The sequence below is a fragment of the Anser anser genome, assembly GCF_964211835.1.
Source record: "Anser anser genome assembly, chromosome: 4".
Classification (NCBI taxonomy): domain Eukaryota; kingdom Metazoa; phylum Chordata; class Aves; order Anseriformes; family Anatidae; genus Anser; species Anser anser.
In genome coordinates this window covers 2167796-2399177 of record NC_139724.1, presented here as the reverse complement: position 1 = coordinate 2399177, position 231382 = coordinate 2167796, and the positions used below count along the sequence as shown (strand labels likewise).

At 40.6% G+C, this 231382-nt stretch overlaps 1 protein-coding gene across 5 annotated transcripts; it reads right to left on the bottom strand.

The window, feature by feature from the left end:
- Window positions 1–54139: 54139 nt before the first annotated feature.
- Window positions 54140–217953, bottom strand: LOC310898570 (bifunctional heparan sulfate N-deacetylase/N-sulfotransferase 4). Of its 5 annotated transcripts, none has more exons than XM_083833819.1 (18): window positions 214501–214558; window positions 209628–209735; window positions 169960–170022; window positions 161270–162027; window positions 143503–144746; window positions 115053–115140; window positions 109735–109889; window positions 99985–100170; window positions 98091–98219; window positions 73277–73459; window positions 71390–71486; window positions 69865–69988; window positions 68069–68243; window positions 66727–66897; window positions 64458–64567; window positions 60129–60231; window positions 59383–59886; window positions 54140–54630 (listed from the first exon to the last, which is right to left on the bottom strand). In XM_083833819.1, the coding sequence occupies exons 5-17, from the start codon at window positions 144481–144483 to the stop codon at window positions 59767–59769; spliced, it is 2622 nt and encodes an 873-aa protein (XP_083689945.1). In that variant the 5' UTR covers window positions 144484–144746; window positions 161270–162027; window positions 169960–170022; window positions 209628–209735; window positions 214501–214558; the 3' UTR covers window positions 54140–54630; window positions 59383–59766. The 5 variants fall into 5 exon arrangements, with proteins under 5 accessions (XP_083689945.1, XP_083689947.1, XP_083689944.1 ...); XM_083833821.1 differs by lacking the exons at window positions 209628–209735; window positions 214501–214558 and adding exons at window positions 160456–160526; window positions 172041–189228; XM_083833818.1 differs by lacking the exon at window positions 209628–209735 and having other exon boundaries at window positions 214501–217953.
- Window positions 217954–231382: the final 13429 nt, after the last annotated feature.

The window sequence follows — 231382 nt, the reverse complement described above, 5'->3', positions numbered from 1 at the left end:
CAATATTAGTCTTATTACCAAACTTACAGGTCAGTCTGATCAACCTAAACTATAAAAACACCTGTTTAGTTCAGATTTCCTTTCTTGTAAGTCAGAGTATGATCTGATGTTGTAGTTGTTTTTCACTTCACCCATGCAGTAATACGAGAATCTGTATTAGGAGAAATAAATGGTTAATGGCAATGGTCTGGGAGGAACACTGCCACAAGACATGTCTGACAGGAGAGTAAAACTGGCGCAAAATAAGTTGCTTCTGAGCTGTTCCTGGGGCAGGTGTGCCAAAGCCCCTGTGCAGCACAGCGGAGCTGTGTAATAATGTATAGCCCTCATGCAGCTTTGTCAGTGGGTTTAACTGCTCTCCCAAATAGGTGCTTTGTATCTGTGGGGTAAGGTAATTGGAACAAGCAATAAAAAAAAAAATACTCTGAGCAAAATCAGCAGCCAAGAAGTAGCCACAACTGGTGTAGCAGATGTGGGGCACTTCCATAAAGGTTTTCAGAGGTGCTTGAGACTTGGGCACTCACCATAGGCTTTGATATTCTTTCTTATTTCCTTTGGATAGCTCAACTATTAAAGAATAAAGCAGCCATAGAAGCAGGACAGTTTAATTATCACCTACAGAAATAGGTTCTGGAGATGGTTATGTATTCAGAGTTTAAGGAAGATCAATAAATGTGCCGCCATTTATTTCTTACTCCCCAGAGCACTTGCAAGACCAAGTTTTTAATACTGTTCTGTGTTAATCTTTTTGATGTTATTGAAAGATACTACTTTTCATGCAGCTGATTGCTTTCTGGTTTTATTCTATGGCTTGGTGAGGGCACAGTATTTGCTCTAGTCAACCTGATCTGTACACCTGTAGCAGACAATTAAAATTCTACTGTGTGCATGCATACACACATTTAAGCAAAATTATAACCCTGTTATTGCCAGGGTGCTAAATTATTCCTGTTAATTTGTGCGGGTACCTGTATTAAATTTCATATATAAATAAACCCACTCGCATGTGCCCAGCTGCATTAGTAAGGAACAGAAGAGGGGCATTTGATTCTGTTACAAAGGTGAGCTGTGCTTAATTTTCTCTGGTGGCTTTTGGAAGACATGAACATGTTCATTAAATTTCAGGTGTTTTTGGTGTCTTGACAAATGACTCTCATCTTCTTGCTGCACAATGCTAGAGATGGCTAGTGGCCAGTAAATACAAGAGGTATGATTGTTCTTTCATTCACAGAGCAATTTTCAACATCATGCTACTGTAATTTTTCCTGCAGAGAGATCACATTACTTGACATGTGTTTTTGTTTGGGGGGGAAGGAGGGAAAAGGGGAGGGGTCAAAGACAAAGCTGATGGACATGGCAAATCCAGTTCTATACAAGAAATATCCTGTGCGTTGGGATACAAGGTCTGCATACTTGCAACCAAAAAAAAAAAAAAAATGGGTGGTAGTGCTCCCAAATATTTTGGGATTCCCTGGAGTGGAAATATTCTATTTCCAAGAAAGAAGGCAGCACCTTACAGGAGAAGATTCAATTATGGAAACATGGGACAAGAGTCTCTGAAGTCACATCACTGCTCTTTAATCACTGCTCTATGTAGTCAAGGTATATTCGTGTCACAGAACGAAGGTGAGAGCTACTGCCCTATTGCACTTGCTTCTTGAAAAACACTGCTCAATTTTTTAGAATTCACAAATAGGATGGAAGGATGGAGATGAAGATTGTCTGAGGGGAAGAAGAGGGTAGGAGGGATCTTCCTCAGAAATGTCATGTTTGTTTTCTGTGAACTATTCCATTACAGAGTTGTAAAATACTCAAATAATACATTATTTACTCCAGCAGCAGTGGTAGGAGAGACTTGGCTATAATCAGGAAGACCCTAACTCCTTCCTTTCATTGGGATAATTTTTTTACTCACGAAATGCAGAAATTGTATTCCAGCACATTCCTGTGTGAAGAGGAGTTCAATATCGTCAATGCCAGCATGTAGTCACCTGATAAAAGCTGTACGTGCTACACATACCTACTGCCCCAATCAAAAAACAGCCACAAACCTACCTGTATTTTTTGGTACATATTCCAAATCTGTATTGTGGGCAAATGGAAAAAAAAATCACTCTTTGCCATAGCAAGCAAATGTTTTTTGTTTTTCAAGACTAAAAAATCCAGGAGAGATTGGTATCAGCTCTCAGCCAGAATTTAAATCAGTCAGTGTTTAGGGAATGTTAAAAGGCACGGTAAAAATATATATGCGGCTCCAGGCTGCATAGCAAGTCATGACACTAAATGTGAGGGTTTACTAGCCTCTTTGATCAATGTTGTTTGTTATGCACTAAACAGAGAAAACAGTCTTTATATAAACAAACGAAAAACAATCTTCTGAGATAGCCTTCTGTCCCTGATCACTTTGGCAAATACCAGAGATGAGTTGAGGGTTAGTTTATCCTAATGAAAATTACACATTTCGGTTATATGAAACTGATCCCTCTAGGTTTTTTGCCTGTTTTAAACAAAGCTGCTAAATTTGTCTTGCATCATTGTAAAGTAATCAAAATAGGTTTCTGGCACGCATCTTTGTCTGGATGATTTTAGTTACTGTGTAATGAAACAAATTGTTAGAAAAGATGGTATTTCACATTCGTTGAGGGCTGGAAGTTTGAACAGTGGTTAAGGAAAACTAGGAATGTATTTGCTAGAAGCTATCTTTGTGTGCTCATTATGGCAAAGAGGATGCCTTTGGCTTATATTATCTAGGTATCAAATAAAACTTAAAAAACTGAGAGATGAGGAATACCAAAACCTCTGTTCTGAGCTTTCTTGCAATACCATCGTGAGGCAATTCAGGAATTGCTCGTTAGAAGAACAGCGCCGTACGTTTCAGCATGATTTTGGGAAATTTGAATTGAAGGATAAAGTTTGTCAAATTGCTGTTTGAACCACAAACAGTGACTTTCAATGAGTTTAAAAGTGCTCTTTTAAATACTTCTTTTATATTAAATGTCAGTATGATTATATGTTGCTAATGACGTAATCGTATGTTTAGGCACAAGAACTGGAAGCAGGTAAGAGTTAGGGTTAGCGTTGTTACTTCTTGCAAATGAGCTTGCACATTTTTGGCAGTCAGTTGTCCTGTGCAATCTCACTGGTATCTTTAAACTTGATGATTTTCACACTGATGCCCAGGTGCTGAGAGCCATCTTTTCTGTAACAGTTTGATGTCATTGTTAACTCATTATAACGAGCATTCATGTAGTGTGTTCAACTCCCTGTAAGATTTGTCTGATTCTGTCCTGCCATCTATTATGTCTGTGAATTAACTTCCACTTTCATTTTTGCGATGTACCTCAAATTTGGTTCCTAGCCTTTTGCTCTTGCCTTGGGTCTCTCTTATTTTTACAGGACATACGGCCAACATTCAGCAGTCCAAAGGTCTTGTTCAAAAGTCCAAAAGTCCTTGTTTCCAGTACTACCCCATCTCACCATATGCCAGAAACAGCTAAAAAAAAAAAAAAAAAATTTCAAAGCTCTGCCTTCTTTGGGGTGTGGCTCTAGGGTAGATTTGGAGACCCTTCCTTGATAACACTGCTTGATAGGGAAAAAGAAATAATTTTGGGTGTTGGTTTATAGGAGTGTTTTTTTTTAGTTTAATTTTTTTTTAGTTTGAACTTAGTTTGAACTGTAGAGCATCTGGCTTGATTATGTCGCTCCTTATAGTTTTACTAGAATGTTACTGGAACAATTTTAAATGTCAAGTTATCTACTGGAGAAGCAAACCATTGCAAAGGGAATGTCCCAACTACACAGTAGTCGCAGTACTGCCAGTTTTCTGGAGATGCAGAATTCCTGCCACCTTTCCTCTTCCTTTTTCTTTCATGCATGGGAGAGAAACTGTAATCAAAATTCAGTATAAATTAAGATGGTCTTAAAAAAAATTGCCATACATTTTTATTCCAGCCAGATTTGACTCTCCAGTTCAACTTGACGCAAATGGGGAGAGAAGATCCTCTGACACAGAAGTGCTTTCCTTTGCTCCTGTCTTCATAGCTAGAGGAACACCACACATACTTCAGTTGTATATTTTGCTGTGTTTTGCGATCCCGCACTGAAAATCCCTGGTTGATATGGTTGTCTATTTCAGAGTGCTCAGTTTAGTACAACTCCAAGCCATAAATCCATCCTCTAGCAAGCAGAGACAGAGCTGGAGGAAAGGAGAAGGCCTCTAGTTAACAAATCCAAATGATTTGTTGTTGCTCATTTTTAAACTTGCCTGGAAGTTCAAGGGCTTCTGTTAGTTGAAGATATGAATATATATTTTTCATTATGATCAAACTCAGTTCTTTTTTGGAGGTCCATCTTTCCCAAAGGCTGTTGGTGTTTTGCTGAGCAGGTTCACAGCCGCAATTCCAGTGAGGAGGGGGTGGGCTGGTGGGGGAAGCAGGCTCGTTGAGGTTAAAATGGCGACTGCCAGAAAGCGCAGCCTGGTTCGGAAAGGGCGATTTCAACACTGACCGAACTGACTTGTGGAAGTCCTGAGGGCAAGTCGATGGGGAGAGCCCAAGTGGCAAAGTCATTCCTCCCAGGCCATGTCTGACACAGCTCTGCTGGGCCTGGCCTTGCATCCCCGCCTCCCAGAGGGCTGATGTTCCTCACGGGAGGAGCTGGACCGCAGCCCTCAGACGAGGGAGGCGGTCGGGCTGGAGCTGGGAAGCTCTGAGCTGCTCGGCGTCCTGCTGCCTTCCTGGCAGCTGTCGAAAGGCTGCGCTCCTCGGCCTTGGGTGAGCTCTCCCTCCCAACAGCGATGGCACGGGGATGGAGAGGGAGTTACTCTAGTGTGCTTCTTCTCGGAGGCAGTGAAAACAATTTGTCTCATTTTGCTTGTGACAGGTAATTGCATACTGCGTCACAAAACCAGATTTTATCAAAAGTTTAGATAATTCATTGTCTGGGTTCCGTGGAAATAAATACTACGTTCCTGCATGTTTAAGAATCATCTAGGACAAGATAATGCTCAAAATCTTAATATCTATGTTTCTATTGTGTTCCTAATAATAATAATAATCTTACCACCTCTCATAAAACTGGGAGATTACTTGGGCAGACGGTGAGATAATGTAGCTAAATAGATGGGTACAGCTATTTTCCTCCTTTTTTGAGAAATATTTCACCATGGAAAGCAGAGGGGCGAGCTGAGATTAGGAAAGCAGGTGTGTGGGTATGAACTGTCAGTTCTTTAGAAACCAGGGAGGATTCCTTATCTCACTTTTTCTTGCGTGGTGTTGCTCTGATTAGGCTGTGTAGTGTAATAATTAACCTGGGAGAGATACAAGCAGTGTTTTATGTCTTTATCTGTACCGGTGTTACAAGAAAATGCACAATTGCATCAATTGTTCAAAACTAGAAATGGCAAAGGTCATTATAGGAACTGCTGATCCAGCTTCGTAATTTGGGCACAAAGGTGAAGTATGAGAAAGGAAACTTTGAACCAGGGGCTAGTTCGAAATAAGCCGCAAGGAGCGAATAAAACAAGCTTCAGCACTCACATCTTAATGTATATATCAGCCCTGTGCTCAGGGGTAAACAAACACAAGTAAACCGATGATAAGTTTCTCTGAGCCCTTGGTTTTGGGCCACTTTAAACAGATAAAATGGACAAAAGACAGTTCAGGGAATGAACAAATAAAGAGAGGAATGGAAATCATTCAGCCTGAGGAAAAATAAAAGGTAGAAAAAAAGCTTAGTACCTGATCTGTATTGCACCAGCATGAAGCTGCAGTAACCACTGCCTCAACAAAACTGTAACGTTATAAACCTGAGGTATTAAAATAATGGTACAGGAAGGCAAAATTGAACTCACCCGTGTACCTTTCCCAATGACAAAGAACCCAGTAAAATTTAAGAGCCGCACATTTTAAAACGATTCAAGAAATTAAAATGCTGCATTGCATAATATGCAATTAATTTGAGCTACTGCCGTGTTGCCTTTTAATACAGCTTTAGCAAGAGCCATCGATGTTGTAGGCAGCATGTCCGGTAATAACACTTAGAATCTTGCTTAGGTTAAAAGGTGGCAGATGTCCCTCTCTGGTCAAGACATAAGAAAAGCAATAGCTAGGTAAAATTGGGAAGCAACTTTCCACTGTGTTCCTACAAAGCTTTGTCCTTTTTCCTGGTGGCTCAGATATCGCTTACTTAGAAGACAAATCACTAGCTTTGGTATTCAAAGTCTCTGTTACAGGCTGGATCTGCAGTGGTGGTGCATCAGGCTTTAAAGATCATTAATCAGACTTGTTTTGGCAAGTTTGGGCTAAATATTAAGCCATCATAAAGTGAGGAAAGAGGTGATAGATCTCCACTTTAGATGCTCAGATGCTTTTATAGAGCTCCCCCCCCCCCCCCCCCCTTTTTTCCCCTCTGTTATCTGTACTTCTCATAGGACCACTAAACTTCTATGGACACTTACAAAATCCATTGTGCAAAGATTTACTGAATTCCTCTGAGAGCTTCATAGGAAGAAAATGTTTTCCTCATTCAAAACACAAACAACTTGTTTACTTCTTGAAGCTAAATATCAGATATTTGATAATCTCAGATACAGGCTTTGAATAAATTCTCTTCTTTGACTCCTGTGAGATTCAGAGCAAGAAGATTTTGAACTCCAGCAGATGCCCACCAAGAAAACTCTTTATAAAGAAAACAAATGCATAGAAAACATGGAGCTCTACAAGGAATTAAAGCATTTGCTTATATTTATGAGGTTCTTCTCTGACGTGTCCTGTTTTTCTAGTCTCAGTGTTGCCTTTATGCCTGTCTTTCTACATGCTTCTGTATCTTCCCTTTATGCTACAACAATTTTTCTAACTAGATTTTTTGTGTGTATAATTTTTGTGTATATTAAGCGTTGATCTACCACTTTACCAAGGCCTCTTGGCATTTCGCAGTCCTCCTGGCACTGTTTTTCCTGGGTAACGCTCCTGGTGGTGAAGTAACTATGCCAGAAGCTGTCCCAGCAGCCCCCCCCTAACTCCGTGTGTCCAGAAAGCTTATGTAGATCCTACGTACTGCTTGCATCTTTTCTGGGCTTGGTTGGCTTTCCAGTCAAGGGGGGCTGTTGCTCTGGGGACAAGCTCAGATCTAAGACTGTAAGTTTGGTTGTTTGGTTTCACTGCAGATAATGCCTTTCAATGCTATGAGCCTAGCCTGTAAGTGTCCTGGTGGAAGAAAACTTTATTTTGCCCTTACTTTCTGCTGCTTTTAGCTCTGTAGCTTCTGTCTGATGATACAGAAGAAGGCATGATGTTGGGTCTTTTGGTGACACTGAAGATAACAAGTCTGTCTATTATCGGAGAAGACATGCATTAAAATTCTGCATTGCTTTACTGGAAAAAAGCTAATGTATTGATTTTTTTTAAAAAGACAAAATCATACAGAATTTGTAATGTGATTGATCACAGGCAACAGCAAAGACAGCAACTTTTTGTTTCTTGGAGCACATCACTCAGGTGCAAGAGCTTTTTATGTTCTTTTTAAAGGAATCCTTGCCACCAGCCATGAACTACAGCATGCTGTCTCGGAGCTGCACCATAAGCAAAACCAGTGAAAAGATTCAGGTTAAAAATAACCTTGCAGAAACAAAACCTAGGTCATTTCCCTGTTTGTTTCCTTTTTCAAAACAGTCTTACAAAATTTGTATTAGTATAACAGATGGAGCAGTGAAGAATGCAATGTGTAAGGTATGGCATGTAATGAAGGACCATATGATGATGCTTTTGCCAAAAAGGCAAATGAATCGACACCTGTGCATGGCGCTTAGGTTCCTGAAAGACACATCAGCTTCCTTATTTTTTTTTCTTTGATTTCTATAAGAAAAGAATGTAGTTAGTGGGTATTAAGGGAAGAGCACCTCAAGCCAACAACAGGAAACGTTTTAGCCTTTCCATGGGATCATTCATGGGATTGCTGTAAGATGTTTTTTAAGTTCATGAATAAAAAAAGCTTTTAGTTAAGAAGGCTGAAGTAATATTATAAGACAACTCTTTCTTTAAGTCATAAACAATTTGTCCTCAATGATCAGTGAGGATCTTTTAAAGAGGTGAGGCTTGCCTTTACCTGGAGAAGTTCTAGGAACAATTCCGGCAAAAGAATTAAAAGGTTTCAGGAGTCAAAAATGTTGCCCCTCCTGCCTTATATCTAGCTTCATTAGGCATATGGATACCTGCTCCCTGTATTTCTGCAGCTTTCTTTAGGACAGGTTATTACCAGTCCTGTGACCAACTTCTTTGCCACCAGCTTCATTCATAATTACCCAATCCTCAGATTCTTGGCTTTCAGGGCCCTGAGAAAATTTGGAGAGTCTCTGTTAAACAGTTTATGTACCTGGAGACGCAGAGCCAGGCCAGACAGGAGTTTCACAGGAGAGGCAAAGCACCATGCCCAGCTGGTTTAAGAAGAGGAGGTTCTCCAGGACCTTCAGCTGAGGCTTATTGTAACCATTCACTTGCAACAGCTGGGGAGGCAAGGGGGAACGTGCTAAAGATGGGGGTCTGCCAGGCTTGCCAAGTGCTGGGAAGGATGCTTAACTATTAGTAACATGATCAAAATGACAGTGATACTCAACAGACTGAGAGGTGACATTAAGTAAATATAGTCTTATTACAGAACAAAAAAAAAAGTAAAAGGAGATAAAAGAATGGTTTTGCAGAGTCTCTTGAGATTTCACTTGCAAAGGAAAAGGTACTAAAGAAGGGAAAGTTGGGGTTGGGATCCATCTTTTTCTTCCTTGGGTGGTGGGATGGAGGCAGCTATTCTGCGTTTTATTGCAGTTGATATGGAGCAGTTCATCTGTGACGGATGGGGACTGATGCCAGAAGAGTTACATTTCTTGCTATGGGTGATGTCAGGTGCTGATGGGTAGCTCTGGGATGGTCTTGGAGCAGGTCCATGGGAGAGGCCAAGTCTCTTCTTCCTCTGATGTCTGCCAGGTTACTTTGGGTGGGGAAGGGCCACAGGCAGGTCCCACCAACAGCTGCTGGCCTCCAGCGAGTATCTTCTCAGATCACAGCAAAGGAGTCAGGGCAATGTTGTCTCCTCTTGTGGGCATATTCTGGCAGAGCTGCCAGCCACCCCACTGGTGACGTCTGGGCAACTTCAGGGCAAGGAGCAGCTGCTTAGCTATGACTGGTGCTGCTTCCCTTTCATCATAGTGCCCAGACAGGTCAGGGTGGCCAGACGTCAATGTCTTGTGAGTGAGTAGGTCAAATGCGCACTTGTTTTTCTCAAAATGTTGATCGACCTTCCCCATGGCTTCTTGCCTTTTTTTTTTTTTTTTAATGAGCAAAAGAGGAAGAGCAGACAACCCAGGGCTGTTCCTGTGTCGGTAACATCAGCTGTAGCTGCTGGAAACCAGCTGCAGGGAAACGCTCTAATTGCACAGCACTGGTCTTGGCCAGCAGCCCCTTTGTAGAAATACTGCACCTTCATCAGCCTGGAGACCTGGGGGCTCATGTAGGAGATGGAACCAAGAGTGTTAATCGAGGAGAAAGCATGACCCACCTGGATTCTGGCTATAGTTCACCCTTTCCACCTTTGCCCATCAGGAAACTTACTTGGGTGAACGTAGCCTATACAACCTGCTGTCCTGGAAAGTATTTTGAAAGGGCTTCATAGCTGGGACAGAGAAATGGTGTTGGGGGGCAGCTGAGGCTCCCTAGCAGGCATGTCCCCTCAGGGGTGAAAGACAAAGTTACTGCTGTATCTTCTGGAGAGAAACCTGTCTTCTTTGGGCATGTACTCAAACTTCTTCACCGGGTCTTTTCACAAGGACAGCTTCTGGGCAGTCCTGCTCTACTGGGTGTGGGAGGAAAGGGCTAAGCTGGTGGGTAATTTTGACACTTTCAGTTGTGTAATGTAAGCCAACACACGTCCAGCTGTGGGCACACCTTGGTATAAGTGCAATGCTGCTGTTGCTGTAAGAGAACAGAAATAACTCTCAGGGGGAAGAGCAAGCATGTGACCTTTTCCTTCTCCTTTCTTTCCTTTCTTCTTTCCTCCCCCTCTTCCATCTTACGGTGTGAGGAGCATGTCTGTGAAGGCTAACGGGAGTTCAGGTTTAGGGCTGTGCCACCATGGCAGTGAGTGCCTTTGTCTGCCTCATGCTTCTGTGATGTCCTTCCAGCCCTTCTTCAGATACCTGTCTTCCCAAAAAGCACACATTGTGACCCTTCTCTGGCCAAGCTATCTCAGGATGCAATCTTCAGCAGCATGAAGAATTTTTCACATTCCACTCCAGGTCAGAAGGGGCTATTTCCACCATACACCAGTTGATCTTGGGTACTTCTATGTTCTGTGCAGGGGGTCCTCATGGATCCCCCTCTCTCAGCCATATCACTCACTTTTGCTTTTAGCTGTGATCTAAATATTGCCAAGGGTGTTCCTGACTGCCATTTCTGAGCTATTTATTGAGTTTTAGACCTGCACCATTCTGTGCAACATCTTTGTTTTTGCATGTGCCTACAACATATCAGCTTGCTGTCCCACCCTTATTAAAACGTGATCTTTCTATGCAATACCTTGCATGATGCACCATTTCTGGGAATTATCAACTCACTAATTTTGTTATGTTATTGTCCAATGTGCTAACAACACCCCTGCACTGCTCTGTTTTTTCCCCAGAGTTGTTAGCAGCCACCAAGTCAAGGGTGACGTTGGAGGAGGCAGATGCCCTGTGCCATGCAGCGGCCCTTGGGGACTGGGTGCATGGTGAGGACGGTCTGGGTGCTGAGACTGCAGTGCTGCATGTGCCTAGATGGAGAGGAGCTGGAGGGTTTGGGCTAGCTCTGCCAAAAACCCAGAGCTGCTGGGAGGAGACACCCCTTTTCTTCTGATTGTTGGGAGCATTGGAGAAATCGCTGTATGGGAGTGGGGAATAACAGAGCTGTAAGTGTGGACAGTGTGCGAGTGTAACCGGAGGCTACCCTGCTGGTCAGGTCAAGTTAAAAGGAAAATATCATTGTTCAGGCTGACGGGCTTCAGGAGGGTAGTTTTTTATGTCAGCAATGTCATTTCCTAAGCTTTTAACCCTCTGACCATAAGCTATCAATTTAAACAATATGCTAGACCAAGTTACATGAATCACCATGATTCTGATTAAATGAAGACAAAGTTGTAGGTCCATCTCTAGTTTACAGTGAAGATATCTATGTGAATATACAGGTCTTTTAAGCTTCCCATATCTGTGTGGTTTGCAGTACAATCCATTTTCAAGCTGGGATTGCTTGGATCTGCAAGAACATTTTGTCCAGTCCCTACCCGACGCAGGGCCACAAACAGGTATGTCACGTGTTGCGCTAGAGAGATCATTATCAAGTTAGAGATACCAGTCACGCAAAGTGAACTGGTGTACTGCTTATTTAATTTGTGTGTGTTTCCAGTTAAATGGAAAACCCCCACAAAACGAAACAGAAGTACTTTCCTTCTTCTCCGTAGTAATTCTCACAGGCGTAGTCTAAAACTTTGCTCCAGTGCCAAGTAGAGTCTGGGGTCCAATTCAGCCCTATTCAGTTTAGCTGAACACAGATATGACTACAAATACTGGAGCATTGCTGCCCTCTCCCTCTCCTTGCTGCCTTTATTTGTGTTTTCTTCCTCATACTTGGCTTCACTGTGGTCTCTATAAGAAATCTGGAGAAACAGCAGCCTCCCAGAAAAGTCCCTGCTAACTGGAAGTTCACCTCTACCTCCCCAGCACCAATGTTGTGAAATAAGTATGTTGAAAAAAAAAAAACACAGAGAGGTTACACGGGTGGGAAAAGGGGAAAAGGGTGCTGCCTTTTTGTTAGGTTGTGCAATGAGGTGTTGAATAATGAGTGCATCTTTTGTGCTGCCTGGGTTTTGTGGTTAGATTGCCACAGCTCGCACTTGGCTCTTTGCTTAACAAACTTCAGATGAGATCAGTAGCCAAGCAAGTACTCGGCAAACATCCAGCTCCGCAAGAAGGATATTAGCAGCGATGCACGAGATATAATCTTTGGCTTTGCTGGAATTACACGAGGAAGGAGCTGTCAGGAAATGAGCCCTGAAATCCTCAGCAACCAGCGGTGGACTGGGCCACGTGGTCCAGGGGCAGTTGCTGGGGAGTTACGGTATCTGAGGTATTTATGGCAGGTGGGGTCACTGAGGTCTCAAGAAAGCTTTTCTATGAAGATGAGATGGGCCGTAATATAGTCACTATTAAAGCTGAAGAGGCCTGACCGCCATCTGGGTCAAGGTTGCGTTGCTTCACGCAGCCGTATATGTCACCTGCGTGCCGTTTGCTCTTTGCTCCGCGTGTTGACAAAACCCTTGCCCCAGGGGCGGCCATGACCCTCTGTCCCTTTGCCCGCCCTCCTCCCACTGACGTCCTGCCCACGCAGACTGCTTGGGAAAAACCGACCCCAAAAGGCGCGATATGGGGCTCCTCAGCACAATTTCTCTGTTCCCCGTGTGGAGTGTAGGCATTTTCCAGCCAGCCGCATCCCAAAGGCAGTGACCGTGGGGCCTGGTTGCAAGGCCTGTGCCCAGCCCTCTGCTCCCGGCCTCTCTCTCCGGAGCCTCGGCTCCTCTCTCCCGGCCTCAGCTCTCCGGGGCTGCCGTGGCTGGGAACTTGCAAGAAACAGCAGAAGCGAATTTGTTGACACTGAAGTTGTTTATGAGGAAGTATCAATCTCAGGAAAGGAGAGGCTAGCTCCCGGGATGGAACAAAGCTGGCCCAGCCCGACTGCGGCACAAAGGCGAGGAGGAGCTGCGGCTCTGCAGCGGTGCAGCACAAAAGGGCTCGGGGAGGTGTTTTAGTCGAAAAATGGTGTTGAGGCAAAAATAGAGGGATAGAAGTTAGCCAGGAGAATGCTTAAATTGCTAATTTTCTAATTTTACTGTGCAGGTGCAGGACAGGATTCTAGGTGCGGTTAGGAGAGGGGAATGCTTCTTGGTTTCACCCTGGAGCAGGATGGCTATGGGGAGCCCTGTGGCCCCCCTCCTTCCCCTCTCTATTTCTGGGCATTTCTGGGGCTGGAAATAAATTAGAAACGAAGCTTTTGGTGTCGAAACAGTCCCTGTATGTATTTCCTAGTGGAACCTTTGCTTCTCTCTGTCACTTCTTTCAAACGATTGCAACCTTTTTTTTCTTGAATTGCCAGTTTATGGCTTTTTTTCTTCTTCTTTTCTTTTCTTTCTCTTTTTTTTTTTTCACTACCGTGTGCGGCCGTGGCCGGGGCTGCGCTGCCACCTGGCGTCGCCGCCGCGGGAGGGCGCAGGGAAGGAAGGGGCCGGCCCCGCTGCCGCCCACCCGGCTGCACAGGGCAGGAGGACGCGCCGGGACGAAATGCAACAGAAAAATAGCGTAATCGATCAATAAATAATTCAAAAGTTAAATGCAAAAAATAAAAATGCACACGCTAATTAAATAAAATGTATAAAAAAATTAAAAAAATAACAATGACGTGGAGCAAAACTACATTGCTAGCATCTCCCCAAAGGCTGGAATTTCCTCATTTGCAGGAATTTTTTATTAGATGTAATTATATATCCTTTACTATATATTATTATTAGATAGTTCAGCTGGGACTTGAGCACTGCTGCAGTAAGCTATCCCTATCCCTATCGCTATCGCTATCCCTGTCCCTGCAGTTTACATAGCCCTTTGTCAACGTCCTGCTCTCTTCTTGCTCACCCCCTGCCCCCCAGGCTGGAGCCCCCCACTGCAGAGCAGTGCGCTGCAGGTTTTAGGGGTCCCAGCGTGGGATGCGTGTGTACGGATGGCCCTGCTTTGGTTTTGCTGCTGGCAGATGAGATGTCCTTGTGGTCAGCGTATGGGGAGTGCTTTGTTCTGCTTACTTGGGGCCAGTAATGTTTTCTGTAGAGTTGATTTGGTTGTGAAATAAATATAAAATTCAGTATAGATCATACAAACGAACAACTGCAATTATTAAAGTGGAGCTCTCTGTGTTCATTGTGTCCATGTATTATCACCTTTCTGCCAATGGACCGCTGTGGTACAGGGGATTTGTTTTCTCACTAATTTCACATAGTGAAATTAACTGGGTTTTACAAGTCTCAGAGTGCAGAATTAGGCCTTTGCTCTCAGATGCAAAAATCATCACAGCTAATATGCCTGACTTTGGAGTTGAAGGCTGGTGAAAGATAAGGATAATATTTATTTGTAGCAGAATATGCAATAATCCTCTTTTCCAAGAGATTGTAAACCTTGCAGGCTCCAGCTGTGGTTTTCATGTCTTGCTGTTTTCTGGGATGGTGCCACGTCTCCACAGAGCGAAGGAGCCTTCTCTCTTGTGAGAAATCCTCACCGAGACTTGCTCCTGAGTAATCACAGCTCAGGGTGAACTTCCAGGCCAGAGGGATGAATCACAACCATCCTTCTGAAGCATAAACTTACGGTATCACTCCCATTTCCAGTCTGCTCCGTCCAAAATAATTGGCTGGCATCAGCCTGCAGCCCCTTGTGGCAGACACCGTTGACCTGAGATGTACCTGATCTTGTTGTGGCTTCTGACGAGTGATGCGGCTGCTGACGTGCAAGTTTGAGGTCTAAATAACACAGACCCCAGTCCTGCAAAAATAAAAAGAAAACATTTCTCTCTCGTCCAGCCCCGCCCAGGCTTTCCCTCCCAGTGGACTGGGGATACGCTCACAGATGCCGTTTTGCTAAAGGCCAGATAATACTGAGCGCTGTCTGAAACCGAATACAAGGCAGCAATTCAGGGGGATGTTTCTGTTGATGCCATAAAGCACAAAAGCACAATTCAAGTGGAGCAGCCAAATCTCAGGGATGAAATTGCAGCCCTTGTATTGTGCTGAGGATGGGGCCTTGTTTTGCTAATCTACTCCAGTCTGCAGGGCTTTCAATTTTAAATATGAGGAAAAGAAGATCTGGATGTAAATGCAGTCGCGAATGGGGTTACTCATGACAAAGAAATGTGCTACAGAAACTTAGCCAGGCAGAGATTTCTTTTGGACAGGGGAGCCACTCCATGCACACATGCACAACTGCAAGTTCTCAGTTTCTGTCAGCCTTAGGAAGAACAGCTAGGTGTGGTGCTGCCTCCTTTGAGGGTCGGTGTGAAGGTACCAAAGGTTGCATCTTTCCCCGTAATTATGCTGGATCCTCACTCTCAAAGGCGCATGTTTTTAAGCTGTATTGCCACCTTCATCTTTTTGTGTGTGTGTTGAGGAATTCCTCAGCTTCCTAGCTGAGAAATGAGCACATTTTCTCTAAGTATTTTCCCTTGCTATTGGATGCAAAAATAGATTGTATCGAGTACATTGTAAAATCACGTGCTAAGCACCGAAGGACAGTTGCTGTTTCAAGACTTTAGTGTATTTCTTCCCTATGCCCTTACTCAGGAAAGATGCAAATGAGCTGTGGAGTGAAAGTCAATGTATATTGCAAATAATATTTTGCTCCTGATAAATTAATACACTGACCTCCTCAAGGTGCTTTTGAAGGTTGTTCAGAGCATCGGTGGCATTGTTGAATTGCTTTTCTGTGACATTCATCGTCAACCCAAAAGGATTTTGCAATAGTTTAAAAAAGGGGAAAAAAAAGTGAGCAATACTTCAAACGCTCGAGAGAAAATATGTCTGGCTGGATCTTGCTCATTATAAAGTACCTGGGAATGTTTTATTTCTGAGAGATGCCCTCCCCAAGCTCTGTTATTTTACACCAGGGGAAAACCTCTGCCATAGTTTAGTGAGTCTGGCGTTAAACCAGATTAAGCTGGTGCTAATGGGGGGGCAGAGTTTGCGCTGCCTCTGCGGGCTGCATTCTGGGCGAAGCAAGGTGGCTGCTGCTGCAGGCAGCTGGCTGCTGCTGCTGCTGCAGGATTTGGCCGAACCAGAGCTGGAGCTGCTACGTTTGGGGCCTTTGTCAGTTTTGGGCAGCAGTCTGTGCTCCATGCCTGGATCTCAACAGCCAGGATTTAGAGAGATCCTCTTTCTGAGGCAAAATGCAGAGAAGCTGCCATGATTAATCATTCTTCTGAGATTTCAGATGCATTTAAATCCACAAAGTGGGGGGAAGATACTGCAGGTTTTATAGCTTAAACAGCACCTCAGGTCTTTTATCAGCAGAAATGAATCAGACCATCAGAGGAGCGAAGGGTTTTAATTCCAAGTTCTTATTTTGATTTAACCCATATACAAACCATCCTGCCATATCGGTGCAGTTTATTGTGAGACGATTCATGTGGCAGATGAGTTTCCCCCCAGGACATGTTTCCTCCTCATTTTGTTTGCAGTCGCATGCTTTTGTTCTAGCAATGGTTTTTGTTTCAAACTTCATTAATACAGTGAGATGCTTACCCATATCAGACTGCGCTACGTGACTGCTTACGAAGGGAAAATTATTGCAAAGAAGATTAAAATTCATCCTAGGGACAGCCTGAAGTTCCAGGGGCTGGTTTCTAACTCAAAAAAAACCCACACAGCACATTGGAAAAGCAACAGTGCGATGCAAAGACACAAATTGCAAACATGCAGGTCCATCGCTGTGTTTGGGACAGGATGTAAAGCTTTGAAAAAATGCAGGGCCTAATTCTCCTGCCACGGCATTGTCCTGCTGACCTCGGCGGAGATGGTCCTGAATGACAAAAGTGAAATCCTGACCCTTCGGAAGCAAAGTCAATCTTCAGAAGGGCGTAGGTGTGTATCTGTGTGTATTAAGTCTCGGCTACTAAACTTTTGTTACCTGCAATGAATCTATGTGGGGCCAGGCAATTGGTGACTTTTTTTTTTTTTTTAAACTTTTAATAAATCTTGCATTGTCAGTTGGCTTTTTAATAGGCTTCAGGCTGAAAGCTTAGTCTGTAAAAGTGCATGTCAAGTGCTTGATGGGTATAAATTGCAATACAAGAGAGGCCTGTGAGGCTGGAGGATGCAGGAGGGAGACATTTCTATCTTCCATACTGAGGAACTGGACTGTGAAATTAAGCATATGGTTTTGCAGCCTTGTTATTTTGCCTTTCATTTCTTGGAGTTCCATTGCTGTGTACATGCTCGATTTATGAAGACACCCAAACAGATAAGAAATCCTCTGTGACAAAGACAAAAAGCCAACAAACAAACAAAAAAGCTATAGGAAGGAGGTTAAAGAGCACAGAAGTCTGGTATTGCTTTAGAAAAGCCCTCAAGAAATACAGATGTTATCCAAATGACATATAGAGTACTGCATCTTTTTCATCTTCAGGAAGGATAAATGTATGAAATATGCTGTTCTTAAACACAAGGCAGAAAACGTTCCTCAACACATGTCAAATCTCATAGCTCAGCGTAATCCTACATGCGCGATGTTAGATTGAATTGTGCCCCATTTTCTCAAGTTGTCCTGATAGATTGGCTTTAAGATTCGCTCCTTGTCTTGCTGTGGAGCATTTTATCTCCTTTCTTGGCCTTAGTCTTTTGCTGTTGCGTGATGTAAGGTCTGACAAAACCTTCCACATGGGAAAACAGGTGGGTTCCCTGCTCTTTGCGAGTGGCGGAGAAGCTGGAAATGCAGCAGTGTATTGCCTTTTACCTGGATGTGGGGTACCCCCCGGGGTGAACCACGGGGATCAGACAAGGAATGATGGGCTGAACTTGCAGCAGGAAAGATTCCAGCTAGGAAAGCTGCCTAACGTCAAGGACATCAAGGAACTGCAGGGGCTTGCAGGGCTCTGGTGTCAGTAATAGACTATTCAAGGCACCTTTCCGCAATGCTGTAGGTGCAACTCACCTTGGTTTGGGGCAAAAAGATGGACTGGGGGACCTCTTGCAGTCTTTTCAAGCTCTCTTTTTCTCCATTTCTGTGATGATGAGAGGAGGGACTCCACCCTCCTCAGTTTTCTGCTAGAGGTAGTTGCTCAACCCAGTCTCAAACATTACCGAGTCTTTTGCCTGTAATGTGCTGCATGTCTGTAGCTTGCCTCTGCACAGGTGAGTTTCAAGTCTTTTCATTATTATCTTACTATATTAATGAGAAAACAATCTATTTTTTTTCCTATTTATTCTACAAGCAAACAAAACAAAAACAATCCTGCTCCACGTTGCTCATGACCTATAGTTTGGTTAACAGATAAATCAATACCCGAAGTTTTAAATGAAGGAAGGCAAGGGGACAGCCTGTACAGAATGAAAGTGGACAGAGATAAATAGGGTAGATCACAGCTTGGAGAAGTTAGTCGCATATATTAAAATAATGTAATTCTGCTGTTTTCTGGCTCTTGGTGTACACAGAAAGCTAAACCTTGTCAAGCTAGGCCTGGCAACATTTCTGCCCAGCCCTGTCTAGTGATAGCAATCAGTAGCAGAAAACTGGGGAAAGCAAACCAGGAAACAAGGCTGTTTCTATGGTCTGTGGTCAGCGCTTCTCCTGCCAGCTCCCAGCGCTCGGTGCTTTAACAGCTTCCTAGGCACGCAGTCGCACATGGACCAGGGCTTGTCCACGCACTATCTGTTCCTGCCAGGGTTGTATTGTACCTTCCCTGATGCTTCAGCCAAGCAAAATTTGCTTTCCGTGTGTAAGAAAATGTGACTTGCGCAGGCGTTGAACTTTGGTCTAGTATTAACATTGCATCAAAGTAAATGAGGTGTGTAATAAATAATGATGCATGGAGGGTTTTCCGGCCATTACTCTAAGTGAGGAAAATAGTCTGCCTTACACTGCCTGGCCAAAACCTTGATGGCTTAAATAATTTTACTGGCTGAAGGCTTTGAAAAAATATTTTGTCAAATTCCTGATTACAACAAAGAAGTAAATAGACTGCACTTCTCCATTACAGGAGTAATTTCAATCACTCTTCTCTTACAAAAGAAGAAGTCAGAAAGACAGTTGATGTATAATTAAATACAAATGTGAACCAGAGATTTCATGTTTCTCATGAAATGGGACCTTGTAGTGTTCACAGCAGAAGCTCAGGAGGGAATAAGAAAGCTTTGATACGGAAGATGTTTTTTGGTAATATCCCCATGTGCAAGGTGTTCTGCCACATCTTGGAGATGAACCAAATAGATTATAAAGAAAAGGTTCATTTACTCTGGATGGATGGCACTTTCTAAAATAAAATGTCATCGGGTAGATTTTATCTGACACAGAAGCTACCTTGTAGCCAAGGTCTTCACGATGGATGAATCTGGAGCTCCGAACCCCAGCAATTTGGCAGGTCTCCCAAGATGACCACAATTTTGCACATTGCAGCTATTTTCTTTGTGCTTTTGCATGTCCTGCAGCTACTGGGTGAGCACCTCTAGGGGTCTGGTGATCTCATGGTCCGTTTGGGGCAGTCTGCTGCAGGAGATGTGTCCTTGCAGACGTAGTCCAGAAAGAGGTACTTCAGGCTCTGTGGGAGTTTGGGTGGTGTTTTGCTTGGAGCCTCTAACACGTTACTTGTGGCACCGCAGACCCACAGGTCACAGCCCTTTGCTGCGCCTTGGCCAGGAGAAGATGTTCGTACAACCATGGCTGTGGGTCTAAACATGCAGCCTGAGGGCTGGTAGCAGTGGCAGTGACATTTCTTCAGGCCCACTGCCACCTTTTATGTCTGTTCTTAGGAGAGCAGGGACATTGGGGCTCGCTGGCTGCCGGCCACCCCTGCCCAGGTACCCAGCTCTGCCTGTCCAGCTGAGGGACACCAGCAAGGGCCTACAGCTCAAAATTATGTGTGCAGGTCAGTGGAGGACTCGGCCAATAAAGGGCTGGTGGGGATTGCCTTTATTAGCCAGGGCAGATAAAAATGTGGGGAGGTGCATGTTCCTCTCCCCTGCCAACTCCTCCTCCATGTCATACTCCTGGCACCACCATCTAAGGATGATAGAGCTCAAGGTCAGTTAGAAAACAGTCTATAAATGTGTACACCAATCTACCACAGGTGTCTGTGAGCTTAAAACCTTAAATGAAGTCACTCAGCCACCTAAAGCAGGGGATATTGACCCCCTGAATACTCCAGCACATGAGCAGTCCCCACAGCCTTACTGGGAATATCTACGTGCCTTGTGCCTTGGCTCACATTTGTGTTTCTTCTTCTTAGAATAGGACCTCAATGCTGGTTCCTGTAGGATCGAGCTCCAATTTGAGGAAGCTCTGCCAGTTCACCTAGCAGAGTATGTTTAAATGGGGGAGCAATAAGAAAATCCCCAGCAAGTTTTCCCTTGTGAGGGTCAGCAGAGTTGTATTAGCTTTAATCCAGGTTTTGGTGGTGGATTTTGGAAAAGGGGCAATTGGATGGCATTTATAGCAACTTTTTTGCTTTCTGACAGTAATAAAACTAATATCTTTTTATTATTTTATTTTTATTTTACTTTATTATTTATTATCAAGACCAAACGGTGAGAAATGAGATGGAGGGGAGGGAGTAGAGTATAATGGTGAAGAATAAACTTGAGCAAGGTGGGGGCAAGGAGGGAAGGGTTGGGCACAAAGCAAAACCTCCAAGTTTGTTTAAGACTAAGATTTATGTGAGTTTTTAGTTCTTTTCTTAAACAACAAACAAGCAAAAAAAATGAAGCATTCGTCACTTGGGATTGGGATTTAAACTGTGGAGTATCTGATTGACAGTAGGGAGTGACATCTGGTGAGTGAGTTTTGTCAGTGGCTTTATTTACAGAGAAATTAAATGCACAAAAACATGAATCAAAATTCATATATATAAACGAGGACACACATACTAAGTGCATTGACCCGCTCCTCACGGTTCATTCCCCGCCTGCCACTGTCTGCCAGAGTGCCACTGCATGCATCCTGCTCTCTTGAATCGTTGCCTGCAAAATGGAGACGTTTCTGATATGGGTAATAAACCCATGTGGAAGATCTGGGGATTTGCTGTCAGACAAAAGGAGGGCAATGCCAATACTGGGGAGTGAAAGCTGTACTTTTCAGCTGATTCTTGATTCTCCAGAGACAGCTGACAGGACGGTGATAGAAAGACGACTGTCTTTGTTATTGCAAAGGGCTACTGCCACGCAGCGTGCCAGGGAAATGAAAAATGCAAAACAAACGAGAGATACAGTCTGCAGGACGTTTCCTACTGCTTTCACTTTATAGCATGTTTAGTTGTCAAGGGCCCCACAGGTGGTATAATGAAGCCCTGTCAAATTATCCTTCTATAGTGAACTAGGGACATGTAAGCAAGACTGCCCTAATTGCAGAAATCACTTCACATGGCAGAAGCCTGGCAAATACCTGCAGAAGTGCTCAGAACTGCTCTAGGCATACCAAGCACCAAAAGGCTATCGTGTTTCCTCGGATGAGTCCCTAACGAGAGCTTAGAGTGAGCAAGTATTCCTCTCCTTACACATGTGTTATGTGTGCTCCTTAACCAGAAGTCTTCCGTCTGAACTAGCTGAAGACACTCGCAACCAGCTCACAATCCAAGTTCTTGACATCTTTCTTGGAGCTAACAAAAGAGAACATATGGTTCTGAAGAGCAAGTGTTAGGTTTTTCACTTGCGTGTTTTTGAGATAAATGGGAACAGGGGGGTGAAGCTATGAAATCACCAGCTGGGGGATGCTGTCTCACTTGAACTGAGCGTGTGGGACACGCTCTGACCAGACCTGGGGCTGAGACCCCGGCAGAAGAGGGCAAATGGCTGCCTCCAGCTCTTAAGAAAGATACATTTATTTATTTATTTATTTTTAAGTGTGGCTGCCCGAATAGAAAAAAGCCACTTTTTTTTTTTTCCTAGTGGACAGCCAAATCACTATTTGCACAAATAAATATTTACAGAAATTAATTTACGGATAATTACAGAACACATACTAGTTGCAAAATAACAAGTATAAATATTTGCAAAATTAATTCCTGTTGGTTCCCAGTACAGCAGATGCAAAAATTTCAGTTAAAATGTTTCTACATTACTCATTAGATATATAAAGAACACATTCAAATCCAGTGATAATAAGAGCTTAACTTAGGTTTCTTTTTTTTTTCCCCTTTACTTTGCCTGTGTGCCATAAGGATTAAATTGGAATCAATCTTTGTATTTGAATGCAGTCGTAAAGAAGCATATGACTGAGTAGGCTTAGATCTGCACTGCAGAAAATATGTTTAAAACCACGTATTTTGAAAAATATTCTAACTTTGGTGAAAAGAATGGATAACCTTTTTATTCATTGTCTGAAGCACATTATCATGACAGAGGGCTTTATGATGAAACACATGGGTAACTATTCAGTATTTAAATTTTCTTTTTAAACATGAAGTTATATTAGTTTGTCTTGTTGAATCTAGAAAATCCCACAGGCAGGGAGGAGCGGTGGTGCTATGCAAGCTGTGAGGCCCAGCAGAATTTGTGGTATCTGCAGAAAGCTCAATCAATGGACGGACAATAGATGTGCTCGGAGAAAAAAATCCGCTTGTCATCAAGTAACTCATGGGAATTAGGAAACGAAAACCTTTTGCAGATTAGTCACACGGGGGAAAAAAAAATAAAAATAATAATATAAAGAAATCTTTTGCCAAAAAACTGATTCACCCTGTTGTGGCATAGAGGGGTGTTTGCCACCGGAGGCCTGACTGTGGGTTACAGAGAGTTCAGCCTAGCGCAGCCATCGAGGGGAAACCTCTGGCTTCCCAAAGGGCAATCTGCAGAGCCATGGAGAAGGAAGGCCCCTGTGCTTCCTGCTGCCCTGCCCTGCCGGACGTATGAGCAGGATGGTGGGCTCAGCTCTCTCCAGCGTTGAATTTCTTCCCAAAATACAGTGCAATGGAAAACAGATCTCATATGGGGTTTGCTTTCCTATTCTCTGTAGACTGCCATGTTTCTATAAGCAGGGGCTGGCTGGGCACCTCCTTAACGTTATGGCTTTGAAGCTATCATCTTGTTTTCTACCGTTGCTGGATTCTTGCTCTGAAGATGTTCCGTGGTGGCTGAACCATGGCTGATCAGACACCAGGGAAGCTTTGGGGACCCGTATTAGGTTTAAACTGTATTTTTCTATGCTGCTGAAATCTCAGTGGATTTCTTCTTTGGGGTTATTTTATCAGTCTGTGGAAAACGCATGGATATAATTTCTTCAGAGTTTCTGGGAAATTATCATCTGTATAGATTTAATACCCTAACAGTTAGAAGAAGAATAAAAAGAAGGAAAAAAAATGATATGCATCACCTAAATATAGGAGGATTTCCTATTATGCTTCATAGGCAGGGCATGTACTGTAGAATTAACCCATTTCAGATATTAATCCCCTGAAAAAAAATAACAGATAATTCTCCTGGGTGGCTATGAAAGACAATAAAGGGGAACAAGCCCCACACTCTGTCTTGCTGCATGGCCCAGATTCTGCTTGTCAGATGTATTCTCATCCCCACACAGTCCCAAGTACTTCTTCCTCTGGAGCGGGACCTCTGCTCCCATGGACGCCAGAGAAGCCCTGTCCTTCAGAGATGGTGGGACTGAAATTGCCTCTGCACTAATGGCCAACGAGAGCACTGTTTGCACTACTCGGGGGACTCTCCTGCTTTGCTCATGAAATCCTGAGGATGACTGGGAACTGGTATGGCTGTGGGTTTTGTTCCCCTTACTGCTGGCCCACAAGGATTTCCTCTGTAACCATAGGGAGGGAGCAAAGCATGTTAAATCTGTGGGCCTGTAATTCTGAGCGCCTGTTGCTGCTCTCCTTGGGATTGCATGGCTCTGTAAAGCCTTTGGTTAGCCCGTGAATAGCCTCAGTTTAGTTTTGGTTGATCCCTTACTATGAATCACTCTAACAATGATGGGAAACAAAAGCTAGGGGAACAAAGGAGGCAAAGGACTACATGCTTCTCCTCGAGGAGAATTTCAAAACGTATCTTAAATTAACGGAGAAGTGCCAACAAGGATTGACACCTCATCTGATCATGCAGCCTGCACTGATACTATTTATGTGCCTCCGTATGAGACCATTTTCGGCTGGGAGAGTAATTTTACCAGTGCAGTCACTGAAGCCCCTTACATAAAATGATAAATACTTTCATCTCTCTCATGTTGCAGAAGTCTTCATTTCACAACACATACAGTAAAGGGGAAAAAACATGGCTTTGTCTTTACCTGATGACTGAAGCTTTTGAGTTTGGGTCCCTCACTGCTATTTATTTCCACATCCTCCTGGAGGGGCTGTTCTGTCTGTGGAAGGAAAACACTCAATGTGTTTCGAGTAATCTTCAAATTAGAGGCCGAGTGGGAAACGTTCCCACAAATGTTCCTTGGAATTCATAAAAGCTGGACATCAAAAATTATGAAGTTATTTGAGGTTTTAGGCTCTGCAGCTAGAACAACACAAGATAAATCAGAGAAAACAACATAATGTCTTCCAAGTGTTTGGATCCAAAGCTTTTGCAATTCTATGTATCTGTATACCAGAGACCATATCTACTTCCCTTTCATTCATATGCAGATTTCTCTTGCAGTATGCTGAGAAGCTCACACATCCGATAGTTAACGGGTAAACATTTACAGAACAAAGTAATATAGTTCCCAAAATAATTTAAAAATTGGCCTAGCTGCAAATTACATTGAATGATGATCATCTGTGATCCCAACAGGATGCAATTAGCATACGCCAAAGTCAGCAGAGCTGTGAGCGAAGGCGCAAGAAGTGCCGGGGCTGGGGAGGGAGCTGGTCCCTGGAGGAGGAGCAGGAGGAGGAGGAGGAGGAGGAGGAGGAGGAGGAGGAGGAGGTTTGTCAGCAGCAGCCATATGAAAGCCAGCTCCCTCTCTCCCAGTGTCTGCTGGGCTCTGGGGTGCGAGCACAGGGCTGGGGGTCTTTTTGCAATCCTGTAGCTGGTGTTCCCGTTAATGGCCACGAATTGCTTTGGCTGCTGCAGCAGATCCTGTGCATTAACCAAAGCACGTGGGAGCGGGCGCAGCTCAGCCTCTCCCTCAGTGCCACCGATCTGGGATCGTCAAGTGGCTTTCCGACCAGCTTCATTAAAGGGCGGCGTTTGCTTCTTCCTGCGTGTGCTGGAGCACCAGCGTGCCCGGGGCTGGCTGTGGCACCAAGTGCCTAGTTTGGGTGGCACCGCGTGCTGTTTGCCATGCAGGCAGTGGCTGCTTGACAAGCAGGATGCAACAACCTAAATAAGAAACTAAACATTTCTCTGTGGAAGTGATGATAATAGGCCCGTTTACCACAAGCCGAGGTAACTAGGTTTATTCAGGGAACGGTGCCCATCTCTCTTAAGATCTACCCACCCGGGCAGCTGTGCTGCATAGATCTGAGAGTCTTCTCCTTTAGCTTCAAATAGCACTGGCCAGCTTTTGCCCATCACAAAATAAAGTACGTTTGCTCCTCCTGATTAGTTCAGGCTTTTGGTTTAGATAGATGCAGACCTGCATAAATTTCCCTTACTGGAATGTTACTATGAAATGTATAGGGCACTCTTCAGTGGGTGGCTCTGTTGGTAGAGACTTTGGCTAAAATAAGCTCTCAGTAATTTAAATCAGGATTCTGAAATCCCTAAAATTAAGGAAACTCGGTTAGGAATTAAGAAACCTCTCTCTCTCTCTCTCTCTCGCTCTCTCTCGCTCTCTCTCTCTCTTTTTTTTTTTTAGGGAGTGTTTTATGAGGTGGCAGAATATTTATGAATATAGCTGCTGCTAAGCCGTTCTCCCAAGGAATGGCAAAGGCAGATGGTGTTTGGATCAGGATCGAAGCAGGGAGCCCCAGGGCTGTGTGGACGGTTCTGTTTCAGCTGTAAATCTCCCAGTGCTTGTCTTCATCCTATCACTCCTATAATTCACGTGTACTGCTAAACTGTCAGCACATTTCTTCTTGTTAATAATAAGTCTAAGAAGGGTTTTATTTTTCATTTTTAAGAGTGGAAGATTGCGGATGACGCTAAAAAAACAGGTCATGACATTTTCCTCAGAGGACACCAGACATTGTAATTTTGCATTACACAGATATATAAAGGAAGAAAGAGAATTAATTACAAGGAAAATAACAGTGCAAAACACATAACTTTTTTTTTTTTTTTATCAGAAAGTCGTCTTTATTTTCCATGAGAGCATGATTCAGGTAGACATTTAACCATCTGCCCAAAATTTAAGGTCAGGAATATTCCACTGTCACATATTCTTTTGCTTTAAGCTACTCATGTCCTTAAAAACCTAAGTTTTGCAAAATGGGGATAAAACTTATATGGCTGACTGTGCACAGAAAAAAGGTCGATTTGAAAATGTATGGCCAAAGTCAAACTACTCGTGCTTAAGGCCCACTGACCTCAAAAGAAAGCGTGACTCTCTAAAACTGTGGGCAGCAGGGTTCTTTCTAGAAGTCATCGTCGACAGAAGAGGATGGGCCCTGCAAATGTAAGGAGTACTAAATATCTGGGCATCTTGCAACCCCCCAGTTTCCTCTGCAAATTAAAGGCAAAATTCTGCTCACAAGACCTGTTTTCCAAACGAACTCTTTACTGGAGGGCTATCTTTTTTCTTTTAAAAGAGTAATGCATGTTCAATGCTGCAAATGCATGTTCAGTCCCTGCTGTTTTCTTTCCACAAGGAGTCTGGACGAGGACTCAGCGGCAGAGGACAATCAGCTCACTGCACCTGCAGGCTGCTGCAGGGGACGGGGGAGATATGGTGTCTCCCCAGCACACTCGTGTGTGCTCTGTAGGCACCCCTGCCACAGACAAGGATTGATACCGGGAATTGCGACGGGTGTGAAACTCATAATTCAACCACAGGGGAAAGGCAAAAAAAAAAAAAAAGAAACAACAGAGTTCTTCTTTGTTGACCGCTTACCAAGTTACATCCATTGTATGATATGAAAGGACTCCTCCTTTTATCCCGACAGCCATCAGGATCGAAACAGTATTAAAACTCCGTTGACAAGTGCCACAAAGGTGACTTTGTTTCCAGAGCCCCTCTTAAATTTTGGCTCGATCAGCGAGCAAATAAACCCCATGAAGGTCTCGCTGAGCAATTTTAGGAAGAGGAGGAGTGTTGTAAATGCTCATTTTAGTTTTGGCCAACTCTGCTGGAAGACAAAAGAGGTGCTTTAATAGCAGATTATGTGTTTATGTTAAGCCCGCAGAAGCCAGAAGCTGAGGCGGAGCGGGTGATGTTCTGATGACAGCTTCATACGGATGACTCACAGATTCGGTCTGTTTAACCAGCGCTGCTGAAAGCCGCTGTTATTTATGCTTCTTTGGACAAACAACATCAAACTTCTTACCAGGGTGAGACTCGGGGCCACGTCAGGCTCTGTCCCACCGCACCTGGATGCATACAGTCTGTCTGAGGCCGGACACCAAGAAACAGGCAGTCCGGAGACGAGGCACCATCCACCCCCTCCCCAGCCCTGATGGCAAAAGGCACTGCAGCATCACTAAGAAATGCAGTCTTCATGGATGTTTTTGGGTAGGCACTGCAGCGTTTCAGGAGGCTGTGCGTAGGGGTCCTCTTTCCTCCCCTTTCATTCACGGATCCCCAGCCAGCCTGGGGAGGGAAGGGGAAATGGGCTTACCCCCGGAGCCTGGGGGGCTCACCCCACCACAGAGACTGCAGCAAGCAGAACTGTAGAGCAGGAATTTATTTCTCCCCAGGCTGCTCTCCTTGCCACACAGGCAGTAGCTCAGTCCTGCTGAGGAGGAAGCCAGAGAGGGGTGCTGCGGGTCCATCCTTGCCCTTCCCCAGTGCAGAGCAGAGGAGCCTGCGGGGGCACAAACACAGCAAACCAAAGCAGACAGCCTGGCACCAATACTGCAGATATTGGAAATGGCATCTGATCATTTTGATATTGCTGAGGATACCATACATCTAAAAATCCCATCATAGGGGTGAGTAAACAGAGCAGAAGGAGGATCACCACAGCCTGACTCTGCCTGCATAAACACCCTCTATATGGCTTTATAGAGGCATTGTACAGTTTATCGCATTTTTTTGGCTCAGTACAAGACATTTTATAATGACACTAGTAGGTGGCCCTACAAGAGCAAAGTCTCCTATCTGGCAGCATATAATTAATATGTAAAAAGTAAAGTCAGGCTCTCTCTTTGACAGCTTATGAGTATACAGGCATCACAATGTTACACGCTTTATGACAGCTTTGATCTTAAGGAATGAAAAAAAAAAAAAGTCTATATTCAAGAATTTAATTTGAAGTATTTAGAGATCATAAACTCCCAGGGTGAGATTTTCTGCTGCTGTGCTCCTTGCACAGAGTCCACAAGAAGCAGGTCTCGGTCTCTGCCTGCCCAGTGTTTCCAGCCTGTGGGTTAAATGACCACCCCAAAACCAGGTCCCGATTCTGATTTCAGCTTAGTCGGTGTAAATGCAAAGCAGCTTCTACAAAATCAGTACAGGCACGCCAGGGGAAGACCAGGACGACCAAGCTCTGCGGCTTTATGCAACGCTGCAGGAAGAGTAGGCCAGGCTCCATGAGTGGGCTCATCAGTATGCTCCTCGTGGCAATGATCTCAACACCAGCAGATTTCCCAGTTCAGTGCCTTCCTGAACTGCCCTTGGAAACTTCCCAAGAGAAGCCCCTGAGTGACCCTGTGCAATCATTTTGCCAGGGAAAATGCTCTGTTAGTTGCCTGTTCTTATAGCGCTGGCCACAGGCCAGGTATCAGGGCCTGCACACGCGGGAGGCTGGTGTGAGTCAGCAGATGTGAGCTTGTATTTGTGCCTTACCAGTGAATGTCCATTTTTTTTCCCTTACGACACTAACCCTTACCTCCTTTGAGCAGTAATTTGGATGAAGATTTGGAGCAGGTGTGGACCGTCCTGTCTCTCCTACCCTTGACTGTTTACTACCTGGCCTCTCCCCCCGAGAGCTGAGGTTTTTGGTGATAGCTTTTGGTGCTGCTGGTTGAGGATGTGTGCACCTGAGGGCCTCTCACCCATACAGAGGGGAGAGAGAGGCTGTGATCAGCTCCTCACTATGTCTCTCTTGCTACAAACCCACACTACAGGTTAGTGTCTCAGCATGTCCCATTATACGTGTATACGTCCCCAAAATTTCCAAGCTCAGGAGGTTTGGATACTGACTTGCGAATGATTTACAGGAGAGCAAAGAAGAGGGCTTGCACTTTTGGGAAACCTTGTTTGGCAAACACAGATCACTCCCATGCTGCTGGTAACCCTGGCAAAACCAGAGGCAGAAGTGAGCTACAAGAATCTCTTTCAGATCGCAGCTCCTGTCCACAACAACTCCCTGAATTTCATACAGAGGATTTTTCCAGGCACTTTGAAGCCATATATCCATTTTCCAGGTGAGAAAGCTGCCGCACAGGCAACTTAGAGAAGTTGTGAAGCATCACTTGGTGGTGGAGACAAGCAAGAAGACCGTGCTGCTTCCCTTCATCCTGGCCACGACAGTCCGGTGCCAGTTTGCACAGAGACGTGGGGAAAGGCAGCAGTTAAACAAATGAGCCTGATGCAAAGGGTGTTTTAATAGCTGGGTTTTGGTATGGCCAGGTGTGGTACTCCAAATTAACCCAAGCACAAGCGTGATAACGCAATATTAGATCGAGTGGAGATGCTCTATTGTACTGATTTGGCTCGCCGGAAATGACTGGGAATTTTCTGATAGAAAGCTGTAGAAAATGAGCACATTGGGCTCATGATGTGCAATTCCCTGTGCAAATGTTTCTAGATCAGAGCCATCTTTTGCCCTCGTAAGCTCTCTGAGTTATATATTTACTTATTAACCGCAAACCACCAGTAAAGCAAAGCAAGATTTTGTTGCTCTATTTGTGGACAGATAATGAGTACATAGATACACTTGTAGTCCTCAGGATGGGTATTAAGAGTCATTAACTATCTAAGTTCACCAATTTAATGCCATATCATCCAGGAAGAGGCTTGTGTTAAATAAGTTTCAAGATTTTACGGCCTTCCAACTAGTGAAATTTTTTTAAAGGGCATAAAAGAGATAGCTATCTTCTCCAGCATTGCCCTGGAGAATTGACCTTCCTACAAAGAGAGCAGTCTTTCAGCAGGAAATGTTTGGGCACGTTTTTCCTGCCCTTCAAATTGATTTCGCTGAGCACATCCCCGCAGTCTCAAAGCAAGAACAGATTGTTGCTATTAACCTCATGATGAAACTTGATATTAACGCGTGTATAAGTAGTACATAAATGATTAACAAATGTTAGAAGCCTGCAGTGGCTACGGAGCCTGGAGTGCATGCATACCGCAGCATATATTCCCGGGATTGGTTTTGGCTGGCCAGCCTGCTATATGGACCAGACGCTGTGTTGTTCTGGTTTTGTTATCATCACTTGTCCCTGCAACTGGGAACTGAGCAAGCTGCTGTGAGCACTTACCAGCAGCCAGAGCAGGAGAAGCTGGGCTGTGGGAGCCCAAGCAATACCTGAGGATGCTGCTGTTCAGCCTCGGGGACAACAACAGTGCCAATTGCTTTGGAAAGGCCAGTTTTAAAAAACCTGTTGTTATTACTTGGTGCCCTTTTCCTGTGCTTAGCATGGAGTTGCTGCCTTGGGTAGTCATGGGGCCCCTGGTCCCGATATTTATTGTGAAACTGTCCTCAGTGTGGTTTCAGTGTTTTTTTTCTTTAACTCCGCATGCATTTCCTGGCCCAGAGGAACTGGATTTATCGAGGCCTGTGCTTCATCATCCAGTACACGCTAGTTTGTGGGTTTGCACCTGCTTGCAATTTATCAAAGTCTCTTTTAAATGAATCGGAAGGTGTGAAAGGCAGAAGCTGTTTAGCACCTTCTGGATAATCGGAGGTGTGTCAGGCACCTAATAATAATGTATGCTCCACATTTCTCAGCACCATTTGCAATGCAAACTACCAGTGCGAGGGCAATTTTCCAGAATGATTTGAAAATGTATGAATTCATTCAGTGCTTTTGTCATCCAGAGCAGCTAGAGCAACGGCTGGACACGAATTGGGTATGAGGAGTAATGGCACTGCCGCCCCATCTTCTTGTCTTTGCCCAAATCCAGGTTGGCGCTGTTTACGTTCGCTCATCCCCAGGCCTGTTTTTGCACTGGGAGCTTCCTGCTGGACGTGCCACAAAATGCTGTGCTGTTTACAGTCAGAGGAAAGGTGGAAATACTCCATACTTATAAATCTTGCAAAACCAGAAGTTTCCAAAACTCTAGTTTTCAGTGCACTAAGCATTCAAACTATACGTGATGTGTGTTTATTCTGCACAGATGCACGGCACGTTAAAAAATAACGGAAGTTAGCAAGTCCAGCAGGAGAACTGGGGAAGTTTGGCATCAAGAGTGACTGAGCAATTGTGGGTGGTTTCCTGACATGTATATATGAGGCTGTAGGATTTCATTGCATGGGTTGTGACCTGACAACTTCAGTGCTCTGAAGGAGCAGGGGCCCGTGAGTGGGTGGCTGTGTGCATTTGCTGCCAGCGGCGTTATTTCCCCAGCGGCTTCCCTGTGGTGTGTGTACTCGAACGCACGACACGGCACCACGCTACCTGAAGTATCACAACAGTATGCGAGTTCCCTCACAAGTAGTGCTGCCTTTATACACTAACAACTTCTGCTTGACAAGGGCTATTATTATTCGTTGTGAATGGGTAAGAAATCAAGAGTCGAAATGGGCTGATTCATTTTGAATATCAAACAGGGATTTCATTTTTCAGGCGTTTTGCTTTGTGCAGCTCTCTCTGTAGCGCACAACAGGGCTGCGGGGTGGTTGAGCTGTGGAAGCCCAGGCTCTGGGCAGAGCTCAGGAGTAGGACATGGGGCCAGGAGAGGAAACGGGGAGTGGGCAGACCTTGAATGAGAAGGGCAGCTTTAAGCAAGGTGCCCTGGCTCTCATACTGGCGGAGGGACAGCATGAAGTGCCGCAGCAGGGACGTCAGCCCTTTCATTTAACTAAGGGGTTGGTATGTGCAAAGGCAATTAATACTTTTGGTGTTAGGATGGCTACAGCATTTATTTCAAATATCCCTCCTCCCATCTGCAAAGGAGTTTTGGAAAAACACCTGTCATGGAAAGTTTCTGTGCTAATGTGAGAGCCCAGCAAGATTGCAAGCAATTTTCTAAAGAGAAGTGCCGGCTCTACGTGCCAGTCCGCTGGCTCCAGCAGTAATAAAGAATATAACTAAGGCTATGGCTATGCTAGCTGGATTAGGAAGGATATCTTCTCAGTAATAATGACAAAGGCAATGCGCATTTCTGCTGTGATTATACCCTCTCTGTAAAGCTGCTGTTCACATTGTCACGAGTGACAAAAGGTTTTACTTCCAAAGCCCTGCATACTTCATTTTATAAAGGCTCATTTTGCAAAGGCTCTTCTAGAAGCTATGTTTTTTCATTCATTTACTTTGTTTTTGGGTTTTGTGACTCCAGATTCAAAGGTATGCCCCTTGGTATCTCAAATCTGCAATTAGAAACGTTGGGATAGTAAGGCACATTTATTTCATATTGAAAGTATCGTGGGACTTCAAGTTCAGGTTCACAATCTGCTTTAAAGAAGTAAAGTGGTGCATTAATCTAAGTTTTATACTCACACACATGTACATGCAAAAAAGGTTGTTATGGACTTACCTTACGGAGAAATGTTTTATATGGGTTGAGTTTTTTTTTTCTCCTGAAGTGTAACAAAGCTTATGCAAACAGGGAAAACAAACTTTGCTGATATTTATAGTGAAACTGCAAAGTGACACCACCAGCTATTAAAGAAAGCTAGTGGATAAATTCCACATGGAAAATAAATTGTTAGCACCCCAGAAAGTGACAGTGCTATGTTTACTATGTTGATCTCTTTTTTATTAAGGATTGAATACCCAAATGAGGGTATTAGCTTTGTCTCAGCATTCAGATTCCTCTAATGCACAGGTTATGCTGAGAATATTTTCTTCTCTCTATCTGCTGAAAGTGATGCATATGTGATACTTAAAATTAATAAGGCTGGAAATTTCAAATACCAGACAAGACACATGCAAACATTGTGACCGGGGCTTCTTTCACAGCCATGAAAACAATGCCATGGCTTTATACTTGCTGTGTACTTCATTGTGTTTTAAAATAACAAGCAAAATGATTAACATTGCTGCAGTTCATGTTTCCTTGTGTCAGTTCCAGACCCTGAAGTAAAGGCTTAACCCAAGTCGAGTGTCTGGAGGTTGATCCCAAGTGATTGGAAGTGCTAGAAGGTTTTACTGGTGTAACTGGTGGATGCTGGATGATGCCGTGGGAGCAGCCAGCGGAGCTGCTGGTGGCGTGCTGCTCTGCGGGGTGAGCAGGGAGCTCAGGACGTGGAGCTGGCTGCTCAGCTTATAGGAGCTCAGACCATACGGAGGTGATTCCTCCTCCCGGCTAGGCTAGAGGTATGGCAGTGGGCTGCCACCCAGCCCGATGGGAGTAGCTGACAGCCTCCAAGGGGGTGTCCAGGTCTCTGCTGCACACAGGGATAGATCAGTCATCAGAAAGATGAGTGGAAAAAACCTTTAAATACAGAGAAACAGCACTCTATATTCAAGGAGGATTCCGAGAGATTCAAGGAGATAAGAACAGACAGGAAAACATTTGGAAAACAAGCACGTGTCCCTACTATGTATCACTGCAGTGCTCGGTGCACGTGGAAAAAGCATTTGATCAAATGCTGTCAAAGTCAACTTTAGGTACTATGATCATCCCCTGCCATGCACCAAAGCCTTATTTGAACCCATGTGCTTATTTGAACCTCAAATAGTGGTTTTTCTGCTGGCAGCACCTGCAACAAGGTGGGATCGATGTGCAGGGGGGTGCTGTGGGAGCTAGCAGCCGCAGGAAGCAGAAAGCTGCGATCCGCTCAGTGCTTTGTGCCTATGTTTTCCTGCAAAACATACAGGGATGCATTATGCACCCATCATCCTGAAAGGGCTGGGCATTTGTCTGGCTGTCGGTGGCACCCGTGCTTCCTTCCAGCACAGCCTCAGTCCATCTCCATCACTGACTTGAGGCCACTGAGCCATGGCCTTAAACAAATGAAAATAACCTTGTGATAGCAAGTGTTAACTACAAGGCAGATCAGGTCTTGCCCACTCTTCTTAAGCTTGAAGTTACACCCTCACTCCACCCTTCCCCGTGATGCTTGGTATGAGTGCTGCAAATATATGATGGATTTTAGGAACCCAGTTCTGTCATTAATAGTGTTGTTTGCCCTGGGCACTGGGACTGTGACCTGGCTACTTCAGGCCCTGTAAAACACACATCAGAGAGTTCCTGTCCCCAGAAATTCTAGACAGATGTTCTGGGGGGGAAAGAGGAGCAAAACACCAAGGGACTCGCTTGGCCACCCAGGACGTTGGTGGTGGGGCTGGTTTTCTTTCCCTCTTTGCATCCCCTGTTCACTGGAACGGACTGCCTCTACAGGCTGCTGTGCTCTCTTTGACCTGATGTCTGGAGATAAGCCCTTTGCAGCTTTAATTCAATGTCCTGGCTGGATATCAGCCCTGAATCACATTAAGAATGGCTACGAACGACATCGCTGCTGAGGGATGTCACAGGGGTGTTGGTGAAAAACATTGGGATTGCCCGGACCAGTGATAACACGTGTATGAAGGAGATAGCATGGAGCCGTACTCTTGAAACTTAGAGCTGGTGTCCACGGGTTGTCCCATCAGTTTGTCCTCAGCATGAGCGGCTGGAAATCAAGTTTAGAAAGATTTAGAAATGACGGTGAGGGAAAGATTGGAGAAAATGAATTGATTTTGTCAGGGAAGGAGCAAAGGGCAGGGAGAGAGAAAAAAGCTGGAAGGGATAGTGCTATGCACAAGACTGTAATAAAATTGAAACAAAATCAGCTGTTTTCCACAGATGCTGGACAGCAGTAAGGAATCATGAGCTCAGTCCACTGAGAAACTGGAGCTGGTGGAGCAGGGGCTAGCAGGCCAGGTCGGAGCCATGGGGCAATAAGGGCAATAAGGCAGGGAACAGACCATCCAGAGGTGCTGCTAAGCATCCCTGCAGGAGGCTTAAAAGAGTGGGACTGGACCTATCTCTGCTAGTATAAACCCGTGTGGTCCTGCTGCTGCTCCTCTGATCACCTGTGAGGAGGCTCAGTGACATTTTAGTACTTTTTTCTGTTCTGCACTGCATATTGCTCCCACATTAAGCTATTTGTAATATCTGTATTATTGTTTTCCATTGCGTCGCTCTAAATGTGAGTGGTGTTGTCCATCACACCCCTGTATTGCTGAAAACCCACGCTAGGTAATTCTGGATATGTTAATATGTAAGAGCTGGAGTGAAATTTTTACTATGAGTCCCATATAAAACCAGGAAATTCAATGAATACAATAAATGCTGCACTCAATAAATCCGGTAAGCTCCACTGTGATATTTCTACCCATAAATGCCACACTGAATAGGTATTTGGAGCTCTGCTGAATTATACATCCCTGGTTAGGTGTCCTGCACAGAGCTGCTCTCTGATGTGGCACCTTGTTGGCATGGCTTTGCGTTTCTACATGGACTGGACCTAAATCCTGTGCCACTCTCCTGTGGCACTTTGGAAAACGTTCTGTATTCTTCAGGAGAATGAATAACACAGACTGACTTGTAACTGCTTCAGTGTATTGAATTACTTTGCTGGGTTTTAATGTTAAATTAGTTACGCTTCCCAGATCTTCATACAGTCTACAGCTGTAGGGAAGCGGCTTTCAGGGAGAACGTGGAGGAGGCTTTGGAGGCTGGAGGAACCTGTAGCACAAGTCTGTGAACCACCACCTCTCACACATGGAGCCTGCCCATGACAAGCTTTTAGGTCATAAACTGTGCACATAACTGCTCTGCCCTGCTCCCTTCTAATATAGATTAAAAAAAACGTATAGAAATGCCATGCTCTGATGTGCTCTGAGATCCCCTGTGTACTTCTTCCCCACCTCTCACAAGTGAACACAGCTGAAAAAAACCATGTGTGCCTATAACAAGGAGAAAGTTAGCTGACTATAGCACCTGAAAGCTTTTATAATCCTGTGACACCACCCTGCTAGTTTATTCCCTGGGCTGGAAAGGGGAGAGCATGTTGTCTTCACCAGGGCTGGTTGCTGTACGCAGTAGAAAGGTAAATGCTATGTTATTTTTTATATATAATATGGACGGTGGTGGTGGGGGGGGAAATACAGTTTTTATTTGAAAGAGATGGCTGTTTCTGAAGGTTGCTGTGGCTAGTTTAGGAAGGTCAAGTGCTATGTAGAATTAGGAGGCTGGAGCTCTGTTTCAAGGGTGTTTATAGTGGAAACTGAGGCCGGTGCTTCAGTGGAAGGTGTAGCAAGGGTTGAACAACAACAAAGAGGCTCAGTTATCCAGAGGATTAGCTTCACGTGGATTTAGGAGCTATACTGCTAAGTGTGAGGCTAGTGTGAACCCATGTGCATGTGAGCATGGCTCCTGGTGTGCTCGGGTAGTCTCGAAAACTGCTGAAGGACTTCGTGGGGTAAAACCTGCTGCTAGAGGATAAAGTTGTCACTAGTATGCCTAACAGTGAAGGGGGGGGGGGGGAAGGAAGGGAGGGGGAGGAAAATGCATTTGAACCTTAATAAATTAAACGAGGAAAGAAGCCATAGTTCTTGCCTACTGTGAGAATATTTAAGCTCTTAAATACGGAGAGAGTAGAGCAAAGGCCAAGGCCAGTTTGTACGTGGTAAGATGACCACCTTGTTAGCAAGCTGAACCAGCTTGGTGAAGGCCTAAGTCCAGGAAGGTGGAATGAAATAAAATTCCTCTTTTCTGAGTATTTTTGGCTTCTGTTTTTCATAAACCACCGAAAGGCAAATAGATCCCTCTACTCTTCTGATGCTGTTTTCATGCTCTTTTGTGTAACAGTACATAGCCACAGGTGAATTCCTGCTGGTTTTCCATCTCTAACAGGAAAGGGCCTGCCTGGTGAAGGGTCAGCTTTGAAATACCTTGATGGCCAGAGTGGTGCTTTCCTTTCTGCCCACATCTGTGTCCGTACCACCAGCAGCCGTGTGAAGCCATGGGACTGTCTCCAGGGGTATTTTAACGGGGAGACTAATGGGTTTATTTTAGTGGAAGACACTTCTGCCACCATGTTACCCCCGGCAGCCGTTCTGGTCTATTGCAACAAAGCTGTAACTGCTGTGGTGTGCTGCAGGCATCCTCTGAAATGATTAAGACTTGGCTAACTGAATTGTCATCCCATAGATTTGAAAAGGAGCAAAGCTTTTTGGTTGGCTTTACATTCGTACTGGCATCGCTTGTATCATATGGGTAGATATTTATCATTAAGACACCCAGAGGAAGGAGAAGACATCCGCTTCCAGTTGCCTCTGGCTGGGGAAGCTTTTATATATGTGTTGGCTGAAGGCGGAGTGGGATACAACACGTACAGAAAGCTTGCAAGCCCTTGGAAAACAGCAGCAGATGCTTCCCATAAATAATGGGGGTAAACAGTGTGCTTGGGCAGCAGCGCAGGCATGTAGTGAAATCTTGTGAGCAAAACACTCAGTAAAAGCAATACTTCATGATGAACATAACAGCATGGTTTTTTTTTTTTTCTTGTACTAGGTGCTTGCATGCTGCGCTGTTTTTGTGGTAGAGTCTTCTTCAGCACAGACCAGTGCACCCATTTCCAAGGGCTCTGATGTATGCTTCATCTTACACGTATTTTGAAGGAAAAATATCCAGTTAACATCTATATATTCACAGTTGAACCAAGTACTTCAGTGCAAAACCGTCAGTATTATTTTGTGGGGAGATTATTTTTTTTTCCTACAGTCAGAGACAGAATATATCTCACCCTCCAAACAAAGCTAGAGAAAGCTGACTGAATATCAAACAGATTTTTCTAAAACGAGCCATACTATTTATTCCCAAGCTGTGTCTTCCATAAATACAAAATCTCTGTATCAAAGGTGCTTTCAACCCAAGTACCACGCCTTTGAAATAAATAAAGGACAGGCACCTAGATATAACTCTTCCAAAACAGTTTTATAGCTAGTTAATCAATACATCGCAACAGACATATTGCCTTTTATTTTCTGTTTATACACCACCCCGGATCCTTGTATATAGTCTTGATGCCAGCACAAGGATACACGAGCTTAGAGATCAATACAAAACACTTCTTCAGGTATATTGATCGCCAGCTGCTAAGGATGACGATAAATTCCTGCAGATTACCTTTCTGTCGGGGAACCTGTTAAACCCGCAGCCCGTAACTGAGCTGTGACAGGCTGGTTGTGCCCGTGGTGGCACCACCCAGGGACACGGACGCACGCCATTCACATTCAGGCAGCGTGAAGCCAAAAACAGGGTTTTCACATGCCCCCAGGAGCTCACCCCTTCTGCCTGCCAAAAAAAACATCAGCAACAGCTTTGAGGCTGCAAGTTTTTGGTGTGAGCCTTCGGGCTCTGACGGGTGACGCTGCTGGGCAGCTCCCGGGATGCTTGGCTGGCCTCTGGACACGTGGTGCTGGTGCCTCCGGCTGCTCTCAGCTCCATCAGGAGTGCGTGGGAGACATGGGAGAGGAAGAAATGCCCTGTTTCTCTTTTCTATTCCTCTGGGAAAAGGTGGCAGGAGCTTGGGGATGTTGGTTGGGTTTCATTTAGAGAGGCAGGGAGTCTAATGTGCCCTATTTTACTTCTGTCCTCTCTTCTCTCTTGGGAGGAGAGAAATCGAGAATGACAGCTAAAAGGGAAAGAATGCCAGAAGAGGAAAAACATCTTGAAAAGATGACTTCTGATTTTATTTTTATTCTTTTTTTTGACTAATCTCATCAATATTTGCTTCAGTATTGAAATATTGGGGAAAAAAGAAAAAACAAATTTAATTACCCCCTCATTGCTATGGAAAATGGGAGCTGTGTACCACAGATTTCTGTAGTGCCGCTATCTAACCTTATTTTTGCAAACACTAGACCTCTATTTGGAAGGATTTTTCCCACTCAAGATGCAGGGGCTCAAAGAGCACGGGCTTGCCGGATGTGCTCTGCATATTGCAGAAGTAGGCGAGCAGTGAGGCCACCTGCTCAAGGACACTTGTCTCCAGTTTATCTCCTGAATTACACTGCAGAAGCTTGAATTGTTTCCATCGGCAAGTGTCTCTTGCATTTTGGAGAAGATCTGTGATGAGTAAAGGAGGTGCCAGGGCACAAATGAAAGAAGTGGAATATTTTGAGCTTGATAACCTTCAACAAAACATATTCATTATGGTTCATTTTGTCAAGGGGGCAAGGTGGACACTGAAGTGTTGCATTGCTCTGCACAAACAAGACCTCCTTGAGTCTCAGTGTCACTTGTAGCTGAGCCGCATACCAGTTGCTTCCCCTTGCTGTTGAGTGAGATGTCCAAAGAGGAAAGCAGTGATCAGAGCAAAGTGCGAGCACAGCATCAAGTCCTTCACCTCTGTGCATTTTTAGAGAAGGAAAAGAAAATTAGTGGGCTTGCTAAGGCACATCTATAAAACAAAGCTTGTTCTTGCTCCCTTGCTTGTCCAGGAAGAATTCCCATATGATCTTTAAAGATCCAGAGCATGCCATAGCATCTTTTTATAAAACAAACTACAAACAATGTTGCCTCCTTTGTCTGCTGTTCCAGTGCAGGTGTTGGAAACTGAGTGAAAACAGTGCAGTGATGCTTGTGCGTATACAGCTCATGATTTGATTGTTTTGTTAACATTTTCGTAGCTGTTTCATTAAACTGAATGAGGTTATTTATTTATTCTTTTGTAAATAATTGCTTCTGGAGAAGAAAGAAAACTTTGTTTCATCATTTGAATTACCTGCACTACCCAGGGTTCATGAGCCGGCTGGTTTTGTGCACCCTCCAATTAACAAGCCAAGTCTTAGAAACCAGGTGCTCTTTGGAAAAGAGGCCATCTCTCTTTGATGTGCTTTTTGGTTTTTGCTTGTCAAAAAGGAATTCATGTCCGGTGATCGTAGCTCTGCAGCGATAAAGATAGTAAATCAGGTTAGCCTGGAGGTGAAGCGTGGAGAAGCAGGTGACTTGCCTGGCAAGGCATTGCAAAGGGAAGAGCTGAAGCTTTGTGCCCCGGTTCCTGGTTCCCTGTAAAATATTGCCTGTCACTGAGAAGTTCCCAATGGACATGCGTATGGCTACATAGCTTTTCACTGAGCTGCATCTGCTAAAGTTTTTGCCCCTGTGGTGAAAATTAGGCTCAGAAAAAATAACCGTGTCTGTGATGGGTTAGTGAACTCCAGGGCATCATCCTGTGGCAAAGGGAGATCTGAGCCAGTGTGTGCTTCTGGCTGGAGTCAGCCACATTCATCATCTAAGGAAGCAACAGCACACGCAGTGCCTTCCAAAGGTGTAGCAGCAATGTCCTTATGCTTCACTTCATGCTCCTGCAATCCTGGCTGGGCTTGTGGCCAGCACTCAGCCAGAGCATCCATGCCCTCGCACCTCCACCTTGCACGGGCAAGATCTGCGGACAGAGCTGCTCTCGTGCCCCTGTCGTATCCCTGGTGTCTCAGCACCATAAAATGTTTGTTAATGATTAGACTTACGACTTGAAGAAGAAGAAAAAAATAGCCTTGCCTAGCGAAGAGGCTGAGAATTCTCACCAAAAGGGTGGCATGTGGCTAGAAAATGCAAAGGCATTGGTGAAATCAAAATGATGTTTGCTAGTGGGGAGAAAAAAGGGTGGGGGGGGTGTTCTACATTTCCATAGGGTGAATAGCTGCTGCCAGTAGTGTTTTCTGTGAGTGTCTAACAACAAACCTGTCTGTTGAGTGTGTGGTGTTCTGATACTTGGTGAAATTGCCTTATTTTGTTTTTCTACATGTGTACATTGGAAACTGTAAAATGTTACGAGGGGTCCAGAAATCTGCACTGTTGCTGATGAGGCTGAATGCATCGCTTCATCTGGCAGAGTTGAACTGTGGGATTAAAAGGAAAAGCTGGAGCCAGCCAGGGGTAAGGAAGTGCTCTGCACCAGGCTTGAGACCTGTTCTGTGCAGCCTGCCTGGAGATAGTGTGTTTTTTCTCCTTTCTGCTTTTAAAATATGCATTATTTTCTTCTATCATAAATGTGACAGTCTTATATTGAGTGATGCTGGTGTCTGGCTCTGAAGTAAATGGCTATATGTGTGGTGAGGGAGGGAGATGTGTAGGATACAGAGGGTGTCCCTGGGCAGGGGGCTCAGCTGCCTCAGGGACATCACCTCCCCTTCTTTATATCCTAAACGCAACATAAAAAGGGTGGTTGGTTTTTCCTCGCTGTACGTGAGGGAGGATGAATCAGCACAGACACTCAGGCTGGTTAGCTGGGGACAGCAAGCTCTGTGCCGTGTCCCGGGCGCTTGGCAATCGGCCCCATCGGCATACCTGGGCTCCGTGGGCAAGCAGCCAATTAATCACAGTCTAATCACAGAGGGACAAGGGTTTCGCTGCTCAAATAACAGTGAGGCGATGCTGTGCCGGTGGTGTAAATTACGCAGTCCAATCTTGGGAAGGCTGCAGGAAAGACAGTCTATCAAAATGCCATTATGTGGCGTGCACAACTCGCTGCTGCTGTCTGGGCAGGCAGGTAGCCGCGGACTCTTTAACGACGAATTTAATGATAGACTCCTGAAGAATTACTGTTGATTACTCTTCTCATATTCATTTCAACCCTTCTCCCTGTGGACATGGAGATGGGCGCACGGCGACCGCGTGTCAAATCGCCCTCTCTAGCCCTGCGTGCAACAGCTCTGAGCACCAGCTGGGGACGGTCAGGTGTGGCTCTGAAGCAAAAAAGTCTGTGTATGGAGGGGCCTGATCCTCCTGCAGGAGGCAGGGGGGCCTGGGGGCAGCAAGGGGTGCTGGGGCCACCCGAGGGGTGTGGAGGTGACCGTCCCTTTGGGGCCTGGGCGGGAGGTGGGAGGGCTGGTGCCCTGACAGGGACGCTGCCGAGACGCTCCGCTGCTGCCCTAAGATGGCTGCTTCTGCTCTCCACCACGAGCAGGGCAGAGGCTGTTGGGCCAAAAAAAAAAAAAAATAATAATTTTGGATGCATGATCAAAAAGTACATATATGCACATATGTGTGGTAATGGCATCCACATCATGTCCATGACAGCAGGGGGAATTTGAGCCATCGCACTTTAAATGACAGCATGGCTAAAACTGAAGCTTTGTTTAATTCTGTGGAATGACAAACATTTCCCCCCTTCATTGGAGAATCTTCCTTGCACATCTGAATGAAGAAGCTCTCACTTGCTTTGTGCTCTCAGCTTTTGGCAATAAGTGAACAGCGGTCTGGCTTCAACCTTTACTTCTTCCCTCACCCCCTGCAAAAAAGGATTTAAAAATGTGTATTGTTTTGTCAGGATGGTTAGATCCCAATAGAACTTGGGTCTGCAGCACAGCCTACTTGAAATAACGTTATCTTGCATCATAGAGGCCTCCCTGAAACTTTATCATCACTGTTCCCAGTGCAAAGTGTTGCTCTTTCATGGCATCTTTGTATTCCCCAATCCAGCCACTTCAGCTACTAAAAATAAATTGTCTGTTATCAGGGAATAAAAGCAGCTGACGTATCATGGGAGCTGTTTCTGCCTGGAAAAGCATAAAGTTAGAAACTACCTTTTTCAAGACATTCATATTTTTGTTATGATCCATTTTGGACCATGTATTCATTAATCTCTTTCTAGCAGTAGCCACAATTAAACTTTACAATCAGGGTAGTCTGAGGAAAAAGATCATGACTGTGTTTCTTCAAAGTGTAATAGTAGACAATAAAACGTGAACGTGAGGAAATAATATTTAAATTTAATCCCCCTAGTCCATACAATAACCTTCACCTTATCTCTGTACTATGCAGCATTAGCTATTCCTTTTTTATTTTGGCTACCTGGTTCTGTTAGCTGATAACTGTATCACAAGTCTGTAGGTACGTGAGATGAATTTTTGTGACTGACTGTGGGATGGCTTCATGCATGTCTTATTGAAGACATTCTTACTCTGAGTCTGACCTGTTCTGACTTTCACTGTGATGGTAACAGCAGCCTTCAGGAAGCAGAAAAGGAGACAAACTTGGAATCCATTGCAGGGGGTGGTCAGTAAGATGGGAGGTCAATTGTATTGTAAACCTAAAAAATTATGCTGTGCTCTAGCTGGTATTGCACGACATGGTGGTACAGAAACACATGCAAGAACCCGTCTTTTCCACTGTTTAAATGTGTTTTAAGGCTGACTGCAAATCCTATAAGTATGTGTAGGTTGTGGAAGCAGGGTGGGATGGGAGGCTTTGGGATGGGGGTCTGTTAGCACTTGCACACAGAAGTCCTGGAACTCTAGATGCGGGAAGGCAGAGCTGGCCTGAGGAGGTATCGTGGTGGGTCTGATCCAGTGTCAGAGAGATACTCTTGACTTAAAGAAAGATCTGAATGAGATCTGGGAGCCTACATTTCACTGAGTACAGTAGGCCAATCAGGGGTGATTAGTGACTAGAGATGAATGAATTTAGGCAAAGTTGTACTCTTTTTCTTCTGTTTTCTAATGCTGGTACATTGAGATTAATATTAAGCCACTAAAGAATATAGATTTAGAAATAATATCATCATCTCATCAGAGCTGTCAGATTTTTTTTTTCAGTGAGGAACAGGCTTTTGCTGTAATGTTAATTTATGGATTTTTGCTCACTTTGCTTTTTTTTAATGATTTACAAATGAATTTGTAATTGTTTCATTCCTTCTTGAAAAAGCTTTCTTTTTTTTTTGAAGAAGCTGCAGTGTGTTGGATTAAAGTGCAAATATCTGCTTGAAGACTCTAATAAGTTCTGTGCCACTAAGAGCCTTTGATTTCTGCATTTAATTATGTCTCATTGGATTATAATAATCCTATTCCTCCTTGTTTCTTGAACTCAGTCTTCCATACTTGTCTTGCACTTAATTAAAGGTGCCTCCTTTGCTACTAGGCTGGTAGGGAAATTAAGGCTGACACACGAGGGAGCTTTGCATCTGGAGGAATCTTATTTTTAACCTCTCAAACTCAGCACCTGCAGGGCTCCTGGCAGGTGAACTTATATTCTAATATTGCGATATCTGCCAAGAGAGTGGTCCCATCTGCATTGCCAGAAGGTTGGAAAAGGTTCCCTGGAGACCTGTGCCAGGTGGTGCCACCATCCAAAGTAGTTTAAAATCCAGTGCTGTACATCATTTGACCTGTTTTTACTCTGACTTTTGGTTGGAGAACATACCTGAGGGCTCAGAAAATATGGGGGGAGTTGACACCAACCAGCAAGACCCAGAGACAGGCAGGGTGCTTGGATGGCAGAGCCTGGTCCTCCTGGTTATCCCTTCTGGGGAAGCTGATGGTGATGCAGTGTTCTTTGCTGGTCATGGTCCCCATTGTGGGGTGGATGGCTGCTGGCTCTCCAAACCATGGGACCATATCCATCTCCATATGGGCTCATGTTGGCCAAGGAATCAGGGTTTCCTCTGGCAGATCTCCTAACATACAGCACACTGTCATTGAACTAATATCAATCAAGGCAGTCTTGTTTCCTCATTTTCTCCCCATAAACCTCATCTATTTCATATTGCTCGGTATGAAAGTAACAGCCAGCAATGGTATACCGTCCATGGTATATTGTCTATGGGACTGATGAGATACATCTGTCCTGAGGAAACTGGTGGATATAGTTGCTAAGCCAATATACATCACATGTGTGAAGCTGTGGCAATCCAATGAAGTTCCTACTGACTGGAAGAGAGGAAACATAACCTCCATTTTTAAAAAGGGAAAAAGGAAGATCTAGGGAACTACAGGCCAGTTAGTCTCACCTCAGTGCCTGGCAAGATCACTGGGCAGATCCTCCTGGAAACTATGCAAAGGCACATGGAAGATAAGGAGGCAATTGATGACAGCCAACACGGCTTCACTAAGGGCAGATTGTGCCTGAAAAATTTGGTGGCCTTCTACAATGGAGTTATAGCATTGGTGGATAGGGAAAAAGCAACTGACATCAGCTACCTGGACTCGTGCAAAGCATTTGGCACTGCCCTGCATGATATCCTTGTCTCTAAACTGGAGACACATGGATTTGATAGATGGACCACTCGGTGGGTGAGGAATTGGCTGTACAGTTGCACTCAGACAGTTGTGGTCAAAGGCTGAATGTCCAAGTGAAGATCCCTCCATGTCCAAGTGGTGCTCCTCAGGTGCTCCAGTACCTAAAGGGGGCCTACAGGAAAGCTGGGGAGGGTGTCCTTCGGGGAGTGTAGGGATAGGACAAGGAGTAATGGTTTTAAGCTAAAAGAGGGTGGGGTTAGATTAGATAAGGAAGAAATTCCTCACACAAAGGGTGGTGAGGCACTGGAACAGGTTGCCCAGAGAAGCTGTGGATGCCCCGTCCCTGGAAGCATTCAAGGACAGGTTGGACGGGGCTCTGAGCAACCTGGTCTAGTAGAAGGTGTGGAAGGGGTTGAAATTAGATGGTCTTTAAGGTCTCTTCCAACCCAAACCATTCTATGATACAATAATTCGGACACAATCAAACAGCTCAAAAGCTGTCTTCTCAGAGCCCATGTCATGAGGCACAGGTGATTTTCATTTTTCCTTTTTAGTAGTCCATGACCTGCTCCAGAAGTGTCTTTCTCAAATTCCAGTGGTTGAAATTCCCAAATTTGCATGGTTGTATTGTAGGTACCTAAAGGGTAACCAGCTTTTCAAAAGTTTAGGAAGCCTGAAGCTGCTCTCTCACATGCAAAAGGACCATCTTGGTTTTTTGGCTCCCTGTTTTTATTTTCAGAGAGCAAAAATACATGCATATACACTAGTTTCCATTCTCCCCTTACGTAAAGAAATAATCATAACAAGTCTTAAAAAAGTGAAAGGTTATTCTGGAAATCTGCTGTTAAACATTTGTGAGATATTTAGAGGTGAAAAGAAAGAAACTTGAATACTGTGCTAATTTCTAACTAAATCTGGCTAAATTCTAACTAATGTCTTGGCAAAGCTTCCCCCAACTCTCCTTTTAATAGTAGCATTTTATGATTAGTGATGAGTTTATGCTTTTGACCCTCTTTTTGCTGTGGGAGTAGCTTCATTAACAGAAATGGAAGAAGGAGCAGCACTTGACCCTTTTCTGAGAGCTGGGTGCCCAGGAGAGGAGGGCAGATCTGCTCTCCCTGCCCCTCTGCTGGCTGCTGGGCTTTGTGTAAAGCAGGAATGCTGCAGGAATGGGAAGAAGAAAAATCTTTGGACAAGTGGAAGAAATGCTGTGTCCAAGCCAGCCTTATGTTACAGAGAGCTCTCCATGCTGGGGTGGAGGAAATCAACGAATGGTTTAGGTTGGAAAAATGCAGTGTTTTTATATTTCTGATGAATGCAGAATGCCTCAGTGGACAAGAAAATCACCTTTTCAGAAACACTGGCCCAAATTTGTGTATTGTGTGACTCCATTGCAGTCCAGTCGAGTTACAGCAGGGAAGAATCTTGCCTGCTGCCTACATAGATTCAATGCTTTATGGACAATATTGTTTATTGTTTTTAAAATAATACTTTGCACAGAAATGCTCTGAAATCCATGGCGTTAAATGAAGATGAGGTTGGTAAAGATACCTCATTTGCATGTCTCGTAAATGCACTGTTTACAGTGGTTTTGTCCACCTGATATTCAATGTGTGTGAACGCATGAGAGAGAGCATGCAGATTTAAGAGGGGTTGTATGCATTTATATCACAAACCCATACTAAAATGTGTAGACTGCTGTCTTGAGAAAAATGGTAGCTAATACAGCATAGTAAGTAGTTCAGGTCAAGTATTTTCAAGCAATTGTCAGAGCTGTATGCTATAGCATTCTAGGATGCTAATTTCACAATTAAAGTGTGGTTTGTGCATTGTGCACCACTGAGAAATGTTGCAAGGAAACAAAGCAAAGAAAATGTATTTTTTGGCATTGTATATATCTTTGCATTTTGTGTTTGCAGCTGCATTGGGACACAATGCTCTCTGAGATCTGTGTTACTCATTTATAACTTACTATCCAATAACTTTTAGCTCATGCTGTTGAGAAACTTGGCTTTCCAAGTACATGCAGTTATTTTCAGTTCTAATCACCTTATTTTTCAGTTTTATTCTATTCAGCTTTATTCAGCTGAATGGATTTTTCTACGTGGCCTGTGACTCAAGACCCGTGAGTCATCCCAGCTTCTTGGAATCAGCCAACGGATTTTAGGGCATTACACTCCTTATTCCTGAACGTGGTGAATTGGTATTTTGTGATTACCACAGCTTTTTCCTTTGATCCCTGTTTTCTCCTTCCATTCTGCAAATGTAGATCTGACCATGGTCCTCCTCCACCCCAGCTGTATCCACAGCTATATCCAGCAGGCTCCTCCAAGGCATTTTTAACCAGGTCTGACCACTGCATGGCAGGGATCTGATCATTACACCAGCCATAATATTTGTTCTGGCGGCTAAAGAGAGAGTTTAAACTCTGCCACTCTAATAGGATTATGCGTTTATACTCAGAATGATTCCGGCTTCAGAGAAACATTTCTGAAATCAGATTTGGATTCCCACAGGCTTTGCTTATTTTTGGAAGCCGGTGAGTGATGGTGCGATTCATTGAGCTAATTGAAGAGTGGCATACGTAGCACAGGTTTCACACTAGAAAGGATGAAGCTTGCTGGAGAAAACAAGCTTTGTCTTTCCCAGTGAATCTCCAAAATCAACTGCTGTGAGCTGTTAGCTGGGTCAACACCCCCAGGGCTGTTCTGGCCGCTGCTCCCTCCTTGTGGGGCATTGTGTGCTGGTGGTCCCCAGCAGCTCCTGTAGCAAGGGAGATCCTGGGTGACACTGGGCCCACCTGGTTTTGCTTCCAGCAGGCTGTCTCGCGTCTGAAATTAGTTCTCTCTTTAAGCACCGCTATTGAATAATAGCGAGTATTTAAAATGGCAATTGCTCCTCTGATCTAGTCCCTGCAAGAGTCCCTCTTAAGGTAGGACATCTAATTTGACTGCCACTAAATCCTCTTTAAAGGCTGGTACTTCCCACTGTCATGAATTGTCTCCTGCTCTCACCTGCTGAAATAATATCTTGCCTCTGCTTTTGTTGAATGAGGCACACTCTTAACCCTCTAATGAAGTTCACAAAGGATAGACTTGCTGTGAGAGTGGACTTGAATATGATTTTGATTTTTTTTTAATTAATTTGGGAAACTCCACGCATAACAGGTCTGTAAGTGGGCTTTTACATAGCAATTGTGGGGGTTCGTTTTAGTGAGAGATTTTTCTGGGATTCAAGACTTTTTTTCTTTACCATAGACTGAATCTTCTCTACATAAGGGCTTTCTGTTCCAGGATATGTTAGTCATTTCCTTCTCATTATGTTTTTCAAATAGTTCTTGCTATCATTAGAGTCTCTTTGTTAACACACCTTAAACTATGATGATTATCATTAGCAATGTGGCAAAGGAAGCGACTAGTTCAAACTGAATCTCCTAGCTTTCGTACTCGGCTGTGAGAGGGTGTTCTGCAGTGCTTGGCCTCTGCAGGTAGGGCTGTCTGGTAGGAATTTGGCCACTGTGGGAGAGATTTCTGTAATCGAGACATGAAAACAGTAGCATTTCCTTGTGTTGTTTATTACACAGAGACAGGATTGGCGTCTGCCCCCGAGTTCAACTTGTCTTTTATTGGTAAAACAAGAAAGCTAAAAAGGAATAATTAAGATAACAACAGGTGGCAAATGTAAAAGGCGGCCAAAATGAAATGGAATTATCTGTGGACAAATGAATAATTTTAATTTGGCTCTAAGTTTGGTAATCAAAAGTGCAAGAGTGCAAAACTGATCGCTGGGAGAAAACCAGAAAATGGATGTACTCAGGGTTGAGCATTTATGAAAGTGGTTTTATTGTACACTACAGAATTTTATGTCTTCATTGTGTCACTGTTAAGTGTCCAGAATTATTCTTCTTTAATGAGTAAAATAAAAATGTGCTTAATGTGTGAGTGTTATAGGTCGATGGGAAAGACAAGTCTGCAAAGGATATTTCTACTTTAGTACTCAGTATTTGATCAATGTGTTACGGAATACATGAAAATACAGAGTAAAGAGTGGGCTTTGGGTAAATGCTTCATTCTCCTTAGAGCTTTATTCCTCAGTGTGGTATTTCTGAAGGGGACAAAAATCATTTTTTCATTTACAAAGGAAGAGTAATGACTGCATGGAAATGGCATGGACAGCTCCACATGCGAGGGGGTCTTTGTGGTGTCTAAGGCAAATGAAGACCCTTGTGATATGTCCATCCATGGCTGGTGCCGATGTCTGTCTTAAATGGATTGCAAATCCTGAGTGCCTTTAGGTGTATCGACAATGTGACTGCGGAGAGAAGGGTGAGAAACTTCACAGCATGTAGTTTTCTGACAATTTCTAATTGCTGTAGTTTTCAGACAAGTCAGAAGTGTAACGCCAGTGAGATGTTTGCACAAGTTTTATTAACATAGCCACAGATTCTGAGAGGACACACATTTATCTTCCTTGAGGATTTCCCTTTAGAAAATGCTTTTTTTTTCTTTTTCACAAATCACCAAATATTTTTCAGATGATTTTTCTGATTTACACTTCTGTTCTAGACACGCTTCTTGACTCAACATTGTTTCAACAGTGACGTTGTAGTGGGAGACCAGCTGAAATGACTCTTCAACCTCTCTGCATTGAGAGGTCCCAGGGGATCGCTGTTGCCATCTGAGCCAGTCCGAGGTGTGAAGATGTTCATTTTGGGGTTCACAGGGTGTAGCGTGAGGGTGAGCTCAGCCGCCGTCCTTTTCTTCCTGTGGGATGGTGCTTGGCTGCTGCCTACGCTTCTCCCATGGGCTCGGCCTGGGTGTCGTGACCGAGGTTGCGGCCTTGTCTTCATGGTCAGGCAGAGGCAGTGGTGGCTGTGTTCTCTGTGCCGAGGGCAGCCCTGTGGTGAAATCACCAAGGGCTGAATGCTTCACAAAAGTAGGATTTTGCATCTGTTATTGGGGAGGTTCATTCATTTTGGATGATTTCTCCTGTTGGACAAGTCACCTTGTTGCCGGATTAGTAGTTGGCTCCATTAAGTGGATGTGCAGAGACTTAACAAAAGTTCTTAGGGTTTATGAAAAATATAGAGCCATGCTGGAAAAAAAAAATAAAACTCTGCAGCACTACAGAAATGGTGATTTAGGATCTGTGCTAAAAACTACAGCTCCTAGCAGGCTCCCCTGGTCATAAAAATTCTCCGTTATACAGATGTTTTCCTTGCCAAAGCAAAAGCGCTGATGCAAGATGTCACCACAATAAAACGTGTCTGTCAGAATTTTCCATCTCAGCTTGTCCCATACGTGCATGGGGAAAAAATGCTTCCTGCGAAATGGGCTTTAGAAAGACCACTACAACATGGTCTATATTATAGCACTTTCAGTATAGCTTCTGCCAGCAGTCTAGGAAAGCCCTGAAATAACTCTTCTTCAGCCAGATCTTCTAACACCAATGGAAAGAAAAGAGGTGGCTTCCTGGCCATGCATCTAACCTTTGGAAATATGAGTTTTAGTGTTATGCAAAGGTGTTGTCCATTCTGAGCATCCCAGCTGCTTCAGATTGCCTCCCTGTATCTCCCTAAGTCGGCAATGTTTTTATCTTCAGGTGTTGGATAGTATCTTTTAAGAAGATTGAAGGGAATTAAATCTCCAGGATCAACTCTCTCTTCCAAGCAGCTGATGAGTTTTAGTGTGTTCATTGTGGCAGTTACTGGAAATAACTGAAGTCTGCAGAGGATGAACCGGGATACATAAAAATGTTCTTCATGCTTAAGATGACAATTTAAAATTTAACTACAACTCCCAACTTAACGATGGCAGATTTACACATGGTGCCATCCAACTCTGTCTTGCTTTATAACTAGGTGGCTTCCCTGAATTAGGGCTGGGCACCTGAGAAATAGCAGAAGTATGGAAAGCCTCATCATGCTCCTGATGTGTGGTATTTTAGTTAACTAGGATATTTAAAAGTAATTAAAGTGTATATAGTTTATGAAGTGAAAGATGTTGCCTACTTGTGAGTTGTGATCTTTTTCCTTTCTGAAGGCCAGGAGCATAAGACATTAGCACAGACAGGAACTCAGTTGCTATTGGATTTACAGGTAAAATAGTAGATATTGGTGGTGAGAGGCAGCCCTGAGGAGAGTGGGTAGGGAAGAAAACCGGAGTGGAAGCAGGCTGCAGTACAGCAGGGAAGGCATACTTTTAGGAGGAGAGAGAACAGCAAATAGCTATGACAGAAAACTTTCTCCGTAAATATGATATTCATGAGGCCTGTATATCCACACAGTAAACAAATATAAGCAGACTCTTTCAATATACATTTTTATTTTTCCGTATAAAAAGCCCTTGCTTCAGTTCATGCCAAGTTTTACTGCCAGGTGCAGTATAGAAATCTCTCATAACAGTCGATGTTGTAACTTTGGAGGCTTTCAACCTCCTTCTCAGTCCTGTGGAGCAGATCAGAGGTCCCAGTGCCTCTCAGGAGGGAATCCAAGTTCAGTCCATGGATTTAGATGAGTGGCAAGCAACTGCTCTGGTGGCTTTTCATCTGGGTACCGTGAGGGGGGATAACAGACACAGACTGCTGAATATATCCACAGCAGTAACTGTAGGACCTCTAACCCCTGAGTCTGTGGTGTGTGGTTTGAGATGTGCCTCGGGCCACTGGAAGGCGTGGGTTCCCTACCTAGCAGTGAGCAGTAGTGAGTTTGGCTCTGGATCTTGAACTCAACTTCTCTCCGGCTATGTATTGCAGGGGGAATTTCATATCAATAACATCATGAGGTTACTCCAGCCCTTAGTCAAGATGGGGTAACTGAAAGGTGATTTTTGCTTTTTATTTAAACAGGATTGCTTATGAAATTTTAAGCACTTCACGTTGCAGAACAATTTTTCTTTGCTTACTTGGTGTGATTACACAAAGCTCTGCAGGAAGATGTGAGTCATTAAACAACATTTTCTGTTGGTGGGTTTGTTCTCTCCTTCATGAGAACATCAAATTGTCATTGATGTTACTGGGAACTGCGTGTCTTTGGACGGCACGCAGATTAATACTGAGATGATTCCCTGGCCTAGGCAAACACAATGAAACAAAAAATATTAAAGAAAATCTCTATAAATAAATGTCTGTCTCGCACTAAGTTCTGTAAGAACTCATTTTCTCAGGTATTCAGCTCTTTCTTGTAATTCAGATCATACTATGAAGGAAAGTCAAATTACCCAGCAGGGAATGTGGCTTACAGATAAATTCTGCAAGACAGCAGAGTGTATGCCAGAGTTAGAAAAGTAGTAAGTACAAAGTCAATTGAATGGCGTGCAATTATCTCCAAAATTATGGGGTGTGTTTTTGAACCCCCATAGATTTTTTTATGGAATTGCAAGTTAGACAGATTAAGGAATCCCACTCCACCCACTGCTGACCTTCCTCTGGCTGAAAATAACCTCTGAAAAAACCCACAAGGATAATTCTAACTACCAGCTCATAAAGCTAGTTGACCTTCTGTGGTGAAAACAGATTTGTATATTAACATGTCACAGTCCTCTTACAGAAGAAATAGGAGTACTATAAAACTAGCCCATGTTTGATTAGACTTAGCTGTATCAGGAAAAATGGCTTTGTAAACGAAAAGTGGAAGTTATGGGTTTATTTAGATATTTTAAATGTGTTTCTTTTTCTCCTCGCTGAACAGCTGCAGCTGACTGAAATGCAAATATCAATCCGGTTTCCCTCGGAAATAGTTAATTCTTCATGAATGGGAACTTGAGTATAAATTACATGTATAATTCATTTCTGTAATTCTATAAATCATTTTCTAACTGGAATTTGGATATTTACATACATGAAAAAGTGGTCTTCCTCTCTTCTCACGACCTGCATACAGAAAGAGTCCCTTGTACAAACGGATGAGATCAGAACTTTATTTAGTGCTTCCAGGCTTCTGTTTGTCTGGGAGGGAATAATCTGATTCCAGAAGCTAGAAGGGAAAATGCAAGGCGTAATGAATGTAATAGAAATGGTAAATTCTTATGAAGAACTCCTCTATATAGTAATGTTTTTTTGTTTTGTGTTGGTTGGTTGGTTGTTTTTTGAGGGGGGCTGGGGATGGGGAGAACTCTGCTATCCTTATATTAAATAAGGTTTCTCTTTTAGGTGAAGATTTAAGTGTTGTTCAGGTTTATTGGTGGGTTTCATTGGTTATTTCCACATGGCTTCCTTTTCCAACCTGAGAATACAGAGGAAAAATAAAACGTGGCCAGGAAAGGACAGGGATCTGTGAGTGACAGGAAAAACTGGCTACATTTGTTCAGTAATCTCTTCATTTAGATGTATAAAGGCATTTGGGATCTAAAGAAGCAGACAGGCAAAATGTCTGTGAGAGCTTTTAAAAGAGCCTAGCTGTCTGACTCAATTGATAGCAAATAATTATGACAGAAAGCCAATCACTTCTTGGTTTCTGAGGGCCTAAAAGTCGTTTTTGAAAAGCAGACTTGAAGCCTGAAAATATTTTGAAAATTTTGCCTACCATGTCTCCCTTGTCTGAAAGCATCAAACAGATCCGGAAAGAAGCCAAAACTGGTATTAAGATGTCTGTAATGTCATTTCTAATTTGCTTAACGGTAAAAGCTCTAGCAAGGCATAATTTGCTATTCTGTAAGGTTTGCACTAAGAATTCTTGCCTGTGATATGATTAAACCTCATTCTGACACAGATCTGTAAAACAAATGAATATTTTATAATAAAAAGTAGAAGCATTATGATATTTTAAGGGAAAAAAAACCTTCAGTATCTTGTAATTCTGAGTGCACAGTTGGAGACACCTTGGAGGCACTTTACATCAGCTGAAATCAGGCACTTTTAAGACTCCTCAAGCAAAGCAGTGAAGAAGCCTGGTGTGATAATTAGGGGAAGAACTTCCATGGGGTTGTTTTACCTACAGAGCTGAATATCCACACCTCTCATGGAGGGCAGGCCCATAGATGCGTGCTCTGCAGTGTAACAAACGTGTGCAGCAGGCTTGCTTGGATTAATGTTGCCTGCCTGGGAGCTGGAGGACAGGGAGGAAGGCAAAGGATGGGGCTGATGGCACTGTATGTCCCAAAGGATCTGCCATGCAGAGGACTTGCTGAGGCACGGGATGCTGAGTCAGTGTGCAATGTGAAATATGCTGCAGAGGTTACTGAAGAGCAGATTTTGGCATAGAAAATGGGAGACAGGATGTAAGGAAAGAAATGCTCTCTTTGTAATACACCATCAGAAGTGTTTATTCTGCAGAGGTGAGAAGAACCAATAATAAGGTGTATGCACATCTATTATTTAAAACAATTCCAGCAAATACAGACTTTGACCTCCCTCACCACCCCCCAACTAAAAATACTTGGAGTAATCAAAACGTATTTTGATTTTTCTTCAACAAAAAGAATTTGTTCAACTGGATTTGCTGTCGTCAGATAAGGGGGGGGGGGGGGGGGAAGAGGAAAAAAATAAACAGCTTGGGCAAGACAGTGAAGTTTTTCTTCAGCTCTATCAAGATGTTTTTTGTTTTGAAATACTACAGAAGTGATACTAAATCTTACAAAAGTTATTGAGTCATTGGAACACTGAACACTTCAGAATCTGTGTCATTTGCAAATCCTTGTTTATTTTTGGTAGCTTTTCTAGATAGGACAGTGATGGAGGAGTCAAATCCATAGACAGGTCCACACCTTTGCAGTCACACTAAAGGATGAACTGGAAAAAAAAAAAGAGAAAACAAGGGCAATATAAGAAAAGGTTTTGTGCAGGAAAATTCCTATCTTTAAAACAAACAAAAACCCTTCAAGCAACAGTTCCTGGCATATTTATGGAGAGATGTACTAATATAATGATGGACAGGCTAACTTTTAGAGCTAATTTTCATGATCTGATACTGATGAGGACAAGTATAGCAAGGTGACTATGAGATTTTAGCTCTTTCAGAAGGAAAGTAGTGGTGAGAAAGAGAGCTTCATCATTTTAGCTCTTGGACTATAGTTCTAAATTGCATGTGCAAACAGACCTCCTCCTGACAACAGCGGTGAACTTAATCTTACTTAAATACAATAAAATTGGACACTTAACCTCTGCTGATTTATATACCCGTGTTGTACCTGTTTTGCACAGCTGTCACATGCTTACACACCTACTATAAACATAAATTTTAAACCCATTATAAACATAATTTGCTACCGATGGAAACTAAATGACTAGTTGGGAGTTGATGTGTAAGGTGGCCAGGCTCCGAAAGGAGCACCCCATGCCCTATTTATTCTTGGCGGATGGTTTGGGAGATGAATCATGTTCCACCACCTAACAGGATCTGCCTGTCACATACTCTACAGATGCGCTGTGCTGGCTCAAAATTTAACGCAAATGAGAAGAAAGAAGAGGAGGGGGAAGGAGGAAGGAAAATAGCCTTTGCCTTTGTATTCAGGGCATGTCCCTGTTGCCTTATTATCACATCGGAGAGCCTGGACCCATCAGTGCTTTCATTACACCACGTTTTCCTCCCCCAAGAATTTATAATGCTGCCATCTTAATTTGTTTGGGGGACGCTTGGCAGTCTGATCCCATCTCAGAAAGAAAATTTGTTTTTATTAAAAAACATCTATAAGCAGTTAATCTGGCAACTTTTTCTTTTTTTTCCTCTAGACCTTGAGAGGTCAATACATAAAGAGAACCCCGATTACATAGGCTTGTTTTTTTTGAGGGCCAAGGTCCTGTTCTAATCATCGAGCCTGCTGCTGTATGTAGACTCTGACACCTGTGTCAGCTTGTGCAATTTTATATTTCTTGGGGCCAGAGGTGCAGGAGAGCAGGGCAGGGGGAGACCCCCGCAGTATGATGAGATTGAAGACAACGCAGCCCCACGCAGTGCTGGAGGTGGGGACGGAGCACAGCTGATGGCTGCCGACCGGCACGCGTGGCAGTAGGCCCGAAAGCCCCAGCCATGGTGCGGCACCGACTGAGATGGCGGGGTGGGAGGAAATTGCCAATCAATAACAGAAATAAAGCTATTGATGGATCTCCAGCAGGGATAAAGCTAGGTGAAACGTGAACCACACGGACTGTGCTTTACAAAACCAGGCCCTGGGGTCAGCAAGGGCCTGCTAGAGTTAATGGGAAGACTCCCAGTGGTCTCACAGGGCAGGAGGTCAGGTCTTTAGTGTTGCAACACTACCTCAAATCTACACAGGAATCAGTATTTGCAGGGGAAGGGGAGGTAACTGCAGCTGTAGGCCTTCAGTATGTAAAACCCCTCTTGATTTACAGCCTGCACCATGTGGAAGTATTGTGGAGATGAATCCTGTAGCTTATGAATAGGAAAGAAGGCCCGTCATTATCTTTCACAGCTATAGCCCCCTTGCCATGAATAAATGTTTCATTTTTATTGCATTTGTTTTGCTGGTCTTTAAGAATCCCAACAATTACATGGTCAGCGATATCAAAATCATAAAAGAAATCGAGATCATTTATAGCTAGCTCACAAAGGCTCTTCTATAATACGCTGATCTGGAGAAATTCTGTGTTGATGGGTCCTATTACGAGTGGAAGGAATGAAACTTTGAAATACTGTTATTTCATCTTTATATGACACATAATGAAGTCACTTCAAATGTCAGTTTTCAATGGAACATGAGATCCCTGGGTAATGCGATGCCCATTCAAACTTGAAAAGTAACAATGAGGTACAAAAATGTCCAGAGTGTTTTAAGGACATGATGCTATTACAGAGCTGAGTGTTGGGAAGACTGATTTTTTTTTTTTCCAAATGAAAAGCTAAAAACAAGAAAGATTTTTTTTCCAGATTTTATAGTATTTTCCTCATTTCCTTGAAAAAATCCTGAAACAGTTTTAGCTTTTAATCAAGTAGTTATGAACTCATCTTTTAATTAAGGATGAGCCACTTTTAATGCATTTTAACAGCTAAAATTTTATCAAAGAGTTGATTTAGTTATTTTTGTATAACTGATCCTTACTTATTCAAAGCTCTCATCAAACTAGTTGTCTTTGGCATTATCAGTGCTAAAAGTTAAAAGAGCATGAATTTGCATCAGAGTATGTAACTGACTTTATTAAAAAAAAAAAAATACATGTAAGGTTCCTTTTATTTGGCATCTACATTACCCTAGATCATTTTGAAGAGTTCTCCCTACAAAATATAACGTAAAAAAAAATGTATTTTTTCTAAAAAAAACCCCAAAACTTTAACAAGACAAAACAAAATCATATCCTTCTCTCAAACCTCCCAGTCTCTGCCTCTGATGTCCAGCAGCTGTAATAGTGAGATAAAATGCTACCTCCTTTTCAGGTGGGCCGTACCTCTGAACAAGTTGTCTCCTGACCTTTATTAATCAATAAAGAAGAACAGCCAAGAATAATCTCATTCATTTAAGAAATCTACTTTGAGATGAGATGAATTGGGTCCTAGAAGTGCTATTTCCCTCCATCACCTATAAAATAAAGTAGATGACTCATTTATATGAGATAAATCTCATTTCAGTATTTAAAAGAAAATATGAGATTGGGTAACATTTGTCTTTCAGGCTTTCCTATAGATTGATACGTGTCCCTGTGCACGTAGGCATCGGACTGGTGGCATTGGATGTGTCGTGCTCCTGCAGCAGCAGGAGATACCTGACATTGTGCCGTTCCCACCCCTGCTGTGAGTCCTCCTGCAGAAAGAATGAGGGCTGAGATGGGGAGCGGGAGCACAAGGGGCTGCATGGGAACTCAGTGCTGGTTGCACCTCAGCCTCTTCTCTATGCAACCCCATGGGCTGCGTGTGCGGGACCACGGAGGGTAGTGCTAGCTGAGAAGAGGGCTGAAAAGGCACGGGAGGAAGAGGGAACTAGGTGCGTACTGATGGGCAGTGGTGGAGGAAAGCGGTGAAGGCCAGGTGAGAAGAAACACTGTGGTGACATGTGGCGCCAGAGGACACTTGTGGGGAAGTGCCACCACTTTCCAGAGCAGGGTGGGTCCAGGATAACTCCGGGAAGCATTGGAGTTGTCAATCCAAAATGAGTTAGTGTCATGACCTTGGTGGACAGTCTCATGACTTAGGAGTTTGACAGTGCTAAGATAGACATCTACATGTATCAACTGGATTTAAGCCTAAATTAATTTATTAAAATGCCCTTTAATACCGTTGTCCGTGACGTGCATGAATTTGTGCTGCCCCAAGGGGTAGCTCTGACTCTGAATTCATGGTGCAGCCTCGATGTCCTGTTCTGTTTCCAGAGCTAAGACATAAGTATCGAATTTGTGGAGAGAGAAAGCTCAAAGCCTCTGCAGCACCTGAAATGGCCTGCACCTAGGAACTAAGACAGGGAAGTCTGAAAACTGAAACTTACTCCATTTTGTGGTGCATAAATAACATGTAGCACAGCTTTTGTTTTCTGGAGAAAAAGTGTTACAGGGCTAAAACGCCTAAGTGATATTTGTTCACCCAGCTTACATTTCACGGTGAATTTCTGCCCAGCCTTGTCAACCCTGCCCACACGGATCTGAGAAGAAAATACAGTTCATAATATCGTATTTTTGATAACCAACTCTTTCATTTATCTATGGGCACAAAAGCTGGATACTTAAAACTAAGTGTATATTTGATCTAGATGCACAATGTGTAGGTACACAGGCATGAAAACATATTGTATGTGTGTATAAGATACACAGTGGATATGCTTGTGCATTCAACTCCATTAAAGTCTATAGGAAGTCTGTTCTTCAGCAGGCTTTGTAGTTTTTTTCAAAGCCTTAATAAATAGCTTTGGTCATTAAAACTTTTTTTTTTTTTCTCTGTAATAGCTTTCGGACCCTAAATGACTAACCCATTCTCTTCTTTTGAAGGCTTCAGAGCAAAAACATTGCTTTCCAGTTAGAAACAAAATTGTCAACATTAGGTTATTGTCAGTATGCTGCTCTAATGGCCTGTTCAGCTTTTAAAAGGTTTTGATAGTATTTTAAGGAGTCCCATGGCGTTTTGAAAAGGAAATGTGTACTATGACTTCACATCTCAGAGGTCTGTCACAGCTGCTATAGGAACTGAGCAGGTATGATGAAAAATGCAACTAGGTGGCAAAGTATTCCTGCCAAGATGAAAGTGAATGGATTTCATTGAGATCTAGGAGGAGAGCCACCTCACCGTGTTGCACCTCAACCACCCACACAACTTCAGTAAATTGGGATACATCTTGTTGTGAAGGGGAAAAAAGGCAACAAAAGAAAGACCACAGACTATCAGCAGTTATTACAGGAATCCCAGGGGAGTAGATTAGGCAAGAACTTAGCCCACCTCATTCTGTGGCGAAAACAATGATAATAGGTTAATATTGCATATATCATAACCATCAGGGACCCTGACTGCAAAGTGCTGAATTTCCCCATAAAATGATAGGACACCTTGCATGGCTGGGGGAAAAAAAACAGAAATAAACAGGAGAAAAACACCAACAGATGACCAACCTCACAGTCCAGCGAGATGTTCCCATCCTTTGCTCGTGTCCTGACAGACTGCAATTTGTCATATACACTGAAGTCAATCTGGCCTACATACAGTTTCTGGTACTTTCCGGTGAACAGAGGAACTAGACTATGCACGAATCCGGGTCTGGATAAAGAGTAATGCCACGTAGCTCTGTATTATTTCCTGGAAGCTGACAAAAGGGATCAATGCTAGTAACTGTCAGCGCGTGCATATAAACAGTTGTCGGGGTTTTTTATTCTTTTGTTTTTAATAGAAAGAGCGTTATTCATGAGGTCCTCTACTGACGATCACAGGTGAGTCGGAGAAGCAAGGGGTTTCATGGTGAAGGAAATTGTCCTTAGCTGGTCCCCTGCCGTTGTGTGCTATCTGACTTTCTGCAGTTCCTGTCTCAGCCAGGAGGGCAGGGGTTGTCCCAGCCTGTGCAGCAGCTTGGACAGTTCCACGTTGTGGTCTCGGTAGTAGCTCGACAGGAAAGCTCGGGACTGGGAGGAGTGAAAACAACACAAACAGTCAAACAAGGAAGCCCACCCCACCCCAGGTTTTGCTGCCTGGCAGCTGCACTCTGCTCCAAGGCAGAGGCTCTTCTCATTCAAAGCTCATTAAAAGCTTCTGGTTTTTAAATATAGCAAGCCAGTGAAATAATAAAAATATTTATATTTTAGGAGTCAAACACAGTGTGCATATTGAAACAGAATCTTAACTTAAATCTCTGCAAAGCCTTTACCTCTTGGTCCATGGGTGGGTATTTTCGACCTTTGCTTTTTCCCAGGCACTTTGTTTTCCCTCCTTCCAATAACTGGCACCAAAAGCCCTTCTGAGGGTCAAACCTATAAAGGATTATATTGCATGAAATATTTTACTACAGAAGAATCTCCCAGCTACAAAACCATCAGGGTTAGTCAACAACTATGGTTGGGCACATCTCTGGATGACGGAAATACTGAAAACAGGGTGGGAAACTACTTTTCTCTCTTGGGAAAGCTCTGGGAATTTAATATTGTCCACAAATTCACCTTAGGAGAGGCTCAAGGCAACAAGTTTTTCACGCTGGACTTTACCTATGCTATCTATTTTTTATTCTACTAGCCCAGCGTATAGGGTACATGTTTGAAGTGTTGCTCTATAGGACGCCAGTCACGGTCCTGAACCACAGCCTCAAGGACCTTACACGGTTCCTTTCCAGACCGTCACTCACATTTTGTCGTCTGGTTTTGATTAGAGATTTTATCCGTGACAGACTGCTCTGTGTGTCCAAGCAGGATGCTTAGGTTTTGATCAATTGACACTTGAACAAAGAACCTTTTGTTGGAAAATTACTGGCCAGGCCTTTTCCTGGAAGTACGCGCGCTGTATCCTCAAGAACATTATCACTGTGCTCAAGGAGAGCTCTCCACATGGCCAGCAGAAGCTGATTACATTGGAGGTCAGTACTGTTAATGGGAGAGAGGTTAAAAGGGGCGATCTGATCTATTTGCCGGCTTTGACAGACACAGACTCAATCCTTAAGTATATTTATATAGAAAATAGAGTGTGATTGTTGCAGGACTAAGACACTATGAGAAATATAATATTGAAATGCTTTATGTTGATTTCTGAATGAAATAAGCAGTGCTTAGGTCTTCTGAAAGAACTGCTGGTTGTTTGTTGATAGCTTAACAGCACCTGAGAAGCTGGTTGCGCCGTATCATTAAATCTAGATATCATTTTCATTCCAAAGAAGACATTAAAACATAAACTCTGTCTTAGCAATCTTATCTGAAATATGCAATTTGATTTTGACGTCTAAAATTCAAAGATATAGGAATTTTAGATTAAGGCATTAAAACACATTCACTGGGGAACGAACAACATGCGATGTTAAGTTTTGAATTTATTGCTGTGGGACTTGCAGCACGCATAAAACATTGAGCAGGTCTGTGTTTCTGCTACTCAGCAGATGTTTGAAAAGGATGAAGTATAATTGGCTGGAACATGGAGTTAATTAGTTACAGACTACCTTTCTGCCCTGGGTCTGTCTGTATGACATGGGTGCACCTGCGATGTGCTGCTCTACAGAATTGAACTAATTTCTGGAGAAGGGTGAACCTTCTTCACATTTATTTTTTTTTCTTGCCCAGCCTATTATTGCAGGCCTGACCCTTGTTTCCTAAATTGTTTCAGGAGCTGTATCAATTAAAAACAAATAAATCATTGATTAAATGGATATATTGATGATAGTCTCATTTCTACTTTGGCCTTTTCCATCTGCTCATTGCATACTGAAGTAGTTTAGCTGGCTTCCACTGATTTCCCAAGAGGAGAAGTAATGTAGTGTGCCGTGTAAAAGGAAAACTGCTAAACTATGCCCCAAACAATATTTCTGCCTCGGAATGAGCATATTGAACATTATTAAAAGGTGCAAATTTGGAGAGCAGGAGAGAAGGCTTTTCAGGATAAAGGAAAAAACATCCCAGGCTGAATTCAACCCATTGTGTTCAGGTATTTCAAGGTCTCAGGACTCCTGTAAACATAATTGGGCAGAATAGAAGAACGTGAACACTGCTTGCTTGTTTCCCTCTCCCAGCACTTTGTCTGGGTATCCCAGTGTATTCATATCGATGCTGTTATGTGTAAAAGCCTTTAAATATCAGTTGATTTTCCCCCTTGTTTTTTACTATTCGAACAAGAAGTGCAGGTCCCGCTTAGCAGCGTGTGGAAGTCATCTAATTGCTTGTCTCTGCTGCCCCTCTTGCTAACCTGGCATGATGTGCACTTCCCACCTCTGCTCTTTCCATGGCTTGACAAGTGGCTGGTGCTCTGGTCAGCCCCTTCCTTGTGCCTGCGTTAATGTTGCTCTCCTGTAAGACGTTCACCTAATTACTCGGGGTGATGAACTTATTGCTCACTAGCATTTGCAGGACTTGGTCCTTAGGCTGCTTTGTGATGACTTCAAAAATCTGTGGTATGCAGTTATTAGACAGTAATGATGAAGAACGATCCCACACAGTCCTTTTTACTTTGACAGTCCTAGGATAAGCCACTACATTGTTTAATGCATTTTTCTCTTCCATCCTAAATCCATACAGATATGGAGGTTTCCACAACACATTTGCATTCTCGATGTCTCTAAACGGTGACTGCATAATTTTATAGATCTGTTTACAATACATTTTTTTCTGTCCAAACACATACGAAAAGCCAAATTTTTCCTGTTATGTGACTCCACTGACTTTAATTCAGTTAAAGAAAGGAAGATATATGGATGTGGGTGTGTATTTTTAAAAGCATAGCAGAAGGCACTGCAGATGTGCAGCAGCAGTTGTTCAAACACCAGTAGTTCAGCTGTGTATTCCTCCTGTATTTCCTCCACTTCAGAAACCAACGACTTAAAAAATAACACTCTGAAATCCAAAATTTCTCCTCTAGAAAAAGACTGGCACAGCAACATTCTTGAGACTCAGACAATAGCAAGCACTCAGCTCTCAGTTTATACCTGCTGTGTAAGTATAACCCTCCCAGTGGAGGAGACACTGAAGACGGAGATGGAGAGGAGGCAATGCGGGGTAGGAGGAGGCTCAGTGGCCTCGTTTTCCAGCAGTTTTCCTGACATCAGCCTGCAGGAAGGCGAGGCACAGCCTTTCCTGTGTACCACCCCCTGCCGTGGCCGTGGGGCTCTGCCGTGGGCTGGAGGCTGGGCTGGTGCTCTGTGCTTGTGCACCGGCTGGGAGCAGCCTCCACTGTGGCACAAGGCTCCTCATCCCACTGAGTCCCAGTCCCCCCCCCCTTCCCCCAGCACAGCTCCTCACAGCTCTGGCCACGATGACAAGATGCTCCTTATACGAAGAGGGTCAGTGCAAAAGCTTCTTACAATTTTCTGCCAGACTAGGAGGGGAGAGAGAAATTCAGCCCACTCCCGCCTCTGCAGAGGCTGTCTTCCTGCAGGGAATTGAAATACGTCAAAGAGAGTGCCACACAGACCATTAATCCTCTTTCATGGGGAAAGCCTTATCCTCCTGGTGGCAAGGATGAGAAATATGATCCGGGCTCATCACAGCTGCCTTTGCTAGATCCGAAGCAGAGGCCGTGGGAAGTCAATCAAAAGGCTTTCACTTTGTGCTGGGGACCTTGATTTGGGCTCCTGCAGAGCACTACAGTCTCAGCACTGGCACCCCAGCCCATGAACAATCAGGCTGCTTGCTCGGTCTGAGGGTTTCCAGCTTCACAGGTAAATCTGAGCTTCCCCCCATGCCCCAGGAGCTTTGCTTGTGCCTGGCACTTCCAGGCTATGTATCTCCCAGTGCTGGCTTGTAATTGCACCAAACCGTAAGAATACAGACTGAACTTGTCCGTGCTACGTGCCTGGCTGCTACCAGGTAAGAAGGCAGCAAAACTGGCTCAACCACTTGTGAAAATAGGATTAGGGAATGGTATATTTAGTCTCCCTTAAAAGCAAACAGAGAAACCTTGCAAGCAAATTAATCCTATCGTACTGAGTATTTCTCTCTTAATCTCTGTCGTTAGGCTCCTCCATAAATGTGACAAAAATCTTTTCACAGCTGGCGCTAGGTGGTCTTCTGCTTCTGGAGACTGTCCTAAGGTTCAACAGTGAGATTTGCAAATGCATGCTGAGTTCTTACATGAACAATTCATGTCGAACCCATATTTTAACCAGTGCAGCAACTAGGAGGGCAGAACAAGGTGCCCACAGAAAACATGTCTTGGGCATCTCCGGTTGAACACTCAAACTTAGCAGATATGTTTTTACATGAACATGGGCCTTATTCTGTGTCTAATACAAACTATTGAGCAGTCTTTTGCTCTGTATGTTGTGTGATGTAGAATTTGCATGTGGAAATGCATGCAGTCATGCAATTAAGTTCTGTAGTGTATTATATGCATGCAAGTTAAGGGGAGACTGGATGTATATTGAACATAACTGTAAACAAAACACAGGCTTTGCAAAATTGTTTTTCTTGTGTCTTTTGTTTTGTTTGTAATTAATGATCGACTGATCTTGGTAGGAGGGGATGTACACTGTGTTTCCATAGGGCAGATGTTAAAGGAACAGACTCACGTTAGAGCTTCGGAGTAATTGTAATGAGGAGAGACTCCAAGAAACTTCTGCACTTCATCCATCACAGTAGCTGGGTCACTTCTTAGCTGCTGTCCATCAATAATTAGCAACTGTAGGAACAAATATGCCAGCCATTTAGAAACGGGACTAAGGTTAACTAAGTAATGACGTTATTTCCCTTTTGTGACCTTACTTGTGACATTAACTTGTGATTTTGCACAGCATTAATAACAATCGTATGGGTGAACATTTTTTAGATTTGCTTTTGTACTTTATTCTGTTCAATGTGTATAGGTGGGCACCCTCTCTGTGTGTGCTGTTTTTCAGATGAAAGAGTTAAATCTCACAAGCTGAACCTGATTCCCAGAGAATTCTGAGTAAAAGAGATAAGGAAGGAATGTAAAAACATTGCAAAGATTTACAGTGTGTCCATAGAAAATCTGGCATGGAATACGAAAATGATAAAAAGCTCATGTATGTCTTCGAATTAAATGCTCAGAAGCTATACAATTAAACGTTCAAAAGTGATATTGTGGCAATTTAATTCAGAATTACCACCAGCCTATCAACTGTACAGACTTGCAAAATTGTTAGCAAAGGGCTTTTTTTTTTTTCTTTTTCTTTAAATTAAAGATTGATGTGATGTAAAGGTACATTGACCTCCACAAGCAAATGTTAAGAGTATGTATCAAAAGTCTCCTGGAGTACCAGGAGGCATTGCTAATAACTATTCTGGATGGATGTGTTTTATATTTATCGTGAAGGCTTATTATGAATTATTAAGTTTTTGAGTGCACAGGCCGAGTGAATGCACATTACTGAGTGCCCATTAGTAAGCACTGTGAGTGCACTCTCTGCGCACCTTATTAAGAATGAGTGCATTTTGTTGTGTATCTTGTAAAATTAATCACTACAACTATTAAACATGAGTGGTTACCGGTTTTACAAGAAATATGTCAATGTGCCCCTGCATGTTTAATAAGAGGAATGCATTTGCTCTTCGCTGCTGCAGCAGACTGAGAGAAATCTTCATGAGAGGTTGCAGCAGCCCAGGGTGAGGGTGGATAAGGAGCGCAGGTAGTGGGGCACAGGATGCTCGGCACCCTTTGCATGCTCTGAGCTTCCCAGGACAGCCTGTGCTCCTCGGAGCAACAAGCTGGGACGTGGAGAGGAGATGGAGGAGATGTGCCCTGTTAGCTCCTGGGGACACCCTTGCTGCAAGCTCTGCTGCTTTGGGCAGTGCTCCTTTCCCCTTGAGGAAAGAGAAGGATGGCCAGAGATGAAAGAAGAAGGTAAATGACTGAGACTTTCTCCTTGTTACTGGAAATGGGATTGACCTGCTTCTCCTTTTTGTAGTACAGTTGAGACTGTATAAAAGGAAAACTGAGGATTACAAAAAGACAGAGCTTGTATTTCTTGTTTTTTCCTTTTTTTTTCCTCAGTCCCTGAAATGATAAGCAGTGCTCAGTTCTACCTCCATACAGCAAAATCTTGTCCCACATGAAGCAAACTTTGGGATACTTGTGCATTGTGCTTATTCACTAAAAACCCTTTTACAAATTTTCTTACAATAGACAGACGTATAATCTGTGCAGTGGGGCATATGCACAGGTAAAGAGTGCCCCTGCATATGTTTTGTAGTACTAAAGCATTTGTTTTAGGTTTATATCTGGAAACATTTTATTTTTTTTTTTTTAGTAATAGGAATATTGTTTAGGCCTGTGTCTTTACTCAAAATGTTCATGGAAAACATTATAAAACACAATTTGATAAAACATCTGAAGGAAGATGGGGCAAGAGAAAGAATTTCTGCTCTAACACTGAGAAGGGCTAATCCCCTATCAGAATCAAACAAATGTGAAATTTTCTATGAAAGGGAGTGAGTGGGAGAGGGAATGAGATTTCTTTTTAGAAAAAGCCTTGGCATTTTCTAAATGAATTTGTCAAACCTTCCCACATCATCTCATGCTGCATCCATCTGCTTGTTTCTTGAGACCCAGAAGCCTTGAAAATCCTGGAGGGAAGGTCTTAAGCCCCCCAGCAAGCCCATGTGGCCACAGGTCATAGCTTTCCTGTTGCATTTTATCTGTCAGAAGACAGAAAAAATCAACACATTTCTGGTAAATGCTCTGATCTTGACAAATCTGCTCTTCCTAATGGCTAAGAGTTCCAGTGGGAAGGATCCTGTCACCTCTAATGATAAGGCCGTACTCATTTTGGGTCCCTCTGAGGGCTGATGAGCTTGTTGAAATAACAGGTTGGAAATTACCTGTGAAGCTGGGTAGTGAGTTAGCCATCGTTCGATGTGGACAGCATACCATCCGGGTGTCAGGCACCTCTTCTGGAGAGTCCTTATCTCTGAGGGTGCCCAGTGGCCTGATGTTATGACTTCATAAAAATTGAATTTCAGGGCAGCAGGGTCCTCATGGGATCGCTGATGCTAACGGGAGATATTTAGACACATGTCACAGTGACCCTGAATATTAAGCCACGATCAAAGAGAAAAAGAACAAATTGCTCTGGTACTTCTAACTCCCACAAAGAGGGAAAACATGTCTCCTAACGGCCTGCTTTCCGATACACCCTGTAACTCTCCTCTCAAGTGGCCACGACCAGCCTGCCCTTAGCCCAGAATTCGCAGTGTGCAGAGGGATGAAGGCTGCGGCTGCCCTGCTCTGCGCCTCCGCCTGCCTCATGCTGGAGCCCCGGGCACGAAGAGAGCTGAGGAGGCAAGCTCTGCCAAAGCAGACGCAATGTTTTACTGCTCTGCATCTCGCTTTGGCATTCGTAAAGGTGCGAATGAGATATTTAAAAGGGAGCAAATTGCAGCCCTAAGCCATGTTTTATTTCTTGTAGAACTCTTGATAACAATATCAGAAATGGTGTACTTTATGCTTATGGTAAGATTATTCGTTTGTGTCCTTTTTAACACGGCTTTTAGTATTTCTGTCATTTGTATAACTGCACCATATTTTGCATGCTTAAATGACTCTAAAAAACAGCATACGGACTTGCTTATGGAGAGGTGTGGACTCAGTAAAAGGCATGAAAGAGCCTCCTAGAGTTTCCTAGGAAAACTGACAGACTTTCTTTTGTTTCCAAGGAGAGAAAAACATAAATAAAAACAAAACAATAACAAACCCTACTCCACAGACACAGCTCGTTTTAACTCCTTGGAAACTTTAGAAGGCCTTGCATACATTTGTACACTACTGCACGTTGCTCGGCCTGGAAACTGGAGGACTGGATGAAGTACCGGATTCTCAGCATAAAAAGCTCTGATTTTCTAGCTAGGCCATGCTTATTTTCCCCAGTGCATCTCCCTGGGTAAGGAGCATCACTTTTCCTCCACACAGTGTCAACTGTAATTGAGATTAAACTGTTTGTTTACAGCTAGTGGCAGCTCTGTGCTGAGAAGTTTCATCATTTATGACGCTGGTGTCACAGGTGCCAACTGCAAAAGATGGCATTCAGCATCCTTCCACTTCTACACAGTGCAAACACTTTGCAATAAATCCCGTTCTTTCTCAAGGGCACAAATTCCCACTGATGCTGGGCATCATCCCCTGCTGTTGATTTCACTGTCCGTTTCTCGAAGGCAAGGTCCATACCTGGTACCAGGAGTACGCCCGGTCAGATGGGTCAATGAGGATGGTGATGATCTTGGCCTTGGGAATGAGGGAAGCAGCTCGTTTAGGCGCTTCCTCAGAATGGAAATAGTTGGCACTTTTCTCAAAGAGGAGGTTAGTGGTGATGTTGGAAGGAGTGGGGAAGAAATCCATGTACCTGGGAGGCAAAGAAACTAATTAGAACAAGCAGTGTCATAAATGATCGTCCGCATCCCATTTCATCGTAGGTGAAAAGGTGGATTTTCAGCCGTAATTCACAACAAGCAAAATTAAATTTCTCAGCTCACTCCAGAACTGGAACAGGGGGAAGAGAACTTGGCTCTCAGATAGTACTGGTAATAGCTAAAGCCTCCATGAAGTCAGGTAATTAGGTTTTTCCTTTGATGGATGGGATTTTTGCTAATAAGTTCAGTGTCAGAGGGAGATCTCACCAGTTTGGAGTGAGTTCAGTTTTAACTGCAGAAAAAAAATGGGCAAAGCTTCAAAATGTCAACTATTTAATTTTAACATTGTTGGAATATTTCATCTTGGAACTGACAAGTCTTTTCTCTTAGACATTTTCAGGAAGCAAGATTTTAATTTTGTCTTTGAATGGTCTTTTCCATTGAAAATTGATTGGAAGTAAAAATGTATAATATAGGAAGTTCAATCAAAAGTGTGAAGAATTCAAATGAAGCGTAAAGTAAAATTGTTTTGGAGGCACTTTTTGGTCCCTTTAGTTTGGCTGAGCACTCTGTGAGCTTCCAGTTTTGGTGTGGCTAGCTGTTTTTGTGTACTTTCTATGGAAGTCAAGTATGTGGGACCTCATCCTGTGCACACAACCCTACTAAGCTCTGAGCCTACAGGCCAGTCTCAGCGAAATGTGGCAGAAGGGGTGTCAGCAAAGCCAGCCTCTTCCTCTGTGTTGTGTGCACAGGGCTGCAGAGGAGAACCCCCATCACCACCATGGAAGAGAGAAGTACCTTGATGGAAGCTTGCACTCTCACAGCATTTTTGGGGAAGAAAGGCTGGTTCATGAGGCTCCCTGCTGCCCCAGCCACTGCCACACTGGTGGGGCAAGCCCTGCTCTCCCAGCCCTGCTCCTCCCGCTCCTTCTCCTCCTTGTGTAGTACACCATATACTCCATGGTAGCTATCTGCAAGCTCTTTCCTTAAGCAGTATGAAAAATAAATGAGAAGCATTTCTTTCTCCTCCTTTTTCATGACACCTTGAAAAAGATTAATCTGTTTCTACGTAGTGTGATGTTTGTCTTGCATTTCAGTTTTCATACAAAGATGAGGAGTGCCATTCCCTGAGGAAACAAAAGCCTTACAAAATGTTTTTCTTAAGCAAAAATAGTTAAAGCAATGTTTAAAAATTGTAATAGGAGTATCAGCTGAATTTTTTATGGAGGGCTTTTTTTCTCATGAGAAGCTGAACCTTATTTCATGAAAAGCAGCGTTTGAAGAAAAGGAGCGTAATTCAGCCCTTTCAAAATTGATACAGCTATGAAAAGACAGAGATGGTATTCATTATTAAGACAGACATTGAAACTGAGCTTGCTATTGTATTCATTTGTGGGGAAAAAAAAGAGAATTTGTGACTGTAATATCTAAACAAAATTAAGGACTTGATTAAATGTCGCATCATTACAAATTAGTTTCTCATTCTCTCAGATAACGCCAAGCATAACAAATTCATCCAATAATTATGTAGATGTCATACATGCTTCTGTAATTGTTTCATTGTGTTTTAAAGTGTATTCATAATGGACACTTATTTTTTGTTATTCTTCTTACCAGTCAATACCCTTGTGATAGTTGTTTCCATTGAAGAACTGAACTTCTTCAAAAGTTTTTGGACTAGGGAGATTACTGATAATGGAAGGATGCATCAGAAGAAATAAATAAAGTGCTGTTGTTCCTACAACACAAAGAAATAGCATTAAGAAACAGAAAAAAACACCATACTTTTTTTTTTTTTCATTTAAGAAAGTACTTCTAAATCAATTCACACTGAAATATACAGGAAAATTAAAAAGATTACCTTTTTATAAGAAAATTTCCTATTGATGGAAGGCACAAGGTGTTTTTAGAGGGAGTGGGAAGTATGTGCAGATTTCTTCTGTGCTCATTAAATTTTTCCCATTTCCAGACTCTGAATTCTGCTCTCTGGGGCAAGCATGATACTGCTGGTGCTGACATTGCTTGCATGCTTGCCTATTTATTTATCCAGTGATGGAATTTGGGCTGGTTTGTTTTTAAATCATTTACATGCACAAATATTTCAGAAGTACTAATTGTGGAATTATATCTCTGTTGCTCCCAGAGCCACACTTCTGTCCTCTGTGTATTTTTCCTGGGTTTCCTGGGGTTGTTGAGGAATAAGAACTCGTTCAAGTCCTTCAAGTGACATTGTGTATTTTGTCTATATCGTCTATCTGCCAAAAAACCTGCATGTAATAAGTGTGCTTTAAAATTCCAGTAAAAATAACTTTTTGTTGTTATTTGTTTGTTAAAAAACAACTGAAAATGTTATATGTTGTTAAATGAAATTTCAGGAGAATGTGTCTTTCAAATTGCTCTTCAACGATTTTATGCTACGCAAGCTATCATTGGACTATGAATCAAGACCTGCTGTCTCTTTGTCACTGTCACAGAATTTCTATATAATCTTGGATTAGTCATTTATTTCCCTGCCTCAACATCCACTTTCTGCAATACGTCAACAACAGTAACAGCTACCTTGGGAGTGGGAATATGTGGCTTAATTTAAATAATGCCCTGAGACCCCCAGAGGCCTGAAAGGTGGTAAATGTGTTGACTGTCAATTAGGGTCTCAAACGGTGGGGACGTAATTTGTCAAATAACTTAATAACAAACTTAACTTAGGGCACCCTGACAGCATGTTTCCTTATGGTGGGAGTTCGCATCGCTTTCTCCTGTGTTGTCCTGTGGTGGGCTGAATCCAGAAGTGACAGTAGCTGTATATAGCTGTCATGTACCAGTGCCGTGGCTTTTCCAGCGTTCGCTCCCCAAGGCTTGTGTCAGCTGGCTTTGAAAGTGCAAAAGTACTCTAATTGAAGCCACCAACCACATGGTGCAATTCTGTGTGTTACTCTCATCTACGGCCGCCCTTCAGCAGTCGGTGTGCAAGGCAGGTGTACGCACAGGCTGCTCATCGCCGGGACGGGGCTGCCAGAATTGCCGATTGTCGCATCCTTGGGGGTTCTGGGGTTTCAGCACCTTCACTGACAGCAAGAGCCAGCCCTGGAAAGCATCGGGGCAGCAAGCCGGCACGGTCCCAGCTTTCGTTACTTCTTACCTGTTTTCTGGGGTCCAATCACAAGAAATTTGGGTAGGTGGTCACATGTTTTGTCCCTGGACCAAATATCCCTGTGTCGTTTATCATCACATGGATTCTGAAGGTGAAAAAAGACATCTGTGTACATCATGCCAGGGATGTCCTAAATGTTTTGTATGCATGTGAGACTTTGTAGGATCTATACCTTATGCACTAACACCAGTGCCTTACACAAAATAGTAAAATCCCATATTTCCCCATAAGAGTTTATTCCTGCCACATATTGAGGTCACTGGTAGGGATCCATAAAAGCCACCCATTGTGGCAGGTACTTGAGCGTTCAGGTACACAGACACCAAGACCCTCAATATCTTCCAGGACTGATCCTTACAGGGGTCCCAGAGAAGTCAGTAAAGCTAAACAGCTTTGCAAATACTGGAAGGGAAGGATCCATGTCAAAATCCACACCCTCTGTGACTACTGCATTTCCTTCTCTCTGTTAGTCCAGCCATCTTCATCAACTTGGAGTCTATAGGCATGTAGGTATGCAGGCATGTGGTCCCTTTGACTAAAATTGAATGTATATATAATGGTTTTGCATGACTGAGGATTAAGTTCAGTCATAACTGAAAAAAATAAGAAAATGGAAAAAAAAAAGATTAACACATTGATTTAATCAAGTTTTCATTTGACGTTAGAATGGAAACCTCTGTTTGAATACCTTGAAGGCATTACTTTCGAAAGTGACAAAATGGTTTCAGATACATAGTACTTTTAGTGCCAATTTTAATTTACATAAAAACCCAAAAAGAAGGACGCAATAGAAATGTGGGTTATTACTGATCTCCTTATCTTTCTACTACCCGTGAATGCAAAATAAAAATGTGTGAACAAAAGACCCCATAGGAAAGGTTAGGACTGACAGTTCTTTAAAGCAGTTAGCGTATGGATCCTGCTTTTGCATGGTATTGCCTGGTAATAGAAGATACAGTTTGCTAGTGAATAAAGTTAGCAAAATATAATGGAGACAATCATTAAATGATGTGAATTGCTGCAGCTCCACTAAACTCAATGGGAATATTATCGATTTATACTTTTGCATCTGGGCCAACAATACTAGGGAAATTTTTTGCTCCTTTGTACCAGTGTAAGCCTGAAATAACTGCATGGATCTCCATGGTGTCACTCTGGATTCAAGCCTGCATAGCTAAAAGCACAGTGTGGCACATCATATTCTGAATAAGAAAAGAGCCAGACATGTACAACAATGATTAGGAAATTACAGTGCCGAGATTACAAGCAGCACTGTCGTGCATTTACAACAGAGACAGCAAATGGCCACTGGTGGGCTGTGCAGAAACCCTTCTTTCTTAAAATAGCAGCCTATTCTGCAGCACTGACCACTCCACCATCCCTTCTCCTTGCTGCTTTAGTGAAGGGGGTCCAGGTGGTGTGAAACCCTTGAAGCGGCAGTGATGCAACACTGGTGACTCCCCATTGATGGGCACAAGGGGTCTGCGTTGTTTGCCCTGGGGTAGCACTTGCTACGAGCTGCCTGTGTTCATCTTGCTGGTAGTGTGCCATGATTAGTTAACACAGCGTGATGCATCAGCAAAGCTACAGAAGGGAGGGGAGTTGAGAAGAGAGGAGGGGAGGAAAGCTTTCTCTCAAGTGTGTGGCAGTTAGTTGCTTTTAAACGTGCCTGATTTGGGGCGAGTGGAAGCTAACCCATTTCTAGTCAAAAGAAGTGGTCTTTCAAGAGAATTTAAATAACCTAAAAAGGCATACTGGAAGAAATAACACATTTTAATGTGAAGCAGGCTTCTTAATTTAAGGTTTTTTTTTCAGGAGAAGAACCTTATTCCAACAAACAGTGCGATCGGAGGTAGGAAGAAGCTGTGACGTTACCTGCCAAAGAGGGTCCGTCTGCTCAGGGAAGAGCTCAAAGTACTTGTGTGCCAGCTGGAGTGGGGGCAGTGTCTGCAGTTTTAGGTTTGTTGAGCTCTTCACAAAGCTGGCCAGGTTCGAAAAGGTGTATAGCCCCAGGCGGTCGTTCCCATAATTAGACAAATGGGTCATGAAGATGCTGATCTGGGAGAGAAGAGAAACCTTTCAGTCACAGGACATCAGGAGATGGCAGCATCTGCCTGGAAGGGCAATCATGGGGCTCTCAGGATCTTGGCCAATTCCTATTTCCCCCACCCCAAAACAATAAAAGAAGAGGAGAAGGTTGAGCTGGTCCTACTTGCTAATCCGTCTGCCAGCTTCAAGCCTAGACTTTGCCGTATGTGCACCATGCCTTTAAATTACCCCTTCTCATCTCAGCGGATGGTACTCACTCACGGGCTCTCCACAGACTGGCATTCAGGAAATGCATTAGGAGATTCTTTATTCTTCTGGTTTGATTTCTTTTGACAAACCACACAGAAATAGTTTCTTGCATGGCCCTGTTTGCTTCCTTATCCCTGCGCTGTGGGGTGTGGGTTTATGCCACCAGCTCAGATGGGGGGGCGGGGGGGCAGCACTGTGTTGCTTCCCAGAGCACCAGCCTGCTTCCTCAGATGGGCAGGCAAGGATTAATTCCAGAGCTGCTATTTACAGGATTAACAGGAAAATCTGACTAATATGCTGTCTCCTCCAAATTCAGGGTTGACCAGTTTGTTTAAAATGGAAGATAAAAAAAATCTGAAATATAAAACTTTCAAGCCCTTATGGAGGATGATAGCTGAATATCAGTGTCACTGATTTCTCCTCAAAGGCAATAAAACTTCTGTCTTTTTACCAGTCTTATTATGGTTCTCCTTTACGTGGAGAACTTTATATCTGCTGCTTTGTAGATCTCATCATTTATTTCCGAGGGATAAAGAGAAGAATTTGTAAGAATAATGTGCAGAAGATATTTCTCAGTATTTTCTTTAGACAAGGTGATCAAACTCAGTTTCAGCACTGCAAAGGTCTGTTTTACCTGTAGCTTGTCATTATTTAGATTTCTGCAGATGCTGTAAAACAGGGCATTGTTATTTGTCTGTTTTGATCAGTGCATTGGCCTCAGAGAGGATGCATAGTGAAAGTGGAATTTAGTTACACTGTTATGGAGATATCACATCATAGTGATAACTAAAGTGTATATATATATACACATATATTTCCAGCAACAGCTCTGAAGCTGACAATCAATAATATCCAGAAGATCACAGAAAGTAAGTACTAACTAATGTGACTACAGCAATTAAAAAAAAGGCATGTCAGGCAGCGAGCTTCTTAACAACACCATGCTTCAAGGAGTCTTTAATGTGAAGTAAAAAACAAATTACAATGACAATTACAGCAAACTCCAGAATACAGTGAAATTTAGGATTTTGCCATTGTACCTCAATGCAGGAATTTTGGGAAAAGTGAAATAAAGCCTTGTGCGTTCAGTGATCGCTTTTGGTACTGGCTTTCTGCATTCAGTGATCACTCTTGGTAATGCATCCAGAGTCCATAAGAGTTTCACTTTTCCCAAAGTGTTGTGCAGCTGCTGCAGCTGCGAATTTCATAGGACAGATGAAGAATCTATACAAGCGCAGTGTCTTCACTGTCCTTACACGTGAAGTCCTCCTTCACATGAAGTTTAAACTGCCTCCATATAGGATGTATTTATGGATGACTTTTATGGAAATGCCCTTTCGTGGAACTCCTGAAGCCGGAGAGCAAAACGTGGCCTGAGCCAGACCCCTAATGATGAGAAGTAACAACGTTGAACAACAGGTGTTAGCGTGTGAAAGGTCAGATTCCCCTCATGTTCAGGTTTTATGTTCTTGTTTTGTATAGCCAGCTCATGTGTACTCTTGCAAGACGACAGACATGGCTCCATTTGACTTCAGGTTGGACTTGACTCAGAAAAGGAACATAGGCTCAGTGCTCCATCTCCTAGCTTTTTTGTGCCTTATTTAGGTTAGGGAGCTGGTATGTAAAACCTTGGGAGACTTTGGTGGCTGAAGACTAGCATGAGAAATAGCCAGCCTGCTAAACACCTTAGGTTACCCGCATAACCTAGCCAGGATGCAAGTGCAGGCAGGGATGCGGGGTTGCATCTTTTGGGGTTTTTAGGTTCTGAAGCACCTGAATATGAAGAGGTTAGTCATCAGCAGTGAGGACTCCTGTTTCACAAGTAAAGTGCTTGCTTTACAGCTGGACATCTATGGCCAGGTGAGTCTCCTCTTGCATGATCAGGAAGGGGAACTGACAGCATAGCTGAGGGCTGTTGGTAGCGGGTGTGAGCTTATAAAGTGCAGGAGAGAAGATTCCAGCCGCCTTCCAGGGTGGCAGCGGGGGGTTTTGCTTGCCAGCAGACTCAGGGTGCTCAGGTCAGTGAACTTTTTGTCTCTGTCTGGAGTGAAGCTGGGAGTAGTTTGAGTAGCGTCTTGTACATGACCTAGGCAGGGTCAAGGGTTTTTAGGCTGCGGTTTTTTGGTTTTTTTTTTGAGGTCTGAAGCATAAACTAGGCATGCTGGAGATGCCGAAGTGTATGGGTTGTATTGGCACCCAGGTCTCTGAGTTTATCCTGGAATTGTGTGTCTCAGCAGGGTGGCAGCTGGGCACCCCAGCAGCTGAACTGCTGGGAGGTGGTAGGCCTCAAAACTAGGGTTGTCCGCCTTAAAATGGCTGCCGAGTGCCCAGGTGCCTCTCAGGAGGGCTGTTACCAGTAATCCATGTGGATGGTCCTCCTGATGCTAAGAGCTTTCTGAAACAAACCGCTGGTACCACCTGAAAGTTAAGCTCACCCTTCACCGTGCTGTTCTACTTTTCAGAATAACCACACAACAAAAAGCCACAAGCTTTCCACTTTCACCATCTTGTTCTGCTACCCTGGCGCTTCTTTAAGCGTCAGCCCGCAATGTTTAAAAACATGTCCATTAGTTTGTTAGATTATTTATGAGGCTTTTAGTACTTCTATAAGGTGAAGATGGATGGAGCTTAGGAGAAATTGTCCCTTATGGCCCATCTGCGGCAAGTTTGCACTGTGCCTATTTTATTCCACACAAGGTAATTTATTCTTCACTTTTATTCTGTTCTGAGCCTTCTTTGAGCAAAGATTGGCAACTGTACAAGGTTATTTTTTTTCATCTGCCTTACTTGGTGGATTTCAGTGCCTATGCATTTTACGAGTGAAAAAGTTTAACAAAAGTGAACATTAAAATTGTTTAAGACTTTATGCATGTCCATATGTTGTACCCAAGAAGCTTATAAACAAGGTAGTTTTCTTCTTTTCTTTGGGTTTCCAGTCTACTGGCCTTTTTTGAATATGTCTCCCCTCCAAGAATGCATGCAAACCCTTTCAGATTTAGAGCCCAGCTCCTAAAAATGTGTTAAGTGCTTCCTACAAACTATTTAGAAATGATGAGAAGGAAAACACTTGTAGGAAATGTTGATAGAGAAGATCATCTTGTCTCTAAGTGTTTTCCATTTTTTGTTAAGTACCAAAGCACCTGTCAATGACAACATTATTGTAGCAATTTAATATTATTGCAGCAAATGACATAGGCATATGAATCTACTTGCTCTTTTTGCTTATTTACACTTGAATTTGGGCAAGACTTTTTATGTAAAAATGTACTTATTGGGGATAGATATCAGTTTATTTCAAGAGTTTCATTAGGCTTCTCTCCAGTCCAAAAGACCCAGTTGATCGCTCTTTATAGAGTCAAAGGATCTTAGCTCTCAACTTCTTTTGCTCCTTTGATCTTGTTTAAAGTGAAGAAAGCAAATGTGATGTTTTATACACTGATAAAACTATGTCTAATTCTTTGCCATCTGCCTCCAAATCTTTTGAGAGAAAAGACTTGATGGGTTTTAACTGTTCATGTTTAGAGCATGGATGGACACAAGTCTGTTTTCCTGCTGATGCTTCAATATATAGCCTAGAAATGTGCTGAGCAAGCATAATGTTGCTGCATGCCTTGGGGCTGGCCCTATGATGCACAACACGGCTGCACTGCTTTGCTGTGCTGTTTTGATCAACACAGAAGGGAATCAGCCTAATGGGCAGGAGTGAGGAAACCACTGAAAACCAATGAATGTCCCTTCCTGTAGCGCTGCAAGCAAGATTGGGGAACAAAAGAGAGAAGACCATGTTTCTATACTTCCCGTGACAAAAAAGCAAGATACAGCACACCCTGACAATAACTAGCAGCCAGCGCTTTGTCAAGGTGGGGTAATGCTTTTAGGAGGGAGGCAGGACGCTGCTTGTGCAGCAGTGCAAAGGCAATCAATGGCTTCAGATTCCTGAGGCTACAGAAAGGGCCCTGGCTGCACTGCATTGCTCTTAGGGTTAAACTAGTATAAGCAATGTGTGCTAATAAATGTGCAGAGTTGCTGAATACAATCCCTTACTATTAGTATACAGTCTATAGTCAAAGAGATATGTGAAACAGGGTTGGTTGTGAATCACTTTGCTGGTTATGTTGCCTTACCAAGGAGCTAGAACACAGACACTTTGTAGGAGAGCAGTGTTCAGACAATGCTGCAGTTCGTACGGATGCAGTATCTCATTAGCTTTGGCAATTCCTTTCTCCCTCTGTAACTGATCAATAATATTTTGAGGCCTAAAGGGGAGAGAATGCTGAAGGTGTAGGCAGGAAACTTTTTGCTTTTTTCTTTCTGCCATTCACCCTCTGATCCTGATCTCACTTGCCGCTTCTCTCTCATACTCTATAATACATTTTTTCTCAAAATCACTTTGCCTCCTCTTTTGTCAGGTCCTTTTGTTACAGAAACATTCATTTTATTTTCTTAATCCCCCATTTTATTGTATGCAGATAAGAAACGTCTACAGCTTTTTAGCTGAAAGCTATGGCTTTCAAAGACTTGTATAGAAAAGGGAAATTTGGAGAGTTACATTTTGGTGGTGACAAAACTGAGGCATGAAGGGATGGTGTCATTTGCAGAGAATTAATCAGCGTGCTAATGAAAGATTAGGAAAAGGAAACCAGATAACCTTTGATTCACCTCCATATCTGCTGGACAGAAAGGCAAGCACTGTCTCCTCTGAAGAAGGGAATTGCTGTTAGGTTCAATTTGAATGGGTAGACTTCTCTGTATAAAGGGATTTTACCCATCTAGTGACAAATACCTGGAGTCAGCATTGTAAAGTCAATGGGATTTCTCTTCTTAAGCCTGTTCCTCATTTAGGAAGATGAGTTAACATGAAGTCCTCTCCCTGAAGAGCAACAGATCTTTAAGGGCTGAAGTCATTGGCACGAACTGCCCTATGTATATTTATGTAAATGTGTTTATGCAAAATATTCAATCTTTAATCCTGCTTTTTGTTGCTCAGCACTGCAACTGTTCAAACTAGTGCAGGACCAGGTGGCCCCATCAGAGTGGCTGGAGCTGGCACAGCATGTGTTGCACCAGTGGCCATAGGATACCGTAGCGGGGTTGGTACCCTGTGTGGGGTGAGCCATTCAGCACTTCCAGGAGCATCTTATTTATACCTATATAAAATGGGAATGAATGGAGAGATGTAGCCCACCAGCTGGAAATTCCAATTTTACTATTGTAACAGCCTTTTTTTCTCCTTGTTTCTTTTGCCTACTCTGTTAACATTTCAAGTAGGTGCACAATTGTCTGTAGCTTTTATCTTCTCTACAACAAAGAGGTGAGAGGACAACAGTGGTCCTGAATTTCTCAGACCAGTTGTTCCGGTAATATGCCATTCTGGTAGGTAAATCGTATTTTTTTCCATTAGGTTGGATGGACAGAGGGGAAAGGATTTTTTACATCTCCATCTGACAGGATCCAAAAGAAGCTACATCCTACATCTGTATATTTACCAGCTTCTCTGCTTGTAAGTCATAATATTTGGTTAGCGTGTTATTAACAAACCTGAACTGTTGTGACCCAAGACAGCTGAGTATGCAAACAGCTCCTCCGGAGCAGAGAAGCCGTCAGCAGCTCCCCAGGCAGCAGGGCTGGGGCGGCTGCTCCGGCAGGGAACAGGCAGCTCCTGCTGTATTTCAGAGCACAGTCAGATGATGACCCATTTTTCTTCCCTTTGAGAGCTTGCCAGGCTAATTAAAAAGACAACGCCCCCAAGCAGAGGGTAATTAATGCAGGGTGCAAACTTCTGGGGCTAGTGAAAGGGGGCTGGGGGCTTCATGCACAGCTGGATTTGGCAGGCAAGGCTTTCCATAGCGGCTCACCCAACACCAGCCACTGGTGGGTGATGCCAAGCATCCTTCCTTGCAGCAGGCTTCCCTGGGCCTTCTCCTGCTACACCAGGGCGCTCTGGCAGGGTCAGGTCTAGAAACGTGTAGTGGATAATCCTGGGGCCCCTTGGTGTCTGGCTGATGGGAGGTGCTGGCATGGGATGTTAAAGAAATGAGGATAAGCAAGCGGAGTGGGAGGGGGCTCCTGTTACCTGTAAAAATCTGGTGCTTCCTTATGTATCTATGTAAATGTAAAATAACTAACTAAAAGGAGTCACAACTATGTTATAACATACCTGATTAACATGCATAGACTGATTTTTTTGTTAATTTTAACAGTTACTTTGTTTAGTAATATGCAGAATGAGAATGAGAACAGTTGTCAAATAACCCAATAGAAACATTTTGTGAAGCTAATGAAGTCTTACCAATATGCATGCTCACAGTAATATTGTGTTATGTATTTGAATTGCTGGGTAAAATCTTCCAGTTTATATCGCAGGGTATGATGATGATTAGATCTAGAAATTGTACCTTTTAACTCTCCATTAACAATGTGCTTTTGGTAAGCACTGTGTAGCTAAGTGCCATCTCCTAAAATATCAGAGGAAGGTCTGTTTACTATAGTGTACTTGGACATGGGAATTTGTGTTTCTACAACTGTAGATATGACCTCAGATATATTGGTAACTGTACAGCTTTGACTACACAATTCTGTCACCTCAGCTTGTGCTCAGACTTGTCTCCAAGCTCCTTGGTTGTGACTCTGTGTTATTGCAATGCCAGAAAAAAATCAGTATCTCATTGGGAAACTACTGCAGAGCTCACATCTTTGTCCTGCTTTCCTGCCAGCAGTTTTTTGGGCAAAGGTTGCCTGCCTGTCTCTAGAGGGCACTAGGATGCTAGTCTACTCTAAACCAGCAATTTATATTTGCCTTTTTGGGAGGATCATCCCAGAGAACTGTAGACCACTGTAGATCCTGAAGCGTAGACATAGTTTTAAAGAAAATTTGGCAAAAAACAAGCTGAACTCTAGTGGGATTTTTAGCCTGGCTGGGTGATCCACATCATGCTACCAGCAGCCAGGTAGCTGTGAAAATCCCATTAGCTACATTTTCAGGGGCTTCAATTCCTTTGTGCATGTGACATCAGGAACACAAATATACTGAGTATCAAAGTGAACTGACTTCCTAAAACAGGGCCCTACTGCTTTTGGAGCTTCATCCTCTGTGTGCTTGCATTTGTTTACTACAGGATTTTGTTCACATGCAACTTTGAGTGCAGGAATGTCTGGTGCTTCACTTCAAAGCTGTATCTTTAGGAGACTGAGGGTAAATTCCACCCTCAGCTAGTGTAAATCCCTCCAGCATGACTGAAATGTGCAGCTATGTTATTTGTATAGGAACTGATATTAAATACGGTTGCTTCCTGTGTGTATCCCAGAAGCCTTGTGTTCCATAGCTGACAATATCATTGCTATCTTAGCTAATTAAAAATTATGAAATTATCACAAAGCTTCTGGTTTCTGCTTGCAAATAACGCGCCTGTGTACTAGAACAGAAATTCCTGGGAAAAGGGCTGTTAGTGCTCCAGCGTCCAGCTGAAGTGTACTCCACCAACCTCCCTGGTATAGCGTAGTGGGAATCAAATACTGGCTGATACCTTCACATTGATATTTGAAACTGTGCCTAGCCATCAATCTCCTGGTTGCAGGGAAAGTCGATGACAAAAGTTATTTATAAATAATGTGCTCTACCTCATCCTATCTCACCTGTTTGAAAAAAAGCAGAAGCAATCTTAGTCCCTTCCTCCAGGTCATCCCCCTGCACTGCCCCTTTGCTAGCAAGCCCAGGCACAGAGGCAGGTCTCACACATGTATCCTCCCTCCTCTAAGAGGAACTTGTTTTGCTCTTAGTTTAACAGCCTTTTCTCTTGCTTCTGCACCTCTTAAATGAAATTTAGTGAGAAGGAAGGAGTGAATTCATGTAAAATAAACAAGGGTTATAGTTCAACGTTGCACATGTTGGGAAATGTATGGTGCAAGCATCCCATTATTGTAGAAAGTTGGTAGCATATTTACTGCTCTTCTGTTCCTCTTACATGAATATTTCCCAGAAAAAATGAATTTTGCTCTTCTTTTTTCATTGCGCTTGGAAAATGCTATACAGTTGCTCCAAGAGCAAACTCTCATAATTGGATCTAGATGGCAGCATGTTGTATTTCTGAATGTGTAAATGGCATGTCATGGCTGAGAAATGCAAAACTGTCAAGTGTCCATTTACTAATACCAAGTAGCTCTATGCTAGGCTGACCACAGAAATACCTCGTTCAATTTCAAGTGTTCAATGTATTTCACATCCTGACAGCCTCCTATTATGAATTGCAGACTTTTCTTGTACCTTATGAGCCAGAGCCCCATTCACTGATAATGAATCCCAGAATGCTTGGGCCCTTAATGCAGCTGTTTGTGCAGTAGCACAAAAAGGAAGCTAGAGCTGAGATTTTTGTGTTGACAAAGCACTGATTTTAATAATGACAAATTGTTTCTCTATAATTCAGCACTATTCATATTCATGACCCTCCTGCTACTAAGTAAAGTCATCTATATGCCTGAAAATCACCTTTTTTACTTTTACTCTTCCCACTCTGCACATCTTTTTATATTCTAGCATTTTTGACAGGATAATCAAATATATTTTCCAAATATGATATTTCTAAAGAAAGCAGCAAAAGCAATGTTTGGGAAGAAACATTTTTGACTTTGATTGAAGGGGAAACAAAAATGTTGAATGGCATTACTTCCTATGTATATACACTTTACAGTGGTTGTATTCCACCCAAAGTGCTCCCAGTGCTGCGAGGGGAAGCCATTGTTGATCAGTGGTGTTACATGGCTTTGAGAGAACGATACTAATGCTGTAGTGTGTCTCTTATTCTAACATTCTTTACTCAAAAAGCAAAATTGTCTTTTACCTGGGAAAGCTTTCTACTTTTCTATTATTTAGTGGGTATGATTATATATAAATTCTTTATTATTGACAGAAAACTCCTGTGTGTTGTTCCTTTCCCTGTGTGAATAAAGTTGCTATTATTCTTTCTTATTTTTTTCTAATATCTATCCAAGTCTCACTTCTTAAAGGTTAATCATGACCACATTTCAATATAGCAACAGTTTCCCATGTTATATACATCTTTGATATGCCTGATGCCTCTGGTCCTTGATGAAGAAAACTAGGTGGTCCCACTCCATTAATTAGATTTTTTTGTAAGTCCTGTAATTGTCTTTTTACTACTTTTAAGGGTGTACACTCACAGCCTGAAAAAAGAAAAAGCTGCTTTTGACTTTATGCTATCAGTGTAAAGCTGCATTAAAAAAATGGAATCCATAAAAAATGGATTTTTTATGTCTGTTCATTCAGCACACTTGTATAAGTGATCAGCAGTACATCTAATTGTGGGCAAAGCTCAATGGATTCTGCACAAACACCATGCTATAAGTTGCACCTGTGGGCCCTGTGAGGTCTTTGCAAAATCTAGAGCAATTCAATCCTGTTATTTAAAAACAAAAACAAAAACAAAAACAAACCCACATTTTTATGTGAAAGTCATGATATAGGGATTTGTTTTGTTGGTATTTGTGTTCTCATTGAAAATACTTAAACTTTCCTTCTCAGAAAAAAAAAAATCTATTCAGTTTAGGCTCAAGAATAAACACAACTTCAAATTACAAAAACAGACCAGATGGAAAAGGATTTGTGTACTATTGTCTCAAGTCAGATCTGTACACAAACTTTCTGAAAGAAAATGAAAGTATCATTAAAGAAGCAGCTCTGAGAAGGCTCGCATTGTTTTAGTCTTCAGATTTCAACGATGATCAAAGAGTTTGTATAAGGAGGTGGCTCTCAGTAATGCATTTCCTTGACTGTGTACAGTGCGTGCTCTTTGTTAACTTCTATCAAGCAACTGCATAATGCTGGTTGAGGTTGTCAACCTTCTTAGCTATAATCCTTTGCAGATCAAAATCAGTATAGCTTCAATTATTTTGTGCCAATTAATTTGAATATTCTTTGGCAACGGTTTAGGGTACCAAGCTATATTGTGCTCTGACTGGCTTTATCTACAGCAACTTGTGAAGTTCTCCCTATTACTGCACTGGAGTAATAATAGCTCTTCCTTACTGTTATTGATGCTACATACACTGTCCTGATATTACCGCTGTCACAACAGAAGGTCTGGTTTGATTCAGCAGGTGAATGACCACACTGGGCTAGTCCAAGGTCCTCTACAATACCTACATAGTGCTCTTACAAGCCTTGTATTTACCACAACATGGTTAAAAATGCAGAATAATTGTAATTAGTTATGCTATAAGGGAAGGGGAAAGAGGCCATGGGTCAATACTGTTTTTTGTGGAGCAGAGTAGTCTGACATGGGCTGTGGATGGAGGAAAGCCTGGCATGTGGGGGTTGACTGTTTCAGCTGATGAAACTGATTGCTGTCAACTGATAGTACCTTGATTAGCCTTCAGAAGCCTCAGCAAAGAGCTGGTTAGGCAGATGGTGGGGGCAGCCCTACCTAACCCCGTGGAATAGGGAGGTAGGGTGGGCAGTCCCTCATCCTGGACTATGGTCTCCTTGTGTACCTGAAGTCTGTGCTTTTGTTTCCTAACTTGCATAGCCTAGGTGAAAGAACTACACGTAGCCTTATGTCATAAATTCTGCTCTGCAACATGAAGCAGAGCTATAGAGTACAAGGGACACCCAGGCGAGGTCTATTGAGAGAGATTAAAACCCACATTAAGTGGTGAGTTTGATATGGATGCATATACTTGGATCAACTTTGAACACTTGTGCATAGCGTGACCCATATATACGGATGATACTGCAGTGCTCAGACTGAAGCCATGAGCATCACCTAGCCCAGGGACCAGCCATTAGGCTTTTTCTTCTAACCTTACCATATTTCCCACTGCTTAGACTTATTTCTAGAAAAGGGTCAGCTTTGCCCTCTATTTGCATATGGTTGTTCTTAAATGTCTGATACCTAATTAAATAATGACATATTTTAGTAGCTTGTGGACATTACAATCCAAGAGGGATCATGTTTTAGTGCAGATTTAATATCTTTGCAACAAAACTAATTATTTTTCTCGAATTTCCAAAATATCCTAGGGGGCCTCTTACTTGTGTGAGTGGAAAATAGTCAGAAAATTTATTCCTGTTTGACTTTTTAATGGAAATAAACGGCTCTTTCATTACTTCGAGGAAATCTAAATGCAACGCTTATGTTTTAAGCAATGTGAAACCTCAGTTATGTAGATCCCAAAGGATATGGTATATCATTGAGCATGTTTGCTCTACCCATGTAACACCTGCGTGGTTATGATTCCTGGATAAGAAGAGGAGATTCTGCCACTCAGGAATCTGTGTAAATAACTGGATGCCATTCAGCGAGGGGAGCCAGCAGTGGCCAGGCTGCCAAGTAACTAATAACAGTGGTAATAAATATTTATGAACATTGCATTTGAGCCAAGCGGTGTGCACAGGCCAATGCACATGCTTGACTCTGATCTCTCCACATATGCCCTATGTGTCATCTGGGCATGCTCCTTCAAATTTATCTCATCCGCAATGACCTGGGGTTAAATTTTGTCATCCTGTGCCCTGGAGATGTCCCCTGACTACTCTGACAGTTTCTAGGGGTGGATGTTTCTAGGCAGAATGAAACTACTTCTTGAGTAACTGTGGATATTTTTAAGGTTGGTAGATGGACTGCCTTCAGAAAAAAAAAAAAAAAGGCATGTGCACGGGCACTGCAGGTGCGTAATGCATTACCTGTATGTTTGGCACGTGGCAGTTTTAGCACCCGAGGAAGGAAGCTCACTATTTCCCAGATCACAATTCAATACAGTGGCAAAGATGCAATTAGCCCTATTAGATACAGCAGGACTTCAGTAAGTTCAGTAGCTTGACCTAGTGACAGTACTTTTTTTTCTTTTTTTAATCTGGATTTTCAGATGTTTTTCTGTTTACCTTTCCAACCAATGAGTTAAAACATAATCCTCTGAGCCAGCTGAACTTTGGGAGGAATATGCTTGTGTATCTGCTAATGGCAAATAACAGCTAAAGTTATCACTAATTTGATTAAATGTCCATAAATATGACTCTTTCTCTGGCAGTTCTTTTAGTAGATGTTTAAATAAGATTTTCTCCAAATTGTGTTTTGAATGAAGGAATTACTCTATTATCATTAATGAGGCACATCATAGTCTCCAGGTAGAGGAAAGCAAAAATCTCTGAGCAAAAAAAATTACTGCCCAGGACTCTGAGTAGCGCGCGGTTGTGGAGCAACTATAAATCATCCCATTTAAACTGAGGCCTCTTATAAACACTGAGTAAGTGTTTTCACCAGGATACTTTCTTTCAAACAGCAAAGAGAGAAATGCCAGGCGTGTTGATACGGATTGGAGATGCAGGAAATTTATCATTTGTTTTTATAACTCTTCTGCTGTCATGTTGCTATTCTTGCAGTTTTATGAAGAGCTGACTGCTCTGTGTTACAGAGTATTCATAAATGATGATTAATTAATCCATTTTGGTGGCCTACCCTGAGCAAACAAACCTCAGAGTTAATTTAATTCTCCACTCTTGGTTTCAGAGGAAAAAAATACAGCATTTTCAGTTCACTAGAGGATATAATATTCTCAAATCAGCCACTTTCCAATTAATTTTGAATGGCAAACACAGCAAGGAAATTTTGTTCTTGTCCATTTACTTCTATTAAGGATTCATTTTCAATAATCAGAGAATTCTGAGTCAGCTCATTCTTACCTTAAAGGTTTGCTCCTGACACTTTAATAAATTATCATATGGTGTGCGCTTGAAGGCAACAGATTCTTTTTCTTTTTGCCCAATAACCCTCTTGTTGACACACAGTCATTTATTACTATTTCTGCCATCACCTAGCTTGCTGGGAAGTAATTCTGATAAAGTACCAAAACGTATGGTGTGGAGTATCAACTTCCATAGAGAAGGAAAATGTCATGAAAGAAAGAAGAAAAAGAAAGATCATGTGTTATCCTAGAAACATTTTCTTCGTGCTCTGAGTTTTAAGCTAATTAGTTTCTAAATATGCTGCTGAAGGCTTGAGTTTCCATGGGATAATATTTTCCTACACCAGCTCTTTGCAGCTGGTGTGGCAGTGTGGGATGAAGGAAGAAAGAAACACTTATAAAGGGGAAAATAGATTTAAAAGCCTGAGCAAGGTTGAAGTGGATGTAATCATACACCAAGAGTTGGATGATAAAAGTGGCTTAAACTTTTATGTTTGTTTATTATGTATCTATTGTGTTATTAGTGCCTACTGGGCTACTAGTTACAGAAGAAAATACCTTTTGGAGAAGGGGTGACTGTAGGGTAGATACAGGCATTTTTGTAGCTTGCTCTCTTTCAGTACAAATGTATGTTGGTTGTATTGAACCTCAACACAAGCTGTGGCAGGAGGAAAACAGGATATGTTTACGATGCTGAATGTGCATAGGAAACGAGCGTTTTTCTGAATAAAAAAGAGATACTGCCCACTTCCTCAGGCAAAAGTTGCTGACTGCAATTACGCTGCCTGTACAGACAGCTCCAGCTGAGATGCCCATGGGACAGGAACCTCGCGGTCCTCTGTACACGGACAAGTGTCTGGTCACTCTTGTGCTTCACTCTATCGACCACATACATGTGGTAAAATGGTTCCTTACATTGCCCAAGCAGGACAGTGGGCCCCTATACAAAGAAGAATAAGGACCAGCTATTTTTATTTTTTTTTTAATTTGGTTTGATACAATTGAGACCATTAAAAGAAATTCTGGCATATCTGGTTAATAATAAAGCTCCCTTTTTCTCTGGTAGAATTAATGTAACTCTTCTCATGTTGGAGAGGGACACACCTGTCATTATATGCAGTAGCCTGCTAATAATGACTCAGTAAGTATTGACATTTTTGTGGTGGTGGGGATTTTCTTTCTTCTGTTCCTGAAACATGCTGAGGTCCTCTGTTCACAGGGCCCTTATTAGAACTGCATTACGAATTACTTTTGGACTGCAGTGCATTTCCTACAAAGCCCAAGGTTATTTTATTTTACTCTTTCTGCAGCTATGCTCAAAGAAACAAAGCAAATAAAAAGAAAAAAATATTAACACTCAAAATGTTTCATAATAACATTCCCAGATCTCTTGTGGAAGGTATGAATGAACCCCTCTCTGCATTTACTTTTAATATTCTGAAACAATAACGTGTGATTCTCATCTGTTTTGTGATGAGAGTAGGAAACAAGAACAAAATGTTCTAAGTATGGTACATGTGGGACATGTAGAATCTAGATCTAACAGACTGGAAATGAACAATAACCCTTTAGTTACAATGAGTTTAAAAATGTAAATGCATTTAAGTGGCCTTCAAAATTAAAAGCATCCCATGACACAAAGAATTTGAACAAAACAAGATCGCACACTGCAAAGAGGCAAAGTTAGATTAATAATATACCTTATCTAGGGTGCGTCTGCAGCTTCTCCTGAGTTGAGTTCAAAGTTACCTTTCAACCACAGGTCTGATTTCACTCTTGACAACCAAATTTCCATGGAAGAAGCTAATCATCTTGAATGACTACATTTCATCTCAGGATGAAGCTTCTTAGGGATGTTTGATTGAGATAGGAAGAGAATCTTAAGTGTTAAAACTTTCACATTTTCCTTTTTCTACTACTTTTATTTTTTTCAACCTTAAAAATGGCTTAGTCTGTCAGTTGCAGATATGTCTTATTTTGTTGATTATTTTTTTTAGGACAAAAGCATTTTGTGCAGGGTATGCTTGTGTCTCTGGGTACTCTGTGGTGATACGGATGTAAATCTAGATTAAAGTGTGTGTGTATATACATATGTAAAATGTTTATACATATATATAAATAGGGAATGCAGGAATGGCCTATGCAAATTTTTTATGGCGGAGCTTTGGAAAGGAGATGGCCACAGACTGAATTAAAATACCTTGCAATAACAAGCAAAAAGAAGACTTAGCCCAGCCAAGTTCACCTCTGTAATAGGGGAAAAAAGGTGAGGAAGAATAGAAAAAGAGAAGTATCTTGTGGGCTAAGACACTGGATATAAGGAACAGTCTGCTCCTTGGTGCAGATTTAACTTTGATTTAACTACCTCTCTCTGAGGGATATCTGACATTCCCGGTTCAGGCTACAGAAAATCTTATTTCATTGCATTCAGCCATGACCAGGCAGAGATAGGAAAGCCTTGAGATGGTGGGGTCCCGTTTTATGTTTCGTTTTCTGCAAGCTTTTCTGCTTCTTGAATGTAGCCATATGTGCAGACATTGAGTCATACTTTTTGAGAATCTTTGTCCTTGCATACAACAAGATCTGCAACTATTTCTTCTGTTTCAGAGTTGGCTTGACAGCGCCTCTCAGATGGAGATAGTGGCTATGGACCTGAAACAGGGCTATAACTAAGCAGAAGTTAGGAAGGATGCTGCAGTAAAGGGGGTGGCAGTATTAGGGGTTATCCATCAGCTTTTTGAGGTCAACAAATAATTACTGGCAAGTAAATCCAATTAACTGACCACTCAATTGAGCAAGTGGGTCTTGCTGGGTCTTCTCAAAGCCCGATACACTTATTCTTGCTTTGGTGTTTGACTGAGGTGCCTTTTGTGCTGCTTCTTGCTGGCTTAATAAAAAGCTCTCCGGTTTAAAGAGATTTTTTAGGAGAAATGACTCTCTTGCTCTTGTTTGTAATGGTGATAATATTTAGGGCTGTATTTATTAGCTTATCTTGGCTGTTAAATGTTTATGACTGTTCTTTATTGTCTGTGAAGCAGGGGAGTAAAGGAGATGAACTAGAAAACAGATACTGGAAGACCTTGTGGATACTGCAGTTGTGATATATAGAACAATTTGTAAGAGCGTGCTTTAAATATGTCAGAGCATTTCTCAGGAGACTGAATGAAGGGCAATGGTCAGAGAACACGGACTGAACCCACTTAGTTTTGAGGCTGACATTTGGATGTGGAAAAACCTGCTTAAATTTAAACTCCAATGGAATTCCTTAAATTGTTTTGTGAGAAACCTGCTTTTTGGGGCTGAAAGTATTCTGGTTTGGGAAGTGGATGTTATGAAGTTTTTTAATTACATTTTTTCGTGGTTTACATTTTGGAGCAAAGCAGGTTTGCGCTGTTCATGTCATTTGATCACTGCATCTCGTACTCTGCGTTTGTTCGTGTTAGCAGATGATAGAAATTACTGTAAATGTGCCTTAGAAATGTATCGCTTCAACTAGCACATCACAGATTTCATAGTAAAGCTCTCTTTCCAAACAAGGTACCCTAATGCAGGTTGAATTTAACACCAGTTAACTTGTCTTCTCTCTGTACCAAGGATGTCAAAGAGAGAAGTGCACACACAGTTAACATTTGAAGGGAAGTGATTTTAAAAAAGACAGAAAAGCAGTGTGGTGCAGTGCTGGTAACAAAGGAGGAAGGGGGATTTTATGAGTATATACTGGGAAGGGAGAAACTTATTCTAAGGGGGAATTAAACAGTAAATAATGAGAAGTAGAATAAAAAGAAATGCTGGCTGAAAATGACTGAAATGTTGAACACTTGGAAATAAAATCTCCCTTACATTTTCTTTTCTTTTTTTTTTTTTTTATAATTACATAAAGCAATGAAGCATACATTTAAAAAAAATGCTTTGAAAGCACCTCAAAGCACTGCAAGATGGTTCTAAGGAACTGGCAAGATTTAGGAAGAGAGGAAATGAAATGTCACAGTTTGTTCAAAATGGTTTAAAAAATGTCCCTCCCCCCAAAAAAACAACCACTACCACCAAAAAAAATACACCACAAAACCAATTAACTTTGTTTTTTCCTGTTGAAGCTGTGGAATGCTGTACACCTGCAGTAAACTTAATTTTTTTTCACAAGGGATCAGGTTGCTTCGACGCTGCTCAGAACGTGAGACCAGATAATTTTCTGTCATATTGAAGTAGCTGGTTAGTGTTAGATTCAGATGTTAAAGCCACGGTATTCCTCTCACCTAGTGCTTTAAAGAAAACCCAGAATTAGTGGGCTGAAACAAACACTTCCTAATGGTTCTGATGCTCTTTGACTTGGGATGCTGTGCTTGCTTTTTGCCCTTTAACGCTGGCTGCAAATCCTCTGTGTGTCGTGCACCCTCCTGAGGCCTTTGGTTCCCACTGGAAAAATTTGCAAGAGACAAGGGGAAAGAGACTAGAAATGAGCTGCCAGAGCTTTCATTTCTGGGAAGAAAACTGCCAGTCTGTGCAGGAATGGGCTGGGGTGGGTAACACTTTTGTGACTGGCATTTAAAGATGTCCTGAGTAGCAGTGTACTTCTTTGTTCCATGATTTGTCTGCAGTTAATACAGACGTGCTGTCACAGCACAGTGACAAGAATTTTAATTCTTAGTACTGAGATGTTTTAATTTTGCTATCAAAATGAGATTAGGTACGAAAGCAGTTTTGTAAAATTTCTTTTTGACCAATTGATGTTGTAATTGCCTCTTTCTTTTTCTTCTCCCTTGCTTATTTCTATTGATTGGGGTGGTTTTGCTGTTTTTTCATTACTGGCATGGAAATGCTGATGCTGCACTCCTGTCCTAATTAAAAGTTTGTGAATAACTGATTTTTGATGTTGCTGTCAAACCACAAAGTAAGTAACATTGGAAATAATAACATAACACTGATTGAACTGCTAGCTTTGGTCTGGCAAGGGAGAAAAAATATTCTATTTGAATATTTCATTGCATTTCTTGTACGAAATGGTACAGGGAAACTCCAACAGCCACAGTAATGTCTCATTTTCCATCCCAAACTGTATGTGCATTTCTTATTTGTAAATATATTTGAAGCTCCTTGTTATTGTTCTGAGCCTCCAAATGAACGAAACTGTTCAGAGAGGAGCAAGATGGAAACCTTTTGAAAGAGTAGCCCTATTTAGGTTTATTTCAAACCCAGTCTGTTCACTTAGACTTTTTCCACTAACTTTAATGAGCCTTGCTTTGAAGTGTTCATGCAAAGAATAAGTACCCCAAACTCTAGACTTGAGCAGCCTTCCGCATTAGCTGGGTCCTGGAAAGGTCTGGCTGGGATTCTTGTAACCCTCATTAAAACTCAAAGGAAAGTTGGTTTGATTTCTGTCTGTGTTGGTGGAATTTATCCCTCCTCTGCATACCACTAAATCATCTCTGCCAGACGTGACTCATCTCTAGGATTCATAAATTAGAGAATGAAAATATATCTCTGAGCCACAGAGTATTCAGTAGAAGCCATTTAAAAAAAAAAATCCATCAGAAGATCCCTTTGACAATCTCTCAACAAACTATCCTAATGCAATGTCACTTGGGCATTTTCTAATGTAACCATCTATGTAGCATTTCTTTATAAAAGTGCAAACATTTTTGGTATATGAGCTTAATATACGTTTGTTATACATTTGCTGAAATTGCTAGATGGATCTGGAGTAATGGATAGGGTTTCTGTAATTCCCATGCTTGTCAAACTTCAGGAGTGAAATAAAGAGAATGTGCAGTAACCTTCGTTGGTGGTGCTTTAATGTTGGGAAAGGGAAGCAGATATAAAGTTCTTTCTTGCCCGTTTCAAGATTTAGTTGTAGGTTCTTTAACTCATACAAAAACTTAATTATCTCCCACCATCCCCCTTCCAATGCCACTTTGTGACATCTCCTGTGAAATATATATGGAACATACAGTCAAAGAAGAAATCATGCTGCAATCTACACAGGCTATTGTTCACTATTATAATCAAAGGAGTTGCAATCGAACTCCAGCTTAGTTATAAATAAAATCTTCCCATCTGATGCATTATTCCTATTTAGTTAATTTGCTATCCTGCATTTAATTATTTTTGAAATGTGCTCCAGTGTTCAAAGTAATTGAAAAAGTATTTAATCAAAACTTGATTATTTAAGTAGTGTTCTTACTTGCACTTGTTAGGGGGAATGAGATTATAAGTGGATGTTATAATAGCCCAAGGAAAGAGATTTCCCTGTGTTATCCTGTCTGTATGGATGTCAATACAAAGAAGACTTTAGGCCAATGGTCCAGCAGTTGAAAAGCAGACAGTCCTCCTGGCAGCTGGTGCTGATGTTGACTTGGTTCTGTTGTGCTTGGGCTGCTATTCATGCTAAACTTCATTCATCCCCTTATCGTGCATCTGTCTCTCTTCAGAACAGCTTATACCACTACTTGTTCGCACACATTCAGGTTTCTGTTTCTTTGCCCCTGACACGGTAAGCTAGGAGGCCAGAAATAGCTGACTTAGCTTGTTTTTAGACAGCTAAATAACTGTAATCCACTGCAAAAGGTAGTGGTGTGCTCATTTTAATCAAGGCACCGCAATTATTTCTGAAATTTGAAACAGTCTGAAAAAGACTGTCTCAAAGCGAGTGTGGAAAACCTGTAATAATTCTGTTAACTGGAGAGTAAAGTATGGCTTTTCACTTCTGGGAGCCTTGCCTCAGAATGACTGTGGGCATGAAACGAAGTGTTTTCAGCTGTGCTCTTGCCCTCTGTGCTCTTACTCTCAGGTAATGTATGTGGTACTGCTTGGTGCAGAGGGGCAGCTGCTGGGTTAGTAAGGTGGAGCAGGGAAGGTGATGAACCGGTGCTGTGAAGGGAAAGAGGGGTCAAACCATACCGCAGCTGTTTGCTCTTATTTATTGGTGTTATTAGTCTGCTTACAAGCAACAGTTTCACCTGCAGGTCTGTCTAATGAGGCAAAATGAAAGAGGTTTTGTGGCTCTCCAAAAGAGAAGCCAGGAGCAAGGAGGCCTCATGCGACACCAGGACTCAAAAGTGAACTTGGTAGCAAGGTTATCTGAAAGCACTGAAGCAGTCATTAGGTTTCCAGGATTTTCAATCCTGTTGCCTCTTCGTTATAATTTGCTGTTAATCCATACAGCCCTCCTCTATATTTCAGTGCATGCTTGATACTTTATATTCAAAGATAGGTCATCCAGAAAGAAGCTAGGCATTAAATAGGAGCTCTCAAAAATTCTGGAAAAAAGCGGCAGATATCTGAGCTTTGACCGTGAAGAGAAGTGTGCTCTGTCACTTCGAGCCCCTACAATAGCTGCTTTGGGAAGATGTCATTGAACTGCACTGGTCAAGTTTAACTTTGTTTAAAAAGTATATAAGCAGTTTTTTATAAGCGGGATTTGTTTATTTTTATGAGGAAAACTCCTGGAAATTTTGCCCAACTATTGTGTTAGGCTCATCTACAAGAAATAATAATGTAAAAACTGCTGAAGGGAACAAAAGCCAGACAGAAATGCAACAACCACAAGCAAACTTGCTCAGAAACCCTTTTGTAACTTCTAGCCTACTTGATCAAGACATCTCATAAAATAATAAAAGGATTGTCTGCTGTAACTGTAGAAAGGATTCTGTGAAACCAGGTCTTTTTTTTTTTTTTTTTTTTTTTTCCCTCCTGTCCTTTTCAAACCGGGCCACAGAGGTGGACACCTCCACACGGAACTGGGCAGATAACTAGCTGCGTTAAGACTTTTCTAACCCAGGGCCATTCTTGGCTTCAAATATGATTTTATGGTGATAATGCTTATAGCTCATATGTAGCTTTAGTTGTCACGGTAGCCTGGCAATGCTATGAGAGTGCACATGCACACATTCACTTCAGCAAGCAGAAAAGGAGTTTTATCGTATCCTCATTCTGCTGAAAAGCGCGTTCTTCGTGAGGAGGGGTTCCCCTCTCCCCTTTCTGTGTGCCCATAATTCACAACACTGCCAGTGGCAGTTGCACGCGCAGTTGAGACCAGGCCCCAGCAAGCAGGAGACTTGGGGAACCAAGTGGCAGTAGAATTACAGCAATTACTCTGTTTCTGCAAATCTCCTCCACACCAGGTCTGGGCTGTTGTTTTAAGGGTAAAAGAAAATGTTAACCAACATCACTAGTGCAAAAATAAACAGTGCTACAGACAATTCCTTTCCTTGCAAAACTTGAAGAAGGGTAACTACAGCAATACGTAAAGCAGCTTACATGGTAGAGGGCAGTGTGTTCTGGTTAGGATTTTATTTTATGGAATGGTTTCTACTCATGAACTAGATTAGGCACATCATTAAATAAAGTAAAAAAAAAAAAAAAGATTTTGATAAAGCCTTTGCATTTCAAACAGTTGTTTTTTCTATAACCCATTTGGATAGCACACGTTGGTTTACACCATACTGCTCTTGGTAAACTCCACAAATGCATAGTTTGATATCCAAATGCTAAGAAAGCTTATTAATGAGTATAGGCGTGTGAAAAGCTTCTAGGCTATACGCTGGGAAGTCTCTCACTGCTACTCCGATACGTACTGTCAGTGGTTTGGAGAACACACCACGTTCAACGTGTATTTTTTATTCAACTGAGTTTGGAATAGACACTCTTGATCCTTTTCAGAAGGTACTATAGATTTTATGATACTGATCTGTATTCTTTCTCTCTTACTTTGAATAAAAGCCAGGCCTCCCCGTTTGTTCATTTGTGTGCTGTCCAGATTTGGTATTTAAAAAAAGATGGGTGCATGAACATAGGTGATTTTTTTTCCTACTCACACTAGTAGCTTTCTGAGATAGGGCTGGATTTTTTAATTTTTTTATTTATTAAATTTTTTTTTGTACTGTTGTCAGCACATATTTCATAGGGTAGTGTACCAACCTGACTTGAATGATGGTGGGGTTTTGTGGTATATCTTACTTCAGCTCACACATGATTAAATTATATTTCTTCCTGTCTGAATAAGCATTATATTGGAGCAGATTCATGCTTACCTTAGAGTTGGGGAAGTGCATGTCAGTATTTCACTTGTGTGGCTCGGCTCAGTAAAATATCAGTTTTGATGAGGTAAAGATAGAAAATCATAAAAGTATAGGGGGGAAAATCAAACATTAACAGTATAGATATAAAGCTGTTCTTTTCAAATGCCACCCAATAATATATATTGCACTCTAAAGTTATTGGAACATAGCTTGGTCAAAATAAGCTCGTGTACTGAAGAAAATCGAAGAAAACCTTTTCCCCCACCTTTTCTTTGGAAGACAGTCTGTTTAAATCTGTCATGAATGTCACTGATGCATGATTAAATCTGGAATGCTTTGCCTACCATTGCATACTGCCTTCCTAGGAGAAGTCTCATCTCTGCTGCATCACCTCTGAAACTTCACTACCTGTAATAGGCAGAGGGTAGAACTGCTTTTCTCAAGTTTTCTGTTTTATGTGCAGTGTAACAAGTGGGGAACTGTGTGTGCCCATGCATCCTGAGGGACCCCTCTAGGGGGATAGGTTTGGTCCTTTCTGGGTGTAGACCAACTGGGGGAAACCTGACAGGAGGAAGGAGATGCTCCAGCACCTGTGAGGTTGGTCCTGCTCTGGAGGACCCCAGAATAACAAATTGAGGAGAGCATGATAAAATGGTGGGATAGGCCTATCTGTTTCATCCAGTCCAATAATACTTCGTGAAGGCTAAACTGTAGGAAAAATGAGGGGTAGGGTAAATATTTAGTAAAATTCTTAGACTAATTCAACAGCTACTCTTCTCCACAGCGTCAATCAGTTTCTTGAAAGAACATTTAGAAACAATTGCTTTGAAAGATCCAAAGGCTGAAATTTGTAATGAGCAACTGTGAGCTTGTAGCTCCTTGCTTATTTGCTGTCAGCAAAAAAAGAAATACCTGGAATTAAGGAAGAGGTGATTTTGTAGAAGTCAGGGTGGCCTGAGCATACTCAAAAACTTGGATGTGGAATGGGCGATTGACTGAGGAAATGGGGATACTCTGAGCATCCCTGTTCTTGGAGAGAGGAAGCACTTTGCTGCTGAGGGCTCAACTGCCTAAGTCTGGGGAAATCTTCAGATAAATGAAAGATGCGCAGATGATGATCAAAGTATGATAAAGCTCAGGATAAATCCCAGCAGCATCTCAAGACAGTGATCAGTCAAATTACACTTCAGGAAACTATGGGGAGAAAAGCCAGTCAGAGGTAAAGGGAGAGAGGACAAAGAACAGGTTTTTTATTCTCCAATTAGCTGTCACATGTATGGTATAGGAAAAATCCTGATATCAATGTCCCATTTCTTTATGACCACTGAATTGCTTTGACTCAGCCAACTTAGCTCCCCAGCCAAAATTTTCACACACAAGCATCTAATTATAGAATACCAAAATCTATATTTAGGTCTCTAAATAAGTGACCTGGATTTGAGAGTTAGTTTCAACTGAGGTTTCTTTAACTCTACAAAGTCAATGAGTATTGCAATTTGAAACCACTGAAAATTAGGCCACCTACCAAGACACAAGACATTTATCTTGTGAGTAGTATACCTTGAGTGGAACAGGAGGAAAGAAGGACAATAACAAAAAATAATTGGTATGGTTTTTGTTCTCATCCTTCATCCTCTCACCTCTAGGCTACTGTCTCAAATGGCACCAGCTGTTGTTTGTAGGCAAGGGATCTGAGACGTTTCAAAATACAGCATTTGCAGACATGCAGCTTTCCTCCTTGATCCTTGGTTAGATCACAGACACACCTGTGTACCTACCTGCATTGTGTTGTTTTACCTGTGTGTGCATGTGTATATTTGTGTGGTACGGTTCAGGCTGCTTTATTGCGAGACAAATTGAGCAATAGCTATGCAAATCATCCTTAAGAAAGCCTGTGGCACTCTTGATCAAACCATATGTGTGTGTATATGTATACTTATATAGACTGTGCACATATACATTGACATCCATATGTATTAGGTTATGGTTCATGTATTCTTGACAGAGAAAAAGAAATGCAGCACTGAACAAAACAAATGTTCTTGGGTAACACTGCTCCTGGTGCTGTTCTCCAAGTCTTTTTTGTGACGTTCTTACTTCTTACCTGTATGCACTTGCCTCATTAGTAACGTTCAACCCATTTCATTTTTTTCTGTAACTGTTAGGTGATGAATAGGCATTAGAAGGCTATATACTGCCTGGAGGTATTATTTAGCTACACAAGACCTATTTTTAAGAGTTGGTGGTAAGGGAATTATATCAGCCCTGAGCCCTCGGGTTTCCATTGAGCTCTATTAGGAGTGTGCAGAGCCACAGTTGGGGGAGCAGGGAGAAAGAAAGCAGAATAAGGTGACACAGCTTTCTCTACCGTCACTGTTTTCTTTCAGTCTCAGTCAGACATGTCAGTGCTCTTTCCTCTCACAATGACTCAGCCTCAGGGTGGGAAACAGTTTGAAAATGAAACGAATACATTTTCCAGCAACTTGTTGCATGCAGTCAGAAATTTGCAAAAGACAGTTTTTGCTTACTTCCTCTTAAACTGCTTGTTACTTCTGAGTAAATGGTCTTGTTTTTTTTTTTTTTTATTTCCCAAACAAGGTCAAAGAAAACTAGTGTCCTTCCCTTCCTCCCTCCCTCCTCCTTATTACCCAATGCATCCAAAAACTGCAAAAGAAGGTACCTACTGGATTCAGGAGAATGGTGAGAAAGAGTTCACCTCCTCGGATACTTTTGTCCAGCTCCTGAGGACCCCCAGGATATTCCTTGTAAAAAATAGTATGAGTGAAAAGGCCACAGGTCTGTCGAGGGAGCACCTGAGAACAAAACAACAGCACCATTGTGATATTAATGTATTTCTGCAAATTTACCCCAGCACGTTCACTGTCAACCCTCCAGCAACTCGAACAAAGCTGCAGTCTTTCCCACTCTGTAACCTGGCATGTTTATGGCCTCTCGTGCACCTTCTACGCTCTCACTGTAAGCAAAGGCAGTCCTGCAGATGTGATTTCCAGATCACAGCTGCAAAGCTGCATCACATGCTCTGAGCTTTCATGCAGGCTGCTGTAGCCAGCTCATCCAGTAATAATTAAGGGCTTGTTTCCTGGCATTTGGAAGAGGAAGAAAGAGCTAAACCTCTCTTCTTCCCTTAGCGAGGTTAGTTTATTAAAGGATAAATAGTGCTTCCTGGCCATCTTCACTATCGCAGGCAATTAATCTTAAAGTTCTTGACACACTGAACTGAATTTGTTCAAGGCTATGGTCCCCAAATGAGCTGTGGCTTTACATTTTCCTCAGTCCAGCATTACATATGATACTACATATTGTGTGAAAATGAGTGAAGCCCTGATTCCTGCTTGTGAAACGTGTTCAGGACTGGTGGAGTGCTTGCATGAGACTAGCTTGAGGTCAGGTCTCCATCCCATCATCAATCAGGGGGCTGTGTGTCAGAAACCTGCAAGCTAGCAGATGTGGGGAAATAAACGGATCTTGGAAAACTAGATGTTTTAGTTACGTTATTAGCCAGTTACAATTGAAAGGCTCTGGTGCAGCAAGGAGACAACAAATGTTAAGGCTTACAGATACTGCCTAATATATGCAGAGACACAATTCACCTGGGCAAGGCCTTTTGTTTCCCTGCAGTCACTGTTTTTAATTTTCTTTTCTATTCGGTTAAAGCAACAAAGTCTGCATTCAGCAAACCATTTTAATAAGAGTAAATGTATTGCTGAATTTGAGTCTATTCCAATCGTAATTGGACTCTGTGCAGTAACTTGTTGTTTTTGATTAAGACATGTTTCTTTTGTCAAAATGTTGATCCCCTAAATGAGACTTCATATGCACAGGCAATATTTGCATCAGCTGGGGCTTTTGTTTGGTCCCAGAACCTGGCTTTCAAATATTTCTTACTTTGTTTATGCATATATAATTTTGCAGTTTCCTGTCACCTATTTCAGTCACACGATCAGGTCCATCCTAACGTTTTTCCTCCAAGCCGCTGGCTGGTAGGATGGGTTAAATAATTCTGCACATTTTCCTGCCCTTTGAGCAGGTGAAGTATGCAGGTGAGGAGCCCTCTCTCTTCTCACCCCAACGCAGGGTGCGGAAGAGTCAGGCACATGTCTGGTCGCTGGTTCTTGGGAGCTTTAGGAGCACAGCTCCTAGAAGAAACCTTGGCCCCAGAGGAGTGCCATGCTTCCTGGAGGAGATTACTTCCACCTGTTCATCTTCCCAGGTGGTAGGTTTCAAATCCTTTCATGCATAAAGACGAACCAGACCTTGAAACATAGGTCTTAAGCAGTTTAATGAATTTAAAAATATGCATTTGTACTTTGGCTGATGGTTGATAGTTGATTGGGCTACAAATACACTTAGTTTCTGAGGATTACATATGCGGTTGCCTGAGTTTGTGTGACTTTTTTAAACTGGCTGCATAACAAATGCACTCTTTTGGCATCTTTACAAGTCCTCGATCACAGAGAATTTTAATGATTGCTGTAAAACTTGAAGCATTTGGTAAAAATAGCATACTTCTGAGTCACTTAAAGTAGTATTGCTATGAAGCATGGAAATGTAGTGTACCATGATGCCATTGTGGATGAAGCCCCGTCTGTACCGTGCAGGCTTCAGGTGTGGATATTCTTCTGTGCTGGTCACTCGGATGTGCCAGACCTTCTTCCAGGCCTCATATAGCTGGATGTGAACTGGGTAGACCCCGGAGTGATGCGGAGCCACTGCGTACCCCATGTCAGTCGGTATGCCATGCTCCTGCAAAACAGCAGAGGGAGGGATATATTTAGGAGCAGAAAAAGAACACGCAATTATTCAAAGTTCTTTTTTTCCCCTGCAGATCTCAGCATCAGAGAAGCTGTTGTCCTTGGACAGCCTTGCATCTATTTGTATGTAGCACACGCTAAAAACGGGGGAGAGATGGAGGGAACTGGAATTACAGTTTGATAACTGCAGAATGATAAATAATCCTTTTGGATTACATTGTGTTACTGTTATATGGAATAGGTTTGCCTATCTGTTGATTACATATTGCGTGCATTTTAAGATGTCCTATTATTTTGGTTCTTTTTAAAGGTAATCCGGGAAGCTGATGCTAGTTATTTAGTAAGTGATCAAATGGCATTAGAAAGTAAGCAGAAAAACTTGTTGCTGTGGAATTTATTTTTTGTTTCCTATTACCAGAGTAAGAGCAAAATGCCTTGCTGATTCAAAACCAACTAACCAACCAAACAAAAACCAAATATTCCCTATAGCTTCTGAATCTGCTTTTATTTTCCCATGGCATTAGGGTAGTAGCAAAAATGCTGGACTGATAGACATCTTTTGTTTCATACATATTTATTCAGTTCAGTTTCTATGAGGAAAATATGTGTATTTTCATGGATATAATCTATAGGTTATCTTGAAAGCATATTCTGATGGAACAGTGAGGAGGTTATATGCAGGCAGAAGGAATTAAGAAAGTCACTTGAATGTGAGTGTACTGGTGTGCTGGGCATGTGCCTTCACTCACGAATAGCTCCTGCCTTTGTTCTGCTCCTAATCTCTCCCATTCACACGGGCTATCTGAAAACCCCATCTGATGGGGTTATCTGATGGGGCCATCTGATGGGGCCAGTTAACCACGTCTAAAGACTGGGATGTTTTTAAGAGATCAAATTATTTGATCAGGTCATTAACTTTGTTGGTCTGAGTGATGTTCAGAAGTGCACCCAGCATTTTGTCACCAGCCAGGAAGAAAGGCTATGTTCTGCCACTCCTCCATTGCCCCTTCAGACCCTTCAACTTCCAAGCCCTTTTCAGCTCTCCCATGGGATCTCCAGATCTGTAGGCTGTCGCACTGCTGTGGCTCTTGCTGGATCACTTTCTGTGCTCTGGGTGTTTACTGCATCTGTTTTACTCCCAGTACCACACGGTGTGGGACAATGTCCGTGGCCTCAGCTCTCAGTGTTGCAAAACTTCCTCTCTTTTGCTATCCTATGGCTCACTAAAATCACTCCCTTCTCCTTCCAGGAGAACAGCTACATCAGCCATTTTATGCTCATATATAACTAATACAGCTGAAAATGGTTAAAATGTGAGATAATGTGTTTGTCCTTCCTCTTGCCCATGTTATCTAATAACTTTATCTAATTACTTTAACTCTGGGAGTGGCAGATTCTGCTGGGCATCTTCAAGTACTTTGCGAAGAAAGGCTTTTGGGTCATTGACAAAATTAAATTAACCCTATGAGGAACACTTGTTCATACACCACATAATGCAACCACTTAAAATTATCCATTGCTTATTAGTAAATATCTTAGTTTACCAGATGATGGGGAGAGGAGGGGCATGCAAAAAGAAACCCAAACTCATTCTTCTGTAATTTACTGAGAGAAAAGTGTAATTTCTGCTTATTAATGTTACATACCTGAAAGACATTAGTCAGTTTAAGGGTGAGATGATGAGTAGCTGTACAATAAGTGTCAACTCCTTTTTTAGTCTTTTCTTTAAACGTGTATAAAGGAATAAGTTATATCTAAGGGATTTTGAAAAGTCTGGCTATTTATTAACAGGATCCTGAGTGTATGATGCTCACACTTGGATATAGTGTATTGACTTGAATCTGCCAACCTTCACCAAAACCTGTTAGGGAGTATACACAAATGTAAAGCAAGACTGTCTTGAGATATAGCTAATGACTGCTGCTGTGAATATGTCCGAAAGTAGGTATCTGGATGAATACATGCAAAATCCTATTTATCTACTTACTATTTGCAGCTGGTATTGCCATAGAAACAGAATGGTGAAATGGTAATTTACCATTCACAAATAAAATAAGGCAGCATATTGTAAGTTCTCAATATAAAAAGCTAATTAGCCTTTGAATAAACCTGGGCACTACTTAGTTCATCACATAAATACATGTCAGTCACTCAGACACCCAATACAACTTTAAGAAGGAAAAACTAAGGCATAATCAGATTTTGTTTGACCAGTTCCATGTTCGATTTACTTGGGTAAATTAAATATATATCCTCTTTTAGTGATTTCTGTTGCTCTGTTTCCTTTTTCTTATTTTGTTATTGAATTTAGTTTAGGATTGAGAACTAATGTGTTAAAGGGGGAACATACATTTGACTCCAAGAAGGACTTGATCCAAACTGTCACACAAAATGGGAGATGCCATTAGTGAGTATTTATTTTGTCTATTCTAAGGAACAATTTCCTACAAGATTTCATCAGGTTATTTTTACATTCAAGACCTTGTGCATTTATTTGCATAGTTTGGAAAACTTCTGGACCTTTCTGGCACTGAGAAGAACAGTATCACATTCTTGAGCATGCTTTAGCTGGGACCACAGCCATTATTTTTGTACAGGTTAAATTTGCTTTCCTATTTCTCTTGTGCAGTGAGTTCCAACTGTAATTTAAGTGACAGCGTAAGCTGAAGCTGCAGTGATGCCTGGATGAGTTCAATATTAAAGGAGAATCACTGTTACAACCTGGGAGATAGGGGGAGAATATTATTAAAATAGTTGCTGCAATTTTGGCAAAAATTCCCTTGGTCATCTCTACTTCTTCCCATGTCTTGGTTTGCATCATGGAGTGCTCTGAGAGCACGTGACCTGCCTTGTTTTAAGGTCTAGACCTGACCAGAAGATGCTCTCCAGGAGCACACCTCATGTCCTTTGGACACCAGTGAGGACGTGGTGTATGGATTAGATTAATTCCAGCCCAACTCTTCCTCTGATGGTTGCATGTGGCCAGCCCATCCCCAGCAGCAGCTGCTTCATGTGGCAGAGCCCAGAGAGCCATCGTCTCATACTCACGCTGATGCACCCGAGCCAGAGCACTGGGAACTGGAAATTCACAGTCCTGCCAGGGCAGCCTGGCTTGTCTGCACACACTTCAAAGTTTCCTTACCCAGAGCCTATTGGCAAGACAGGTACTTCCACAGGTGATCTGAAAGGCTGAAGCAATCTGCCAAGGCTGCTTCTCTCTCTCAATTATCATCTCTGTTCAAGCAAGTGAAGACTTTTGACCTCCCTATTTGTACAGAAATAAGCTGTATTCGCCACGTCAGCATGTGCTGCGTGTACTTGTTCTGCATTTGGAAAAGTCTCTGCTGAAGAATGGATGAGAGGTGATGCAGAATTAGCACTGCTTTTCAGGGGTAGGTGCAGTTTCAAAATGTAAGTTTGAGTTCCTATAGCCTTTTTTCTGTGAGTAGATGTTGGAAATGTTAATTAAAAAAAAAACAACAAAACACACACACGAAAAAACAGTGCCAGGAAAATTGGCTATTTATATTAGCAGGATGTTTTTTTGAGAAAGAGACACAGTTTTTGATTCTGCCAAATATTACTTTTCCTTGTTGAAGCACAATAAGAACTAAAATTAAACAAAAACGAAAAACATGCTATAAGAAAACTGACATTCATTTTTTTTAAAGACCACCATTGATTTGTTTTACAGAAACATCTGGTACTGGACATTACTGGGGAGAGAATAGAAAAGCCCCCCACACTAACCTTTTAATTCAGCAAATCTTATGTCTACTGTAGATCTTTTCATACAGTAAATGGAACTGCAGGATTCTCTTTGATGTAAAGAATTCTTAGGTGAAAAAGTTAATATAACCTCAGGCAAGTTTGCTAAAATTTTTGACTTTGTTCAACAGTAGATGATAGAATAAATGTAGGACTTCATAAGATGCTATCTTCCAAAGTTAAGATTTACATAAGCTTTGCATATTCCTAGCACTGGGATATATTTCTAATATTGCTGCAGATGGGTGAGATTCTCTGTAAGAGATTATATGTTACTATGTAGGTTTAAAATACTTAGTTTCTTTTATTTGATAAATGATTTCACTATGTGCTTGTCAGCAATCATAAAAATGTGTGGTATTCTAGCCTTAATGGACACATGATTTCTGTTCTCATTGTTTATGTTTGTGGATAATTTTTTATTGAATAAACATTTCATCTTTTAATTTCAGTTAATTCTAAACTGTTAAAATCTTGTTTAAAAGCTCTCTAGCTAGACAAAACGATTCACCAAACAAAAGGTGATTATTATCAAGAGATGGGGTTTTAAGTTGTGCAAAGCTAAAATATTTTTCTTAGTTTTATGGAAGGGTATGTCAGGTTTGAGTGACTATAACTATAACAAAACTGTCTGGGGTCAATGGCCTGCAGGAGCACTAGCTGTGAGAGCGCAGAGCTTGTTTTTATTTTACATGGTGGAGGAGCATGCTGTGGACAAACATATTTTGCCATGGATTACTGTCACAGGATTAGGTCAGTTTAGAATTGTGGATTTATCAAACTGAATCCTGGCTCCTAGTTCTACCCCAGTATTTTTTCAATAAAGTGTGACAAACCTCTTACTAGCTCTGTATGTTGGTACTTGTTTTGCATCTCTGTTGTGTGCTCACTTGGCAAGTGGCTGTAGGGTGCCCGTCGGGTCTAAGCAAAGTGGGATCTCTGCTGTCGCTGTCAGATACAGAACTGGCAGCCACGTGGGAAGGGACAGCACAGCAGTCTGCCAGGTACCACCACAACTCCTGTTCCAAGCCTGCTCCTTGTCTGTGTGCGGTACTAACAAAAGCTGAGAAAGGAGAGGCGCTCTAGTGATTTGTTCCAAAGCATGCTCCTGATATGGATAAAAACACTAATGAAGATCGACAATTCAGGCAGAATAAATCTCATCCTGTTTGTACAGGGAAACATTATCCTATATATGCAGAACACTTTTAGAATATTTTTAGAGGCAATCTCTAGTGAGCATCTCTAATTCCTAGTGCTAACTACAGATATTAATAATGGGACAAATTAGACTCCTTCATCACTTGTAGGAGCTTTGCATTTCATATGTGGTCGCGGGTGTTTTTATTCTTGTTATTTAATTGGTATATTAAAAGCCCATGGTTTCTTCGTGGTTTGGGCAGTTCAAGAGTTTTAGGCTGAGGAAGTGCTAATGTGAATCTGGTTGGTTTAGAAACGGGAAATTGAATCCAAGGAGTGATACTAGAGAGGGTCTAAATGGATTTGTTTGTTTTGTATATGTATCTCTCTGAATTGATTTGTTTGTGTATGTGTATCTCACTTGTTCATATCAGATCATAGCTCTGTTTTTACAGTTGATGATAATTTTTGCTGTATCTCTACCATGCTTTGGGTGTATGTGCTCACAAATGAGCACAGAAGATAATTACTGAGCAAACAAATCAAGGGACAAAATAAAGAGCTACAGGCTTCGCATTAAAAATATTCTACCTTTTCTAAGATAAAGATGCAGAAGAGGGGGAGGAAGAATATCTTGTGATTAAAGGATGGCAGTGAAAATCAGAACTTGATTTGTTTTATTTTCTGAATGTGCTACAAGAGACTTCTGCTTGCACAATTGTTTAGCTCTGTATCAATTGCATAGCCTATAAAAATACAAGAATAATAGTACTTGAGATGCTACCAGTTTGCAAAACTTAATTCAGGGCTTAATCCATTAGTATCTGTAAAGGATTTTGGGTTCCTCTAATAGAAGAAGAAACAACAACAAAACAAAAACAAAAATCATGTCAAAACAAGCTTATAATCAAAATAAATGTGATTTTCCTTTAGTTGGGCTTTGAAATATACCATCCACATTTACAGAAGTATTAAGACATTAGGATAGCAAACTTCTGGGTAGTTTGCAAATTACTTTACCAGAGTTAAAGCTCTTGTGTTTTGAAGTGTCTAATGGTTTAGGCTTTCTGGTGTAAATCTGCACTGATGGGTAACAGAGATGAAGACAGAAATCTACAGAAAGGGACTTTGCTCTTTGTCTAGAAGAAGTGAGAGAAGAATGAAGGTACGAACATACTGAATTAATAGGGGAGTACGAAGGCTTCAGGCTGCCTTCCTCCCCACACAAGTGAAATGTCCTCTGAAATAGCAGCACCCTGGGAGGTTGCCTGAAAGCCTACCAGGTGTTTGTTTCCTGTCATTATTCCCTGTTCTCATAGCATGTTCTGCTGGTGTTGCATGCTCCTCTGAGGCTGAGGATATTGCGAGTGCTTGAGAGGAGATGTGGCAGCAAGGGCAGTGGAGATGGGGCTATGGGTGGTGGCAGCTGTAGGACCACTGCTCAGACATGCATGGACAAGGATTTTTTTTACAAGGACACTGTTCCAGGTAAGCAAAACTTCCTGTGCTTCCTGTCAGGTGAAGAGCAGTGGGGCAATAGCATTTACGAAAGATCTCAGAAAATGTCTTCCTCTCACCAGCTAGGTGTGGAACGGCAGGAATGGTGAATGTCTCTGTGACACATAACATTCAGAGTGCTTTTATTAGAGGTGGTCTCCTTTAATTCGCAAGCAGTTCACAAGTAAGGGAATCCTTTAAAGACTGTTGATTTTATTAAGCCCTAGCTCCACAGAGGTATAATTGAAATCAAGGCAAATCAAGGCAACTGGATACCTAATTGGCAACTAGTTGGATGTATACAAACTGTTTAGATATCTGACTTTCTACATGTGTTTTGTGATGTACCTGTTTGAGGCAGGCTTCAGTTATAACCCCCCAGTTTATAGAGCATCACTTTGAGGAATAGACATATCAGTGTAAAATGGAAAAGAGTGTTTTATCCAGTTGCCAGCTCTAACACCTGCATTTCTTGCCTGTATTCAGCAGTCTGTGTGTATACTCAAGCTTCTGCAAACCGAAGATTATGCCTAGTGTAAATGCAAGAGCCAGTAAAAATTGTGCTTATGTACATTTATAGCTCCATATGATAATATCCATGAAATACTGTGTTTCAGATAAACTGGCTTGTGTTTGTTAAGCTTACTTTAATCCCCGGCACTCATAGAAGAACATGCCTTTTATGAAATGCTTTCTCCCGGTGAACAACATCTCTCCCGAGCCTCATACTCCCTTGCATGGAGAAACTGCTGACTGTGATGAGATTTGGATCTTAAAGTCCAGGCCCTTAAAGTCCAGGTTTCCAGTCAGTGTGATGTGTTTCTTCTAAAATGAAAATGCCAGGAGGAGCTGACAGGTCTTAATGAACAGATTTGTTGTTGTTGTTCTGTGTTTTTTTTTTTTTTTTTTTTTTAATGTTAAATCAATCTTGACTGTTCTTTTTCATGTATAATGATTTGTTCTCCCATCTTGAAGACTCCATTACCTTCTTACTGTGTTTAAAAAATGAACAAAGAAATACATCAGGTGAAGAATGAATGTGATCATACTTCCAAGTAATTATTGCAGCCTTCCTTGCACAAACTGACAAAGTGTTTTCTCTACTTGCAGCTAAAACAGGAGGTGGGGAGATACAGTCAATAAACAGGAAATGTGAGAGAAAATGGTATGAACATCAAGCTGTGTTCCCCTGAGTATAATGCTAAATAAAGATAATAGAGCACAAATAAGATGTATAACACCAAGCAGACTTTCTGTGTGCTGTTCTGAACCCGTAATTTAAATTTGGATCTATGCTGTGAAGTAAAAGAATAATAAAAAGGAGCTTGCACTAATTTTGGAAGACTTATAGAAGTGCAGCTGTAGAAAAGGGAACTCCTTTCCCAAATAAGACATGAGGATGAGAAAGAAGGGGAGAGTACAAAACTGTTCCAGAGTCATGGCTGGGACCTATGTTATCAGGAAGACAAATTTCTCCCACAGAGTGGACTTCAAAGGAAGCTTTTTGAAAAGAAATGTTCTCATAAATAAATTGCACAGCTCGTATCGATTCAAGGTTGAGAGGTTGGTAAAACCCCTGTCCAAATGTTAGCAGGAAATAAAGCTGTAATAACAGCAGCCGTTCTCTGACATCAGCCCCTTATTTATAGGCACCCTAAGGAGACTCTACCCTTCAGTGATGATAGGGAGATGGGCTTTATCTTTCTGTAGCTGAAATAGCAAACACTGTCTTACAAGCCCTCTTTTCAGACTACACTATAGATTTTACTCCTAAAGGTGGTTTGACCTAAAAGGCATCGCGTTGCCTGAAAATAGTAGAATTTCCCCATAGGTTTAATGATGAACGGACGATGTGTATTTGAGATACAGATTATTTAAAAATTACTCTTGCATTTAAAATCTCAGCTATATTTAGTTCCCTTAGGACTCTTTGCAGCAGCTTGCCCAGGTCACACAAAATGAATGAACAGGCCATGCCAGGAATGAAAACTGGCAGTAACACAGACCTGTGGAAAGGAAAAGTCATCCAAAATACCTCTGTGCTAATACCCTACAAAGAAGGAGATAGGAAGGGGGGAAGCCTGGAGTGAAGAGAAAACAGTTAAGCCATTTTTAATGAATGTGCTTTAAAGGTTGTTAGGAAAATATTTTCATAAACAAGGGAATAAATTTCTTCCAACTGCTTGTTTAGGCATCCGTCTTTGCTTGGTTTCCTGATCCATCTTGGCTTATGTGAGCGATGGGGATAAGGGGCAGCTGCTGGCTGGCCTTTCTGAGCTGTGAAGGGCTGAGATCTCTGTTCCCTAAGCAGTAGAGAAAACCACACCGTGTTGATCTGCTCTTTTGAGTAGCACTGGTTACTTGGCATTCCTGTGCCTTGTCAAAGAAAGACCACAGTGTCTTTTCCAAAGAGAGCATTTACAGACTTTAGCTTTCTTTGTCATGCTGCATAACCCAGTAGAATTACGCTGAATGGACTCTAAATGGTTTCCACATGACCTCGGAGTACAAGCACTCTGAGCTCTGGGCAGTGCTAGAAGGATGGCTCTTGTAAGCTAACAACACAAACAAGCAAAAATGAAACATCATTATCTATAAACACTAGTAACAGGTTAGCTATGTAAAAAGCATATTTTCAAACAGATCATCTAAAAAAAGCACTCTGAAATCCAGCAGCTTCACTTATTTACCTCATTAGCTTCAAGATTTCTCACAAACCATATATAACATTTCACAAAGTTCACTGGAACTTTCTCCCTCACCTCTGAAGATGTTTGCACCAAACTTCAGGAAGCTGATAACCTGTGTATAATCCCCTTCCTAAAGCTCAAAAGGCCAACTGACATCTGCTGAGATTTCACTGCTTCTGTTCCCTATGTTCTTGCAAGGCTGCTTGCTTGATGGGCTGCTTCCTCTCCAGAAAGCCTGTGCCAGCGAAAAAGGCTATGGCAAAATTCAGCCCAAGTTTGAGTCATGGAAGGCTTTTTGGGGCTGGCTTTCCAATCTTGCAGCCTTATTTCTATACCTCTGTAAGCATACATACAATATATGCTTAATAAACATTAATATATGCTAAATAAACATTATAACTATGCTTTCCAAGTTATATGTAAAGGTATCCTAGGTGAAACTTCTGGTAACTTTTACTCACTAGTGCAAATTCTTTGTTGAGGATCATCTGCTCCACCAGTGATGACTCATTGTGGAAAAGATGAGGCTGCATGTGACTCCACATATGGGGAAACCACCAAAACTCATCCACAGATCTCAACAGCAGGTCATCACCTTCATCTTCCTCTTCAGTCCCTGCAAAAGAAAAAGAGGAATAGAAAAGTAACAGCAGAAAATGCCCATACTATTATTAATATTATTTGTTTTTCCCCTCAAGACAGAAGCTGCTATAGAACCTGATGTCTTTGGCTCTGATTTCTCACCATGCTATGGACAAGCTCTAGCATATCACAGGAGGAATAAGAAATACTATGTGTGCTAGCAGACTCTCTATTCCTGACGCTCTGATAATTGATAGGAATTCTAACAGGAATTTAATTTTAAGGGTGGATTGTTGTTCTATGTAATACACAAGTTTTTAGTTCAGGCTCCCCATGAAGACGGAGGATTGGATGGACTTGTACCCACCTGCCTTGGTCCTGGTGGGTACTGCACAGATGTAGCTGGCCAGGGTGGCATTGCAGAGTGCTGTGTACCTGAGTCCTGCTAAAACCCAGTTTCACTTATAGCTACCCCGTAAACCTCAGCAAACTGAAATCTGATCATTTCTGGTAAAATGTGAAAGAAGTTTGCAATAATTTCAAATGCGATTAGGTAAAAAACAAGTAACTAATTGCAAAAGGGTTCTACACATTGTTTCCTATGGTTCAGTGTTCCATTATTGCCACATTTAATCTCTAAGTAAAATGAATAAAAATTCCTGTGTTAGTGAAGAGTATCTGCTTCAGGCAGAAGCAAGCATGTGTGGTTATAACAAAGCAAACCTTCCATTTGAGAAATTATACAGTGCTATTTCCACCATCTGCAGCATATGTCTCCAGTGCTTTTTCAAATTGGGAAGGCAAATTTACATTTCACTAACTTCACCCTCAAATTACTGAACGATATTCAGTTTATTGCAGCCTCCTGTCTTGCTCCTTTATCATTTTAATTTAAATACCTTTATTTAGCTCCAAAGAAATAATTGTCAACATCAGTCTACTGAGGCAAACATAGCTTTCTTTTTACAAGCCTTTCAATGTTTGCAAAACTCTTTGGAAGAAAATATTCCATAGATGTCACTGTTTACTTCTGTGGCATGAAGCAGGAACACGTAGAGATGTGCGTGAACTTCAGCTCTTTCTTTTTCACATCTGCAAATGTATTTTGAAGAACGGTGCTACACAAGGAGAGCATTGCTTTGAAACTTTCTCCCAGTGTCACTGAATCAATTTACTCCCCCCTGTAGCACTCTGCAAGTTCTAAGAATGCATAAAGTTGCTCCCATGGATGGGAGTGCTTCTGGAAAAGAGAAAACAACCTTGTTTTCTAGGTAATTCCTTACTGAGAAGAAAGGACCGATGGCTGCCCTGTCTGTTCCATCATGCAACACTTCTGTACGTGCATCTGTTGAATGACTGCTCTCTTGTTTCTTGGGGTATGTGGTTCACTTGCACCCACCCGGGGAAATGTGATCAGAGGGGAGAAACTTAATGTAGGGTTTCAAAACGGGAAGAAGAGAAAAGGGTAAGAGTCTGTGTAGCCATTGAAGAGCTCTTTGGTAACCCAAAGCTAGAAAACTGAAGGTAGGGATGAAGAGAAAAAAAAGTGCATATTTCAAGTATGTAAAGAACTATGATCATTTGACATAGGATTTAGGTCAATGGATAATTTAATATCTTATCGTCGTTTAAAGTAGAGTTTGGTTCTTGAAATAAATTATTCTAATATCACATTTTTTCCCTACTAATTTATTTGTGAATTTAGATACAATTCATCAAAATTTGCAATTTATGTTTTTCTTTATTATTATTATATTATTATAGCAAAGATAAAACAAAGTAAAGCATAACACTTTCAAGTTTCTACAAACAAAAGCCCCCTGTAATGGCAGAACTGGAACAGAAAGGTTTGAAGTTTAACACTTCATGGAGATTTCACTTTTTGGAGTATAATTTTCTTCACAAGCCTTTAAAAAAATGTTTTTTAATTTTTATAAATTCTTAAGTAGATGTATTTAAAAAATTCAAGGGTTTAATGGAACATTTATTAAGTGCTTATATTGTTTGAATATTTTTCCCAATCCTTTATTCAAAGTACTGAAAGCAAAACAAGGAAATGTGAAGTTTTGATTTCTTGTATAATCAGTATTCTCTGTGTGACTTCCTATCTTAATTTTTATACGAAATCTGAAAATTGCAACAGGTGTACAATCAAGGAGGTGAACATATACCTACTTTGAGAGACAGTATGCACTTTGCAGAGGTAGGTAATAATTCAAAGTTTGATTGCACATAATAAATAATACTACATTTAAAGCTACAACTGTAGCTTAGAGGTCTCTTGAGCTCAAAACTGAAACTAAGTTTGAAGTTGCTATCAATAATCTTAGAAATCTTAAATGCAAATAATGCGAATCCTGAGAACACCTTAATTTCTATTGCCACAGCATAAACAAGAGGAAGATGTTTGCTAAAACAGTATAACCAAGAGGTTCTATTCTTTTTTTTTTTTATTCTTTTTTTTTTTTTTTTTTTTTTTTTTTTGCTATCAGCATCATGTCTACAGTGCTTAGTTTACCTGTGCTACAGAAGAAAACATTGGTGGCATTAAGATGAGGAGCAGTGACGCTAATGTTTCAGTTGTACCGGTATGAAGGCATACCAACTAGGACTGGTATTTGTAGTACAGATGTCAGCAACATCTTTTGATGAAAATGTATAACTGTTTAATCTGCCAACACATTCCCATGCTCATCTCCCTCCTGTAGTTTTAAAATGATCCAAGTTTTGGAAAGGAGAGCAAAATCACACATTAAGGAAGTCAATAAGGCACAGCAATCTCGGTGCGCTAATAAAGCATGTTGAATACCTGATACTAAAAGCCTCTCTGGGTAAACAAGCTACATTTACAGTAATTAAAGAATACCTTTACATGTTTTATTTATAATGAGTCAATAAAGTGTATACTGCATGGAGAATACTTTGGAATCGTTCCGCTAAGCTGATATGACAAAATGCCGCCACTGACTTGTAAATGAAGTGCTCACTTAAAATCTCAGATGCTTCACTGAGTACAGAGAGCAGCGTGTCCCTTAATGGAGGCAATGGCATGCTTCAACTCATTAAGTAGTTTTGTGCTATTTTGGTAAGCCTTGAGATCCTTCAGAGCACACACACACTTGCACATTTGCCTATTTTCTCTCTCTACAGCAGCAGTAAATCTGAAATTGGTCAGTGTTATATCAGCTGGGCAAGCAAACCTGTGGACTGGTAGGAACAGGCTCCACTAAGAAACAGTAATGGCATATGGAAGCAATTGGGACTGACAAAGAAAAAAATCTATGGGAAGGTCAGGGGGTTGATTTGGTAGGAAGGCTGCATATTTTGTGCCAGCCACTGCTCAGGATGTTGTAATATTTGCAATAAATTATCTCCTTTCCCACCTCCTCCCTTCCTTGAATTATCTTTCTCTGTGGTGGACACTGAAAAGACTGATGCCAGCTTTACTCTGTAGATGGCCACAATAGAGCAGCATCCTGCTTTCCTGCTTTAGAGTGGCTCAGAGCCTTGGGCTATTTTTGTTTATTTTGCTGTATTACGTGTATGTCCAATTAATCTCCAGAAGGAATAACTATACAGGCAGGTCAAGATGAAGTGAGCAGAATACTGAAGGTCTGTCTCCGAAGTTGCTCTCTAATCACAGGTCTGCCACTGGCTTGTTATATGACTCCGGGCAAGTAATTCCATCTCTCTCTACCTCTCATTTTTCTCAGACTCTGCAACCTACATCTTTAGTCTGTAAGGTTTCCTGGGCAGCAGTTGCCTAGCATTATGTGTCTGCATGAGGGGAAAACATCCTGGACTTTCAGTGGTGCCTGAGAGCAACAGTGATACTAATAAATAATTTTGGTTTCCTTCTCTCTACTTATCCTTCAAAAGAATACTCATCTGCCCATCTCCCAGCGTCTTTTGTACTCTTTTAATTCCTAGTGAAATGGAGACATAAGAGGTGGACGAGCTCACCTGAATCGCGTTCAAATACTGGTGAAAAAGGGAGTATTGCTGCACCTACGCTGCAGTGGGAGACATTCACCTGGCTGCCCTATTTTGCAGCTACTTTGTGGCCTGTTAGAGCTTGGACTGCATCATTCTTAGCTTTTAAACTTCTGTCATCTTCTTGCTGCTCCAGTGCCTCCACCTCTCCTCTAAATAAGCTTCTTGGCCTCCCTAGCATCACTCAGGCAAGGAGTGTCATTAGATGTGGCTGAATGTGTTGACAGCTGAGAATTTTGGAGTTGGTCTTCAAAGGTGAGAAGGGTACAGTATGAGGCTTGGAAAGGAGGACAGTAGATGTTTCCATTGCAGTGAGTCTGCAAAAAAAATGTCTTTTTTTTTTTTTTTTTTTTTTTTTTTTTTTTTTTTGCCCTGGCAGTACTAGGGAGCAATGTGGCTCAGCAACAGCAGAAGGAAGCCTGAGTGGAGCTGCACCAAAATGCTAGGGAGAAGGTGAAGGGAGAGAGGAGAAAAAAAAAAAAAACAAAGGGGGGACATTACACTATGGAGAAATGGACCAACAGAGAGAAAGGAGTCATAAACAGGAGATGTAAAAGCACCTAATCTCCACAGAGACATGGTGCTTGTGTGCAACTTTTTATTGCATGCAGTACAAAGGTAGCAGGGTTTCAATATCCATTTAATACAAATTTCTTTTCATCCTGTTTTCCTTTTTCTTGCAATAAGAATGAATTTCTGAATCGAATGGTTCTACCTTTGTCATCCCTCCCAATTGCAGACTGCTGAGCTAGATTACCTTTAGTCTTAGCAAAATCAAATTTATCCCATTAAAATACTTCTGCCTCTTTAGAGGTTATGAGACATGGTTTTTTCAGTGTTTTATATTTCATCATACCTGCCATAGTGGTAAAACCCTAGTATGTCTTCTCTGCTGTCCTGCATTGTGCAGAATTATGGAGATCTTAGCAGCTCCTTTGCTTCCTTTATAACCCTAAGGTTTACTACCACACGTCTTTCAGAAAAGCACCAATGACATCTACATATTCCTAAGAACCTCATCCATAGCCTACCATTGTTCCAGTGGGCAGTGAATGAGACCCTGGATGCTAAAATACTGGAGCACATATTGCCAACTGCTCCACTGAGTTACTGTTTTATTTAAAAAGGGCATGTTTAAAGCTAGGTTTAAAATCCTGTCACCTATTTATCTGTAGCTACCTGAGAGCATGAAGTTCCTTCTTACCTGTGTGGTAAAATTTTCCTGAAAATCCAAGGTTGAAGGTAAAATTTGCAACCTGAGTGCGCAGTAAATTTTGAGTCTCTAGTAAAGCCTGAAATAAATAAGAAATTAACATGCATTTAGAAAAATGAATATTAATTTTTTGTATGCCTCATTTTAAAAATTGTGTCCAGCTGAGGAGATACAACAAAGAAGATCTTATTAAATGTTTCACATTTTATTTTAGGGTCATTCTTATTTTTTCCCTTCCTTCCTTCCTTCCTTCCTTCCTAGACTATTGCAGTTAGCCTAATTTTCTGCATCAGAGTTTGATGATCTAGCAATGCTAGCAGTAGTATCTAAGTACTGAAGTACATGATGGTTTTATAACATGGACAAAGATACTACATGTTATTTGCAAGGATCTATGGCAGGACTTGAATCCAGCCAATTGAGAGTCTGCAATATACTAAATCTCTAAGTCACACTTATTTTGGGTTATTAATGAGGCTTGATAAAATGTGCTTAAACTACAAAGTAAAATTAGGAATACTGCTTGCCATCCAGATGTGGAGGCATTAGGATTTACTTACCTGCAGAAACATTTTTGATTGTTTCTTAAGACCTAATTCAGGATTAAGTGTAAAACTCCAATTTTAACCTATGGTAGAAGTAATGTCCATTTTTCTCATGTCTGAAATTAAATCCCTGATTATTTTTATTCTCTTCACGGAAAAGATAAGACTAGTCTAAACAAAACAGTGAAAAAGGTCTTCATCACCTACCCAGTTTTTCATGGACATATTTCCAACCAACAGAGAAAAAGATAGTGGTTCAGTCTGCATGAGCTATCTACCTCTATTGTTAGATTGTCAGCTCTGAACTGCTTCTAAAGATAGTCCTTACTGCTCAGATGTCTGCTTTGAATCACCAGCCCACATAATCTGGACGTGCTACATATGCAAGATGGATAGTGCATTTATCTCCCTATTGGTCTTGCCAATGTTGAATGGGTTATAAGCTCTATTTTCATCAATTTTCCATGTCTCCATTATTTGGCTCTTGAGAACTTTTCCCATTATCTATTAATAACATTTCTATTGATTGAATGTTCATGTTCTTGCACAGTTCAAAGACAAAGTGAATGCAGTGGTTTACACACAGTCCAAGTCCACCTAATGTTTCCTTTCATTTGAAAAGATTACATTTAATATGTTCATTAGGAATTTCACTTAACATTGCAGGAAAATAGCATCATTTTTTTGCTCAACCTACTGGTATAAGGAAAGAAAGAAAGGAAGAAAGAGAAGAGAAGAGAAGAGAAGAGAAGAGAAGAGAAGAGAAGAGAAGAGAAGAGAAGAGAAGAGAAGAGAAGAGAAGAGAAGAGAAGAGAAGAGAAGAGAAGAGAAGAGAAGAGAAGAGAAGAGAAGAGAAGAGAAGAGAAGAGAAGAGAAGAGAAGAGAAGAGAAGAGAAGAGAAGAGAAGAGAAGAGAAGAGAAGAGAAGAGAAAAGAAGAGGAGAAGAGAAGAGGAGAAGGGAAGGGAAGGGAAGGGAAGGGAAAAGGGAAAGACAAAGGAAAAGAAAGGAAGGAAGAAAGAAAGAAAAAGAAAAAGAAAGAAAGAAAGAAAAAAAGAAGAAAGAAAGAAAAAGAAAAAAGAAAGAAAGAAAAGGAAGGAAAGAAAGGAAGAAAGTCAGAAAAGAACGAACGAGTGACTTGTGACCAAAAGTATAGTCAGTCCACTGTAAATGGTGAATCAGCAGGTTAAGAGGCTAATCTGCAGCTAGGTGGCCTATACAATGTTAATCTGGACTGGAGCTAAACAAAACAGGTCTGTGGTGGCACAATTTCTCATATTTCCTTTGCACTGCAGCTACTGTCAGCATTCGTTGTAGGCCATTAATTTCCTAAAAGTACTGACCACATGCTAATTACAATGTACACTTAGACACCATGCATGTTGGAATACAAGTCTCCTTGAAATCTTCATTTGCTAACAATTACCTTCTGTAATGGCATCATTTGGGTGCCAGGCAGCTCAGGAGTGTAATATAAAAGATAGCCAGAAAGTGGCCTTCCTTCCTTGTTTGTTTGTTTGTTTAAATAGAAACATTTATTGGGTGTTAAGGAAGATGTAAAACAACAGTGGTTATCAGCGATAGCTGCATACATTGGTAAAGGAAATGATAAAGCAATCTAATGACGGTAAGTTGTATGCTTGAGCATTGCATATTAAGATAGTGGTATGGTTTCCAGCTTGTATTGCAAGGTATTTAATAAATTGATTATTTCACTCCTGTGACAATTTCACATGTCACTCTATCTGCATGCTACATAACAACTAAATAGTCACCAAAACATAAACACCAAACATTGGACATTTACACCACTGCTGGTTAAAACATTGAGGAAAATCCCCAGCTGATAAAAACTGGCACTAAACTGACAACATTAAGGTCATAAGCATAGAATCTGAGTCATTATATCTTAGAACATAATTTTCCAAGCTATGTAGAGCATTTTATATATGCTGAGAAAGACTGATGGGCTAAGCAAAATCAATTCAATTTTCCTTTGAAGAAAGATCACCTTGAGAAATTATCATCGCTTAACATATAGAAAGTATGTGAAACAAACATCATATCACTTTATTTTTTCTCTCCAATTTCCCTCACACTCACGTCTCAATAAGATCACAAAACTGGTAGATAGGCAGAAGCCTTCCATCCCAGCGAGGTCTCATTAAAAACACAGAGTTAGGATTAAGATGTAAATCCTGTAACCTGCAGTGTGTCAAGAATTTTTCTCTGTCTAAAGGGCAAACCTGTCACTCAGACTGGATTTGGCTTGCTCCTGAAGTCTTGGTTTTATTGCAATTTCCATATACGCATATTAACTTAGATGATATGTGGCTAAACTTCATTTTCATGACCTCACCCCATTTTAATTCTAAGAAGATATTGTCAACTGAGTCCAAACATTTTGTCACTGCTTGCCTGTCTGTAGAGAAGGGGAAATTTCTTCCATATCCTTAATACCAAAACCAGTACCCATTTAGGTAATTAGGGTCTATCATGCCTATTTTAATTAATATATATTTTCAAACAATATTGCTAGTTACTGACACACCACTCTCACTGGTAATTTTCTAGAGTAAATAATGAAAGCTTTGTCTCCTGCAGGTACAGCCCTTAACAGCACACAGCATAGAAAAGTGCTGTGGCTGGAAAAGAGCAGACAACTTTCTTTCCTAAGCCTTCTTGCACATTCATAGGTTGTTTGTTTGTCTGCTTGTTTGCCTGTTTGTTTGTAATGCTGAAGCAAGGCTAGCTGTTGCGTGGGCAGGAACGGCATCTCTGGGGTTCCTGGATGGTGCAGCCTGGAGGATCTGTGTGTCCCTGCCATCCGGTGCTAGAAACCTTTCCGGGACTCGAGATGTAGAAGATTGTATTCTAAATGCACTTACAGAAGGGTTTTGCAGGATGTAGAAGGATTATTGAATTTTAACAGCTGGAAATCACACCCAAGACCAGGTGCAAATACAGCTATTCACACACTGCCTGGGTCCTGCCATGCCACCCCCGGCTCCCCTTGGCAGCCCTCCTTCCCCAGAGGCTCACCCGTCCCCATCCCTGTCCCCTCATGTGGTGATCTTGGGACTCTGACAATTTTTTGGGGGGGAGAAGGGAGATTCATAGAGAGGAATGTGGGAAAAAAAGCATGACAAATCTTATCTTGTAGAGAAGATTTTGCCTGGATATTTCCATTTCCCACAGTATTTACTTCTTATCTGCCAATATACATCTTTTCCTCAGAGTCAGTGGGATTATTCCCTCTGCTCCAAGTACTGGGGTTTAAAAGAGTTGTAAGTAGAGGATGGCTATTTGCTTGTGAAAATGCAATTAGCATTTTGCCATTGAATGCATAGAGTTGCATTAAATCAATAGCTGTAACTCACCATTGCTGTTTTGCTGAACAGTTAAATTAACCATGGTAAATAATTACCATTTCCCAAGAAAAGAACCACAGAGCATGTTTGCACATGGACAAGCTGGTATGTCTCAGTCCCAGGTTAAGCAAATAGCTTTTTTTTTTTTTTTTTTCCTCAAGTATTCCAAGTTGTTCTTTCAAATACAAAAACTTAATTGCCAGGAATCTCTCAAAACTTGTGGCTTTCATTTTATTAATTGATTCTTTGCTTTGTCAATAAGGCTTCTCTCTGTGACATCTACAAGATACAGTTTCTTCTTTATATTGCATTTACATTCAGCAGTATCTTACATTAATCCATATAATTACCTTTTGTAGATTTGAAGTTGTCGTGTCTTTATTCTTCATAATTGGTGTATCTATTAAGCAGAAGTGATATTTTCCTGCTATGTCCTTGTTAATTATAACTCTATCCTTCATTTACATAATAAACTTTTTGGGGCGATTTCTGCAGTAACATTTCATGGCTAATAGGAAGCAATTTGCTTTCCTTTATTAAGTACATTAAAACTTCATGCCCCAGACATCATTGACTGTAAACATTTGATTCTGCTCAAATTTAATGCACCAAGGCATTTTGCTCTGCCATATTAGGTTTATTTATGTGCTATGTTCTGGATTGTTAGCTGCTAATGAGACTTCAGCTCTTATTGCTCTAAGGCCTGAACACTAACCTCATTTTAATGAGTTCATTATTTGCTGCCTTCTGAATGGAAGACAACAAATTTTCCTTTTAATTAAAGGTCAAAACACCTCTGGCTAAGGAAAGTGAAGAGGTTATCAAATCCTTAGAGAAGGTAAAAGAATGACTTTTTCTGATTTTGATGCCAAGCATGGGCAGGCCAGGCTGAGGTAGAAGGTGTTTCTTGGGGGACCAGAACTCCAAATCTAACTAAGCTAAGTGATAACAACACTAAAGCATGGTAGCGAGTGTTCCAAGACATGGAAAAAAAAAAAAGAAAAAAAAAGTAAAAAAAAAGTAATCCAAAGTAATTACAGAGGCTTTACTCCTAACCCAAAGATCTGTGGATCAATACTACTGCGAGAACATAAGCCCTTGTTGCATGTGTGATGATTTATAGGGTGCGGAGGACAGGTACCATATTAATTGAGCCAACAAAATCTAATCTCATACTTGTTATTGGGGAAAGTGAGGCAAATGTAGTCAGTGCTGGGGGCTGTTTATAGTGAGACAGATATGTGCAACTCTGCATATGTGTGTGCATATGCAGGTAAAGGGATAGGTGAACCCCTTCTTGGAAAACACGGGGTGGAAATTTTAGTGAAACCAAATAATGGATTAATTAAAAGAATTAAGATGCAGCCCGTAACCTTTGTCTAGCATTTTACACCCAGTCACCACCCTACAGGTGCACCTCTTTTTTGTGAAGTTGCTCACCCCACAGCTAGTGGTGTTAGGGATATGAAGAGCATTTGTTAAGGAAGAGACTAGTGTCTGTGTGAACAGCTGGTGAAAACCTAAAATTTGTTTTTGGAAGAAAATCCTAACATTTTGTGAAACAGACATTGTTTAGGATGAAACCTAAAATAGTCAAAATGTCCTTATATCAACTCTAAACATATTTTCCACTAAAATGAACCAAAATTCCTTACTTTTGTAGATGTTTCAGGGCCCCTCCCAGAAATTGCTGAAGGTGTCTGAGAACGTCAGGAGAAGCGTAGGATGGGCCCAAGATTTGCATTAGCCCACTGGGTGGTAGGAAGCCCAACATATCATTAAGGGTCCTGGGCGTGCAAGTGGCCTTCCAGAGACAGTATAATGAATGTGTTTTTTTTAAACCAGCAAAACTCAAGATCTTAGAAACTGGAGTTCCCACCTCTATGGCAGGGATCTCTGTAGTCAGGGTCCCCATCCTGTGGAGCGCTCCACTAACTTGAGCTGTGGAGGAGTCTAATCCCAAATTACTACAAAGCCTTTCCACAATGTGGAGGATGGATGAGAAAGGATGTAGTACTTCCCACAGTTTGGAATGAGATCAAGTGAAGAAGGGAGAGTTAGGTATTTCTGCTTTTCAATGTATCTAGAATTTGCTGTCATCCTGAATTGTTTCATTTCCCCGGAACCATTCTGGGAAGCACTTCTGATGTGGGAGGATGTGCCAGTGGCAGGCATCCCAGGACTACATGGCCGAGGTTGCGTTGCCCCATCGCCTTCTGAAGGATATGACTGAGAATCTTGTCAAAAATGGGCCAACTTTCCATTACTCAAAGTCATCATTCATTTGGGAATGGAATCTAGTGCTGGGTAGTAGTGCCACTGCTGAGGTTTTTTCTCTCTTTCGTGTGTGTGGGCATAAGATATATATATGCTGCCTATATATACATTATTATTTATTTGTATATACTGCAGATACAAAATATATGCAAATATGTAAGTGTAGATATTATGTTAGAGTAAATCTTCCTACGTATGTTGTTTATATACACTTCTTAGTAATAGTGTTTTAGTCTGGGACAGATTGCCCAGAGAGTCTGGGGAATTTCTGTCCTTTGAGATACAAAAATCAGGCATGGGCAAGACCCTGCATGGACTGATCTATCTTTCAAGTTACCTCTTCTTTGAGCAGGGGTTTAGAATAAATCACCTCCATAAATCGCTTCCGTCCCAAATTATTTTAAGATTCGATGAAGCTTTCCCCTGTATTTTTCACTTCAAGACAGTTTTCTAAAGGTTCTTTGGTAGATACTTGTTATTAATACCAAGAAGTCTTTTAATGCATTTATACATTTTTGTTCCTAACATCTGTCTTTAATGCTTTTGCAGTTATACAGCTCTGAGGTTCATTCCCAAGCTGTTCTGTGCAGCAATTTGCTGGTGGTCTGTGGAAAGTTGGAGGACTACAAAGTAGTAGTTTTGCTTTCCAGCTGTAGATGTGTAGAAAAAAAAGAAAGAAAAAAAGAAAGAAAGAAAGCAAAGCAGCATTTCTTTCCACTGGAAGCAGATGTTCTCAGGATGGGATGTTTGATTGCCTCTTCCTGCTCTTGTTTCCTCCCTGAAATCTATGCTAAGAAAACATCTGACAGTGCCCGAGGTAGTTTTGGCAATCTTCAAAGCCAATGCAATCTTCATAGCACTACTATGAGATTGTAAATCCCAGTAACCATCATAAGGCTAGTGGAAGTAGCTAGTCACTATTTTTCTGATAGAAAAACTGAATTTAAAAGAGGTGATGAGCAGCCTAACTTCACTGACAGCGTCAGTGCAAGAGCAGGATTCTGCGTTCTTCAGTTTTATCTTTTTGGTTTGGAGCACAAATTTCTGCTGTAAAGGGGACAATCTAATCAACTGTATCTGCACTTATTAAAACACAACACAGTGATGCATTTATAATCCCAGTAAAGTGTTCACTGATTTCTGTGTGCTGAGGATTTCAGCCCACTTCACAGGTTTTTAACAGAATTTTAATAGAAAATTAATTAATGCTATAGTGTAGAGATTATAAAGAATTTACATTATTGACTTGTCAGATCTTAAAAGGAGTATACGGGTTAAAGTTAGTCAAATCCTTACTGGGATTTTAAAATCACTCATACTATTTACCCTGTACCAAAACTGATTTGAACAGATGTTAACCAGGCCTGGATCAATGGGCAACTCTCAACCCTCACAGACCCTTTCCCTTTCCCTTTCCCTTTCCCTTTCCCTTTCCCTTTCCCTTTCCCTTTCCTTTCCTCAAAGACTTTCTTTTCTTTTATGACATTTTTTATATAATGTGACATACAAATTATGTAATTCCAACTACCTGGTGAAGACCACTCACCACTCCTAACAAGCCAAGCTTCAGCCATTGCCCTGTGTTAGTGAGATGGGACTTCTTTCTTTTTTTTTCATATTTATTTCTGTGAAGTACTATGCTAATCTATAGTGCTATATAAATAATTAATAGGAAGGGCTCTGATGATGCTGAACACAGCCAGCTCTGTCTGCAGATCTATTTTTTATTATAGAGCTATTATTTGAGTCTGGTCAGCATTTCCCTAGAGTAGCTGTCTTAGTGTGAGGTCTGGGAGGATATGTGGGTTTATTTGAAGCAAGAAAAAAGTCATGTTTTGCACTTATATGTAATATGTTTATTGCAAACAGAAGAATTTATTTTTCCTTTTTTGAGTGCAATGCCCAATTTGATCTGCTTCTGCTACTATTTCATTACTCTGTCCCAAAGTCAGAAAGCAATCAGGAGTCTAATTGCATTTCATTCAGCACAGAGGACTGCATCTGTTCCAGTAAAGGTTCAGCTAGTTTCAGCTGAATGAGATGAATGGGGTGATATTGCACCAAATTGACCAGCTACTTGTGGCTATCTGCCTAATAACATTGCTTGAGAATTCAGAAAGCAGCTTTTGGTTAGGTGATCTAGAAACGATGATGCCATGGAAGTGTCGATTCAAAATGAAGAGCATTAATGAAAAGTGGGGTTTGTTTTAACCAGGACCATATTGGTGAGTTAATGCAGTTCCTTCCAGCTCTCCAGCAGGACCTGGATGAGGAAGATCGAAGGGATTAGGCATGGGGACCAGCTGCAGGTGCTGTAGGAGCAGGGCATGGCTGCAGGCGTTACCTATTGCCAGTGATTACTGTCCTGTGTTGGTGTTATCTGCAGAAAAGATTTACAGACTATTTGGGAAATCACTGAGGGTCTCTAACATAAATCATTACTGATGCTGAAGGATTTTTTAGCAATACTAATCAGGTCTGCTGACAAATCTTAGAAGGAGAAAATCCAGCCTGTGCCCAAACCAAGAGTGGGTATTCTCTGTGGTCATAGGGATGGGGCAGCCTCCTGGCACTAGCCCTGCTGCAGACAAAGATCCCTCCTTGCAGGTTGCACGCGATAGCCTGTGGCACTTTCAGCTGTGCAGTACAGGGCTTGAGAGCTTATTTCTTATCAGTTCTAATTTTTCAAAAGCTTAAGCATTTTCATCAAAAGAAATCTCTTGGAGGAAGGCCGTTCAGACTTGGAATCAGGAGAAGGTAATCTGCCAGCTGTAGATGAAGGATTTTTGACTCGGTTTCTAAAACAGCATGATAGGAATGCTTACTTTAGTTTATATAGTTCTCCTATCTTCTCCCAGGCCACCTGCCCATTAAAAGGAAAACTGTGGTAGGTATTTCTGAACAGCCAGGTACAATTGTCTTGCTAGGGCATGGCCCTTCTGCTGTGTTTGTAATGTGACAGCAATATCAACACTAGCAACATTGCAACTGCTTGTTTATCATTTGAACCAGAATTTAATGGCTGTAGCAATAGCTCTTTTTTTTTTTTTTTGAAGAAACTGTTGAATCTGTGTGACATCCATCAACATTTCCTCCTCCTGTTGATGCAGGCCACACCGTAAAATACACCAAAACGACTGCTTTCTCCATTATAACTCTTTTTTTTTAATCTGTTCAGCTGCAATAGTGTGGTTGTCCGCAAGTGGAGTCAGTAAAGGCAGCCCTTAGATGAGATGCGGTAGTCAGAAGGATAGGCTGAGCGTGCGGCTTTCTCTGCTGGTTCCTTTTCCCTCGGACATAAGGGTCTGCGTGTCTTGTGGATGGATCTACCATCTAGCTTTGATTGATCAAAAAAAAAAAAAATTGAACGGGAAACCATCTCAAAGCTTTAAGGGGACAACATCAAAATTAAAATAGTATGTTAATAAAATATTCATGTTCAGTGATCTGTATTGCAGCAAACTGTATCAGTGTCAGTCATTGTGCTGCACATCACTAACAGTAAAACACAGAGACTGTTATTTACAATTTCATCTCAAGTAATGGTTAGGCCATGCCAAAAAACCAAACCAAAACAACAACAACAACCAAAGTCTCCCCATCTCTGTCACAATACAAATACAGAGTAACGGGTAAGTAACATTAACAACTGCATTTACTTTTAATTGTATGTGTTAGCTTTCACTTGTTTCTTGGTTGTTCAGAATTTCTTCTTTATTAAAAAACAAAAACAACACAAAACCCAACCAAAACCAACAACAACAACAAAGACTTGTTGGTGGGCACTTGGTTTTAAAATATTTAAGAGCTGGAATAATGGAGACCACCTTATTTGTCTTCTTTAATTTATGGATTTGGATGTACTGAGGTTTAATCAGAGTGGTTTTTTGCTCCTTTACTGCCATTGGAAATCATTTTCTGGGGTAACCTTGTCATAAAAATAAAAATTCCTTCAAATTCTAATTATGGACATTTATCTCTAAATTCTGAACTCCCACCTCCTATCTCAAATTTATACTTTAAATTTACTGCTTAAAACCAAACTGATGTAGACGCTTTGTGGTGGAATTATTATTTTTTAACACACATTTAATCATAAGAGAGATTGGAACAGAGGTGATATATTCAAAATTCAGGTCTGTCCTTCAGTTTTCAGAATGGGTGTGTTTGTGTGGTGATGGATATAATCAGTGGCTTCCAAGGGGGTGCCTTCATATGTTTAAATCAAGGCTTCTAAAACTTTCTGTCTGGGAGGGGTAACAAGGAAACCATAGCAGCTAGTAATTTTTCTGTTCCTGCTGTCAGTGGTAAAAAATGGCAATGTCCAAAATATCCAAATGTAGAAGGACAGAGCAGAATCATGGCTCTCTTGGGCACCTTTTGTCTGTGACAAGATATTTATAAAATCATATTCTCAGCATGCAGAACTTTTCAGTTTCATTGCCTTTCTCATCATTCGTTGCTGTTTTTCCCCTATAACCTCTTCTGAAGTAGGTAACTGGAATTTCAAATTGTCCACTTGCTCCTGCTGTCCTTTCACATTGCTTCTCGCACCTATACACCAGCTGTGTCTCTCACTTCCTATCTTTTCCCCTTTGCAAGCCTTTCTATTGCCACCCCACTCTGTAAAAATCAGAAACCAGGGAGTCTAAATCAATAGGATACCGAAGAGCACCAGTTTCAGCACAGAGCGGCTGCCGGGCAGGCACAGCACTTTTGCCAGCAGCTACAAATGCCCCAGTCCCTGTGGACTCCATAAACACAGAGGTGGTCCCAGAAGCTTTGGAGATAGGTGGGAGCAAGATGATAGATGGCAGTCATTGTCCCTTCCCAATCTAGCCTTGCCCATCTATTTCACTGTGCTGTTCTTGGGGAGAGGAAGATGGAACCTGAACAGGTAGAAGAAGTCATACTTGCTTGTACTGTAGGTAAGACCATATATTTCAGCAAAGTGATAATATTGTGTTCTGGTATTCTTTTTGGGCAAAGTAAATAACGCCTCTACATTTTGCAATATTTCTTGACAGAGATACAAGTGAAATCCATGTACCACACAGTCTCCTTTGCATTCTCTTCCAGTGATCTAGTAAAGCTTCTATTTTAAGCAAACCCCATATTAGAGTTAATCAACTTGCTAGTTTTATAGGTCCCCTTTTATCTTCAGTTGTTTGGAGTTAAACATCTGGATGCAGTATGTAGAAAATGTAGCTGTGCTACAACTGGATTCCCTGCAATGGAGTAGTCTCACACAAATCTGTGTTAATGCCACATTTTCTTTATTCTCTAACAAAAAGAAGGCTCACTAGGAAATTCCTCTCAACCAGCCTTCCCTGGCAGGGCTGTGGAGACTTCTGTGCCTTCATTGGTCATTCTGAGAAATGCAGTTCACAAAATCTTGACAGGCAAGGATGTGCTTTAAGAATCACAAGGATTAAGTGTTGCTTCTTAATACTTCTGAGATGTTTCCTACTTCTCTAGCAGAGCTTAACTTTTTTGACCCTTCTGCCTTCTTCATGATGCTATCTTGCATTATCGAGGGAGCTCACTTCAGTGTTTGATTGTGTTTCTTAACAGGAACTGGAAGTTTCTGTAAAATGGAAAGGGAATTGCATGGCAAATGTTTTTGCTTTAAACCACACTCATTTGTTTAACCAGAGGTCAGACTCTTGCTGCCCCCTCCATGTCCTACAGGTTTCAAACTTAGAGTAGAGGGAAATTAAGTCTGTTTTGTCTTTGAAGATGGCTTCAAAGACAACTCCAATCCATAAAATCCTCCAGCTTAACATTGCTTTATTATCTTTCCCAGTACTTGAAGGCAGCACAGTAGGTTGTCCAGCGAAGGAAGCTGAAAGATTCAATGCAAAATGGCAATGCCCATTTTTTGCCCATAAGTTTGCTAATCTTCTTTTTTTCCTCTCACATTCTGGTAATGTTATTCTACTCACTTCTCTCAAATGGTTACATCAAAGGGCAATATGTTCTCCAATAAAATCAAGCCGGATCATCAAATGAGACTGACAAATTTGAAATGAGCCATTTCAGAGGTTCCAGTAGGTTACTTCATCATAAAAGCAAGTAATTTTAGGTAAAATGGAGAACAAATCTCTATAAACTAATAGCTAGAGTAAATGCATCAGGTCATAGATGTACAGTTAAAGAGTATTATCACGCCATTTCCAAAAGGAGAAAAATCGTACCCAGAGCAAAAACTCAAGTACTGCCCTTTTTCAGATCAGACTTGATTGGAGATTTGGAAAAAAGCCTCATTGTACTGAGAAATTCAAGTGGTATCAGGTAATTGTCTCAGAGTATGAAGAATTTTCTTAGCACTTCTAGTGACCCCTGAGGAAGGAATCTTCTGCTAACAGCAAGCCCTTCCCTCTGGCTGCAAAACCAAAGGCAGATCCAGGGACAGCAGACAGGTCCAGGTTTCCGGTGGTTTTTGCAGATGAAGTTGGATACCCAAGGTCCTGGATGAGATCCTATGCCCTGTGATATTTAGGATGTCACACCAAATTATCCCAGCAGCCCCCCATGCCTTCCCAGTTTAACCTCATGGAGGTGCTCGTGGCAAGCTGGCCCATCCCAAGCTCCCTGAGCTAGGGACAGATCCCGTCTGGCTTTCGGGGCTCTGAAGGTGACCCTGAGCAAGGGCAGCGGCTGTTGGTGGGAGGTCTGGCAGGGAATTTCAGCCACCTGAGAGCAGAAGAGGATTTGGATGAATTTCCTAGTGTCTGATGGAGCTCATCCCTTTCTAGGTACTGCTAAATCATTCTTGACAGGGATGACTTATCCCCAGGGCTCCTAAATCTGCTTCTGACAAGCAACCTTTTTTGCTGTTGGAATGCATTGGATTTCCCCAAGCATTGTGCATTTTTGAAATATTTCCTGTTAGAAAGGTATGCTTGTTCTCTGTTTGAGCTCTTCAGTCCTTGCTTTGCTAAATTACACAGGAAGAATAGTATGCTATGCCGTAAGTACACAAAGTGAATTATTTGGAAGGAAGAGCAAACATTTCTAGCAAGCATGTTTTAATCAGAGGTTGTTTATTGATGTCTTTTACTATATGTTTTCTTGGCTGTGGGAAGAGGTCTATATTTGAATTGGAAAATAATTTTGAAATTTCTTATTGTTTTCCCCAACTTTTCATTTGCAAGGGAACTTATTCCTATGTTATATATATCCTTCAACAGGTCATAATTTTTGGTGAAAGATTCAGACCGTATGCTAGAAGGAGAGTATGTCTTCCAAGCATAATAATGTCTGATGACAATGATAATATAGTGAACATCTCTGTTGCTAGAGTTTGTTATCCTTTCATAAGTCTTACTATATATATATATATTTCTATTTTCACATAAGTGAGAACATCAGCTGTCAGTCTTCATGGTGAATAAGTTTCTAACACTTAGGAACAGTGAAGAAAGCTCACCAGAATATTAAGTACTTGCATAGTAAGTATTATTTCAGAAAACAAAAGATACACAGAAAGGACAGGGTGTTTGTTTGTTTGTTTGTCTTTTGTTTTAAAATATTCCTATTTCAAAGCCATTCTCATACACTTAGGCGGTAGGATGAAAGTGGCATTACTGAGCCAGTTACCTTTTAAATCTTGTTGCTTTTAATCTTAGTCATTATAGGTAGCACTTTTCTCTCTAAATATTCCCATTGAAAACTGTGTAGCTACTTGCAGTGTAAAATATGAATCCATGCAACTTAGGTTCATTAAACTGAGAAAAATATGTTCAGTAAAGTATATACCTTTTAATTATAGGTGTTAACACTAAATTTCCACTCATTTCTGGAGAGGTTCTATTACTCTCCTAGCTGTGGGGGAGTGCCATAATTTTATTTTATATGGGAATAGCTGCTTAAAAATCATAAATACTGGATTGTTCTGATAGGTTTCATTTGGCTAATGCTCTTCTACCCAAATGGGATTGTTTGACAAAGTGTACTTTCAACTACTGAAACAATTTACAACTGTGAGATGAGAAATAGCTGAAAGATAGGTGGTATTTTTCCATTGTGTAATATCTTCCTTATTCTAAGCTCTTCTATGGGCTCTACACTCCCCTTTCTATGCCCCCTTTCTCCTCTCCTGGTGCTCAGCATGACAAAGCCTTTGCTTTTTGAGGCCATAGGTCCAGCAAACAGTCAGTGAAATCAGTAAAACCAGAATATATCTATGTAAGGAGTATTGGCTGTTTTGTCATCAGCTTAATGGCAGAAAAGTATTAGAAGATTGGTTTTAATTTAATTAGAAGGCTGAGACTTTTCTAGCCTTTTTGTGTGCATTTGTGTCTGTATATATCATGGTGAGCTGTAGCTTTTTCACATTCACAAGCTTGACACTGGCATTGCACAGAATATTGTCCAATACAACAGTAGACGAAAGAAAGGATAAGTAGTTATGAAAGTACATGATTCAGCCAAAATTTTCCCCCAACACATTTATCCACTTAAATGGTTTCAAGCGATTTTACTCCAGCCTGCTGAGCACTAAAAGGGTGTTCAAACAGCACTACACTGTCCTCTTGTACCCTTATGTCAACAGATTGACTTTTTATTGACTTTGGAGAATGCCCTCTGCAACATACAGGGGCTTGTTGGCTGTGCCCACTCCCCACAACGTAAACCATAACAGTAACAGTAAAACAGTAATAAACTCCCCTTTCTAAAGACAGTTTCTTTTTTCCCTATGGCTTAGTGTGCTATAATATCAACTATCAACACACAAGGGAGCAAAAGGGAATTTTCTCTTACCCTTTACAAAATCTCAGAAGAAGAGAGAAAGGGTAGCTTGCGTGTAGGTAATTTTACAACCTCGACTCAGCCAAGATCTCTGGAAATTTCTAAACTTCCCTCCAGCATCTTATTACATTTGTGAAGTCAATGTGTGTATCGTCGACTCAAAATGTTGCCTTATATTAGGTAAACAAATCACTATGTGTCACTAGTCCAAGGCTTTGCCTCTTATTCCTCAGCTTAGAAATGGACCTGCTGCCTGAAGGTGGAGAGTAAAGCCCCTCCAGTCTTTAACAGACCGGCTCCGTAACAACCTACCTCATGATATTTACAACAGTGATGGGTAGCTTTTATTTCCTGATAATGTACTGGCACCATGTTCCCAGTTAGAAGAGAAATAATAGTGAAAGCATATGGGAAACCTTACTCCCTTTCCTAATAACAAATACAGTGGAATTACACTTTATAATACCACAGACATATTTGTTTATGATACACATAAATCTTGGGCTATGTTACTAGGAAGACACATGCAGAGCTTTTATATTAAAGAATTCACATTCTGCGGCTAAACCTATTTTTGAAAAAAGAAATCTGCTTTTATTATTAACCATGTAGAGTATAGCTTCTGTACCACATATGTCTGGAGCTTCATTAAACATCCTAAATTAATAATTGTATAGAGTATTTAATCTATATTAATTATAGATAAATATAGATTAGGTCTTATGGATTCATGCATAGTCCATTCATTTCCAAATATTTGTGATAATTTGTTGACAAATCTACAGTGAAGATTATTACAAAGGAGATCTTCAGCCTCCCCTAGGGATTCTATGCTACAGGAAGCCCTGATCCAGGGTCTGCTTTGATCCTCATCCCTTGAGCCTCTCTCCCATATTCTTCTTTTCTTTACCAGGCTGCTTTTCCCCTGGTAAAACCTGCTCCCCTTACGATCCTACAGCCCCGTTTTCATCTGTGATTCCCGCATTTCTCTCATCCTTGTACATTCACAGCAATAAACCAGGCAGAGGCAGTAGGTCTGGCTTGTCTTCTGGATGTAGAGCTATTTGATGCTTGCTTACGGCTAGCAGAGAGGGGGTGAGTGGAGCACTCGGGCACCCCTGGGGTGGCCAGCTGGGACCACCCGGCCCCTCCATGCCCTGGGATCGTGGCCAGAGCTGCTTCTGCACAGAAGAGGTTTGAGGCCAAACTCTCTTGATATTGGAATCGATATCAAAATTTCTGTTAACTAAAATGATCCCAAGCTTAGCTTTGTGTCTACGCTATTAATGAGCAGGCCTACAGACCTCTGCAGAGTTTAAAAACCCAGGGAATGGAAAATTATACTGAGATTTACCCTTCTAAAACAATTGGACCTCAACCAAAAAAGCACTTGTGCTTTCAATAATCACTGACAGTTTTAAGAGCCAATATTTCAAGAGTTTCAGGGAAGGCAAGCAAATACTGTATGCTGTCAAAAATGTGAATTCAAACATTCTTTATATAACCCATACTTGAAGGTCTGATATTTTGGGGTTGAAAACATAAGTCCTTGAAGCCTATGGCTTTGATTCAATCTGATTCAATCAGTGCAATTCAACTATAATATTGAGACAACTTTTTAAAATTGTCTAAATGTTGACATTTTGCATTTAATATGTTATGTAAAAGAGTAATAATTCTGGCTTTTACATAAAATGAAGAGGCAGTACAAAACTGAAATACCCATCTTCTGGGATATTCTCATATTAAAAAAGCCTCTCAACAGGGTGTGAATTATTTTCATTTTTTAATTTCTGGAAGAACAGCAATTCCCAAGCTATATTTAATTATGATCTTTTGGATTTATTTATTTTTTTTTTTAAATATTCTTCAAACTGTCCACTTTCCCTTCAGCCTGCCAGAGCAGATGAGTTGGCAGAATACTGTTTTGTTTAAATCACATTCCTGTGGAACGTTCTGCATTTAATAATCAATATTTTGCCATGGGAAGCCATTTCACTAGTGAAGTTCAAACAGATCAAGTAACAAGAATAAAAACTTAGTTTTCCTCTGCTTTGCCACTCAACAGTTTCAGAAGGATTTTTCACCCATTTAGTCCAAGAATAAATGGGTAATCAAATTGGAAAGAAGGAAAACTAAAATTCTAATCTTTAAACCTAAAATGAACCAGAGGTGGGTTAATGCCCTTATCACTTGAATTTGGTGACCACAGCAATGCACAGAATATTCTAACCTTTGCTAGTTGGTGGTAAATCTTACTGCTAATTAAACCAAAAGAAGATTTTTATATTTTTAAAGGACTTCTGGATTCAGAAGATCCTGTCTCACAAAAATCGCATCAACAAAAAGACTAAAAGTTCCTCTCAACTTCAAGAATTTCAGTTTCCTTCCCAAACTGAACTGGCCAAACACATCCACAGAACAACTCTTGGGTGCTCCTTGGACTTGAACAGCAGACCTGGGTAAGAAAAACTGCAGCTTCTAAAGAAGCAACATCACTCTGTTGAAGAAGCTCCCAGGTGGGAAGGACACCACGTTGCCTTGGTTGTCTTTCTGTGCCAACCTTAACTGGAAGGGAAAGAACCCTTTATTGTATGCCGTAATAATCAATGATAAACGCTGCAGTGTTAAAACAGAAAACGTTAATCCATGCAGTGTGTTGCAATAACTCAAGTCCTAGTGAACAAAATAACTGTTCAGGAAAATCTGGAGTGTTTTTACGGATATATTGGTTTTGAGAAAATTGTTTCATTTTCTTGTTAATTTTGAAAACGAAGTTCAATTAAAGTTAAAGAAAAAAAAAGTTAAAAATATTTTGTTTTCTTTTCATCCTGGCATTTCTTGAGAGAAATTATTAACCTTTATAAAATATTCTGTATAAAACATAGTAACTATTTAAATTATCACTTGTCATATTTAATATATCCATTATAAGTCTAGACTTTTTGTCCACATGAAATGGCACCTTATAATACCATAATGTAAGGCTATTTAGTGATTTAATAAATCCCCCATGAGACCAAAAAATTCTTTTGTATTTTTTTTGAATAAATGTATTAATAGCAATGAAAAATCATTTTTATCTAAATGTTGTAGAACTAGTGAGGTTCTTGTATAATGTCATATTCAATAGAAAAAATAAGAATGTGAAAGAAATATGATTTTAATATCTGACAAGGCATTTATACTGTAAGATCATATGCTGATAAATCTCATAAACACTTAGAAACCTTGATTTTAGGACTGCAGTGTATTCTGGCACAGCAAGAAGACTAAATGTATGAAGAACTATTAGTTCATTAGGACAATGTTTCCAGAAGAAAAGGCTGCCACCCCTCTTTGGATGCTGCTGCTGCATGGATAGTAGACCTCAAATAACTTTTACTTTTAACTTTACTTTTTTATTTTTAAATTTTACTTCTTATATAGAAGCAAATCTCTGGAAAAGTATTGCTTCATGCATTTGGGCCAGGAGTTTTATTCATCTCACCTTCTGTATTGATGCAGTAATTGTGTTTGCTGCCTGCAGAAAATGATTACAGTTGGATACAGAGCTATGCTACATGCATGTGCATCACTTCAGAAGGGTACCGCTGTGCATTTGGAGCGGGTGCTGTAAAAGAGACATGTAGATAGCAGCACTAATAAATGTATGGATAAGACATAAAGGCCAGAAAATGAAAAAGAAGGGTAAGTTAAAACTAATATTGGCATCCTACTACTGAACTGAGAATAGGCTGGCAATAAAGAAGCAGGGGGATTTGATGGAGAACCTTGTTGCTTCTAGCATGTGTGCAGCAGTAAATAAAAACAGGAGCTCTCCAGACCTGGCGAATGAGTAATCTGCACTGGCAGCAAAACCACATGAAAGAAATGAGAATCTCTCTCTGATGGGGTTCAAAGTAGCCATGCAACAAACAGTGATCTCTACAAAGGGAGTCAGAGGTGCCCTGTACATCAAAGTGGGAGTTTGCTTCTGAGACGTGTTAACATCCAGCCCCCAGCAGGTCCTTCCAGGCATGCATGCATCACACAGCAAAGAAACAAAATGATCGTACAAAACTCCTAAGCATGGTGGCTCTGAGGGCTGTGGAAGGGGAAGATTTTTCAGGAACTTCCCAGCACTACAGTGCATTTTCACCAGGTTATGACTTCTTGTGTGCATGGACAAAGTTTCATGAGTACTGCAAATCTGTAGCCCCACATAACATCAGCACTGGCCTGAATCTTGGTAGGAATATTCCCAATTGAAATATGAAAGCAAATGAGGCACATGAAAAAGAGCTTTATATTTAGGGCTGTGAGCACTGGTCTGCACTCTTAGCACAGTCACAGGCAGTGCCAGGTGCCTGTGGCATTGGCCATGGTGATGGAGAATAAGGCAATCTTCTACCTATTTCTGGTACATCCTGCTGTATATCTCGGTAATGACAAAAAAAAAAAAAGAAAAAAAAAAAAGACTAGATTCAGCTGAAACCATACTGTGCACCTGAGCATAGAGATGAATGGATCACCATTCAGTACTGCTGATGTGGTGCAGACAGGCATTAGCCTTATTCAGGAGATGTGCAGCTGAAGAGCAAACCGTTGGCAGCTTCTTACCATCATCCTTTGAAAACCCTAGCGATACTGCATTGCCCCAGGTTCTGATACAAAGAGAGAGGCTGAGAGACAAAATTTGATGCCTGAGAATTGCCACGCCAATGCTTATGGATCAAAAACTGACACTCAGGTCTAGCTAGTCTGCATCTGATAGAAAATCACAACACATCACGTAGTGTTTTATCATAGCTCATGCTTTCATGGCAAACCCTGAATGCTTTGCAAGACTTTCTCTTCTTTAGCTTGGCCAAACCACATGGACACAGAATATTTGGTGACAAAAACATAAAATGCAGGATGAATTTTTCATTACATTTGAGTATTTGTGCATGTGTGTATGCTTATGATCACTGCAAAAAAAAACCAAAAACAATAAACTGTCTGTTGCACAGAAAGCCCCTTCAGCAGTGAAACAGCTATACCAATTGTCACTATTTCAAATGTTCAGTGAAATTGCTCATTTTTTGTTTATTTCTAAAGTAGCTACACATGGATCTCATGAAATTTCCTAACTAAAATGGTTTCTTGCAAAGTGAATTTTTCCAGACGAATCAATGTATTTGTATGCAAAGCACTATTCGCCAACAAACTGCTGAAAGCAATATATGATTCACTCTAATGATTCCAAGCTATGCATGACTTATGTTGAACAATGGAGCCAGAAGGTCATTTGTTCTCATGTCTCTGTGAAATTATTTGGACTCTGCATATGTCCAGAGGAAAAGGAAACCCTTATGAAAAGTGTCCAGCCCTTTGGAGAAAGCCTCAGCCTTCCCATAGATGCAGCTCACTGAAAGCAGTGCTCGTATCCTAAATTTTGACCACTGGCATTTTTTTTCTGAAAGGAAGCTGAAGATTTAGTTTGAAGGTTATCCTATTATCTGCTATCAGAATCTGCTTATGACTTATCAGTTTTGAAGTTCCACATGCTGGCATGTGATCTATATCTGCAGGAGTTATAATTAAGTGTCCACTTACTAGAATTTAATTTTGGACTTCAGAGGTGCAGCTCTTGCTAGTCTCTTATTCTGCCTTTTGTAATTTGGTATCTTTTATCTAAAAGCACTTACACTCTTCTGTCTGTATGATAAGAGGACAGGTGGAAACTTACAGCATTAGAAGTAAAAGTATTAATTTAAGGGGCCTATGACCACATTCGTAGACTAGAAAAAGATCACAAATTTAATTTGTGTGGGTGTATGCATATGTGCATATATATATATGTACACATACATATATACTTACCTAAGAATTTGAAACCAGGCAGAGACGAAGAATTGTTTTCATACCATGTTATGATACAGAAGTGGTCAGAAAATGACCAGTTAGTTATTGCTAAATATTTTTAGTTTCAAAGTTCTCATTTTCACTTTGAGATTTTCTCTATTCTCTCACCTGTTTGTCCATCCTTCCATCCCATCCCTTCACTCTTTTACTGAACATTGTTGTTTTCAAATTATTTGTATAATGCTAATGATACTAAACTGAGCTTTTGCTCTAAATGTCATTTCTTCTGCTCCCATTCGGATGACAAAAACACATTTAAAGTTTAAGTAACACTGCCACTAAAGTAACTGCAATATATATATATGGCATTCATGGTAACATGCTTTTTGCTGCATCAAATGCTTTTAAGGCAATAATTATGACTGCCCTTTAAGTCTGTGTTGGCTAGCCTTTCTTGAAAGGTATTCCATCATTTCTTAGAGTGTTATTTTGCTATACAGGAACAATTGTTAGTGCACCTTTTAAAGTAATATGCATAGTTTTAAAACACAGGTTAATGTAGGTGACTTGAGAGGTTGATATAAAGCAGCCATGCTTTTTGGCTCCTACAAATTCCCTAAATGCTATGAAATGGAGTTAAATGAAATTAAATGAAGCTAAATAAAATATAGATAACCACATACATTTTAAAAATATATTCCAGTACAACACATCTTATGACTTCGGAATTATTTTGGTGGAGGTATTCAGGAAATCAGTGTAAATCCAGAAAATAGATAAAAAGAGTAGGTCACAAGGCAATAATGCTAGACACAGACTGTGAGCATTAGATATTGCACTAGAACAACAACTCAAAAAACCTCTGCCCTTTCTGTATTTTAAAAGGTATTCTGTATTGGTTGGTTTGTTTGTTGTTTTAAATTCAGAATTGTTTGTCTTTTTGAAGAGTAAGATCTATTTAGGTCTTAGAGTTGATTAAAAGCTGAAAAAATGAAGGATTATTTTTCTCTAGATTTTTAATTTGTTTTCTTTCTTTGTGAAATATTAAATTTTTACTTGAAAAAAAAAAACAGACACCCAGATTTTTAATAATTCTGTGGTCCTTCGACAAATAATACTAAATTGCACTGCAGAAAAACCAGTCTGTTCGCTGGGAGAGAACACAAAGTGAGTTTTTTGAAATGTTTAGGAAAATATTTCTTAGACTGCACGATAAAGGTAATGTGTGAAACACATGGAAGGAATGTAATTTTCTAAACTAACAAAATGAACGAACTAGAAAATTAGTCCCCAGAATTTGTCTTCTGGCAAGACTGTATCAAGCACTCAAGGCTTACGAAATCATCAGTAGGAAACCTGTAAGACGAGAGAACCCCAAGTCTATTATAATTCAGGTAAGGTGCTCAGACAGACAGACAGTCCTCCAGGCTGCCAAGGAGAAAAATAAATGTTTTGCTGATGGCAAAGGAATCCTGTTTTTTCACTACATCAGTGCTGAAATTGTGAATGAAAGAGCAGGCTTTACTGAAACAAAAAAAAAAATACAAGAGTTGAAGTCTAAAATGCTTTGTGTGATGTATCTAGACAAGGCACTTCAGCGGTATTCAACACTCAAATTATTGCAGAAAGAACAGGGTGATTCAAGAGACACGAACAAGGAAAATATTGAATGATCCATCATCTCTCCTGAAGTAGAATAGAGTAGACACTCCCATTTTAAAAAAAGATTGTCTGATTATTACATTTTTCTTATAATGCATTCTCAGCTGCATTTTAAAGTCATTTTTAAAGTCTTTAAAATCATCCCAAACTGGAAACTCCTGAATTTCTGTTCATTGTGTTCTTCACTGCCATTTTCAAAAGTGTTTTAAAGTGACATGATGGTAACACTTAGACTATAATGACAAGTGCTTGAGTGTCTGCTCTAACTTCCAATGCTCATACATGCTCTGTTTTTAGTTTCTCCCTGTATTGCCCATTGATGTGGTTACTTTATTGGCAGGAGTTTACTATTATAAAAAGGCTACAGGATGACTATTGTATCTCAGTATCCGAAAGGAAGTGATGCTTCGACTTCTATTGAAAGAAAAAGCAGCAGATAAATTAACAATAATAAAAATAAAAACAATTTGTTTCCAGCTTCTATCTACAACATCAGTTTCAAGTTTTGCTGAAGCACTGGGGATTGATAGCGAGTACATCTGGAATGAAATGGAGGGAGGTTGAGATGTTGGGCTGCCGTAACTTCCATCATCATCTCTCCACTGCTGTGTGTGAGTACCAGAAGGGTGCAGCAGAGGAGGGTATCCAGAGAAACTCTTTAGAAACCTGAGTTAGAAATCCAGGTATATGGTACAATCCTCTCTGCCTTTTTTGTCTGGTCTTGACCACTGCTGGAGAATTTCTATGAAAATTTGGGCATTCTGCAACACTAGATGCCATATTCTACAAAGGGACACAGAACAGTGCTATTGCCCTTTGTTAAGCAGAGCTTCCTTATCCACGTGCATGGACTGGGGCTTTGCTACCAACCCCAAACGGCACGAGAAGTAAGGGATCCCAGCAGAACTGAAGCAGAAACCAAGCACTGGTCCACAATGGTTTATTAAATTCCTTCCTTCAAAGAGTGTTGAGACCTTGCACGGATGTGCTGCACAGAGTTTTACCCATCCTGTGCCCACCTGCGTCTCTGTACTGAATATTGTTCTGCCATGCCTGGTGATGTGGCCCAGATATTTCTGATTATTCTACCTGAAAGCAATTCGCCTTGCAGAAAGATCAGAAAAAGCATACGCTGGAGAGATTCAGTTACCGAGTGCAGGCTCCTGCTGAGCCAGTACTCTTTAATTTGGAATTATCAGAAAAGATGTGACTCCAACATGAATTCTTGTCTTTAAAATACCAAAATGAGCAAGAAATCACACCCTTTAAGTGTTCAAGGCTTTTTAATAATGATGAAGGTCAAAGACAAACTGCAGACTTGTGGAAGTGAGGAGGTGTCAGAGACTAACGCAATTCTTTTTTCAACTGCAGCGAGTGGACTGAAGGTTAGAGCAGGAGAATGGGGGAGAATGCAGACGGGCTATCTGATGCTGCAAGGAAAAGGAGAGCCCGCAGTCAGTAGTAACACACAGCACATTCCCAAGCATTGCTTCATCATTTTGTCGTATCTCAGACAGCACAAGAACGATCCTTCTGCAGCAATTAGAGGGAATACAAAAAAGGGAAATGTGGCTTTAGAGAAAGGGGCTTTGTGACACGATGGTGCTGGGACAAGCAACTTCTCTTTGATTACTGGCTCCAGCTGGGAGAGTGGGAGAGGAGAGGGAAGCAGGTGGCTCCTGAGAGGGTCCACCTGGAAGAAGGCTATAGAAGGGTGGCTGTTCTGCCTTGCTAGTCCTGGAGTTAGGAGAGGACAGAAAGTAAAAGGCTGAGGATTGCTATTTTTTTTGTTGTTTGTTTGTTTTGTTTTGAAAGGTAGGGATGTTTACTTGTTTGTTTTTTTGTTTTGTTTGTTTTGAGCTAATAATTGCTCCCAGAAAAGAAAGTGTAGTTGTGGAGGGTACTGGAAAAGTCCTGGTCACTGCATTGGGCTCTTCTGGGTGACTAAATACCATGCTAGCTCATACTAGAAAAACAACAAAGGAAATACCTTAGCAAGTTCTTGCTGCTTGTTTAAGTATGCTGCTGGTTTGTGCCCAGTTAGAAGAGAACTTTAAGGATAAAAGTTCTGTATTCTTTCTGTTTGAAAGAACCCAGACCCAGCAGAAATGGGTATTTCTAGTTGTTTTTGCTAAATCGCTGATGTCAATGGTCTTGGGCTTGTGTGGCCGGGAACCAGCATAATTTGCATATACACGAATTCAGTAATGCTGCAGGGTAACTGAGGAGTTCTTGATTTTTTTTCCTTCTAAAATCAAGCAGAGAGATAATATATTGGCAGGAGGGAAAGGGAGGAATTCATTTGCGGGGGCTCACTAGTCTCAAGATAGATCTTTGCAAAGCTTGGGAAAATAGCTTTTTGTGGCTCTGCTGAGTTCGTGTTTAATTACTTAGCTAGATATGACCTTGCACAACTTCTATAATACAAGGGACTAGGAGATCTTTTGTGGTAAACAGAGCCCGTAATAACTCTGTTCTCTAATCTCTGTTTCTCTAGCGATGCCACCCTTTATAAAACTATATATAACCTTGAAGCACCTAATTGAGGAAAGGCTTTGTGAGGGGATAAAAACATTTGAGTTGCAGGAAGTAATTACACCGGAACAGTGTTACTTGTCTTTTTATTGCTACGTACGAATACTGTTATCGGAAAACTCATTTCTAGTCATGTGTTCTTCGGGCTGGCAGTTATTATACAGCTGGCCACTGGCAGGAAATGCCTAAGAGCTTGAACAGAGAGATGTTATTTAGTTGTAATTTTAACACAGTTTGGGAAGTGCGCTGCTGTTTGTTTGCGGTTTTCTTGCATGCACCTGGGAATGTGGAATGTATAAAAGCATTCCCAAAGCAACACAAGTGTGTGTGGCACCTCAGAAAAGCCTACGAGAGTCCCATATGATTGCACAAGGTGAGTCTATGATAGTTGTAGTGACAAATCCTAAGAAATAAAGGAACTGGAGAAGTAGTGATGTGGCATAATTCAGTGAATTGTACTGTGCTGAGAAATTGTTTCATTGCAAACATTGTTTCATATGTTTTTTCTCTATTCTGTTCTTAGCATTGTATAAAAACCATTCTGTGTTGGAGATGCTAATAGTTTAAACATGCATTACAGGGGCTGGGATGAAATGAGTTTTGATGTGCATGATATTAATATCGGCTATGATTTTTGTGCTAAATCTACCTGTAATATGCAGCTCAGAAAAAAAGAGGAAGTGGTTCAAATTTTGCAATGTTCTTGTTGAACAACATACTGAGTCTATACTAATCCTTTAGCTATCAGAGCTATTCATGCCTTTGCCCCTGTGATACACATGCAGGTCAAGCACAACCTGCCCCTATATCCCTTGGTGCCTCCATGTGTCACCTCTCATGCCTTTCATGGCAGCCTCTAACCTGCTGTGAAAACGCAACCCCCTTTGAGCAGCTGGTCACAGCAGCTGCTTCACAGTGCAAGGCAATACTTTGACATCACTTAAATATCAGCCTCCTAAATGTTGTCTCCCTCTGCTATTTTGCCTTTCAACCAAGGAGGCTGCTCTGCCTTGAGGGGAGAAGCCAGGCCCTCTGGTTCTTAATTGCCTCCTTTCCCAAGTGACTTGAGTGATTGTTCTCTAACTCACTGTAATTATCTTTCACTGTAAACTAACCAAAGTACACTCTGATTTTTTTGGTGTTACATTCATTAGCAAGCATCCTGCTTTGAATGTTAATGTATTCTGGGAATGTCCAGTCTGTAAGTACAGACTGAAATGCATAGCAAGTACCTGTGAAATACCCTGAGAAACAAATCCTGGTAACAGATTGGAACTGAAAACCATAGTTTTACGTGCAGAATGGACCAATGGATGGTCAAGCTGCAGGATGGCTTTACATGGGAACATCATCTATGACAAACAGACAATCCCCCATCCTGCTTCCCAAAAAGACTGCCTGATGGGAAAGTTGGTTCTGAGTGTGTGCTTGTAGAGTTCTCACCACGGGTGGTGTTTGTTGCATGATTTCTTCTTTGTGATGAAGAGGGGGTCTCACCACACTGCTGCTTTTTTTTAGTATTATTATTTTCTTCAGGAAAAGTCTGAAGCTTAGCAGATGCTTTCGCATGTTAAGGTATTCAGTGCTGTGACCTGCCCAGTTTTCAGATGGGTAAATCTGTGCAGCATACAAAATTGATGCCTAATGCTTTTAGCAGCCATGGTTCTGATGTTCAGATCCTACTCGAGCTCCTGGATATTTTCTGTTGTATCTCCTATAACGAACAATGGAGCACGGCTCCTCTGCCAAGCACAGGTGGAGAGTTTTGTCTAATGTTGTTGATTGCTGGATAAAAAAGGAAATGTCTTGGGGCTTGGAGATTATTCCAGTCAAAGTTATGATTTGAATTTTCAAGTGACTGTGTGGACGCTTTTATTCTAGTAATAGGGACTCTTTAACCAATGTAGAATAATAGACTTCTGTAGTGGAGCAAACCAAATCAGAAAAAAGCTCTCAAAAATGTGCGTGCAGAAAGCTCCTGCTGAAAAACTTGTCCCACAATTGCCTTTTCCGTTAATTTCCTCTTCTAGACAGGGCCTTTGTCAGAGTGTTTTATCATATATTTTCGCTGAGAGGGCACTTGGTCACAGAGCTTGTGCATAGTGCTCAGATCTCAAGACACCAGGAATATCTAATGCAGACACTTGGAGTGTCTGGGTGCTAGAAACAACCCTGATGAGCTCTCATACACCTGGTTTGGCTAACAGAATTACCTGAACTTTTCTGATGTGCAAAAACGTTTCATCTGTATGAGACTATTTCTTTTGTTGGGCATTTCAATATCTCTTAGTGATTCAGATGAATAGGCAGACAAATATAAAACTCATACCAATGGAAATAATAATTAAGAAACAAAATAGAAATTTAGGTTTAAAACCAAAAGGCTTACTTATTGCTCATGAAAGCATTAGGGTATTTACAGGAAAACCCTAGAATAAAAGCTAGAGAATGTAATATTGCATGTTTAGGAGCCTCAGTTAATCTCAGTGTGATTCCCCCACCCGGAAAACTGAAAGAAAGTAACTTTCATGATATTGACTTCTGTCTATTTATCACTTTAAGTCTGTGTCTTTCTACAGCGCACACGCTTTTGAGAATTACTCTGAACATGTATAATGGAGTCCCTGGATACTGCAGACTATGAAAAGAAGTTTAAAAGCACCTCCAAACAACAGTCTGTGAGCAACCCACCTTATCAGATATTTAGGTCATTTGCTGAGGTGTAGGCCATACTTTCATACTGTCACTAGTAACTTGAAATATTTATCTGCTAAAGAAAACTTCCCTGCTAAAGATTGTAAGTAAGTCAAACTGTGGCCAACTTTTCCCTTTGTTTTTAAATTCTATTTAACATAGTTATAGGAGAGTTCAAAAAATGAACAAATTTCTATTGTTCTGTTTAATTTTTAGAAATAATTACAGAATACAGAAAATGCCTATAAATTGAATTATATACCATATGTACAAATAGATGCATATGTCTGTATGTTCAAAGGAAAAAAATAAAAACATGGTGTAAAATGTGGTGTTATCTAACAATTCAGAGTTCTCAGCAGCAAATATGCTCCAGAAACAGAGATCCTTTTATATTGGTTAAGAAAAAAAAAAAAAAGAGATCTGTTATGTTAGGTATTGGAAGGTTCCTTTTTTTTTTGAATCCAGGTGCTCAGGGCGAAGTCCTTGAGCAGAACTTAGATGAGGAAGAGGCAGCCAATATATTCACTACATATGTTATTGTATGAGGCCACCTCTATGGATTCAACACACTCGAATCCATCTCTGTATGCATGTGGGTAACCGGACCTTTAAAGTAACCTCAGGTTATGGTTTCTGTTTCTGCTGGCTACGTTTGTGCACTTTCAGCCTTTAAAAGAAAATGGGACTCCCATGTTTGTCACTCCTTGCCTTGTTTTGAATGCCCCATTGAACATACTTGCATCTGGTATAGTATCCCCCAGTTTTTGCCTTACCTTCACATCATTTACGTTCATCCTCGTTCCCTCCTTCCCAACAAAGATGTCATCTATGTCAACCAGAATGTACCTATCCAAGGACAGCATGAGCTTCTTCCCTGACAGGAAAGAGATGGCATCAATAAAGATCAGCTTGTGTAACCAGAAGGTCAGGTTGTTTCCAAAAAGAACTCTTTGAATCCCATCATGAAGCCCCAAGTCCTGGATGACGGTTGCATACAGAGCAGCCTTTGGCAATGCCACGGGAGGTGGTCGGGAGGTCTGCAGTTCAGTTAAAAGCACAGGTTGGTAGGTGGAATGGTTGAACTGGAAAACTGTCCAGTCTTCACCAGGCAGTGGGCCTTTCTCAACCCTTGGTGCTTTGGTAATGCGCAGAAGGGGAGACTGAGGGTTTACAACACAGTCTTTGAGGGCTATGTTATTGTAAAGATGTAACGGCAAGCCTTTCAGTTTTGTACTTGGGGAGCTGTTTTCATTGGCTTTATGAAAACCAATTATGCTAACACTGTATTCCACACAGTATTTTTCCAGAAGCTCTCTGTTCCACGAGTCCATGGATACATACTTTAAAATATTCTCATATATAACAATTGTGTATTTTCCTCTTCCATTGTCTGTGAGAGGGGGAATATCCCCCTTGGCAGGCGCGATGACCATGTGGTATTGAAATCTGCTGGACTCAAGGATGGCTATGATATCTTGCCCCAGCTGGGAGTACTGGCTTTCCACAAACAGGAGGACAGTGGGATCAGTTTTAGATGGATCAATTGGCTTAGCTGTTTTCAGCTCAATGGATCTGTATGGTAGAACCTTGAGATCTTCACAGTCTGCTTCTCCAGTGGTTTCTGCAAGGGCCATCTCCTGCTTGTAGCTGGTGTACAAGTAATAGGCAGAAATGACGATACTTGCTAAGCAGAAAGTAGCCAGGAGAATAACAAGTGTTCTGAAACTTCTGTGGAGCCTCACTATTAGATTCATCTTTTGTGGGACTTTCAACTTCTGTTGGACTTGTCACTTTTTGGTTTTCTCTTCCTAAAGTGCCATAATAATGAGGAGATGCAGAGGTGCTGATTCCCCTCCTGAGATGTTCATGTGACCATTGCAGTACATTTATGAAGCTGTTGGGGAGGTTATGAAGCTGTTGGAGTGGGAAGTCAAAGGATCTGTAAAGCTAAATTGAAAGAGGCTTTCTCAGAATACAGCAGTTGCCAATAATCAACGAAGATGACTCTCAACATTATCTGCAACAAGTTAAAAAAAAAAAAGTAAATAAAATCCATAAAGCAATTAAAAATGCATGTTAATAAACAGTGATATCAGTAATATGAGTTGAGAGGGAAGTTTATGAACACTTCAAGTGTTGTGTGCTTTCTTAATGTGTTTTGTCTTAATACATCAGAGTTCCCCCATTTTCTTAGGGCATAAAATAAAGTCTAAACATAACTTTTTGAGGGCAGTGGTATTTTTATTTATGGCCATTTCTTGGCTACAATGCGTTATTGCTATTGTAAGTGGGGTTGACTAATGATTGTAGGACAAAATGAGGACAAAACAATGTTGGTTAAATATTGGTCCAAGTTCTATGTCAAACTCATAATTTTATGGCTAAGTATTTGCAAAGGACTATCAGATTCTGTTTTTGACTGTGAAACTGATCAAGGCAAAGAAAAAGACATGAGAAACCTTTAGAGGACTTCTTTCTCCCCAGTTTCTATTCTGTAACTGGAGTGGCCAGTATTTTACTGCTCATTTAAAGACTGTCAATGATTAAAATTGCACATGGATTTTCCAAGTGAATGAGTAGGTTACTAAAACTGCAGGGTGCAGCAGTGCATGCTCGGTTTTCTGTTCTCCCAGGGATGAATGGAGGATTGTATGGGGCATGAGTAGTGTTGGAGTTGCTGAGCCATGAGGTATTTGTTCTGTGGCTGCTGGGTGGGCACATAAACGTGTGCATTGAATCAAGGCAACTCTCACTAAAGGATGGGGGCTTTGGGCTGTCCCTGCTGTACTGTGTGGCTCAAACTGGACTGCCTGGCCAGCTCAGAAGCACTTGTGTGCTTCTTGGTAGCCCTACCTAAATTCACAAAGAATTCCCAATGCTAACAATGAACCACGCAACTCAGAGGCAATTAAAGCTAACTAAACAAATAGCCCATGCTGCTCTATGGATTTTAAAAAGAATTAACATCTGTCTGAATTATTTATATTGTTTACCTATTGGAAGAATGTGAGCCTGTAAACAATGGATGATTTTTGAACTGCAAGGAGGAAGAAACTTTTTCACAGCATACACTTGTCAGTTGACATCTCCTTGTCTATTAACTTGAATTATAATTTTGAATTTTTATTCTGAAAACTACTCAATCTTTACATGAAAAACTATAAAAAGCTTGCAAGAAAGGTATTGAGGAAACTTGTCTACCAGTTAGAACTCTATGCCAGAGTCATAAAATATAAGGAAACTCTTGGTTGTGTCAGTTCAGGATTTAAAAAATAAAAGCAAAAAGCTTTACTGGTGCTCTAAATGTGTATATATATATACTGCTCTCCTAGTATTAGAACTATACTGCTTTGGAGAGTTGATCGAGCAATGAACAATTGCTGAAGTAATTGTGAATTAAGAACTGTTTGTTTGTGAGAGACTTGCTCCTTCTCTGGCTGTTTAAGCAAAGGGAGTTGTTGCTGAGACCAGTTGTGACTTTGCCAGAATTCAGTTTTTATCTTCTTTACCTTTGTCAGTCAGAAGCTTGCTAGGAGATTCATATCTCTGTACTGTGGGCTACCCTGTCTGTGACACTGCTGTGTGTCACATGGCAATTAGCAAAAAAGGTGAGCAAGGTGGATAGCTTATATACGGAGAGAAATAAGAAGTGAGCAGAAGTAAGAAAAGGGCCCTGTATTTAGTAATATCTTATGTGTGAAGGGAAAAACATAAAAGAAATGCAGCAATCATTGGGAAGTTAAAACCATTCTGATAATTGTAAGAGAATTGCCGTATTGCCCCCCCACCCCCAATCCCTTTAGTGCTTCCCTCATCCTGCCCTTCTGTGTATACTTGTCAGGATCTCACTTCTTATTAAACCTCCAATTAAGATTTTATAAAAAGATAAAACCGGATCAAGTGAAGCATTCTCTGTGAGGCCATGCTTCAGTTTCAGTGACATTGATGAGTCACTCAGCCTGACTCTGAGGGTTTATCAGATCAGGAGAACTGCTCTCTGTGGGAAGGACAGCCTTGCTGGGCGTGTAATCTCCCCACAAAACAGCTAATTGCAACAAGCTTTGGTTTTCTTAGCATGAGAGATGCGGGTATCTTGAAACAATAATTAACCCCTCCCTGTCCCGGGACTTTGCATCTTCTCCTTTCATCACTAGAGGGCAATATTTTCTTGCTTTTTGCCAGACAGCACCTGCTTTCACCTGAACTCACAGAGCGAACAGCCCTGTGCTCATACTCTTTCCAGAAGGGCCTCAGAAATCATCGACGCACACAAAACACTTTAATTAAGACACTTCTGTTCTTATGTTTAATAAATATAGTAAAAATAAACAGGATTTCTGTTCTAAGAAATCTGCTGCTAAATCGCATTGAATACTTACCAAATGTCTCAGTCAACAGCTGTACCACAAGAGGAATTGCATGCAAGGAGACCTAAAATTGCACATTTTTCCTCACTGTTCTGTCTTGCTGGATCTCTTGTGTACTAGCATGGCAAGCTGTCACTTGAACCAGTTCTTCACTGTTACTATTGCTTTTATTGCTAAAATATGAAAAGCCCCTGACTTTATGCTAGACAAACGTTTATCCTACATTAGTTAATACAAATATCACTGCTAAAAATATCTCCTACTTATCTAGAATAGTTTGTAGTATCTAGTTATATAGAAGAGTACATCTGTTCAATGTGGATGTTATAGCAAGAACAAGTATTCACAATTATCTAGGTGCGCAATATTAAGATTGATAAGAAATTCGAACTTCCACATGGGAACCTGGAATTGGAGCAGATCCCCTTTTAAATTGTGCATTGTGTTTGAACTGCTCAGTTGAAGTGATTATATTGTTCAGTAAAAAAAAAAAAAGTGTGAAGTAATTAAAGTTTATGAAAATAAATCAGCTATATTAGCCATTAGTGGGACATTTTCCAAGGCATAATTGGAAGTTAAGTGCTGTTTGTGCCTTTGAAACTCTCCCCCATAAAGTTCAACAGCTTTATATTCACTCAGAAATTCAAACTTCTTTAGAGTGTATCTGTGCTGTATTAATTTGAAAACATGAAAATAGGCCATCTTTCGTAATTATCATTGCTAATGTAGTTTCATTCTAGAAACTGGTGTTTGAGGTCACTGGTCAGAACTCACTGGCTCTTCAGGGGCAAAGTCTAGAGCCGGATACACTTGATCAAGGAATTCAGGTTACAATCATCCAGATTTGGCCCTTTAGTGGATTTCTGGCTTGTGTTTCGCAGACATCCTAGACATTTCTCTTGTACAGAAATGGTACAATTCTGTTGTGATGCCATAGCCATGTGCAGGAAGAGTAATTTTTTTTAAATTAAGGCAGCCAAAGGAAAACAGAAGTTTTTAAAAAATCTCTTCCTCTTTTCTAAATAGTACTTGCTGCTTCCCCATACAAATGCATTTGATTAAAGCATATTGATATTGAAGATGATTGGGAGATCAGGGCTCAAGAGCTGAAAAATGGTAGCACTGTAGTGAAAAGAAACAACCTCTTATTAACACCATGTGCTAGCACTGCATCAGGAATTAAAGCTGACTCTCTCATGGCCCAGTTTCTGAATATGGACCTTCTCAAAGTGCACTGTAATTTTTAATAAGCGTCTCGACCAAACTGGGTGCAACTAGTTGATAGGGAAACATAGACATTGCGGAATGCAGCTACATATTGCAAAATCAGTTAGCTATTAATTGCTAATGAGGGATCACTGTAGTAATGAAGTTATTGCTTGGATGAATAAAAACAACTTGATTAAGAATGAGGGTTGCTGCCTTGCATCATCAGGAGAGAGATGTGATACGTGAGTGGCCTGGTGCAGGCATGAGGACAGCAGCAGGTATCTGATGTCGGGCTGCCAGCCTGGGCAAAGGGCAGGGAGAGCACTACCTCACAGGGCTATCAGCTTGTATCCTGTCCTTGTAGCTAGGCTAAGGATCTAGTTGGCTTATGAAAAGCGGAAATCTTGGTTAACACCAAATAAACGGTTGTTTTTATCCATGCTGTTGATCAATTGAATAGGCTTCACATCTGTAACAGGTTAAAAGTGTGTTTCTGACTACAGGCCTATGTAGAGGAGCAGTGCACTCGATGCAATATGGTAATTTCTGGCTGCCTCTTTGTGCCAGTGCAATGCTGCGTGCAACGCTCTGTGGGTAACTCATCTGGAAACAGGCTGGGATCTCCTCTCATCGTATTCCAGTATAAATCAGAAGTCATTATGTTTTTATTTTCTATATATAAAACTTCCCTTTAGGCTAAAAAATTAATGTAAACTCTTTCTTCCTTTCCTTCCTTTCCAAGCTTATACGACTGCTGCCATTTGTTAGCAGCCTAATGATCCATGATACCGACTTACTACTCCTTACATGTGACTGCTCATTCAACACAGAAACAAGAAAACTGATTTGAGTGAAAAATGACTCTTGTTGACCATTAGCAAAATGTAGGGTTTCTATTCACTGTGGAGATAGAATAGACTTTTTTTCTTGGATTTCCAAGAGACTTCTTGCTAAGTTCATGAAACTTGGGTTCTTGAAAGATAATTTTTCAAGCTTAATCAAGTTACAACATGTTTTCTGTGACCTCTTAGCTCACACATGCGTTGATGCTGGCTGTTCTTGGCTTATCATATGTCTGTAAAAATGTTTTCACCTGAGGTAGGGACAGCTCAGCTGGCAAAAAGTGGTGCAGTTCTGACTTTGTTCTAACTCTGACAATCTCTGAGTGGAGAGGCTGCCCTACCTAGCACCTTCATCTCTTTTGTTTGGTTTCAATTCAAAATCATCTGTAAGTTTTTTTCATTATTTTCAGAAGTATTTGATCAGTCTATTAAGACAGCGAGGCTCTCAAGGTCTCAGGGGTACCTCAGGATGTTTCTGGGCCCAGGCTCCCTCAGGCCGCATGTGCTGCGTGTGTAGGCCTCTGGTGGCTGGTCTGCTGAGAGGGCCATGCAGGGGCTGGGTGGAGCCAGCTAAAATGGCAGAAGTGGTGTGGAAGAAGGCCTTAGGTAGGATTTGGTGGTTGGCGCATGAGAAGGGACACGTGCTCCACCAGTCAGCTGGCTGCAGTCAGCTCTGCTTGCCTGCAGGCTGGGTCTGCGGCCTTGGACTGTGGGGCGTGCCTGGTGGTAGTCGCTGAGATGGTGGTCCGCCTCAGGAAGAGGTGGAGAGACTGTGAAGCATCTGGGAGTCCAAGAGTGTAATACATCAGTGGTGCTCTGCCCTCGCTGGTATGCACAAACTGGCCTGGCGTAGACATGACTAAGGCAGGTCTGGTGTCTGATCTGCATCAGGATAAAGGCAGCATCTGGAGGGGCACCAAGGAGAGGAAGGAAACTAGTACCACACAGAGTTGTAAAAGGAGCCCCTGTTTGTTCACTCAGCTTCCATTAGAGAACAGATATGAGGCTCTGGGTGTGGTAGATGAGGGGTGTGAAGAGGTGTAAGAAGAGGTATCCATGCAAGTTCTCCTACCAAGGCCCAAATCAACAGGCTCCCTCCTCCCCTCCTCATAGCAAGTAAAGCAACAAGACCGGCACTGTGAAGAAACAGCAGCAAATTACATTCTCAGGTGACTCCCTCCTGAAGGGAATGGAGACTTCCGTTCTTCTCCATTCAGACCTTCTGCAGACCAGGCCTTCTTCACAGAGAACGTTGCTACCTCCCCAGGGCTCAGATTGGAGAAGTCAACAAGTAAGATTTTGAGTTTAGTACAGCCTTTAGATTATTACCTACTCCTGATCTTTTATGTGGGAGCCAATGAAGTCATGACAAGAAGTCTGAGGTTAGTCAAAGATTTCAAGACACTGGAAAGATGGCTAAAGGATTCACTAGCACAGGTAGTATTTTCCTCAGTTCTCACTGTAATGGGAAGAGACAGGGAAAGAACCAGGTGAGCCCAGGTCATTACTGCCTGGCTTCAACTTCCAAGATGTTGAATGTAATATTTCATGATATTCCCAGTTTACAAGTGTAAATGCCAAGTTCTGCACCTGGAAGGGTGTAATGCTGGACACAGGTAAAGACTGGGAGATGAGTGGCTGGAGAGCAGCCATGTGGAGAGCTGCTCTCCTTGAGGGTGGTAGTTGACAGTAGGCTCTATGAATCAGCAGTGTACCCTAGATGCCAAGAGGGCAAATCACAGTTTGGGGGTGCATTAAACACAGCATAGCCAGATGGTCAAAAGAGGTGGTTTTTCCACTATATCTAGCTTTGGAGTTGCCTCACCTTGAGTATTTTGTGCAGTTCTGGGCTCCACGACATAAAAAGGATGCTAAGATATCTGAAAGTGTCCAGAGGAGGGCAACAAAGCTGGTTTTAAAAAAAAAAAAAAAGCTGGAAGGCATGTCCTGTGAGGAGAGGCTGAGGACGGTTGGGTTGTCTAGTCTGGAAAAAAGGAGGATGAGAGGCAACCTCACTGCTCTCTGCAACTTCCTGAAGAGGGGACATGGAGACAGAGGTGCTGATCTCTTCTTGGTAACCGATGGTAGAAGGCATGGAAATGGCACAAAGCTGGACCAGACCAGCTGTTAGGAAAAGTGTCTTTACCCTGAGGGTGACCAAACACTGGAACAGGCTTCCTGAGTAATATACTTTAACTTTTGGGTAGCCCTGAAGTGGTCAGCCAGTTGGACTTGATGATCTTCATAGGTCCCTTCCAGTTGAACTATTCAAATTATAGCGCACCTATAATATTGTGTGATTCCAGAAAGCAAAATGATGGTCAGAGGTTGAAGTGGATAATCAGTGAACGCAAAGCAAAGATCTTGAAATACCTCAGCATATGCACCGAGTGAAAGCTAGCATGATCTTATGCATGAAAGAATACTTGGAAACCAGCTATTTGACCCTTCTGACTTCCAAGGTTCTTTGACTTTAAACTTTATTGGGTGAATTCAGAACTTGAAGCTTTGAAGAAAAAAATGCTCCCTGGCTGAAGGGCAGTTGTAAGCCTATTTGAAGATAGTTTTACACATACATATTCTCACATGTGTGCACATATGCAAACACCTCTTACCACATATACATGGTAGCTGGGAAATGTGGTATAAAGAAATGCTTAGGGAGTCTCTTAACTCTTGTCTTGATAAAGTAGATAACATCTGACAGATGCAAACTAATTCATGCAAAGCTAACATTTGGTCTCACTCTAGGACCAATAAAATGTTGGTTTATTTTTGTCATGCTTAGTGTTGTTGAGTGTGATTTGAAGCATATTAATTGAGAGATTTTATTTATTTTGGTGCTTTACTTGTCTTTTTACTAAGTAGGGGAATTGTGATTAGAGAGAGCCTGGTAATAATCATCATCTCTACTCCTTCCTTTTATGCTTTTGAAGTTGTGCAGATAGCCACTGCTGACTCGCCCCAAGTTCCACCTTCTTTAACATATACGGTAGCTGTACTGTCATAACAACATAAAAACAGACATATTTTGTTCTCATTAATGTATGATCCGAAGTTGCTGACTTGCCAAGTGTTTTTTCTTAAAGCTACTGGTCTAAAAATTATCAATAACCTCTGCTAATGAGACCTCCCACAAAGATATTCTATGTGAATCAGTGGGACACTTTTACAAATGTGCGCTAGTGAGACTATAAGGATGGATTGTTCTTTTGGCAAATCTTCCCTCATAGAATTTTTGTCTCCTTTGATTCTCCAGCCCATGTGTAACATCTCATGTTGCTTAACTCCTGCTAGGAATTTCTATTCCAAGACTTACCCCAACCTCACTTCTGGCAAATGTTGCCCTGTGTTCAGCCTTGGCCCTGACTCATTAACTTTCAGCAGTCTAACAGTTTGGACCACCCAGAAATGCACATGAATATCTTATGTGTGATGTTTCAATGACCTGTTTTAGAACATATGTGGTTGCAATGTTTCTTTAAACTCTATTTTTCATGAGTGTCTGGTATGAAAGCTCCTAGAAATCAGTGATATAATTATGGTCTTTGGAGAACTATAGGGTATGAAGGGGGGGAACATATGTTTCCTGTTTCTTGACAGAGTAGCGCTGATCACCGTTGCAATAAGTATGTCTTAATGACCAGGTACACATCTTGTTCAGTTCTAAAAATGTCACATTGATATAATAATATATCACTATATCATAATATACGAAAATATACATAGTATTTTGATGTTATCCATCTGAAAACCTTAGATATGTGGTAAGACCTCATTTAAAAAAAAAAAAAAAAGAATTCTCCTTGACTTCTCTGACATCTATTGGTCTTGCTTGATTAGTGGTAATAATGTGCATCCCTTCTCACCAGTAATTTACCAAAAATTCAAAACAAAAATATCATTATTCTTGGGTACAGGCCTGACTTATCCAAGGTCATTTGGCAGACCCATGGCTGAGCTGGAAACAATAGCCACTTGCTCTTGCATAATGCTATTCTTCAACTGATAGTTTGTCTTTAACAACCCATGTGAGATCTGTAGAAAAGTAACTGTACTGCCAAGGGTGAAAGCGAAGATTTTGAGATACAGACTGAATGTCAGAATCTTACTGCTTAAGCCACGATGGCAGAGCCAAAATGTCATGGCAGAAAGTTGTGGCTGAAAATGGAGCAGATGTTTCTATGTTCCAAAATTGTATGTGACCTACAGGATCAAGTTCTGGGAGTTGATTCTTGCTTTCCAGTGGGATTAATAGAGAATACAGGTGTAATGAACATCCTGTGATTGCGCTGGACCTTCTGAATGAAGCTGATGAATAACAGCAGGCTTTAAGTGTTTCCCTAAGACAGCCTGCAAAACGTTTCTCCTGACCTGATGCAGCAAATCTGATCTCGCTTGGTTAATGGCTCTTCATCGCTTTTTCAATTCATAGTTTAATGCCTCGATGAAAGCCGATTTGAATTCATTTAAGTTTTCATATAAAACTTTTGTGAGATATTGTATCAGATGTTTTATTACGGTCCATCTATTCTGTTACCATTGTCTACTTTTATAAGGCTGTCAATTAGCAATGCAGTTTCAACAGAATGATTTGTGCTTTGAATTCAGCCGAGACACAATATTTGTGCAATATAATGGCTGCCTAACTAGAACTCCTTAAAGTCAATCAATGCAATAATCAAACTCTGCACAGTTTGTTTGATAGGTTATGAAAGTTAAGACATAAACAATATTTTAAAAAATATTTTTCTATAATTCTATAATATTCTAAGTAACTGCAGGTCTGTATTTTGAAAATTTGCCAAAGATCATAAATTTGCTGGTTAGCTATTGAAACTTTAGTTTTTGGAGGCTTCCTCCACAAAATAGGTCAAAATTTCCCTTCTTAACAAAGAAAGAGTCACTTTGTCTACTTGATGTAGTCACAGGCTCTGACTAGCTTACTAGAATATGAAGTTTTTAGCCTTTGTATATTTTTTTCATACTTAATGCTTGCCCACGTTTTCTGTTTTCTTATTGCTGTAATGGGACCTAGAAACATTGTCTTTCGTATAGACAATTAAAATGTCTTGACCCTCATATCAATGACAAGATTTCACTAAACATTTTGTGGTGCCTGTATGCTGTCACAGGCACTAGTTTTGAGAAAGTCTGATGTGGTCACATCTGTGCTAGGTACAGGGAGGCCACTAACTTATTTTAGGAAGACTACTGCTGTCACATAGTAATGATCTGTTACTCACTGCAAAGGAAGTCTATTTAAACCCAGATAACAAAGACTTTGTACATAAATCCTTAGAGCAGCAAGTTTACCATGTGAAATTTAATCAGTGGTTTATTCTAAGTTTATTCAAGCCAGGTTCCAGGCAGGTAGAGGCAGTTTTCAATCTCCAGTTACATTAATAACAGCTTCCTATATTTATTCTTTACATAAATTCTATTGGAGTTCCCTTTCCCCATCTTTCTCCTCGCTGGCTGAAGGGTTTTGTTATTATTGAGAGGATTTAGTAGAAAATAGGTAGCATGGTCAGTGAGCTGGAGCAAAAGCAAATCTTTCCTGGAAGATCACTGAAGTAGTAGTGCAAGGATATGTGTAGCCAGGGACCCTCCTTGCACCTCCCAGATGGCTGAAAGTCTGGATCTGGTCCCAGCAGCCTCTGAGAGCAAATGTGTGGATGAGAGCACCATCTAAACCATTGGCACTGGCCAGAGGTGTGCAGGCTAATGTGGGTAACCAAGAGTCAGAAGATTTTGGTTCTTTTAAGCTTTTTAAACTCTTTTGAAGTTGAGAGATCATTTTTTTTTTTTGGGAACCAGTTATGGCTGCACTTATTACTGTTGTCAGTAAAACTAATCTAGATAGAGAAACTTCACATACTAAAAGTATTACAATGCCCAACAGACTATTTTTCGCTTCAATGTGTTTAAGTAATTCAGACATTGCCAAGCAGACAAGATAGTCCAAGGAAGTCTTATGGAAGATGTTAATACAGATTCAACTTCAAAAAAAAATCTTGAAATGATTGCATAGGTGGTGTTTGCATATGAAGAAGGAAAACATGATGGGAGGACAAGACTTAGAAGCTGAAGTGTTGAATTCTGTCTTTGCCACCGGTATCATGTATTGCCCTCTGGGGCTTTTTCAGTAATTCAGCTTTCCCACCTATTAGCTTGCAAAATTTTCTAAGATGATTCGTGTCTGTTTCAAATGTATAGAGTAATTATTACAGACAGTTCATTTAGGAAACCCAGGGCAGAATTTGTACTTTCAGGTGTACGTGCCAATGAATTACAGTGCTTGCTTCCTTCACCTTATTATTATTTGTACCCTGACTTAATTTCCCGGTTTCTTTCATTGTTTGGTGGTACTACTGAGAGAAGCCACTTTCAGTCAAGTGGAAGAGCTCTTTTGAGATTTCTGTTGTCATCTGTAACCTATAGATACTGTTTTTCTTCTGGTTCGAAACAGAAACAAACGTCTTCTTTCAAACAAGCTATTCTTTGTTTTGTCTAGATAAAGTTGAATTTAGAAATGCCACCGGTAGGATAAGGGTCCTACTTGGGAATTCAAGGGATTTTTTTGTTGAGTCACACTAAGCTCACAAACTGGAACTAGAACTAATACCATTAGAGTTATTTGATAGAATACAGAGGCTTTGACTAACCTGTTTTGTGAAAAATCTCTGCTTATCAAACTACTGAGTCATTAACTTATTTTTGGAGGAGAAAAGGACAATTCAACAACAACAGAAAATCCAACCAGTAATGTAAATCTTTCTACCTGAATATACTGCCACAGCACCAGGCTAGGATTACAGTTCTGTTTCTTTATCTATTTTCTTTTATGGATTGGGCTTTCCAGTATGTATCTCCAGGATGCATCTTGAAAGAAGAAATCCAGCCTGGCACTTTGAAAGGGACTTCCCTTATGAAAGGGACTTTTGAGCCAACAAAATCACGTCCTGAATGTAAGTTTTGCATGAAAAAAATATTTTCCATGAAGGAGAAAGTGCTTTCTGAGCTGCTTTTAGTTAAAAATCTGAATATGTGGAAGGACTGCTGCTGACTCATGCTGGCATGTAGATGTCCCTATCTCCAGACCTGATAAGGAGTTAGTCTTGTTAGCGTCTGAGTTTAAGCTGGGGCCTGGACACAGTATTTTGATGCACACAATGCTGGCTTTGCAGACAGCGCATACCATGGAGATACCCTGATCTTTAATTGTGATTTTTTTCTGGTACAAATTGAACTACATGCACCTCTACAGGTAATTTAGAAACAGTGAGATATGGGGAAACAAGACTCAGATGGTATTGTTAGTAGACGTTCTGGAATCACTGCTTTAGTCAGCAACACGTTAGACCCTAGGATTGAGGAAAGGTTGGTATATCAACTCAAAATGCACCTGGACCCTTAGCTGCTGATGGTATTTATTGGCTTTTACAGTGCCTTGTGCACTAAGGGATTGCAAACTGTGCACACCTTTGGTCCCACTATTGACAGTGCAATAGTATTGGGTAGAACAGTGAAACCATTTAAAGTGTCACAACAAACTAATAATGAATTAAAATGCCCTAGCTCATTACGCCAGTGATTTAGGTAAGCAGAATGTAGGTAGCCTGGCACAAATATCAAGGTAGATGGTTCTATGTTTTTATTAAAAAATAAAAAATCACAAAACTGAAGGCTTTCAAATCAAAAGCAACCAGTAAGTTTAATTCCTGTATCTCACCCAGAAACCCAGACACTACTACATTTTCCTATTAGGTCTAAAAAATTCTATGAAACACTGACCACCTGCCTTCCCCTCTGTGGTTTAGGGGGTGATAAATGTCCGAATGAGGAAAAATGAATTAATTCAAAGAATACCGTGAAGCTCTGGAGCTCAAGCTCTGTCCTTTTCACAAAACATGGGTCCCATGTACAAGGAAAGGATGGTGGATAAAGCATCCCCTAAACTAGAACATAGGTGGGTGCGTATTTCATGACAGACTGTTTTAACTTTCCAAACAGTAGCCTCTTTTATGACCAGCAGCTGCTATTAATTATTTAGCAGAACACTTAGTTATACACTAAAAGCTAAATGCAGTCCTTTCAGTGACAGCCTGGCGGAGTGCAGGTTGAAATCTGGAGCTGTGGATAGTCCTTCAGGAGGATATGTCTCATGCAGTTTTGCTCAGGGAAGAATCCCTTCGCCATCTGCTGTGTCTCTCTGGTGATGTATAAGCACGGGAGATTAAAACCCAGCCATTAGTAAAACTATAGCTGCAGGTGCAACTGGGTGGCTGATGCTTATCTCATCTTGTGACCACTTAGGGACAAAGTTGCACAATTGTCCTGCCTGAAATTCTCTAAAACTAACCTTGCTGGTGGCCCAGCTGGGTGCAAAAGCACGTGCTCACTAAGTTTGGCTATACTGTGGTCTGGGACAAATGCTTCAGCAGCTATATGTAAACATTTTTAAGCTGCTGTCTACATTACACTGTCGGTATTGGGGCTGCCCTTCAGACTTCAGAATACCTTGTTGTAGCAGGCTTTGAGGGAGGGAAGAAACTTGTATGACAAACACCGTGTGATGTGAAGGAGGTAAAAGGAAGACTTAGGTCACGAGAAACAAACCAGAAATTCAGCAGGCTTTCTCCTAGTCAAGCAAGTAACTTGAGTACAGCTTTTATTTCATCTCCCGAGTAAGAAGAGGGAGCCCCTTTCTTCTTGCTATTTTTTTTCATAAAAGAAGCCCACCCTGCTCTGACTTCTCTATTTGCTCTAGTTCCCCAAAAGACATCCCTGCAGCATTGGAGGGAGGATTAATTTCCTCCAATTGCCTGCACTTGGGGAAAGCAGCTGTGACCCTTCCTGTAGCCAGAGAGAAGGAAATGGGTTTTAATACTTCTTTGCTCCTTGCAGATCAAGTTTAAAACATCTTATCACAATATATTACTTCTGGTGCCAATGTGTTTTCTTCATCCAATACTGACATGGTTTCTACACTGTTGTGCTGTTACCATGTGATTCTGGTAGCATTACTGTTTAGGTAAAATATTATTCATTTTCTATAGCAACTGTTAATTTCAGAAGAATCTGTGATTTCATTGTAATAATTATTACTGACAGTAGTTGTAATAAATGTTTTGGATTGACGTGCATAGCTTTCATTTTCTTCCAGCAGCTGATTTTTTTATAGTTCAAACAATTTTTTAAATTTAAATGTTGACATAGATAAAATAAATTCCTTATTTTTTATCTTGCATTCTTCTGCTTGGCTTCCACTCCATGAAGGGCATAACTTTAACATCTCAACAGGAGAAAAGAGCCTTGTTGCTGTGATATGACTATTCTTCTGTCTTTCTTGAAATGTGAGACAAGACACTTTAATGCTCCAAGCAAACTCTAGCACAGAGACAATCCTCCTCCTCCTCCTCCTCCTGTAGCGCAGCCCCTGGGTGCTGGCTCCTTGCTCTGCTCCATCTGCTCTGGTCCTCAGCTTCCTCCCAGGCCTGAGAAGAAGGGCTCTGTTTGGCCGCCACCTTACACTCTACTCCTCGATCCTTGCAGGCTGTTTCACAATAGGGCTCCCCTCACCTTGGGAAGTGTGGAGAGCCCTCAGCTCATCTTTAGGTCCGTGCTCTGTTCCTGATATGACTCCACAGGCTGGGGAAATCACATCTTTCTGCACAACGCAGAGTTACCTTTTCCTTCGGTCACCCAGACCCCAGCCTGACGTGCTTTGCTGCTCATAGTCTAGTGTTTGTTTTGCTTGGAAAGGTCCCTTTACAGGTGTGGAGAGCAGTTTCTTGGATGTGCCTAAAATGCTGAAGCATTATTAAAGCTTTGCAAAGCAAACGTCTGTGTATACATGCAGCTGAAGCTCAGCCAGCCCTATAGACATAAGGGCTTGCAAATCAAAATTGTTTGTGGGCTAAATCAGATTTGGAACAGAATGATTTTATTATTATTTTTTTGGTTAAAAGATTTCATCTTTTATTGCTTGTGGAAAAATAAAATGAGAAACTTTTATTTCTGGTGGATAAGGTTAAATGTCACTTTTTTTTCTGTTTATCTGAAAACAGTCACGACTTGCTGGTAACTCATCAGCATATTCTTTGATCAATATTGCCCAGAGTTTGTAATATGTGGCCATGTTTTCCTTAAGCTGTCTAAGAATTCCTGTATAGTAAGGCTTCAAAAAATAATCTTTACTATTAGCATATTTCCTGTCCCCCCACTCATACTGAATGATAGTTGAACTCCAGAGCTCATGATTCCCTGCATGCTGCCAAAACAGCTGTGATCAGTGCCACTACAAAGAGCAATGTAACAGCTATCACAGCCTCTAGACATCCATAAAGTTTTAATATGACTTCCAGAACTTTATAGTGTGAGTTAACAAGGTGTTCAGGCAGAAGTGTCTATATACTTATATATACATGCAGGTGGCCAGTGACTCAAGCATAATGCTCTATGCTTAAAGCTAATACTTCTGATAAGATCTACTCCCATAAAGAGGAAGATAGAGCATCATCCCTCTAGCCTCACAGAAAACAGTGGTGTCAACAAGAAATCAAGCTACTCCTGCTTTCATTTCTGAGGCTTTCAGATACAAGGCATTTATTATGAATCAAAAATGGCCCAGCTCTGAGGAAATGGCTCAAAAAGCCTAAAACACAGTCTTAAACTTCTGCATGGAGCAATGCCATTAGGCATATCTAATCTAATTGAGCTTGTCATATTATTTGGATTGATAAGGTTCAGAAGAAAACTGAAAGCCAAGAATTTCCTTAGTTAAATGCAACTTGGCATTTTCCCCCGCGCTCTTCTTTAGAGCAGCATTTCAGAAAGCAAATCAGACAGTGCAGCTTGGCTGATGGTAAAATGTGCATGATGAAAGTATGCAGACATGATAGGGCAAGACAGGGAAGCACCTGGCAGCATTGCCAACTGTGTAAACTTTATGAGCAAGGAGACTCTGATATTATTCCCCAAGCTGAACATCTTTTAGCAGAAGGATCATCATTTAAACAATGCTGAAGAAACTAGATGAAAATTACTGAATGCTATTTTTCTTTGGCTGTGATAACCTTCGGACTAATGAAGTAGAAAAGGCAGAATAAGCTGCTACACAGGATAGGCCGAATTCTGAAACGTTTATAAACAGTGAGGGAGAGTCTGCTCAATGGGATTAGGAGCTGCAAAAGTTGGTTTAAAAGAAAAAAAGTAAATTCCCCAGGGAAAAGAGAATTAAGGATCATGGCTTCTGTATGTATGTATGGTTACATTAGGGTAGCGCTTGTAGAGAGAGACTTACTTAGCCAGCTCTAAACAATTCTCCTTTGAATGTTTATTCCCAGCGGCGATGACTTGGAGTCGGTGTGTCAGCTGTAAGATAAAAGCGCTGGGTTGCCTCTGTGGTCTGACTGTAGTAATCTGAGGAATAAATGCTGATTTCTTTGCTTTACCTCTTTCTGCCTGACATATTCCCTGCTTCCATGCCACAAATGATCATGCTGTTTTAAAAAATGTTGCTGATGGATGTTGTTTGGAAACCAAACTGCTGGAACAGAGCAGACCTCCATGTCTTGGCTTCCTCACAGTACAGTTACTCTTACTTTAAATAGTGCATGTTTACTACGTACCCATAGTAAGCTTTCACATTGTCATTTTAATGCACTTGTTTTGCTTAACTTTGACTGCTAGATGGTAGCAAACAAAAGCAGACTGTATGGAGTAGACTAAAGAACTACAACCTTATTTTTCTTTTTCCCTGTCACCTAACTTCAAGTGCTCTAACTTTGGTGCTCTTTCACATATTTTGGCAGACGACTATTTCCCCTCAGTGTACATCCATCTATTTACATCCAGGGCACTTGCATGCAAACAGGGCAAAGATCGCAAACTTTGGAAAAAAATCCTTTGAATGCCAGGCTGTAGGCAGCTTTCTGAAGTACTCGCTGTACACAAATAGGTTCTAGGCAGACTATTTAGACTTTGTAGGTACCATACCTGTTCAAGAGCTGTTCTCTTGAATCTGAGTACATGTACTGTCTGTACAGTAGCACCAACACGCACCCAGAAGTACAGGCTAACGTAGCAATACGTGCAGAAGCTGAAGAATAGCTTACCTAGAGAAGAATTTCCTTTCCTAGTGTGCAGGAAAGAGACATCTGCTATTCAAATCTGCTCCCATGGCTCCAGGTAAGCTAGAGAGAGTTTGCGATTGATAGCTGCTGTCTGAGCGGCATCCCGGGAAGGCTCCTCTTGCTCCGGCCCCAGAAACTGAACTCTGCCGGCACAGTCACATCTCTACACACAGGCTGTCCTCTTCCAAACAAGCGGCCAGCTGGAATGATTCAAACCTCTGCTCAGCGCAATGTTAAAACGCAGCTTCCTTCTCGGACGCGGGGATTACACCAGGCAGCAGCCGGAGCGCAGCAAAAAGGCTGCGAGAACTCTTGCACCACCCGAACCCCGGCCGCTCCGGTTACTGGTGCCGGTGCCGCTGCCGCCGCCGCGCCTCCTGTTTGCTGTAGCCAGCCTCCCTCGCCCTCACATCTCCACGAGTAGCGAGGCGGCTTCGCGGGGCGGTGATTGGCAGCAGCAGCCAATTCCTCCCGCTGATCACCCCCGAGGCTTCCAAGGACTCGGAGCTGCTCTGATGTCACGCCGCCGGGGGGGAGGCTTCACGCCAGGCTGCCGCGACGGAGGCTAATTCGGAGGTGAGCTGCGTCCCCCCCGCACCGCCGCGACGGATTAGATGCTCCGGGAGGATTTGCACGGTCTGTCATTGTGCAGTTGGACCACCTCTCCTCCCGCCCAAAATGCAGGAGGAAAATGCCGCTCGCCGCTTCCGATTTCGCAGCCGGAGCTTGCAGCTGAAAGCCTGGGAAAAAAGGAAAAGTTGAAGGAGTCATTTTGCTGGAAGGACGGGGAGTGCTCCAGGCGAGTGTGTGAGGGGAACCCCCGGCACCCCCACCCCATCCCCAAATGCTAAAGGAGGCTCCAGAAAATCACAGTACCACAAGGCTTCTTGGTTCATACTCTTGCTGGGTCACTGATAAGATCACCTGGCACAACAATGGTTGTTTTTCATGCAACAGTGTAGCACGATCAAAATCAAGGAAAGGTCACCCAGCAAGCCGGTTACAAATGATCTCACTGATACTACCTTTGGGTGGATTCCAGCAAACTAGTGGCACTTGAAGGTGCAAAGCATTTTTTCCTAATGTATGCAACGCAAATTCCACCTATTTGTTGCATAATTTCTTGTTAAAATACTTTATCTCTTCCAGCTAAAGCTTAAACCTACACCCCTAGCCAAGACACAGGATTGTTATGCAACTTTCTAGGGTGAAATTATATTATAGAGGAAAACCTGAACACTTCCTATGTTAAAAGAAATTAGATTTGATACCAATCTAATTTTCAATTTTTGCCAGCTTGACACCTTTCACTCCAGAACTGTTCTTTGTGTGGTACACCTCAGAATTGAAATTCAGCCAATTCTGTGCGACAAATGCGAGGAGAAAATAGTTTTGTTCAAGGAGACTGGAACAAACCCATTCTGAGATGATGAATGATGCTGTAAACTCAGATTTGAATCATAGGAGGGTCAGCTCAACCTTTCATGTTTCCAAAATAGTGTAAATAAATGGTGTTCCATGAATTTTACCATTTACATCCTTCAGCTAGGACCTTCTGCATGAAGAACTATTTACTCTGTGTGAATATCCAAGTTTCAAAGACGGTAGATACCCCTGACTGTGGACTAATTTATTCCTTATGGCTAAACTAGAAACTGAGGGAAAATTAAAATTCAAAGTATGTCTGAGTCATTTCCTGCAATTTCTAATTACAAAGCACTCACTGGGGTCTTTTTAAAATTCCTCGCACCTATGGCTGACTCTGGATTTGGGATTTATTTTCCAAATTATTGTTGGGAAGGTCAGGGGTTGGGTTCCTATGAGACCTGGCTGGTGAGCAGGTGCCTCCTTGTATCCTGTGTGAACACTGAAACTTCAGCCAGGCAGTAAACCAAGATCTCTGATTCAAGTTAGGGATTCTTTTGCCAGCATAAGGAGTTGTGGTGCAATGGGGTGAAACCCACAGAAAAGTGGGAAATTCCTATTACTCATCCCACTGCCACAGTTGCACGAGAAGAAAGCCTGGTGATGTTTATTCCTCTCGCTGCTGGGCTCTCAGCTGTGCTCAGAGCATCAGAGGCATCTCCGTGAGCGGGCAGGCTTTGCTGCGGGCACAGATGCGTGTCAGGATGGCTGCCAGCTGCTGCCAGGTGTGGCGGGAGCAGCGGACTGCCCCTTTGAAGCCACGGCGTGCCAGCGGAGCTGCTGCCGCAGATGCTCCCAGGGCAGGCCAACAGCCAAGCGGTTATGCATCCCGTTGGCAGCGTGTTTTAATTCAGATGCTAAAGTCACTCTTTGAACTTAAAGCCTTGGCTTAATAGGGTGCACCACGAGATGAATTCTACATGAAGAAGTGTGGCTGGTGATTTGCGCTGCCTCAGTATCCGTTTGCTTTGTTAGAGATTCGTTTTAAGTGGAGCATCAGGTGACTTACTGCAGTTTCTTGCCAGGGTTTGCCCTTATTAGCAATGTACAGAAATCAGCTGGCAGAATTGCTCCCACTCTTTGTGCAGCCAGAAAAGTACACCAACTCTTGGGAAAAAGGCAGCGTACAACTTGCATTTTCACTTCTCTCTCCTTGGGGTAGTACTGAGAGGCGAACTCGTCTTGCTCAGATACAAATGTGCTCCGGTGTTGTTCCCTAGGATGTCCTGCCAATCATGATATCATTTTCAAGTTCTGCTTTAGGGAAAAATATCCCCCCCCCCCCCCCAAAAAAAAAAAAAATAGGCCAGCAAGAAACAGAAATGAAATATGGGTGGAGAGAGAGCAAAATGAGGTAAATCCTATTAATGAAGTACCATATCAATGAGATACCATATTATGCTGAAATCTTTGCCACAGGATGTGCGTTTCTCTGTATCTTACCTGCAGCACAGATTCTGCATTAGCTGATGGAAATTCTGTATTAGTTAATTATTGTGTGATTTATTTCCCCCATGTATAGGTAGCTAATCTAATTGCCTAGCCCTCTTATCTCAGTAGTTCAAAAGTTGTAGATGAAACCTATTAGAATTTTGCCCCAAACCAGTATTACCTTTCAGAAACGTGCCTTTTTGCTTTTAGATCTGTGGTGTTTTTTGTGTGTGTGTGCACGCATGAGTTTTTTTTACTTCAGCTCCTAGTGGAAGTGTGGCTTTGTTCTGTCCAAAAATTTTGGACCTTGCACACGTTACAAGACATACAAATGTTTTACTTTTCTAAGCTTAGTGATTTCACACAGACTTTCTGCATAGCTTTGTGGATGCTAGGATGTTAAGAAGACTTTGAATCTTTTTTTTTTTTTTTTTTTTTTTTTTTTTAAGGGGCACCTGCTTTTACAGTAAGGGCAACTGCTGAAAATTCAGCATCCTTCTCCTATTTAGGTGCCTAAATCCAGACTGGCGTTCATAGCTAGCCGAAGTACTGTACTGTCACTACAATGGCTGTGTACCTATTTTTAAGGTAGTTACCTTCATATTGCATTATAAGGAAGAAAATACAATTCTTTCACTTCTGTGCTTAGAAATGTGATACAGAGCACGCAAATACTTTCCAAATTAGTATATACTATATGGTATCTCTCTTGTTCACCTTTCTGGGCTGATATAAAATGTTCACAGAACTATTTGGGCTGGTGTTGTGTTGTTGTTACGCAGAACTTCTGTTTTCTCTGATTGCCCCCAATTTTCTCACCTGTTATTACCATGCTCTGGTGCCACTTTAATAGGTATTCCCTACTTCTCCTCTCCAAAACTGCCTTGCAGCATGAAGGCCTCACTTCAGAATGAAGTTGGCTGCAATACATATGAATGTCCCTTTCAGCTAAAGGCATCCGTATAGTCTTTATTGAAAGAAAGATGGCTTTTGACACTTGAGTTCATAATGAGTTTAAAGAAACAAAAAATGACTATGGCTCAAAGGACCAGCTTTTCCTTGAGCTGTGGAGACGTCTTAAACTTCCCTATAATTGAACAACAGTGTGGCTTTTATTAAAAACACAGAGCAGTTCCTCAGCTGGTGTGAACTGTCAGAACATCCGTTGATTTCAGAGGAACTATGACAACTTATGAGAGTTACAGATTAGTCTCTAATTCTCCAGCAGTTTCTCAAGATATGCAGAACTTAATTACACTCACATCAAAAGTGCAAGAAACATAAAGGCATAGCTGAATGTTTGTTTTTTTTTTTTTTTTTTTTAATATTCAAGCATACATTTCATCAAGAAAAATCTGTCATTTTTTGTTTGGTTGGTTTTGATGTGTAATTTGTTGTTTTTAAGAAAAATCTGAATAGTTTGTCTCTCACCCAAAAGGTGTTAGAGGTTTTATACACTCAGCGATGTAGGGATGAAATATAGATACTCCTGGAGCTGAGTTTCGTGCATCACAACTCAGCTAAGGCATTCCTGTCTTCTCCTGGAAGTGCCTGCCTTGTTGTGGCTTATTCTTATTTCCTGCATGGCAGTGGCGATCATGCTGCAAGTAGTCCACTTAAGCATGAAGCACTGATTTGAAACAACATCTACAGCAAAAGTACTGCTAAGTCTTACAAGCAAAATAAAACAGATATGCAAAAATACGAACTGGGTTCCCTGGCTGCTGGCTTTTTCCAGCAATACAGCTTCTATTATCCTCCCCTGTTGATGTTTGGACACATTTCTTCTGCAAATGATAAAGGTAAATCAGCACATACCAGTTTTGTAATGACCTTTATTTTAACCTTTCATATCTTTGTGAAATAATGTCAATATCCTAGTGTGGTTTAGTTCCTGTAAGGCTTTGGATGTATTAGTTTCAGAGTGTGTGTTGATATAAACTAATATTGAAATATCTGTTAAACTAACATACATTCATTAGCATGTAGCATTAGAGCTGTTCTGCATCTCCCTAATTACATTGCTATTTTATGTCATAAGTGCTTACTCAACTACAAAAATATAAACTCTGGTCTTTTAAGTACTGTCATCAAGATACTATCAAAGCAAAAAATGAATTTCTTCTGCTCTGCCCGAAGCCTGATCTGCATTACCACTCCCTGAGTTATCAGCTCACTTTGACATTGAGAGAATTGCTCGCATCGTGTGAGAGAGAAGCATGTCTTTGCGCATCCTTAAAATCTTTTGGGCTCTTTCCCACTGCCTTCTTTACAGGGTCTTTCCTAGGTTCAGCTTGGGCCTCAGGTTGGTAGAAAGCCCCAGTGAAGTGAATGGGGTAGGCCTGGAAGTCAGAAAAAAAGGAGACCACGTGTTCATGCAGCGGCAGAGACTGGAGGGCTAGAGAGGGTTTCTGTTCTGCTCAGCCCCCTCGTGATTTGTGTTTGCACCTGTAACACCACAGCCTTTTCTCCTTTGGTGTGCTTTAATGAAGACTGTGCTTGTGACCTCCCCACTAATCAGCAAGCCAATTGCTGTTTGTAAATCTTCACAAACACTAGACTAAAAGCAGGGCCAGTTCATCACCCACTGACTGCCTCACGCAGAAAAGTTCAGTGCTTCTGCAGCTGCCTCCACCACACTGCAAACTGTAGCAAATGTGGGCATTTGCTGATCTAGAAACTGCGATAGCGCTCCTGTTTCCCTTTTCTGTGGAAGTACAAAGGATCATTTACCATATTACTTTCTCCTATGTGAATGATGAGGGTTGCCTTTCATCAAACTGTGGGCCAGAGGTGACCACGTAGTTTCTCTCTTCCCCAGTCCTGCAGCCGAGGAAATGCAGAGAGCAGAAGTGTTGTCATCGTGGTGTGCGTCAGCTCGTTGCTGTTCTCCAGCACCCAATGGCAACACAAGTTCAGGTTGGTAAAGTGACTTATTTTAATGAGTAACACATTCTGTTCAGCATTACTTTACAGCAGCTCGAGGAACTCCTCCCAAGAAGGCTGTGTAGCATTCTCGTCTGCAGTGTGGACTTCAGCAGACTTATTTACTGCTTTCTGATAGTCTCCAAAGAGAGGAGCCTCCTAGAAGGAGTGAAGTGAGTCTAACAGTAGAAGTCCCTACTCAAAGGGTTACCTCTGTCATGGACAAACCGCAAAGATTTGCACTGATTTAGGATTTCTATAAAAGAGAAGCAAGCCACCTTGACTTGCAGAGCAAATGTCACAAATGAGGAACAGGTGAAAAACGCGTAATTTGAATGTGTCCAGGGATGGAAGAAACCAAGCCAAGAGATTGGGCAATGCTGTTGGTGTGGAAGGACTCTTCCCTGCTAGGCCACTCTTTTGCTAAGGTCCTTTAAGGTCTTCTGCTTTATCTCAGTCCAAACTTAGCAAGGCTATTTTTGAAAATAATGAAATTAAGTGAAGGAACCATGATGTGCTTGAAGGAAAGGTCTGTGGCTCAGCCACTGGGGAGTAATGTGGATCCTTCTTTCCTCTCCCCTTTCATTTTAAGGAGCAATTATATAAGAAATTACAGAAATATTTTGGGAAAGAAAGAAGTAATTCATTCTTCCTGCACTGTTGCAACCCTTGAGACCATGAGAACAGTTATCCCTGTATACTATCATCATTTGGTTGTCATATGCCAGCTGCATATCTGAGCCTTGGTAGATTTCTAAGTAGAGAGAGAGGGGAAAGGGGTTGTATCACTGAAGTGCATTATTTTCTGTTGGATAAATCAGCAAGTCAATACTTGAAATAAATTCTTTGAAGATCCAATGGCTAACAGCTCACGCAAGAGAACAGCACAGTGAAGTTGCAGTAGGGCTGGTAAGCTGCCTAGAGGCACGTGGTTTCTAATAAAGAGAAATCCAAAACAGCTGTTGTCAAAGCCACCATCACGGAGAAGAACATCATCCTGAAAACTAAATGACAACATACAAATCCTGAAACTAAGCATTTCTTCCATGATTATTAAAAATTAAGAAGCTCGAACTCTTGGCTTAAGGTATTAAGTGATTTTTTTGGAGTTATTTAAACTGTGGAAGGGTTCGTAAAGTAGCTTAATTAGACCATAGCTCCAATGGGAGTCCCCTTTAACATGTCTGCAGAGGCTCTTTAAATACTCTAATCCACTTCTGAATAAAAGGTGAAACTAGGAATGATACTTTCAAAGGAAAAACTACAAAGAGCATTTATCTTTCTCTTTTTACTTTTCTGTCTTTGTGATCTAGATATCAAGCTTCCATTACATTCTAAGGATGACTTTTTCCTAGGTTACCTCTCACAAGCATAGGTTTTTTTTATATACCCTAATTTAAAAGTAATAAAACTCAAAGTGAAAAAATCTGTTACTAAACCACTTTAGAACTGGTATTCTGGCATTACTGTAATAAACGGATCCTGTTGTACAGAGTATTTTGTTTCACCTCTTAGGAAATTTCTTTATTTTAGAAATCCCATGATCATTTGTTTCCTGCTTCATCTAGTCCTATAGGAGGAGCCTTATGCTTACGAGCTACTGCTGGTAATGCCCCAGCTGGTGTGGGATATTGACCAGGGCCTTTGTAAATTAGTTTCTGTTCTCTTCTGTGCCTTTCTCTGCAAATCATTACCACTCTGAGGCAAGTCCCTGGTATTCCAAGGGTCTTGGTCTTCCCTCTCTTAAGTAAATTGATTTATTCCTGGTGATTATTGGGTGCATGAATGTTCTGTACTTGAAAGGTCTCCGGAATGTGCTGTGCAGCTTTATATTTTAAAGCTGGAAAAAAAATATGAGGAAATTGTGCTTGTCTTTAAGTGTTCAAACATATTTGCCTCCCTTAGATGAGTACCACTGTTAACTTTGTTGGTATTACTTGAGTAAGGAAAATAAGTACTCTGGGTCCAGTGTGTTTGTGTCGCAGGAACTGCTAGCTGTGCATTACAGGAAGGTTTCAGTATCATAACTTTAAAAACTGTATAGGGATCTTGGTGCCAAATGATCATGCCAGGCTCATGCCCTTATCAAACAGGAGCTCCCTAGCACCTCCAGTCTGGCAGGAGGTCTGGCTTATGCCAGTACACTGGGAGTGGTCTCTTCATCTCCCTCGAGGGCCACAACATGATATACTGAACTGCATCAGATCACAGAAGCCACCCCAAGCCGTGAAACTGTGCTAAAACAGGAAGATGGAAGTATTTCCTCTAAGGTCTGTTTTTAGACTGGTGCAACTGTGCTGTGCCTTAACATTTAATACAACATACAAAGCTGACTCCTACAAAAGGAAGGCTAACATACATCAAGAAATTTTAATCTGACAAAGGAAATCAAGATCATGATTTTATATTTATATTGCATAGACTTTCTTTAGAAATGTGAAATCTCTGCAATGTCTGTATGGAGAACAGAGTTAATAAGTTAAAAAAGTGTTTTTAATGTCTAATGGCTATAGATTCATTATCCTTGAGGTAGGAATTATTTATAGATTTTCAGCACTGCTCTTCTAAATCAGGAGGGCAGCAGAAGGGAAGTTTTTTTTTTTGAGAAGATGAAGTATAGTGTGGTGAGAACGGTGCACAATGATCATTGTTCTTTAAACAATTGTTTTTGGATTCAGATTCCTTTTAAACATATTTCTGTTTTCATGGGAAGAAGATAAAGGTGACTTAATTAAAATGATCAAAGGAAAACACAGATGGAGTAATCAAAACTGAGAGCACTCCAAGTGAATAAGCTCTTGATACTTGACTTAACCATTATACTTCTTTCTCACGCCTCATTCCTTCTCTTATTGTACCACTCACGCTCAATGGGTTACATTTGAACTTACCTGTTTTTCCCTGTAATGATGTTCTGGAGTTATATCTTTGCTCTCTGCAAACTTCTGGGTGCTCTAGAAATAATATCCAAAATGTCATTTGCCTGTTTATGCAACTGATGCAAATACTTCATTATGTGCATTCTGGTGTTCTGTTTGTTTTTGTTTTTAATAGCAGAAAGGCATATACACTTTCAGCAGTGAGACTGAACTGAAATTACCATATATTAAAAAAACCAAACTAATAGATATATTTATTACCATATGGTATGTAGGCTTGAATGAAATAGACTAAATGATAAGAGGGTAATAGATTGATTTTCCTGATAGATAAAGCTTTTATGGTAAAAAGAAAAGCATTTAAAGAAAGTAGATATTATACTAAAAATGTAAAAAGACAAAAGAACAGCAGCATGCTTCATTCAAATCTGTTACATATTATACTCCCATAGAGGGCAATATTGTATAAAAGATAGGTTTAAGCTGTGTATTAGGGATCTGCCAATTCATCTGTGTCAATATACTTTAAGGAAAGTGCTATTAAAATAAATTTGATGCTGCATTTCCCTTCAGTCAGGCTATGACTAATGCACACAATAATGCACACAAAACCACATAACAGAACCTCATTAAAGGTGAAGGAAATTAATTTTGTAGATTACCTAATTGTAGGTTAGAAAGTATAAACCATCACATTTTGGCTTAGAATTTTCTCTTCAGTAACTGAATCGTAGTAATACTCTCTTCAAGTTGGTTGAGCAAACCCATATGAAAATGCACACAGGTTTGTGTTGTCAGTCCTGGGAACAGGATTTTTAAATAGATGTGACTTGAGTACAATGAAATTGTCTGCATTTCTCTGTTGTATCTGGTACATTTTTCCTGTGAATGCATCATCATGTTTTAATTTTCTCTTGTGGTTTTCTGGTTTTGAAGTGTTTTCAGTACGAGGCCCTCGTTTGCAGTCTTTCTCAGCTTCCTCAAAAGTTGAAGCATGGAAAGATCCATGCCCCCTTAAAATAACTGCATATATTAACTTTCTTTCCTACCCTTATTTACCTGAGTTTGAGTATGACTGAGAAGCTGCCTGTAAGTTGTTCACATTGTCTATGCTGGGTATGAGTTCATGGATAATGATGGGGGAGAGGTGAGTACCCCTTCCAGGGGAGCAGGAGCCTTGCAGCTACATCTCTACAGTTGGAAAGAGCTGTGTCACCAGTGTTTTGGGTAATGCTGTTTCAAACAATGACACTAAAATTCATCTGGGGAAAAATCCTTTACAAATGTCCTTAAAAGATTTAAGTCAGATTAGAGATGACAGTGATTAAATCTCAAGAAGCATAAATTCCCTGATTTTGACCGACATTAGTACTGGCGAAGGACCCCTGAATTAAACAGTAATAATTATTTTTCTGAATAGTACACTGTTTACTTTCACACCTCCATTAAAAACGAAGCTTGCCTTTATGAAAAATATTTGCTTAAGACTTAGGAGTCTATTCTTGCAATTCATTGCACTTGGCTGGTCTTAGACAGAGAATGAGCTGTCTTCTTTGAAATGTGCGTAGGTCACTTAGGACCAGGTTTCTGTATTTTTCTGAATATTACCATGCAGGTCCTTCTAGGAGCAGTGCCACTGGCTGAGTTGAATACCTGAGGTGAGTATACCTCACCTGGAGGTCCTTTGATCATCCAGATGGAAAAGTCTCTTTTTTTGCTGCCTTGCTTCCTCACCCCTGCTCCTGAGCTGCTTCCAGCTAAGCTCAGGGTGTGTGCTGGGGAAGGTGGACCCTTGGGTCTCGACTCGGCATGAGTGTACCGTGCAGCCGAGCTGCTGCAGGGGAAACACATCCTGCGGTCCTAGCACAGACATGCACTCAAAAAGGACTTCAAGGAAAAGATGTTTCTCAGATTTAAACAGAGGTATCAGAATTTGGGGCTACTTCAAATTGCTCTAGAGAAAAATGTGTGTTTTTCCCCAGATTATCTCACCTAACTTGTAGTTGTTATTTCTTTTACTTTTTTTCTTTTTATTTTTTTTTTCAATCTATTCCAGTAGTGGTACTGACAACAATCACTGTAAATGTTCTCACCATAGTTCACTCAGTGAGGCTTCGGTTGGTGGCACTGCTTGTTTCAGCAACTGTTTGCCATCCTAAGTGGTCCAGGGAGGCTTACAGCAGCGTTTCTCACTGCTGCTATCTCAGAAACCTTCAAGGAGTAGGAAAGGAAAGCAACCAGCGGGGACAGATACAAAAGTAGTTCTTCGGCCCATTGCATATGTTTCAGTGCTCCTACAGGGATGTGAAAAGCTCTTTCCATCTGCCAAAGAACCACAGCAAAACAAGGGAAAACATAAAGTGTATTTTAGGTATATCTGCTATGATCTCATTGGATAAAATAGCTCGTTACAGCTATGAAAACAGCTATTTGCTACTTTTCTCCAGAATTATCTAACTTTGTCAGCAAAGTGGAGCGTCTGACCTTCTTTGTGAGAGCACAGGAAAGAAAAAATCAGGAATCCTGATGCCTGTCGTGAATTGCAACGGCCCCTGATGGCCAAGTACTGGGCTGTGAGGAGGAGGCGGCAGCGGAGAAAGTGAATGGAGGGCGCAGACTGAATGCAAACTATAGCATTAGAATTGACTGTACAGAGGCAGAGCTGGGGATGGTGTGGGCTCATGTTAGGCACGCCAAGTGATATCGGGATACAGAGGAACTGCCAGGTGCAAGAGCAGTCTACTGTCAAATGCAGGGGAGGCAGCAGCTCTGAGGTAACTTCCACCAGAGAAAGTGACAAAATCTCATAACTAGTTCAAGGAAAAGTTATAAGGGAGACTCTGTTCAGTAAATACTAATGGTATTTAGTGCTAGCAACACATAACAAAACAGCTTACAAAATGTCTCCTGTAGAACTCTATAAATAATGAAAGAGTAATGTATTAGTTTTTTCTTATTTCTATTTTCTTATTCTTTCTTTGTCTTCATATAACAGCTCTAAATTCCAAAGAATCCTTTTCTTCTCTAATGTTAAATGTGAAGATTAATCCTGTTCCCAATAGCTGGCGTGGAGACACCCCAGAGGTGCTATCAGGAATGACAAAAACTGTTTATCTAGAACTTGAATCTAAGTTATCAAATATTTTGGCATATGAATACAAGAATCTTTTTTCCTCTATGTTAACTTCTTCATCTACATCTCCGTCCGGGGGTCAAGATGCAGCTATAGGGGCTTCCCCTCTGCTGCCATGGGAGCCTGTGCCAGCAGCCAGCACCTGCACGGGGCCATGTGGCTCATTTTCTCTCCCCCCACTGCTTTAGGAATCTGGAAAGAGTTGGAAGGAGCAGGCTGTAGCTCTCTGTAGTAGCCAGGCTCTGAGAGCAGGTAGATTCAACAAAGGAGAAGAGTTACAGGAAACTTGCGGTTAATAGAAGGTTCCATGTTCTCTAAATTACGGTTTTCAGCTCTTAGCTAATTCATTCTTAGACAGCATTTTCCTGCACTTCTGTGCAACTCCTGTCTCATTAATTTGCATGTTCAATGCTTATTTAAAAGTGACTTAATGACACCTGGTGGCATTTGTGTCCATACATCTATATTATCCTTGCTTAGTGTAGTATAGCAGTGAAATATTTCTGTATGTTCCTTCTCTACTCTGCCCTCTTGAGGCCCCACCTGGACCAGGTTTGGGGCCTCCAGCACAAGAACAATATGGAGTGAGTCCAGAGGAGGGCAAAGAGGATGACTGGAGGGCTGGAGCACCTTTCCTATGAAGAAAGGCTGAGAGAGCTGGGAATGTTCAGTCTGAAGAAGAGAAGGCTCCAGGGAGACCTGATTGCAGCCTTTCAGTACTTAAAGAGGTCTTATAAAAAAGATGGAGAAGGACTCTTTACTCAGATAGTTAATGACAGGACAAGGGGGAACGGCCTTAAACTAAAAGAGGATAGATTTAAACTAGACATTAGGAGGAAATTCTTCACTGTAAGGGTAGTGAGGCACTGGCACAGGTTGCCCGGAGAAGCTGTGGATGTCCTATCCCTGGAGGTGTTCAAGGCCAGGTTGGATGGGGCCTTGGCCAACCTGGCCTAGAGGGTGGCATCCCTGCCTATGGCAGGGGGATTGGAGTTAAATGATCTTTATGGTCCCTTCCAACCCGAGCCATTCTATGATTCTATGAATGCTGCATCACATCTTGGAGATGAATAATTTATATGTCCCTGGCAGAGCTATTGTCAATCTCTGTTTAAATAACATCCTTGTTTTCAACTCTTATAGATGCAATAGAAAAAATTAGTATTTCTGATCTTTCTTTCTCTATTGGGAAATACAAGAATACTTTAGATTAAAAATTACAATTCAAAAATGTACTCCAGTAAGTATGGTTGGTGCTTTCTAGAATGATGTGTCTTTGTGGTCACATAGACTACTGAAAGGGGGGTATGAGAAAGAAGGAAGCTTAATATTTGCTTTGCAAGTATAATTTCTATTCTATTTAGGGCTAAATTCAGGCCTGTCATTTCAAAAACAGTCACAATAATGGAACTGTATCCAATTGCAATGGATTTGGACATGGCATTAACAGAAATACACCTTACCACGAAGTAACATGTAGCTCTCGTCATGTGGGAGAAAAAGAACAACTTCTTTACGTATAAAATCTCTCAATTTCCATTTTCTTTCTTTCTTTACTCCTGGCTGGCTAAACGTGAAATGGATCAAAAAGGGTCAGCTGTTTTTTGGTTTCAGATTCTGCTTTAATGGAGTCAAGTCAATCTTTCCCTTCCTGCTTTGGGTTGTGCTGTAGTCACTTTATGAACCTCTTTCCTTTTTCCCTCTTCTAAGAGTTATCTAGAAAATGTGATGATCTGAGAAAATCCCAAAGGCTAAATAAATGTATGAAATTGTTCTCTTTCTGACAGAAGTTGGATTTTACTAAATTCCAGCTAAACAAAGCATACGTTCTTTCCAAGATAGATTTAATTTGAAAAATAAATAAAAAATAAATCTTACATTAGGAAACTCCAGCTTTAACTATAGAACTGCCTCTAATACACTTTTGAAAAAAAAAATTAACACTTCACTATTTAGCAGCACATTATTCAATAATCAATAATTCTTCAACAATGCTGTTGTTTTAATTGTTGTCATTATTTTACTGCAAATAAGTCATTAGTAAAGATATTCCAATACAAACTCTTCATGGAAAATAAAGACGTGTCAATAACATGTTTTGAAAAATTGTGTAAGTAAGTCATAAAGAAGAGCACTAATTATGGCAGTGGGTCTATCTTCCACTAGGCATGAGTGAGGCATGGAGTAAGGATAGTAGTATTTTCTTCAGAGCTCTGCTCTGCTTAACTACAACCAATCTGTGTAACGTCTGGGCTTTGGATATCCCCACCATAACATGGACATAAGAATTTTAGGTCCATTTTATAGCTCCATAATCTTAAAGGCTTTGCACAGCTTGGTGTGAGGTATTACAGCACTACTTCCACAACAACTGAAACGCTGCCAACAGAATTAGAGTTGGAAGAGGCAAAAAGAAAGAGAGATTGAGTTAGAAATGGGAAAAATATATAGCAAAATGTGTCCTAGAATCTTAGTCATGCAAAAGATTCATTTAAGTTTTAAGGTGTTTCCCCCTCTCCCTCTCTCCTCATTTTGACTTGCTGTTCATGGAAAATCAGGGCTGGAAAAAAAAAAAAAAAAAAGGGAGGGAAAGCCTAATATTTGTATTTATGGTGTAAGAATAGAGAATTATGTTTATTCCATGTGAGTCTGAGGTCAGAAGCTCATTTTGGGCCATTCCAAAAGTTCTCTGTCCTGCCAGAGGATGAAAACCATTCGTTCCCCACAGCTTTTGCCGGATCGGTAAGCTGGGCTGTGCGGAGGCAGCAGTGGAGGGAGACATTAAGGTGCGACAGCCCCGGAGAAACTCTGGGCACCCCTCATTCCAAAGGGGGCTCCACGGGTGGTGGGGAAATCGCACAGGGTCAAGCATGGCAAGCTGGCAGCTGTTCAGCCACTCATCCAAAATACTGGTGGTTGGAAGCCATCCAGGTCGTAGACACAGGAAGCCATCACGTTAATGATTGGGAGGGCTATTCAGTCATTTCCTTCCTTTTTATCCTGATCTTTGTCTTCTGTGGGCACTGCAATGTGTCTGACAGAGATCCAGCTTCCATGAACAAGTCCCTTCAGCCTTTCACATGCCCTCATTAACAAGGAGCATAGAGGAGGCCAAAAATCACACAATTTGAGAACAGAAACATCAAGATACTTTAAATGTATTGGAAACAAGCCAACACAATTGTAAAATCTGAATAGGCATATTTGAAACTGTTTTTTTCCAGTATATGTTTAAGGGCCTTCTAGAGTATGTTTGGGAGGCTCACAGCTTGGAAGGCAGATTGGGTGAAAAGATCACTTGTCATTAACTGGAGTGGACATAGTGAGATTCTGCTTTGGTAGAAATTGTTTAGTTTCAGGGTAAAACACAGTCAGAGGGTGCACCTGGTGTGGTATACTCTACAATTCAAAGGTCGTGCATGACTGTTACAGTTAATATATCAGCAGGAAAGCTTACCCTAATTAAAAATGTAATAGAGAATGCAAAAGTATTTAGGGTTTACTAAACTAAGATTCAAAAAAAGAAAATGGTAAAAAGTCATCTTCATTGACTTGTTCTACACTACTTTTCTTGTTATGTGGCCATGTAGGCTTGCACAGAGTAGATGTTACTAGAAGGGCATGCTATTAAAGTCAGCATTTCACATCCACTTTTCCAGACACCAAGAACTTGTAAAACAAAGATGCAAATCCAAGGTGAGTCACAGCCTTGCACTCAGTCTGGGTAAACGGGCAAAGCCAGCAACATGCCAAAACACTGAACTCTCTCAGTACCTCAGCTGTCGACAGGGTTCACTTTCTTGTGCAGACAGGACAAACAGCCTAACAAGGGATTTAAAAAATCACAGGGATTATTGCTTGGATTTATTTAATGTGATCACTAAAATTTTCCCGAGTCAGCAGCCAAAAATAAGCTCATTTCTGTGCCCATCACAGTAATCAATTCTGTATCATATCAAAAAACACTTCTATTTCAAGGAAATGCTAATTTCTTTTAAAAACAAAATGACTTCCTCATCGTTCAAAATTCTGCCTACTGTTTGCAGATGACCAAAGAATATCCCCAGAAAACAGGCGTACTTAATTGTAATTCAGAACTGCCACACAGCTTCCTGTGCTGAAAGAATGAGCAAACAGTCAGCTGAAATAAAAACAGGTGTTTCAAACCCAGCAAGAAGATATGAACATGAAAGCCCTGCTGTTAGAAAGCAAAAAGCTAATTTTCTCAGTGTTTAAACTTACTTTTTTGTGGTTGCTACGCTACTGTCTCTGCACCTACTTTATGGCACTTTGAACTGTAGCAAAAAAAAAAAAAAACCTTTTTTTGAAAAACAAAACCAAAAACGAAAAACAGACCTGAATTGAAAACAAATGTGAGACCATCCTGTAAAGTTTTTACAGCATGTAAAACCTGAGATTCAGCAATATTTACATTAGTCAGTTTGAGGAATCATCTCACCATTTGCTTGCCAGCCCACTGGACCATTTCTATTTTTCCAATGCTTTTAAAGTATTATTATTTTATATATATATATATATTTACTAAGCGTATACCACCAGTATTAGCATTACTTGTTTCAGGATATAAACAAGTTGCAGCTACTGATAACAATAATAGCTGTCATGCACTTTAATATACATGAAAACAGATTTAACTCTCAGTAAAAATAAAATTTGCATAATAGGAAAAAATAGCCTGCATTCAGATGATATATCACAAGAGCGCTAGGCAAGTACTCTGGCATTCAGAAAGCGGGAAGTCAATGCTAGGCAAATGGTCTAAAGATATTCAAAAGCTTTAATAAGCATATTGGTGAGATAAGAAAGATGGGAAAGAAAAGAAAAGAACACCCTTTGGAAAACCAGGAAATAGAGTCAGCTATGAGCATGAAATTGTAATGATAGATTCCTTTCAAGGACACATTTCCAATAACCCATTTAGGGAAAATAAAACGAATATTAAAACAGAAGGAGGGGGAATTGCTTATGAGATGATGAATTGTAGATGTGGGGGCGAGGATAGCAAGAGGCTGAGGTGCTGGGGCTGGCAAGGACTGAGTGCAGGGCACAAAGCTCATGTCCGGCCCTGGCGCATCTCTGTGCCCAGTTCAGCCGGGTCATGAAGCATGGCGCAGCTCCGGTGCTGGTGGCACTCTGATGGATCACGTCCACCTCCTCTCAGAGCACACCAGGACATAACCACGGGCTCAGGCCCTAACACAGGGGAGCAGAGGAAACCTCATTGTTTAATGCTTGTGCAGCTAAATAGAGAAAACATGAAGCATTACTATGCAATGCCAAATAGCAAAGAGGTAGTCCTCATATACCTTATTTCATCCCGGATTGATTGTTTCTGTGAAGAGAAAATAAAGCAAATTGCATACTGATAGATACGTCTTGCCTCTCTCAAACCGCCTTTAAAGAACCACTCTTCAGGGGGAAATTGTCATGCTGAAAATGCTTTCTCTTTTTTCTGCCTTTTTTACACACCTGTGTGTATACCACCCATGCTTGCACTTGGGATTGCTAATTCCTCTTTGTGCCTTTGCAAGTTGTCTTCCACATGACTCCTTGTTTTATCAAGTGAATTTACTATTTATCATATGGCTGTCAATTCCATACCCCCTTATTGAAGCAATAAGGAAAGGTTGTACTTGTCTATAAATATGTAACTCTACTAATGGTAAAGATAGCGAGGAATTATTGAGTACTTAAAAGGTGTAATGGACTGTAACTAGAAAAAATAAAATTCATCTTACGCATTAGGTAAAAAAGTTAAGGTCAGTCCTACAATGGAATAATTTATCTAGAGAAAGTTGTTGTGGAACCATAACTGCAGAGGTGGTCATGTGAATATTAGATATGTTACGTGACAAAGTAGAGAGGTATAGAAAAAGAAAGCCGTAGTAAATATTCTGTAGAGAACAATAATGCACTGATGAGCAGCCAGAGGGGAGAGCCCAGTATTTCTTTTCCATACTTGCTATTTAAGATTCTGCTCCTGTGACACCAGCAGTTTTTAATAGCAATGGGAAGGGAGGCAGAACAAGATGATCTAGGAGGCCCTTTCAGCTTTAACATCTACAGGATTCATTCAGCTCACTCTTGGCACAGGAGTGAGCTCACCCTGCTCTGATTTATATAACCAAAGTTTTTATTTTCATACTCTTGCATGGAGGGGAAAAATATTACAGCCTGACAAGAACTTTCAAAAGTTACTTGCTACTTGAAGAAGTGCGTTCTTGCTGTTGTCACACGGTATTGCTTATTTTCTGCCCACTGGCCATGAGCGCATTAAACACTCTCTAATGGTAGCACCAGTAATAAATAATTATTGTAAGCTGTAATATATGCTGTGCACAGACTTTTAGCAATCATAAAGATTACTTTCTGTACTGTCAGATTTCTGTACGGTAGAATTACAAGGATTTATTGTACTGAAAAGAAAAAGCTGTCTGCTGATAAGATCACATATCAAAAATATGCAAAAAAGTTCCTGTTGCATTTGGCTAAGGCAGAGGCTGCGTTCATTTTCTGCATCCTAATCTGGAGACCCAAAAAGTGTAGCCTCACCAATCTGACTTTCTTGCCTTCTGTCACATAGGACCATCATCTACTTATTCCATTCATACAGTGCAAGGAGGAGAGGAGTAATTTTATGTAGGATCAGAGCATGCTTTGAACTAAGATTGGTGTAGTCTTGGTCATTTGATCATCTCTGGAGAACCTTGAAAAAGTCAGGCAGAAATAAAAGCTGGCCTCTCTCTGTTACTCCCAATAAGTGAGCCAAATGAGGAAGGGAGTGGGAGGTGGAAAAAAGGGCAGTGCGTCCCTCAGCCTTTCCTTGCACAGCTTTGTGGAGTACACACACTTCCCAAAGGTGAATCCTTTACCTAGATGTTCACAGGAAAAATTTTTCCTGGGGGGTAAAAAGCATATGTTCTAATCCAGACTTTAGCAAAATAAGTGGAGTGGACGGATTTCAGCAATATAAATGGAATGGACGATTTTCCTCCTCTTTTACTTTTAAGAGTGCCATATCTGGAAAAAGTAGAGGTTTGGTTACTAGGGGAGACATACCATCAGGTGATCTAAGTAGTCACTGCTTCATTGACTGTCCTTTATGAAAAGGGAGGGTATGCCCCAGGGATTTTGATCACCCCACACTTTCCAGACTTTCCCTGAGAACACTGAACAGCAATTATGTGTCCAGTGCAGATAGACACATCCAAGATGTTCAATTTCCAGCAACTGCAAGGCAGCAGGTGTGGATAAATGTTGTTATTTTCTGTTTATTTCTTGATTTCAGCCTTTATTTTTCCCCAAAGAACTTTCTTTTGTGCTTTGTTTTCCTCAATGATGCACAGCATTTTGTAAGCTTTATCTGCACAGCACATACCAGACACACTGCTCCATTTTGTAACACCAAAATATTTCTCCCCTCTTTAAAGCATAGATAGTCAAGAACGCATACACCACAAAATTTGTGGGGTCCTTACATAGTGGCCTTTATATCTTCTCTCTTCCACTTCTCTCTACTCATTAAACTCTGTGCTGGCTTATTACTCTGTTATACATCCCTTTCAAGTTTATGCAGCTTTCTCAGATTTCTTCCCAAGCGTCCTGTAGAAAAACCCAGACAAATACATCTCAGACTTAATTTCTTCCATAGCTAACTAAACACCCATACTTGGAACTTCTTTTTCACATTTGCCTTTTCCCCTGTTCTCGACCCCAGGTTGTAAGGTTGCTGTTTTCCAGCTGACCTAACTGTCTTCTGACCTCTCCATTCCCACATCCTCCCTCTCCCCAAACCTTTAGTGTTAATGAATGTGGGCAGGTGATCTCATGACAACCTCTCTTTATAATTATACCTTGAGGTTTCTCTGGAAACAAGACCACTACTTGTGTGCTGCTCCTGAAGAAAATGCCTTCCTGCCTAGAGCACTGTATAGGTAATGAATTAGCAGTGAAATGTTGCCACAGGGAGGGATGCTGGTGCGCTGGCCTGAGGAGGCTACATACGAGTCAATTCCTTCTCCCTGGAAGCCAGACTCCTCTCCTTTGGAGATGCTGGTGCTTAAGATTTAAGAAATTGAAGAACTGGTCAATCGTGCAACAAAGGAATACAAATGAGGGACAAATAGAGCAGCTGCCAAGTCTGCATTGCAACAGGATGCGTAAGCAGAGACGTTGTCAAGCCTTTTTGGGGAGATGAACATTTAAAGTCATGGCAGATTCAGTAAATTGCCTTTGTAATCTCTAATTTTACAAGGTTTTAAAAGTCTTATTTTCTGAAATAGTAAAATTTCAAATGGAGTATCATCTCTCCCATTTCGCCACTTTTCCTTTGAATTTGTTTTGAGGCCATAAGCTTTTCTCTTGTCATTGACTATTGTTAGGTACTTCGCTAAAGCTATCAACACAGCATCTCTGTGACAGAACAACCATGCCATCGGCTAAAACATTACCACAATTAGCTGCATTATACGCGATGCTACCATGCTACATAAAGTGGCAGCTGCCACTCAAAGCCCATCGCTGAGAAGAGCCTGAGGACTGGGCTGCAGTCTGCTGCTCTGCCCACTGGCCTCGGCTTCCAGAGTGCTCTTCCCTGGGCTGAAAGCCTGGCTGAGATTCTAGCGCATATGACAGCTGAACGCAGCCTACTCGTTCAGGCTCGGTGCAGGTCAGAAAACTTGCCAAAATGTCCACAGTGACATGACAAGGGAGTTGAAGGGGGCAGATATGACAGCTTACATGTGCGTGTTCCATAACTGCGGTCTCTGCAAGTAGGTGTAAATTGCCTGCATTTTAAGAACACTTTCTTGTTTTCATTGACGTGCCAGTGAATTTCTGGCAGTTTTCTCAAACATGATAATTTTACAAAAAAAAAAAAAAAAGGCCCTTCAAGGGAACTCACACATCAAATGCAGCCTAATGCAGTGTTTAAAAATCCATTTGGCCTTTATCATCCTTTTTGTTCTGTGCCATGGTGCGTGTCCTGAGAACAATGGTCATATTTATGGAGCAGCAGTCCTGGCAAATGTAACTAATGCCTGATTTAATCATGTTACACATTGTGTCGTCCCCTCCACCCTTAATTCTGTATTGCATCCCTCTAGGCATGAAGCACAGCATCTTGTTTGCTGGTTCTGACTCAGTGCTGAAATGAGCTTGCAGTCCTCACAGGTTTTTCTTTCGCTGCTCCTCAGACCTCTTCCTCTGTCATCCTGCCTTCAACAGTAACACATATGGCGAGGGTTTGAGTTTTTGTTCCTAGGCCTATTTTACATTACTCCACACCACAGGAAATGTGCCCAGGCCAGGCCCATCAAGTTATGAAAATCCTTCTGAATCTCACGGTGTTGTTCCTATTTTTCTTTGTGATAACTCGGTCTAATTTTGAATGAAGTCAAAATCTTGTCTTCACTACAATCATCTCAGCAAGGAGCAGCAAATAAGGAATGAACAAGGCTCCAGGACTGTGGGGCATCCTGTACAACCTGAGACCCAAGCACCTAACCTTTTATAAACACAGAGCGAGTGTGAAGTACTAATGATACATTGGGCACAGAAAACAGGCACCAGCAGGGGAATTTTTTACCTGCATTATTCCAACAGAGCTTTTGAAAATAATTATGCCTTTTTTCTACCATTTCAATAGGCCCTCACGCCTACTGTATTATAGCTGTGCAATTCCATGTATGAAATCACTAATTAAAACGTACTCACGGCAAGGTTATTTATTGAAATGGAATAGCTGGGGTGGACACAGACCACTCTCGAGGCTACATTAGCCTTTCAGCTATCAATAAGGCACAAAGGAGGGAGAGGAGAAAAAGAAAAAGAAAAGATCAGGATTCCAAATTATTCTGCTTTACTTGCATAGTTGAAGAATTATGGATGAGAGAATGGTGGTTTACTGCCATACCACAACGCTATTTGGTGGGATATTTCGCCTTTCTGTCAGCTACCCGCAATCGCGTGCATCCTGAAAGTTTCAAAATGGAAGGAAAGGTAGAAAGGAAAAAAGTAGAAACAACATTGAAAAACATTAATCTGGGAAGCTGCTGCTGTCCCAGATGTCAGAGGGAGCAGTCGCACTGAAAGCTGCCAGAGGACACATCAATTTGGTGTGTTCCTTCATCTGAGCACAACATGTGCTCGCAAGTGGGAAACCAGTGTGAAAGGGAAAGGAGAGGATTACAGTTACAGGTGAATTGCCTCTCTGGGATGAACCTGTCCTTGCAGTTGTCAGATGTGATTTCCTGTGCCAGCCCTGGTGAATGTGACCCTTGCACTTTTCCTGTATAAACCTGTCTTCTAAATTGATGGAGGATATTTCATCTTCCTCGCCCTCCATCACCGAGCTGTTTCATATTTGGGCCAAATGAGTTAGTTCATCCTGTGGGAGTACGAGCTAGGCAATGAACATTAGTCAAAACAGAACCATTTTAAGCAACAATTGCAGAACTGTTACAGCAATTAAATTTGGGGTTGTGAATGCGAGCATCGGCACTCTGATTTTCTGCATACAATCAGGAAGCAACCCATATTGAGAGCACCAAATGTTCAATCAAAATGTTCTTCATGTTGAGTACTGGTTGCTTATGAATAATCTGAAATCCAAGGAATTATACATTTTATCCACAAATAATGCTGAATACCAACTATCTAACTTCAAATAGAGATCCCCACTGTCTTCTGCAAAGAGCCTGGAAATACTAAGATCCATAACGTGTTTTATCAGTTGTGTAACTTGCTGCTGTGCTTGGTACAGCTCACATATGAAGAAAGTCAAATTTGTTTGTTAGTTTTGCTAGTTTTTGTGTGTCACATGCTCCCCACAGGCAGGCTGAGCATATAAAAAAAAATTACTCCCAATATATCTGTGAAAAAAGGTACTTGTTAGTTAAGATTGCAAAACCTCATCTTTGTCATTCTCCATTAGAAATTAAGTAGCATAGAGATGCCTCAAGTTTCAAGACAATTACGGTTTTGATTCCTCAACTTAAAGCTCTTTCAAAGTAACAGGTTTTGTAGAAGCAGACGCTCAGCTTTTTGAAAGGCATCTACAACATTTCACAAATTAGGAATCACAACTTCTGGAACTCAGAAACATCACTTGCTGCAAACTGTCTCAGATTCTGTAAAACGAATGTGAACGTATCCTTGCAGTGAGGATAATGCTGAGTGTCACTGAGAAAGGTTATGTTTTCATTATAGGGGTCTCTTCTGTTACATTTGGCTTTCCTTGGGAAACTCATTACTGGACTGTTTATTTAGAGTAGTACACATTAAGATCTATTACCCCACTCAACCTATAGATATCATTGCCCTAGAGGGAATTTACTCATAAATTTTTCTAGCAGATAATGGGAGCAAAATAAAACTGTTTCTATATAAGGGCAACTCTAGCTTTAATTCCAGGCAGGGACACAGCTGCAACTCTGCTGATTTTGTAATTTAAGCTGCACTGGTATTTTTGACCAACCTTATACTTAGAGAATGAGGTGGAAGGGTTCCCTGATAGCTCACAGCTCCAGCATTTAGTCAAGCTGTTAATCCAAACCTTCAGTGCTTTCGCAGGACACATTTTAACACCCTTTACAGCATAGTCTCCTTTGCATGTGTGTTTTCAGCTTCCATAATTACTCTCTTATATAAAGGTCTCTAAAAATGGATAAAATTTACTCTGTGGTCATATTGATTATCTCCTCTGGCCTCAAATACAATCCACTAAATATTGGCCTTCCATTTCATCTTGTTATGGCAAATAAATTTGTGACAGTCACTACAAAATTGTTTTGGAGACTTCAAACACATTTAACATAAGAATAATGTTTTTACAGTGCCTGACACTTGCCTTGGTTGAGTTCAAACAGGCAGTCACTTTTTCTACATTATATATGATTGTTTCTTTAAAGTATTTTCGCAGGCACTTAAAATTTAACAAAATGTTTTTTTTTCTTTTTTTTATTATTATTTTTTTTAACCTCTAAATTTCAAGTGATACAAAGATTGAACTGAAATCCTCTGGATTACATGCATGTCTAAAACATGGTATGTTGTACTTTTGAACAGGCTAAGAAAAGACTTGAAATCAAATATCAAATGTGTTTGTTCTTTATTTTCTGAGAAGTGATAGCACATTTCTTCTTCATAATTTTATATTTTGTTTTACCAAACATTAATAAACGCCTGTTCCAGCAGTCTGATCCCATGTTAACAAATCAATGCACCTGAATACAAAGATCTGTGGACATGAATAAAATCAAAGTCACCTAAAATGACACCTGAAAAGCTGTTCCTGGAGGATTTGTATCTACACTTAGGATTGTGCACATCCATTTAGCAGGTAAACAGGCATTTCCAGGGATACTTTAATACCCTATTATTCTGCAAAATCTAATGCTACAGCACTTTTATGGATGAAGTGCAGAGTACTTGTTAATTTTTTTCCTAGATGCTTATATAAAATTTTCAAAATGTCAAGGAATATATATATAATATTCAATCATGTGATATTAAAGTTGGTGCAATGCTTACAGGAAAGACTATAGGTATACATCTGAGAGTGTCATTTTCCACTCAACTTTATTTATTGGCACATAGCAAACTATTTTTTCCTCTCTGTTTCCTTTTCTCCCTCTTTTTCATTATTTTTTTTATTGGGTATTAATTTGCTCTCTCGTGCCTGAACACATTTGGTCTGTCTACCTATCCACTATTCTTGCTGTGAGTATGTTCTTAATTAGTGAAAAAAAGAAAAAGAAAAGAAAAGAAAAATACAACAGCAAACAAAAAAACCATATGTAGCAATATTTTGCTTTGGGAGTTGCTTTGGGAGTTTTCACATAACTGTGGTTAATAGTTGTGGTTATATCAGATAAAGGAGATAACTTTGCTCAAGCTGAAGAATGAATGGCATCTGCAATGAATTAGAAATCTTGAATACAGACGAATAAAAATTAGTAATAGCTTATTGCAAAATGTATAAAATAGACCTCAGAAAGCTGTATTGGTATATATGGTACCTGGAGTTATTTTACTGAAGCTGAAACATACAACTTGGCAGATCAGTAATTTATGTTGAAAGGTACGCTACTTTTGTTAGCGTACCTTGAGTAGTCGGGTTAAATGGATTCCTTCTGTATGTAACTCATCATCAGAAGAGTACTGAGGGTAAGAAAGAATGTCACTGGAATCTTACAGAAATCTAAAAAAAGAGATAAGGAAAACTTAATCCTGCCATAATGTTTTATCCACAGTCACCAGCATTATGTGCTGTTGGTAGATCTCCATTAGCAACACTGTTGCCTGACCTTTGCCAGCAAGCTGAGCAAAGCTAACACTGACATCCTTGGGTCATGCCTAATTGCAGACTAATTGCAGTGCAAGAAAGCCACTCACTTCAATTGTTTTTAGCATGAGATTTTAAAAGTCTGTAAATTAATATGATAATACTGGCTCAAATTTTCTGATGTCAAGAATTTCTCCAAGCACTTAAATGAAAAAGAGCTAGTAGTCCGAATTTCTAAAGCAGAAAACTGAAAGAGAGTGAACAAGGACACCTTTCTTTAGTCTACCACTCCCGTTTTCATGATTTTTATGGTATGGCCCAAGCAAATGCTAGAGACTTCTACTGTGTTAACACCAGTTGCCTCACACAAATGCAGATAACCAAAACGTGAATTGAGTAGACAATGCATTTCCTTTCATCATGACATTTTCTTCATAAAGCCCCCAAAGCAAAGCCAAGTGTAACTAGTTACCCATAGAAAAAGAAGAAATCTGACCCCACCGTGTTCTTCAATAAAAGGCACAAAGCCATAACAAGAACTGTGACTGGAATCTGGGGCTTGCAAAATTCAAATGCAAGGTATGGAATATATGTGTAAGATTCCAAACAATCATTCATTTGACTCGCTCACAGATGGATAAAGTAACTTCCCCACTGCTTAATGTCTGATTCAGATGATATTTGCAAGGGTGCACTTTACTGAAGCTATTGATCTCAGTGCCAAATTAATATGTTATACAGGAGCTAATACGATTTTGTCATAATGGTTCCTGTTGCTTGAAGATCCGTAGACCCATGACTGCACTCTAAAGGAAGATATGCAGTGTTTTTCAAAGTGATTAGGTGACACAGTTGCAATGTCATTCTATTTCAGCAGAAACCATGTTGCAGAAGAATTGCATTATTTACCAGACGAAAAAATAATACCCTCTCCAAAATGCTGCTTGAGTTAGTTTTGTGATGTTTATGTTCTAGTTGTAGTAATGAAAAGTATGAAAAATAAGAACAGTCAGACCTTCCGAGTAAAATTAAAAATGAGACTCATTCTGAAGAATATGAATAATTTAAAATGAAAAAAATCTGTATTTCTGGAAGCGTGATTACTGACATCACTCATATCTAGAAGAGAAAGGATGTGGCACTGGTAGATGGATTACCCCTTCAATTTCCTCCCCAGGGAAGGAATGAACAAGGCAGTACTGAAAATTTCTTGGTAAGGAAGGTTCCTGTCTAGATTTCTGGAGAAAGTAAGCCCACTTATTATCTTAGACAGATCTAAATTTTTGAACACCTTTCTGCACAAACCATAGGGCTGCATCTAAATCTGGTCTGGCAGCTGAAGTTTAGTTTCAGGTTTGTAGAGCTGGCTGTATCCAAGTATATCCACAAAGGTTTGAGGGGCAGAGTTCAAGCATGAACCAGAGTCTGTTCCCTGAGGTCCCCTGCCCAGAAAGCCACTTCATTTGTCCCTGGAATGAGGCCATAAGCCTGAACAGGAGCTGTATGGACACCTGGTGATTTAACCCTCAGCCAGAACTCTAGTCCCGAGTTCTCCAGACAGTAGACATGGAGATCCTATTCTGATCCTCTTGAAATGCATGTATCCATTTCTAAGTATTGCAGAACATCGAAAATAGCGCAGGAGGCTGCAGTAGCATTAGGGCATTGTAACCACGTAAAACAAGTGGAAGTAAACTCTGCTTAAAGCAATACTAAAAGAGCATGGCCTATACCGAATTCTAATTTGGAGTAGGGGAATGTGCTCTAACACTGCAAGAAAGTAGAAAGATAGAAGCAAAAGGGAAAAGTGTCTGTGGTTTACTGGCTGCTATGCCTAAATATATATTTTGGTTAATTTTTAATTTGATATTTGGAGAAGAAATGTTCTGAGCGTTTAACTAGGTAAACCCTACACGAATCCAGGTGGTAGCTGGATTTCAGTCTGGATGTGATGAAAGACGTATATTTAGTTTTCCAGAGTAGGCTGGAATGTGATTTCTTCCATAAAGAAACATATTTAATGTGGGTGCTGACAGAAACATAAGTACAATTGATGCTGCCAACTTACCACCCAACAAAAGCAGAAAGTTACCCACACAGAACAAGCCTGCTGCTTTGACTCATTTGAGAAAAATGAATCTTTTTATTACCCAGATACTAAGGCTAACAGAAAAAAATAACAAATGTGTTTTGTTTTGATTTTATCTGTCTGGGTCTAAAGCTGTTGTTTAAACAACATAACCTTCCACACAGTATGTCTGAGAAATGAAAATTTGGTTATTTAGTCACTGATGTAGAAGCATGCACAATGTAGAAAGTTTCCCTGTGCTTAGATGCAAGTGTTGAGTTACATTCACTTCAGAAGCACAGATGAGCCCTGGCTTAGACATCATAAACAAGGCATAATAATAGAGTTACACTGAGATGGAAAGATTATCATGTAGCATTTTTCATAAAGATTAGTCTATACTATGTGTGCAGCTAACAGCTTTGGTAATTTATAGATCTGTAACATTGAAGGCTATTGACTCAGCCTTTCTGTTGGCTGGTGTTTCTATTGCTGACTTGCCCTCAGAAATAAAAGTTCTGCCAAGTTTACATAGAAATGACTTGCTATATTGTTTAATTTGCAAATGTTATCTAATTTGCAAAGGTAATGCGGAGACTTTTTTGTTAGGATGGAGAAATGTCAAGTATTTTCTCTTAGAGGTTTAACGCTGGTTTAGTTTATTTGTGAAAATAGCTCGGTACTCTTAGGTGAGCTCAAAAGCAGTTGAAATACCTTCTAAATAACCCAATGGTCTTTTTGATTCCTGTAACAACCAGAACTGTAACCTTACTGCCTGGACCCACTGCCCCATCAGCCTGACTTCCAGGAGCTCTATTTTACTTACCCCAAGGTAAATATTTTAGCTTAAAATTCAGCTGCTCAGTTTAAAATCTTTATTTGTGGAGGATTCTTCCTTGGTTATCTCTTTATTTATTTGAATCAGAATCATGCTTCATTTGTGTAATTAATGAATGTTTAAGTTTCAGGAAAATGTAAACCCATAAAAATTACAGGAAAACTTTACAAAACCTCAGACTACACAGCTTACTCTGCTCAGTTGGATGTCTTTTGAAAGGATGTCTTTCTGTCAGGATACTTGTCTGTTTGCTGAATTTATTGCTCAAAACTTAAAGTTTTCTCTGGGCATTCGAATGTTTTTCTCCTGCCTATTTCTGATTCGGGGCTTGGGCACCTCCCTCCATGCCAGGGGGTGGCTGTGGGGCTCAGGGCCAGCTCCATGCTGTGGGTAGTGTGGTTGACAGGGTGAGGAGTGAGCGAGTTGGTAACCTTCATTGCCTTGATAACTGGGCAGTGTCACCTCATTGCCAGGTGGAAGTCCTGGACTGACCAATATAGGCCATTTACGCTGAAAACATTGGTCTTTTTAGCTTTTGAACATTTTAGAACAGCACTATCTTTGTTCATGAAGAGATGGAGCAATATGATACAATTCTTTGGTGATTTTCTTTTCAGCCATAGAAATGAATCACAACCACAAAAATAGATCATATAGACCGGGACATTGACTGTGAAAGTTGAAGGCAGCTGCAAGTGAAACATAATATATCAAATTCTATAGTTAAAAGATTCTTCATGAAAGTGAATTTAAACACTAAAGAGAACTAAGGTAAAGGAACATCTAGTCAAATCTGTGGATTTTGACTTCTCAGAAGGATTCAAAACTCTTCTTCCTATTCATTTACATGCTGACAGTGCTGTGTGGATGTGATGGAAGGTAGGTCTGATTTTAAATGTCTAAAATTTCATTGTTTGGAGAATGCCAGACTTTTTTCCTCAACATTTCACATTCCGTTTGTTGACCGGAAAAACAGATCTTGTGGAAAAAATCCTGTTGCTAGAAGGTCCTGAAGTGCACTAAAGTAACTCCACCTCCCTGCAAATCTTTAGCCAATTATAACTTACGTTTCAACAAATTTGATATTTCTGAACATTTCAAAGGCAAAATTAAGGTTTAATTGCAGGAATACAAGCAGAGAAATTAGAGTTTAGGTTTACATTGTTTTAGGTACTGCCTGTATGAACACTGTTGCTCAGTGGCAAATGGGAAGTTGTGCATATCATTTAGGAGAATCTTATTGCTTTAGAGATCAAAACATAGAAGGTCTGATACATGCTTTCTTATATGAAAGCAAAATCATAGAATAAATACAAAACTTTTGTTAAAAACAGAATTTTAAACACTATATTTCCAAGTGTCATGATTATTAGTAATGGGAGTTCATGAGGAAAGAGTCAAGAATAGTTTCTGCTTATCCATGCATGTTATGTAAATCTTGGATCCTTCTTAATGCCAAAGGGGAAGATCTTATAGCATATTTAGAAGTATAGCTTTGCAGGAGAATCAGAAGTGACCTCTCTACTGCAGTGGAATCATACCCACAGTCTAACAAAAAGCTGCAACCACTACATACTAGCTTCACGCTCTTTGTGCAGAAATTGTGTCCTTAATGCTAAAAGGAAACACAAAGAAGGGACCACTGATTGAAAGGAACAGATGAAGGGCAGGTAAATAATATAATACTTTCCAGGAAAGCACAAAGAGCTCAACTTCTTTGTTTTTTTTTTTTTTTTCTTATCTAGATATGTTGGCTCCAGATGTGGAAAACTCCTGAAAAACATTCTGTTGTTCAGGAAAATGTAGAACTGATATTGCTATAATTGGCAAGAACAACAGATTTTCTTAACTACAACTATTACTTCTTTTGGATCTGACTTGAACAAATAAAATAAAATAGAGGCACTTCAGATGAAGGTTGTCTTTAGAGCTGTTTAAAGTAACAAAAAGAGAAGTAATCTGTGATTACTAAAAGCAGCATTCTTCATATGGGCAATTTACTGCCTCAGTAAGCCCCTGGGAAAATAGATGGTTTTAAAACAAAAGTAAAAAGGCCAGGCATAATTCAAGTCAGCTTTTGATTCAGAAAAGCATGTGCTTTAATTTAAGCATGTGGAAAGTCTCGTGTGTTCAACAGTGTGAAGGCGAAGGACTTAAATGATTTGGCAGGTCACTGATTAACTTTCTCTTAGTTTGGACATTTTGGCCTGTTCATGAAAACAGCCTGACATCAGGTACTTTGCATACTTCCAGAGTAATTTAGAATAAAACTATTATTTAGAATAAAACTACTACTGGTCAAGCTAAAGTTAAGCAGGCTACATGGAGTGTATTATTTTCATGCACTGACAAAAATATAGCCATGCAAAGCTCGGGTGCTACAGGTGCAAGAAAGCTGCTACCGTCCTCATGTATGCTACTAATTGTCTACAAACTTGTGGGGAAAAATAACATTCTTCTGAGTATTTCAGAAAGTCTCAGGCATATCATATCAGGCATAATCTGAGCTTACAGCACTTCTTCCGAGCTCAGGATTGGTGCGTCCCTAAGAGTAGGAAATCGGGGAAGGGGGGCAGGAAACCTGTGTGGATGAGCAAGGAGCTAATCGATAAGATCAAAAGGAAGAGGAAGGTCTACGAAATGTGGAAAAAGGGCTTGTCCTCTTGGGAAGAGTATAGAAGTGTTGTCAGTGCCTGCAGGGACGCAACGAGGAAGGCTAAAGCCCACCTAGAGATGAGGTTTGCAAAAGAGATAAAAGATAATAAGAAGGGTTTTTTTTAAGTATGTAAAGAGTAAAAGGAAGACTAGGGATAATGTAGGTCCCTTGCTGTACGAGGAGGGTGTCCTGGTAATGGGAGATGCCAAGAAGGCGGAGATACTGAATGCTTTCTTTGCTTCAGTCTTTGCTTCAAGGACTCCGCCCCGGTACTCCTCGACCCTGGTGGGGGGAGAAAGGGACTGGGAAATGGAGGGCTCCCCCGTGGTTGACCCGAGGGTAGTTGGGGAGCGCCTGAGTGGGCTCAATGCACACAAATCCGTGGGTCCCGATGGGATGCATCCACGTGTGCTAAGGGAGTTGGCAGAGGTGATAGCTGAACCACTCTCTATCATCTTTGAAAGGTCCTGGAGAACAGGAGAGGTGCCTGAAGATTGGAGGTTAGCCAATGTCACTCCGGTCTTCAAGAAGGGCAAGAAGGAGGATCCAGGAAACTACAGGCCAGTCAGTCTCACCTCTGTCCCTGGAAAGGTGTTGGAACAGCTCGTTCTGGATGTCATCTCCAAGCAATTGGAAGAAAAGAATGTTATGAGGAGTAGTCAGCATGGATTTACCAAGGGGAAGTCGTGCTCGACCAACCTTGTTGCCTTCTATGATGACATCACCAGCTGGGTAGATGGGGGCAGATCAGTGGATGTCATCTACCTTGACTTTGAACAAGGCTTTCGATACTGTCTCCCATGACATCCTGATAGCAAAGCTGAGAAAGTGTGGAATAGAGGAGTGGACAGTTAGGTGGGTTGGGAAGTGGCTGACTGGCCGAGTTCAGAGGGTGGTGATCGGTGGCGCAGAGTCCAGCTGGAGACCTGTGACTAGCGGCGTTCCCCAGGGGTCGGTGCTTGGTCCAGTTTTGTTCAATGTCTTCATCGACGACCTTGATAAGGGAATAGTGTCTGCCCTCAGCAAGTACGCTGATGACATGAAGTTGGGAGGAGTGGCTGACATGCCAGAAGGTTGTGCTGCCATTCAGCGAGACCTGGACCAGCTGGAGAGATGGGCAGGAGGAAACCAAATGAGGTTTAATAAGAGCAAGTGTAGAGTCCTGCACCTGGGAAGGAACAACCGGATGTATCAGTACAAGCTGGGGGACGACCTGCTGGAGAGGAGCTTTGAGGAGAAGGACCTGGGTGTCCTGGTGGACGACAGGTTGGCCATGAGCCGGCAGTGTGCCCTCGTGGCCAAGAGGGCCAAAGGAATCCTGGCGTACATAAAAAGGAGTGTGGCCAGCAGGTCAAGGGAGGTGATCCTCCCCCTCTACTCCGCCCTGGTCAGGCCTCACCTGGAATACTGTGTCCAGTTCTGGGCTCCCCAGTACAAAAAAGACAGGGAACTCCTGGAAAGAGTCCAGTGGAGGGCCACAAAGATGATACGGGGCCTGGAGCATCTTCCCTATGAGGAAAGGCTGCGAGACCTGGGTCTGTTCAGCCTGGAGAAGAGAAGACTGAGAGGGGATCTTATTAATGTGTATAAATACCTGAGGTGTGGGAGACAGAGGGATTTGGCCAACCTCTCCTCAGTGGTTTGTGGGGAAAGGACAAGGGACAATGGCCACAAGATAGAGCACAGGAAGTTCTGCACCAGCATGTGAAAGAACTTCTTCACGCTGAGGGTGACAGAACGCTGGAACAGGCTGCCCAGGGAGGTTGTGGAGTCTCCCTCTCTGGAGATATTCAAGGCACGTCTGGACGCCTACCTGGGCAGCCTGCTCTAAGGAGCCTGCTTTGGCAGGGGGTTGGACCCAATGATCTTTCGAGGTCCCTTCCAACCCCTTCAATTCTGTGATTCTGTGATCCTTAGTTATAGTCTAGGGAAGCCTTATGATATTTGGTAAGGAACACATGAGACTTTCCATATGCTCAAAGTAAAGCACATGCTTCTTCATTGCAAAAAGACGATCCATTCCTAACTCTGGGAAGCAAAATCTGTAAAATCGGTGGCTCTTTTGTTGTCGTGAGCTTTGTGACTTTTGTGAGATAAAGTAGTCCTTGTGACTACTTTTTATATCACGTTATTCTCTAGATAGAAGTCCTACTAATTACTTCTATATAGAATACAGGTTAACAGTCTAAATCTGATCTGGATAGTTATGCTTTGGTAGGAAAGAACCATTACCTGATTCTCTAGAGAATAGGAATCTTTCTCCATATTTTTTCACTAATGGAGATAATGTAAATCAGGTTTTCTGGTACCAGATGGGGTTTCCCAGATTCCTCTAAATTTTGAAGTGGTCTTTGGTTGTTAAAAAGGTGTTAGACAGCATATCCGTCAGACAGGACAAGGGAAGAAAAGATCTACTTATATAATATATAATGATAAACAGTAGTCTCAAAATTGACCTAGGTACAATCCGCAGCTATTATATTGGAAACTTTTGTCTGTGTATTAGCTGATGTAATTTTACACATTCCTATCAGAAAAGAAAACAAACAAACAAACAAAAAAACAACTTTGGGCCTGTCAGTTTTCTACAGACTGTTATTTCAGTAACACCTCACATGTAGTTAATGTCCCTGAATGATTAGCTGTGAGAAGACTGTGGACATAAGACAAGTTTGAACAAAGTATTTGTTATCTTCGGCATCAAGTTAGGGGGGTTGTTTGCTGGATACGTTTGTGAGGTCATGCAATGCTCAAAATAAACCCTTCCTTCAGGTTTAAATATAACTTTTAATTATTATGTAGCTGATATTATATCCTAATCAGCATCTTATCTGGGGTTTATAGAAACGTTGTTATATGCACACAGCTTTAACCTTCATTGATTTCAAGGACTCTGTCATTATCCCATTTTCCAGGGCGAGGTGATTTGTAATTACTGAGCATTCTTGTGTTTAATTTCATGTGATAAGCCTGAAACTAATAAATAAATGGGCTCACTTCATTCTGAAACCAAAATCATTTGTGGAAAATAGAAAAGGTGGGGAAAAGGCATTTGAAAGTAACATCTGCAGGCAGTACCTAGAAACGTAGTTTGCTTTGTACCTGACTATTTGCTTTGAAAAAGACGTGGGTTATAATTTCAAAACACCATTTCTTTCTCTCTAATAGTACTACACATGCTAATGTAAGCTACCCATACAGTTCCACAGTGAATCCTTGCTTCTTTTGAAAATGACGTCAAACTTCATTACAATGCTTTTTATTGCAATGTTTTGCTAGGGTGTTTTAAGTACATGTTAAGTCATTTAATTACCCTGAATAGGTTAGGCAGGGTTAAAGATACCTAAAGACAGCTATTCCTGAGTTACCAGTAGTGAGATGGGTGAGACCTTTGAACGTAAGCCTTCCTCCTACTTAAAACATGCACAAACTCTTACTCTTTCTATAGCCAACAAGATATTTTGAAGATTATTATTATTTTGCAACTCCCATTTTGTAACACATGCATAGAAAAAAAATGGTCTCTGTCAAATCAGGGTTTTTCTAGCCCAAGTCTATCCAATTCCCACCCAACACTGCCATTACAAAGGCAGTCAAGTGCACTTAGCTCATGCAGCACTTATTACTCCCAAGTACAGATTATCATCAGTGAAAAATAAAGCCAGATGAGCAACAATCAAATCGTTTTGCAGGAGTTAAAAAACTTCCTTTTTCTTTACCCTCTTAATGGCCCTTGGGCAGCTATGTTTGAAACAGCTGGTCAGCCTTTGCCTAAAGAGTCCTGGGGACTATTTGTGTCATTGCTCTTCATTTTAAGTATTCAGCACTAGGTTTAAATTGGAAATTTGGGGATGCCAAAATAAAACTAATTTCCTGTCCTGACTTGATATTTCTGCAGATGTCAGCCCTTACAAACTGTGCTTTTACCTGGTCCACTCCTCAAATGCCTTGTAATCAAGAGAGTATTATTGTCCCATTTCAACACCTGCTGTATGGCATTGAGGAATGCGTACTCTGTATGTATGTATGTATGGCTCAATGTCAGTCAAAATGACAGAGACACACATAAGAAGAGAGTAAATGAGGAATTCTGGCCTATGTATTATACCTTCTATTGTACATGAAGTTAACATAAAAATAATGAGCCAGTCTTACAGGAAAATCTTTTGACAGTGCATCAGGCTAAATAATCTCTTTGCCTAAGAGAAATATTTTATTATAAGGGACTCTGGTTTTGTGCTCTCCCTCTCTTTCCCTTTCTTTCCCTGTATTCATCTGTAGTTTTTTGTAACTATCTTTATGAAGATGGTTTCATAGCATATTGCAATGGAATTCTGTAGGTACCTTGGAATTAGGGAACATCAGAAAGGAACTTCATCTCTGCATAAAAGAAACTCTAATTCCAGAAACATCAATACAGTAGGAACTCTTGAATGGTATATCAACATTTCACCATTTGGTGAAAATATACCAAATGGAAAAAGTCCATAGGTATAGTAGGTGTGCATATGCTTGAAATATCTAGAAGAACTGAAAACACGTTCAATTCCTTTAGTAAAAGCAATAATATATATTTTTCTGAAAAGAAAAATCCTTTGATACAAATATTTTTATCCTTTCCCTCCTGTTGCTGCATCATAGACAGGGAGAACAGAAACTGAAGGCAGAGTTCTTAAATACCTCAGGTACCTCAGAGTGCTTTCCCCTCCCCCAACTATCTAATATTTCCTGAATTTTCTGTTAGTGGTGTGTGGCATAGAGTTTGTGATCAAGATCAGATATTTTGCTTCAGAGGGAGAGGGGGGGCTTGTTAGTTCCTGGCAGCTGGTAGAGTTGCTGATGTAGCTCAAGGGTCTGAAAGACGGACAGATTCATTCCTGTGTCTGTCCCATGATATTTCAGGTGTCTATAGAGAGTCCTGCAGTTCATTACAGAAAAAAGACACCACAGAAATCAAAGTGTTGCCAGTCCCAACTGTTCAAAAATAGCTCATCTGGCAAATTATGTAATGCTAGCAGTGTGTTGATAATAGTCTCCCACTGATGTATATAACCTGTGCCAACAAAGAACAGGAATGCCAGAAACTGATAGTTACATGAGCTGGTCCCTTAGCTCAGATGTTGATAGCTGAATATTTTTGCTGAAAGTCAAGCAGGTGATTCCTGCTGGGCCTGATACAGGTATGCAGACAGTCAGAAGCAGCCCACTGTCCTTGGCTTAGACATGATTTTACCAGCTGTACTCCGCATATATGCAGATAGTGTTACAGAAATGTAGATCCTTACAGCAGCAGGCAAGACCTGTTACTACATCTCAGTACAGGAGGATCAGGGACGTATGTGTATCAGCAGAATCTCAAGCATGGCTTGGGTTTGCTATTAATCATTCATCTTTGCACTGAATCTTAAAAAGAGCTTGGACTCCACAATGCCTTGTGTTTGGGTAGTGGGCTCTTGCATTAGCATTCAGAGCCTATGCAGGTTGTCTAGGCTTCCTAGACAGTGCAAGGTTACAGTGAAGACTTGCCTGTGCTTTATATCTCAGAGAAATGTGAGCATGAGCTCAGCACTGCAGTAACATGGTGTTCTTCCCTCAGACAGGAATTCAGCACAGCCAGCATGCCGAGGAAGAAGTCTCCTGAGGTAAGACTGGCCAGTGCACAGCTACTGAGAGCTATCCAAAGTACAGGAGATAGTGAGTTTTGTCATATTCAAGGCACTCCTCGAGAAAGTGCCACTTCCATTCATGAAACTGAAGGACTGAGATGACTTCACTCCTTTCTTTGTAAGGCATAGCTGCCAAAGGAAGAGGAGAGGTTAGGGATCTATCTCTTTCCTTCTCACCCCTTTCCAATAACCCAGTAAATAAATCACTCAGGCACAGAAGACAATCATTTTCATTTTCTGCTCGAGATTCTTAAGACCTTCATTTTCCCCCACACTTTAAACACGAGTGAATGTGGAAGTCATGTCACCATAAAAAATGACCAAACAATCCCTTGAAGTTTTAATTCAAAATCATTATCCAAGTAAATGGACCAGAGGGAGGCTACAGGCAAAGAAAATGTGTTCTTTGTTTAGTGACTGGAATACATATGTGGGAGAGGAAAATCATAGCTTCTTGCCTTTTGCACCAAGAACTGAACATTGTATGTTATGGATTAAATAATGGCATTATGGATTAAATAATGACTTCTCAAAATTCTCTTCAGCAAAATGAAGTTCAGGCTGCATGTTAGATCAGGTTTGCTTTGTAGAGACAAGTGCTTAACTTCTGGATTAGATCTGAATTAGACAGAGAGCTGTTCCGACTTGTCAGGACCGAAGGAACTGTAAGGATTGCACTTAGGTATTTTAGATCCTTGGAGGTAACAAAGAGGGGCTTACATACCTCTGGGTTTAGACAGCAAAAATCAGAGGTGCTTCTGAATCATAGTTTTGATTGTCAGTGTCACAGTCTCACTTGAAGTTTCAAAAACCTTTAGAATTTGAGGATGAAATAATATCATGTGTCCTACTCTTTCTGCCTTTTGAAACTAGGCTGAGAAGATAGTAGTCTGTTGCGAACTGGGCACTCTGGCAGAATTATGGATGAATTATCCATGTAGTAGTTGGTTGAGAACCCTTACTATTGTCTCTGCATTGTAATAAGCAGCCATAGATTCAGTAGTGAATCTATCATTTTAAATAACAAAGTGCATTGTTTCTGCAGATGTGTTTTTCTGTCTCTGTATGTATAGAAACCAAATGTTATATCTGGGTTTCTCTAATGATTGAAGCAATTCCTGTGTATAATAGTAGCATGCACATATTAGCATTCACAGGCATATGCATACAGACGGTAAAGTGCTTCAGGGTGTTTTGACATAAAATGTATGTTACTAATGTATTGCTAGTAATGACTTTGTCTCCTAATGACATTTGTAAAATGCTTGTATTTAAGCAATGCCTTCAGTTTAAACTAGGTGGCTATTTAACTTCAAAATGGCACAGTGTTAATGCTCAGCACCAATTATTATCAAAACATGCATATGCATGTTTAGTTGTAAGTGCTAAAGTACCGCATTTAATTCTTGTAATGTGCAACCCAGAATTTGATCAGAGCTAAAATCTTGAATGTGGACTCTGATTTTCATTAGTGGCACTTACACACTGAGGTAGAGACATTTCATATTATATTTTAACTCCATTTGGCATAAAAGTAGCATATTTTTTCCTTGCATAAGAAAGTTGTAAATCAGATAAGAATTGATTATTTTTGTTGGTTTAATGAAGTAAGATAGTGGATTTCTGACTAATGCATTGGAAACTATTTATGTAATAGAGAGTCCTGCCATCATAAATCACTTTGCGGTGAATGCAACAAATTTTTTTATTGGAGGTCACCAGAGTCAGCAGCAAAATCAATTCAAATCAAATCTCACAGCTGCTGTATACATCAGAAGATTGCAAAGGATTAATACACTTACATATTTGCTAACCATACGTGCCTAAATTAAATATTAATGGTTTGCATGACGATGAAGTCACCTTGCATTACAGCCAGATAATATGCTTTTATGCCAGACAGTCCCAGTACTGGCTGGAGTTTACATTTGAAAATGTAAATTTTATCCTGTGGGCTGAGAATATATTGCTAGTTTTCGTGTCCCGCCCCCCCCCCCCCTCCCCCCCCACTGTGGAGACCAGGATAATGTTTTGAAAATGTGTTGAATTACTCTCACAGGTAATATACTTTTGGCAAGAAAAGTTCAGTTCTGAACTTTTAAATGTTGCTTTTTCTTGTCATCTACATTAATACCCATAGAGCAGAATTGCTGTGTTGTGGAAGCCATTTCTGTTTCCTCTATAGCTGAAGTTCAGAGTTTACTATCTCATATCTGTGTTTTATTTATTTATTTATTTATTTATTTTTAGTAGAGCCTGACACTAGGATACATTGCTCAGAGACATAGAGTGATGGCTCTTGAACTTCTTTTTTTTTTTTTTTTTTCAGTAGAACAGTAGCAGTCCTCTGAAACCGAAATCTCCTCCTATGTAGTTCTGAGTGAAAAGGTAAAAAAAATCTGTTTTTTTCTGATATCTTTTTCCTTTGGGAAAAATAAACGTACACTTACTATTCTATTTGTCCAAGAAATAGGATCATCCTGTATATTTTCCTTTTATTCCCTCCTTTATCTTCTCTTAGGCGGTAGTAACTGATGCATATTCTTAAATAAGTAGGTTTGTTGGAAGATTTTACAGCTTCTGGTTTGAAATTACTTGAAGTTTCTTGTGCCTACCTGGACTCAGGAGTCCAAATGAGACAATCCCATTAGAAAAGCAGCAAGATAGAAGAGAAAAAGACCTGTGCAATTGATTTATATCCCCCGGGATGTCGTGGTTATTTCATACAACAAAGTATTGGTGAATGACAAAGGACATGGGATACAAAGTGGGAAACCTCTGAGCAAAACATCAATAAAAAAGCTAAAAGCACCATCGTTTCAGCAGCAGGAGTACCACTTAGCGTGATACTCTAATGGAGAATACTTTCTCTAATATTTATGAGCACCTTCTGTGTGGAGGATTCCCCTAGGTTCCTAGATGTGCAAGAGGGAGTCAATTTATGCAGTGCATCCTATTTACCACCAAGATACAATTTATCAGTGTTAAGGGTGAAAACTCCATCTCTGTTTTGCTGAGTTCAACAGCAAATGTGTATGCATTATCCGCATTGATCAACACTGGCACAAAATTAAAACCCTGATCACTTCCATGCCACTTTCCATTAACTTGTTGAAAATGAAGGTAAAGGGATAGTTTTACAAGGGTTATGTACTGAAAGGCATAGTATGCTGAGTGTGCAAGGCATTGTTTGACCGAAAGAAACCTGAGGAAAGAGCCAGTCTGATCAAGCAGCTTCATGCTAAATCCTTCAGCATCTTCAGGAACACGGAAGTGATTTGTGGCTATGCCGTGCCACAGACTTATAGCTTGGCATACTTCTGTTGCCACTGCTAAAGCCAAGTCAGTGGCCTCCAGCGTGCCAAGACATGGCAGTACTTAATCAGTGGTTCATATACCAGTAATATCATAGACCTAAACTATATCCTTGGTTTACAAAAAGGTCTCTGAGTAGGTATCACTCTGACGTGCTCTGTTCAAAGTACAAGCTGTAAACTCAATGGCAAGCATAATTATCATGTCAAAGAGATTAACAGCCAGTCAGTTCCTGGACGTATGGAAAGGAATGTATTTAACAAGTCAGTGATCTAAATTTAAGAGCACAAAATCTGGTCAAACAGCCTAAATTTAAGTCATTTACCAGGTTCTGCAATTACAAAAAAAATTAATTGAACAATAGAGGAGCCACTTGGGAATTAAATGACAAGAACTCAGTCCGCTTTTTCTTACTGCTGTTTATGAGTTAAGCTTTGAGTCATGAAAAAGGGGCAAAATCCTCTATTTACATGCGTTTCACTACGTTTTGTGCTCAGCCTGAAATGACATGAGCAAAACAGAACCACTTTTCATTGAGCTCAGTGACACAGTAAAATGGGAAGAAGCAATATAAAATTAGATGAAGAAAATCTTAAAGCCATACCTGAGACCTATAGACTTGTATAAATTTAACAAAATCACTTAAATCACTTTCACGTATGCTAGACCTCTCCTTGTATTTCAGAACAGAGGAGCCACATGTTGCCATCTATTAAAACTGTAAATAATTTGAGTCAAAGTTGATTAAGCAATTTACCTTAGTAAGAAGGCTAATTAAAAAATTTCTGAGGTACATAGTGATAATGTAAATCAACTCTTAAGATGCTGAAATTGTCACATCCTATAAATGAGGCACCTAAATGAGGTTTCAATGCCAACTATATGACAAATGTGGATTTACACTTGGTGTACCTTTTCCACCGATTACTGTTATCCCCTAAACTCCTGTTGCACTTGCAGACTGTGGTGTTCTGAAGACCAAAAGAAAACTGTGCTTAGAAATTTGCTGTTAAAAACACTATAACACAGGAATAAACAAGAGGCCTACTGGGAGCTGATTAATGGAGTGTTTCCTTGCATACATGAATACCCAATGCGGTGCAGGCTGAAATCTAACTCTTGCACATCATACCGACAAAAAGCTAGTTCTCAATGCTAGAATTAACTTGACTTATGTGAAACATTCATTGCGTGCAATCTTCTTTTCATGTTTTGCTGGAAAAGCCAAGTCTGATGTTTTCTGCTGTAACGCATTAAAATTAATGTAACTGAACTCGATTCTGCAAAGTGGGTAGGCAGTATTTCCTGAGCTAAATTTACCTCTAACAGAGGTTACTCAGTCTCAACTCATATAATTCATTATATGAAGCATTATTCAAAGTAGTGGATTTATTCTTAATCCCACCAGCTTTATCTCTAAAGAAATGGTCCGGTCCTTGTGACAAAAACTAATCTTAAAAATGTTCATAAAAACTGTGCTGGTAATTGCCGTGAAAAGAATTGATTGAAAGTTTGGTAAATCTTTCCTGTAAAACTGGATCTAATTTTTCTTACCTTCACACAACACAGTTCTCTCAGGTTTTTTTTTTCCTATTTAATCCTTTTTATTCTTTCTATTATAGATTTTCAAGATGGAATTTACAGAATGAGGCAATAATTTTCCTTTTTGTCCGCGTGCAAAGCACTGCAAAACACAGAGTAGAAAACATGTCACAACTTGCCAAGTTCTGCAGGGTGCAAATACTGCAAATCTTTATTAAAGCTATGATGCTTTTTGCTGCATAAAGGCTTTTAGAGTTTCTCAGAGTGAATTATCAATCCTTTTGCAATCAGCTACTAGTTATTACACATTAATTAGAGATTATTGTTATTTTGAGCTTATATAGATAAGATTGTAAGAGGTGAGATTTGAAATATTGTTATTACTAATGACATTATGATATAAAGATCTAAGAAATATAATTTTAAATCTATGGCTGGAATTTATTTAATGAATCTGAAACATTTTGAAAGGTGGTATTGCCTAAGATACAAGACTAAGTTCTCAAAGACTCAGCCAGTGTCAGTGTGCCCACAAAGCCAGATAATTCACAAAGATGGAGTGCTTGAAAGACAATTTGTATTACAGACAGGGCGAATTTGTAAATACCCTCGATATGGGGGAAGTCACAGAAAAAGAGGAACATTGTTGTAAGTGAAGGGAACCTGTGGGCTAGCGTGGGGCATCTTTCTAGCAAAGCTCTTCCCTCAGATTGAGATGCCAGGCCCTGACAGCCAGGTCATTTGGGGGTTTTGTCAAAATGGATCTGGCTCCCAGGTTCAGGTTGGGTCGGTGTCTTTGCACAAGTCCATAATGATGCTTGTGATGCTTGAGACACAGGTGACTGGAAAAAGTCAGGTACCCAGGTATGTACCCCACTCTGACAAATTCAAGACTAAAGTTTGTCATGACCAACAAAGGCAGTATAAAAATGCCTGTTTTTTAGGAGCTGGCAAGTAATTATGATAAAGTTTTAGGAGTGACAGAAAACTTACCTACAGAAAAATAATCAGGATAACCCAGGAAATGATATTTCTAGCACTAAACATTTCAAAGAGAGGTATCAGTGGAAAAATTAGATTAAAAATCTACCTGCCCCATCAGAGGAGAAAGTGCATTTCTTATATATAAACTTCACAAAATAAACAAATCTAAACATTTCAGGAAGGATCTAGGGGATGATGAAAGTCACTTCAGTCTTTTGAGGACAACAGTAAATATAAACTTTGATGCTGTTTTTCAGAATACAAAGCATATTAAAGAGGGCTATAGATACCAAATAACTTTAAAGATTATATAGAAAAAAAATGGGTACCAGCAAACAGGTACAGGTCATCAGGATTTTGATTTGGGTATCAGAAAGTGAGAGATCGGATAAACGGTTCCTCAAGGTAGTCAGTATTCCTATCATCTTAAATAGCTCCTTTTTTTTTTTCTTTTCTTTCTTTTTTTTTTTCCTATCCCCATGTTGCTTCTCTTCGTATGTTATTGCCCTTTTTAGTTTTAAAACATTTTTATAAAGCTGGCCACACTACTGTATATTTACCAATAATTTTTGCAACTTTATCTTTACAAGCTCAAAATTTTTTGGCATCTGTTATGTCTGTAACATGATTCATGTTGGTAAACCTTTAACTTCAGGGACCAATTAAAATCCTTACATGCTACTAGTCCCTCCTTTTTGTGTGTGTGTGTGTGACAGTCATCTGAGCACTTATCTGATCCTCCCTTTCTTTCCTGTTTTAACCTAAATAAATGAATAAATCTGTGGAATTTTACCACACACAAAAATGGCAAGTTGCTTACAAAAACTGGAAGTTTTGTGACTTTGCACTACATCCTGAGTGAGCTCTCATAGAAGAACAGGTTGTGGCAGGGGGATTCTCTCTGTGATATTTATTCTTTCCTAGCAGCTAGAAATTTCTAATATTTGCATTCTGGTTTGGTCTTGTGAGTCAGTTCCTTTTTGTGCTGATGGACAGTTGAAGAATTTGTCAGCGTGACACTATGGAGCGTATTCTCATTTAGTGTTACAAGACTTATACACATTTACAGAGCGAGAAATATCCCCTTGTGACATCAAACATTTAGATGCAAGTCCTCAACTAGAGGATAGTGTGAGAAGCGTTTTGACTATTTCATTCCTGTTAATATTTTATCAGAGTATTCTGCTCGTGCAGCTTAGGTGCTTTGCAGCACAGAGTCAGACACTCGGAGCTATACAGAAAAACAGGCTGAAAGGTGAGCTGGGTGGTCTGCACAAATCTTATCAAAGATAGTGCCTGGTGTGCAGAGACCAGATGAACTCAGCCCTGGCAATCCTCATGCAGCCATCAGCATTCAGCACCGGGGCTGTTAGTCCCTGCAAAATAGTCCTTCAGGGCAGGCACAGAGCAGCATTTATTGACATAAAAGATGTTGTAAAGATCAAGGTTCCACCTACACACTCAGAGAAGACTTCACACATTGACTGTTCCAGATCAAATCATTTTGGAAGAGGGGAACCTAAGGTATTGTTTGAAATGCCAGTAGTGCAGCCCTTATCACACACAGGTGGTGGGATTTTTTTCTCCCTGTAGAGGAGCAGTAGCGGCAACCTGGGCTGCTGAGGTGCCTTGCTACTTGTCCCAGCAGTGGGAGCTCATTATCTGCCCCAGCTGTAGGATATCAGACAATTAGGAGCAGCTCTTACAAAAATCCAGGTGTTAGGTAGAATAGCTTTCTTAGAGGGAACGAGGTGTGAGATGATTGGAGGAGAAGCAAGGATGAAGCAGCCTGTTCCACAGTGCTAAAGGTATGGGTGTTTTGTTGGCCTAGCAGGTTAGAATTTTTGATAATTTGCCTGAAAGAGATGTTACGGATTGCTGTAGGGTGCTGTGGGTTCCCTCTCTGCTGCACACGCTGGGGTCGTGAGCTGGCTGGGTGCAGCCCTGTGCTGCTGCAGCTTAGGGGCTTTCAGAGCTGCCCAGGGGCCTGGCTGAGGGGACAGCAAGTCAGCTTCTCTTGGAGATGTCTGCCCTGGTAGTGCCTCCTCTGTCTGTGAGCTTCCCTGTAAGCCAAAGCAGGTGCTGTGCCGAAGCCACAGGCTCATCCTTTCTCAATGAGTTTCTTCAGAATATTTGGTTATCTTAGAAATGCATCTAACGGAGTATGAGGTACTGAACTTATTGAGAGGGAGAGGTTAATTTGTATGTTTGGGCAGACTGCTTGCTTCTCCCTCTGTCCCCTGGTTAGTACAGGCTTCCTGTATAACCTCCAGTAATGGGGCAGATGGCCTTTTTTTCCCAAGATAACTACGGTCCCTGAAGTGCGTAACCAGTAGGTGTTTGAGTATGCTTGAAGGAGGTGCCTGAGAAGACTTCTGTGGGTTTTTGTTTATCTGAAGTGATTGAGGGTTACCTTATTCTGGTTTCTTTATTAGTGTCACCTCATTTGCTATCATGTAAACCTGAACGGTTATACTGAAATTTTTTTTAAAGTGATTTTCATACAAACAAAAACAAATGTGCATTAGAAAAAGGATAAGGCTTGTGATAAGAAATAACTTAGGAACCCTTAGTTACATTGCTTTTAAGCTTTTATGATTTTAGGTAATTCTGAAGCTGCTTGGGGCTGTATTCTTTATTTTTTTTTCTGTGGTGTCTTCTAAATTACTCTGTATAAAATGCCTGCTTGTGTGTTACCTGCATATGAACATCAAACTGCACCTGTCTCAACTGAGTAACTTCATATTTGGCTTCTGCCTGTCCATTGCTGTTTGGTGCATGTCTATCTTTAAGGCTAATATTTTTCGTAATTTACTTACAGGAGCTTGTGTTTTCTGTATATGGGCATATAAGTGTCTGTTTAAGTACTCCTGCTTATGAATACTTTGTTGTTGTTGTTGCCTCAGGCCTATCTTCTGAGAATTAGGTCAAATGCCATAACAGCAACCGGGGGGGAAAAAGGAAGTGAGAACTAATCTCTGTAATCAGAGACGAAAATAGGCTTTGGTATTGCTAGTGAGGAAGAGCTTTTTGTTTTGTTTGGTGGCTATAACTATTTCTTTTTCTGAGAAAAGCTAATGTTACATAATTACACTACAGCGTAAATGTAATAGGCTGAGTCACTGGGTGTATGGTAGGGGAAAAAAATAATGCAAGAATGTACAGTGAGGTTTTAATGTTCTTTAGTACAAGAAACATTCATGTCAAAAAAACCTATCTGGGAGCCTTGAAGTGTTTGTGCCCTGCATTTTGTAGCGCAATCTCCTGTGATGTAAAGGCTTCTAACCTTCTTTGTACATACGCGTTGGGGAGTCAGGCTTCTAAATCAGCTCAAAAGACACTGGGGAGAACCCTCTAAGATTTGGGCTGCACAGGCTTGCTTGCAGCCTCTTGAATTTACCAGGTCTCATTCAAAGCAGCTTTGCTTTCCCCTGGTCAGAGCCTATTACAAACCATGCTTTGTACTCTAAGATTTATGTACAGCTGGGACAAGGCCTCAGGTTTGATACAGCAAAATGAATCTTTAGATAAAGAAAACATATTTCTCCCTTTTGGATACATTTTTGAGAGTCAGAATATAAAGTATTGACTGAACTGACCCAATTATAGGTGGTGATAAAATGTCCAGAATCCCTGCCCGGGAAAACTGCTGGAAGAAACTTTTCTGCCTCCTCCTGGCCCCTGCTTTCTTTCTCCTGGTGAGAGGAGACCACTTGAGCGGACTGCAGCAGGCTGTTTCTCTCTGGAAAGGAAATAATCTACTGATGGGAGCTGACAGCTCTTTCACCATGTTGCCTGAATGATACCGGTGATGGAGAAAGGCATGTCATACAACTTCATGTGCTTCCCATCTTAAGTAAGGTTGAACCTAAAGATTTTCCTTGGTTGCCCTTGAGGAACAAAAAACACCTATTGTTTCTGTGCGCAGGGAGGCTTGCTTCATTGGCACCTAGTGAATTTGGCTAAAAACTCATGCATCAGTGATTTTCAATGGCTTAATATAAAAAATAAATGTACATGATGCTGTACAGAGTGTCTTTCATGAGTGCTCCCCTGTAACATGCAGTCTAAAAGCTATAGTAACTGAAAATTTAATGCGTAGAAAAATCTCCTTCAGTTAAATTAGGTGTAGGACTTGAGCAGTTGAAGAGAACTGTATTCTTCAAGACTTCTCTGCAAGTGTCTGAGCTACTTTGTATTCCTCTGTCTGGGAGCTAGTAGAAGTTCACTTTATCTAAAGTATTCTATTTCCAAGCATGTTTGCTACATGATGTTTTTTTTAAAGTTGCTTCGTCTTCAGAAAGCAAATTCTGGTCAGTGGTGGGCTAGTTAGCTCTGTCTGCACCTTTACCTGTTTCGTTATGTAAACTATTTGCTACGAGTTCCTCGTTTCCATTAATATTTGCCCAATAAATAGTATTTTAAATGTTGTGGCTAACACAACAGCAAATAATAAACTATTAAAGGACAAACACATTTTTAAAAAATGTCTAAAATGCCTGAAAAATCAAGTATATGCTGTGACAGGCTGAAGTGTATTGCCTGCTAATACTGGGCTGGTGTCAGAACCTGTACTTAAACAATCGGATAAAGGCCTCAGTTGTGGCAGCACTGTACTGCAAGGTCAGAGGCTTTGCAGTGTGTTTCTAGGGGGGAAATACTGAGCCCTGTACACCACGCAGAGAATAAAAGGTGTTTTCTTGTCCGTGGTATGCCTCCTTCTCAGTTCTGGCCAGCTTCAGGAGCCCTACCTGAGGCCAGAAGTGAAGCAGGAGAGGCTTCCAAGAACACCAAGCAGTTTGTTGCTGCATGTTGACACTGATGGGCTGTATGGTGCAGCTCTGTCGCCTCCCATGCTTATCTGCCTCAGAGCTGGAGGAACCCCCACAGCCCCTTCCAGAAGGAGACTGGGGGCTCCTCTTTCAAACCATGCATCTGGTACAGGAGAGCTGGGAGGAAGGTAGTGGAGGACTTGTTAGTCAGATTAAACAGATAATGCATCTGTTCCAGTGTTTGCAATAAACAGGGATAGCCTAGAGATTATTCTAAAATGCCTTCTTGATGAAATTTGTATTGTAACTTACCAGCTAGATTCCTCTAGCTTGTCATGTCTATAGAAGGTCTATGGTAATGCCTGACTAAATGCATTTTGATCAATCTGAAGTATGTATAGGATAGCCACCGGGTCTTGAACCCTTTATTTTCCCCTGCAGAACTGCTCCTGGCTATTCTAGCTGTAGTAGAGTCCGCAGCAGGACCAAACCTGGCTGTCTTTTTCTCAGTGGCAGGATAGCAGCTAACTCCTGCATTGCTGGCCCTCAGGTGAAGTCACCTGCTAGCCCTCCCATGTGCAAATGAATATATAAGTCTACATTAGTCTTAAGGGGACCTTTGTATCTTGTTTGTTACCAGCTAGATAAGAGGTAACAGCTTCCAGTGAGGCTAGCTGCATTAAATTATGAATAAAAGATGTTCCAGGCATGAATGTGTAGTGGTAGAAGGGGTTATCAAAGATAACTGTAAAACTACGGTATATGCATGACGTGTTTTAAAAAAAAAAGTCAATAAAGAAGGCAAAAGCATTGGTTTTAGCCTTTCTGAAAACTGAAAAGCCAGATGCTTTGAGAAAGCTTAATCATGAAAGTAGGAAAGCTATTTCTTAGATAATTAATGAGCAAAGTACAGAAAAGCTATAAGGCTAATGTCTGCCTCACAGACCTGGTGTGGAAACATTCAAAAACCAGTGCAATAAGAACCTCTGCAGAGGTTGTGTGCAAGTTCTAACCAGGGAAAAATGTTACTGGTAGTTTGATTTCTGACCTAGCTTCACCTTTGTTACTTTTAGAGACCATTAGGTTCAGAGATCTTGCCTATATGTTGTTCCAAACACCAAGTTCTTCATTTATTTTTTTCTTTAGGTAGCTATGATCAGTTAGCTTTTATCTTACTCTAGCTTCAGCGTGAACCAGAAGGAAAATCTACAGTAAACAATTGTGGGGAGTTTCTAAAGAAACTGGAAAGAGATTGTTCTAATCTTCAAGTATATTCTCAGTTATTTGCCTAGATGGCTTCTTTCCTGAACACTTTCCAGTTCTAAAATGCAAGTTAAGATGAGGTATCTGCCTACGTGGGAAAGAAAGAAACATTTGGTTTATCCAGGGCTGTGTTCTACCTTGAAAAACTTCAGTCAAATGTAGCAAAAGATGTTTTGGCTTCAGAGGGATGGTATGTTTTCTTGGGAGTTCTTATGCTTTTTAAAATGTTGATTCCTCTTCGTTTTCTGAAAATGGAAGGAGACACTGAAGTGCTATATGGAGCCAGCATATTCCTCAACAAGAGTTAAGAGGTGTAGCTTGGCCTGTGCTTGACTTGGGTGGGATGAGTAGGGGTGTGAGGGCAGGGAAAGGGTGAGAGGAGAAAGCAGAAATGAGAAGAAAAGAGCAGTGAACTGTCAGTACCCATTGCTTTGCAGCTTTACTGCAATTGTGTTCCACACATCAAATTTTCTTTCAGGACTGATCACGTCCTGAAAAACTGGAACCCATATCTAGCTGGGAAGCATTAACTGGTATATAACCTGTTCAGCTTAAATGCAGCTCTGTCTGACAATGCTGATCACACAATTTTATTCTACTAGATCCTCATCTTTTCTCTGGGACGATCAATTGCAAATGATATTGATGTCATATGTTCTATGGAGATGGATTTCTTTTGAAAAAGCTTAGTGTTCTGGGAAATTAATGGAAGTAGGCTTAAAGCCTCTAAAGGAAGAAACAGAAAAATCTCTCCGCTTTTCTGAATTTAGGTGAATGTTTGTAGACATAAAAACTAGTTTCATCTGTAGCCTTTATCACACACTGTCAGACTCCATTGCATGTGTATGGAAATCCAACTATAGCTGAACAAAAATAGGTATTTGATCTTCTGTATGGAAGAAACAAGCTCTTCTAGGGAGGGGGAGAAGAGGGAAGAAGATGAGGAGTAAAATGTACTTATCTTTCTTGAAAATGACAGGCTGTTCTAGCAGGAACTTCTAGGAGAAATACTGGCCTGAGGCATTTGTCTGGCATGGACTATTGCACTCCAACCAGCTTAGCTTTTGCAAAACTATCATCAACAGCAAGCACTGAGAAATGTCAGTTAACATTAGCCACAGGTGGTAGCAAGGGTTCAGGCTAAAACCCGAACACATTCGTTGTTATATACAGAAGGAAATATCTGTGAGAGGTAAGCAGCACGTGATGAGGGGAGCAGGAAGGGGTGCAAACAGACAAATTTCTTGGCAGCTCCGAACATAGGAGTGGGCAAATAAAAGCATCTTTGTTATTGCCTGTTTTGCTATCTTGCCCCGTAAGGTTTGCTCTGGTTTTGCTGTTGATGTCCACCACTGCATACTAATGTAGCATTTGAAATTAAATCAGAATAGGATTAACATTTCCTTGTGCACAGCGCAGAAACTACAGTTGATTCAGTGCTTAGTGTCTGGTTGATTCAAACACGTGTATGTCATGACTTTGATGTAACCTTCAGAACAGAAAAACCTCTGTTCCCTTTCCCTGAGGTGAATGAGTGAAATTCTTTGAGCATATTGCTAAAGACACAATCGTGTGTATTTGTTAGGAGCACCTGAAGCATTTTATTTTCTACAGAAACTACCCTACTTTGGCTTTACAAAAATTTGCTCACCAAACTAAACATCTGAGTTTGAATTTAAACCTGCTTGTCTCATTCTAAACTTTCTAACCCCCCCCCTTTTTTGTTGGAAGTAGTTGTACTCCAAAGAAAATCAACAGATTACTTCATCATTGAAGAAAGCACGTTTCTATACCAAAGTTGCAGTGTGCGTTGGGAGGGTGTCCTGCATTGCAGGAAGATTTTTTGAAGTTATTGTTCTGAGAGGTAAATCTTGCTGATTGAACACTACCAGCATTTTTTCAATAATGTGAAAAGCATAAAAGCATTGTTCAATGTTTCTTTGTGCTTGGCTTAGCAGAAAAATAATTTTGAACATCACATCAGCTTTGAGCATGTTCTAACCTACAAAATTTTTGAAAGCATTAAGAGTGTACAAAACTCTGTACAGCTACAGAAAGGTTTCCACACCTAAGAAGTATACAGGAGGAGTCTCGATTTCAGAGCTCGCTATTAGTATTCACAATGCATGAGGACCATCTTTTTCCATAGACGGGGGTGGGAGGGGAAATGTGAGGAAGGAGAACCTAGACACCTGGGACAAGTATGCCAAAACTGAGATGGCAGAAGCAAAACAAAATCTAACAAAACCGTTGGACAAGATTAGAAGGCAGCAAATAGTTTATAGGCGTGTTTGTCAAAGGATTGAAGGATGAGCAACTGAGAAGAAGCATTATTTCAGAAACCTCTTTGACTCCCTAGTCACACTTCTCCACCAGTGCAGAACCAGCAGGTATCTACAGGCAGAACACTTGTTCTTAGGCAAATGTGCATACAGCACTGAGTATGAAGTATAGATTATTAAATGTTTAATACAATCAATACAATCATTTTCATAGATTTATATGGTGTTTAGTCTTTTATAAATAGACACTGACAAAACTTTCCAACAACTGTACTTAATATGAATTATTAACTCTTGGTGGTATGATTGCAGGATTATGTCTAATCCTGCTTATTTTGGGGAAAAGTTGTATTCCCTTGGAAGGAGTAAGATTTCATTTTAACGGAGGAAAGCGTAGCTTCTATGTACCAAGGGAATCTGCAGTGCGGCATAACTATGAAAAAATAGTTCATAGAACATTAAATACTAAGTGAAGTTATTCTTCATTTATTTGCTCCTAAGTGAAGTAAATTTTCAGTTAAAAAATCACTTCTGCACTTAACGTGCAGTTAACTTGTTGGAAAGCTTGCAAGTTATAAAAAGCTTTTGCCTTGGATGTTCTTTGTAATGAACATTTTCATACTGACTTAAGGCCTAATGCTGTCGGGTGGAGAGCAGCCTCTAAATTTTCTTAAGGGTGGGAGTATGCCTGCTATGACAAACAGTAGCCCCCAAATTAAAACCCCCCAGTGCTTGAGATCTTGCTGCTTTGAATGCTGAAGAAAAGTTGAAGGTAGAAACAGAGCCATAAATGCATTTGAGGATCTTAAACTATTGCAATTGGACACAAGGGTAGAAAGGTAGCCAAAGTTTTCTTACTGGCTATGACAGTAGTATCAGCCTGCAGAAGAATTAAGAGCTCACCAGGGGATAAATGAGAAAAGGGTTATATGGGTTTTACTCTGCAGTGTTTTAAGGGATCTCTCTTTAACTGTAGAGGAGTTTTGCTCATAACTTAACAGAAATCAAAAGCAACAGGAAAACTTCACCTGAGGTGTTGCGCAGTCACTTCCTTCCCCTCTCTCTCACACACTCTCTCCCTTACTCTCACCTTCGTTTAGTTCTAACACACTCAGTTATTCTTCTATTGCTCATTCCGTCTTCCCATCAGGGATGCTTATATCCGCTCTTCCACAAAGTTAAGGAACTACAGCAAGAGTTACTGTAACATGCAACTTCTTGCCTGTATGCTAGAAAACTGGTAGCCTGTCTGCAGGGAATGGAGAAAGGATTGAGTTTTGTTGCAGCAGCAGCTCTCCTGTGATGAGCATAGAGGAGGTAGTGCATGGGGAAGACTGAAGGAGGTGAAGTTCAGGAGAAGAAAACCAGCTTAGTGTTGTGCACTATAGGAAAAGATCTTCCCTGAGACTTCAGACAGTGCTGAGTTGTGCAAGCAGCAGTTTACATATTATACAGACAGGTTTCATGGTTTTGTATGAAAGATGGGGAGAAGAAAAAACTACCTTGGAGCCCCTCTGATCTTCCCATCCCCAGCTCAGCAACCAGCTGAGCAGCCTGAATAGCAGTGGCTGCAATGTGCAGTGTAAGCTGCTTCCAAAGCAGCAGTAACATTGGAGGCTTACATTAAAGCTAGAGGAACTGCTGTAATGGGAGGGAATGTTTCAAGGTCAGTGATTCTTTCTTTGTTTCATTTAAAAGAAAAAAGCTTGAACAACAAAGTTATGCTGGTAGAAAATCTTACTGTTTAAAGAAAAATAATCAGACTTGTTTATGCAGACATTCACGGATAGTTTGCTACAGAATCATCTTCCTTAGTAATAAGGGAAAGTTATCTAGCCATTATCAGTAATAATGCATCTTCAAAAATTTGATGCTTTCAGTGACATTTTAATCTTTGTATATCCCAGAAAGCATCATGATTTTCTCAAAGTATTAGTGAGATTTACTTTAAAACTGCACGACCAAGCCATGTAAACAGGTGTTCAGTCCTCTACTGATGGCTCAACACTTACAGAGCTATAAAGTAATGTTATTTTTTTCTGTCAAAATGGTTTTCATTCTATGCTAGGATTATACAAATTTCCATGTCTTATACAGGATTAAATTTTTAAGTGTCAAAGTTTCTTTTCCCTGGAATGTTTTGCACTTTGTGTAGTCAGGTAAAGATTGTATCCCCCTACCAACTGTATGGTGTAGGACACATCTCTAAGCTAACTGAGAATTATGAATTGTCCTAATTGTAGCTGGGACAGTCTCTTCAGGCATGAGGATATTGAAAACCTCAGTTCTATTGTCTTCATTTCAGAGTACCTGCTTATACTGTAAGATTGCTATGTATGCCTTACAATATAAAGAGCAGAAACTTAACAACTCATGCAGTTAATCAGATGACTTCAAAGGCAGAAGTTGCTATAAAAATGTTAAATATTATCTATTGTATCAGAGATTGGAAAGACTGATGAATTTTTGCTGCCCTGTGTAATAATGATAGGCATCTGTTTCTTCTGAGATTCAGACCCACTGCAGTCTCTTAGCTAGCTGTATTTCATTAACTTTTATAAACCTCTTGCCTTCAATAACAGCAAATGAAACTCAGGCACAATGTCTCCCTCTAGGCCACAGACAACTCCAAGTTCCAATAATTCAGTGTTGGAGTTGAATAAAAGACAAATTATTCTGTCATGTGTCAGTAGCTACAATACATCAACCAGTAATACAAGGTACTTACTGTGCAAGAAGCAGGGTTATTTTCAATTACTGTCAGCTACTTAATTATCCAAGGTGTGTGGTGCTGCGCAGCTCATTGTGTTGTACGACACTGCTTCCTGTTTGGCTCCAAAACGTGGGTTTCCTGTACCCAGGCACATGGGACCAGAAACAAAACTTGAGGTTTTGGTGGTTTTTTGTTAGTTGAAGTACAACATGTGATAAGCTAAACTGTTTTTTTAAAAAAAAAGGTTATACCAAGGGGTAAAAAAAGTTACACACACGCACACAGCCCTTCTGGATAGCATGTGGTTGTGTACAGCAGAGTTGAAGCTGAGTGGAGCACAGCAACCACAAGTGCTCTAAGGCTTTTGCTTTCTTATGAACAGACTTCAAACGATCTTGCTCAAAGCAAAACGTGTGACCCTTCCAGTCAATTTGATACAGCACTCTGGTATTCCAGACATGGTTTACTGGCATCTATAGGTAAATACATCCCAGTCTGTTTGATGATATCCTATTATCTGCTTCTGCATCCTAATGTAGCTATAATGCAACAATGTAAGCCCTTGAGTACATGATTTACAGATTTTTATTATGTAGTAGGATATGCAAAACTAGCCTGAGCTGCTTGTGACTAGCAAGTGCTGCCTTGGTGTGCTCAGCGGGACTCCCAGCCAGAAGGGGGCCCTTGGGTTTCTCCTCTCAGAAGTCTTTGGACCAGAGCATCCGTTCATCAGTCAAAATGGTTCTCAAAGGAGCAGGCTAAAACTTCCCTTTTAGTGAGAGTCTCTGATCATTTGGCACGTATGAATGTAGGAAAAAATTGTGGTAGTCTATCTGTAGCTTTCATTTATTCTAATTCTGATAGTCTAATGCATGAACTGTACATACAGCAGATTTGTAAAAGCTGAGAATTGATTCTGGTGGCTTTTTTGTTGCAGCTTCTTTTCACCTAATCTTTCAGCGAACAAATCTGGTCTTGTTCTTGAGACTAACTTTATCAAAAGTATTAAGTTTGGAGCAGCTTCATTTGTACAAATATTTAACCCAATCAGTACAAGTTTTCCTCATCTTTAATAACTAAATAGTAAAAATAAAATTGGTCTTCCTTTATGAGGCTTTGAGTACATGTCCATGCATGACAGGTGTTTTAAGAGGCCTGACTTCAATAAAAGATCTTTATATTTGATGAGATTTTTCACATAACAGGCAACATTTTTAGAAAAAGCTGTGCCAAGTCATATTTTCTTCCACAGACTACAAAGCATTACTTCTCCCCTGCCAGAAAATGAAAGTCACCCATTGCAAATACTGGTGATATTAGTGAGTGTATTTGCATATAAGGATTCAGCCAAAATGCCTGAGTAAAGGAGAGGCTGATTTTTTTTACAGCCTTTTATTCTCGGAGGTCCTTGGTTTCTCAATTCCAGAACTGAAGACACCTTGTCTGGTGTAGGTGTTGCCATTGTGCATGTGTGTAGGGTCAGTTCAGAAAAACTGCATGACATTACCTGACTTAGTGCTGTCAATTCTTAACTCCTCTTTCACAGAATTAAATCGTTGCTGTGATTTATTGCACATCTGGTCATTGGGAGGAGACGTATATCATGTTTTTGCTAAGTAAAGTATGCAAGCATACAAAGACTATTTTGTCAATGTCACATTAATTATCCAATAATATTGAACTTAATTCTTGCAGTAAACTTATTACAATGCAAGTAAACACATATCTAAATTATGAACTGTACTGTACCTATTATGCAACACTTCTAATTGGCAAGGATGAGCATTACTAGCTTAAAAATGAAAGACAAGATATTCCACTGTCCTCTATTACCTTATAAATTATAAATATTCTCCTTCAATTTATATAGATGGACTCTGCTTTTAATAAGCATCATTATATGGTGGTTATGTTGCAGAAATAGCAGTTAAGTTAGATTCAAATTTTCTATTCCTGGCCTAGACTTCGGTCAAGATAAGAACTGTAGCCTTTGCACCCAGTTATGTTGGTCCTATGCCCTATAAACACTTCAATTCCTTATGATCTTTCTTCAGGATTCACTGCAGATGACCTTACAATAACTGTTTCAGTTTTGAAAGCCTATTTGTGCAAACGGATCATTCAGGTTATGTTCCTTGCTTTAAACAACCAACCACCACCAACAAAAAACCAACTCCAAAACAAAAAACAAAAACAAACAAAAACATGAATCAAGTGATCTGGGTGTTTAAGAGCTCAGTGAGAGAATCATGATTTCATGTTGCTCCTTTGTAGGGAACTGAAAATTATCTTCATTATTGTTGGTCTTTTTTTATGCTTTGCAAATGAGAGAGGAGATGCAAAGAGACAAGTCAGTGTATTTTTGTATTTGAAAACTAGCAAATCTAGTTACTAGCCAAAACCCTTTAGATCTGTCAAAATATTACAGTACAAAATAAGATGGACAAATGACTTCATCTAAGGAACAGGAGCATGGAAAGGAAAATTGTCAGAAAGAAAGATGGAAAACTGTTTCCTGGCAAATTCCTACTGATATGACAGTCCAGAAATGGCTCCCAATAAATTTATTCCATGTGACAGTGATATGAAATCTTACAGCTTGTATTGTAAGCTATCCTTTTTCTTCAGACAATAGAAACCTCTGTTCCTGACAGCACTGAAAAGAAACCTAGAAGGAGATAGGACTTCAGTTCTAATCAGTGATTTCATTTGGTACTGGTGTTAGTGATGAATAACCCAAGGCTGTCATTAAAGAAGCTGTGACAGCTTCTCTTCTGCACTGTTTTCACTTTTTTTCAGTAGTGCTGGAGCAACCATTAGGGTACAATTCTTAGCACTGTCAAGCTCCCCAGTTGTTTAAAGCCATCCAAATGATTTCCTAATATCAGCAGGTACCATGTTTCGGGAGTTCATCAAATAACTCAGAATATACAACAGCATTAGGCAGTGTCTTCTGTCCCTGTGGCTTTAGATGCAATATCTCAGGAGTCAGGAAAGCCACAATTCTGCCCTTTTTTTTTAAACCAGAGGGATGACCCTCACTTAGCACAGACTGCTTTCTCTTTTTACTTTTTGGCTGCTTGGTGAAGCAGGATACTTGCCATATTTATCCAGTTCTTGCTGTTTTCTGTCTGAAATGCATGCCCATTGCTTTCAAAAGTCTTACCTGATTTTTTCAGGCACTGAATATCTGAACAAACTTAGATGCTTCTCCAGGTGTGGAGAAAGTAATTTGCTATATACAGTGAGATGCAAGTAAACTCAGGAGTCCAGTTCAGAGCTCAATTCAGTGAATGTTTATATATATATAAACATTTATATGTATATATATAAAGAAAAGATTCTTTTAAAGTACTTGAAGTACAGTGCAGAACACCTTTTGAAAAATATTTTCTTGTGACCATTAGACTTTCACTCCTTGTTACAGAAATCCTACAAACTAAATAAATTCATGGCTGACCACAATCATCCTTCTTTACAAAGGAGAAACTGCACCTGAGAAAGCTTTTTTTTCCCCCCTCAGGAAGTTCTTGAGGAGTGATGCTAAACTGTCTTCAGCTACTCTTTCCTATGTGACACCACACGAAAGCGTGATCGGTAGGATATCTTGTGTCCAGAGTAGACTGTTCTCTTGCTGTTTGCAAGGATCATGAAAAGTAACTAATCAGACTAATGCAAGTATTTCTATGCTTTCTGTTCTTAGGTCAATTAACCTGGTATAAAGGTTATTGCATAATGTGCTTTGTTAATCCCCAGAGAACTGGTCTCTGGGGGTACATCTTTGGCAACTAAATTCCTGCCACCTGGGGAAATCAATGTAACTGAACCTACATAATTTATTTGACCACTTCTGTGGTGTTCACTTGTGCTTCTCTTCAAAATGGCATTTCCACAGCATAAGGCAGGATTTGATTAATGAGAAGATTTTTTTAAACAAACTGATCTTTTATGTCCCCTAGATATAACAAAGAAATCATCACAGCAAATCTGGCAGGACATGCTTCATTCATCTCTTAAGGCTTATTACCTAAACAAGCTTACGGAAACATGTCAATGAATGTCTTAACTCTGACAGCTCATTAATCATGTACTACAATAAAAATAAACAAAATTCATCCATTATTTTTGAACAGTTGCATTTGTTCTTTCTAAGCTAATGCTGAATGAGAATGCTAACTTCTCCATAAGTAACACTCATTTTACTTCACTTTTTTTCCCTATATCAGTAACTTTTGGCAACTAGCAAACAGGAAAAACATCTTGAATAATGACTTAGTCATTGAAAGTTTTCTATCTTCAATGCCAGTTGAAGTATCTCACCGAAGACCAGCAAACAAATTTTATTAAAGATAGTAATGGGCTTGTTTGTTTAAAGATAATGCATTTTGTTCTGCTAAATTCTTTCTGTTTACAAGCATTGTAATTCTTATATCCATGCAAAGGCTAGTATCTTTCCTTGAAAATGCAGCCTTTTAAGATCATAAATATATCGACTACACCACTAGCCAGCACATGGCTTAAAAAGCCTCATGCAGAGGGACTGTGCTGTGATCTGATTTAGGCACAGGTTTGGCTTGAACTGCATTGGTGATTCTGTTGGTGCTCTATGAGAATGTTGGAGTCATCAGCTATGTTGGAGCTCGAAGTCTGACTTAGCAATCAACTTTGCATTGTTTACAAAGAAAGACACTATTTGAGACTACATATGAACAACTAAAAGTTGTAAAGTAGTAAAAACTACATATGAACAACTAAAAATGAGGAACAGCACATGAACAGTCTTCATAATGAAATGTGGACAAAAGTAATGAAATCCTGGCAAAATGCTGAAACTCAAAATTAATAAAAATTTCCTACATATATTTATATGTATATATACATATACATATGTATATATATACATATACATGTATATATACATATATATGTATATATATATTATACATATATAACCTAAAGAAACATTTCCCTTCATTTGCTGCTTTTGATGATTTATCAATTTTTTTCTAATACTGGTGTTCTGATAATACTTACCAAACTCTGAAATAGATGATCCTGGTTCCTGCCTGATAGGAGAATCTATTTATTGGTCTTTAGTAGAAATATTTATGATTTTAGTGACAGAAAAACAAAGCAAAATGTCAACATATTGATGTTTCCCTTCAGGTTTTTCTCCTGTATTCTATGAAAATAATATTTTTGGTGCTAGAACTGCAGAGTGATCAAAATGACCAGGGGATTATCGACTATAAAACCAGAGAATGAATAAATAAAAATGAATTGAAATGAAGCGATTAAAAAATTAATCTGAGAGAGATTTTAAGTTGTCCAGCCTTGAAAGCTATATGATGAAATGTTTGACAAATTAAAAAAAAAAAAAGGCAAAGCAAGGACAAAGGGAGAAGCTAGCCCAGGCAGTAGTCCACATTATTTTCAGTGGGGCTTGTATAAATCTAGGTCAGGTATTTGTGCCTGGCACAGGATTGTGGTCTTCTGTGTCCACCACTGATTCTTTTCTTGCTGAGAATAAAGGGGAGTTATAGTCTATATGTCTGGCTACTAAGAGGAAGGGGGCAGGAGGTGGTTAATGAGGCACTTTGGTACCCATGTCATGCCCTGGGACAAGGACAGGTACTATAGCTAGAATGCCTGGCCTGAGAGTGCTTTTGAGGTAGCACCCCAGCATCAACATGCACAGAGGAGACATGGGCATCTGCAACCTGGGCTCTTTGCTGTTTGAAAGTGTTTAGAAGTGAAAATAGTTCAGATGGCTTGTCTGTCCTCTCTAGCACCCTCCAAATATCAATCAATTTTATGAAAACCTTGCATAAGCATGTCCATAGCAACAGCACTGCACAGTACTGTTGCTACAATGCCCCCCATTTTCTTTTTGCAGTAGGACGTAACCAATTCAGACTACAAAAATGACTATGTATTAGTGCTGGTAGGAACAAATTTAGAGACTTACGGCACTTCTGTTAAATCAGTAAACTGTGGATGTATTCTCCTTACACAAAGGAATTTAATAAAAGCAGTAAATATCCTTTTTTATTTTTTTGACTCAGGTGGTGTTGGACTTGACACAACTTTGCTATTTTTTTAACTGCAGATTTGACAACAGTTTCTTCTCCATTCTGAAGTAGTGTCCTATTTTTTTATGATAATATACTGAAAGCTGCTTTGAATCCCTCAAATGCTTGTAGATACTCAGTACTTTGCAGGTCTTCTCAATATGATATGAAAACACTGGAGACTGGATGAGGAATGTGTATAAGATAGTTATGCCTATAAACTCTCGCCTATTTTAAGATGACACTTGCTACTTTCACGCTGAGGTGAAAGTTTTCTATACTTTGATTAATACTTAATTTTCATAGACTCTGAATTCATGATAATTTCATTTTTGAAATAGGCATCCTGCAAGTTGAAAGAGACTTATTTATTTCTTTTACTATTTTTTTCTTGTGCAAAATGCAAAAAATTCTGAAAAGCGGAGATAATCACTGTACATTTGTATGTTAATGTTACCAGGTAATCATCTTGAAAGACTGAATATGATTAACACCTTGAATCATAAACTAGAGAAAATGTACAACGCTTGACAGGGAGTGAAACATCTAATACAGTGTGAAAACATCTGGCCAGGAAATTGTTTTCAAAACACTGAAAATTATAAGCAATTATCAAGTATTTTACCTGACTATACTCATAACTCTGTTTTAGTGACACTTTAACTGATATTATGCTCCATTTCTCAGCATTTTGATTTTTGGATAATCACCCTAGATCTATGATTTATGCTTTCATCTTCTTGCTTGATGTGCATAGCAAATATTTTGGTCATGTACTTTAAGGGGGGCAATCAAAGCTGGAGGTGGAATAAGGTACTCCTGTGACAATTGAAGGGAAGAGCTTAATTCAGCAATTCTCATCAGTGAGGGATCTAACAGGAATTTCAGGTGCCCCCAGATCAACTTGAGCTAAAGTTCTAAGGAAGGAAGCCTGCATATGCTACTTTCTTAGCACAATGAAAGTGTTATTTTTCAAGACCTTGTTGGGAAATAGACATATATGTGCGCAACTTTGGGATGTTGTAAATTGCCAGGGTATGGCAGCAGGTATATTAGTTACTCTTAAGATGATACTCATGATGTAGATGTCTTTTAAAACCTTCTAAATGAACAGAAAGGGAAATGCATCCTTTGTGTACCCATTTACAGTCAAATATGTTTTTACTAATACGTTTTCCCAGAAGAGAAGGTAGTATACCAGTGACAAAGTCAAAAGATGCTAGGTTTCTTTTGGCTCCACAGATACTTTTAACTCCTAAGTCTGAATGCTGTTTATGGCTTTGGAATGTAGTTGTCAGCTATTTGTGATTTTTATTGTGCTAATAATGCTCTTCCTGTAGCTGGGCTGAGCCATTAAGTAGAAACTGCCTTTTCATCTCAGAAATGGAGCTTCCTATCTCAAATCATTCCAGGACCTGCCATCAAACTGGCATCCCTGGTGGTCATTTCTTCCACTCTTAGATGAAAGTGGCAGTAAGAAAAAAATCCCATGTTGTCCCTCAATGGGAAGGTTCAGAGGAGGTCAGATCCTGACATTCTTGCACAGCTCTAGCAAAACCAACAACAACAAATGTAAATCAGGCTGGTGTGTTAAAGGAAGTGAGGTGAGTTTTCACCACAGATGGTGATAGTGCTTCATTAAAGCAGTAAGCTATGTAAGGTCAAATCATTGGATTCTACAGGATAATATCTATTCTATAATATTACATCAAGAAGTGCTTTATAGATGAGTCTCTTAGCTTAATATAGTACAAGGAGTTACTTGGTATCAAAGCTAATATAAATGCAAGATATTGACTTTCATTTTAGTTTCAGCTAATGTGACTTTTGGATGTCTATACATCCCTAATCCAGTATTTTCACAATGCATATGGGTTCTGTTTTGAAATTGGTTCTTTCCAGACTGATTTTTCTTTACTCTTTGCAGGTTGAGGAAATGTTTCTGTTGCTTTTGTCAATGATAATTTTCTTGTTTTGTGAGTTGGAAAAATAAAAGGCAAAATTTCAAGCAATTTAGTGTTTTCAGTCTGAAGTATGCTGAGGAATCAACGTCTCAAAATATTTCAAGGAAAGGCTGAAGTAATAAAAACGAGCTTTGGAAAACATTTTTCACTGCTATTAAATAATTCATATCAATGCATACAAAAGTATTAGATAAATGAAACAAGGGACATTGGAATGAGAAAATAGGAAAACTTAAAATGATATTTAAATCAGAGTTCTGCATCTTGAATTTTCATTTGAGTTATTAGTTGGAACGAGCATATTCCAAAACCATTTTGGAACTTGTATAGCAGTGTTTTCGTAGATATGCTGGAAAAAAGTCTCACAACACTGAAGTATTTGCAGTACATCACTTCCTGCTTGAATTTTATTGCTTTTCTTTGATAGCAACAATTTTCAGACTTTACTTGACTTACTCAATCCACCTTTGCTTGCTTCTTTAAAAACAGTTCCAGGAGAAGAGTTCAAAGATTTTCAAGGCATGGGTGAACGCGTTTTAGACCCACCTGTCACTTTAGGCAGTAGTTATCTGGGGAGAGAAACGGACAGCACAAAGTGAAATTCATAATAGAGGTGGGCTCTATATGGGTACTGGTACTGTAGAGAAAAGTTTGTAATGGTCCTGTATACGTTCCAACCTGGTGGTTCCATCAAGTTCATCAGCGTTAGCGTATTGGAGAGAGGTGACCTTCTCCCAAGTACACCAGCAGCCCTGTGGATGTTCTCAGGGTGAGCTGTTATTTCACTGCAGGAGCTGAAGTGCTATCCAGGCTCGGAGTCAGAAAATGCTTTAGTCTTGGTCAGTGGCCAACATGCTCAGTTTCTTGTAGAGATGTTTTGTACAGTGCAACTTTCATGCTGTTGAAGTCCTGTTACACACATAAGACTTGAAAACAAATTAAAACATTCCCCTCAAACTATTCCTAAACCATGCATCAAAACAAATGAGTCATGAATCTGAAGGGAGAAGAGTATGTGTGTATTTAGAAATTTCAATTTAAGAAATTATGATGATCCTGTTCTATTCTTGTTTTTCTATTCTCCTATTCACAAGTTGTTAACTTTATAAGGGATGCTTATAACAAAGTTAATTCATTAGCAGTTCTATATGCAAGACAAAACTGTTAATTAAAATTTTGCAAGTGAGAAGGCTAGTTTTAAATTCAAGCTGTGAATGAACAGTGAATGCTCTAAGGACATGGCCTGCTTATACTTTAAGTGGCATTTTCAGTCAGATTTGAAGAAGATCAAGATAAGTGCAGGGAACTGAAAAGGTATGTGCCTCTGAATATTCAAGACAAGTTATAGTAATTAAAAAAAGTTGGTATTTGAAATGAAGATGTGAAATATTTTTAAGAAATTTTTAAGGGTATGCATTATTGTGCCTTGTTGAAACATAGATCAAATCTTCAGCTGAATCTATGTATAACTGAGTACAAACTCAGCATTTTCTGTATTTTTTCTAATTGTAAGGGTTTAAAATCACTGCTCCTTATTACATGCTGATAATGTTTTTAAGTATTCCATTTAATTCATACGCTCCATTTAATCTGAAAATTACATGAATCAAAGATGACTCTTTTTATCTCTAAACCCACAGACATACTTTATGTATATCTGATGTATAAAATAGGTTGTAGGTAAAGCAGTCCATGGGACCTGTGAGACCTGATTTTGTACTAGGTGGCTCTGGAGAAGGCACATTGCTCTTCTATAACCTTGGCTTGTCTTTCAGGAAGAAAAAGATAATATCACTGACCTTTATACGTCTTATAGGTTAAGTGACATTGCAGAATAGGTAATAGAAGTACTAGCTGACAGACGATTATCCAGGAGAATAGACAATTATCAAGGAGAATACTGCAAGCAGAATAAGTGGGGAAGATGTTAAGAACATCTGCATGTTTTACAAGAGGACTAATAAATACCTGGGCTTCAACTCCTGAATGTGATTGGGATTTCTCTGGATTACTTGGCTTCTCACTCAAGCTGTGATATTGCTGTTACTCTCTGTGGTTATTATATATGATAACTTAAAAAAAAAAAACACCTAAGGGTTGTAACTGGACCAGCAGGGAGGTGTGGGGGAAATCCTCGCTCTTCAGGAAGTAGTTCCCTTGTATTGACCAGTGAGTTGAGTTCAAACGTGTACAATGCAGAAATCTTGGACTAAGAGAAAATGATGCATACTTATTTTTTTCCTTAGCTCAGAGAACCTGTGTGTGTAGGTTAGGGATACCTCTTGACCACCATTTTTTGATACAGTTGTTCAGATTCTCCACTATGTCATACTTGGTGAATCTGAGTAATGAACCAATGAATCAATATTTAACTCAGAAAAATATGTTAAGTGCATCGAGTTTGGTGTCCTTTACTTGATTTAAACAAAGTTTGAGCAATTATATTTCTCTGATCAAGTTGTACTTGTTGAAGCCTGCTTGTTTGTAATAGTGAAGGGAGCATACTCTCTTCTCCATTATTCATAGATGAAATTACAGTTTAGTGTTCAATCAAAAACACATGATGGTTTGAGGAGGAGGTTGAAAGCAAAAGACAGCTGTGACCATTTTAAAAATACATTTCTGTTACTGTAGTGTTAGATAAGCTTAGATCATTAAATTGAATAATATACATTTCACAGAAAGACAAAATATCTTTAATTAGGCTTTCATTGAATTACAAATTTTTAAAAAGTAGCTTTAAAGGCTCTTCATCTTGACTTGATCTGACTGAATGTCTTGTACTCACATTGTATCTTGTGAAATCATTTACTAAGGAGACTTCAGGAGTTTTGATGCATTTTATGGTACTGAACGCTTTGAGAGGATCAGTTATAAGATTCCTCTGAATTTCTTTTTAATGAGTTGGAGTAAGCATTGTCCGTATTTTTGAACAGTGTAGTCTCATTGCTCTTTTAAGCAGTGTGCTGAAAAAACAATTTCATTATAATGAAACAGCTCACTGCAAGTTCTCTAGAGAAAATGAGACTGAATTTGATGGCCTGCTTGTTACTGATGAGATTTTTTTATCATGAATACTGTTAAGTTTCACTTTTCTCATTAGAGTTAGAAACAGCAAAATATCTTAAATTCTAAAGTTGCTATATTTGTTTTCTAAGTTGATATAACGTGTTGGGGGCAGAAAGGGGAAAGCAAAAATGTGGCAAAACAAAACTGTTTCTTAACTTTTATTCTTGAAACTCTACCTCAGTTATCCCACAGCTCAATTATACAATGTGGATAAAATCTAGCAACAAAACCAACTTTAGTCTGTATTTATGGGCTTGTTTATATTGAATACTTGCATAAAAAAACACCTAGAAAATCTGGTTTGCATGTTCAGCTAAAGCATTTACCTTAAACACCTAAATTCATGTATTGGTATCTAATTAAATTACTTGGAAAAATTCTGACAACTCTTAATCAAATTTACTTAGAATCACTACCTTGAAAATGTGAATTTGAAGAACTGGAAAACAAACAAAAAAAACACCACAAACTTTTAAGCATTCTAAGAATTGCCTGATTATTCCTTCAGCTGTAGAGCTTGAATACTTGTCTGCTCGATACTTTTGAAGAGATCTGGGTCTTGTGTAGTCTTGTTGAGCAATACACTGGAGGAAAATAAGAAGGGAAACATATTTTATCTCAGATTGGAACAAAATCTTCTGAGAAAGAAATTATGGGTGCTCTTAATGAGGGAGAAAATAGACTTGTATGTTAGGTATGTGTTTTTTTAAGTTCAACACCGATAAATACTAGGAGGAAATGTTATTGTGGTTTACAATAGTTTCTGTCTATGGTTTGCTGTGCCTTGTTTTGATGGGAGTGTGTGGTTTTCTGGTGCTTTTGTAGAGCAAAGACGAATGAGATACTTGCCTTTTATATAAATATGGAAATAAATGAACAGTACATTCAACTGGCTGCATGTTTTGCCTAGCATTCACAGGTCTTCATAATTAGAAACCAAACACATTCGAGTTTACAGGCAAAGTTTGTGGAAGGGTTTCAGACTGCAGGAAACAAACAAAAACACAGATCACCATAATCAACACTGTGGTTATCAGGATGCTTTGAGCTTATGAAAATACATCCTTGAGAATCTTTAGTTACTTGCTGCATGGAGAGTATGCTGCTTTGACGTCCCCATGAAAACACCTTCTGAGGTCAATGAATAGAATCATAGAATAGTTAAGGTTGGAAGAGACATTCAACATCATCTAGTCCAGCCATCCCCCTACCACCAATGTCACCCACTAAACCATGTCCTTGAACACCTTTTCTTGAATGCCCCCAGGGACGGTGATACCACCACTTCGCTGGGCAACCTGTTCCAGTGCCTGACTACTCTTTCTGAGTAAAATGTCTTTCAGATGAAATTGTGTCTACCACAGCTCATAGAATGTTTGGCATTTACTGGATTTGCATAATGTGAGAAAAGATCTGGTGTCTTGGGGACTATATCTCTGGGGAGAGTACTTTATGCAGAGGGCCTAGAAATAAGACATCTGTGCCCTTGGTTCCTTATTTCTGTCTTAGCCAGAGGTAAGAGGGAGAGATCTGTCTGGAAGGGAAATGCAGAACTCAAGTCCTTTAGATCTCTTCAAATGTGATGTTTTCATAGACAGGCGTAGCTGCCTGTCGAAGGAGTTGCAATCCACGGCTCTGGAAACCCTTGAAGAGTTGCTGTAAATGTGTTCTTTACAAGCATGGGGCTGACCTCAGTTGCCATTTTGGCCTTTTGCCAGCACTTAAGGCAGGGCTGGATCTTACTGCAAATATTTCAGAAATATTTGTGAATCACCCTAATGTGCTCATGAAATGTATGCTTGAAAAGCATGCGTTATTTGTTGTACATCTAATTGTCCTCTTGCAAACACACATTAGATATAGTTCTTTCAGAACTGTTGTCTTCTAAGATCCTGATCTATCCCACTGGCTGTCCCTTTGTTGTTAGCTCAAGCTCAAAATGACACAGATTACTCTGCCTCTGCCCTCTTTGTCTAAGGGACAGCTCCACTTGCTTTCTTCTCTTCAGCTGTTTGTGATTCAGGCATGTATAACATCAGTTGTCAAGTACTTTTCTATTGCTTTAACTGAGCTTCTGTAGGTATCTTTAACCATTACAGATTCGGCAGACTGTCTCTAAGATGTGTGCTCTGCTATATTGCTCCCTGAGCAGGCTTCCAAAACTTAATGTCCCTATTTTTGTAACAAATTTATGAATGACTGGAAAATACTGCCAGAAGATTGTTTACTGTTGTTGTCTTTGACCGTTTTTGCATTCTTTTTGTATTCCTTTGTAGGTTTTCTTTCACATCAAATATTCTAACTTCACACAGAGATGACCTTTCCTGCCCTAGGTCTATTCTCTGCAAATATCCACTTCTGCATGTTTTTCTTTTTCCCCATCTTGCTCAAAATTGCTAGATGAGACAAATTGCCAAAAACATTTGTAAGCCTCATTCTTTCAAACACTTACTTCAAGTTCCACAAATTCTGGTAGTGTCTCTTCCACGCACAGCAGCTGTCCATCATGAGGATCAGTGTGTTGCTTTATTTTTCAGTTTGTCCCTATTGATCAGTTCTGTCTGGTTTTGCTTTTCAATGATCACTCCTGCAAAGAGTTCATAATCTTTTATTTATTTATTTTGGGGAAGGTGTTACTACAGTCTGATTAGGGACAATGCTTTTGGATGTGTAGAAATGGTTCAGGATCTGGGGAATTCTGTTTGTCTCTTGACGTTCTTTTATTTTAAATACTGTGACTGCTCAGTGATTTACTAGCATTCCAAAATCAGGAAGTTTTGCTCTCAGACTTATTCTGTACGCTTTTCCAAGACAATACATGAGCAATTCATAAAAAGTTCCAAAAAGGATTAAGTAATGGTTCATTGTTTCATTCAGAATTACTTCAAAAGTTTGGGAACAGAACTTTGACTAGATAATTGAACTGAACTTATGTATGGAAACACAGGCCAAGCGTTTTATGACTTCTGCAGAATGTTGAAATCATACATCACACTGATTTTATATCATGGGTATTTACTCAAGGATGTGACGCTTCCTTGAGATATTATCATTGATTTAAATAAGATGAATAGAATACACTGAGGGGAAGAACTGCTGTATTGCATAAGTATTTTTCTTTATTGGTAGAATATAGATGACGAAAAGGTTTCCTGTATATTTAAATGTTTTAAAAATATATATATATATTTGTGCTTTGATTCGTTAATGGGCATCGTTAGCAAAAAGTCTCATGGGATCTTTAAAAATTAAATGTAGAATCTACAGAAGTTGATAGGCATTGATTCACTTGAAAAGTTTTGAGACTGGGTCTAGGTTATGCTGTTTAAATTTTATCGCTTATTTTCATGCTTTTTTGAGTTGCTTGTCCATAGTTAGATTTTGTCCTTTAACAAATCCTATTTTATTTAACAAATCCTAAGCTATTAATATACAGAGGTACTCAGAAGCTGTATTTAAAACAAACAAACTCTTAAGATAAATAGTCAAATGAATCTTTATTGAATTAATCCTTTCTTGAATAAATATTCCTCTAGTAAAGTCCAGGAATAGCAGTAATAAAACAAATTGCCGGTACATAAATCTGCTTGACATAACAGTTCACTCTTGGATTCCCCACGGGAATCATCTGACTTGGATGTGTCAGTATCACAATGGCAACTTTAGACCACAGTATCCCATTTAAACCTCAGAGGCAGGTGTTCTCTGTTTTCTCTGCTGGAGTCCCAGTGCTCTGGTTACCCAGTGGGTGCTCTAGTTTTCTTTGCACTAGAAACCAGGTTATGAAAGGAAATGATGAATCTCAGCAGGGAAAACAATCCTGATTGCAGCTTGCACACAGTTATTGTCATCTATATTGTGTGGCATACACTGGAGAGGTAAAACAAGAAGTTAGAGTAGTGCTTTAAATGTGCAAGGTACTTTGGAACACTTTACCTTGCACATGTTACTTCTCCTGCAGTATAAACTTTAACAGCCTCTAACCTGATTTCTGATATTTTTTTTTCAAATCCATTTTTAGCAGTAGGCTCTTAAATATGCCCTGATGTTCTATGGGAACAAGGATAAATGTAGTTTTGCTTCTGGTATGTTTTGCTTTGTCTTTTCTCAGAATATAATCTTAAAATGCATCAAGAATATTAATTCAGATGAGTAGCTTGTTATTCCATAACAGAAACGTTGATGATGAACTAAAACTAGAACTTTCCAAAATGTTGTAATCACCCTTATAGTATGCTGGTAGGGTATACAAAACGCTACTTTTTAAATTAAAATAAATCCAACTTCTGCCTAATGTGTGTGGTGGGCAATTTGCAATTATGATCTTTATGATGAGATTCCTCCGTGAAATGAGAGGTGTATTATAATTTAAATAGTTATAGATCTGGTTGATTTTAATTTGTGACCCGGGGTCAGTAGTTATTGGGTGTAATAACCCTGTGGTAATGTGACTCTTCAAGACACGTTTGTATAATGAGTAATCCTAACTAGTTATAGGAAGTATGATGACTCTTTTGCCTCTGCTATTCAAATATGCTGCTCTATCAGTCTCCATTTTATATGCTTAAGACTCCAGTTAGTATGCTGGCTTTTTGCTATGAAAAACTGAAGCTGTTAGCAGCATATGATTTACTGAAGCTCACGCATTTCTATTGTTCTCAGTATGCAGCCATATTCCACTGTTTACTCTTTCCTAGATATTCAGCCTGTGCTGTCAGTTGTATCGCTCAGAGCTGTGACTTTGGCACCAGTCAGCTTGCTGCCAATTCTACCTGTTCCTGTGACTTAGGCCATGAGCTGATGCCCGTTCTATTAACAGAAATGAAATCACAAAATGTGTGCGCTTTTGACAGGAGACAGTCCAAACCTTTAAGAAATAAGTGCTCATTGGTCTTCCCACATAACAGTTTAAATATGCCTTGAGCTGAAATATAACTATATTTATTTATAAAAATAAAAGAAAAAAGAAAATGACCCTAAAGGCAAAATTGCTATCATAGATTTTCATCTGTCTAGTCATGACAGATAAAGTAATTCTGATTGCTATATTCTTTTCTTGACATAAACATTAATTAAATTTGCTTTTCTGAGATCTCTTCTTTATGCTGGACTTTTCAAAATCTAGCCCCGTGACCTCTGACTACACTACTTACTTTGGCTGCATATAAGCTATCACGTATAAATGCCAGGATCCAGATCCTCACTCACTATTCAGGTCAAGGACTGGGCTGAAAGTTTTGGCTTTAATTTGGTTACATGCTTACGTTGCTGTTTTCTGGCAGGTCATGGGAAGAAGATTGGCTGGCTTGGGGGAGCTTATATACACATGGCTTTTAGGCTGCAACCAAAGCGTTCCTCTAGATCTGGAAGTTTGAAGACAGTTGCAGTCTCCAAGCTCAGATACAAACATGTATTAGTCTGGCGCAACTGATTTTTGTGTTCCTTGCACTAGCTGTTCCTTCACCTCCTCTTCAGCTACAAGGACGCGTCTCTTTCACACTCCTTCATTAGTAAACAAGCCAGGATAGATTAAAGCCTCTTCCTTCAAGTCAGTAAGATACCTGCCTTTGGTTTCAGTGAAAATTCAGGCCCTAACAACTGAAGTTTCTTCTGTATAGAGTTTCTTCTGTATAGGATAACTTCATTTCCCTTTTGAAGACTTAAAAGGATGTAGTAACAAAAGCAAAGGCATAAAACAGTACCTGAGGCACAGACTACTCTTGAGCCTGCAGCAGACTATAGGTATGATATTATCATTTCAGACAAATATGATCAACGTAATGTGAAGTGTTC

Coding starts and splice junctions, on each gene's coding strand:
- LOC310898570 (XM_083833818.1), bottom strand. CDS start 144,483: ATGAATCTAATAGTGAGGCTCCACAGAAGTTTCAGAACACTTGTTATT. Junction 100,171..109,734: donor TCAACAAAGAATTTGCACTA/GTGAGTAAAAGT, acceptor GCTGTTTTGCAG/GAGCATGGCATACCGACTGA. Junction 59,887..60,128: donor ACCCACCCATGGACCAAGAG/GTAAAGGCTTTG, acceptor CACTCCTCCCAG/TCCCGAGCTTTCCTGTCGAG.